Consider the following 287,022-nt stretch of genomic DNA (forward strand, 5'->3'; position numbering starts at 1 on the left):
CAGTTTGGTTCGCGGGGGTTTAACGTCCCAAGCCAACTCAGGGAATGGGGGATGCCGTAGTGAAGGGATCCGGAAATTTCGACCGCCTGGGGTTCTTTAACGTGCGCTGACATCGCACATTACACGGGCCTCAAGAATTTCGCCTCCATCGAAATTCGACCGCCGCGGCTGGCAACGAACCCGCGTCTTTCGTGTCAGCAGCCGAGCGCCATAACCACTTAACCACCGCGGCGGCACGGTGCAGTTCTACTCAGCATGCAGTACGAAAAGAAATTGATATTTTATGGACTTATTCGAAAGGCAGTATATACATTGTTAGATAAATATAGCATTGTTATAAACAATAGAAAATAGGTCTATAGACAAATGGCTGCTAAGCCGGTTATGGACTAGTCTTTAGATGGTTTATAGATTGTCTATAGACAAAAGGAAATTATGGCGGTTATAGGCTTTAGTCTATAGATGGTCTATAGATTGTCTATGGACAAAAGAAAATAAGACAGGTATAGACTTTAGCCTACAGAAAATCTATTGACCGCCTATAGACAAAGGAAAATTGTTTCCTATAGACATTGGTCTATAGATGGTCTATAGACTTTCTATGCACAGAAGGAAATGAGGCAGTTATAGGCTTCAGTCTATAGATAATCTATTGACCGTCTATAGACAAAGAGAACTTTTGTCTGTTACAGACTAGTCTACATATATTCTATGGACCATCTATAGACAAAACAAAATTAAGGCGGTCAGAGACTTTAGTCTATAGATAGTCTATGAACCATCTATAGACAGAAGGAAATTGATGCCGTTATAGAGTTCAGCCTATAGGTAGTCTATGGACCATCTATGGACCTCTTTCACCCCGCGACGTCACGAAGATGCGGTGGCGCTGATGTTAGCAGCGACTTTCGCATGGTAGGCAAACAGGTTCCGCTTGCCCGTGCCTACCGCAGCTGCCACAGCTACCGGCGGCTGCTTCAAGCCTGTGCACTGCAGAAGCAGCATATATTGACCAGCTGCGTCACTGCTGGATCCGCATAGTAGCATAAAAAATATTAAATTAGCCTCGATAGGTTTCTCGCGCATAAATGCCGCATTCGGAAACTGGCTAACAGGCATTGGGCCACGGTAGTAAAGCGCGAAGTCTGGGAGTCGATAGGCACTGCCACTCAATGCACTTAATAGCATGCAAGTTACTGCGTTCATCCACCTTAACTTCAGGATAGTAGGCTGATAATTGCTCAAGGAAAAAAAAGACATATGCAGCTGCACACGTACTTATCACCTTGAGCCGGAGTGCACGGGGCGCCGACAGGTTCACTCGCCCCCAAGGAATGCGTTTTTTTTTGTTAATAGCACACCATGTTTTAATGGCGCGTTTTATGACATTTAATATTTACTTGAAACTGTTTCTTGATATGACGATGTAATTATTTCATTTGAGTAGAAAGAAGTCTGGTAAGTTGTGTCAATCTTGCGCGGTCGCGTTGGTGTGCTTAGAGTAGCGTACCTTAAGTGTGCTAAACGCCATATGCTTTTTCATTGCATCATGCATGTGTCATGTTTCATGAGGAAGTACATGATCGCGAAGCTTGTTTGGAAAGAAGCAGCCGCAGGCGTGCTACTAACAGACACGTGGCGAGATTGAGAGGGGACGCGGCAATGAAAAGTGTTTTCGTTATTCATGAATGCGATATGTAACTAAACTTGGTGCATATATGAAATTCCTACGCTAGTTTCAGTAATTCCTTTTAATTATAGCCATACCTGGTGCAGTTCTGGGTAATTATAATTAACACCGTCGTCAAGTCCCCCCAAGCTCTCAAATAATTGAGTAGATAGTGCGCAGTTTTTTTATGCCAGCATGTACATAAAGCCCTGTTCTGTACGATGACGCCATTAGTTTTTTTTTTTCTATATGATCAGTACTTATGGATGCATAGTTACATGAAAACGTTTCTTACAAGAAATAACTAACACAGTACTTACTGCACATGTAGGGAAAAAAATCGAGAGATTTATTACGCTCCTCAACGTCTCAGGAATAGTTTGCGACAAATGAAATCACTTGATTTTCATGCGAATTACGAAGGTGAGTGATCCAGTCGCAGAAAATGTGAGAGGTCACAAAACGAACATTAAAGTTTATTCCCTCGTTTATGGCATCTTCGCTTTCGCTTTGGTCAAAGAAATGCGGCACTGAAATCAAAGAAATTACCTCACAATTTTTGACGACCACACTTCTAAAAAGCGTAATTTATAAATTTGTACTCAATATTTTGCTATAATTTTTCGTCACGAAACTAGACTTCAGGGCTAGGAAAGAAAATAATTCTAGAAATAAAAAATTTTCACCAAATCGACCAGCTTAACAAGAGGGCAAGTCGGCCTGGCTGGTGCGTGGTCATGCGGCTAAAAACAGCGCTAAGCAAGACAGGAGTTCAGGGACACGACGCTGTCCCCACTTTTGGCTCAGCGCGACACGTACGTATGTCAGCAGACGATGAGCGCATGTCTGCTCCGACGAAACAAGGCCAGCGCTTCCCCTCACTATTGTCCTAGTGCAGAGTGCAAAACTAGTGCAGTGACACTAGTGCAGAGTGTCAAAACTTGTTTTATTCAATGCCTAGCGCATAAATAAACGGCAGGAACGCTTTCTACATGTTTACTACTAACCATATATACAATGCAGTGGCAAACTATTTCTCTTTATAGGCCGCACGTGGCCAACGCGAGCTCGTGTACTTCAACAAATTACAAGTTGGAAGCATCGACCATTGCTATGATTCGCAGAAACTGGAAACGCGCCTACAAGCCTTGAAAACCCGCGCTCCACACCTATCCGCGACGCCACTCCCCGACCTTTTGCCTACCACGAGCTCGCTAGCGACTGCAGCGCCACCTCGTTTGTTTACAAACATGCAGGAGGTCTATAGACAAAAGGAAATTAGGACGGTTATAGACTTTTATCTATAGATTCTCTATAGACTGTCTATTGAAATAAATCAGTCTAAAGGGCGTCTATAGAGTCTATAAAAAGTCTATAGACCATTTTCAGAAGGGCGTAGGGCGGTAATGCGTTCTCTTTTTTTTTTAGTGTAACGAGTAACGTATTTAGTTACTTTTTTTCGGTAACGCCTACAACACTGGTCCCTGCTCAGTGGTCACACGGTACTTCTTCGGCGGTGCGCTGCCGTTGGGAAGGCGAGGTGCGCAGACACTGGTACGCATGGGGAATGCGTAGGCCTCAAGCCAGAAGGTTTATTTCACCAGTGTGCCCTGAGATGACTCATGCCCATCTTTAAGCCTGCACTGCTCTCAACGATTCCTCGGAACGAAGACGGGGTTGCCACTGTCAAGACGTTGTTCCCGGAATAGGAGGGAGAGCATGAACCGCCCTGGCCCGACAGCGGTAGCTGCACGCCCCACCCCCTTTTTTTCCTCTTTGTTCTCTCTTCTCTTTTTTTTTTCATCTCGCACCCCCCCCCCCCCCCTCCGCTCTCCTTGTGCTAACTACTCATGACGATGGTAGTGGGTGTTATCTAATCACGAGCAGCCAACCCGCAAAACCGGCCCCCTTTCCCTCTTGCCCACCCAGTCCCCGCCCACGCGCGCCTCATATGCGGACACCTCGCGTGAACTCCGCAGTTTCCGAACTATAGGCGGCCAGTCGACTGGAACCGGCACTCGGCGTCGGGACAGTTGGCGTGAAAGCAGAGCGGAGGTTAAACCTACAATATGGAGGCATTGAAGCTTTGGGTGAGTAGATCCGGTTGTTTATGTTGTCCTTCCTGTGCCTTCGCTTTACGCCTCGCCTTGCAAGCAATTGTCGGTCGAGAAATTATTGTCACACTTCTCGTATCCACTAAGCGAAGTCTTGCACCGCTGCTGTTTGTTCAAAACATTCATCTGCTGCTGTGTTGCCTTCAGCATTGGAGGCTTGTTCAGTCTTCTAACAGATAGAATTCAGCGCGTAATCTTTGCTTTTTATACCGAAAAGGAGCAGCGGCGCTGCTACACGGCAGCTAGAACGCGGTCTCCGTGAATGCCAAAAGTCACCGCTGTGTGTGAAGCGGCGCTAGTAACATTATGAAATTAAAGCAGACGGTAGCACTTCAGCTAAGAGGATAAGACTAGTGCTTTCGTTTATGTTGGACAAAGTAGCTATCACGATAATAAACGAGCGTCTTGGAGGTAAAAAACAAATATTTTGAAACAAAAGTTTTTTGTTTTTTGTTCATGGTTCCCGGTCCGATCATGGTAGGCGCACTTTTCCGTTCGGCTCCTCGTTCTGTGTGAGAAGTGTGCTTTGTTGCTATGTCCTTGTGCGTATTTCAAAGAAATTAGGTTGTGCCTGGTTAGCGTGCTGCCGTAATCATGAGCGACGAACCGCAAGACGCTAGAACGAAGTGTGTAATTGCCATGAAGAGCAAGCGAAGGAAAAACAGCGAAGCGAGAAGCGCAAGCACGTGTGTGTCGATGCGGCCGCTGAAAAGCGTTCAAGTCCTTTCTTAGCAGTGTATATGTCTTAAGTCATAGCCTCCTCTACGGCTAAGTGCACTGTAACGCAAAATTAACCATTAAATAAGATAAATTAGATGTTTTTTTACGTTTTAAAAATAAAAATTGCGTCATTTTTTTTTTATTCTTTGAGCTCGCTAGCTGGCGCTGCCGCCTGGGTTGCTCTGGGTTGCAACTTTAAGCCCGCTGACGGCCGCCTTTGCGGCTACGGACCTTTATCGCAAAGGTCTCGACGCTTTGCCGTGTAGATGCGCGTCACGCGCCTTTGGGGCAAAGGACCTTAAGGGGATACAGACAGAGCAAATCTATCTTTCAGCATTAACAACTACGCGTGAACGGCGTAATGATATCATTCGTTACACCCTAGTCGAGCCCAATTAGAACGGCCGCAGTCATTACAAACTCTCGCTTACCACGAGCAAAGGCGATGCTACCGTCAAAATATGCATAAGGGAAATGGGACTGTGTCTCAGGAACAACTAACAACCGCGGCGCAGTCGAAAAACTGGCGTTTCCGGTAAACGCGAATATAGAAGAGTGCACATGTCTCCCCCCCCCCCCCCCCCCCCGTGACACCGTAACCGGGAAAGAATGTGCGGTTCCTGGAGCGCAATAAGACACGCCGGTACATTTCTGATTGAAGGGTGCAGTTTCACCGAATACTGCCGTATAGCAAACGCATGCCTTGAAAGGCGACGCCTGCGCTGTAGAAAGACCCGGCAAGCTTTTGTGTCAACGTCCTCCTGCTTGACAGCTTTTCAACGCGTCATGTGTTTTTTTTTCTTTTTTCTGGCTGCGGTGACAACGTTTTTCCCGCCACCAAATGGCAAGGTCAAGTAAGGTCGAGCCATCGGACATGCACGTCATTCGCGCGCTCTAGATGTCCTTTACCGCGCGCACTTCGTCCGGCTCGCGCTGATAGCAAATGACACACCTGATGGCGACGACCCGGCTCGGATATCTTCATTCGCTGCTGTGAAAACGATTAAGGTCATGTTATGGGGCTGTCTGCGGAGTGCATTAGGAATTTCTTTCGTATTACATGGTTTACGGGTCAAGGAACGACTGATATTAGACGCATGTAGGCTTGTAGCAACACGTTGTTGACGCGCAGGTCGCCAGAGATGACTCCGTTGATGTGGATCATGACGCGGGCGGCGCAGTCGTTGTACGCGAGGTACGAGCGCTGCTCGACGCTCTGATTACGAGGAGGCCGACCGCCACCGGTTGCCGTGAATGCTTTAACCGCGATTAGTTATACCTAGGTGCCTTCGTCTCCGGGTATAATTGGTTATTGGTGAAAGGAAATGGCGCAGTATCTGTCTCATATATCGTTGGACACCTGAACGGCGCCGTAAGGGAAGGGATAAAGGTGGGAGTGAAAGAAGAAAGGAAGGAAGAGGTGCCGTAGTGGAGGGCTCCGGAATAATTTCGACCACCTGGGGATCTTTAACGTGCACTGACATCGCACAGCACACGGGCGCCTTAGCGTTTTTCCTCCATAAAAACGCAGCCGCCGGGTAAAACCAGATTTTTCTCGAATGTTGCACCCCGAGCAAATTCGCTACGGATAGTGTTAAACCCAACTTCTACCCGAAAATATGCCCTCAAGTAGACTGTTTCCGTGCATGCGGACAAAACTGAAGTCATCGCAAGAAAACTAAGGGAAATCTTTTACGGACATCTAGAGGGGTGTTTTCAGTCAAGCGGTCCCGCATGGCCCGAGTCGCGTTGGAACTTTAAATCCCTGTAAGCCTAAACATTGTAATTAACAGTTTGCTGCTATTGCCAACGGCGAGTTTGCAGCTACGGAGAAGACAGTGCCGTATCGGTTTTCAAAGCAATTAATAATTGGTTTTTTTTTTTTTGGGGGGGGGGGGGGGGAAGGAAATGGCGCAGTATCTGTCTCATATATCTACAAGAAACTGCAATTTCCTCAAGTCCTGCAGCGTGTGAAAATCTTACTTTCTTCTCCCCACCAAGCCTTAACTCTGCGCGAGAGCCGCGTTGGAAAGACTACGGCACCCACTTCGAAACGTCTGATATAATTTTCCCGCCTTTGGGCTCAGCTTTGATTGGGCGCGGCGTTATCTTTTGCTTCGTTGTCGCTCGGTGCAAGAAAGCCTAGCGATCGTCATCTACACGGCCTTCAATTTTGAGAGCCCTGATTAGGGCATCCTTCAGTTTTTTTTTTTGTCTTCGGCATTTTTGACGTGACTATCTAGATGTGAGTCATCATACGTTTATTGAGTCAACAGCTTCAGCTACTGTTCGCATATAAGCGCCGCTTGTTATGAAGTGCGTCAGACAAATAAGTGTCGTCTGCGAAGCAAGGGGTAGCTTGCGCGGCAGTGGCTGCATGCAGTTGTTCTTGTGGTTTGAAGTGTCAGTATTACGCGATAGCGTATACAGCTCGATCGGTCGAAACTCCGTTGCAGTAGACGGCGTCGCCTGTCGGAAATAATCGGGGCCTGCCCCCCCAAAAAAATCGTCTCATGGTAATCTGTGCTCCTAGCGATTGACTGACTGATGTGTGAGAGGCGATGACGATTTAAGGAAATCATTCTAATTAATCGATTAGCGGCCGCGGTGGCTGAGTGATTACGGCGCTCGGCTGCTGGCCCGAAAGACGCGGGTTCGATCCCGGCCGCGGCGGTCGAATTTCGATGGAGGCGATATTCTGGAGGCCCGTGTACTGTGTGATGTCAGTGCACGTTAAAGAACCTCAGGTGGTCGAAATTTCCGGAGCCCTTCACCACGGCGTCTCTCATAGCCTGAGTCGCTTTGGGACGTTGAACCCCCCTAAACCAAACCTAATTAATCGATTAATTAAAAATGAAAAACATTGGAAAAAAGGTAGATTCAAAGGTTCCAACATGCTCAGAATGAAATGCAATGCTTGATGATGCTAATTAAGAAAATTTGGTGTGTAATAGATGAATTAATAATTTGAAACAATTGAAAGAAATCAAAACCGCTCAAAGGTGTCATACTGCCCAAAATGGAAAGCCTAACCCACAGCGCTATCGCACCATACCTTTAAGGCGGAGCTCCAGTGTCCTCCCATTTTTTTTTCAAAAAAATATATATATATATATATATATATATATATATATATATATATATATATATATATATATATATATATATATATATACGCTCGCGACAGCCGTTCTATATACTCCCACACGACCACGTGGTTATGATTTGGTCTTACGACAACCCCCCTCGGATTCCATCAAGTGCCTTCACATCACCCCATCGGATGTTCCGAAGGTCAAAGGTCAGCTCAAGGTCAGGGGTCAAGGGCTCGACACCGTAACTGTACCACATATGGTCATATACGGCTATCCTTGGTTGGGGCTGAAGGGCGTTCAAGGTCGTTGTGCTGCCTACCCGAAGTCTGCTTTACCTGTGCCTAGTGAAGCTTTTCGCTTCAAAAACTGTTTTCGTCCCAAATGATATTTGTTTCGCGGGAGAGTGCCCTAATCGGGTTGCAGCCAACTGAAACATTTAAATATACAAATTTTGTCCATTCATGTTTGTTTCGCGACTCGGAACTTCCGAATACCTGTGGTTGAAATTTCCTAACCACGGGCCACCCTTTCTTACAACAAAACCGTCTGCTTCTTTTCGACGCAACAGATTTCGTTTCGAGACAAGAGCAAGCAACGTCAAGCGGCAACGCCAAACGCTGGCCGTGATTCAACCCGACTGGCCCTGGTAAGACGAGCGAAAGCTCTGTTAAGCAAGATTTGACATGGTTTAGCTTTGATTAACCTTTATTGCATATCAATGGCTTTGCTTGGACGGCGACGGTACATCGTCGAAACACTCTAGTTTCGGCACGTTGCTCATTCATGTCTTCGTGTTTGGTTTCTTGATACGCATAGTCTGCTTCTCTTGCATCCGTCACCTTGACAGCTAAAATAAACGAGAATGACTGCGTGACTTTTAAAGCGAAAGCTCTACTGCTCCCGTCAGAGCTGAAGGTCATGTGATTACGAAATTTGACCTTCAAACCAGGAGGAGCGGAGGCTTGGCTGTGACGTCATGCCACGTGACTCGCCACAGACGCGCGGGTTGAGGCGACAGCGCTCGCTAGCAACTATCGAATCGCGTGACACGCCACACGCTTGTTATTTCCAACGACGCGTCACGCGATTTCCGCAGTTGCGAAGAGTGGCGTCGGCTCCGCACACGCAGCTGTGGCGAGTCACGTGGCATGACGTCAGAGCCAAGCCTCCGCTCTTCCTGGTTTCAAGGTCAAATTTCATCACCACTTGACCTTCAGCTTTGACTGGAGCAGTAGAGCTTTCGCTTTAAAAGTTTTCAGCCACACAACCATTCTCGTTTAGTTTCGCTGTCAAGCTGAGAGATGTAAGAGAAATTAGCGCTGAAGAGAGATACACAATGCGTATCAAGAAACAAGCAGCGTTAAACAGAAATTACACTGTCACAGGTGCGTGGCTTTATGCCATAACTAATTCCCTGTCGAAAAATAAACAGAGCCGGTTCCAAGATACAACAGAAATTTCCGTCGTTACGACAGATTTTTTTTTTGTAGTACTGTGAAGTTATCTGTTGTTGCGACAGAACTGGCCCTGTCATTTCGACAAGAGACTGCTCAATAGTACAGAAAATCTTGTTGTCACTGCAAGAATTTATCTTGTCAGGTCCCAACATACTAGCAATATCTGTAGCGACAACAAAAAAAAATGTATTGTGTTCTTAGATAGGGATAGCTAGCATGATGCGAAAGAAAAAAATCCTGACTGCGGGATAACTGCACAAGCAGCGCGCAAGGCCAGTCCTTATCAGGGTCCTCAAAATCGACCGCCGCGTAGTTAGCGATGATTAGCGTTCTTCTAGAGCCATGAGAAGAAGCACCAGATAAGTGGTCTAAGGTCAGCGTCGAGACTTGATAGCCAGGGAAAATAGCACACAAATTCCGAACTCTCCGCCGCAGTCATTGTCAACAAAAATTATGGTGGGGCAAGAAAAAAGATTGAAAAATAAAATGCCCCAGCCCGTGTCAAGTCATTGTCGACAGCGGACGTTGCATTTGCACTAGACTTCCGGCGCTCCTCAAACGCTGTTTCGGTTTAGTGCGGAGAAAATCACGATTTTTTCTAGCGCCGTGCAGCTTTATAAAATAAGATTTTCTTCGCTTTAAAACGGACACAGCGTCGTCTGCTCCATGACTACACTCATCAATGGCAATAACCGTACAGTTTCGTTAATTAAAAAGTTAGCACTTTTCGTAATTAGCGGTCATTCTCCCTCCCCACTCACAAAAAAAAAATATTACGGCCTGGGCAGCGCCTCCCCCCCCCCCCCCCCCCCTCGATCCTTCCCACGGTTTGCACTGATGCCGGACTTATGATTGAAGCGCTCCGACTGTGGAATTAGAATAGCGTAAATCAGACTGACTAATTTTATTTGCTCATTTGCATCATGCAAACAGATTTATTTCAACAATCTAACATGACACAATCCCAACGAAAGAAGTCTGCGCCTGCGCGGTCTGAAGAACACCAAAGATTATTTAAAATTTTGCCGGCAATAAAAAAAGCATAAGCGGTATAGCTTACTTGTACTTGCGCAAGCAACATTTGGTTGTTCTTTTTTTTCTACCCCTTTTTTCACTTTTTCAGTTATTCGGAGCACCAGAATTAGTAAGCATCAGAAGTGAAATATGGTTTTCTGCTTTTTTGAACTCCCGTAAATTGCAATAAGTGTGGCAGGTTAGCTAATGAGCAGACAAGGGAAAAAGAGGCGCTCGTTACGGCATACGTGACGGAAGCCAATAGTCACTGACACCAAGGAGGACAGCGGACGTTTTTTTAAAGTTTCTGGTGTTGATTACTTTGAAATTAAGTGGTATTAATTTATGGCTTAAAGATAACTAATAAAAATAAAAAGAACCGCATCCGAACTCACGGCCTCAGAATTTCGCGCCTTATGCTTTCGGGGGTATTTATGTGCAATGTAACCGAAGGGTGGTTCACCAGAACCACCCTCGTCCAGAGTGGCTGACGTAGTACGTCATGTATTACTGCGAGTGCCCCGTGGGAATGTGATCTGATGGAGAGGGCGGAGATGTCTGAAGGGCGGAACGCCAGTTACTGTCCGTCTAGTGGATAATTTAATTCACTGTGTTCACTCTGTGCGCTTCACATTAAATTGCCTCGTTTTTTTTTTGCCAAATGCTTGAATGATTGTTTTGAATCTCGTTACCATTATCTCTTGGTGTGCACCAATGAAATTTTTTGAGGAGATGCAGACGTTGCGCTTTGAAACTGCGGCTTCTGTTTTGCACTTAAACATCACCTCGTTCTCGCACAACTCTGCAGTAGCATGATCTTCAGCTACGTTCGAGCAATAACGAGCTTATAGAAGCACCTCATGGTTCTTAATCTTTTCGAGATTTGACTGCAGACAGGAAAAAAAAAACTGTAGCAGTCGGTTTTCATTGTCGGCATCGATTGTAGCCACCCTACCTAAGTACAATGGTTTATGATTATGACAGAATCTGGGTCTCTAATTTCACGTTAAGGCGCCCGTGTGCTGTGCGATGTCAGTGCACGTTAAAGATCTCCAGGTGGTCGAAATTATTCCGGAGCCCTCCACTACGGACCTATTTGTTCCTCTTCTTTCACTCCCTCCTTTATCCCTTCCCTTACGGCGCGGTTCAGGTGTCCAACGATATATGAGACAGATACTGCGCCATTTCCTTTCCCCCCAAAAAAAACAATTATTATTATTATTAATTTCACGCTTATACGGTAGTTCTACTGTTCTACACCTCATTAAAATGCTTTATCTGAACAAATCTAGCGGTTCGAATATGAGCAGGAATTGCGCGCATTTGAGTGAGCTTCAATAAAAATGATCACGTTAGCTGAATGCGCCTTCCTTCAACAGCAGTGAGGAGATTGTACTGCCGGTCCGGTTACTATAATTTCCAATGGGTTGTCGTTTCTGTTGTTCACTCATCTGGCAGGAATCTGCAGAACGTTTGGACTCCGCAGTGAGGGCTCTACATCCGAATCCAGCAGAGGAATCCGACTTCGGCCGGAGAAACACAACATCCAATCGGAACTCTGGCTCTCGGCTATGGACGTACTGGGCCACCCAGCCGACGCGGAGGGTGCTGGACATTGATTCTGACATTGGTGTCGACGATCCCGGCGAGTTTGATTTCTGCTCTGAATATACGAGGAACTACTATGCCTACATGTTCTCGAAAGAGGTAAGAATCACGCCATGCTTTCAAAGAGGAGCTTCTTAACTCGGCGCTGCGGGCGAAACCAAGCACTTTAGAAACACGGGGAGGAAGATTCTGCTGTGGTGCTGCCCTTCCAGTGATTTGTAATTGTGTTATCGAAATGCTATTCGCACTACTGCGCTGCACTCCAGTGTAATGTCAACCATTTCTTGTCTTAATGCCTTTGTTTCATGTTGATGGTGCACTGCCATCCTCCATTCATGACATCTATGGAAGAAACCTTACTCTTCTGATCAGCTGTCAGTAACCATTTTTTGAAAATTGAATTTGAATTTTTTTTTTAATTTGTGTTCACCTAATGAGTGCTGTTTTAGAACGCGAGCTCTACTCCTCAGGACGATGTGGATGAAACAATGACCTTCAAAGCCCCACGAGGTCAACTGTCAAACCAAACTTAACTGCGTGGTGGCATGGCCCAAGCTTTGGTAGTGTGACCCCGTGGTCATATGATCATTGGGTACCTGACCTTGACATTTGATTTGAGACAGTGGGCACCGCATCAACAATGACCTTGAATGTCTCGCAAGGTCAAACCTTGGCCCTAGCTACGGTAGGATGACCACGGGATCATATGATTCTGACCATTGGGTATCTGACCTTGATTCACCCTTGGCTTTTGATTTGAGACAGTGGAGACCGTGCTTAACAGAGCTTTCATTCGTATAACAAGGTTCAAGCCACGTTGAACCCCTGACATTTTTAAAATTTTTGTCATTGACCTTTGTTATTTCTTTACACTCGTTTTGGATTGTTCCATTTGTTAAACATGGCGCGCACCCCTTTCTAGTGCCCATGGGCCCTGAGGGTAATGTAATAAATAAGTAAATAAATAAATTAAAGCAGGCGACGCCTTGCGTTCTCGTACCTTAACTATGTCTGTACCGAACTCGTCACGCTGGTTTTAAGTTATATATAATGTATATATATATTAAAATAATAACCGCAAGGTAGGAATTGGGCATGTCTAGCTTTTATTCTGTCCGGCTTGTCCTTGAGCCACTGTGTGCTGCATTATAAGCTGGCCCGATCACTTAATCTTCAAAATGAGAAGAACGTCGTGGTGATACCAGGCATCGATAATGGGGCTCAAGCAGCCAATGTTTCTAAGCGAAACTTTGTTACAACTTTCTAGCTTTAAAATTTTGTTAAATCCCCTTTAACCCTAAACCCCTCTAAAACTGGAACCAACTTGAAGATTATTTGTGGTCTCAAGATGTGCCATCGTCAGATCAAAAATCGATGCTTGCAGCTTGTGCTTGAAGCCATTCTTTTTCACGCCACTTCATTACAGAAGAAATGGCCCATCATGCCTTCTTTCATGGCCCTACAAGGTGGCCTAAAACCCGAGACACGGGCCCGATGTGTTGAAGAGCTTATAAAGCTCCACAGCGCCATGAGATTCATACCTGAGACGCTCTTTCGGGCCGTCTCGATCATGGATCACTACATTCAGGTTTGTCGGGCTGCTACTCTTTTTATCTCTCTGACTCTTGTGTGTTAGGTCAGGCTACTACTCTTATATGTGAACCTTGTTATCACAAAGCAGCGCCCAAAGTGAAACTGAACCTGTTATAAAATTTAACGCTGGGTCCGACGTGAACGAGATGGAAATAAGATCATGAGAAAGGCGCCTTGACATGAGTAAAGTCATGTTTCGAGGTACTATAATGAGCAATCCCTCGTTAAATAGGTGAGCAGTTCCTTTCATTGGAGGAGGAAGTGATAATTAGGCCGTATACAACTCGTGGCCGCTTCTTTTCATATTGGCAGTACAGTTGCATCTCGTTGTAACGAAATCGAAGGGGCCCGGCGATTACTTTTGTTACAACCGTACTTTCGTTATAGCCCATGTTGACCGAGCTTCCAAGGGCAATCGTCATTCCTTCTTTATATCGAATATTTTGTTATGAACCGTTTCGTTATAACGATTTTCGACTGTAGTGGCTTTTTACTGTGGGAAAAACCTTGAGTTGCACTCGCATATTTAATAATTCCGAAGCTTTGAAAACATGAAAACATTTCTAAAACGAAGAAAACCTATCGCCATATGCGTGTTTTGTTTATTTGTTGTGCCAATATAACTTTGGTCTTAAATTTTGCTGTTGTGCAGCGCTTACTGGTGGAGATGACCGACCAAATTTTTCATGTATATCAATTATTCAGTTATTAAAAAAAAAGATCCTCCGAGCCTCCACTGCATATTTCAACATTTCTTGCTTTCCAGACGCAAACATCCGAGTTAATTATAATTTACCACTATTACAGTGCTTGTGTACCGGTTTGGCATATGCCGTATTAGTTCTTCAATGCTCTAGGCTGCAAAGAAAGTCAGCTGACTGTCGTCACTATCCATGCTGCAGGTTATGCCGATGGCTCTTGCTGGCAGCGTTGACTGTGTGCTGCCATTGCTGTGACAGGGATAATTCAATCTTTCTCTAGCGATTGATGCGCTGCACTTTCCTATGAATTTCGAGACTGACTTGCGAAGTAGCTTGTTGTCCCGAATGCATACTTACAAGGTTTAAATGAAAACCAAACCTTCTGTTCAAACGTGAACTCTCGCTTACATCTGAAGCCTTACTCTTTCCATATCGTCCACCTTCTGTGCGCGTGTTTAGTTGGCTTTCATGACGCATAGAAACTAAGGCCATTATGCGCTAAACACAAGGTTAACCTCGCACAAATATCAGAGACCAACAGCAGGTTTTTCTGGCTCGAAAGGTTGAGTGACGTCAGTGAACTATTACTTGGGCTACGCTCTAGTTTTTCGTCATTTCCAAACTGGGATGAGAGAAGATGTGCGCGCATGCAGGAAGCTACGAATAGGACTGTCTCGCGAGCTTTCCGGCGGCACGCCTGTCCTGCATTTAGTAGAAGCATATTTTGTCGCAGAAGCATATTTTGTCGCAAAGGAGCAACGAGGCTGCGTTAGTAAACCTAGTGTTGTTTTCTTTAAAAATAGGAGCTCTTGTTTCTTCGGCATTTTCGAGCGGCGCGTTCATGTTTCTTTTGGGTTTCGTGTTTTGCCTTTAATTTATGTGTCATGCCTTTCCTTCATCCTGCATATACCCCAGGTTTTATGAATAAAGCGGTGGTTCTGGTGCTCTGTCTTTTGTGCGCTTTTATTTTTTAATATGCCCAGCATTATTCCTGTGCAGGAGTGCATCATAGCCAAGCACAAGATAGATCTTCTGTGGAAAGCCTCTCTCTTCGTGGCGGCCAAGCTTGAAGAGCGCCAAAACACTAAATGGCGGCTTGACTTCATCAACTATATTAACCGCGTGCAAGGGACCAAGAAGGCGGAACTCTTTGACATGGAGAGGGACATTCTCCTAACGTTGAACTGGAACCTGTCGTGGCCCCTGGCCTTGAACTTCCTGCGCCGAAACTGCAAGGCCGCTCAGGTTTGTCTAGCTTGGTGCTGCGTTCTCTCCATAGCGGGGTCAGTGGGGCATGTTGCACATTAATGTTTGCTTGTGTCGTCTTTCGTGCACACTGCGCGCAGTCCAGAGGTCAAGGAACTCGTTAATAAAAAGCATGCCCCAAGAGCTCATTTCTAGATCCAAGACTGGGCGAGCTCGCATCCTTTCAACTTTTAAACGACCTTAGTGAGCCGCGTCCAAAACGTTCGCGCCTTGCCCTAAAATTAACATCTGAAGCAGCATGTGTACTTCGCATATGCCGCACAGCTCTGAAATATGCCGCGCAGCTCTGAAATATGCCGCGCAGCTCTGTAATATGCCGCGCAGCTCTGTAATATGCCGCGCAGCTCTGTAATATGCCGCGCAGCTCTGTAATATGCCGCGCAGCTCTGTTGTGCGCTGAGCACTGCAGACGCGCCGCCGCAGGGTCTGACCGGCCGGGAAACCGACCTCTTCGATGTCAATGAGTCTGAACCATTATGGAAACAATGAATAACTGCGAAAAAAGGACGGGACAAGAGAGAAAAATCATACGAGACAAGCGCAGACTAACAACTGGTTTATTGCAACAACGCCTCCTTCCTTCGACGACAAATCGCACGCGCACCAACCGCAAAGACAAAAGCCATAAAAGCGGTTAGTGCGCATGCGCTTGTCTCGTGCGATTCTTCTCGTCCTGTCCTTTTTCGCAGTTATTAATTGTTTCCATAATGTCGTACTAACTAGCCCCTCACCGCACTCTTTTAGTCTGAACCACATGCAACTCTTCGCTAGCACCGAAGCGCTGCTGTCACCGATCACTATAACCTTTGCATCTGGAATCGAGAGGAACCAAACCAGCGACCTTCTTCAGCCGTTGCGCCGGTTTCTCGATCAGTTCGAGCAGCGCCATCCAGCGTTGCTGAACAACCTGCGGCGCGTTGTAGTCGGGCACAACTAAGCTGTTACAACTGTACAACTGTTAGCTGTAAGCTACAGACAGGACTACAGCCTCGAGTTTTTTTATAGTCGGATACATCTCAAGAACGAATTGGCTTTTCCCCGCCAAATGACTCCCTTATCCAGCCAATGGCGTCGGCCTATTTCCATGAACCTGCTAGCGTTACAATGCAAGGAGCGGCATGACGATGCAGGGAGAAGACTATCCCCGACCATGGAATGGTTGGACTGTCCCTTTCACCGGCCACTCCCTGCATTGTCACGTCAGCAGGCTCATGAGAATCGGCTGACGCCATTGGCTGGAAGGGCGCTACACTGACGGGGAAAACCCGCTTCGTTCTTGAGTTGTGTCTGACTATAAACTATGACTATAAACTATGACTATAGACTATGACTATAGACTATGACTATAGACTATGACTATAGACTATGACTATAGACTATGACTATAGACTATGACTATAGACTATGACTATAGACTATGACTATAGACTATGACTATAGACTATAAACTGACGAGCGGCGACCACCGGCCGAATAAGGGGAGAATGTGGGGGAGCTTAATCCTCAACTCTTTCCAGTGCTACAAGCACAGCCCTGTGCTCAATATGACGGCGCCCGTCCCTACTAAAAACAAAATGCCGTGCAATGCAATAATCTCATTCAAGTTTTTCACACAAATGTCCTGCAATTATCATTTAGGTGTTATACGCCTTGATACTTTCTTATAAAATCATACATTTGTCATACACCTATCATTCAATATCATACAAATTTTTTGACATTCTAATGACAAAGCCTGTATGAGCATCATGAAGCTTCTGGCACTAGGGATGGACCTCGTTTTGAAAGCACAGCTCATTGAGCTTGGTGACCAACCACAACTAGTTGCGGCAGTGAATGAAGTAGCAGGTCGAACAGAGAAACCCTTTGTGACCAGGCGTTGTTTCTATTGGTTCTCGGACGTTATGCCTAACGTACTCATTGGCTGTTCGGTGTATTATAGCTTCACGTTCAGCAGATGTTTCATATTATTGCGTAGTTGGTCCGGCGTTCAAAACAAGGCGCCTGCAAGCATTCAGTATCGTTATCAGCAGAATGCACGCCGAAAGGAAGGCGGGACCGAATTACACCAGAAGAAAAAAAATGGCCAGGCTTAGCTCGGTTAAGCCAAGAATGCGTTGCATATCTCGATGGAGTTCCGTGCTGCTCCGTTGACTCGATAGGCTATTGACTCGATCGCCATTGAAACTGCCCGTGTAGCAGCGCTCGATCGCCTTTGAGTCGATAGACTATCGGTTCGAGGGCCCTCGAAATGCCCGTTTGACAGGGGTATAAGACTGTCCCGGCGAAGGAGCGCAGCTCTTTTATACATATGCCGTGACGTCAATGATAGCGCAGCGCCCCTAGCGGGAGGAGCGGGAGTCAGGTGGTGGCTGCGGCCGCGCGCGACCGCGCCAGTTGGGGCCCAGCTTTTCCTCCGGGACGTCACGCGCCGGCGCAGCGCCCCTAGCGGGAGGACCGGGAGTCAGGTGGTGGCTGCGGCCGCGCGCGACCGCGCGAGTTGGGGCCCAGCTTTTCCTCCGGCTGTCGTGACGTCACGTCACGTGGTTTGGTGGCTGCCCGGCCGCGCCCAAGGGCTGAACTGAGTGATTGCAATATGCAACGCATAAAAAATGCACTTTTTGGTAGCTATAATAGGGGATGCGATCGATAGTCGAGTAAATACGGTATCCCGCGCTCACCAACAGAACAGAACTTATTCCCCCAGAAATCGAACGTGGTCGACTGCCACGTCTGGGAAGTTTTAGATGGAAAAATCCTGTCTTACTTTTCTGTAAACTGTTGCTTGAGGCCAATCACAAAAATATTCGTCCTTATTGACAAGGGTCCTGGTGGTTTATTTGCCAAATCTCATTTGTGAAATGGAAACACTGTGACACTTTTGTAATTTAACTACGAACTGTTACTTTTTTTCATGGCGCGCATTTAGAATTAGATCTTGGCTCCTTACAGACACGGCTGATGTAATGGTAACCATTTTGATTGCTAAATATCTTTGGATTAATTGTGCCCTGGCTGCCACCTCTTTTCGTGTCGTGTATAGGCAAGCAGGGAGGAGGAGCTCACGGCCAAGTTTATTCTCGAAGTTTGCCTCGTCGATTACCGCATGGCATGGGTTGCCCCCTCGAAGCAGGCTGCCGCCGCTCTCTACTGCACGTTCCAGCTTCTTGGAAGGACGCACCACTGGTATGCAGCTGAGTTCTTTCTTCAAATTGGAATGCTGACTGTACATAGATTCCACAACTAGCAGCTCAACGTGTTAGATTAAGCATTTTATCACTGACAACCTTTTTTTTTCTCTGGTCATTAAAACAGACAATATATACAAAAATTATTGTGGGACAATAAAAATAACGAAAAATAAATTGCAGGGACACTTTATTTTTATTTTCCCACAATAATTATTGTATATATTCTCTATTTTATATACCATAGAAAAAAAAGGCACAAGAAAGGACCACACAGTACTAGCGCTAGTCCTGTGTGGTCCCTTCTTGTGTCCGTCTTGGTTGCGCTGCAATTCTTTTGTTACAACATGCACCATCTAGCCTAGCAAGAAGTTCTTCCAAACCTGCTAGTTGGTGTTAGTGGAAGCTGTCTTGGTGCTCGTCGGAAATAAGTAGTGCTTGATGACTTTTTCAGAAACAATGCAGTGGTCAAACGCTTGCATATTTTCGGGGAAAAAAAGCCGAAGGAAATCTCGCACATGCTTGCCGTTGTTTTTGTATATTTTTTTATCTGACAAAAACCCGTTTCTACCAGATGTTCCACGCTAGAGTATAGAGATCTTCATCACAGTAGGGCATCAGTATTGCGTTACGAAAAAAATACAGTTCATAAAACCTCCTGCCAAGGTTAACAATTCAAATTTTCCGAAACGTAATTGTTTTGCACTATCACTGAAATTGCCTTTTAAAGTTCGTACTTTGCTGTTCAGCAGCGGGCGTCACTACCAAATGCATTTTTATATTTTCAGCTGGGACCGCGTGATGGAATACCACAGTGGTTATTCACTGATGATCTTCCGGCCATTGCTGATATGGATGGCCAAGCTAATCCTTCAAGCAAGCGAGGAATGCTGGGTCTGTATGGTTTTTAAGTTTGCTGAGCGCACAAATGCACACTGCACTGTTCATTGGTTGTAAGAGTACAAGTCCCCTTTCCAGTCCAAGCCGCCGTGGTGGCTGAGTGGTTATGGCGCTCGGCTGCTTACCTGAAAGACGCAGGTTCAATCCTGGCCGCGGCGGTCGAATTTCGGTGGAAGTGAAATTCTAGAGCCCCGTGCACTGTGCGATGTCAGTGCACGTCAAAAAAAAAAATTGGCGGTGGTTTAGCTCTGGTTAAACCTGGAGTGACGCGATAGCTACAGCTGCCCGACTGGAACTTGGTCACGTGAGCAACCACGTGACGAACCACGTGATGAGCCACGGCGCCACGCCACCGGCAGCTGCTCCGCACCACGTCACCAACCACGTGACAGCGTGGCGGTGCAGCCACAGGATGGCCGCGCCGCCACGCTAAAGGCTCGAAATGCTACCGCAATATAGCTATCGCTACAAAGAGAAACCAGGTTGTCGAATTTTCCATTCCCTACATTTTTTTTTATGACACACAAACTACTGATATCATAGTCCTTGGTGCAAAATTCGTGCAGCTATTTTGTGTTCATTTGAGGGAGCTCAGGGTCTGCATGTGATATTTTCTCTTGCAGGTTCCAGGCTGGAAGTACAGGTCGGCTAAGTTCGAGCGTGTTGGGCTGCTTCTAGCAGATCAATAGCATGTGATATTTTCTCTTGCAGGTTCCGTACTGGAAGTACAGGTCGTCTCGGTTCGGGCAAGTAGGCTGCTTCTCGGAGACCAAGACAGCGAGGCTTCGCCAGCTCGCAAAAGGAACCTTCTGATGGGCAAGTTCTGCCTTCCTTTCATTCTCTGAAAACACTTTAGGGCTGTCATAAAGTCGCGGTTAATCCTCTTTCACGAAGGCACTTGCCAGTCACCTGCGATTTCACGTTATACAAGCGGACAACTTTTTTATGGCAGTACAGCAGTTCCCTTTGTCTTGGGGTGTCCCTTTGTCTTGGGGTGTCCCTTTGTCTTGGGGTGTCCCTTTGTCTTGGGGTGTCCCTTTGTCTTGGGGTGTCCCTTTGTCTTGGGGTGTCCCTTTGTCTTGGGGTGTCCCTTTGTCTTGGGGTGTCCCTTTGTCTTGGGGTGTCCCTTTGTCTTGGGGTGTCCCTTTGTCGTAGAGATTGGGGTGTCATGGGTGAACCCGAACAATCCATTCGCTCCCACTGGAATGGGGGAAGGAACGTCTTCCCTATCCTGCTTAGTATCTGCTAAATTTCAGCCCGCGACATCTTGAGAACCGGTCCACGCCATTGGCTGGAGGGACGCCATCGGCTGCCCCTCCTAGCTAGTCCTCTCCCATATCTATTCCGAGCATTACATACTAGCAGAATCCTCGGTACGCTGTGTTCGCTTTCATCCAGTCATTTCGCTCGATATTCTTCCTACACAATAGCTTCTGTGCGGCAGTGTGGTTGCCACGCGCGGCCGGCCGAATGATGGCGCGCAATTTCTGCACGTGTGTGACGCCACAGTGTGGTTGCTCTGGCGAAAGTGCGAACTTATTGAATGACAAGCGGTTCATCTAAAAGCCTTCCGGCGTCAGAAGAGGGAAAAAAATCAGCAGTGGCTTAGCTCAGCTAGGCCAGGATATACGTAGCGAAAGGACTCCAACGTCCTCGTTGTCGAAGCACTGGCCGTCAGCCGTATGGTTTCATCGGTCATCCGGCGTGTCTTCGCGTCTGGTTCTTCCTGCTCCGTCGGACGTTCTTCTCGTAGTTTGGCAACGACTCGGCGTCTTGACGCCTCCGCTTGGCGAGACGTTCTTTTCGCTCTTTCGACGTCTCAGACGCACGCTTAGCGTTTCGTGTTTCATTTGTACGCTGTCGAGCGTCCTCACGCCAGGTAATAATCTCCGGCAGTCAGCCAAGATGCCGCGCACTGTACGCGCGCTCACCGTCCGCTTCTTCATACGTGGCGCATCTGACTAGCAAGATGACGGATGCAATTTGAAGAAAGAAATCCCTTAGGCAATTCTCGGTAGATCGTTTGAATGCGTAAGCAGCCAAACGTTCGTTATGTCCGACGTCGACTCACGAAACTTTGTTATATTCAGAGCTAACGCGCGAAAGATTGGTATGTCCGAGGTTTGCGCCCGAAATTTTGTTATATTCGAGGTTAAGACAAAAGTTCGTTATATATCCGAGGTGACACACTGAGGTTAGGTATATCCCAGGTTAAAACAAGAAAGGTATTTACTTAAGGTTCGCCGCGGTGACTCAGTGGTTATGGCGCTCGGCTGCTGACCCGAAAGACGCGGGTTCGATCCCGGCCGCGGCGGTCGAATTTCGATGTAGGCGAAATTCTAGAGGCCCGTATACTGCGATGACAGTGCACGTTAGAGAACCCCAGGTGGTCGAAATTTCCGGAGCCCTTCACCACGGCGTCCCGCATAGCCTGAGTCGCTTTGGGACCTTAAACACCCATAAACAATGAACCGTTACATAAGGTTCGTGTAATTAGTATACTAACTTCGTTCGTAGCCTTTCCATTGGATACTGACAGACGGCGGTCGTTATTTCCGCTCGTACACATCTACTAAAGCCAACACATTAAAAATTTAAAATTATTGGACTGTTATGATCTACCACACGAGTTTTAGTGACAGCTCCGGTGGCACAGAGTGCTGAATGTTCCTAGCTAAATCACTTCGTTTTGATGTCCATTGACAGATACTTTTGAATTTTGGAATTTTCGACGTCTTGTCGTTGTTGTCATTGGCTGTTTGTTTGTTTGTTTGTTTTTTTCTTTGTTAATAACAATGGAAGTAAAAGATGTTGCTAGCCGCGGCATCTGTCATCGCAACATGAAGCACCTGAGCTGTGACTAGCGCGAATAAAGGCACAGGGAGAGTAAAAGAATGGGGGGAGGAGCGATAGAAAGAATGTTATGGGCAGAGGGTACAAATACAGAATATAAGACTTCTTGTCACCGAGCGTGTTTTCAGATATCGTTCTCAGTGCCGGTTCTTATTGTTTTTCACCCGCAGCCCGGCTGTATACGCGGCCCACCGCCCCCGCGGTCCAATGCGAGCATGGCCGCATCCTTGGCCAAGCAACCTTGGCTCCGCCCTTCATCCTCACTCTCTTCTTCGGAGACACTACGAGCTGGACCTTTGTGGACTCTGCCTTGCATCAGCGATCTTGGACCTGCCGCAAAGCTTGTGTGTCCGCAAGGCCTGGCATTCATTCAATGATCTCCACTCAATGGCAAAGGCCATGATTCTCCCGTTGGCATGCGCCCATTCCTTTTCTCACGCACACATTTTCTCATGCTTTCCCATTCTCAGCGCCTATAGACTACACACCTTCCCTACTGGATGTCGCGAGTGCTGCTATGGCTGCTGAAGATATTTCACTTTGACTTTTAAACCTTTTAAACTTTCAAAAGTATTCATTTTTATTTTTTAAATTTTCATATGCACCTTTCACTTTAACCTTTTCATATTCTCTTTTTAAATGCAGTTTTCATATGCCGTTTTTATATGCGCTTTTCATTTTTACTTTCTCTTTTAATGCGAACCTCAGCGCAAAATTCAGCGCCACGTACTAATGATTACTGGTGCCTACATCGTACCTCTCTAATATTGGCGCCAAGTACCGGGTTTGTCAAATATACCTCCGGCAGGTGGTAGTGCCTGCTTCCCCGTATTGGGGCGCTGCGATCACTAGTGGGGGTCGGCGCCCGCCGGCCTCGAAACTAAGACGCCGAGAAGGCAGTCATCTCTTTCTCTTTCAATGCTCTCTCGAATAAAAACCCGAGAAAAAGTTGGCGCTGTGTCTATCTTGATTTTCTACACGATTCGGGCCACTGACGCAATGAAATATTTCGCAGATGCGAACGGTGGTTCAGGCTAGGCGACATATTCCCTTGCCTGTATACAAACGGGTAGCCTCTAACCACAAAGCAGCCACTAAAACTAAGCCAGAAAGAAAGGGAACGCAAGAGACCAGCGAACGAAACATGCAAAATGGGGCCGTGCTTCAGTCAAGCCAGCCGAGGTAAGGGAGCCACGCTGCTCGTAGAACGTATTTACGCCAAGGTCAAGATGGCAAGAGACAAGGCCCACGGCTTGAGACGTGCCAGACAGGTATCCCTTCGCACCAGTCCCCTCCTATGGGTGCTCTTCCTGTGGCATTTAGTTCCTCATGCAAGTGCCGTGATGGACGAGAGATGCTTTAGAAACGATGTGCCGAATGCTGCTGCTGGTGATGATGACGTTGGTGATTTATTTATGTACATGAGATCTTTGACACTGAATGATACTATGTTCCCTCTCTGCTGAAAACTTGCAGAGGGCGATGATTTTTTTATTGGTTTTTGGGGAAAGGAAATGGCGCAGTATCTGTCTCATACATCGTTGGACACCTGAACCGCGCCTTACGGGAAGGGCTAATGGAGGGAGTGAAAGAAGAAAGCAGATATTCCATGCATAGTGCCTATGTGAGTACGCTTACAACAGAATTTCATCTGAGTGCAAGCTTATTATAATGATGCTGTGGTTGAGGCAGGCGAACACTGATGTACAAATTTAAAATTCAAATATAATATAAATGTGGAAGTGAAGTGGAGGCATGAGGAGCAGCTCCAGTGACGGTGCAGGGACTATATGGGTACATAGCAGCCAATAGTTGTGGTAATCGCCTTGTCTGTGAGTGTGGTCAAGTTTTGGATTTGATGTAAGCTCCACTGTAGAATGCCGCACATCTGCCATATCTTATGCTTCTTCCCTGATCATACCATTTTATTATCCTGCAGAACTCAAACATTTCGACAGAACAAATTTCGAGGATTCACTTATTGATTACTCCAAGCTGTGTGTTACAAGCACAGTTTTTTTTAATTTTCTAACTAGTTTTTCTCTTGGCATTTAATATCCAAAAGTCATTCTCAAATTTAGCTGGGAAACAACAAGAAAATATGAGATTTCATGCAAAAAATTTTCGCACCTCTCCTATTGCTCACGATACATGCTATCTGTCGCGAACGAGGTGACCTTTAAAAAATTGCTTTGACGACCTGTGTTCGACTTTTCCATCGATACGTTTTAGCCACAGCTGTTTAGCGAAATTATTTTGGCGCGTAAGAGCAGTCGAATGCAGTGTGTGCAAGGCATACGGTCACCTTGAGTCTAGCAGTCAAGATAAAAATGAAGATCATGCACCTCTAAAAACTTCAAGAGTGGTTTCACTGTTCAGTGGCACAGTCCATCTCCTAAGGTTAGGCAGCAATGGCTCACGTTTATGAAAAAAATTCATCAGTGCTGTAGTTACTGAACTATATTTCCGTTTGAGATAGCGTTGCACAGAACAAGGAGCTGAAGAAAAAGAAGGGGTCGTCCTCCGCTTCAACAGGGTCAGTGCTACCGCCTCTAATCGAGCAGATTCCTTTATCGCCTCTAATGAGCCTTAGTTCACTCGGTAGCTCCTAACGTCATGTTACGTCTGCCTACGTCTACCAAATACACCCTTTTTTTTTGCGAAACAGTGCTCTGCATTGCCGATACACATACACAACCTCTCTTCGGAGTATCTGTGCTGTACCGACATCGGCTGAAACTTCATCCGATCGTATACAGTTACGTTCATACCTGATATCGTGCAATCCAGCGCATCCATTCCAACCATGGATTGCCCTCTGATTACAGAAATCTCTGCAGCGTTAAGTAAATATGGACCGAATATGGACGAAACTCCATTCACGTATAAAATCTCCCGCGCTCTCTCGAACAGGCCGCAGCTGTAATATAGGAGCCATGGCGTTTGCAGCTGCCAGTGGTTTCGAGGAGAATAATTTGCCTGACGCAGAGGCATGTTTTCACATGGTTCTTGTAAACCATGTCTGACCAACTCGCCCACCAGTCCATGTCTTCACAGCGCTCGCGTAGAAATGTATGGCGGCACAAGTTGTGCTTTCTCTGCAGTTGGGGTTCATGTCGAAGTCCTTGGAGAAAAGCGATGCTGCCACCCTGTGAGTTGGAGCGCGTTAACGAGCTGCGCGGTTGAGAGCCTCTGCACTTGGCTGAAATTTTCAAATTACATAGGTTTATAGACAGACCCTCGAGAACAGTCTCTTGGCAATACAAATCATATAGACATTCTATAGACAATCTATAGATTTATGGCCATACACTTTACTTTTTGTCTATAGACTATAAATGGGCAAAAATAAATATTTATAGCAAGGGAATAGAGTCTCTAAGAAGTCTATAAACTATCTATAGACCATTTTTGTAAGGGAGCGACGGGCGCCGATGAGAGAATGGCCATCTCGGTCTGCCGCTTTAAATTTAAAGATGGCTGCAAGCTCCTAGTCAAGGATCTGTGAACACAGACAACAATCTGGAGCATCGTATGCGCGTGATGGTGACATTTTGAGGGAGCTCTGGTTGCGTCTCGGGTAGCAAAAAAAGTGATAAGAACGTTTGCCGGCGGCGGTAAACAAAACACACGAAAAAATAACATGCGCTTCGTTCCGTTACCCCCTCTTTGAAGAAGCATCGGCCCGAAGCTTAAGAACACAAAACTTAAGGTTGCCTTGACTCCATAAGTCCAGTTGGCTTGGTCTGCAGTGTCTGCCACCTCTGAAAGTCTTGGCGCGTTTTCACAAAGCGTGCAGCGTCGTCGGGTAGCTGTGTCCAGTCACACTTCTCTTAAATCCGACGTAAAGCGCTACTTAATCCGAAGTGCGCATCTGTAGGTTCATCGTGTGAAGCCGCGAGTGATCATGACAATTGCAGAGCGTACTGATTGCGTCTCGCGTAGCAAATAAAGTCATGAGGCCTTCTGCCGGATGCGATGAACAAAACACGTAAAGAAACAATATAACGCTTCGTGCGGATCCTTAATGGTCGACGCCCTCACTTTAAAGATGCTCTGTAGAGCATCCGGAGATTCACGGAGGCCCCACAGCATGCAGTTATAGTGTGCTAGTGCTAGCACTACGACTGCCACTCGTCTATTCTGCCACTTTCTGTCTAGTGTTACCTCAACCTGCCCACCCGATTCAGAGTGAACTGCCCACCGTGGCAGGTGGTAGTTAAACTAATGATTGGTCACTCGAGAAGAGCAACCTGTGCCGCACAAGTCCCAACAGATGGCAGCACATGCCATCGCAGGGCAGTGGCGCATTGCTCGACCACTGCACCACTGCTACAGGAGTAGTATGAAGACTTCCAGTGATCTACGATTGTATAAAGTAGGGAATGAACAATTTCGCATGTATGGGCATTAACCAATTAACGCTATCCCCGCCATTCCTAATAATAAAATCTTTCATGACGCTGTAGCTAATATGGATTATTCTGAAGAAAGTTGATTGTGTGTTATATCTGCTTCCACAGTATTGTATACATTGTTTCTATACTATTTACGTTTTCTGAATGTTGTTATTTGTTTTATTCTGGAGGAAATTTATTTTGTAATACCTATTTTCACTGTATTCTATTTCATTGTTGTTTATCCTAATTAACCCACTCCCCTCTGTAATGCCTTTGGCCCTGAGGGTACAATAAATAAAGTCTTAAGTAGCTTAAGTCTGATTTCGTCGATCTTTGTCTGAAGCCTGTTTGACCTTGAAATCCGAGCCTCAGTCCGAAGCGGAAGTGAACACCGAAGTGCACCCAACTCGCATTTGTCCTAATCACACTAAATCGTCCGCCATTTTTAACAATCTTCCTCCACGAGCTTTCAGGCACCGCGCTCCTCCTCCAATATTCTTGTGATGTTCTTACTCTCCACAAGACACAAACACCGCTGGCTAGCGCCATAGCCTCAAGAATCTATTAGGGAGAAAGAACACAACATGATACCAAACCTATGCCTGAGATCTCAGTAAGATTGGTTGCCCCCGTTCCCCCTTGTAGATGCTTCCGGTGAAGCATGCCAAAAACGTACTAAACCAATGCGACCGATAATTCTCGTCCTTGTACACAAATACAAGATACGAACTAAGATTTTATTGTTCAATCGCTTTATCACCAACGCCATAGAAACACAACCCATGTACAGTGAGGCCCCTCCACGTTCGATAAATGTACTTTAAAGGCAATTACTGCAAACAACGCTTATAAGGTTTCCGCCTTAGATTAGCAGAGAACTCTCGACCACCGATTGCCCCAAGCCAGCAAACTTCGGAAACCATAAAACTGCACGAAATGTTTGCCACAGATTCACGTGCCCTCTACCACCCACCGCTCAATCATGAACGAGTGCCTCGTGCAACATTGCACTGTACTCTTTCTCATAACATAAATAAGCCACAAATAAATAACATAACACAAATAAATGGTCGTGTGTACACGACTTGTGCGAAGAGGACGTGGACACAGAAGCCAGCGCGAAAAGCTCGACAATGCAACCAACGCCAACATCTGTAGTTCTAGGCGCCGATTAGCAGCGTTTTTATAGAAGTGTAATTAAGAACTTTAACCCCTTCGACATCTCGCGGCAAGCTACATCAAGGGCTACACGTTTTGACAACACCTCCATGAGACGTGATACGGATAGCGCCGGGGAAGAGGGTGAAAGAGGTATGATGTCCTGACAATTTCGCTTTTAATCGTTGTTGACCCTTAAATATCACAAGAGGAATATCCTAAAAAAACTTCTTAATAAGCGTCAAAGTCAAACGCGTAACAATATTAGCCGAAACTAAAACATATTTAAAAACCTCTTTCCCCCTCTCTCTCTTCTTCTGCCCTAATTAACACAGACCTCCGAAACCACGCCGTCCATGAATACGCGCTGCTGCGCGGCGCCTCGCGTGAGAACGGGGACAAGGGTGAGTGACACGATTCAAAAACTGTCTTTCGTGCGTCTTTGTATCCTGTCTAGCGCGATGAGCTTAAACCGAACGTATTTCCACTGTGTGATGCTTTTATCTTATTCGAGCATAGTCCTTTTAGCACGCAGTACCCTATTATGGGCTGCTATACAACTTAACCCTTTCCTCAGAGTATTCTACAGACACTTGCAACCAATCTCGAATTAGTCATTTCATGTGACGGCTCTTCGAGGGTTACCATACCTAAACGCTTACTATGCTCAAAGCACAGATGTCCCGCAGGACTTAATTTCCGGAAATTTCCGGACCCCTCTCCATATCTTCTTGTTGGCTGTATAGCACATACGTCATCCAGCTCATCTGTCTACTCATGTGTGACGTCAGGGTCAAGAGGATTCTATTTTCAGTGCGAAACAGCGTGGTGGCGTTGCCTGAAGCATTATGTGTGCGGGATAGCGTTGCAAAACGGTGTGCTTGCGGAGTTGCTCGAACGGTCCTTTGCCAGGAACCAACTGACACCCATACGCAGACGCGGGCGGGCACATCGGTGGTCACACCACCACTGCCCCGGTGCCCCACAAGAGCGCCACGTTCATCGCAACCGCCACTGCACGGCTGCCAGGCGCCGCCGGAGCCAGGGATCTCTCTTCTGTTTTGCATCGTTATGCTGCCGCACTCTGACCACGCCAGTCGATGACCGAAAGGAACTGAAGCCAACTTGAAGCGTCTGTCTCTCTTACTATCCGCGACCGTACGCTGCAATTATTATATAATGCAGTGCGCTACAATATTTATGCCAGGAAATGAGGACAAATAGCCCTGCTCAAGGGAGACCGGCGTCCAAGGCACAATTTCTCGGCCACTTTCTTTGATCGATTGATCGATCGACTGACTGACTGACTGACTGACTGACTGACTGACTGACTGACTGACTGACTGACTGACTGACTGACTGACTGACTGACTGACTGACTGACTGACTGACTGACTGACTGATTGACTGACTGACTGATTGATTGACTGACTGACTGACTTATTGATTGACTGACTGACTGACTTATTGATTGATTGATTGATTGATTGAAATCACTACTGTCAAAGAAGGATGGGGTTGCCCATCCGCTTAGGCAATGGCTCGAAGCATTGTGTACGGGCGGCGCTTTCAGCAAATTGAGTAGTTGGGTCCCAGCTGAGCATCAGTGTCTCTCCCGTTCTTTTTTCCTTACGTGTTTGCGTTATGTTTGGGCATGTCCAGATAATATCAACCATCTCGGCTGTGTTTTTAGTCTCAAGTTTTCGGCCACGCCGCCGGTCAACGCCGATATAGGTTTTTCTGCGACACGGGGCCTTTAACACTAACGCGTCAAAATCTTCCCGCTAGTCTATTCAAACTTGTCACGTCCGTATCGAAGAGGACGGATCGTCACAGTTTTTAAGCGAAAAGAGGTGTAGGATTGCCTATCCTATTCACGCCGAAAAATAGGTGTTGCATGCATTTCACTTGCGAAATCAACCAGTGTTTGCGACGCTTCTATTTTTGACTTTTTGTAGCTTATGAATTTTTTTTTACTTTGACTGATCTCTTTGTGGTTGGGAAGGGGTACTCTAAGATACAGGCGAATTTCTACATGTCCTCAGTATCCCTTTAATCGTGCTAATTGACTCCTGTAAAGCGTGCTCTGCTTCAAATATACTATTATAAAGAAGCCAACCTTACGCATTACGCCTTCATTGTGGCTTTACTAAAAAAAATGCTGAAAACAAAAATAACCTGCGCTCGTTACCACAGAAGATTGCACCTGAAGCAGTACACTCTTTTTAATGGGCTTCTAGGCGACAGAAGCCGAGGCACCCAGAAGAGAGCAGGATGCCTTCTGCGGCACATAATGAGCTGCTCGTCAATATTCAGCCTGCACAGAAGTCTGTACATAACCGCCGATTTGTTGTCAGCTGGCAGCTTGGTTGTTGACGGGCTGGTTATCCCCGACAGAGGTCATACATCTTGTATAAAAAACTGGCAGAGGGAAATAAATACTGTGTTACAATTATTTTTCCCCCAGCTCTTTTGTCATTGCTTGAAGCGACATTGCGCCCCGCATACGCTCTTCTCATTTAAGTCCACCAATAGGCGAGGACCACGTAGGACCAATAGAGGGTGGGAACCGAACTGAAGAACGAAATCATCCCAAAGCAGACGCCATTCCCCCGTGCCAGAGCAGAACTGGGGAATCGGTCACGAGCACGATGTGTGGGACAATGGCTTTGAACGAGATGAGCCATGGTACCAGCGGCGAGAAACAGTAAACACGTGCCTACTCGTCGTTAGAGCTTTCGTCTCGTTGCGCTCGTACAGTCTCATCGCGTTCATCGACATCGACATGTGATCGTGCTGGAGCTGATGGCTACTCGCTGCTGGCGGCGCTGCAGTCTATGGCTGTTATACCGCAGATTGTTAATCCCGCGTGACCAGTAAAACACTCTATCCCAGAATGCTGAGAATAACGCACAGCAATAAACGTTACTTATAATGTTTACTGAATAATTTAAACCTATGTGCAGTTCAGCAGCTCCAAAAAGCGCCAATTCTGTGGTAACTTCTCAAATTGGCGAAGATTGCACAACACGTACGCACCACGTGACACTACTATGCGCTACAATGCCCTAGTTCTCGCACACATGCATCGCGTCGACGCCTGCGATCAGCCTGCAGGAAAATCCCTGCAGGCGGAGTCATTTCAAATGTGCACAGACACGGGTGACTTGTCATTGGCAGTCCCTAGTTATGCAACACTTGAAGCGCTAAATACAGATGCAGTGTCGCAGTAACCACAAGGAGTCAGAGCAAAGCCTATGCGCTGCCATCTTAACTTGCGCCATATCGATTGCGTGCTGTTTGTATGCGCTCCATCGGCTTAACTCACCCCCTTCCACGCGCTACCGTCCGAGAAACATCACGTGATTAAAGGGGCCCAAGATATGAGCCAGAACGCAAGAACGTCGACTAACGATTACACGAAGTGCGCACACTGAGACGGCTGCGCGAAGTACAATCAGAAAGCAGCACGTCAAAATGAGAGTTGCACTCGGTGTCCGCATTTATGCGAATCACACACAAAAGTAAAGGAAGCTCTATGTCGAGCCACAAAGCACAGTGATATGACGCCACAGAAAGGGGGTGTGAGAGAGTGCACTGCAAACATGGCAAATATGAGGCACCGTAGTGACCACCATTGTGTTCTGCGCAGGTTGAAGCCATCACATAGAGCAAGCTCCGTGGAACTAGACACTTGTATAAATATTGCTTAAGGTCTCTCATGGTGTCCACTATAAAACCCTATTCAAGATTTTGAACAGAATCTTGTACAGGGTTTTATATAGGAACAAAGGGTCTTTCTTCGCAGGATCTCATATCAGTTCGGCCTGCATCCCTGCGGTGGTTGCGGCGACAGGCGCCACATTTCCGCCAGGTGTCGCCGATGCAGGTTCAACGGGCGGGGCTTCGGGCGGGTGCACCATCACGGCAAGTGTTGTAGGGTCGGAGGGCGCTGCGAGAGACGGTGGTGCTCCCCCGCTGGCTCCGGTAGCCGCCGGTGTGTCTTTGTCACCTGTTGCAGGCAGCGACGGTGGCTGATCTGGATCCGCGCGGTTGTCCATGCCTCGCAGCCGCAGAAAGCGCAGGTACTCATGGTGCTCGTCGGAGTCCTTGGGGCCCCAGTCGTGCGAAGGCAGGAGGGCCTTGTGCAGCACCTGTGGCAGACGATGGGTGAGAACCGAAGTGGAAAAGTGCGGGAAAATAATTTTAGACGCCGTCAGTTAAGTTGCCAGTCTGCTGGGAGGGGGGAAGGGGGTGGGCAGAATCCGGCAGCGCACAACCAGAAGTCCTACCTTGGTCATCCTCGGTTTTGACTATCGTTTTGCCGGGGCTCCTCGAGTAGCCCTCAAGCCGGCGCCGTTCATGCTGGTAAGCGTTGAGAGAAACGCGGTATACTTGCAGGAACGACTGTTGGCCGAGATTGAGGAGAAAATGCTTTAGAAGGTAGCGTTCACGCCGCAAAGCAGAGCCGGTACGCGGACCCCTGGCGTTCGAAGAAGGAACTGAAATGTAGCGTTCCACCGCACAGCGAGTGACGAGGAATAGCCGTCCCAGAGACAGGCGGCGAGGGTGTGAGAGGGACCAGAGCAGAGCACGCGGTGGCCGACTCCTGTCCGCCTTCCTTGCGTTTTCGCTGTGGTTTACGTGTCTGTGCGCTGTAACTACGATCGCAACTGCGCAAACCTCGTAGGCTTCGACTAGGCGTCGACAGCGTAGAAAGAGCGCGTGCTTGCGGGATTGACCTCGCGGGCGCCGGCGTGCCATTGATTATTTCGATTTTGAAGAAAAGCCCTCCAGTTGAGCGTTGCAAGCTAGTCTCCGATTTGTGAAAACTGATTTACGGAGCGGCATTTCTGGCGCCAATGGCGAGACCGGACAGACTCGAGGAGGCTCGGAGACAATCTGGGGGGAACTCGGAGTAAGAAACTTCGCTTAGGCGCACTTAATGGGAGAGCTGACAAAGAGGTGTAAGTTCCACTCTGGCCTGTTGTAATTGTTTGACCCGTGATAAAGTAATAAAGTCTATATAGTACCCGAAGCTATTCACTCCGTTCTTGCAACGTGTCGCCTGATCGCCAAACCATCCGAAAACTTCAAGATCACCAACGTCGATCCTTAAAACCTATCCTTCTCGATCATCTCAAATTAACTGGCGCGTCTGTTATGTATTGTAATGAATTAGCGAGTATATGTCTTCGGGTGAAAATCACTAATAGGGCGAGAATGTGACCACTCCGCTCTTCACCGTCGCGAGCTCTTTATAAACTGCAGTAAGAAGAGACCGCTCTATATTGAACATGCAAATCACAAACTTTCAGCGATAAATCGAACGTTAAAAAGAAAGCAAAACAAAATGCACTAAGAACAAAACGGTATCGTCCTGAATGTTTTTTTTTTTTTTCGTGTCCTCTCTTATATGAATTCATTATGATGAAAAGCAAAGCTAGCCAAGAAAAAAGTGTCGTTGGCCTCTTGGTTTGGTGCTGCCGCAGTTATGAATAAATGCTCGCAATAGGAGCAATATATTCTCCGAAAAAAACTGCCTATAACCTTATGACAGCAACATGCGACGCTACTTTTCGCCATTCCACCAGGACTGAAGAGCTCGTTCTCTTTCTCTCTCTCAACAGTAGACAGGCCGCTATATTTAGGGCAGAAGTAAGCCTAGCGACAGCGTTGAGTGGAGGGGTACTGAGCAGGGTGCCCTACGCCGTGCTCCCTATCAGCTGCGCTCCTTACAGCATTGATACACTCAGGCAGTGCATCGTGCAAGCTACAGCATCGGTGCAACGAAAGGAGCCCGTCCTTAATAACCACTCACGCGTCCGCAGGTGTGCCAGTGGTACAGGGCGAACACTGCGATGATCTTCATGGCGACGAGGACCGAGCAAGTGCCGGCCACGTTCACCCACACTGGAAACGTGTAGTCTCCCAGCCTGAGTGGCTCGCCGTACATGAACACGTCCGCCACCACGATCCACTGCGGGCGAGGATCGCAGTTTTTGAGGATATTTTTGTCAAGCGTGAGAACAAAGTAAGGAAATAAACAAGGTAGAAAAGAAAGAAGGAAAGAGAAGGAAGGAAAGGAACGAAAAAAAGGAAGATAAGAAGGAAAAGAAACGAAGAAAGAAGGAAGGAAGCGAGGAAGCGAGGAAGGAAGGAAGCAAGGAAGGAAGCGAGGAAGGAAGGAAGCGAGAAAGGGGGGAAGGAAGGAAGGGAAGGAGGGAGGGAGGAAGGAAGGAAAGAAGGAAGGAAGGGACGAAAGAAGGAAGCGGAAGCAAGGAAAGAAGGAAGGAAGAGAGGAAAGAAAGAGGGAAGGAAAGAGGGAAAGAAAAAGTCACAAGCTGGATTTGCTGCCAGTAAATTAGGCTAAATTCGTGGTTCACAGGAGTAGTAGATATCAATAGCCGCTTGATGCCTGTCACCGCCTTCTTTGTTTGCGCGTACCGTAGCATTATCTAGGTTTGCACATCTCGCTGGACCTCGCGACTAATCAGAACACGTAAACTGCGGGTGCGGACACAGAGAGACTCACGAACAGATGCACGAACAAGCAAGAACAGCTCCAATGTTCCCTAAGATACTTGCAGCGTCAGAGTTAGCTACAGTGGAGAGGTTACAAGACGCCAACTCGCCGTGAGGCAGACGGGGCAGCATACGGCCCAGCAGATCTTCAGCGCCAGGCTGGGAGGGTGACCGGACATGAACTCGATGTCGGCGCAGAACCGCTTCAGCCCTGCGGAAAGGCGACATAGAGTGATACACAAATATGGTCGCAACCATCGCACGTCTCTCGACTCGCCATGGCATCTGGGCTTCGGTGAGCACGGTGGTGCGTGGTGGGCAGGCCTGCTAGAAGAACCACACCAGTAGCGCCGCTGAGGCAGTGCTGGCTAGTCAACTGCGTGTGGCGGTGTGTGTGTATTTCTTCTTTTGACTGTTTCAGTGACACTTCTGTTCCTGTTCATCCTTTTGTCTTCCGGTTTGTCTTTCTCCGCACTGCGGACGGGAAGCCGCAATTAAGCTACCCCACAGGGTACATACTTTGTCGACCAACGTGTATTAAAGGCACGTCATTTAAGCTGCCTAATCACGTCCATTGCAGGACAAAGGCCTCTCCTATTTCTCCTCCAATTCACCTCTCCTGTCCCAGCTACGGCAACCTTATCCCAGCAAACGTTCTATAGTGGGATTAAATTACAGAATGTAGCAGCGAACATTCCTCAAAAGAGGGCTTTCAGCCAATAGTGTCGACCTGTTCTTATGGTGTCGCATCTAATTCCCTAATGTGTCATCGCAGGTGACTGGCAGATGTCTCCGTAAAGTGGGATCAACCGCATGGTCGTGACAATTGATAGATGCCACTGGCTGGAGGGACAGCTATAAGGAGTATTTCTCGCTGCGTTCTTGTGTTGTATCCGACTACAATCTCATTCGCCTACCTGACTCGTTGCCACCCTCTGCTGCGCTTGCTTTTTCTTGAAATTCAGTCCCTTACTTTTAAGAACCATTCGTTACCTTGCCTTCGCATTTCGTGCCTGCCCACATCTATTTCTTCTTGATTTCCACTATAGTCAGATACAACTCAAGAACGAAGCGGCTTTTCCCCGTCAAAGGACCCCCTTCCAACCAATGGTGTCGGCCGATACTCATGAACCTGCTAGCTTGACAATTCATACAATGGCAGATGAAAGCGGAAAGTCCCCTCCCTCCATGATCGAGGATAGTTCTCTCTCTGCATTGTGACGCTAGCAGGTTCATAAAAATAGGCCGACGCCATTAACTGGAAGGGGGCCCTTTGACGGAGAAAAGCCGCTTGTCATGGCAGCAACTCTACTGACTCTACTCCGTAACCAGTCATAGGAAGCCGCACCGTAACCGAGGACGACAACCAGGAGCTCGGCGAGGCCTATCCATGGCAGCAGGTAGCCGCCCAGGTAGGTGTCCATCACGGTGAGGATGTAGAGGCCCCCACGGCTGGCCATGGGCATGCCGCACACGCACATGAGCACGCACACCCCGAAAGACAGCAGGGGCCCGTACGAGCGCAGCACAGGATACTGGTCCTTGAACGGGGTCAGCAGGCATTCGACCGAAGAAAACTGGCCGCGGGGACCGGAAAGAGGACTTGTTCTTTTTGCGCACATGTTCAGGAAGAAGGCTACGGCGCAAAGAAGGACTTCAACTCAGATGATGTACTGTACGGTACACTGTTAAAGGGAACGTGCGATCGCGTGGTCTCCGCGGAGCCGTGCTGACTAGCACGGCCTAGCAGGCGCACGCACGGAAAGACCAGCTGTCATGCTTATTGCGCATGCGCCTTGTACCATCAGTTCTCGCAAGTCCTCGGCTGTAGCGCACCGCGAAGCGCGGAGGCCACGTGATCGCATGTTCGCTTTAACAGGGGACTGTACTATACAAGGAAGGAACACAGGACAGGAAGAGGGGGGTGCAGGGTTCATAGGTGCAGTCTTCTGCATTCAAAGTACTACAACCACACTTGAAGTGCCCGACTTTTTCTCCCAGACGCACTGTTTTTGCAACGCCCGTGCTGTGTTCTATATGCTCGCATTCATCCTAAAAGTAACTCTAGCCGCGCGTAGCCCACGTCCGTTACATCCGGACACTAAGTGTATCTGGAGCGTTCGCGATAAACGCTAGGGAAAGACGAGAAAAAGTTATACAGCCCGAATTCTTTAGACAACCGAAAAGAGACCGCGATGCATCGCCAATGACACGATGCTAAGCCAGCCTGATGCAAAGATGCTGAGACTTTAGCCGGTCAGCCATTAAGATGCAGCCGAAAGAAACTACACGCAGCCATTCCTGGTCGAAGTAGTAGCAGCATCACCCACCTCGGTGTCTATGGCGAGGAAAAAGAGCATCGCGTAGAAGGCGGCCGACCAGAGCTGTGGGTAGGCGATCATGCTGAGCGCCTGGGGGTACGCGATGAACGCCAGCCCAATACCTGCACGCAGTGAGAAGGGTTATCCGTGGGGGAGCCATAAAGCGCGTGAAGTAGACTCTATAGTACTACTCGCTTTCTGGAGCTTTCATTTTTAACGACTGTGACGACAGAATCAGCCTCACATAAAGAAAGGCTTGCAATAAAGACCGATGTTTAAACAGTATGTCATGCTAGTAATTCAGATTCACAGTAGCAGTGATCAACGATAATTACGAATTACGAGTGAACAGCGCTAATTATAAGTAACATTGTACAGGCCCATCGTGAAATAAAGTAGTGTATAAAACTGTCATACATGTTTCTAAGGACAGCCCATGATACGGCGTCGTATAGTGACGACGTCTGGCAATAGCCCTCCCAACGTCCTAAGACAACGCAAAACGCGAGCCCTCACTCACCCGACGAGACGACGTCGTCGACGGGAACATCCAGGCTGTACGCCATGTTGCCAAGCACCGAGAACACAACGAGGCCCCCGAGGACGCTAACGACGAAGTCAGCCGCCGCAACCACGAGCACATCCCTGAGTGCAGCAGCGGAGACGAGAATTCAGTGGCTAAATCTGCGGAGTAACGCTGTCTCTTCCTTCGTCGTGTACGTAGTTCACAAGCGCAGTTTACACCTGTGTTGTAAAACCACCGAATAGGCAGCCAGTTCCTCGCTGAAGAGCAGAGAACAGGTTATTTAAACCGAGCGCCTCCATAGCTTGTTGGTGTACGTCGCACTGTTTATCCTGGCTTGTGTCCACTGGTTTATTCACTGCCTTTTCCCTACGTCGTGAGCGCACCAGGCGGCGGATTTGCAAGTTTCACCACGCCTTAAGTACTGCACACCATGCGTTACAGTTTGTATCATGTTGTATGTATAGGTAAACATATATACGCTTCACCATGTAAACTAATAATTTCATTACAATGCACTTTATTTTCATGTATGCTCATGTTTGACTTGTGTTTGTATTCTAATATCACACCCATTTTTTTAAATCTTTATTTTTAACCCCTGCAGCATGTAGCTGCACACTGCTTGCCATGTATTGGGGTACGGGCCTTAGTCGAGCCTTCTGGCTATTTGCCAATACTCCAAACATCCCTGAGATGTTGAATAAACATTGTATTGTATTGTAATATACAGTCGAGTATAATGTCTATAAGTCATGCTATTACTCTGCGTTAAAACTCCCCGTTACAAAGCGTGACACAGGCGGCAAACAAGCCTAAGTCAAGCTGCTTTGTTTGTTTTTTTGCCGCCAATTCAGTCAGGCGTAATAGCTGCAACTGCCTACCCTTGCAGCTGGTTCCTGAATTCGTTGAAACCGCCGAAGCAGATGATCATGCCCTCGGCGAGGCTTAGCGAGTAGAAGATCTGCTCGGCAGCGCTTTTCCACACCTGCGTGATGGCAGAAAAACGACTGATGAGTCCAGAAGCTCATGTTGTTACCAATTGTTTCGAAGCGTGTGTCGTTGCCTACTTGCGATGTCTTAACGGTGCAGGGGGAGGCCACTTTTCGCTAGGCCTGATTACACATTCTGTCTGTCTCTCTAGTCCCCTGTGCAAACTTGCTAATGAGCAACGGCTTTGAAACTTAAATTTAACATCTTCGCACCGCACAACCTGGCATCAAGTAGCCAACTGACCTCAACAGATCCTGGCACAGGATATGCTTAACTGGAGAGGTATCGGAGAGGACTTTGTCCTGCAGTGGGCGTGGTCAAGCTGATGACGATGGTAATGACTGGCCACCCAGGAGTTTGCACTCAAGTGATTTCTTTGAATAAGCGGCCTCTAGAATACAGACGCGTGAGACCATTGTGTCAGTAACAGATGTGCTCCCGATAGAACCAAAGGACATCTTATGGTCACTATTCCATCCCCGCCTGGAGTTGCCTTCGCAAATGGCAGCTATGATGCCTGGTGTTCAATTAGAATAGGTTGAGAAGCTCGCGGCACCCCGCCAAATTTTTCTTGAAGTAGAAACTAACAGCAGCGAGGAGCGCCTGGATGGATATCGTCCCGCGGACAGTACGTGCCTGTCCCACGGTTTTCAAGAAAGCGTTGTGATTGTTCTAGGGGCGAAGTTTTTGGGGCATGGAAGCACATTGAGGCGTTCGCGCTGGTCTAGAAGGCTGTTAATGAGGTGAGGGCTGCAGTGGTCCTTATGAAACAACCCTTCTGCTATGGCAACTGTATTTTGAGCCATGCCTAACAGAAGCGATGCATCAGGTTGTTTCGTATTTTTGTAGTTCGGTCTTGTTCTTGCAATGCTTGAACTTGTTGGAAAAAAGCGGTAGCACCAGTGACCTGAGAAATTTGGCGCGAAATGGATGGGATGCGGAGGCGGCCGAACGAGACGGTCGGAGTTGAGGTTGACGAAAACTACGCTCGGTGCGGACACTGGAGGCAGAGACAAGGGCCGTGTGCGCACTCTTGCCTAATTCCGCTAACCTCCCGCAGTGGTACTCTTAGCCAGCTTTAGTTTTCCTAGGCTGGCCGCACCTTATGGCAGTGTGAAAATACTGCAAAATAAATGCGCATATTCTGAAGCATGTCTCATCACCGCGTCGCAACGTGTCGCAGGGTCACGAGCTCTAACATGGCCATCACCGTGACACCAAAGATCAGCAAGGGCCGACAACAGCGAAGCTATATAAATCTCTGGTGTGAATCAGAATCACTTACAGGTGCGGACAGAAGTAAGCGGAGCTCGCTATTGCCTTCTAGCAGTGGCCTTGTCGTTTGAGCATCCGCTTCGCATGCGGGAGGTGCGAGGTTAGATCCCCAGTGCCGCCGGGTGCCCACCGGTGATACAATGGGTACAAGCTTTCCCCTGCATGATGCTCAGCTTCTTTACGATGAAATGCTTGGGAAATGGGTATTTGACCCCGCCACCTTGAGCAGGAGAAAAAACCTTGTGCCATAGCGCTCCTTGGCCACAGATGCCCTTGCGCCATAAAAATTCATGATGATGATCATCAGCTTTCTCGTGGACAAACAATGTTTCTTCATTCGCGATAGGGAAGGCTTGATTGCCCTTAGAACACAATCGCATGTCCCATTTACTTATGTCCGCACGTGTACCTGAATGTCCCTTGCGTTCCAGGTGGCATTCGTCATGACAGGCGGCAGTTCCCTGTAGTACTATGTTCCTCTAATAGAAGCGAGCAGATTGACCTTTGCGCGGAAGATGCTGGACCAGTCAGGCACCAGGTAGAAGCGTATGCCGTCCGCAGCGCCGGGAAGCGTGATGCCACGCACGAACATCATGATCAGTATGAAGAGTGGAGCCAATGACGTCACATAGATCACCTGCCAGGAATAACCGGTTAGTGGTGGTGCGCATTGCAGAGTAACGGCCACTACGCCACACTAGACCATAGCTACAGCTTCCTTGTTTGCTACATTTTAGTTTTTCCCATTTGTTGTACGCAATACATTTCAAAAAAATGCGACTTCGGTCACTGCTCCCGTACCGGGATCATTCCGTTAAAAAATTTTGCCCCTATAATTAGTCGATGCGTTCATGAACAAAAGTGCTCTCCCCGATGGTGCGAAATTGGTATGGATAGCAGTAACATTCTGTGCGCCTAGACCACTATATCTCCATACAACTTAAAAACGTAGTGGTAAATGCCCCTCCAAAAATTTGCGAAGACCTATCGTTATGACATCGCAGCAAACCGCCTTGTACTTTCTTACGTGCACCTGCTAACGGTCCTGGCCAAAGCAAAGCGGTTGACCGTGACGTCATGCCAATAGGTTGAAGCTAGTGGTTCGAAGGCCTGCTTTGAGGAGAATTTGCTGCTTCGTTCTTTACTTTTACAGGTCTATTACGCACATCACACGGCGCGTATTTCTGCAAAAGAGTCCATCCTCCTTGCACGCCTCTTATCTACGCGTTTTTCAGCGGAAGCCAGCATAAAACACACTAGTGCCTTTCGTGTATATCGCTTCTGTCCTTAATCACCCACCTTTCCCGAAGTCTTGATGCCCTTGAAGACGCAAAGGAAGACGCATGCCCAGGACACCACCAGGGATGTGGCCAGCGGAGGCTGCAGAGAGCCCAGGTCCTCGATTCCGCTACTCAGGCCCAGCACGTGGCGGCTGAGGGGCGCAGGAGCAATGTCGACATGAGCACACAATTTCTGAATTCACAAGAAGAGAATCAAGTGCCTCTTAATTTCACGTTAGCTCTACCAGGAAATAAGTGCAGTGTTTACGGCACAGCTGTCCGTTATCAACGGACTATGCTGCCACCGCAAGCTCTGTGACGTCATCTCTTCCCTGTCATGTGATCCTGGTCGGCGTGGGCCACGTGAGCGATTGCTTTATCCCAACGTGACTTAAGACCCAACAAAATTTTATCATATGTTCTTGGGTTGTTACTTTTTCTATGTTGTGAATGATGTTTCCTACTGAAGGTTCAAATGCATTTCGGAAATGTAACGCTGTGACCAGGCACAGGGAATCAGTATAGATTATGCTGTTCTTGATGTTCTGATAAAGACAAAATTTATACATATAAAAGATGAAATGGGTTTATGCTGTTCTTGATGTTCTGATAAAGACAAAATTTATACATATAAAAGATGAAATGGGTTTATGCTGTTCTTGATGTTCTGATAAAGACAAAATTTATACATATAAAAGATGAAATGGGTTTGAGGATGAAGGGTTAAAAAAGGGTAGAAGAAAGGGGGAAATAATTCTTCATCATAAGCGATCCCCAGCCAAGGCAGCAGGCACGACTTCGGTGGTATTTAAAAAACATTTTCCCGAGGAAACCACATGCCGCGGATCTTGGAGACGATGATGATGATGAGTTCGGTCCCTAGCGTTTAACAAATGGTAGCGAAAAATGATCTAAAGTCGGCTAGCAGGAGCGTACTCTGCAGTGGGAGAGCGTAGCTGCTCCATTTGGCAAGACCGGCGACAAATAGGATTCACTGCACACTACAGAGATACAGGAAAAATGTACAGCGTTGCCTCCCGCAGGAAGCATAAAGTTTATCGCTACGACCTCCAATGAAGGCTCTACACAAAGCGTCATTCAGTGATCCGCAAACCAGGGCACAGATCGGCATTACAGTGCTGTTCTGTGTTCAACAGTACGACCACAGTGAAAGGCATCAATGACGATTCCCATAATTTCGTATATTTTCAACATAACACAATGAAGTCATATGAAACATATGGAGCCTATATGAAAAAGGGGTACGAGGGAGTCGAAATTCATGCGGCCTCCGTGTGATGTCATGCACATCATAAGAAAATCTTGTGGAAACTATTAGGAATCATGTGGTTTGGTTTAAAAAGCATGTTATTGTTGGTGCTGGTTTTCTGTTGGTGATTATGTCGTCGCGCAGCCGTGACTATCGTTCTCGTCTAAGTGGCCATTTTAGTTTGTATTATCATTGTTGCTGTCTTTTTTTGTGTTTTATAAACCTACTCCCTCTTTAATGTCCTTGGGCCATGAAGGTAAATAAATGTAAAGAGAACCGTACAGAACACATGTAGAAAGCATATGGATTTCCACAAGCTTTTTATTGTCAAACGAACTCTGGATTTGGTCCCGCATGTGCTACTCATAAGCTACGTTTTGCTAGGAATGCAGCTTACAAAAGACCATAACACGATAAATGTGCGTTTAGGGTGGACAGAAACATCGCAGAGAAAAGTGTCCACCCACTAGAAGAACTGCTCGGGCGCCGTCTGGGTGGCCGGAGTGCAGGCGTTGGCCAGGCGTTCGTATGCCTCGAGGGGCACGAGCACCACGTCGGAACCACGCGTGATGGTGTGCGCGTCGGGTCCCGAGTAGTTGTAGCCCGCGTAACGGCTCAGCAGGCGCTGCTCAACCGTCCAGCACGGAACCTGCACGCGAACCCGCCGCGGTGGCTCAGTGGTTACGGCGCTCGACTACTGATCCGGAGTTCCCGGGTTCGAACCCGACCGCGGCGGCTGCGTTTTTATGGAGGAAAAACGCTAAGGCGCCCGTGTGCTGTGCGATGTCAGTGCACGTTAAAGATCCCCGGGTGGTCGAAATTATTCCGGACCCTCCATTATGGCACCTCTTTCTTCTTTCACTCCCTCCTTTATTCCTTCCTTTACGACGCGGTTCAGGTGTCCAGCAATATATGAGACAGATACTGCGCCATTTACTTTCCCCCAAAACCAATTATTATTAACACGTGTCGCACTATACGGCCGCCTTTAGGAAACGAGCGCCGTAAAGCAACAGGGTTAAAATAACCGCTTGTGAACGCCCGTCGACTACTGCTCGCACCGGTATCTTCTTTTCACAGCGGGCCTATGGCGACCCCCCGCAGGTTGCCCGCTGGCACAGCCCCAAAGGAAGAGATGTGGCCCAGGATGCAGCCATGGAAAGTGGAGCTCCCCAACATCGTCCCTGATAGGGACAAACCGGTGTCTAAGATACTGTTCCGCGGGAAGCAGGTGCTCAACTGCCATCCCGGATGTGGAATTGATGTTGCCATCGAAATGATGTGTCACCAACCTGATTGCGAAAGCAGTGTTTTGCATGTCATTGCGATGTGGCCCCCAAAATTTCCCACATCCTTTCAGGTTGTAGATCCTGAGTCTTATTGGCGGTTCCACATGCCAGTATATAAAGTCACTGTGTGGGAATATCATCCAGATATGCCTCAAAATAGATCATCCAGATCTATGTTGAGAATGCTTACAATAATTTACCATGAACGAGCGTTGGGGGCGATCTGTGAAAACACGAGCGTTGAAGACGAGTCGACCCTTAATTTACGAAACGACAGCATCAGCGCGCCAATGCGACGAGAGAGGTTGCTCTGAGTATCAAGTGAAATGACGTCACTAGATTTTAAGAGCAGTTTTATTTTCCGATCACAAATATTCGCCGAGTCAATAGGCACAACTGGGGCACTTCACTGTCCATCGCTTCTTGATTTACTCACTCCGCCCAGGCGTGGATCAACGGGAAACCGCGTCCATGTTGCGCGCAGAAGTCGACTTACGACCCCTGGCGTCGGGTTGTAGCAGTTGTGGTCGGCCCATGAGGCGTAGTCGCAGCTCGTCCACGGCAGCGTCTCCCGGAACGAGTAGACGAGGTAGAGCAGCGCGTAGCCCAAGATTACGTTGTAGTACAGGCTGATGAAGGCGCACGCGTACACCATGGCCCAGCCCACGCCTGCGTTCGTTTAGTGCGGTCGGTACACAGTCAGAAACAGAGCGTATCATGTACTCCGGCTTTCAGCGAGGGAGTGAAGCAGTAGTACAAAATATAGCACTAAAGTTTCGCGGAGACATCATGGTAGCGTCGTAGCTGCTCGTATGGGTTTCGCCTGCACAGTTTGTTTAAGAGCGAAAGCACTACTTCACTATCCTGAAAAAGCCGATGAGTCTCTGAAGCCTCACCTTTGACCCTTAACCTTTGAGATGAAATGACTTAGATGCGGTAAGACTAGAAGAAGGTCACGAGGTACGAAAGTTTAGAAGAAATTTTCTTGGAGAAAAATGTAAGGCAATGTCTAGGCGAGAGTCAAGCGAATTCTAAGGACAAGTTAAGGAAATGCTTAGGCAATAAATAGTAAAGCTAATTCGAAACCAAGTGCTTTCGCACGTCATACTCGGTTAACGGCGTTAAAACTGTCATTTTTTAACAAGATATTTGCACAAAAGGAGATAAAAAAACACTAACTGTCGACTTGAACAAGCATTTAAATTTAATAATTAAATATTTTTTTTTTATTTTTCAGCAATAGGATCTGAAAAAACGGTGTACACTTTTAGTTTTTGCAAATAGTGAGCATCAAGACACCAATTCGAATCACCTGATCCGAAGAAACTAACGTTGCCAGATTAGTAAATCGTTAACTTGGATAGCTTAAAAGACCATAGACACCTTATTTTAGTTTCATGTTTTCTTTCAGATGAAGGGTTAGTCTTTGGAATGCTTGGTTCACCGCGTGGTGTTCGCCTACGACCGCTCAATGATATACAATCGAATATGTTCTAATCGAGAAATCTGCAACATAATCGCTGAAACGTAGTCTTAATACACTACAACACATTGCTCAGCCTTATTCAAGAGCTGGAGTGACAACAAACGACGTATCAGCTGGTATATTGCGTTTTTTTTTCGTGCCTCATGTGATTTAAACACTCCCACCACTCCAGTCATCGTTGTGTTGAATACACCGGAACCGAAACAGCATCCAGAAGGATTCAATTATAAATTATTTGGGGATAAGAAGCGCTTGAGGATGAGGACAGTGAAGGAGAAACGACACATACAACCGCGCTGATTGTGTCTGAAGTTATATGTCTGTCGTTTTTCCTTCACCGTCACTATCTGCAAGCTCTGCTAATAATAATAATAATTGGTTTTTGGGGAAAGGAAATGGCGCAGTATCTGTCTCATATATCTTTGGACACCTGAACCGCGCCGTACGGGAAGGGATAAAGGAGGGAGTGAAAGAAGAAAGGAAGAATAGGTGCCGTAGTGGAGGGCTCCGGAATAATTTCGACCACCTGGGGATCTTTAACGTGCACTGACATCGCACAGCACACGGGCGCCTTAGCGTTTTTCCTCCATAAAAACGCAGCCGCCGCGGTCGGGTTCGAACCCGGGAACTCCGGATCAGTAGTCGAGCGCCCTAACCACTGAGCCACCGCGGCGCTCTGCTTATCCCGTGATTTCTGAAAACCAGCTAGGCCAGCAGCTTGCCCTTCTATAATTTTTTTAACGGCCGTAGGCGAATACTACGTTGTGAACCATGTATTCTAATGTCTGTCATCTGCAAGAAGAAAAATTGTAGGGAAAACTTAAGTTCCCCCTTGAGAATATGACGCGATAGCGTAATAGGTCAATTCTCATATGCGCAGAAAGTCATTCTCTACATTCGTACATCCCCGGTAGTCCTCTTACCACTCCTGGCGCCGTGGTGTAGCGGTTAAGCGATGTGCCGCTGCCCTGCGATGGCAGGTGCTCCCAGCGGTGGGCCTTGTGTGGCCCAGCTTGCTCTTCCCGAGCGACCATTCGTTAATTTAACTGCCACCTACCACGGTTGCCAGTTTGCTTATTATCCGGTAGGCAGGTTGTGACGACGCCGAAATGTCACGTGACTTTGGTGGCCCGCCTGCCTCCTAGGTTCCTCTTTGGAGACCACCTGCCAGAGCCATGTGTTTTCGCTCACGACGGCGACGCCGGCAACGCAGACACCGGACTGTCTGGACAACGGGGCCTCTAACGCTATCGCATTAAAACATGCAACTAAAATTATGTTCTGCGGTCTTTTAAGAGCCGTTACCACAACGGCTGTTGCCACGGTCAGCAAAATTGTGAAGACGCTGTGCATGAACGCTATGCCTATATAATCAATCTGTTCAATCTGACGCCTCTTACCCTTGGCGAGCGGGAATCCCCCGAAGGCCTTGACCTGTGCATCGCTGGCGAACTGGCCCAGTATGAGCTCCAGGTAGTACATGGGCCGGCCCACAACCAGCATGAGCACCATGTACGGAACCATGAACGCCCCTGAGGGAATTTAAATGTCTTTTCAGCCTGAGGCACCGTGACCTGAAGTGAGAAAGTGTCAAGCATCGGCACCAGACGGGCCGAGATCGAGTCATGGGCGAAGCAGGGTAGTGTCAGGTAGCGCAACGGTGCTGTTCAGTGAGTCAGTACGGAGGTGGTAAGCACGGCCCCGCCATTCGATGTTTGTACAAGGCTCTAAACGGAAATTTGCTGAAAAGCGGATTTCAGAAAGGCCACGGCACTTGCCTGGGACAGTAGACCTCTCCCTGGTGTAAACAACGAGACTCAAAGGGGCATGGCCTGGCGGGCAAAATAATCAACTTTCGCTTCTGGACCGGACCTGCATGTGTCCAGCATTCTCCCACCGCCTTTCTTCTTCCGACTAGAAACGGCTGGTTACGCCCGGCAACCTTTTTCTCCCTTTCTTTCGTCTCAGGGTAGCAGAAGCAGCAGCGTCATGATTGCCACTGTGGTTTAAAGTGCTCCCCTACCGTTCTCCAATTAACCCTGTACTGTGCCAGCCGCGATCACCTTATCCTCGCAAACTCCCTATCTCATCCACCCCCGGTTACGTCCACGTCTCCGGTGTCGCAGCACTAATACTATGATATGAGTGAAGTATGCACGTATGGCGACCAACCTCCGCCGTTCTCGAAGACCACGTAGGGAAAGCGCCACACGTTGCCCAGGCCGACGGACACGCCGATGGAGGAGAGGATGAACTCGAGCTTGTTGGCCCACTTCTCGCGCTGCGGCATGGCGGCCATCCCTCCGGTACGACGACGCGGTCTCCGCTGCTGCTGCGCTTGGGTCGTCCTGCTGCAGGGGCGCGAGACTTGCAGCGATGATGGCGAGCAATTCGCCGGTCTTGCTTCTGACGCAACCGATGACCGATGTCTTCGGTAACGGCGATTAGCATAGCAAGGAACGGTTCGCCCGAACAGCAGGGTTGTTTCTTCTTCTACGATGTATTGCACGTGCGTCAGGACGGCGCACGGGTAGCCTTTCCCGAGAGCGTGCTACGCCTAGCAGTGATTTCTTTGATGATGATGATGATTTCAGGCTTAATGGCACATACTCACGGCGGGGGAATTGGCCAGGGTGCATTGCGGATAAAAACGCACTCATGGCCAAGGACTGGAGTAATTGGGTAATTCCGTGTCCTATAGGCTGGAATTTAGACAAAAAAAAATGAAAAAAAAAGAAATTGAAAAGAAAAACCAGTGAATTCTCATTCTAGCAGGGGAATCTACCTGGTGTAATTACATAGTCGTGAATATATTCGCACACTGGTTTCAGGGCGTATCCCTTGGCGCTTGATCCGAAGGAGAAGAGAATCGGAATAGATAGAGGAAGCCTAGTCGAGCGAAGGGGATCTCCAAGTAAATTCTACGGAGAGAAGCGAACCGCCAGCAGAAGAGGAAAAAAGTGATTATGGACTCAATTTCAGCCTCAGGACATCATCAATTTCGCCACAACACTCACAAAGGTCGATCATAGATAACCCCGATCGACGTAAATAGAGATTTAGTCGCTGTATTTATTTCTTTTGTTTCAGGCAAATTTAGCTCCCTTGGCGTCGCAAACAGGGTGCCTATTTAGTCACCAACTAGCCCGCCTCTCTCTATTACAAAATATTTTGAACGCAGTGCAGTATTCACACCTCTGAAAGGTTTTGAACGTAACTCAAGATTTTGTACATGCCTGTAAAACATAGGTCCTAGCGAAAGATTTCGCGCAAAATTGCACATGCCTGAAAAAATTGCTCTTTGGCCTTGGAAACTAGTGTGTTGGCTTTCCTCAGGCCAGGTTATATTATTTAGGCGGAAAAATATTTTTCCATCAAAACAACAAGCGGCTCCATCACAGCGACGAAAAGCGCCCCACAATTTTTTTTTTCTTCCACGGCCGCTGCTGCCGTCGTAGCAGTGTGCTTCAGATTCATCAACGCGTACTAAAGCTCTAGTCTTTCAGAAGCACCGAGTTCAAGATATAACTTGCCGTTAAACCTGCTTGCATACAAGCACGCAATCATGTCACTGGTCTCTGTGCTTACTCATGCAGATCATGTTGCTGCAGTTGTGGATGACATCTACTCGCCCATTAACTGCCACTGCGTCCATGCCTAAAGCATGCCTCGCCGAGACCACCGGCCAAAGTGACCAACAGAAAGAGGGGACTTTTTTTTCAAAGAGACACCCTATGCCTGCTCAGAGCGCCGGCAGTCAGCAGGGTCACATATAGCCTGCCCTTTCACTAACTCGCCTGGTGAGACATCGAAGAAACCAGTGTTCTATTAAGGAAAACCTATATATAAGACGGCCATCGGCCTGCCCACACGCAACTCCACTGTTGCTACAATTGCCGTCCACAACACCAATACAATCGCCGAAGACCAGGAGGCGCTCCATCCAAGGCGCGCCTACTCCTCTCTGCAACGGTCAGGGCCCTGCTGGCCAGGCATGGCTATTCGGACAGCATACGAAACATTCAGGAAACGGACATGATCCCAGTGAGCTGCGTGGAACATTCTCGGTCCAGCCGGAACATGCACCCGGAACTGCACAAGGAGCGCAGGGAAGAAAGAGTCAGGGCCCTGGGAAAACGCCTAGTTGGAAGGACACACATGGTCTACTTAGGCGCCTCCAGCTACCGAGACAACAGAGCGGCAGTAACCTCAGTGGTCAACCCCCTTCATCGCAAGATCGCCAACGTCACTGTCAGCTACAACCCAATGAACTCGGAGGAAGTCGTCATTGTCCTTGCGATGGCCGAAGGCTCGAGCAAGGCCACTCGCTACACAGTAGCCACGGACTGCTAAGCTGCCTGCCAGAAATACCTTAGGGGTACGATCAGCAGGCCAGCCCGCCAATTCCTGTGGCAAGGCCCTATAGCTGATACTGGCGAGCATCAACTTATACGGACATCGCCTGGCTGGGAACTGCGCGGTGGATACCGCAGCTCGAGGAGACATTATCCGAGTTGTAGGTGTAGTGGTACATTCGAACAACATCGAGGGTGGAGGATGGCCCTAGCTCCGCCTTACAAAAGAACAGGCAACCGCTTGGAGGTGGCTCCAAACACTTACCTCAATTTGCAAATACTAAGCAACCTGCCCGCTCTGCGGTGAGGAGGGAGTCGGTCCCCTGTGATCACACCACATGATAGCGTATTCACGTGACGTCATCCGCAAGGGGCGCTAGCGGCCGGCGCGGCATTCGCCATGTTGGTGGTCGCGCGCGCGGCCACCGCAACCAGCAGCAGCATTTAACTCGTTGGTGATCTGTATTTCGCGTCTCGTCGCAGATATTTTTTGTCCGACCCGTGAAACCACGTGACTGAGTGAATACGCCGTGAACTGCGCGAGAAAGGAAAGAGCAGGCACGCTGAAAAGGCTCTACTTTGTGAAAACGTCGACCCGTAGGAATGTGGCGAGGTGTGCGACGTAGTACAGGACTGCTGTTGCGCGTTGAATTCACCGATATCGAAACCGTGCTGAGGGTGCCGACGGCCGAAGTGCCGTTTTTGGAGAGGCGAGTAATTCGAAGTGCCAGTTCGCTTAGCTGAAGCTTGTCGACCCTATCTGCTGAAAGTGACTTGTTAATACTGAATCTAGCAGAATCGCTGTCCGGAGCCCTCCACTACGGCACCTCTTTTCCTTTCTTCTTCCACTCCCTCCTTTATCCCTTCCCTTACGGCGCGGTTCAGGTGTCCAACGATATATGAGACAGATACTGCGCCATTCCCTTGCCCTAAAAACCAATTATTATTAAGAATCGCTGCACAGTACTTTGCAGCGAACCGGCCTAGATCCCAGGTCTTGTGCATTCGAAGCAGTGCTACGTTGCTACAATCAAAACTGCATACTCGCTAGGTCTGCCGTTGGTGCTGCAAGCGCATGAAAGAATTTACTCGACCGCCCTATAGCGTAAATAAGGCAGCTGTGACGATTTGCCTTTCCTCTGAAACAGCGTCTGTGGAGCTTCAGCAATTCGCGGACTAGAGCCACTGGAAATACGAGTTTCTGCGGCGTTAGTTTTGAAATTTGGTTAATCATGAGCCGTTTATCCACGACGCGTCTTGCATGAGTAGCAGGCAGTTATCAATTGATACTAAAAACTGGAAGTCAGGTATATTCTTGTGCGCAGTTTTGCTGCCGAGTTGGGGCATAGGGTGGTCGCCTAAGTGAAACACTATACAGGCAGCTCGGTTACTATATCATAATAATAATAATTGTTTTTTTGGGGGAAAGGAAATGGCGCAGTATCTGTCTCATATATCGTTGGACACCTGAACCGCGCCGTATGGGAAGGGATAAGGGAGGGAGTGAAAGAAGAAAGGAATAGGTTCCGTAGTGGAGGGCTCCGGATTAATTTCGACCACCTGGGGATCTTTAACGTGCACTGACATCGCACAGCACACGGGCGCCTTAGCGTTTTTCCTCCATAAAAACGCAGCCGCCGCGGTCGGGTTCGAAGCCGGGAACTCCGGCTCAGTAGTCGAGCGCCCTAACCACTGAGCCACCGCGGCGGGTTACTATATCATGGCACAGAATTCTGCTGCAAACTTGATGCGCACGAAGCGTTCCACAAAGAGAAGTAGACGTTGACGCATTTAACAACGTGCACAGGCACGTGGGTACCTCACGGCGTACCCGACACTGCGCGAGCTGGCGTGAAGTGACCGCCAACGTGGCGCGCTAGCCGCGACGACGCTCGCGCAGTCTGGTAGCGCCGCCTCAGTGAATACCTCCTATATCTATATCCCTCCTCCACGCGCGCATGCGCGAATCAGCGCAGCACACTGACTGTAGACCAAACTCGTTACTCTCTGCTGTAGACGCCCGTGCCGTGGGACGCGCGCACTAAAACATAAGGGACCGACTAGGAGCGAAGCAAAAAACGGGGGGAGGGTACGGCTTCACAAGCACTAGACTTGCGAAGGCTGGCTGCGTGACGTCACGCTCTAGCGAATTTTTTCTCCCATGCATCTAGCACAAGCTACTGCTGTGCGACCCGCGGCAACGACCGTGCATTCCAAACAATTTCTAACCCGCCGCCGAGTTACGGCGCACTGGATAGCATCTGGCAAGAAAATTGGTTTTTGAGGAAAGGAAATGGCACAGTATTTGTCTCGCGTCCCTCGGTGGAAACCCGAACCGCGCCTTACGGGAAGGTGGGAGTGGAGAGGAGCCATAGTGGTCTCCGGAATAGTCTTGACCACCTGGGGATCTTTTAAGCGCACAGACTCCGTACAGCACACAGGCCTTTTTTTGTTTCGCCTCCATCCAAACGCGTAAGCAAAAATTAAAATGGACTAGCTCAGCTAATCCAGGATATACGAAGCGAAAGACGTGGGCGTTCGCTGTGTTCATTGGCATTGGCGTTGACAATGTTCTAGACGGCGACGGCTTTAAAAAAGCAAGGGCGCATAACAGGGTCCCTGGATATGCGGACGCCTCATTCGTGCTTTGATACGTGGCGGTGGTGAGATGTGGCCTGAATGCATTAGCCGACAGCGTTGTGGCTGACATGCGGCACTGCAGCAAACTGCTAGGCCGCAGCGTTCATTTGGCGACGAATCTCTCGCGATCAGCCATTAACTGCATGCCACCACCCAGGGTGGGCGCGTTGCCTATCCAGTGTGCGGAACGCAATCAAAGCAGGCTTTTGCAGTTGGGCACCAACGCCACTACATGAAAGCGAGACTGAGGTCTCCACTGGCCCATGGAGCCAGTTGTGCGCCTTGCTTTTCGTGAAAATGTATGGCCTTTGCAAAGGTGTCGACGCCAATGAACTGTATGAACGCCTCAGCTCACTTGTTTTGTTTTTGAAGAAAGGAAATGGCACAGTAACCTCCTCACATATCTCGGTGGACACCGCCCTAAAGGAAGGGATAAAGGAGGGAGGGAAAGAAGAGAGAGAAAACATTAGATTTTGAAGAAAGGGCGGCGCGCTGGCTGCGGAGGAACGCATGTGGCTCCTTGCTACTAGTGGCGCATGCGCAGTAGTGACTAGGGAGCGCGAGAGAAATTCCGCAAATTAGTCGGCCATTGGCTGAAAACAATCACATGTGGGACATGCAGCCGCGGTCAGGTACAGTGTTTCGAAAGTGTACTTAGCAGCAGCCGCCATCTGTCGCAAGCATGAACAGCACATGCGCAGTAAATTCTGGCAGTTTGTTTTCAACCAGTGGATGCGGAGACGGATTCTATTCCTTCAGCGGCATAGTAGTGCTTTCACATCTCAGCGTCAGTTTTTAAAAGGAGATTTTGGCTCTAAAGCATCTTGAAATGCAACCTGAAAGGCAACAAACCCATGGGAGACTGAATTAGTTGCAAAGTGTTCATCCTGTGTTATTAGCACACTTAATTGTGGTCTTAACCGTCCTCATACATTTATTTGCCTTCAGGTGGCACTGCTTAACCAGAAGCTAAGGTACTAACGTTGGGGAGACGAAATCATGCCATCTGGCAACACATGGAAAGAGCAGTGAACTAATCTCCAGCAGCTAATTTTTTAACAGCGTGCGTGCTGTGTAACTTCATTTCCTTGTCCTCTCATCTTTGCTACGCTATGAATTGAAGAACTGTCGCCTTCAAAGTCATCAAATTCTGTCAAAATTCCTTTTGCTTAGGTCGTGAGCAACGTGATGGCTGCAGGACAGCACACGGAAACAAGACAAACTCCCGCACAATTTGGGCTGGTTCAACGGGCACAGTGAGCACGTCACAAAACTCTTCATCTTCAGGGGAAGTACATCACAAAGCAGGTGCATTTGGAACGTCTCTATTTCTCACACACAGGTACAGGGCACGGGAGGGGTGCATAGTTCCAGGGCGCAGCATGGCGCGGCATCATATCAGGCATCACACCGACACCACGGTCCCCAACAACCAGAGAGCGTACACAGAGAAACACAGCGGCTTTCCTGGCAAGTCCAATGTCAAAACAGCTCCTTCGAGCAGAGTGGTTGGCCGCCTGAGAATCACTTCAGGAACTCCCTTGCATGGGGAAGCAAGGGCGTCCAGATTGTAGGGGCAAGAAAACCACACGCGCACACTTGGTGCCGCTGGTACCGCTGTGCACGATGATGCCAGGGGCGCTCGGCGGTGGTGGTGACTGTCTCTTGGCAGCAAGCCACTCTGAGATTTCCCGAAGGAGGAGTAATGACGGCGACCCTTGAACGTGTCGCCTTCAAAGTCATCAGATTCTGTCAAAATTCCTTTTGCTTGCAAGTTGCTTAGGTCGTGAGCAACATGATGGCTGCAGGACAGCACACGGAAACAAGACAAACTCCCGCACAATTTGGGCTGGTTCAACGGGCACAGTGAGCATCGTTGGCCCGGCAAAGAACAACACTTTCAAAGCAAAACGGTGTGGTGAAATCTCTCTTCTGGGGGGACCCCTCTCTCTTCTGGGCGCTGTTCGATGGAAGCGAGTCTTCCGCTGCCACTTGGAACAGAAGGCCCGGTGCAAACAAGGCTCTCCCTTGTCTGTCCAAGAGAGAGGACGGCCAAGCCTGTTGTCCGAGACTTGCTGGACGCGAGGAAGGGACAAAAACATAAACAAAACAAAAACAATAAACCGCAGGGGAAGAGCAAAGCCAGGAACCGGGCATGGTGCCAGTGCTCGCTCCAAGAGCCAGAGAGGGTGGAGTGCTGACGCCTTACTCGAGCCGCAGCAGTTCCACGTCAAAGGTGAGCACGGCATTTGGTGGGATGGTACAATGTAGTCAAGGAGGCAACGACAAGGCCTTGCATTTGGTGCGTTTGGCAAGAACTTTGCTCTCACAGACCGATAAGACTCAAGAAGGCAGTGGTAAATGCCCCACAATGGAGGCCCTCCAATATGTGGCATTGCCATATTGTCACAATATCAGGGCCAAGCTGATTGACCATGCCATTACAAGAATGGGCTGATGTTAGTATTTAGCTGGAAGGCCGCCTCTGAGGTATATTCACCACTGCCTCTAAACGAAGTTTTCAAGTTACACCCAACTATACACGTGTCATCATCATCGCAGAGTTAATAACAGACGTATGCACGTGAATAACATACCACATATAAAATTATTGGTGTTCTGTTATGACAACCTAAGCTCCAACAAATGCTTTATCGTTTGGTGGATTGTTTTCCTGGCAAATAATCAAGTCCTCTTAGAAATGCTACAAACGTCTCAGATGGTAATTAAGAGAGCGCTCTAAGGTGTTAACTGTCAATGAGCCTGCCTAGCCCATACCTAATGCTCTAATGACAAGAAGGCATTCAATGCAGGGCATAAAATGCAGCCCAGTTCACTGAGAATGCTAATGGCACCAGCTGTGGTAACGTCAAGATACGTGCTGCATTTCAACCCAACACCTGCCACCTGCATGCCTGCTAAAGCAGCAAAAACCTTCATCGCATAGCTACACAGAGCTGAGACATACTCACCAGCAAGGTTTCTCAAAGGTCAGCAGCACGATGTGCACCTCTATGCAACTTCCTCCTTAGAACAACAAACCTTGCCTGCTACTTCCCTTAGAAAGAACAACTTCTAATAAGATAACAGCCTGTACAACCACCTACTTCTCTAAGGATTCCCCACACATTCTCAGCACACTGCAACCCTGCCTCTTCGAATGCTCCTGTTTGGGTAACCAACAAGGCTGCACCAGTTCATTAAGGACTGACCCCCTATTACCCCAGCCACCACAGAGACCATCCAAGGATATATGCCAGGGTGGCCCATTGATCCATAGGCGTAATCTGGCGAGCAGACCAGCTTGGCTCGCTGGCCCACACTCATCTGCGTAAAACAAAAAAAAAAAGAAAGGCAGGGAATTAACTTAATCACTGCATAAAGGCCCTTTCTGCATGCACAAGTGCACAGAGTGAGACTCAATCACTGCATAAAGGCCCTTTCTGCATGCACAAGCGCACAGAGTGAGTGAACAATTGCTTGTTGATAAAAGAAATAGAGCAGTATAATTCACACCTCCAAAAAAATGACACTGGTGCAAAGCAAACCAACTACAAGTGCCCTTTTGAGCTACACCAGGAGTGCTTCCACACAGTAAAACACTGTACTGTGATGAACTTTAATTTGCGCTGACATTGCACAGCGCACAAGCAATTTTGTATTTTTCATCCCATCGAAACAAGGCCGCTGTGGCCTGGACTGAATCTATGACAACACTGAATACAATAATCTAAGCGGCTAAGCGGGGTCCTCTGAGTAAATATGTTCATATTTTCATGAAATCCTGATTGTATGATTCTAACCCTGGTGGCATGTGACACGCAGGTGTATAACGGCAAAGGTCTCTATGGCAGCCAAACATGTTTTAACCATGGAAATGATGCCACCAGTTCATTCAAAAAATGAGCTGCAGTTAACAGGCAGCCATAGATTTCACTACACCTGAAAATGGGTGCCCTAAACTTGTGCCTTTAGGAAATGCACGTTTTGTTTTCTTGCATTCAAACTCTTTTCTTAAAAAAATAGGTTTCCTTCACACACACCAACTTCTGTACTTATTGCATCCCTACCCACAAAACACTACAATTCATTGCAGGCATAAACACACCTGCAGTGGCACTTCAGAACTTCACTTGCAAAGACTTTAGTTCCTTTCACGGCTAAAATTAAGCACCCACAGATGTCAAAGCTACCACCGAACTAAGAACATGGTATACAAGGTGCCGGTATATACAAGCATGAAAATGAACATAATGCTAGTTGATAAACAATAAGACAATTCACAAAACCTGCCTCTCTACAGCATGTGGCGGAATGCTATCAACGAAGTGGTGTTGTTTGCAGTTTCAAGCAGAAAAACATGCAAGAATAAACCCCAAACAGTAGTGAACTAGAATAATTCAATCATAACAAGGTCACAGCCTACTGCAGGAAGAAAACACCTCGATTACTGCCACAGCCACACAATGCTGCCGACACAACAGGAAATGTGAGCACTGCGCGTGAAAAGCCGTCGTTTCCGCTCATGCTTGATGAAGCCAGGGCAGCACCATAAGGCACGCCCTTGATTGGCTGGGTCACGCTTGATGAACACAGCTCTGCCATGCACAACTATATGCACATTAGCAATGCACCAATAGGCACAATATCTACCACTGCACCTGAGACTGTTTTGCGGTGTGTGAATATGTGCACCGCTTGCTTGTGCAGGCTGGCGACCTTCAGGTTGTACACACACGCGGCAAGGCGTTGCCAGGGGCTATTCGTCTTGTACTGAACAGCAAGGCAATCAACTTTTTTTGTGAAGAAAAGAAACAACAGACATTTCTATAGTAAAAATGGCAGCGTAGTATCCACCAAGATTTTAAACGAAAACCCAATGTTTCAGAACCAAACTGGTTTCTTCATCGCAGCGGGCAGTTCACAGTGCAGCTCTGAATGGTCACGTCCGATAAATAGCCTGAGCTGGTTTCAAAATGTCAGGCTCTCAATAAAAATCTAGGTCGGATACAATGACCCCATTTAGCCTATAAGTTAAACCCAAACCAGACGAGCCATTCTGTTATGTTTTTACGCATTATTTACAGTAACGAAGCTCAAGTGAGATTCCTCGCGAACTTTTAAGTCTCAGAAGAATTAAATTTGCCTGCGAAACACAGTACCTTAACTGACACACCTAAAATCGGGCCAAACAAAGTGGAAGAAACTACAGTAGCCATGCAGAGTTATTTAGCAAGTGTTCTTGATCCTAGCAAGCAGGAAAAAAACAAAGATCCAATAACTCATAGACTACTAAAGCTAAGAGAGCCAGAACTTCAGAGCCTGACAATGTTTCAACCTTTTTCAGCTTACAACAGCGAGCACTACATTTCTATACTAGTACCTGCTAGCTCCAGCTAGCCTAACCATGTCCTCTGCAGTGTTACAGTGTCACGCTTTCAGACAACATAAGCTACAGGTATTGCCACACCTTGTGGAGCCTAGAGCACTTACTAACTTAATATAAACCATTAACTTTATGCCCATACCTAAACTGCATTTCTAGCCCATTACTGTTCCTTGCTGCCGTTTCAGTTTCTTTCACTTTCAGCATTCTTTCTTCTGATGCTTACATGTGCACTTGTGTGTAGCTGTATTTTCAGCCTTGCTTGTATTTTGTGCTACATGCACTAATGTTTTTCAGCCCCTCTCCTCTATAATCCTTCCTGTAAGCCATAAGACTACTAATAAATAACTAAATATCAGGGTAACATATTTGATTTCAAGTTGGTCAAATTACATCTTTACGCCCGCTCCCTACAAAGAAATGGGCAACTCTGCAACGCAGTTCAGCGTGCGTCCATTCATCCACAACAACCAAGAGAGCGAATGGCTAACCTGGGCGACACCCTCGTCCCAGCCACGGATCACTTCCCCCTTGCCAATGCGGAACTTGAAGGGCTTGCCCCTGTCCCGCGACGAGTCAAACTTGGAACCGTCAGCCAGGGTGCCTGCACGGAGCACGCAACACGGCATCACTTTCGAGTCTTGAGGGAGCTGAATCGGCAAAGGAAATGGGCCAACTGATGCACTGCACCTTAGTGAAGGTACAGAGTGCACACTCTATAGGTATGCACACTGGGTAAGAAAACATGCGGTGCACTGACAACCATGCTGTGCAGGCAGCATACAAAAAGATACAAAAAGCTATGTGCACAATACTGGACACAAGCAGAATGATCCCGTACCCCCAATCTGCATACCGCTAAGATGCTGCTCCTCCTTCACTAAAAAGTAGACGTAGCAGGCGCACAACATTCACAGCACTCTTCTTGCATGTTCCCAGATTCTCCAACCTACACTTACACAATTCCACTGCAGCCTGCAATAGCTCCAAGTCTGCATGCACAGTTTTTTGTATAACCCGCGGAAACAAGGCTCACAAGCTCTCACAACACAGCAAAAGGTATATTTCTGGGTGCACAGACCCCTAAATAAACGTGCCGTGGAAATTGCTACAACAGCACTTCGAATAACTAACAGAGTAGACGTTCACATAAAGTTCACAGGTAGTGGAACTAGCTCAGGAATGTCCAATCCTAGTTAGCTATTGCTGTTATGAGCATGGCAGTCAATGTGTGCGGTGCCCCTGGAACAAGGGCATACTGAGAAATGATGCCACGAAACAAAAAAAACCTCACTGCCTCCTGTGCCTTCTATAGGCAAGCAGCTGAGGCTTTTTTTTTTTCACGCTGGCGTTTTGTTTATATCTATGTGTCTTACAATAAACCAGTGTGCGATCCTTACGTGGGGCCAAGATACCCTCACAACAAGAAAGAGGACACTAAAGCAAGGCTAGGTGGGCCATCCCAGAAGTGAGGTATTGTGCAGATTTAGGTTCAGTTACACATAACAAGAATGACTTCAATACTTCAAGACGATGATTAAAACAAACCTTTACCTTAAAACAAACAAAAAAAACCTTACCTGTATAATGCACCACCACTGTCTGGCCTGCCTTGGGGAATGTCTGGCCTGCACAAGTAACGAGATACAGTCGAGTCACACACAAGCAAAAGGCTGAACTAGCACTATTTCCCTGCTGAATGACATTTATTTGCAGAAAAGAAAAATAAACACAGCCCCTTCTCAAGCTATCAGCATTAGAATTCAACTACTCGTGATCTGAACGCCTAAAGGTTTCCGATTAGGCTTTACGTCACGCCAAGTTTCTAATTTTAGTGCCCAGTGCGGGATGCTCAAATGGGCGTGCCCCCAGCACTCTTAAAACTTAATAATTCCGTCAAGTCGGCGGCGCAACATTTTCAAGTGCGGCTATTTCGGGCCTGTGAACGCACCGCAGCCTTTTCCAGCACTCCATGACAACCGATCCGACAACACGCACGGTATTTCGCCAACTAAGATGTTGACATACCTACAGGCAGCGAACTAAGGCCGTTTGAGCTTTCAAATTATCACAGTTGTTCTCTCTCTCTTGCAAAAGCCACTCGGCCATTCATGTCGCTGATCGTAACGCTAGCAAAGCAGAACCGAGTATACCACCGGTTCTCAAGCCCTCCGCCATGGTCACGGAAATGCCAACGCTCATCCAACTATCACAGCAGGAGTACGAGTTAATATAGCACCACTCAAACACGCGAAGGGTATTTTCTTTTATAATATTTTTGCCACAGATGTGTTAGATTCATCGGCAACAGCGCCTGCCATCAAAGCGATCCGTTCGTTGTCCCCTTAACAAGGTATGATCGCAACTACAGCTCGTCTGCTCCGAGCGCTTCAAGCATGCCACGACCTGCGTCAGAGTCAGATCGTGAGGAAAAAAAATCCACAAACAGCGCTACGAAGTGTGCTTTTCCGTACGAGAACGCTGCAACTGCCCTGGCAATTCAAGCGGCACAATGGAATCCAACGTGCCTATGCATGGGAAATGCATTGTCCAACCCGCTGTCACGCGATACGCGCTAAGGGACCCAGTACCCTTCCACACGCTAGGCACCTAACGCCGCATTTTCCCGAATGCCTGCCATTTGTCGCGATCGCCGGTACACCAACCGGCAGAACCCTGGTTGGGGCCCCCCTGGCTCCCCAAACCGGTAACAGTGTGCAGCTGCCTCAAAGCCTGATGCTCCGCAGAGCGTGTATTGAAGATGTGTGAAAGCAAGAAATCGTAGGACCGGTCGCAGAGACGATCGGCTCGATACGTGAGCGCCTCGACGGCGGTTCCATTGGGCGGGCCAGGCCTCGTGGCGTCCCCCGCAGCCGCAAGCGCCATGTTGGCGTCGCAGCACAACTCGCCGGCAGCCGCAAGCACTCACCGTCGCCGGGAGAAATGGTCTGCACTTCAACGCCCATGCTGACGCGGAAGGATTCACTCGAGCGCGAGCACTACGAAGACTGCGCGGAACGCCGATAAGGGCCACAAGCGGTCAGCGGCCAGCTGCTGCCCCAAGCCAAGCTGAGAATGCGGTGGCGTAGTGAACCAATCAACAGGCGCGGAACGCAAAGTGCATAGAGTAATGCACACGAGAATGCACTCACTGGCTTCGAGCTGCACTTCATGTTCATCCCTCTACAATTTCTTCGGTTATACGGATGGCGCTACAGTCGCTAGTGATAAATTTTGTAGAAAAATCTCTAGGAACCCGCCCGCGGTAGCCGCGTTTTGATGGGGGCAAAATGCAAAGGCGCCCGTGTGCTGTGCGGTGTCAGTGCGGTTAAAGATCCCCAGGTGGTCGAAAGTATTACGGAGCCTTCCACTACAGCACCTCTTTCTTCTTTGACTCCTTCCTTTATCCCCTCTCTTACGGGGCGGTTCAGGTGTCCGCCGAAATGCGAGACAGATACTGCGCCATTTCCTTTCCCCAAAAACCAATTTTTTTCTTTTTTCAGAAATGTGCCAAAAGGATCAGCAGGCGCCTCGAAAGGTTGACTGCGTATTAAACAAAAACTTCAAAGCGTATTCTTTATAAAATGATTACTGCCCCAAGGCACAAATCGGATTAATACTTCCGTGAAAATAGCCTTTAGTAAAGAATGAGGACCAAAAATTTGAAAGCTCCTTCTCTGTTTGTCAAGGTTGACCAATACAAGACAGTAAAATGGGCAGTAAAATCTAATATAGCCAATAGTTGATGTCCGCAGAACGTTGTCCTGTGTTGCAGTTAGTTCGTGGGTGCTCAGGTGTAGAAAATTTTTTGAAGCATTATCCAGATTCCTATCTGACTCAGTTCATAACAAGTGGATCTCTTCAATGTGCTTACAAATTCAAAATCCAGATTTGTATACACAGCACACACACTCTATTGTGCTGAACTATCTATGTAAGGTGCTGAAAGTATCATGATCATCAGCCTGACCACGCCCACTGCAGGGCAAAAGCCTCTCCCATGTGTCTCCAATTAACCCTGTCCTTAGCCAGCTCGAATATACAAAACCAGATCAATGTAGTGAAATAATAAAATTGAAGCTACTATGCGCTAATTAAATTCAGTAATATGAGCGTGGAAATGGTACTCATATACTTTTCTATCTCTAAACTAACCAGGAAGAGCATATTATGCATGTGTGAATTTCTACCCATATTTGGTACAGAAGAAGAAAAAGCCCATCATACTCTAAATATTTACAGCAGGATACAAATTAAAAAACAGCAGTAGGTAACAATGGGTCATGGTTTGTGGCATCCTATAGTACTCTGCCGACCAATTACAACAGTGAACAAAATCAGATAAACTTAATGACATGAAGACAAAGAGGTCGGCCAGAAAGATTGAGATCTGGCCTGCTACTCTGCGCTGGGGAAGGGGAGGAGAAGAAAGAGGGTTCTGTTGGGTGACGATGTGATGAGAAGAGAGATGAGAGTATGAACACACACATTTGCTGGCACCACAACTGTGACCAAACAAGCCAGAAGCATCAAGATTCTAGAGCTTATAATTTTGTCTCTTGTTTAAGTAATAAGAAAAGCTTTAACAACGGTCTACTTTCTGCCACAGACGAATTCTGTTTGGCAGTCCTGAATGCGGGTGGAGCTACACTGCAGGCTTTAGCTGTATCCAGCTACAGTCAAGCAGCATAATGTGTCATGTCTGCCATATGTACTAGGTACATTGTGATCAAATTCGCTACTCAAGCAGATACTGCAACCCCAGAAAAGTTTTCTCACCCCACCATGTCTTTGTGGACATTCGCCACATTGCTCCCGAAATGAATACTTAAATTGAAAAACACTATAAGTAGGATACTACTTAAAAACAAAGCACTTTGCAACAACCCATGATCTGTGCAGTGGTTGTTACTCTGCTGACCAATCACAACAGTAAACAAAATCAGCTTTTCGTTGATAGACTATATCAAACAAGCCGAAGGCATCAAAATTCTTTAGCTTCTAATTTAGCCCAGTGGTTAGGTTTTTTTAGGTAACAAGAAAAGCTTTAACAGAAAATTCCTTTTGGCACGGGAGAGTTCAGTGTGGCAGTCATTGCAGACTTAAGTTGTGCCCGCGTTTAGCAAAAATGTAGGTCAGATCAAGACAGAATTTTGTAAACTGTGCTTCAAGGTACTTTCAAACAAACAGAACAGGCAATGCATGCCCTATCAACTGTCTTAAAGGGCCCCAGAAAGGGGCTCTTAATAAAGTTGCAATATGTTGGGATGTTAAAAGAGGCCACTTCATAATTATCCTCCAGCAAGAATTATTTTAATCCGTTTTGTGGAAGCTGAGTTATATGCAAACTAAGTTTGAACTTCGGCGTCCATTCCCCTCTCCTCTCACACGTTAAAATGGCTGCGCTCCTCCGCCGGCCCCACCCACTCGGCCCCTCCCATACCTCCGCTGGCTGCGGCATGCGCGGATTGGCCGCGGCCGTGGTAGCGCGTGACATCTGAAAGAATTTGGCACTGTGAACCAATGATAACCCCCGGCTGCTGACATCACTTGCACGACGTGACGTCGTATGCCAGGTTTCACGTGAAAGCCCGGCACCGCACGTCGCCGCGAGGTGCAAAAGCGGGAATTTTTAAAAATGTATTGTAAATTTCCTGCTTGCTTTTGAGGTCACGTACGCGGCATGGACACTCGGTGGCCTGTACTCTACATAGTGCAAGCATTTTAAAGCCAAGCCAAACACCCCTCTCTGTGGCCCTTTAACCACACGATAAACTGGGCACAGTTCTGCTGATGCACAGAACACACGGCAAGAGCAAGAAACGTTCATGTTTATTAAATACTACCAGCATTGGCAAAGTAACATGTTCTCACCATGCTTGGCACAGGGGAACAGAAATTCCATGGTCATTTCTGTGGTCCATAATGAATCCTCGACACACACGTGGCAGGCATGCCACAAAGCTGAAAGCCTCAGAGACCAAATGTGCGGACGAACTTTACAAGATGGGAACGTGAAAATTTTTTCCAAGAGTTTCGGCAGCCGCCGTTTCCTCTATGTTCAGGTGAGTGATGAACCGCAGACGACGTTGCAGGGCTGGTCGCAGGTTGCGGATGCTTCTCTCGATTTCAGTCTTGATGGAATCGCCGGTGAACATGTACTTGATGTGGTACCTGCACCGCGTTCTGGTCAAGGACAAAATCAGAATGTAAAGAGGCAACTTTTCTGAGAGGCTCATGCAGAAATTTTGAAATATGCACCTATAAGAAGACTGTTGGCATGTGTTTTCGTTTTTCATAACTTTCATGGCTATATATACTGGGATCTACACGAGGCATATATACTAAAGAAATCACAATCGGTAGGGTTTAAGACTTATACACTTATTCGTGCCTTTATCACGAGCTTGATAAAACTATGCTTTTGGCGCTGCAGTCTGCGAAAAGCAATGTTTAAAAGTTGTTACCGCTCTATTGAGCAAATCTGAGCCAATCTGGAAGAGATGCCTTGATTTGACACACCGAACCAAACCTAGTCACAAGTTACAGGCATTAAAACATTCATGTGCATAAAAGCGACAGGAAATCAGCATACTGCTAACAGTATGAAAAAAATATTTTCACTATAAATGAGGAGCATACAGGTGCAAAAGCAAATGTGTTAACTTAAAAAATAAAAATGTAGAATAGAAAAAAAAATTTGTGAAACATAACACGGAAAAAAAAATGACGTACACACACGATCACAGACAAAAGTGTCCACGATATGTGAGCAACTACTGAAGCCGATAACTACATGCTGTTTGTTGCCCTCAGCTATCACGAATAAAGTGGCGGCCAAAAACTCCCTCTTTTGGAAAACAGCCAGTGGCAAACAAGGTGAAGGAATAAGTTCTGTACGGTATCCACTGTCGATAAATAACACTGCAATTCTGGTGATGCTATAATGAACTGCTGGTGGTAATTACCTATTATATTAAATTAAGTATGTATTATACACTTAGTACTTCTAGCTGCAGCGCTTCTGTGAAGGCTGCAGGCAAAAATAATGACACTGATGCAAATGTAGTAGTTGCAAATATCTGAGAAAAGGATACAAGAGGTCGGTGATCTGATCAATGTAGTTCAGCTGCTCACAGTGCTTATCGACACTTTCCAGCATTTCATACAATTCCATTGTGATCTGGAAAGAAAAAGCAAAGATTGTACACAAACGATGTGGCTTCACCAGGATGAGCGTGCAAAAAAAAAAAAATTAGCTTGTACCCTTTGGTGCACAGCAACCATTGCTGTCACTGACAGTGAACGGCAAACACTATTGCCACGAGTCCGAAGATTCAGAGAAAAAAAAAAAATGAAATCAACTGAGTTTGAAAGGAATTCAGTTTTGATGTGAGATCCATGTTCACCATAAGCCGCACTATACTCTTCACCTCAGTTATAACCTGAAGTTAAGAAGAAAACCTCCAGTTATCTATCAAAATTCATTTAGACCACAAGCGAAGCTTCGTTAGTAAAGAACAGAATAATCAGCTGGCATGTTTAAAACTACTGACATGTTCAATTACCAAGAGGTGACTGTACCTCACTTTGGGGTGGCAAAGAGTTCGCTTTAACTACCGCAATGCGCACTGATAAACCCGATTAAAAAGACGAGGAGAGATATAGGGCGTGCACACTGACGTCCATGACGTTGCGCGACCTCTCGTTGCCCATGCGCTGGAAGAATGGTGCCACCAGATGGCACAGAAAGAGGAACTGCTCTTCTGTCTTCACCGCAGGCTTGAACCGGTCACGCATGATCCTGAGAAACAGGAACACTGGGTACTTTAGAGGTGGAAGGAATCATATGTACATATCCAAGATATGTGTTACACTCCCCCCATATCACTTTATTACTCTCATCTATAAATAAGCCGAAATGTTCCTTCTCTATCCATATGTTACATGCAGCCTATCACCTTTGATAAGCTAAACATCTCTGTCTGTTTTCTCAGTGCACTGTGCCTAATGCAAAACGGCCAAAATGAAAAAAACTCAACAGCCAATTTTGCACTCCCCCCCCTCCATTAAATGCAATTTTGAGATGTGTAGTGTGCTCTATAACAGTCAAGAGCTGATAAAAAATCAGCCGGTCCAACTAGCTGTCTTTTGAAGGGCAACAGCATTACAGTGCAAGAGGAAACAGCCGCCACTCCTGGCACCCCTGCTCACGTATTCAGCAACGTACCAGCTAGAAGGTCAAAAGGCTGCACTGCCAGGTGCACTTCTGTTTCCAATATGTTACAAAACTTCAACGCCAAACAAAATTACAAAACTGCTCCAAGGGAGGAAGTGACTATTTTCAACTGCAGATTCTATGAATTAGCCTTGCTGCTTGGTACATTCATGGCTCCTTTTCCACTTTCCCAGTGACCTTCTAGTTTGCTGATTCACCCCTCAACACCTCTGAACACCTCCAAAATGTGCTTCCAAGTACAGTGGCAATTCGATAAGTTCTGCTTGCTATGATACTTCGTTCTATAGCTTTTTTTAATCAAAAATCGCCGGGGTCAGACAGTGACCATTTAGAAAATATAATGAGCCGGCCCATGATGTACCCACAACTTCACAACACATCAACGACCCTAAACTATTCAATAGCAAAAGCCAATATCAATAGTTAACAAACAGCGAAGCAAACAAGCAGGAGGCACTGAAAGAAATGGGTACACCAACTACGAAGGGTACCCACTGTGGAATCTGGCTGATTTGGCCGATGCTGGCATGGTACCAGACGGCGTGGACCAACGCCATGAGGTAGCAGCACTGCACCTCGGTGATGCTGCTGTGGTTGGATGAGAAGCTGAGCAGCTGGAAGATGCTCTGGTTGCTGCCAGAGGGCGTTGCCAGGTTGGGGCCTTGCAGGGCCGACAGGATGCGGTCGTTGAGCACGGCCCAGTACGGCTCCTGGACAGAAATGTGACAAGAGTGACACTTGTTCCAAACGTGCATGCGGAATAGAGTGTGGAAGCACGCTATGGAAACAAAGAAAAAGGAATTAAGATGGTACAGCAGGCAATAAATAAGACAAAACTATTGATTTACCCAAACAAATAGGGTACTTTTTATTGCCTTTATAACCGAGAATGTAATTTAATTCATGCTAGCAAAGTTTGCATTGTTGTAATATATATTCTGCATGCTACCAACACATCAGACCTTAAGCAGGGCCAACATGCATAATGCAGCTGGGAACACAGCTCTCAACTCTGGAGGGGAAAAAAAAAAAAACAATGTAAGAGGTGCAGTTCACGTCATCTGATGCTGCTGCATTCTGAAGGCTGCTGCTCCACAAGTGGATGGAGTAATAGCAGGACTTACGGGGAGTGCAGTGAGGATGAGTCCAATGGCATTCATCCAGTTCTCAATGCTGCCACGTGGAAGCACTGTGTGTCTAGAATGAAAAAAAAAAATGTTTTGTGAGAACTTAGCATACACGCTCGCACTTCTTGAATTCAAAGTTACGACCACCCACCCATAGCCAGCTCCTACAAAATATTATTCTGCCCAAATTAGCCAATGGTGGCAAATTTCAGAACTGAAATAGGGCCACAGTGCTCCTGAACACACGTGTCTTCAGAAAGCAGCTGCCTGCAGAGGTGATCAGCTTTGAGGAGGTAACAAATCATGTGGCTTTATGGTCACAACCATGTGAGGCGCAGAAGCCATTCTTACAAGAAATCACATCATGAGTGGCATTTTGAAGTTTCACACCTGTCTAGCTCACCTTTCCAACCACTTCGACAATATCATACATCTAAATCCATTTACTGGAACACAAAATGTTCCACTCAGAGCACCTAGTCTAGCAAAAAGAAGTGTGGTTTTTGAAACTACAATATCAATGGTGATTTAAGGCTACACAGCGCCTTACAATGCTGCCAGGAAAGCAAAGGCTTACAGCTGTATTCTGACAGCATACATCTGAACAACTATCACTCTACGACGCCTAACATACTACCGTTATCTCTGCAGTGAGCCAATAAGGGCTGTGTATACATGTTTAAAGTTGGAGGCACTATTTTTCAATCCTGCACTTCTCAAATATGGGCCTGAGGAATTTTTCAAGCAACTTGATGACATCTTTGGAATTTCTTTGGTTTGTGCTCAATAAAAAGGGCCCCTACTGAAACTCTGTTGCACAGAGAAATGTCTTTTTCAAAACCGCTTGAAGTTCAGTGCCATAGTGCGGCATCACAATTTAAAGAAGTATAGACACCTAACTTTTGGGTGCATGTTTTCTTGTTTGTAATGATGTGTAAGGCATTATTAATTTATTATACGTACACAGATTACCACCGGGTATTCTCCTACAACCGCTAAATAATGTATAATCTCATTTCTTTCTCGTGCTGTTTTGGTTTCGGTTTCAACAGCCGAATGAGGACTGTGACGTCAACGTGCACTTACAGACCATGTGAGGCATGAAAAAACTGCAATATAATTGCTGCTTCCACATTCGTTGTCATTCTGGCTCTTAAGGAAGGTTGACTTCAGCACTGCAGTAAATTAAAACGATTAAGCAACGATTATATGGACGTTTATCCATGCCTCATGTGACACAAAAGCACTCTTTGACGTCACAGTCATCGTTCGGCTGTTGAAAACGAAACCGAAACAGCATGACCGAAAAATTCTATTATAAATTATTTAGCGACCATAGGCAAACATCACATGGTGATTCATGCGTAGTAGTGTCTTCCACACGATTGTAGTAGAAAACATGCCACCAAAGTTAGGTGCCTATACTCCCTTAAGGGTAAGACGGGAAAACAAATGAATGTGATTTTTTTTTTCGTATTGTGCGAAGGTATCACCACACATGACAACATGCAGTACTTAGTGAAAAGCTGTCAGAAACAAGAGGATCAAAGATAAATTTACAAGTTTTGCAGATTAAAATTTCAACATCAGTGGTAGCCACAATGATTCCAGTGAACATTCAGCTCATTGTACAACACTGACATATTTACCCTAGATGTCCCACACCTAGCACATCACCAAGTTTTTCTTAACGCATTATTATACTGGAGGCCCTTATTTTGCTACAAACTGCACCAAACAAAATTAAGCCGTGATAACAACCCAACTGTGTTGCTACCAAATTTACCAGCAATCATCAGCATTGCCTTTGTATATACGTAATTTCACCCTCCACCATGCACGACTACCTTCAGACACTCAGCAAAAAGGATGAACTCACAACACTCACCCTTTCAGCACCACGTCCAACAAGGCATTCCCAACCACGGCAGCAGCCACGGGCAGTGCCATGAGCTCGATGCAAGTCACGTGCAAGGCATGGGCAGACGAGTTGGGAAACTCATTGAAACGCCAATCCGTGTGCGGGAATGGAGACTTGCCAGCCACAGCTGTTCAGGCGGTGCATCGTTAGGGAGAACAACATATTGTCGCAACAGACAGGAGCACAGCTAAAAGCTCCACGTATGTTTTTGCACAACAACCAACCAACGAACGAACCAACCGACTGATTCAATTCTGCCTTGAGCACCGAATGCAGCAGAATCTGTGTTTAGTCACAGTTTAAATTAACAGAGAAAGCCCACACAGACATAGCTCTGCGGAGGCCTGCTACGAAGTAATGATTTGCCATTCAGATACATGGCATCTACTGAGGCGCTCGTGATTCCTGTGCACCGCCCAATGAAAATGCACTGCTTCCCCAAGCAAGCGAAGCAGTTAGCCTTGAAAGTCCTAGAATCGCTTCACGTCGAATCACTTCATATAAAAAAAATGTTCAAAAGCCACCAAGCGCCACTTGTGAATATAGAGCAGGTGACTACTGGTACTCTATCCTCCCCAGAGATGGAGCCGCCAGTAGGGAAACAACGGACGTGGGCAAACATTCATGGAGTGCACACCATCCTGATTGGATCCGGTCGGCATAGTATTTAGTGCTGCAAACTACCTGTGAGATGAAGTACAGATCAACTAGTGTCAAACTTAATGCAAAAAGGCAAGTGCCAATTTTTAGCACAATGAACTAACTAGTTGGTTATGCATCACAAAGTCCCAGTTTACCCTAAATGTTGCCCTGTTTCCCTCAAACTGCCAGGAAGTCAACACTTTAGAGTTAAAATGTGCTCAGCAGGAAAAAAAAGTGTGGCTGCTTGATTTGCGAGTTGGATACGCAGTTCAGGTGCACCAGAAAGCATAACTGGCAACAGTCTGGAGCCAGCAGCAAGAGGATACTGTCGGCCATTCTCCCGACCAGCCCAATGTAGTAGTCCAGGTCAGGAATCCAGGTTGTGTCGTCAGCTGGCCGCTGCAGGTAACTGATGTAGGCTTCGCTCAGAGCCCAGTTGCCTGACCGGATGTCCTTCAGCGATCCTGGGGCCAAATGCAAAATGACAGCCAATATCAACGAAAGCTCTGCCAGGGCAATGACAATCACAGCCAATCATAGTAGCTAATGCAGCAATTTTTCAACCGAGATGGGCTGTCACAAGCGAATATATAGCTGGATAGTGAGCTGTAACTGACAACTAATGCAATACAGTCACTGCACTGGTTGGTTGGTTAAAGCTAGTAAAGACAACAGGCGTGTCAACAATTTGTGAACATATCCTATACGAACATATCGCATCATGACAGCAACGCTCTTTGATGTTCAATGCCTCAAATATGCAGAAAGCACTTCCAGTTCAATACATCCACTGTCCCTTGCTTCACTTGCAAATGCAAGACAGTCAACTTCAAGGTGCAAGCCCAGTTCGTTTCAAATCACTAGGAATGTCGTAAGTTCAGTGCTTGTGCATTCACTACAGAAATTGCTCTCTTTGTTTTTTAGTTACTACAACTACAAAATTTTATAAACTGTAAGGGCTTGACAACAGTAATCATTATGAATTGTAGCCTAAACACAACAGCTGCCTGTACAACCCAGGTAAGCAACATCCTTCTTAAGTGCTAAATAGACTGCTGAAAAAAAAAAAAAAGAGGATTTATACACAAGAAAAACAATTTTAAATAAAGGAATTGAAAGTAGTATGACTAAAACACCAGACCTGTAATTGCAGCCACCAGTTTCTTCTTCAGAAGAGGCCTGTCCTTCAGTTTCTGCTCGTAGTAGTGCAGAGTGTTGTACAGGTACGTCAGTGGCCGATCTGAAAATGCAGTTTGCTATCAGCGGCTGGCCTGAAAACTCACAGTTTGTGTCATTTACAGTTCTGTTGGAGAATCACATAATACCCAGAGCACTGTTCCTTCTACACATATGCTGCACAGTAATACCTCCAAGTACTGATCAGATAATCCAATGGCAATAAACCACACAGGCCACTGCTGCATAAGAATAAAGGTTTCGTTGAGTACCGCATTTTGTCGCGTATAAGTCAACCTTTTCTTTAAAAAATGACCACCTGAATGAAATTGGGGAAGGGGTCGACCTATGCTTGGCACTGACATATTAGAGGGGTCTAAGGTAGTTTCAGATCAACAGCTGGCGGCGGTATGAGCTCCATGCCGGTGCCCGGACCCCAACACAATGAATGAAGCTCGTGTCAAAAAAAAAGGTAAGTAATTCGAATGCTTGATGTTTGCACGGCTAGCTCGTGCTGGAACTCGCTTTTTCGTACGAGCAGCAGAAAGCGTGAGAACAAACTTCCGGTAAGCTCCGGAGCATGCGTCGCGCCAGAATCCGAAATTACAGGACTGTTGGCAGTTTGATTTGCTGGCAATCAGTCGGACCACATGTGAATGTGGATGGCAGGAAGGGGCACCATTTTATCGCCTTTGCATTTGCTTCAAACTGCTGGCCTTGTTATTGTATCACTACATGTTTACTGCTTTGAGCTGCGTGCTTGTCGCTATCCCATCCCAAAGGAAACTACATAACAAAGTGCGGTGACGGCGGGGCAGGACCAGTGCATGCATCGACTTATATTTGAAGTCAACTTTTTTTTTTTTGTCCAGCAAGGGCAGCGAGCTAGGGGATCAACTTATTTTCAAAGTCGACTTATATCTGGCAATATACCTATGCTAACTTGTTGAATGAAAACAGAAAAATGACAAGCACTATACAACTCTATTTCACGACTGCATCCAATATTTCCAAAGGAAATTAATACACAGACATGGCAAATTACAATGTATAGCCACTGAACAAGGGCATGTGCTCAGTAACTAAGGTGACAGTGTAATTAAGGTGACAGCATTATCTTTCAAGAGCGTGCAGATGTAAGTGCTGGATTATGAGCACACATCCTCACAGCCGACATTGCAGAGAAACACCTTGCACTCATCACTCCTTCCCTCAGGTGAATGCAATGCCTTTCAGCCTAGAAGGGTAAACTTAACTGTGTTTGTCCACACAACTACACAAAGGTGGAGACTGCATGGCACTGCTTTTCCTGCCAATCTGGTGCAAGATTGGTGCCACCAGTAAGGCAGCAACAACCTTGTATACTTCATTTGGTGATGCTCCACCTGAACATGCTCAAATATCTGGGCACAAGGGCGATTGTTATACTAACCAATAATGCGCACTTTTAAATGATTATTCCGTGAATGCTAATACAAGACAGCTGTCACTTGACCACACCCTGAATTACCACACAGCATAAATACGTATGGGCACGTTTCCTTCATTCAAATTTAGGTTCAATCTTTGAGCACACACACACAAGGAATACAGCCATGCAAAGACTGCGCAAGAAACGAGCCCAAATAGGCACGAGACTTTCAATTTTAAAGTAGTTTTGACACAACCGAAAGACACTATTTCTTCCATAAATTGTGAGAAAAAAAGTTCCTAAAGAGGACTTGAAGGAAAACTTGTTTCACTGGACAAGGTGCAGTCAACGAATGAAAGGTGTGCCCGAAAATTGCATTTCTGCCCCTTCGCTGCAAGCCTGATGTCTTGTAGATACAGAATAAGCACAGATAACTAAGATAACTGAGATAATTATTTTGATACAGTAAAAGCCTGTTAATTCAAACTTCAAGAGACCAGGAAAAATGTTCTAATTATCAAAAAGTCCTAATTATCAAATGACTCGAAAAAATTTGTGGAGAACCTGTTTCCCCCCTCCGTTTCGATGCGGCCCATCTTCATCGTCGGCCGTCGGGACGGACAGCCCCCGGCTGGGCGAGGAGGGAAGTCTCCCTCATGGGGGAAAGGGAACGGTGACGGGAGCGCCACCTCGTAGGTTACGCGGAATTCTGCGGAACCGGAGAGAGGCTCTTCGGGATCCGGCCAGCGTGGTGAGCGGTTGCAGCCGCACGCTCTCGTCACCTTCCGCGGCAGGCGCACGGGGATCCGTTGTGCCTTGCCGCTGGACTTCTGGTTCCAGGCAGCGAAGCGAGCGCAGCAAACGCGCGCTCTGGTCGCCTTCCCCAGCAAATGCTAGGGAATGGCTTTGCCCCAAGAATGCAGCGCGCACGGGAAAACCCGGCCGCCATTATCGGCGCATACAAACGTTCGCCGCCGATACCTCCGAAGTCGCGCCCCTGCCCCAGCCGGTAAGTCGGAAGTCCTTCTTACGTAGCCTTCTATTTCCGAGGAATGCCTCGTTGATGTTTTGTAGCTAGCTGGCCCGCTCAATGTATTAGTTGCAAGTGTAATAAATAGCATATGAGTGTTAACGCTGTGTCGTCCCTTCCCTTTGTCCCTCGAGCACGAACCCCTCCACGGTTAGCGAGCGGGAACGCTGCATCCGCGGAGTGGGAGTGCGGGCGGGGCGAAAGGCTTTGTTTCCCTCGTATTTCCACAAATTGTAAAGAACAGTAAATTTATTTGGTGAAAGGCTGGGCAACGGTTGCTTCATTTTGAGATGGCAACAGCACGGCGAAGACTATTTTTCACGTTTACATCAACGTTTTATGGTGTGCCTACTGTTGGGACGATCGAAGCAGAACTGCATCAAAATCATAAAGGCCTCCTGCAACGTTCATGGTGCGATGTGGTGGAGCTCCACCGCTACTGTGTCACACCATCATAAGCGGCACCGTCAAAAGTGAGGAGGCTTCACCGCGCAAGCAGCAAACGGCACATGACGAGTGTGCAGTTTCAGCACATTGGAGCGGAACCGCGCACACAGAAGCAAAGGAAACGCCTCAGCGGCATCAAAGTAGCGAGGAAAAAAAAATGAAAGGAGGGGGCTGAAAATATCAGCGACACGCCAATCAGAGTCCGAAATGGTGCTCAACTGGATTAAGTTGCCTGGCTGATGCTGGCCAGCTTCACAAAAAAGCAAAACCAAAACTAAGCACTCGGACTATTCTCAGAGATGCGGGCCTTCCATTCGTCGTCACGCCTTTCGTCGCGTGCATGTCAGAGGTGCGTGAATGACTCTGCAGCATGTAATTCAGGTCGACAGCCCCGTGCTGCCCGGTTATACTTGGACACAGCCTCCCTTCGACAGCCCCTTCAATTAACCAGCGCGAGATCCACAGCATCTGAATCAGCGAGCCGGAAGTTCGAATTATTCATATTTCTGAATTAAAGGGGGTCAAATTAACAAGCTTTTACTGTAAAGAAAAAGTTTTAGTCTGCATCGAATTAAGCGCTCTCCTCCTTCACACGATGTGCAGATGCGAAGCAAGGAACGCAGCAATGAAGAGCGAAGAATTTGGCGCTCACCGTGGAACTTGTACAGGCAGCCGAGGTGGTCGAGCAGAGATTCAACTGAGATGGTGGCCACCGGGTAGAGCTCCAGGAACCGGTGGATAACAATGTCCATCACCTGGACAAGGCGAAGTGAACATAAAAAACAATAACCTTCCAATTTCTGCCCCTAGTTTATTTTATCTCTAATGCTCTTTCTCTCCTATTAGCAAGACCAGAAAATACTGCAAAGTCAACCATGTTGACTAGTGCAGCGCATGACATGTATTTTTCATGCTCAGTTAACCTGCTTTTTCAGCATGTGTTCCAGCCCATGCTCTTCTTTTACCTCATGTGAAAGATGGAAGGACAGTAGAGCTTCATTATCAGTGACACAATAAAAGCCACTTCGAAGTAAAAGAAAACACAAAAAGTGGTGACAGATTGTAAAAGACACCTGAAGGGACTGACAAGAGTGTTTCAAGGCATCTTCGGCGCATAGCAGAATAAACAAGCACCAATAGGCTTCTAAAGCAAGAGCACATATTTAAACAAACTAGCCCACAAGGGCAAGCCACACAGAACGGCGAGAGATTTAAAGAAATACGAGAACAAGCCGATGCTAGCATTTTCAAACTATTGCACAATAAACAGTAACCACTCATGAGTTTGCTCATGAAAACCATGGCTGATTTGAGTGCCCCTGCACCAAAAATGACTACATGCCAAAACAAACTTATGATCGAAATTGAAACTGGTTGTTGGGGAAAGGAAATAGTGCAGCATCTGTCTCACATCTCAGAGGACAGCTGAACCATGCCGTGATGGAAGGGATACAGGAGGGACTGAGAGAAGAAAGGATGAAAGAAGTGCCGTAGTGGAGGGCTCCGGAATAATTTCGACCAGCTGGGGATCTTTAACGTGCACTGCCATCGCACAGCACACGGGCGCCTTAGCGTTTCGCCTGCATAGAAACGCGGCCGCCATGGTCAGGTTCGAACCCGGGTACTCCGGCTCAGTAGCCGAGTCCTGCCGACTGAGCCACCACGACAGGTGACAAACAAACTTATGATCAGTAGCTGGATTTATGACACAGACAGACAGAGTGCAAAAAGAAAATGAGGAAAGAGCAGGCTTGAAGCTGCTACCATAAGAGACATTTTGCTCGCCTGCTCCAGAAAAGAGAGAGTACAAAATGGACACATTACAAAGCGACGAAGTATAGCCAATTAACCACATTCTGCTGGAGCACAAACAATGTGTTGTGCACCTACCGGGATGAAGCGCAGGCAGATGTTGCCGAAGTACACAGGCAGGTAGGTGTGCTGCTGGCTCTGCCCACTCAGATCCTGCAGACCTTCAAAGTAGAACTTCTCCGGGTATTTCTGCAAAAAATGGCAGGTATCTTGAAGCCAACAACTTTTGAGAGGAGACAGACACAAATGCTTCTAGGCTTGTTGCACCTGCAAGACTTATTAAAGAAAAACTCCACGAAAAGCTTAGCGCAAAATTAATGAAGCAAGGTGACCCTTTTTTTCCAGGCGTGTAAAAGAGAAAGTGTGTTTGCAAACACTAACATTTGCCACTTCGTACCATTATTTGGCTGGAGGCTGCAGATAACAAGCAAATTACATTTGAGTAATAACAACTGCATTTCATTCACCATGTAAAAAAAAAGGAAAACTGCGAGGCATTTCATAAAAAAATGATCTCTTTCACTGTTTCCAATTTTCCTACCCTTTTATGTAGTATACCAATTCCTTTTTCAGATACAAGACTGCTTAGCATCGTACAGCATACTGCACTGTTTCCAACTACGCAAAACACTTTACGTGGGCCACTGATGATGGAAGCAGCTGCAATTTTCAAAGTACAAATGAAAAGTTACGGTGGGCACCTAAGGTCCTTATGTGCTGTGAATATGAAAGCATCCTTTGACCAAAAAGGATTTACCATAAAGGCCTTTGAACTAAAGGCCATTACCATTTGCCATAAAGGCCTTTATAATTGCCATTGTCATTAATGATCCTCATAATTATTTAGTAATGACCTTTATCCCTCCAAAACTATCACTATCCTTATAACTATTGCTGTCACTAACTACCATTATCACTAACTACTACTGTCTAATCCGATGTCTGCTTCATTGCCAATGATCACCCATTACTATCTCACGGTCTATTGCTGACGGCATGCGAGACCATAGTGACGTCACTGGGGTCTTTGGACCACTGCTGCTAGACAGCAACGCCAGGTTTCATTTCCGATGAGCCATTATGCAATGAGCTTTCGCCTTAAAATATGAAAAATCGATGCACCCAGACGTACCCTGTGGAATGCCAGATGCTTCTCATGCCAATCTGTCTGCTTCCAGTGCTCTGGAGAATTCTGAAAGCATACGACGACTCTCTTTACCAAACCACAAAAGATTAAGCTCAGGACACAAGAACAACAACAAAAAAGTGAAGCAAGGGACGCCTACATTCTTGACAAAATCCAAGACCCGGTTCTTGAACTCTGACGGTCGGATCAGCAGCATTTGTATGATGAAGAAGCACACCTGGATTTCATTGCCCTCAAAGCTGCGAAGAGCCTGCACATCATTACAGCAGAAGCAACAATGAGCCATCACATCCTGAACATATGGCTTTGCATGTTTAGGAAAACTGGGCTAGACAATATACTGACCAAACAAAGGATCAGCCTGTCCAATGAGATGACGTGGTACTTCCAAATCAGGTCATTCAGGGCATCAATACACTGCAAAAAACAAAACAAAAACAAGAATGGGATATTTCAGATACGCAACAAACGATGAAATACGAGGCAAGGAAGCTTCGCTTACCTTGTTCACGTGTTGCCCTCCCACTGAATTGGAGACTTCAAAGACCAGGAAGTCAGCAAACGTCCGGAGGTGTGAAGAAAGGGCACGGGCTCCAATTCTGTCTAAAATCCTGATGGGGAAATATAAGCATGAGCAAGCTGCAAGAGTCTAACGATGTAGAAAAAATAAAGACAAAATTTGAATGATCATTTCATATTCATTCAACTTCCAGGCTCAAGCTTAATCTCTACACTTCTGAAAAGGAAACAAAGCTTAGATATGCAAAACAACGTCACCCAGATTTATGGAACTCTCAAAACAAGTTATGGCTATAAAAGTATGATCAAGATCAAGTCTCAAAACGTCCGGCTGAAATAGAGATGAAAATATCTGAGAAAAATGCTTAAATGAGCAGCTAAACAAGACAGCCCAGCCGTTTCATGCAATGCTTTTATGCCAAAAGAACTGCAGCTGCATGGGTAAGTGTCTTCTGTATACAAGAAACATTTTATACGATAAAGCTCCACTTATTGTAAAATGCCACAAGGACTCTGAAGATGCTGCGAAACCACACAGAAAGAAATATAAATGGGGAGAACAGAGCCTGTAGAAACAGCAGCAAAGATCTTTGCTTACAATATAGCGAAGTCAAAGAAATTTATTTAATCAGATATGACATACGCACCACATAATTTTCACTAGGCGCTATTGCACTCAATAAGAACCGCAACATCGAATAAGTGATTGGGACCTGTTTCACGAAGCAGTGCAAGCCCCAAAAAGCTGGCAAGTTATGCATTCAGCTCCCAACAGATGGCACCACTGCATGTCTAGTGCTGTGGATCCCGATACACTAGATTGGTACACGGCACAAACCCCAATACATTCCTCAATGAGGGGTCATATGTCATACTGAGAGTCACTGTACATAGTTACGACGAGCATAAAAGCGGCATTGGGACACCCGCGTAGGGACATGCTTACCAACCTCTACAACAGCCATGTCTCAGCTGCAAAGTTGAAGCACACCACACAAATGCACACCTTTTAACTTTCAGGTAGTGCACAAGCACGGTCAAGGATGTCGCAGTACATCACGGTCGTTACATCAAATCCTCGAGTGACTCACTTGTAGGCCAGTGGGCTTATCCGGTCGTTTTCCAAGAGCATTTTCCACAGCAAACTGAAAGTAAACAACGCAGAGCACAGGATCAACACAAGAGGTCCTGCATAAGCTGGATGTGGAAGACTTCATAGGCAAAAACCACATAGCATTTAGCATAGGACTGGGAAGAACACATCACTATGCCAATGCGTGGGCCTCCTGAATATCACATGAGCTGTTTTGTGCTGTGCCCAAAGCACAGCTCAAAGGTGCAGCATATCTGAGTAAGGTTTGGTGCCCAGCTGAAGCCGTATATTGTGTACGAAGCATGCTATAGCATGTTTCTGGTAGAAATATAGATAACAATGAAATAAAAACGAACTGCCACCTTACCATAAAAACAAGTGTGGAGTCCCTTGCTGAGAGAAGTGGGCAATGATGTCATTCTCATTGCTCATGGCTGAAAAGAAGCAAGGAGAATAAGGCTTTGGACGTTAAAATATAGCGAGAATTGCGACACATAGTAACGAGCTTTTCCAAGTAGACAAAATCTAACACACAGAACCAAAACAACTTCTGGCACACAATTTTGTTCCTTGCAGTGAACGCAGACATCACTTGAAGCCTGTCCATTGTACAAATCTACAACACCTAGACTGATCATAAAAAGGTAGCAGTGGCCATCACTAGCGAGCTATTAAAATCTTATTGAGCCCCCAGTTCAGATGAAATCCGCAGAATTTAAAAGAAAACAGTAAACTACAGTCACTGCTTCAAGTACAGTTTTTTAGTAGACTGTTGCTATAGCAGACTTCCACTACACAGCCAGTTGTTGTTAACTGAATTTGCCAATTTTTCTTTTGAGCGGCCATGAATCTGAGTGCTCCTTTTTACATGCATGTTGGATAGGAAGGGATGGAACCATGAATGCACGGGGCTCCTCAGCACCTTCTGAAAGCTGCTGGCATTCCCCAAAACCAAAAAGATTGAGAATGCCTGATACAGACCAACTTAAACTCATCATCATCATCACCATCAGCCTGACTACACCCACTATAGTGGAAATGCCTCTCCATGTCTCTCCAATTAACCCAGTCCTATTCCAGCTGCGCCCACCCTATCCCTGCAAACTTCCTAATCTCATTCACCCATCTAGCCTTCTGCCACCCCCTGCTACACTTGCCTTCTCCTGGAATCCACTCCGTTACCCTTAAGGACCGGCGGTTATCTTGCCTTCCCATTACATGCCCTGCCCAAGCCCATTTCTTCCTCTTGATTTCGACTAGGATGTCATTAACACACGTTTGTTCCCTCACCCACTCTGCCCGCTTCCGGTCTCTTAACGTTACACCTAACATTTTTCTCTCCATGGTTCGCTGCGTTGTCCTTAGCTTAAGCTGAAGCGTTTTCGTTAACCTCCAAGTTTCTGCCCCGTAGGTAAGTACCGATAAGATTCAGCTGTTGTACACTTTTCTCTTGAGGGATATCGGTAAACTGCTAGTATTCATGATCTGAGAGAACCTGCCATATGCGCTCCACCCCATTCTTATCCTTCTAGTTATTTCCCTCTCATGATCCGGATCAGCTGTCACTACCTGCTCCAAGTACACGTATTCCCTTGCAACTTCCAGCACTAGTCTTCACTTTAAATCCAAATGCTATCATGAGTAGCAAGGGCTTAGCTCATGCAAGAATGCAAATCAATTGGGAGGCCGAGTGTCCGTACTCTTCCACTTGCGGTACTCCTCTTCGACGGAGCGCTTGAGTTGGGCCTTGCTCTCACGCTGGGCCTGGTGCTGCTGGAAGAACTCAGCCAGGCTCGAGGGAAAGCTGAGCAGTGTCAGGCTGGACCAGCTGTGTGGGGTGCTCTGCATGGCCGTGGTGAGCAGCTCCTTGCACCACATCATGGAGAGGGACTCCGAGCCTGTGATGTGGACGGCCCTGGCCAGGGTCAGGATCAGGGCCTTGTTGAGCTCCTCCGACTCGGAGGAGAGCAGCGTCTTGGGCTCTGTCTGGAAGCGCGACAGCTGAGGCTGCACCTCTGCGCTGCCCAGACCTGTGATGAGCTTCAGGGCCGTGCTCTCCACGCTGTAATGCAGAAGGAGAAAACAGGAAACGAGGAAAGCAAGAGCTGTGTTGAAGACACTGCAACGAGTTTCAGTCAGAGCCACATCTCATAGGACAAGCTGCAAGAGAAGCCATCGTACCATTTGATCTTGCTCAGGAGCTTCCATATGTTTTCACTGAGGACAAAAACTGCGGAAACCTCTGAAAGATGCCACCAGCACTCGCAGAAAGTGTGTGACACTTGGCATAAAAATATCTTCCAAGTCGTTTTCATTGTGTGCACTCAAGCATGCTTGCTTAAACAACTACCTGTGCTATTAGCTAAGACAACTTGATCAAGTTAGCCAAAGCAGGTAGATTTTGTCAATGGCATGTTGGGGAACTTTCTGCCGCACCAGCAAGGAGGGCAGCAGAAAGTTAGGTGGGCGGAGGAGATTGAGAAGTCTGCGGGGATAGGGTGGCCACTGCTGACACAGGACAGGGTTAATTGGAGAGACATTGGAGAGGCCTTTGGCCTGCAGTGGGCGTAGTCAGGCTGATGACGCATGGCGATAATGATGCTGTCAGGGCTCTGGTGGTGACACCACCGATGATGTTAGCAGCAGCACCAAGAGTAAGAGACACACAAAACACCTGCAGCAATGCTGCTTATCTCACAATGAAATGCATCTAAACAAAACTGAAAGCACCGAATGTGGTTGTGTACGCAAATGGGAAACATACAAAATCACAACTTTAGTGTCCCCCCCCACAAGAGCAAAGTGATGGGCACCGCTCGACTCACCAGAGGTGCAGCTGCGTCTGGTTGGTCTGCGGCACTGCAGCCAGACTGTGCAGATGTGACAGCAGCTGAACGCGGTAATGAGGCTGGATGTGGTGCAGCCGGTAGCTGAACATCTCCAGGAGCGTGTGCAGGATGCCCCACGCCTGCTGCTTGAACACCGTCGGCAGGAGGTGGTCTGTTCGGCGTGTTTTCAGACACAGAAAGCGAGCGTACGACAAGCAGCCTCTTCCATGTTCATTCGTTGATCTGCTTTCCTGTTTCATACGTTCAATTAATTCGTTTGCTGACTGATTGACTGACTGACTGATTTATTCATCCATACATTCGCATATATCTTCATTGTCCAAAGGCATATTCCATGAAAAGGGACACACAATGTTTGTTAGAGGCCAGTGCAACAGCGCAGTTAGTCTAACATCTGACAATACATCTCAATCTGGCATTCAGTGTGGAAAGAACAAGCTTTCAAGTAAATCAACTTCAATATTTCATTGCCTTAATTTTCCGCTGATGACAATGCTGAAAGCGTGTATTAAAACACGGGCGGGAGAAAATAAGTTTCCATGTTTAAACTAACATGCATCATCTATGATAAAGTTTATAAAACCACTTCAAAGAAGGCAAAAAAACAAATGAGGAGCAATGGGAACAAAAAACACATAAAGGCCTTGCAATGCGAAAACAAAGACACAGCACCCTGCATCTGGGTTCCCTGAAAACATTACTGCAAGAACAAATAAAAAATATGAGCAGTGCCCAATACCACCTCGCAGCAGAGAAATGTGGAGGTGCAATCTAAACACAACATTTATAAACAGTGATAAACATAAGTAGTTATGTCATTTATAAAAGTAACACAGTGCAATTCACTTATAACGATACTGAGAAAAACCAGAAAATCTGATCCTTATAACCGATAATCATTACATCTGGACATTATAGGGTCAAAGGGAAAACTGATAAATCTAAAGATTTTGATGGTTATAAGCGATATGTTGTTATATCTGGTATCATTATAAGTGGATTGCACTGCATAACATCACATCACACAAGCGCCCAGAAACATTGTCCCTTGTCTCTTTGTCCTGTTAGAACAAAAAACTTCTAGCTAAACATAACAGCCTGTGATGTTTACTGATTCATGACAAGAGCTGGCCAATTCCGTCTCACTGTGCAGGCCAATTCTTTCCAGACATATTTTTTTTTTCCCGAGCACTAAAACATGAAGTACGTGGCTCAGCAGTTATCACTTTCTTAAATACTACACTGCACCGATGCCAGTAAGGTTCCCCAGGGAAAAGGTAAGAGATGGTGGGTAACTCACTGATGAACCCTTTGATGCCAAGCGATTCGATCTCGCTGTACACCAGCAGCCGACTGTAGGTTTCTATGAGTGCTGGCGTAAGGGAGACTGTCGACTTTGCCTGGGGGATCTTCATGACATGGGTCACCACGTTGTGGATCAGGCTGAAGGAACAAACAAACAAAGGACGAGGTTTAGATAAATTCTTCAATATATGCCCATAACATCTGCAACTCTTCCACGTCTCACTTGCAAATATGGGTGCAAGCAATGTGAAAAGAGAACACTTTGTAAGTTAGTACATTTTTTGTAGGTAGTAACTTTCCCCAGGATGCATGACACCCTCATTGTCTTTTCATGCTCGATGCAGATGTGAAAACATACTTGGCTCTTGAGTGCACACCAAGCGCGCCATTTAATGCTTGTGCGTTCACATTCAAAGCGTACCATCATCACTACACCTTTGTGAGGCCCTCTTTTAAGGTTGAGGTGGCCTGCACGGGTATAAAAAAAAAAAAAGAAAGTGCCTCCAGTTGATGAGTGAAGAAAATTGGGCGAATTCGTATATATTCATGATTCACAACAGTGCAGCAAACACGGTCTAAAGGGAGACTTGACAAAGCAAGCAGTTGGTTTGTCTAGTCTCCCTTTAGACCGTGTTTGCTGCGCTGTTGTGAATTATGCCTCCAATTCTTCTTCGCTTTCAAGTGTCAAGGCATTTTTTAATGACCTTACCGACAAAATAAGGTGCACTTATCGTTGATCTCTCTACTGCATAATGGTGCCAATAAAACAACAGTGTAATCGACATTCCCTAGAATCGCTACAGAATGAAGAATTCATTCATGCTATTCATACAATGTCAGCATATCATATTTAAAAGAAGAGTGGCCTAACAAACCTTCTCTGTCATCGTCAAATTGCCAACATGTGTTTATTTAATAAGTTTCTTTTACAGCCCATATTGTATTTCGCCTAGCCTCCGGCATGCATTTCACTCTGCACTGCTCATCCCCCGCAAGTTGCCAGTCCACATGCTCATACAACATTTGCTGCATCACTCTCCCTTTACTCAGCCACAGACTGGAATGGGCTTCCACATGATACCACTGCAACCACCTCATCCATATTTTTGCACTGTGTAACATACGTACTGAATCATTATTATTTTTGTTGCTTAAGTTTATGTGTATTCCTCCACCCACCCTTGTGGGGACCTGCCCTGCAGTCCCTTGTGTTTGCTTTCCCGCGAGGCACCGTGCAGCAGCAGCCTCACCTCGAGGAGGAATGCATTCCCTTGTCAGTTACATTAACTAGCAAGAGAGGGCGCCAGCGTCGCGGCGCGAGAGACTGCTTGCAGCCCGCGCACGGGAGAGGGCATGAGGCTCTTTGGCTGGGATCGTCGGCGCGAGCAGACGTGTCGCTCGCGGCTCCGCTCTTCCCCGGCGGGGCGAGGAAGCGGCGGCAAGACTGGCTCTCGTATCTCGTCCCGTCCAGGCCTCGGGAGTATCCCTTGCCCTAGCGTTGGCGAACATTCGCTCGTAACCTTGCTGGCGAGTCGGAAGACCCTGATTCATTAGCGTACCTTGTTTCTATCTGCCGTTAGGGTTGCTGTAGCAATAAATGCCTGTTTGTGCCAGCCAATGTGTTGTTCCTTTGTTCCCTGAGAGCAAGGCCCGCCGTGGTTGGTGTGCGCTCAGTAGCGCACGCAATCACGGGGTGGGGTCCGGGCGGCTTTGAACCTTGTCAGCCGCGATTAAGTGGGGAGAACGTATTTATCTCCCCCGATTAAAACCCCACATCCTTTATGGAGTACAGTCGAGCCCACTTATAATGCCCGCAGTTACAATTAACGCTCGTTTATTATGAATGCAGGTGTTGCTACCGTCAAAATGTGCATTAAGGCAATGGGACTGCATCCCACACACAATGAACAACCATGGAACGCATGAGGAGACGCCATTAACATGGCCTTGCAGTCAATATAATCGCGCATGCGCACAACTAAAGAGCGTCTCCGAGCCCTCGTGAGACCCACCTCCTGGAAGAGTGTGGGGACCTAAAAACGCTATACAGAAGCCGAGACATTGGAGACAAAATGCTCCAGTTTTACCAAATGCTCCTCTCAAAAACACGAATGCAAACTTTTGCATTAACGCGCTTCTGTGCTCGAGTATGAACTGCTGAGACCAGCAGCTGTGCTTGGTCATGGGGAAGTCGTGTAAGCAGCGTTACTTTGGGAGACATGTTCTCCTTTGCTACAGGTCAAACACAAAGGCCTGGATAACAAGGGAGTTTTTGTCGTTATTTTACGAACACTCAAAATGTCCAATCATCGACGCTGCATCCAGTGCATGCTGATGGCAATTGACACAGCAGGTTCCGAAGTTCTGATTAGAATATATTTGTTCACCACTGTGGAAATGGTTATGGCCGTTTGAATGGGACTGACTGCAGAGTGCATTGGGAATTGTGTCCGTAAAGAATGGTTTACGGGCGAAAGACCAACTGAAGACGCTGTTGAACATCTGCGTGATTAGACACATGTGGACTTGTAACAACGCGTTGCTGATGCACAGATGGCCAGGCATGATTTCGCCTAGGATGACTTTGTAGGGTGGATCATGACACCGGCACTCCAAAGTTACTCAATGACGCTGCCGCTGTATGCAAAGTACGAGTACTCCGCGATTGCCAAGAATTTGATGACAATTACGAGGAGACCGACATGCCACCAGTTGCCATGAATGCATTAACCGTGATTAGTTAAATTATGGTCTTAAAGCAGTCTGTTGGCCCATGGGGTCTCAGCGAGAAGTCTATATACAACCGCTCTTAAAAGCTTGGAAGGCGCCATGACATGGTCTCCTTCAAAGAAGCTGACACACACAACAAACATTTCTAACAAATAAACGCAAGTTTCGTCGCACTTCATATTTAAATGAGAAGCTCACTTACTATAAAACTCGGATACAATGAACGCAATCGGCGCGACTATCAGGTTCGTCATAAGTGCGCTTAACTGTAACCCCAAAATTGGGGGTTTTATAAGGTAATAAAGTGATGGGATGTTCTGATTCAGTCACTTGTCATACTTCGACGGGTGCCTTTCTCAATCTGCCCACCCATCATTCTAGTGTATGGCAGGAGATTCAGATATGCTACTACTATGACAAGTCAATCTTACTATAAACCTCGGATACAATGAACGCAATCGGCGCGACTATCAAGTTCGTTATAAGTGCGCTTAACTGTAACCCCAAAATTGGGGGTTTTATAAGGTAATAAAGTGATGGGATGTTCTGATTCAGTCACTTGTCATACTGCGACGGATGCCTTTCTCAATCTGCCCACCCATCATTCTAGTGTATGGCAGGAGATTCAGATATGCTACTACTATGACAAGTCAATCTTCGGATGATTCAGACATTTCTCCTGGTCAACTGATGTCCATATTCATTGAGGTTTGTACTACCCATCATTGTATTTTAGCTGCAAGTCATGTGTTAATTGTACGACCACATTACAGGTTGCATGCTGCTATGCTGTCTAATAAAGCAGTATGCATTTCTGTGCATATAATATTTTCTTCCATTTGAATTTTTTATTGTATTGAGTCAGTCTAATTTTGCTTGATTTCAGTTGCAAAGACCATACACTGTTATGAAAAAAAAAAAGAGAGCACATCTGTTTGCGCTGAACAGATCATATCTGATATTTGAAGCCAATTTTTTTCCTGATATTCGCATTCAGTTCGTATTCAAAATTTTTAATATCCACTCACCCCTATTCATAAGACAAGCATAAGAGCATGATCAGACAGCAATAGGATGCAAAAGCAGATTCAGTTCTCAGCTCAGCTCAGCCTCAATTTCAGAGTTAAACACTGTAGTGGGAGCTAGTGCCAGTAAATGTGCAAAGAAATCCACACAGAACTTGCTTACCTCATTTTGGTGTGAACCGTGAGCGAGTCGAGCACGTTCATGCCCAGTGGATGCGTCGCATTTGGCGTACTCGAGTTGGATGAAGACATGGAGCCTTGGCTGCGCTGGCTGCATTGAATGGCCTCGGCAAGGACGCCCATAGGTCGTATGAAGTACTCTTGGTTCGTGCTGTCTGCCGAAAGTACGCATCACAGCACTGTCAAGTGATGCTGCATGCAACAGTGTGTTGGGACAGTTCTACATGCAACAAAATATCCTTATGTCGCATCCCAGCGACCGATTTACAATGGTTAACGTCAGATAAGAACCAAACCTGTAATGTGGTCATGCACAAGTTCAATCCTAAGTACACTCTTAAAGTTCCCCAGTTTCCCATTAGGAAAAGGAGGTGCTCAGCAAATTTTCGTGAATGCAAAGAAACTGTACACCAACCCATTTTGAAACCAGGCATCGACAAAGGACCCCCCCGCCCAAAGTGAATAACTTAGTGAAAGTTTAACCCTTTAAAGGGACAGTGAGAACTCTCAATTTTTTTTTGTTAGCAAAATCTGATAGTTCACCATTTTATGGCTTTGTTGCCGCTTGTCCGGGAGCGAAAGTTGCATTTATTTCAAGGAAATTTGGATTCGAAGTTGAAAAAGTTTTTCCCGTCGCTCCGATTCTAACTCGGGGAACTCTTATGACGTCACGGCATACTCTTTATGACGTCATTGGACGGAGTGACGTGAAATGCGACGTAAACGCAGACTCCGTGATTTCTGAGGCTAGCGGTGCAGTCTAGCAGCAACCGAAATGAAAGCTACCGCCGCCGCACGTTGAAGGCATCTATCGGAGGTCGCTACCGTTGCTGTTCACGTTTGCGCCGGCGTCTTCCCAGCGTTACGATGTATCCCGTTCCCGAACCCGACGACGAAGTTCTCACAAAAACTTCGGCCTGCATTTCAGCGACCTTAGCCCCACAAAGCGTGCGATGCTTTTTAGGGAGCACGGTTAGGTTAGGCACCGGCGGGTCGTTTTCCTTCTCCACCGTGAGCAGCTGTTGCTAAATAAATATCGTAAACCCAGTGCAAGGAGTCGCGAGGGGCCAGGACAAGGCCGGCGCGTTGCGCCCATCGGAGGCTGGCCGGGGCTTTGGGGCCAATGGATTGTGATTCCTTGAAAGGCGCTGTTGTACAGTGCAGCAGGCGGCATCGAGGAGGCTTCCCACGGTCGCAAGGGCCAGGTTATTTTTTTGCAACAAAAAACGGATGGGTGCTCAAGCGCGCTCGCGTTTAAAGTTGGCGGCTTGATAGTAAAGCCAACGCATGACGCTTCAAAGGGTTTCGCACATTTCCGGAGGCACGGGGTTCACTGGATCGGGCTCTCTCGCCCACTTGCATGTACCTTCAGATGTGTACTGTGAATGAATTAAATTAACCGAGAGCTAGAATAGAACAGCTCCGCCCAACTGCCGAAGCTATTGAATGGAGCCGCAAACAAACGGGTTGGAGGAGAGTGGAGTCACGGTCTCTGCAGGTTCCAAACCTCTTTTAAAGTGAAAGTTCTGCTCGCCGCAAACTTGCGATTTCGCTGTGGTGGTGCTCCAAGGAGGCACATGACGCCACAACGCGCGCCTCTCCGCGGAGCCGAACCGGTCTGGCCGGGCCGGCGGCGGCTGGTGCACTCGGCGCAAAAGAGAGACGTGCTCCAAGTCACCACCAGTGCGGTCAGAGTGCGCCAAAGCCGCGCCGAACCCGGCGGTGGTCAAGTGCAGTTGGAGTATAAAGGGTCTTGCTGGCCGACGTGACGTCGCCGTGCAGCGCACGCACGCGCGTTACGCTGGAGTATAAACACGCCTTAACAGAGCCTGCGCTTAACCGCTAACCAATGTATTCGGCGGCGGCATCTATGGGAGCCACTGAAACCCCCCGCACACTCACTGAATAAAAAAAAACCTGTGCCGAGGCTCGGAATCGAACCAGGGACTTTGGGGTTTGAGGTTTGAGGCGGAGACGCTACCACCCCGCCACAACGGCTCAAGCGTTACCCATGAATAAAGGCGGATCTAGTGAATGCTCTCTTCTGATGCAGAAGTCTCCGCGCTTTCGTTACGTATATCCTGGCCTAGCAGAGCTAGACCTTCAGGAATTTTTCTTAACTGCCTTGTATTTTGTCTACCGTTCCTAATAAATGATTTCCGTTAAGTAGTTTGAAGTTGACTGGCACAGCCGGGAACGTTTCGCTGTGAAAGCGTACGAAGACACAAATGCTCTTTATACTGCTAACTGCCTTGTACAATCACCGATCATCGTGCCATCGTAGTTTTTCATCGACCGTGGCGATCATCTGACCAGCCTTAACAGGCTCTTTCAAAGGTTAACTAGCACTTGAAGCAGCAATTGGAGTTCCTCTGCTGTTCGGCGCTTGTAAATCGATGCGCGTCAAAAACAAAACCACGGGGCACGCAAAGCTCATAGACGCGAAGCGTCATAACAAATCGAAACTCTCCTGGCCGCCTGTGGCGCCGCCTAGCATCGGTTTTCTTTGCTTCCAACATTCAGGGTGTCTTCTGTCTGCCTTCCTTGTGTGATAAAAGTGCACTGTCAGCTTCAAAACAAAACTTCCTTCAATATTGAACCGCACAACCTTCCTTTGTCAGACTCAGAGACTCGGGATGTTCATGTAGGAAGGAAAATTCCTGCAAGGTGGCGTCTCTTGTCCTATGACGTCAACACGCTTGTACTTGCGAGATTGGCCTGTGGCGGCGATACCTGTATTTTGGTTCTTGCTATTTTCCACCTTACAAGAGCTTTGTTTTCAGTACGAGTAGCGTTTTTGTGATCAGGAGCTGGTACTCTATCAATACAAGCCGACTTCAATTTCTCCTCAGTGTCCCTTTAACCACCAACCCCGAGCAGTACTCATGAGAGATCGTACCAATATCACAAATGACGAGCGACGCTCATCCAGCCCGATGTTTTGCTGCTCCCATTACCAAAGACGAGTAACAAGGTCGGCAATTGTGATGGTTGAAATTTTCGACACTAGAGAGAGGTCGTTGCCCATAAAAAGTGTTTTGTGCCTTTAGTGCGTGTTTCAAGCCTGACAACAGTCATCCTTGCCAAAAATCGCCAAAACAATTTGGAGATTTTGGTACGTTTTGCGGGAATCAATTTCGCGGTTAAAGGGTTAACTATTTTGAAGCAGCAGGACCAGACAACTGAAATAATATTTCAGGAAAGTTTACAAACCATGCTGTGAATGGCACATACACAGAGGACTGCTGCCCCACCTGTGGTAAAGTAGGATGGCCTTGGACAGAACAACCTACCCTCTTTTAGCTTGCGTCTTTGTAACCCTAAGCTCAAATTACATGAACAATACACTGCAGCATCTCTTTTGGAGAATTTGCATTATATATTAAAAAGCTTTCTTTCAAACCAACATGGCTCAGTATAGAGGCGTGCAAAAGAAACTCCCAGGCAATTCCTCGAGGATCATTTGAATAAATAGCATTTTCTGTCTCTGCTGATTCTGCTGTACCTCCGCCTTATAGTAAGTATGATGCAACAGTATAAATCGGTTAATGATATATGCAGCTGAGCCTAGTTTTAATGAACCTGATGGCCGTCCGGACTTCGTCTGTTGTATCTAAAGTTCGTAGCCAGTGGACTTTCATATTACGACCAAAACCACACTCAGAAAAATCGGCATTTATTCCTTTAAAAAGTTTGTCATGCATGTCTTCCTCCAAAGACAGACATATCATGGCACTTTCCAAGCTCTCCAGCGCAGTCATGCACTCCTCATTAAGGCCCTTACAACCTAGAAGCTGCTCAGGGACGCGATTTAACTAGTCGTGGTTGAAGAGTTGACGGTTACTGATGGTAGGTCAATGTATTCGCAGAGGCGTCGCCATGGCCAGCAGTGCCCTACATGAAGGCTGAACGCGTCACCAATCACAAACCCTTATCCTGGACCTGCAACCGCTCTCAGTACTGCACCTTATAAGGTCACTACCCCTCGCACCTCTACAGCGACGCCTCGTCATCACTGATCCTCGGCAAAATTGTAAATATGCCGCGACAAAGCTAGCATAATGCTCTTACATGCAGTGCATACAGTTTTTCTGCGTGCCGTCTGTACTTGGAAGGAGCGCAATAAGGTGGAGAGCCGTTTGAGCAAGCAAAGCACGCCACATGACCCGGTTGGCCAGCAAGGCATACCACTTGACTGATATTCAAACTTCTAAAACCGGTGCCATTGGGTGATCCCCCGGAGCTTGCATACTTGCAATGTTCGAAAATTTCAAGTTATAATAAAAGAGAAAACATGAAAGACAAACACTGATAACTCACAGGCATTACACAGGAGAGATATCCAGTAGTCGTTCCCAAAGCTCAGTGTTGACTGGTTCACAAAGGGCTGCTGGAGGTATCTGCAAATCAAAAGACCGCTTATTGGCCACCACCACCACCACCACCACCACCACCACCACCACCATCATCATCATCCGCCTGACTACACTCACTGCAGGGCAAAGGTCTCTCCCATGTATCTCCAATTAACTCTGTCCTTTGACAGTTGTGGCCTCCGTATGCCCGCAAACTTCATCTCATCCGCCCACCTAACTTTCTGCCGCCCTCTGCTACACTTGCCTTCTCTTGCAATTCACTCCGTTACCCTTAAGAACCAGCAGTTATCTTGCCTTCGCATTACATGCCCTGCCCAAGCCCATTTCTTCCTCTTGATTTCAACTGGGATGTAATCAATCCACATTTGTTTCCTCACCCTACCTGCCCGCTTCCGGTCTCTTAATGTTACACCTATAAATAGCTCGCAGCACTGTCCTTAATTTAAGCTGAGCCCTTTTCATTACACCTCAAGTTTCTTCCCCACAGGTGAGTACCGGTAAGGAAGACCTGTTGTACCCACAAATAAAGTGAGGCACCACTTGAATAACCTTTTCTGGTTAATGAGCAGCTGCAAAATTTTCTGCCAAAATACAATTCCATTGCATGCAATGCAAATGAGATTCAATAGACCAGATTTCAGCATACAGCAAATTTCAGATTAGTGCACATTTAGCAAAGTGCTGAACCGTATTTACACGATTGTAAGTCTACCTATTTTTAAAAATTTGAAAATCCGATGTGGGAGGGGGGGGGGTCGACTTAAATCCAAACCAAAGCATCCCACCATAAATAAAGGCGAGACAAACGAGATATCAGGCATGGTACAGAGTGGTTGGATTTTTGCTGCGCAGCTCTGTCGCAACGCTCTTCATGCTGGCCTTGAGCAGCTGCTAAGTCACCGCACAGAACCGGCATCCCCCCTCCGCGCGAGGTAGCCGATGGGGGCTGTCGATAAGCAGCAAACCGCACCAGCGCACTCCCCACACATGGCCGCAGATTGCGTCTGCTGATAAGTGGCGGTGGCCCGATAACGCATGCACGTTTTACTCTTAGCAGGCGTCGTCCAAGTTTTTTTTGCTGCTTACTTTCAACAGCGCACGCTCCCGATAGTTGATGGAAGGGCCACTGTTCCAATGGTGGCAGCAACCCCACTCGGAAACAGAGCTGCGGCGGGGAGTGTCGGTAGCCGACGGAAGAGCCGGCGACGCTCACGCGTAGTTTCTCTTTGGCTCTGACGCATTTGACTACCGCCGGCCGCATTTCACAATTTTTTAATGTAGTGCTTCGTCATTCGTTATTTGTGCTCCGGGTCCGGTAAGCGACTGGCGCTCGTTCACGGCTACATTCGAGATGGCTGTCATTCTTTATGCCGAAGAAACAAACAACTGCAAGCCGGGCTACAAGTTCAACATTCACAATGGGTGATCAGGTGTAGCAGCTGCAGCGAGGCAAAATTTTCAGCTGTTGCACGCGATGTCGTGATGTGGCTGTTAGCGAAGTGCCGGATTTCGCTGCACGACGATGTTAGAACGAGCTGTGGGACCACAGCAGCGATCACGACGGCAGCGCTAGTGAGGACAACGGCGCAAGTGTGGACAAGCAGTCCAGTGACTAATACATTTTCGTTTTGGAATGTGCCCACAGGCACTCCCGCGCGCGACAGAAGCCGATATCGGCTGGCGATAAGCGGAGGCCGCAGGATAGTGCTATTGCGTTCTATTATTAAAGGCCAAGCGTAAACGACCTCCAAGTTTTTTTTTTTTTTTTTCAGAAATGTTAAGTGGGGAGGTCGACTTACATTCAAGCCGACTTACAATCGTGTAGATACGGTACTGCTTCAGGTCGAAATGCATCACTTCAGCAGGCATGCATCCATTTTCCCTTATAGAACTGCACACAGCGTGACTGCGAAACTATGTTTCAGCTCTAAGCATTTAGCAGGCACAGTGAATACTGTGAATAGCGCTTCCAGGTAGAAATTGTTCCTCTAAAAAAATGTGCACAATTTTGACTAAAAAACTGAAATGTGTGCAAAACGTGCTACTCAAGAGAGAATACAGTCGAGCCCACATATAACGGCCCCACTTAAGACGAACTTTTGCTTATGATGAACGAGACCTGCGCGACCGTCAAAATATACATTGTTTCAATGGCACAAAATCACACGTATAACGAATGTCATTAAGCCCTGCTGATCGGTTACAGCGAACGGACGGCGTAAACCCGGCGCCACGATGCGAGATAACCTGCCTCCAACCCCTTTGTGCACCCAGCGCGTGGTATGTTTTCGGGCCGAGCCTCATCGCAGGCGAACTGTCCGCCCCATTTCGTGCTGCTCTCAAGCGAGCTACCCTTCCCCCGCCGACGCGCGTTCCAAGGTCGCCCTCCCGCCCCTCCTCGCAACTCCGCTTCCCTCCCCTCACTCTCTTGCAAATCGCGCGTGGCCTCGGCGATCAACCACCACGCTGACGGTGCTGATCGCGGAAGCCACGCTCCATGAAGCAGGCCTTCCATGGGAGCCAAGAGGTGGCTGCATTGACGCTCACGGACACCCCTCATTGGTCTCTCCGCTGCCGCTGTGCGTCTGTATCATTAGCTTGATTGTGTGCCTGTGTGCATTGCAAGTCTACCCCATCGCGCGCTTTTGTCACTCTTGTTGCAGTGCGGATGTTTCGTTCGCTTCATTCGAATCTTGGGCCCTGGTTGTAATTCGGGATGGCGGACGGAAACACCGCGCCCATTTCCATTGCATTCAGCAGTAGAGATGATGAAAGCGGCCTGGGTGGAGGTGACGGCCACTGGCGAGCGGAACTGCTTCCGCAAGGCCGGTTTCGTCGAGTGTCTGATGCCGAGCCTGATGCTTCGGAAGATGACCAGCCCGGCGGCGACTTGTGGCAACGCGTCGTCGACTCCGTCATGGGGAGCCACGACATTGGTTGTAATGATTTTATTTCTGTCGATTACAACGCCGACACCGCGGAACCGTGCACGGACGACGGCATCGTTTCTGAAGTGCGGAACGATAGTGACGCAGAGGAATCGGATGAGGATGAAACTTCAGAGCCAACACCCATAAGCACGCCTGTAGCAATGAGCTACATAGAGAGCCTCAGAAAACTTGTCTGCGCTAAGGGCCTTGGCGAAGAGCACGCTTCTGCTTTAAATAAACTGGAAACCTCCCTCATCCGATCTGCGCTGCAAAAACAGACGTCCATCATGGACTTTCGCAAAGAAAAAATTTTGTGTTTTGACAAGCAACTGTCTTTAAAGCTGTGGTCCACTTACTACGAACTTCGGGATATAACGAATGGACGCCGCGTGACGCTCATGTTCGTTGTAAGCGGGCTCGACTGTATGCTCACAGCCTGGGAAAGAAGAGGAGGAAGATAATGTTTTAAAAGAAAGCAAGAAAATTTCTGCAGTGGGGCCAACAATGAACGTGTTTTGAGAAGCTGAAAACTGCTGCCGTCCAGACAGCCCAATCAGGAAAAGAATGGTGGCATAACCATGCCTTAGAAATGAGCACGCAAAAAACGGGCTTGATGTGCCGCATTGTGCTTTTGAAAACTGCTGGTGGAGGCGACGCCTGCATTTCGTGTTTGGCCTTTCATAACTTATAAAAGCTCTGTTTTCAGTGAAAGTAGCATTTATATCATTTGAACCCTGTAATCTATTTGATACGGACCAACTTCATTCAATCTAAACGCAGTATCTTCTAAAGGCCTGGCGGAATGCGCAACCGCTAGGCGTTAAAAGAGCACAGCAGAGCCGCCCCCTCACTCGAGATGCGTGGACAGTGCGTGCGGCAGGGGTCTCTGCAGTCGCACTTTTTCCAGCTGGGCCTTGCGTGTCAGGTGTACCCAGATGGAGGTGATGGCCAGCGCCCGCGTGCAGTGTGACTTGGACACGTCCGGGAAGGGAAGGGGCTCCTTCTCCGGGTACAGCAGGTCGTACAGCTTCATCACCGGCAGGAAGTCATTCAGCTGCACAGGTGAAACACAATGGACAAGTCCATGAGAATAGTTGACTGAAAAAGCAAAAGGCTCCACACCAGAAGTTTGTACAGTGGGTTCCTTGGAACACCTGAACTCTTTTGGGGTTCCCCAACCAAGCACTTAAATACATGCATGCCTCAACCCCAACCTTTCCTTCACCTACTTTATTTTGGGACTTATTGCACTGTACTTACTCATAGCAGACTCATTTGCTATAGAGCCAATCAACTGGTCATATTCTGAGGGGTTGTGTGTCTGCATGTTCTTTTTTTTTGCATGCATATCAGGCAGGTAGGGATGGAAGCCGAGACATGTGGGGTTCCTAAGCACACTTTCTGAAAGCCATTGAGGTTCCTTGAGTTTAGATTAGAAAGACTGAGAACCAATACACAAACCTGATGAAAGCGGCAAGTTCGTAAGCTCCCCAAGCTAAGATCACTGCAAGTTCCATAAACGAATGTGTGGTCAGTAGCCGCCTTCACCACAAGCATGGCGGTGAAACCCCAAAAATGGAACTATGTGACTTGCCTATTACTTGTCCTAGCAACAGGGGCAATATACTAACTGTCATCACGCCTGCCGTCACATGCATGCCAGAGGTACACAGGCACGTACTACGCAAGTCAGGCTCGACGACTGATATTTGAACGGTGATTCTGTTTAACTGATTTCCATTTATTGGGATTCTACCGTATTTTGGCACCACGCCTGTTAGAAGTGTCGGTCATTGAGGGTTTAAATCATGTCAGGCACTCACCGGGTTCTTGGTGATGCTGCCAGAGATGAACTGCAGCAGCACCCACATCAGGTGGTCCCTGCCCTTCCGTAAATTCCGGCCAAACAGCTGCAGCCATGAAACAGAAATGGACGATCCATTTAGCAAACTATTCAGACAAGGATATGGCCATGCGGCAACACAAAAGACTTGTTTGAAGCCACCATAAGCTGATGCCCACGTGCTCTAGCATCGACTACATTGGCAGCATGCAATAGCCTTGAAGCAGTTCTGAACAGGTGATGTGAAAATTAAGGAAGCCCTTAAATTTAAGACGAACCAGCGTCCCTTTTCATGAGATGCGCAGCCTGTGAGGAGTTCTACACTAAATTATAAAAGAAAATACAGAATGCTATTGATTAAAATACTTTCTCATTAGGATGATAATGCTTGATCTTAGTTACATTACGCACAAATGAATCATGTGCTTGTTTCTTCATTCATTGTACTTTGTACCTCACAGTCATTGCTAACTTCTTGTTTCGCGGCAACAACATTTTTGTAACCAAACAGCTTCTTACCTTGTAGACAATTCAAAGTTCTCGATCACATTCAGCTGTTCATTGAGTTTAGGATCTTGGCACCTTTCTCATTTCCTAGCCTTTAACGATGTCATTGTAGTGTCTGGCACTTAATAAACTCAGTTTTTCCATCACTGACCCCACAACTAGCCTCTGGCTACGGCTCCAACAGGTGTTCTCGTGTTTCATGTAGCGCACAAATGAAGGCGGAAGAAAGGAAGAGAGAGTGGCTTGCCTGGTCGTGCAGCGCCAACACCATGTGTGGGAAGTTGGCATACTGGAAGAGCACAAAGTAGATCAGCTGGCTGGACAGGTTCTGCCAGAAGAGCTCGATGGGCTCATCTGAGCCCTCTTGCTCCGACTTCTCCATGGCCCGGACGACCAGCGCCACCAGCTCCTGCTCCAGCACCGGGCACCGCTGCTTCTGCTGCAAGGCATTCCCGAGAGAACCGGGCGCTTGATGCAAGGTGCTTCGTGACTGTGACATGAGCACTGGTACGGTTAAAGCGAGCATGGCTCAGCCACCCCTGTGTGCCATTACAGCAAATGTACTGCTCAAATTAATGAGTTTATTCAAGAAAAGTGTACCAATCAGCACTCAATCTGCACTAAGCAAAAGGACACGAAAAGAGTTGTTCCTCACTTAACGAACATTTTACTTTTCGTCACGTGCGTTTGCCAGTAATAAGGCGTCGTAGCAAATCTCCATGACTAACCCAGAGTGCTTAAATGGCATTCCTTTTGATTGCCAGGCAGTTCAAAGACTGGTTCCAGCAGGAAGGCCAGTGCCAGGTAGCAAAGTGCCCATGAATACTTCATAGTTACCCAATACAAAATATCCACTGAGTTACGCCCTGCATGCGTGAAACCTAAGTTGTTCTGGCTGTTTGCTTACAGAATGTGACAAAGTATTTGGACAACCTCAGTCTTACAAGTACTCACATATCCACGTGAACAAGAGAGAGAACACAGTCCATGGGATGGTGCTGACCAACACACATTCCTGTGGCGACTGAGGTAGGTCAAATGAGGAGCCAAGACTTACCAGCAAGTAGACGAAGCGTGAGTGAAGGCCTTTATTCAACAGCGGGGGTGCTTCTATCTACAGGGGAGGGGATCACACAACATACCCAGGATGACTAGACTAAACTGTCCACGGTACAAAGACAGCAGAAAAAATGCAAAAAAAAAATTCTTTCAAAAGCTAGGATTATATTTGTACATCCCCCTGCCTAAGCATCGCCCAGTGCACATTGTGACAAGCGAAAAGCTAAACAAAAAAATAAAAAAGGCCTCAAGAAAGGTCAGACCTGGAGGACCTCACCTGCTTGGTGAGTCCCAGCATGCTGCAGACCATCTCCCGCGAGTACGGCTGCTCCAGCACATACCGCAGCAGCTCCGTTTGGGGCTGCTGCACCTCCTGCGGAAGAAACAATTTGGACGGCTCTGAAATGATGGCAAGCCTGACAGCTGTGCACTAGTCAGCGCAAATGTCCCGCGTATTCCACATCTAGCCTCCCTGCTCAGCTCCACTAATGACGAAATTCAAACTTGACAGGACTGGAAAAAAAGATCGAATTAGCGAATGATTCCGAAAAAACTGAAAAGAACCACTTGTATCGCGGTTAATTACTGCGCGACAACTGCCTGCCTTTGAGATGAGAACAGCGCGACAGAGACTATTTTTCATACTTCCGCCCATTCTTTATTGTGCGTGCACTGTCAGCAGCGTCGGAGCAGAACAGTTCCAAAATGGTTCCCTGCATCATCTTTCATGGTGTGATGCAGTAGCGATGCAGCCCCCTCACAAGTGGCTGCGTTGCGTGTGGGAAGACTTTACCACACAAACAGCGAATGGCACGTGACGAGCGCGCAGTTTAGGCACATTGGAATGGAAGATCCACGCGGATGGATGCAAAGGAAACACACAGTGGCGTCAATCAGCGTTCGAAACGACAGGGCTCAGTTAACTGGTTGGAGCGCAGCCGATAGCCACAGTCGCCGCTGGCTGGAGCAAGTTCAGAAAAGTGAAACTGGAACTGAGCAGTTGGGCAATTAAGGCGAAAGCCTTTAATGGCTCATCATTTTCCGTCTGTCCGTACTCAAAATCTATCACACTATAGCTGTCAATCAAATGACGTCAACTCGATAAGAAAAAAAAATCCTTGTGCACGGCAGGATTCGAACCACCATCCTTACGTTCCGCAGCCGAGCATGCTAACGACTATGCTAATTCTTGCCAATGCATGTGTAGCTCTCCTTGTCTAGCAGCATTATTTTTCTTTCTTTTTCTTTGCCCGCACTAATATATGTCTAGCGTAAGGATGCTGGAGAGTGTTTGCGGAAAGGCGTCGAATCAGACGGATGCCTCCCAAACGGCCTCCAGTGTCTCCAGCATTTAAGATTCACAAACAATTGTGTAATCGCACTTAATCAACATCTTGACCACACATCAGTGACACAAGCAGCAACACCAAGCTAAAGGCTTTCGCCTTACCGCACTCTAGGTCAACAAAGTGCCCCTCTAATGTTTCTTCGGCTATTCTCGGTCACACCTACTTACGCTCGCATCGAGGTGCATGGGCGATTCTGCAGCATGCAATTCAAGTATGAGTAGTGCTATTTTGACATTAGCTTGCCATGCCGGTCATATCTGGATGCAGCCTCTTAAAAAGAGGCCGTTCAAATTAACCGGAGCAAGACCCAACATCATAGGCTTGCATGGGCATTGGCCAGGAACACACCAGCAGTTCTAATTACCCGGATTTCCAAATTAACGGGAGTGAAATTAACAAGCTTTAAAAATCTCCGCATTTGAACAAGTAAGCAGTGAAGTGTTGATACGGATGGGCAAGCATCATGCAGGAAGCCTAAATTTCACAGAGACACTAGGAATGAGGTAGGAGTGCAAACATTGTATTTGCGCTGAATATGCTCACTGCTTGTCCCACTGCCACCCCAAGTCCCCCTTTCACACGCATGCTTTGACTTGTAAGCCAAGCACACTGTAGCTGAACAGCACGGGTAGCAGCAAAACAAGCACAACCACTTCCAATTTTACAAGATGACTGATTTTATACGCCGGTGACATAATGTATGAAAGCAAAAAGACAGCGGTTGCACATGCAGTGTTGTCTCACAAAACACACGGCACCTTCAGCATTACAGTGCAGCTGACAACTTTCACCACTGAAGGTTCTAACTGGCTAGCCAAAAATGCCATCCAAATGAGCATGACATCTACCTTAATATTTACACTGTCGCAAAAGAGCAGGTTTCCCCATGAAGGACTTTCGCCCAGCTATTAAGCAGAACACCTGCAGCAGCAAGGCAGGAAACGTCGACCTATGAAAGTTTCATTTTCAACCGTGCGAAGACTAAACCAGTAAAGCAAGACTTTTTCTACTACAACTGTGAAATTCCGCGGGAGCACTGAGAGCTCACCGCACTGTAGGGCAGCTGTCCTTTGACGGCAAACTTGGCTGTGTTGGGGTCCAGTTTCCAGACGGTGCAGCATGTTCCTGAATGACCCACAACGGGCCGAAGCTTGGAACGACCTGGACAGAGAGTACCACAGGATGAAGGTGTATAAGCGTTATGATGTTGGTGCACGATTCACCTGTTGTACAGCAAATGAGAGGCAAGGGCGACACTTATTAAACGAGATTTGGCTCAACAGATAACGCAATATTTTAACGAAACAAGAAAAGACAGAAATGCTGATTCTACATGGGTGCAGAATACCTGGTACCGTGTTCTATGCCTGCGAAAAGCCATTTACAGTTGGTTCAAGACCTCAGGACCTTAAGCTATGTATTTGCTGCTCTCCCTTGCATGTATTTGTTGGAACTTCTACTAACAATAGGGCCTTGCTTTCAAGCAGCAACCCAGAATCGTCAGCATAAAACTGCTTCAAAAGAAAACCCAAGCTTCTAAGATACGCGGTTCAAGCAGCATGTTCATCATGTCAGTCAAAAGCACAAGTGAACATGCCAAATGACAAACTAACTTCGAGCTTTGAGTCATGTGCAAGTTAAGATAGATAAGTTAGTGCAGGAAAGTAAAATACTGTATCAGTATGGTGACAGGGCCATGATAAGAGTAGCTGGACTACACAACAAGCACAATAGAGAGGTTGCAAGGAGACATACTGGCTGAGATAGCATGCCAAGTTATTAAGATGTGGCATGCTGTCTAAGCAATTTATATTCTTGATGCTGTTCTGCACTAAGAAAGTGAGTTCAAGGTAGCTTTTAATGCACATGGCATAAATCTGAAGCTTTGCCAAAACAATTTAAAAAATTAAAACAAGCAAGCTGATGTTGCCTGTGTAAGCATTCTATCATGAGCACTGCACATTTTACAGCCATGGCAAGCAGGCTTTTACTTACCAACAATAGTCACCATTTGGGCACATGGCTGAAAGCTGTCCACAAAGTCGGACACAAGCTTGGCGAATTTCTGGTGCGCCAGACCGAAGACAACAAGGAAACAGAACAAAAAACAAAGTTAAAATAGGAACTCCCACAGGTACTTCGTGAGGAATTGGCGTGAAAAGTGCACTGCAAATGTCAGCCCCTAGATTATGTTATCATTCTGAATTGTACAACCACAGCCAGTGCCTGGAATATATGATGCCACAATATTGGTGCATCAAGTGCCTTAGTACTGGCCACTACTGTGCAACACACTTGAGCACTTTCACATACTTTATGTACTCCTCCCGTCTTACCGATGCTCAGTTTACAGAGATCCAAACACACATACTTTGTACTATTAATTAAAGCTAACAAGATCAGCTTAACATCGTGCATAAAATGTCAAAATTCCACATAGAATATCTAACAATGCTGCTGAGCAGATATAATTGGCTGCACAGCACATGCTAAAAGACTCATTTAAAAACCATCTTACAAAACAAGCAGACGTGAAGAAGTATGGACGGCATTTTTAGCATGAGGCTGTCTCCTCACAATGGAACAATGGCACTAGCCTCGATGGCACAGCAACTCAACAAATGCAGCAGGTTGACATAAAAGAAAGGCCCAGTTCTTGAAAATGGCAGCCGCATCTCAACAACAGTGAAAATGGCACTCGCATTCCGATACAAGTCGCATGGTGCAAAACGTACCCAATGTGGCCAGCCTGCCTTCGATGCCATTCGCTTCTGAACGTCGTCAAAGATGAGGTAGCTTGGTAGGAGAGCGGCATTGCGGTCGAAAATGTGTTCCAGCACCTGACCAGCGCAGACAGTATCAGTCAGTCAAACAACTGCAGTCACTAAGCTCATTTGTAAAGGAACCAACACAGCAAGGAGCAGTAAAAAACATCAGCACAAAGGAATAGGCAGGCACGCCTTCACTCACGAATGAAGTCTCGGGTGCCAAGGAAAAAAAGCTAGACTTTGCCTCTTTCACAAATTCCATCATTCACCCTAAAATTATAGTCATCAAATCGTACCTTGATGGAGGCGAAATAATGCAAGGGAACCCCAGGCAACTAAAGTTATTCCGAAGCCCTCCACTACAGTCTGTCTCATAGTCATTAACTTGGCTATGGAACATAAGAGCCCACTAATTATAGTGCTTGACTGAGGTTCTGTCACAGTTCATTCAGACAGCAGAAAATGGAAACAATTTCTCACTGATGCAGTGATGCACTTCACTCCTGGGTCCTTTAATTTCATTATCAAGCAGACCTTCAGGTGATTTACTGGCCCACTCTTAATGCTCCGATATGAAGCTGTTAGATCTTGAAGCAGGAGTTCCCAGACTGGGTTTTGCAAAATGCTCAGGTTCTTTGGAATGGTTTTACATTGTTTGCTCTATAGTCTCTAGCACGCCACATGTGGTACATTCCGGGGAGTCCGCTTGTCCTATTAAGTGCAAGTATTTGCACGTGAATGCCACGTTTAAACGTAGTCTACGGATAACGCATGCAATAGGGCGAGGTATTCCGCGATGAACTGAAAAGGTCATCGTCGGATCTAGCCGTTTAAGACGGATGTGGCGGGTGTCTGGCAGGGCCCAGTACCTAGCCGTCGCCGTAGCGTATTCACGTGAAAGACTCATACTCGCATCTGCTCTGAAGCCTATGGACACATCGCTCCTCTCTGAGGATTTGATCCTCGGTGCTTGGCCAGATAGTTTTAGAACTGTAAAGGCAACGTGAGCGCTCTCACGCTTTTGCGACACGGACCTTGTCTCGCGTTTGTGATGTCAGAAAGTGTGCCTTGTTTTTTTTTTTTTTTAAGTAGTTTTTCATCTGCCTCCTCCCATCATCATCGTCCCCCATCGTGACCTTCTTTTATCTCCTCTTCCGGTCCCCCAGAGCAGAGTAGCAGGCCAGATATTTATTTTTCAGGCCAACCTCTCTGCCTTTCCTATCAATAAACCCTCTCTCTCTCTTTACATTGTTTGCTGTTCTTTGCTCGTTCCTTTAAAAATGCAGTGTCAGCAGCGCCACTTACACAGCTCCCTCCGCCCCACCGCCAGATACCCACTGGTAGAAATGCACCTCTGGGTGCTCGCCGAAAAAAAATTGACTTCTTACCTACAAGCCCAGCACCTCACTTCGAAGCAGATGCTCTAACGACTAGGCCATTGTGGCGACCTAATGGCTACTACGTTAGCTTTTCTTAGGTGTTTCATAAGTTTTGCACCATTGGTGTCGGCATTCGCAACCCCGTTGCCGGGCACCCATGGGTAAAATTGTACTTTCGGGCACTGGTAAAAATGTACCTATGACATACAAGCCCAGCAACTCCCAAGTACAAGGCGGACGCTTAACCACTAGGCCACCACTGCGTTGGCCTAAAGGACAGGAATGGACTGAAGCCGCAGGAAGAGGCGTCTCTAAACGAATTTTTAAAGCCATGACGGTCCGCTCAGGCTAAAAAGATTGAGAACCCATGCCTTCAAAGCACACTCAGGGCATGCTTTAAATCTGAAGTACTAGATGTTTAACTTCCAAAGCAGAAGGTTACAAATGTAAGTTCTTTAATGTTTGTGAGCCAAAAAAAAAAGTTTCTAACTACCTGCACGTGCAACTGTCATGGAGTTCAGACCCTTAAGCAACAGCTGTAGCAGAGTGCAGAAAATAATGTGAAAAAATAATTCATAGACTTACACTGCTAAGGGTGTTCATCTGCCTCATCAGGGATATGTTGACTGATGGGGGAATTGAAAGAGCCTTGTCAAAAATTGTCTTCAGGAGGTCTCGGACACCCTGAAAGACATCACAGGGAAGTGATTTGGCAATGCTTTCAGGCAGAGTAGATTAGAAAAAAAGGAAAAGTGGAAGATGGTGCAAACCTTGTAGTCAATCCCGGCCACGATCTTCTGGATCAGGCACAGTGACTGGCACCAGTACTCTTCAGCTGTGTAGTGGAACTTGTCTGTAGCCAGTAGGGCATCACACACAGGTCTGTAATGAGACACATATATTATGCAAGTTTAGTGCAATTTCATTCTCGTGACTGAAACTGAAATGACATCTTTGCTATAATGCTTCGCTCTAGTCACCCACCACTGACTTATGCAAGACAAATGTCTGCTGCTCAGTTTTCACAGTCAGAAGTTTTCACAGATGACATGTTCAATAAAATCTTTGAAAGGTGACCAGTGTCAAGGAGGCATCAACGCTTTCACATTCTTCCAATGCGGGTAGCCGCAGTGTTGCTTCACCCCAGAGAAGATTTCAGACCAAAGCACTGTTCAATAGCACTGGAAAAAGGCATGTCTCATAGCAGATAAAACAAGTACAAAAAAAAAATTAAGCCTCACCTAACTTGTGAACTGAAAGACAGCAACCACATGGAGTAGTTACTCCTGATTAAATATTCTATTGTAATACATGAAACCGTAGCAAGGGACAGCAAATCAGTGACTAGTCAAACGACTATGGCCCATAAGAAGAAATGCTACCACATTAAATTTTTCTTCATTAATATACTTTTCCATGCAAAATCAAACTGGCCACTTCTAAATACTGCCTTTCATACCAACGTTACCAGACCACATAACAATAGAGCAAAATATGCCTAAAGTCACATCTTACACAAGAAATGACATGCTGTTTCTTTCTTTGATAACTGTTCTATGTGCTGTGTTCGGTGTGCATTGCAGCAGTGGGGGCATCCACAACACCCTTACCAGCCTCACTTGAGCACCACATTGTTGTGCACAGGGAACAAAGTTGGTACTGCTGCCATAGCAACTGCTGGGGAGCTTGTCTGGCCACAAGAGCATGCGCCCATAGCAAGCACCTGACAGCACCCCAAAGCATAATCTTGCATACATTCAAGCACTCTTTAGCAGAAATTTGAAGAAGCAAAGGTCTGACATGTTTTTCTTAACTTCTTGTTCGCTTGTCTGAGAAATGTCGGTGCAGCCCACAAAAACACAGCCCTCAGAGTTCCCATGTAAGCATGTGGCCTTCAGAGTGACAACCAAGCATGTTGCAGTGTTTGCTCGAAAAACTGACAGGTGCTGCAGATCAGGCTAATACTCCTTATAGTCTAAATATATGCATTATTTCTTTGAGGCAGGCCATACTTTAGCTGACAAGACTAAGCTTTCCCTCATTTATTCATTTAATCCTCCCTCTTTTTCTCGCATTATACACAGTATGAAAAAAACATGACACACAGGCTTACACGTAAAATGCACTGGTTTCTCTAGTCATGACTTCTTCACTGGTAAGAAATGTTGCCCAAACACAATGCTAACAACCGGTCTGTGCACACTCACTTCGGCTGAACGACACCTGCAGTGACTGCATGATGCAAGAGGGATAATAAGGTTTGCATCTGACGGTGGTTGCTCAGGCTGGAGACCGCCGACACATATTGCTTCAACGCACCATCCAGGGATTCCTAAAATGGAGAAACGTGTGAGCGATCTGCAGAGCTTGCCTAGACAGAACAAGCATGCACTGAGATGCAAATGGTTTCAAGAAAATACACCACAGTAAAAAACACAGCATGAACTGTCTAGTTGTTGGTGCTTTAGTAATGTAGTTTGAGTTGCACATAAAATTAGTAACATGTAAGTAGCAAGCACATCAAGTGTGCAGATTCCTGCTCAGTAATGAAGCTTCAAAAGATGCATCAAGATGGGGCAACAAAAAATATCTTTCCTATACTTTATAGTTTTTTTCAGTGTTTGAAATATTAAACTATAGCTTTTGTGTCATTCGAAAAGTTTATTAATGCCGACCTGTGGAATACCAGAAAACAAGGTCTTTATGTCTTCTTGATATGTCCGCTCCTTGAATTCCTGCATTTCTTGCGAGTGGATGATGAAGGAGTTGAACACTTCTTCCAGGGTGTCATTTTGCTGAAAGTAAGAAAAAAAAGTGGCGTAGACCACAGCATTTGTACTTTAAGAACGACAAGCTAGTGATTTTATTTATTTAGGTTCCCACGAATTCGTCAAACACGAAAATTATGCGTCGTTCATGAAACGTCGTTGTGCACTTAACGTAGAAACGATTGTCCTTTTCGCACCTGTGAATAAGAGCCGACACATCGACAATAAACCAAGGACTATGAAGTTGTTTGATTTCCCATTTTGAACGTTCCCCATGCGGACGACGCCAAAATTCCTGCTCCTATAGACCGAAGCAGCGCACGCTACAACCACTTGATTGAAGCTTTCTCGCCAAATGATCGGAACTGCACACTTCGCAGCAAACTGTGCGGTTAAAGTGGAGACAAATCTACGCGAGATAAGCTTTCCGGTTTTTGTGCGCGAGTGACAAATGACAACTCCAAATAGACCCTGATCAGCCCTGCAGGTGCTGATTCGGCACTTTTACTGACCACTTACCCAATATTCCGTGCACGATGTATGCACAATGTTATTGCACATGAGAAAACAGCAGCAGCTTAATGAAACTCACCAAAACGTTGTCAATGTAGCGCGATACCTGGACCTCTACTGCAGCCATAGGTGCTGGTTGTCAGCTGCGTAGCTTCAGAGTCCAGCTGTCACAAGTCGCACCAACAGTAGATGCGTTCATTTGCACTTTCCACGCGCCATTCAGTCGATGTGCCGTTTATTGCTTGGAAATTTTCACTTGCACATTGAACAAATGCCGGCACCACAATGCATTGAAAACACAGCCAGACGACCTCGTGATGTCGATGGCGATATGCCTTGATGTTTTGCCCCATGCACGCATGCACCACGAGCTGAATCTTTCCCTCAGAAAAAAAAACAATGACTCTTAGGTGATCCTCAATGGATCGTTTGGATGCGTTAGCAGCCAAATGTTCTTTATATTCGAACGAGGTTGACTCACTAAACTTCGGTACAGACACGAAAGTTCGTTACAGTTGAATCCCGCTACAACGAAATCGACGGGTAGCGCGAGAAATTTCGTTGTCGCGAAATTTCGCTGTCGAGAAATTAACCGAAAATGCAAGGCAATAACTCCAGCAAAACAGTTTTATTGCCAGAAATCAGTGAACTTAGCCTGCTTGCGTTTCACTGCCAGCAGCGGCATCGTGTGACTCTCGGCCTTCGCACGGCGCCAAGGAGTCCCCTCGCTGCTTCCCTATGACGAATAAACGACTCCCAACCAAATTTTTAAATAGAGAATACATGACAGTGTAATAAACATACATTCTGCGCATTATTTAGCTGCTCCAAGCCACTGCTTTAGCAGGGAATAATCTCGTACAGCACCCAACTTTTGAAGAAAGGCGGGCCACTGACCGGTGAAGGCTCGCGAAAAATTCATAGAAGCGAATGCGTGCTCACAAAGTAATTCGTTTTCGAGAGAATTTTAATACATTCACTCCTATGGGGATTTCGCGGGGAATGAAAAATACTTCGTTGTGGCGAAGATTTCGTTGAAGTGGAATTCGTTGTACCGGGATTCAACTGTAGATCCGATGTGGCATACTAAAAGTTCGTTCAATCCGAGGCAGTAACTAAGAGCGAGTTGACGGGCTAGTTGGTATTGCACATGGTGAAGGAACAGCGCTAAGTACGGGACAGGAGACAAACATGGAAGCCCAAAGTCTTCTGATCTCAGTCACTGCTCTTTCAGTTTGCCAGTACAGCGCCCTTGTTCGTGCTTCCATGTTTGTCTCCTGTCCCGTACTTAGCGCTGTTGCTTCACCATGTAGCAACTAAGTTCTTAGACTGGTGGGCAGGTTGCAACTGTGACAGGGTGGGCAACCTGCCACGGAAAACGGCGGACGCCATTTCCGCTTGCAACAGCCCTTCTAATGCTAATGCATTGATAAAATAAATATTACATGACAAACAGGCTATGAGAGACACTGTAGCAGAGCTGTCCAGAATAATCCTGCGCGCTTACATCGCACAACAAACAAGCTTTTTTTTTTATACGAAAGCATATATGGCTCATCGGAAACAAAACCCAATGTTGTTGACTGTAAAAGTGGTCACAAAATCCCAGATGACGTCACTGTGGTGTCAAAGAAAAATTTCCAGATTGTGAGGTGAACACGCAGCCCATAGGGCAAAAAACCGTGTTGCTTCTTGTGAACAAATGCTAACGAGTAGATGTGGCATTAGGAAGAGAAAAAGATAATCGAAAGGAAATAAAAATTAACAATGCTTTCACATTAAAAGTGCATATTTTTTTTTTTCCGCTGCCTTTAGCCTGCATTGAAATGCCGCCGCCGTGGTATAGTGTCTAGAATATGCCAGTGCAATCCAGGCACTATAGCCGCAGTCAGCATTTGATCCCGCGACTACCGCGACGTTGAGATCAGCAGCCGAATGCCAAAGCCAACTGAGCCACCATGGCGGGTCCATGTATCCTATGCATAGCCGGAGTTGAGGCACCAGAAATTCCAGGTAATATGAAGGTGTGAACAACACAGGCACGCACATTTCTTCCCCATGCCAACATTTATTCAGTAAGGTTCGTCTTCAGCAACAGCAAAGTTGCGCCAAAATTTCATCGTGAATAAATACACCCCATTGACTCTTTGCAAAGCACATCAGCACACTTCCCACTTTCTGAAGAAACAAAATGCTCCCCATCATTATGGAAAGCCAGCTTTTTTTCTTTTTCACAAGAAAATAGGGGTGAAGGTGTCTTAATTGGATGAGTGTGTAAGGCACTAGTGCACATCACAGAGCACATAACTAAATGCATGTGCTTAATTGTAAAGTACAACCAAAGTAAATTATGTAACAAATGTTCTGAGGCAGGACAACAAAGTAGTCAAACAGTTGCAGGTCAAAACAAAACAAAAAAACTTGTATTACAAATGCTAAACTTATAAACTGAGTACGTGTTTCCACATATATGTTACACAACCAATCCCGTTTAACAAAGAAAACAGCACAAAGGACTTAAAAGGGTGACGAATGCACTACTGCACATCCCAAGCTTCTCCTAGTGCCATTTATCTTGCTTTATACAGGGTGTTTCACCGAAGACTTTCTGCAATTTTTAAGAACAGGCTTTTTGAGTTAGAAGAGTGCTTTTTTCGGCATAACAAGTGTCAACGGTATAATGCCTCACAGTACAGCTAAGACGTGCTAATTAGCAGTCTTAGTAATTAGTTAACTTCTTAACTAGTACTGTTTGGCTTCTTAATTATTGAGAGATGTGTAGCCCACAATAAGCAATATCCATATCAGATTTTAGAATTTCTAAAATGCGGTTCCGCTCGGTGCTGTGGCTCAACAAATTTTGGCTACATCGCGCCAAAATACATGTGCTTTCGAGAAGTTTGCAGGCAAAGCAACCTCTCTAGTGCAAGTATATATTGTCGAAAAAGACAAAAATTGTTGGGCCACAGCGCCGAGGCTAACCGCATTTTCGAAATTCTAAAAACTGATATGGATATACTACTTAAGATGAGATATCAAAAATTAAGAAGCCTAACAGTAATAGTAAACTATTACCTACTATTTGTTAACTATTCAATATCAGTTAACCAGCCTTCTAGTAGCACGTCTTAGCTGTATTCTGATGTACTACACTGCTGAAAATGCTATGCCGGGAAAAGCGCTATTCTAGCTAAAAAATCCCATTTTTAAAAATTGCAGAAAGTCTTACGTGAAGCACCCCGTATGTAGGACATGTGCCAGCCGACCAACTAATTATGTACTCAGTTTGCAGGATCAGCTTTCTAAAAATTGAACAAGTTTATCAGAATGCTAATCACATCAGGACTTCACATTACACAACCATGTCAGCCTGCACTGATTTGCACATGTAAGTACACAGACCAACAATGACTATGACGTCTGGATCACAATTTTAAGCAGAACCATTGCTTTACATGGCAGGCACTGTACGTGTTAGTAAAGCACTAGTACAACAGTTCACTCCCTTTAAGATGTGTTAGCCTCAATTCTATGATAAGGTGAACAGTTTGGGCACCGCTATTTAGTTTCCACCAGACAGCTAGAGTGCAAAAAATTAACGAATTTGGTCCACACCATTCAATTAACATGCACACTGTTTAACGCAAACCCTCATAACAGCATAATTTGATGAGTTTGCAAACACAATCATGTTCAGCACTCAGTATGACTTGCAACACACAAAATGTAGTCCGAGTTTCCTTCATGAAGCAGCAGGAGCCCTGTGGCGGTGGAAATTTATGCACCTAGCACTTAGCCGAAGGGGCAAGGCCTTCTGCAGAGTATATGGCACATGCAATTGATGTAATGTGCCAAGCCCACTGATGTTACCACAAGTGCATTGGAAGTCACGCTGAACACGACTGTCTACACGAGTGTTCTTCCAGCTTGTGAATCGTATTGTATTGCAAACTGCGTATCACTTAGCAAATGCACGTCGCAAAGCATATCCTGCTTTTGGTGCACCAACAATTAGTTTCAGTGGCCCGTCACATGTGAGCGGTTTTCAGCAAACGCTGGAAACGTGTCCTCCCAAACAACAAAACAGCAAGTGTGGCAGAAAAGGCCAGAAGACACAACAAATGTAAGGTTACCACAATCTGACATTTTGAGCGCTAACACCAAAGTGAAGTTCTTTTAATCTGAACATAATTATTATGTCCTGTCATGCTTGTCTTAAAGAGAGTCCACTACATCGCATGCCTTCTGTGGCACATGTGTTTGTAGCAGGGTCTGTTGCATCCTGCTAAGACACCACTGATGTTTGTGCCTTACTTGAGACAATTAAGCACGAATACAACGTGCACTTGAATTTTCATTAGTACTAACTATTTATCTGCATCTTAAGTTGTGACTGCTGACAGCTACTGAAAAAACAGCAAGACTGACACAGCAGTGACACACAGAAAATGGACTAACCAGCAATTGACATGGTTCAAAGTACCATGTAACCAGTACTTTAGCATACGATCAAATGGTTTGGTGGCATTCAGTGGCCATACCCAGATGTAAACAGTCTTCTGCGGGAAAGTGTGTAGGGATGTCTTTAATTAAAAGGGCAGATTAGCGTAACAACATGTATAAAAACCACGGAGAAAAATGCAAGTGAACTTAAAAAAATCATGTTACAATAATGCTACATGGACACGTCCCTGACTATACAAATGCAAAAAGGTGCTGCCTATTCAAGTGCTGCCTATTCAAGGCTTCACTTTCATGAAGCACCGTGGCTGTTTCACAGCAGTTTGCTTACATCATTAGAGGTGCGCAAGAAACAAAAACAAGGCTTAGCAATAACCAGCAGTCTTCATGACAAAAACATGTGCATTCATGCTGAGAAAGCAACAATAAAATAAGTGCAAAATATTCCAAAATAAAACAACGAATAACATCCCAACTTGTGTAAATGGCACCCATCAAAGGCAATCTGACGAACACTACAAACTTAGAAAAAGCATCTAATAAACCTACAAGCCTGTGGGTATGCAGGACAATATAGAACAAAAATATTATTAACACCATGGTATTTGTAGAATGTTCTATTAACATGTAAAAATTGGACAGCCATTGGAACCTTCACAAATATCTGTCTAACAACACTTTAAAAGCTACACCTTTCCAAACGCCTCTCTGTTGCAGGCTTCTGATATCCTATTGAGCTCAGCAACATTTAGTGATCACATTGGCCACAGCACAAGTTAACCTTTTACAAAGCAAGCTACAAAAATAGTACAGACACAGCTAAAAAATACCTCCTGTCCTTTTCATCAGACACATAAACATTAGTAAATCCAACCATACAGACCTTGACTCCTTTCCATGAATTGTCAGACAGCAAAAAAGAAGCTAACATATATAAAACTTTCGCAGGTTTCCAAATGTTGTCATTGTGCATGAGCTCATTGTGTTCTCAAACAATGGCTAGACGCAGGTTAAAATTGTGCGCACCCCTGCAGTGAATAACATTCAGATTAAAGATCAGTGCAGTAGGGTTAAGCACGAACACCATAGCAGAGGCCCCTAAATTGATTTCGACCACCCTGGTTTCTCTAGCATTGAAATACTATCAGCCGCTTTAACATTTTTCCTCGATTTAAATGTAGGCATCATGGCCCAGTATAAAGCTGATGACATTATACCTGGCAACTAAACATCTCCGCCACTCGGCAACTGTGACGGTCACCATTGTGGTGAAGAAGACATAACGTCACTGTGACGATAACAAAGATAGATAGAAGGGCTTACACTTTAAAGGACTACAGACACCAAATTTTTGCTGACATGTTTTCTTCTCTCAAATGATGTGTCACACATTCGTATACATGGAGCACCCTGTGGTATTCATGTACGACTGCTAAATAATTTATAATTGAATTTCTTCTTGGCGCTGTTTTGATTTCGGTTTCATCGACAAATGACGACTGTGATGTCAAGTTGATGTTTTGGTCATGCGATCCATTAGAAAAACTATAATATAATCACTGACAGGCGATTTTTTGTCATTCCAGGTGTTGGGAGAGCCTGGATTAAATGTCGTAGTGTAATAAAAATGCATATCAACTATTATATTAGTTTTTCTAATGGATCACGTGACCAAAACATCAGCTTGACTTCACAGTCATCGGTCGGTCGATGAAACCGAAACAACATGACAGAAGAAATTCAATTATAAATTAGGTATTTAGCAGTTGCAGGCAAATACTACCCGGTAATCCATGTTTTCTGATGTCTAATGCATCGTTTGACAGAAGAAAACGAGCAATAAAATTAGGTGTCTATAGTCCTTTAAGCAAATTTAAGCTGCCCAGCACAAAACGTTGCATGTTTAGTTGAACAAATAGGTTCAAGCGCATAGAAAAGGGTAAAAGCAGCACAACGACGGAAGAGCTTTGAAAGAAGGACGTCACACGGGCGCGGTACAATGCATGTGCTTATGACACTTTCACAACTACAGCAGTGATTCCGAGGCACCCTATGCCAAGATAGAATGCACGTGGCAATACTATAGACTTTGTGCCACTCACAATGTGGACAACAGATGAGATCATGAAGGTGCTTCTGAGCTGCGGTAAAGTTTCCGCATCCTCCTCAGCAGCGGCTCCGGCCGCTCAGAGCCTTCATCCACTCTGGACACTTGAAACCTTGACACGCGACGCAATGGGAAGAAACTCAGCCTCTTCCTGCCAGGCTGCTTGCCGTGGGTGGGTGAAGAACCTGCTTCCTGCAAAAAGACAGAAAAGCGAAGCACTCTTTCACCAATTGACTGTCACAAAATGGCCCAAGAAAGCTCCACTGAAGTATGTCTGCAGCGATTAATTTGTGCCTAGGCACTGAGATTTCAGTAGCTTCATAGCACCACGGCAGTATATGTGTATGCTCAGGTACACCGCACATACTTGTGAAAGGGCCGCTCTTTTTTCCCGCGGTTTTGACGGGGTGTGGCCTTTACATGGACCAGCACTTTTCCGTAAAATCTTTCCGACTACACCGGAGTCCCTATTATGAGCCCCCTCTAAATGCTGCAACATGCACTTTTATGACGAATCAGCGTGCGACCGGCGGCCACCGGTGCGAGATAGTGCTTGCCGTCGAAGATCTTGAAGACCGTCGAAGACATTGAAGAAATAACTAAACATTCATTTTAAAGGACCAGAGACACTAACTTTACTTGCATGTTTTTTTCTTTCAAATCATGTGTTACCTATTAAAATACATGGTTCACAAAGTGGTATTCACCTACGACCATTAAATAATTTGATTGAATTTTTTCTTGATGCTTTTTTCAGTTTCAGTTTCATCAACTTAACGATGGCTGTGACGTGTAGTTGAACATAAGGTCATGTAAGCTACAAAAAACTAAAATATAATCACTGATATGTATTTTCAATTCACTACAACATTTAAGCCAGCCTGCTTCAGGAGCTGGAATGACAGTAAACGAGATATCAACAGTTATATTACCATCTTTTTCATGTCTCACGCGACCTAAACACCAACTACATGTCACAGTCATCTTTAGGCTGATGAAAATGAAACCGAAACAACATCAAGAAGAAAATCAATTATAAATCATTTTTGTGGTCGCAAGCAAATACCATGGGGTGATCCGTGATCCATGTATACCAACGTTTAACGCATCACTTGAAAGAAGAAAGCATGAAAGCAAAATTTGATGTCTATATACTCCTTTAATGTGATGTTATTGTGTGATGGTGAACTGGTAGCAAAGTTAGACCTGCTATTGTAAACCATGACTTGATTCTAAGCACTTTCAGTGCAGCTTTGATATGAAGCACACCAGGCCTAATGACATCAGGCGAACGGCGCACTGCTAAGCCGCCCGAGCCTTAAGCCGCCCGAGCCTGGCGGGCGACGTGTGGCTACGCAGAAACACACCGCTAGCATGGGTGCAGCACATTCCAATTCTAGTTTTTTCACGCAGCATAACATTTCGTCCTTTCTGGTGTGAACGCCAAGTGCACAAGACGAGTTAGCAGCGTTGTAACATGGTGTGCTCACGATTCCAGATGGAGTCCGACGTGTGGGACAATGCGTACGTGATCATACCAATTATTGTCTATCAGCTCCAAGCATAACATACCACATGGGCAAAATTACGCACACATGAAGCAATTCTTTTTTCGAATTACCGGCTGCCAAACTGGGGTGCGCCCCCTTACATGAGAACATATGGTAAGTGCTCAGCACTTGAGGTCTATCTGGATTAACCAAGCTCTATTGGTGACCACCTAAATCCAGTTACACATTTTTGATTACGCAAATAAAACTAACAAAATTATCTCACCCCATTTGAAAAAAAAAAAAGTATAAGGAACAGATCAATTGTTCTAACTCCGTCACACCCCCAGAACACAATTTCTACCAATTCAACTATTACACTGCATGCATATCCTTCTCTTTTCAATTACTTTCAGATTATTTTAAAGCCACACTACAAATGCACATTTGTGGCAATTGGATGATGAAGCAACCTTAGCTCCTCTCTCTCTCTGCTGGAAGAGATCTTGACCTCTTTCAGCACAAATGGAGAGATCTTTCCAAACAAAGAAATGAGTTGGTAGCGCAGCAGTCAAGACAGCCGCTGCATACCATGGTCTCTGATTTGCTCCGTTTGAGCCGGAAGGTGACCCTAGGCTTGCTCTGCGAGGATGATGGCTCTCCACCAAGCAGGCTCTCCAGCTCCCAGACGTTCATGCGGCCCTCCTTGGGGTGCTCCTTGTGCTCGGGCATAGACAGTGCCCTCGACAGGTAGCGCACCATGTTCTGCACGAAGGAGGGAAAGTTGGCCAAAACCCAATTCAACGTGCAACCAAGCAAAAATCCTCGAACAATTTCATTTACACTTATTTTACAAGATCTACCATAGTGATGTTTCATGCCTTGAAAGAAAATTCCTTTAATTAGACTAAAAAAATCTCTATTTTAAGTCCTTTTTCTGTGCAGTAGCTTGAAAACTCATGAAATTTGGAAGAAAGACTATTTTGGTTCTCAGAATTCCCTAAAACTCTGTAATATTCCCCTTTTTGACACAATTTACTCCTTGAATTCCGTACAGAGGGGAAAAAAATTCCCCAAATGGAACATCACTGATCTAGCTTTGCAGCCCCTGATTCTACTGATTGAAGACTGCATGCTGGTAAGATATTTTCAGCACACTATGTTCCTTACAGAAAGGAGGCCAGCAGAAACCGGTTTAAAGGTGCTCACAAAGTTTAAGCATGCAGCCAAAAAATTGGAGGACGCTTAAGCTTCGCCTTTAAGAGTGGAACGTGACAGCGTGTTGCAGCACTGCCAGAGAGTCCACGGAACGCCATTGACCGTTTGGCGCGACGCCTTGCCCGTTAGACAATTCGCTCTGCTACGTACGGTGAAACAGACGCACAGAGCAGCAAACCACGTAGAAGCGCTGCCAGGCGCCTTGCTGAAATGCGTGGGACTCAAGTTGCAGCTGTAGTTCGTCGGCACATCGTTCTCAATAAACCCGATGCCACGAACGCCAGCATAGCTTCCGTGCTGAACGATCGGGCAGCAAGCCGCGAACTTCGTGGTGAACGCGTTTTGGATGTGCGCTGCGTTGTCCGCCGCTCACTGCGTGATTCCTGTGTGCCCGCACAGCCCCACTGCGCCCGAACGAGACGAGCGGCAGGCGCTGCCGTCGCGCGCTATCTGTTGAGGCAGTGGCGTACATTGCAAGGAGAAGGCAGGGGGGGAGGAGGAATTTCTCACTCACGGCCAACACCAATGACGGTAACGACACCAGCTTTTCTGCAACACGGGGCCCTTAACACTGTCGCATTAAAACTAAAGGACGTTTTGTGCAATTTCCTGTGTGACCTGCACATCACAACCCTCTATGTGAGGCCATGCCTCCAGGCAACAAGAAAATTACATTCTTTTAATGGTTTCCATGTTCTGAGAACTGCTACACATACAGGCCAAAGATGCTCTGATTATTTTGTCTACCTTATTCTACAAGAACATATCATCATAATCCATGTGCAAGTCAAGCAAGAACTGCAATCACTGGCTCACCCCCTTTTCACCTTGTCAATCGTTCTGCTTTTTGCTTCACATTTTTGGCCATGATGCATAAACTGGCCTTTTTTGCAGCCTTTTCGCTATTGACAGTTTTAACACCAGCACTCATCTCAGTGACAGTCTGAAGTGAAATTGAAAGTGTCATTCCTGGCATTATTGTTTTTTACTGCTTCTTTCCAGTTGCTTTCCCCGTGTGAAAAGCTTCTCATATTTGGATCCACTTCTTAAGTACAAAGGAACTAAGTTGACATTGGACGTCAAACCAATCAGCGCACAATCTGGCTTCCACCTCATTACTGCTGCCGAAAATCTCCTCTACATTTCAACGCCCAAAACAGGCACTCCTGGAGCAGATTAAAATAATAAATGCTACCACTCTGGTGATCTCCTCAGGCGTTCAGGCATCACAATTTCCCAAACTCTGCTTATAAATAATAAAAACCACACGCTTGATTTGAGTCGCAGGGCCCCCTTAACAAGACAGCTGGGCGAGAAGTGTTGCCTTACCAATGGTGGAGGATGATTGGCCATCTGTTGTACGACTGTCTGGTATACGTCATCATCTTCGGCTTCCTGTAGCATGATACGAGAGAAGTGTTACCATTGATGTCGAGCAGACAAGGGTAGAGAAATGAGAGGGTTGTTATGACATATACACAAAGGAAGCCAGCATTCATTCAAACAAAGGAATGCATAACAGAATGTTTCTTTTCTTTAATTTGTTGTACTGACCAATGGGAAATCAGCAGTGTGATCATTTTTACAAGAAAGATAACTGATTATCAAAACAGAAGAAAAAACAACTACTACCTGACACCAGAGGGATCCGAACTTATAACATCCGCATGATGCGTGCGGTACTCTACCAACTAAGGTAATACCCCTGTCACACAGGCACTCTAAAGGCACTTTGAACTAATGCTCGTTTATGCTCCCAAAGGAGCACTACTTCAAGGGAGTTCGTCCGTGCTATACACGGTCGCGGAATGACCTTCGTAAGAAGTTTTTAGCGCCCTCATCGGCGAAAAGCGTTATTAAAATTGCAAACCTCACTGCACATGTAAATACAGAAATGTCACATTTTTTTTAGTAAATTAGTTTTATAACCGTATTATGTTAAAGCAACAAACAACATGGCTGACATGGCGGCATATTTACCGTGGCTACCGTGACGCTCGTATATCTCGAACGAGAGTATGGCGTGGTGAGACTGCCACAAAACAAATGACCATCTTATATTTTAAAACACCACTTATCTTATGAAGTGAATTTATAAAATGAAAATTGAACGTTTCTTTTCCCAATTTATTTATGGTGTTAATTCGCTGGGAGAGAGAGTACTCCCTTGAAGCCTCAAAGGACGAACTCGAGCTGCCTTGTTTCGAAGCTCCTTTGAGCTAGGTGTCCTTTGGCGCGTCCGTGTGGCAGCGCGCGTGCGTCCTTACAGTAATGGAGCATTAGTTCAAAGTACCTTTACAGTGTCCGTGTGACAGGGGTATAAGTCAATGGCTGTCCAATCTTCTACTTTCGGGGATATTTATGCTGCGCGTAACCTAAATTTAAGACAGTTCACCAGTGCAGCCCTCGCCCATAGCAGTGGATACAGAACATCCTGTATTACCAGGAATCTCACTTGGAATGTGATAAAACTGTGAGGGCAGGAGCTGTGCAAGAACCCTCTTATGCTGCCCATGGCATCAAGAGTGCTTGAACCAATGCTCTTGTTAATCGAGACCATGGTTAACCTTCGTTTCAATTAATTTTGGCTTCCTACATATGCATACTGATGATGGCAACAAAAATAAATGCTACTGTGTTCACTTCTCAACAGGCCAAATGTCGGTGACCCTTTTTGAAGGAGTAGCATTGTTGTGCTTACGCGATCAGTTCGAACACTGAACAGATTTGTTGTAAGTTTGAAGATGTGTTCATTTTGTCCCAGATAGACTTACAAGAAGAGGAAAGTTGATGCTTCTAAACATAGTGCAAGTGGAAAATCTAAAAGCGTCCGACATAGTGCGCAGTTACTCATCGAATACACGAGACAGCTTTTATACAAAATCCTGAATACTTTACAGCTGTCCGTGTCAAGTATGCAGCCAACTTCCATTATTGTGACCTAATTGGGGCATGCAAAATTCTTCACCCACACTTTGAAACAAGCAGTGGACAAAGTGATGTCGCGAAATACCGCTAAGCCATAAGATGTGTATTAAGAATTTTTTTTTTGTCAATAAGAATCATACGAAACATATATTCACTGCTGTGCTGCTGTCTCGCTGGAGCAGTGCAGCACTGTGGAGGTTGAGCTTATATCAGCAAATCAGGGACTGATTTTTTGCAAACCTACTGCCATGTTGGAATCGTACATATGCAGCAACCTGGAGCTCATGCACTGACAGATCGCGACAGCTAGAAATGTCACTGACAAAGCACCCACCAGTCATGGCTCTGTTCTCATATGCAGGTTAGTTCAGACACTGATTAGCTCCCTAAATCAATTTTTGAAGCGACCCAGGATTTAATGCCTAATTAGCCACTGATTAGCTAATACCACAGTGAACCTTTTGAAACTCTCCACTGTTTTGATTAGAAAATAGCATACGTGTTATTTTTCCCTCTTCTGCAATGCCTTCCCACAGTCTCAGGTCCAACAACTTGAACAGAAAGGTTACCTTTCAAGAATTCACCACACCTTGCGTAACACTTATATAAACCACCTCCTTGTGCTTTCCTTTCCATTTGAAATGTCAACTGCTGACTCAAATTATTTGATGCCGGTCATTTTGAATTCAAAACGACGAGATTTTCTATGGAAGCACACGCACTAGTCACTACTTTGGAACATGATCAAGGGAAGAGATAAACTAATGTCAAATGAATATATACAAGTCAAGTGTAGTGTGTTCTCACGTGGTACATTTAAAAAAAAGAAAAATTAGAGGAAACAAGCAACACGAATGGCGCACACAAACCTCAATGATGTTCTGCAGGTCCTGGAGAGTGTTGTCAGCCAAGGCAGGATCTGCCTTTTTTGCCTCATCCAGTTTCTGTGAAGCACACATGGGAAGCGCTCAGCCATTGGGCTAGCATTCTCTGCGCACACTCCGTTTACAAAAGAAGGCCATAACAGAAAGGAAATGTATGGTGCTGAGCTTGATTTCTGCATAGACAAAGATTAAGTTGACTAAGCGTTTTAATTTTAAGCCTTGCCAGATCACATGCCCTAGCACTCAGCTAGGAACACGAGGTGATAGGAGGCCATCAAGCTTGCAGTGAAAAATGTCGAACATGAACACCAAAACAAATAGATAAAAAGCAATTGCTGTAGCTTAGCCAGACTAGTATAGTCCTAGCTGCTATGTTTGTCTTATACCACGGTTCCTTTGTATGCCATACATTATAGCGCCAAATATATTCAAGCGCAAGTAAGGTGGCCTGACGTTTATGAAAGCATAAAATACAAGTTAGGCTAGCCTCTAGTCATGCTGTGCAGGGAGACCCACGAAAACAGAGACGTGACACAGTAACGCAACTCACTGTCCACTCCTCAAGAAGCTTTTTGCCCATGCTGCTTGCCTGTGCACCACCCACAGTCTTGTTGTAGTCTCTTGCAACCTGTTAAGAAATATGATGATTCAGTGAATAAAAGAATTTGCACCCCACATTGCAGTACTGGTGAAAGTAACATGCATCTAAATGTCACAAACAACATAAAACTGCTGAAGAATGGAGACTTTCGCAAATTGCAATATGTTTATATGCATGGTTTTTTCATTATAAACTGTGGGCACTACAGATTGGTGAAAGCCATTGCAATCTGCATGAGGCACGGATATCAAACATTACCTAAGCCGTTACGAAGATTAGAAGAGTACAAATTTAAAATTTTTTTAATTGTAATGCATTTTGCTTCAGTGCCACAAAAACAATTTTTCTAAGTCTTTGGTTGCCATGTTGAATCGAATGCCATGTTGAATCGGCTGCCATGTTGAACCTGGACAGTTAGCCACTGTTCTGATCAGCAAGAACCAGTTTTCTTACCTTGATGTCATATTTCCAAAATCTCTTAGTACCCTGTAGACTCTTGGCAGGGGCAATCTCCTTGATCTACAAGAGATGGCAAGTGTGACATTACATGACACTACAAACGTTCACACAAACAATCCTGCTTTACAAGAACAACTCAATCCAGATGGATTCATCACAGCTTGGAAAACCTTAACGAGAAATGCAACACAAAATCGATACTGCAAAAGTCAATAAACTAGGGACATGTGATTCAAGTAACAGTCAAGACGTTCCATATCAATTAAATGAAGAGGATTAAATAAGAAAGAAAGCCAATTATGGCATTGCCTACACAAGAATCAACATGAGAAACAAATAATGCAAATAAAATACTCATATATATATGTGATAGAGTTCACGTGACAGAAGCATAATGACTCACAAAACTTTTTTAACCATAGAGGTTCATTCTGAAATCGCAACTCAAGAAGTACACATAAGGCAGCCTTCTTTATTCATAAAACTGTGATGTTTGTTCAACTGTGTGTGTTTGATCATCCATATTGCCTGTGACCTTTTGTGACTTTTCTCCTGTTTCCTTGCTTTCTGTATACCAACTTATGGCATGTTCAGTAAACTGTGCAGTTGGCAATCAATGCTCATGGCGGCTGCTCCTTCTTTTGAGGTTAGTAGTTGGTCAGCACAAAATTTTTCAATTTACACAACCTGGAATTTACACGTGTCCAGAACAAATTTGCACAGCATGGGCACTGACACTGCTTTCATTTAAAAAGATGAAATGACTGCCATATCCTTGGTTTAACTTGGGCACGCTCCAAGATGCAGAAATTTAAATTATGCAAACCAGCTCTCTTGTTTTATCGAATGTATGCAACCTTGTATATATATAATCAACCTCAAGCTACTGTTAATACACTTTTGCTTTCATGCTTCACATCGCAGAAGAAAGTGTCCAACATACTCCCACTGCATTTGGAAAGTCCTTTATAATATCGAATGACACAAGACGTCGTAGTGCCGCATACCATATGCTTGTTTAATTCTATCTTACCTACAGAGGCAATCGCGCAAATCAGCTAGACTGTATGACAACAGGTGTAAGCAGGGACTAGATGTAAACCATACAAGCAGGCTCAAGCACCTCTGACTGTGTCCATCTGCTGTGTATACCACCTAGTTGCTTTATTTGTCGACTTATGTTTACTTGACAGCGAGCTCACCTCTTGAATTTTTCGCACCTCAAATGTCTGCATGCCACCATCACTATACAACTGCATTTTCAGAAGGCTGACCCCACAAGCATTCTTGCAGTTGACAAGAGAGCAACAACGGCGTAATAATTTACTAATTAACACTGTGGCTGATACTACTTGGGCACAGTTGCCCTTGTGTCGAAAAAGTCAAGCAAGAAAGTAATAACACCTGCATGATGCCGCAGGGCAACAAAGGAAACCTGCACAGCTGACTTGAGTCTGTGCAGTTGAAGGAAATCTTGTTCCTGCTCAAGAACTGTACCTCGGATCCACATGAACACCAGCACTCCCACTTGAGGTTGTTGACCTATTTCACCTTGCTTAGCCATTCCTCTAGCCATTTTGACTATCTCAGTTGGCGGAACGACTGCCTTCTAGGTTGGCTATGGTAATGGGTTGATACCTTCAACTACATACTAGGCTCAACTGCTAGGACCAACTACTGAAACTCGTGGCGGGAGCAGCGCAGCACGAGACAAAGAAGAGAGTGGCCGGACAGCGTCGTGTCCCGCCTCTCTCTTCTTTGTCTCGCGCTGTGCTGCTCCCGCTACAAGATCATGCATGAACCAGCCCAACTTTTCACCTTGTTTAAGTACTGAAACTACGAGTTCAATTCTTGAACTACTAGGTTTAGTGACTGAACTAGGTTTGCTACTGGAACTGAAGAAAGCTGTGTCACTTTCTTCGGCAGCCCTATGACTCTTCAGTCATATTCAACATCTACCCAAGTACGGTTTCAATCCTTTAGAAAGCTATAGCTATGCGTGTTTATTTTAGTGCAATCGCATTTAGACTGTGGTCTAACAAAAAAAAATCCTATTTATTTGTAACGAAATTCCCTCAGTGGTCAATTCACTTATGATGTCATCAGGATCAACATGACCCCAAATGACAAATCTGAGAGCACCCCAAATTTGAAATTCCCTGAATGGTCGATAGATGCCACATGATGTTGTGACATCATAACAACCTGCCCACCATGGAATGTGGCGATTCTGAGCAAACGGCTCACTGTTGCTGATTTCAATGCAACTGCCACCTGCCCACCATGATGCTCTGCATGAGCCTTATGGGACGAGAGATGGCTGGGTCTCACAAGCCCCACTGGTGGCTGCGTTTGAAACAGCCACCTGCCGGGGCAGTAGTACATCACTTAACCGCTGCACTATATATATATACTACGCCAGTACAGTGGTATAAGGACTCTCCGCGATCAATGAATGCGTTGAGGGGGCTGTGATGTCATCAACACCGCAGTAACCACTAGTGGATCAATCACAGGACATCAAATTTGAAAATCTGACGACCCCCAAAATTTGGAGGTTGGCCCACCCCAAAAAATTCCTAAGGACCCCCAAAATTTTGGAGGTAGGCCTAAATGAGATTGCATTTTTTCTTAAAAAGAATGTGGTTAAGAAGGCCCCCAAGTTTTTGCTAATCATGTAGGACTACCATTGTCACATTGTCATGAGACTGCAAGCAGCGCACCTTGAGAACAAGGATGCCCGAAAGAATGATGCAGAGGATGTTGATAACGGTCAGGCAGAACGAGATGACTCCCAGCACAGCACACTCCTTGTGCATGTTGTACTCGTCGAAGTAGTAAGGGACGTAGTTGCGTGGCGCGATGAAAGCTGGAGGCACCATCACGGTACCTCCTGTGGTATTGACCTGAGAAGGAAAAACAAGGCCTTCACGCAGGGTGACACACTTGTTAAAGCCACATTTCAGCAGAGGCAAAACATGAAAGGTGCCTGTGTACTGTACGCTGTCAGTGCACATTGAAGAATCCCAAGCGGTCAAAGTTATACCAGAACCCTCCATTACAGCACCTCTTTCTCTCTCCCTTCTTTCACTTCCTCCTTCGTCCCTTGCCCCTCGAACAGTTGAGATGTCCACTGAGAAGTGAGACAGCCACTGTGCTTTTCGTTCTCAAAAAACAATTTTCATACAGTACGCAATGGCTGGAAAAATATTTCAGCTAAACAGTGCAAGCTCCCTGTACAACAGTTAAAAGTCATTTGCAACAGCTCTCGTCTGCACAAGCGCAGTTATTACTTCTCTCTTCTTTGGCTGTATAGGTACCTCAAAATGGTGCTTGCTGTCATGCTAGAGTATCTAAGTTTTGCGCGGATCACAGAAAAAAAAAAGTACCTACAGGGAAGTGTACCAGTCAAACACAGCACATAAAATAAAAAAAATTGTACGTCGTTGTCTGCTGCACATTTTTAAATTTCCTGTGAGCACTGCATGCTTCTCAGGAATTTGCAAGGCTTAGTGTTTCTCGCGATCATTTTGCATACACGGAACGTCTGAAACGACCTACGATGGCCCTCCGTCTGCCTGAGCACCTCCTTTCAGTGGAATGAAGGCAGAGGAAATAGGTGGGGGTAGGGGGCTACGCGTGCTGAGCGGATAATACCGCGGTACGCATGCACTTCTGCACTGCTTTCAAGGTGGTAGCTTTATTCATACTCAGCCCTCGTCTATTAATCATAGTCATCCCTCATCTATAAATTGCGTCTTTTAAGCCGTAAGCGACAAAAAAGAAGGTGAGTGACAAAAACGAAAGCCCTTAAGTCAGCCCACGCAGCCACATCTCGTACAGAGCTACTCGCGCGTCTGCAGCGGCACAGTTTCGTTTTTGCGCCTTTCTGTCATTCACACTATAGCGATGACGGGACTGTAACAGCCGCAACAATCCACAGGGTGTTGGCATGGGTGCAGAAAACCGGAATGCCCATGCGGCAAGCCGCAGCCCATGGTGGCGGTAAAGCACAGATGGGATGTGTATGCCCACTTTGGCTGGTGTGCCTCAGCCGTGTCAGGTGTGCTGAAAATAGCCTGCCAGAAATGCAGGCATGGGGAAAACTACTACCGCGCGAGGCGACATTCGCGTACCATGTGGAAACGCTGCACAACTGCAATGTAACAGTCATGTCTGTATTGCATGGGTCACTGTGGGAGCTAGATTGAGACTAGCTCACAAAAATGCAGCAGCTGGGAAAAAGAAAACGCAGCAGTCTTAAATGCTAACAGCATGATTTTACTGTATGAAGAGTAGACTGCATATATCCATGGAGAATATACATTCTCGGCTTACTACAAGGAGATGCCTTGCTACAGAACAGTCCTGAAGTTCACACTAGCAACGCTTTGAGTGCTTACCATCAACTACCTCACCCAAACACATGCGGCCATTTTCTGCATTCCAGATTAAAACACACCAGCGACGTTTTGAGTGCGTACCAACAAATACCTCAACCAAACACATGCAGCCATTCTCTACATTCCAGATTAAAACACAGTTCCTGAAATGTAGTCCCACGCAGCAAACAAAAGCAACCATAAATTATTGAGACTGAAATGAAACATTTTACCTGAATTGGATCTTGAGACAGTGACTTGAATACTTTCACCAGGGACAGTGACCAAAGAATGCCCTGTGAGGAAGCAGGCCAGTGCCTTTGAGTTTGATTTACACATTAACACAGGAAAACATGCAAATGTGCAAGAAAAACAGGCGGTCCCTGAAACACGGACTATTTCCATATTACATAAAATTCCTGAAGTCTACAAGTGATTCCCGAGACCAGCTTGCCCAGTAATGCTACTGACAAGGCAGGAACTTTGCTAGAAGCATACTGTCAAAAATGGTACTTGGGAAGCAAACCCGGCCCTCTGGTCTAGAACGCAACATACATAATGCTGCAGTTTTTACGCGCTAATTCTTGCCAGTTAATGTGTCTAAATGTATCTTAAAAGTATGTTTAGCAGCCTGATCTGCTAATGTGCTCTCACAGCATGGCGTTCAGAATGAAAGCATGTTTTGCACTGCTTGCCACTAGAAGAAACCATGCATGCACTTTGTTTAACAATTTTTGTAGCGTTATCTAGTTCTCCGCCCGTGCTACAAGTTTACTCTCCCGTAAAGTCTAAGGAAGAGGATTCTGGTACCAAGGGGAACACTGGATCACGCACTCAGAATAGAAAACAGGACGAGAACCACCTGACTGTCACCTGAGAAGGCAGCTCTTCCTGAGCACGTACCAACCAACTCATTGAGCCCTCCCCTTTACCATGATGATGACAATGACAATTTGATATTTACAGGTGTATGGGGAGCTTGACCAAAAAGTACTATGTCTAGCAGGTCTTTGGTGTGCTCGAAGTATGGCCCAAGAACCATTTTTCCAGGCATTCAACCACAAAGAAGTCAAAGCCAACACCTGGCCAACACTAGACAGCTTCTAAGCCAAGGCTGAGTAGTATGCTAGAAGAAATGATAGCACCACAATAAGAAGCCAATACTGACACTGTTGATGATGGGTGGCAGCAGGGAGGCCGAAATGGCCACGCCCACAAGGCAGGCAGAGTTTCCACCCAGAATGGCCATGGCCACCCCACCACCAGAGGGCAGGGCCACCAGAGAACCCACCCACAGGCTTCTCCAGTGACCCCTGGAGGAGAGAGAAGAAAACAGTAAGGAAAGTGTCAAGATAAATACTCTCACACGAAAGAAGCCAACAGTCATTGAAACCAGGGAAGGCATAGGGGAAGGTTTTTCTTTTCGGTTAATGGTGGTGTCAGTCAGAGTGGGAAATTAGTTTCTTAATCATTTTAGATGAGAATTTCACTCTCGGGACTCAACACCCATCTTGTTTCAATTATCAGATGTTCTCATCGATGCTGTCCGGCCAGCACTTTCCCAGGGTAAACCATCGGCCAGTGCCACAGTACACATCCCCTGGCAAGCCACTCGGCACAAGAATTCCAAGCTTGCGCGCAAAGCATGCGCTTTCACACCAACTGTCATGAAATGCACAGGCATCCACCCTACCTGGAGCTCATTTCAGGGTTGGGCCAGCGTGACGGACTCCAGCTGGTGCCTTCGTAAGGTGGTATGTCACCCCAGAAGGCATTCAGAAGGCCAAAGAAAAAGCCTACACGCAAGGCAAACAGTTTGTCAGCAACTACACATCGTAAATGTGTAACAATTATGCACCACACAAAATCGTGCACCCTTTGTCCCTTCTGAGTCCAAGGACTGCATATGCACTGTGATGAAGTGTGTGTGTGTGTGTGTGTGTGTGTGTGTGTGTGTGTGTGTGTGTGTGTGTGTGTGTGTATATATATATATATATAGCAGACAAGATAAAGGAAATGAGGGACTCGTTTTGACAAACTTGTGAAGGGAGCCAACAGTCACCGAAACCAAGGTGCATAGGGGAATAATAATAATAATTGGTTTTTGGGGAAAGGAAATGGCGCAGTATCTGTCTCATATAAGGTTGGACACCTGAAACGCTCTGTAAGGGAAGGGATAAGGAGGGAGTGAAAGAAGAAAGGAAGACTGAGGTGCCGTAGTGGAGGGCTCCGGAATAATTTCGACCACCTGGGGATCTTTAACGTGCACTGACATCGCACAGTACACGGGCGCCTTAGCGTTTTTCCTCCATAAAAACGCAGCCGCCGCGGTCGGGTTCGAACCCAGGAACTCCGGATCAGTAGTCGAGCGCCCTAACCACTGAGCCACCGCGGCGGGGCTGCATAGGGAAAAAAAAAAAAAAATGCATAGGGGAATGTTTTTTTCTTTTTATTTTTTTTAATGTGTAGTGCTAATCAGTGGGATAATAATACTTAGATTAATCTATCGCCTAAAGAAGATTACTTATAAAGCAGCAGAAAAAACAACCATGCCGCCGGTGGGAACCGAACCCACAACCTCCGAATATCGCGTCCGGTGCTCTTACCAACTGAGCTACGGCGACGGCCGTCCAATCTGCTGCTCTCGTGGGTATTTATGTTTATTGGGAGTAAGCGAACCTTGAGAGTGTTCACCAGCGCCTAATCTAAGTATTATTATCCCACTGATTAGCGCTACACATTAAAAAAATTAAAAAGAAAAAAACATTCCCCTATGCACCTTGGTTTCGGTGACTGTTTGCTCCCTTCATAAGTATATATATATATATATATATATATATATATATATATATATATATATATATATATATATATATATATATATATATATATATATATATATATATATATATATATATATATATATATATATATATATATAATCATTTACTGTATTAATATAAGAACCTGTGCCTCTGGGTTTTACATTCTTCGAAACCTAAGGGGCAAAGATCACACACCGTCTCAAGGTCAGTATTCAAGGACTATAGTAAAGTTTTTCATGAAAAAAACTACAGGAGATGACATTTTTTTCTTTAGTTATTTTCTGCAATAAAAAAGAATTCAGAATATGGCACACTGGCCCATTCCGAGACACAAAACACTTCATTCCTGTGAAATTAAAGAGGCCGGTGTTATTTCAACTAATTTGCCTCTGAACCTATATTCTGATGCCCAAGGGGTAAAATAGATGTGTATACATAAAGAAAATTTGTGTAAACTTTTTTTAAATGTGTTCTAGGAGTTCAGGGTGGCCATTATTTTAAAACGCCTTCAACAGTTTGCAGATGCTCAATTTGCACAGGCTGTAAACCTGTATAAAGAACCTAGTTTTGCTTCAAAAAGGAAACAGTTCTAGCATTACTATCATTATGCTTTAAGAGAAGTCACTTTCCATATGTGAGACCACGCACATATTTGAGAGCATCAATGCTTTCCCCCAACAAACTCACCAAAGAGTAGGCAGATGAAGAGACCAATCAGTTCCGTTTTCAAGCCCAGCTTGGCAAGGGCTGTGTCACGAACTATCATGCCAAATGTTATCGCCATTATGGGCCCCTTTGGAGACAAGGTCCCACAGTGCATGAGAAAGGCAGATAGTGAAATCAAAATTCTAAGGAATTTACATGTAAAACTCACAATAGATGGAAAGAAAAAGGAGAACTTCATTGGTGATTCTGCCTTGACACTACCACAGTTTATAAGTGGGCTATGATAAATGTATGGCAAAGCATTCAATCCACTAAGTTGAAAAGTTTCTGACGTTACCTTCATTGTTTCAACTATATAATGATAGTGTCTTGAAACCCAAAGCTTGAAAATAACGAAGATAAACAAAGACACTTGCTTTTGGCTAAGATGACTGCCTAAGGCTAAGGAAGTAAGGAAAAAGAAAACAGAGAAAACAAATGCTCAATTTATAGGATGTGGCACAGTTTGCCTCAATGGAGCTATTTGTAATGGTGTAGGCTTACCATCAGGGGCGACACCAGCATTGCAGCAATTATTGATACCACATTATTGTCCATCAGCCCAAGGGCAGCAATCATGCTGCAAGAGACATCAGAAGAAAGTCTTTCTTCAGGAACTGTTCAACTGGGGACATACCACATGTAAGCCTCTAGTGCTTTACGTCTCAAGCCAGCATTTTGCACATGTGCACCTATTATCAACAGCTAGCTTTCAAACTGTTGTCAGCATCTCATCCTCCCCCACCCCCACGGCTCTGCTCTAAAAAACAAGCAACACATAGATTAGCTCCTCACAACACCTAGACATTATGGTACTCTTCTTATTAAGCTAAACAAATTTTTAAAACTATAAACCCCAGATGCCAAATTTTTTCCTTATGCTATGGAAATTAAGAATTAAGAATAAAGAAGGTATATGATGTTTAACATCACTACTTATTTAACTTCATTTTTTATATGTTTTGGTCCACCTGCAGCACAGTACTATTGTTGGTGAAATGCTTAGGGGAAGCACAATGAAGTAGGTTTGTAATAAGGGAGTAATTATCTCATAGACATCAGCTTTCCTTTGTAGCCAATGGCTGTGCTTGGGTGGATGTCTATGAGACTACTCCCGTATTACAGTACCATTGTGTGAAATAACTGACATGGCTCAAGCAATCAAGCAACGAGAACAGCATCACAAATAAGATGGTACGATGAATGAAGTGCCCGAGTTATGCACTCACCCTGCAAGAATTATAAATGTAACGAAATCAAATGTAAGCTCTCCTTGAGCTTTCACACCAGCAACAACCTGGAAAAGATTGATGACAGCAATGATATTACGTCACGAGACTGGCAGGGGGCCACAAAATTTGAAAAACGTACACTGTCCCTCTCTAAGTTGTACGTAAATTTTGGAAAAGACCTCACATGTGATCCGCTCTCTTGAAGACAACTTTGTTTACTTGGGAGTTACCAAACGTAGCTGCCCTCTGTCCTCCTTTTCTATGAATTGTCTGGACACTCACTGCTGTGACCATTTCTTACTCTTCAAACCTTCCAAACTAAATATCAACCAACAACCGGTTATTCCCAGCAATACAGGCCAAGAAACTGTCTTTGCTAAAAGTATATAAAGCTTGTTCTCTCTCTTTCCTAATAATAGTAGCTGCACGTTAAATACAAGCAGAGACCGGATCACTGACTTACACACCTGAGCAACTGTAAGGCGTGCCTTCACAGACTTCAAAAACTTCTTTTGCATAGATCGAAATCCACTCTCTTTTTCTTTCTGCTTCTTTGCTTCATCGCTTAAAAAGAAAAGAAAACAAGCATCAAAGCTGTGGAACAGTATGCTGTCAAATCCAGACATTTCAAACTCGAAAGGAACTGCAAAATAGTTCAATATGTAAAAAATGGTAACAGGTAAGCTTTTCTGTAACCTGGAAGCAAGAATAGAATGCTTCCGCACTAGTGACACGCCTCTTGCAGCGAAGTGCTACCAACCGGCTTGCTGGCAAGTTGGCATCGAAGCCACAGTGGACATTTGTTTAGAACTAACCACAGCCCATCATAAGATGTCTAATCCTCTTACCAGCACACTAAAAATAAAATAATCGCTCATTAAGATTAAGGTACAGTCAGTTTCCGCAACGCTTTTGGCAGCGAAATGAGTGAATCAACTAGGCGTGAGCCACCATTAGGCTGTAGTTACTTACTTTGGCTTGACCCCATGACAGCGATGTGGCATGAAAAATGAGTGAAATCAAAGGCTATCCTCAACCACTAACCATTCTCACCTCGTCATATGGCTTCACAGTGATAGCGCTGCCAATAGGTGCCCAAGGGCGCGTAACCAATCTGTCTTAGCGCACAAAATCTAATCGAAGAATTCCATTATAAGAACCGCCACTTGTAGGAGAGCAGTGCAGTTCGATATGTCGAATGACCGGCAAGATTGAAGTTCGATACAGTGCACAACATTACTGTACTTTTACACAGGATTTTCAAGAGAATAATATATGTGTTCGATATAGCCAATAATTTGAAATATCCAGGTTCGATATACTCGGGCCCGCCTATATATAAAGCACTGCTATCACTGCAAATCTGATGCTCGAACCCCATTTGCAGTACCATTTCTGTTGCCAATAACAATCAGAAGGAGTGATGAAAAGGATTCTTGTTCACAGAATCCTTTCCATGAGGTGAGTGGTTAACACTGACCACTCAACACATGCACACACGTTAAAAAACAAATTCATGTCACAGCAACAAGGTTTTTGTAATTCTTTTGTACTGTGTAGGATAGGGACTGTGCTATAAGGCTTCTTTATATTGTTACTGTCTCTGCTACATTCTGTTTTCGTACACAGTTTAAGGAGAAGAATGGGTTCTATTACATGTCGCATACAAGAATGTTCATAGTTTGTCATTGCCTGTTGCCACATCAGAATTTGCATATGAAAAACCCATTGAATCGTGCTGTTGGGCTTCTTTATATTGTTATTGTTTCTGCTGCATTCTGTTTTTCGTACACAGTACGAAAAACAGAATGCAGCAGAAACAATAACAATATAAAGAAGCCCAACAGCACGATTCAATGGGTTTTTCATATGCAAATTCTGATGTGGCAACAGGCAATGACAAACTATGAACATTCTTGTATGCGACATGTAATAGAACCCATTCTTCTCCTTAAACTTAAACAGCTCCAAATTTTTAAGGATCATGAGTCTAGTTACACCATCAGCAAACAATGGACAGATGCTTTTTGTGAGACAATACAGCCATTAAAACCCACAACAACTGAATAACTGATCACGGGTGGCATATAGAATATTTGAGCAATATTTTCCACGGCGCATTATAATTAATGTCTCCTTGCAAACTTCTGCTCAACAAAGCTTGTCCCATTATCTACTTACTAACAGACAGCTGATAATAGGACAAATAAATAAATGGGATGAATAAATATCTTCACCTAGACTGCAAGGGACAGCTTCCATATCGAAGCCGTTATCCATCTGGCTGCTGAGTGCTTCAAGACTAACGAAATGATGTATTAGCCCACCCCTCACGAAACACCCCCAGAAGGCCTTTGAGGTGCTAGTAAATAAAAAAAAATAAACAGTGCCCACAGGCTTTGAGTGCACAACATGATATTGCAGGAACTTCTGTCAAGATGAATTTCTGAGAAGCTGAGAAATTCATGTTTCATCATTATAAATTCTGTAGTACTGATTTGTGCAATCCACATACCCACAACCCCTATTACCTGCACTTCCACACTTGAAAAAGAAACATGAGGCACAACAAAATGGACTCTGTTCACATGTTCATGAACATGAACTGTGGCGAAGCAGTGCAGGAGGCAAGTGACCAAGAAAAAAAATATGTGCACCCTTTATCGACTGCTGTCGATAATCAGAACTACATGCCTCAGCAAGGATGTTCGAGAAGACACAGTTAGTGCCAACATAAAAGGGAACACTCAGTTTGCCCATAAGAATGAATTCTGTTGTCCTTTCTGCTCTAAAGTTAAAAATGTCTCATGGTTATTATACGCTCAGAGGAAAACTACTTAGGAAAAAGTGTGCCTTTCAGTTATTGTACTTATAGAGTAATTATTACTTGAATACTGAACAATGAACTTTTTCTGTGCCATATTGTAGTTGCCTCTAGAAAAGCACCCTGGACCATCACGTGGGCTTTAAAGCAGTGTGCAAGGAGCAAGCACCAACTTTTCCCTCGCACTCCTACAGTGCACGGGAAAAATCCAGACACCAATCTCACCTGAAAAAAGTTTTCACATTGCAAGAGGCTAGAGCGTCTGCTTTACATTTCTCTTGTGAGGCATTTCTGAATAGATACATGCATAGAACACAAAAACTCTGCACAGTTTCTGCACAGGCAGCCTCTTAGATTACTCTTGAATTACTGGGTAAGGTCCCTCTCTAGCACTGTAGTGACTCAGGAGAGATTAAAAGCCCACAGCTGTTTCTGCTTTGCGTGTCCCACTGATTTCAACAAAACCAAAGCTGACGTTTTGTTTAGCATGAATAAAGCACAAGCTTTCCCTGTTCCAAGCAATGCATACGCGGTATCAATGCCATAGAGACTTACCCAGATTCAGGATAAAAATCTGCCACTGACTTCTGTTCCTCATTGTCACTCTCCGCTTCCACAGCTCTGTAGAATATTGGACACGGAAACACCCTGCGGGGAAAATGGGCGAAGATGTGTGAGTTATTACATTTATGTCGTTCTACAGCAAATTCAAGAAAGGTAACAAGGTTAATTATCATGCTATCAGGTCGTTAAGATTTACAAATGGTAATTATCATTAATATTTGTTGCTAAGCGCCTTGGTTACGATTGCAGAGATGTTATGGACATTTGCATTGCTTACAGAGAGTAGTCAGAACACACACTTTGCAAATTATTAGGTTTGTATGGGGCACTTGCATTACAGTTACCTTTATAAATGCCATCAAGTTCACACAACGAACAGTCCAATCAGCAATATGGCAGCACACAGAGAGTGTTTCTTGCAGAGGTTTACAGTTTAAATAAACTATGCGCAGCATAAGCCACCACGAAGTGGTCTTACCCGATAGTGGAGTCATATTTCGATCCAATTCCACGAGAAGTCAGATCATTAAGGACGCAATCCGTTGGCTTTCCACTTTCATATGGAAACGATACCTAGATGGTAAATGAACTTAGGAGGGCCTCCAGTAATCACCACAGGCATTAGCCAGAGCAAAAAAAAAAAAATCTTCCCAGATATGCACAATACCTGATAAAACTTGTCTTCTCCAGTTGCATTCCAAATGGCATTTCGAATTCCGTATGACTCTAAACAGTCTTCCAATGCCTAAGGTACAAGAAGTGCATGCTGCTTGCCAAAGAATGCTTACAACTGAGAAAAATTGCTTTTGTATACCTGCTTCAATGTAAGGTGCTCCTTGCTATCACAGAAGTTTTCCCGGTCATCATCTGTTGGTCAGAGAATATAAAGCTCGGCCATGCTTCACCTCTGCGCACACGCGCCGTACAGGAAAGTCTTTTTTCTTTTTGTTCAATTGCATAAGTTCCCTCAGTTTTCTAGTTTCTTGCATACATGCAGTTACAGGGAAAGAATTGATACGTGCCTGTCTGCTTTTACAACAACGCAAGCAATCACCATATATATGTACTTCACAATGCGTGAGCGTTTGAAGATCGCTGCACAGTACTTGCAAAAAATTTATAAAGCTTCAAAGGTGCGCTTAGCACGGAGTGCGTACCTTCCGACAACGTCGCTCGGCTATCCGCGCATGAGCGCTCCGCTTTCTCAGTATCTTCCTTCGGGATGCTGACTAGAAACCACATGCCCGACCTCATGCTGCTCTGACCGTCGGCAGGCATCTTCGCAACTGATCGGCACGACTTGCTCAAATAAGTTCACAACTGGAAAAAGAAAACACAACAAAATGCATGACCACGTTACATGCTTGAAGAGGGTGCAGCGCACTGCACTGCTTCCTCACTAACTAAACCAGCGCAATACGTACGCTAGCTTTCAACAGTACGCGCTACTTGAGATCCCAATTTGCACAAGCGTAAATGATGAACCTGTTAATCGACGCGGTCTAGCCCATTTACCGCATCATTAAACTCCTTAGCTCTCATCCAAGGCAGACTCCGCGTCAGGAGTGACGTTCAGATATCAAAAGAAAGCCCCACACTATGCCGCGCCCATATAGAAGGCCCTTATCGATGCATTCTCGCGGATAATATTATTGTGAAGCATAATCAATAGACGACAAGTGAAGAATTTCTCACCTTGTACTAAAGCGAGGGCAAAGATCAGCGCCCGTTTCTAGGCCATCGGGAAGGTGTAAGCTTCGCGTAAAGTCCGCTACATTTCCTCTGTTTAAATCCTGTATACCTCTAAGGCACTGTTCAAATACTCTCAAAATTATATTGTTATGTTTAGAAGTCTCTCCGGGCAAAGAAGCAATCCATCCGTTCCGCCCAACAACTCTACGACTTTACGACCCACCATTCAGCGTGCAGCGGCGTCTCTCTACGACTTCACGATCCACCAGTCAGCGTGCAGCGGCGTCTCTCAACACAGCTCCCTCTCTCTTCCTAGGGAATTGCCTAGGGAACAACGCGTTGCGGAGAAAAAAAGCTCTACCAGGCTTGGAAAGCTCTAGCGAGATCTACGTAACCATTCTTTTTTTATTCCAATTCTCATTGCTCATACAGTTCACTGGCTAGGGAGTTGGTGCAAGCTGTGCACCTGAGCGTAGAAAGTGGGGTTTGTTCATCGCTTCGACGCTGCACTGAACGTGAGTTTTTGTACGGCGTTTCTCACCTTCATAGCGCATCCGATATTCTTGCCACCGACACACGCGCCAGTTGTCACGGTGTTTTGAGAGGGCGTCACGCGGTAACATGCTTTTAGAATGCGTTGACCAGCGCGTCTTTGAGACTAATTCAGCACATGTGCATTTCGGGAAGCTTGATAACGTCCGTGTAATTAGTATATGATTATATAGTCATGACGGCGTATCAATCTCCGCCGTCTTGTTTCGGCGTAGTTTAGTTTTTGAGTCAAGTTGACTCGTGTCGACAAGTATGTACGTACTGTACAACAGCGACAACGACAAGTACCTACAAGCGAGGCGCTTTAGCGCGCCGGCGTCCGTAAGAACTGCATTACAACTTGAAGCGAGCCACACCGCCGGCTCCAAACGTGTTTTACTTCCGTGTCCGTCGACAAAAGGTTTCCCCTCTGTAGTTCTTCTGACGCCGCTCATCAGACAGGTAAGTGTCTCGCGTTCGCGTCTTGCATGCGCCCATTCATTGATAATGGGCTGCCTAACGAGACGTCTTTAGACTTGCACCCCGTTATTGTGTTTCTGAAAAAAAGATGAGATGCACGTATTTCAATGCCTGTGACTTTATTGAAGCTTTTGAGTACAGGCGATGTTTTTACTTAACTATATCACCAGACACGCAGGTTCTATTTGCTAGTTTTCGACTCTTCCTGGCCGCTGGGTAGGGCGACCTCTTGCGCGGGTTCACCCGAGCGGAATTTCGGAAACGTTTCCCAAGGGGTAGACAGGTCGAACTTTCGGAACTCCTGCGTCAACTCCAGGGGTTCAACGACCACCCTCTGGACCTCGTCGTCGTAGCGGACCTCCACGTAGCCCGAGAGTGGGAAGTCCTTGCGGAAGGGATGCCCCTCGAAGCCGTAGTCCGTCAGTATCCTCCGCAAGTCCGGGTGGTTGCCGAAGAAGACGCCGTACATGTCCCACACCTCGCGTTCGTACCAGTTGGCCCCCTTGAACACGGCCGTAGCCGAGTCCAGAGGCGTCAGTTCGTCCGTGTACGTCTTGACGCGGATCCTTGAGTTGAAGTGTACCGACAGGAGGTTGTACACGACTTCGAAGCGGTACTGCCTTGTCGGCACGTCGACGCCGCAGATGTCGACTATGTTGGTGTACTGAGCGTTGTGGTGGTCTTTCAGAAAGCTGAGCACAGGCACGATGCCCTCAGGGGCGATCATCACCTCGAGCTCATCGCCGGGGGTTATCTGGACTTTTTGGACGTACTTGGGCAGGCACTCGGCGACGTACCTTCCAAAGTCTTCGAGCTTGGAGCGCTGGGCGTACAGCGGCTTACGCACCGATGGTCTAGTTTCTTGAGTCGGCGGTGTCGCGGCATCTGTGTTCTCGCAACGCCGTGCTGTCGTCGACGCAACCGGCGTTGGCTGCCTCATGATTTTCCCAAGCCTCGTGAGGCAGCGGGCTCTTCCGAAGAAAATGGACATTTCCGGGTTAAATGCGGCGTACGAATCTGCACAAATTCGTTTCCGATCCTGCGTGCGTTTCTTTCCCGGCGACCTCTAAAATGCACACGAACGCCGCCACTGATGATAGATGGATGATAATGGCTTCACCCTCTGTATCGGGCGGCAGCTTGCGCCGCGTAGCGTATACTTCCTCCAATGTTAATTTTTCCCCCTTTTCCTTCTATTTCGCTCTTAAAATGTCTACTTTGACTATCTTTTTCCTCTACAAATTCACCCCTCCCTTGATATCCTCCACCAATCTTCTAACCTCTCCTTTGTCAATTTCATGCTTTTCTCATCCACTCGCCCGTCCTCCCCAACAAATCCCAGCGCTCTTTCTGTTGCGGTTCCCTCGGGGAGGGCTGGGCGGAGTTCTGCGCACCTCGAAACGAAGTGCTCTATGGTCTAATAATAATTGTTTTTTTTTTGGAGAAAGGAAATGGCGCAGTATCTGTCTCATCGGCAGACACCTGAGCCGCGCCGTAAGGGAAGGGATAAAGCAGAGAGTGAAAGAAGAAAGGAAGAAAGAGGTGCCATAGTGGAGGGCTCCGGAATAATTTCGACTACCTGGGGATCTTTAACGTGCACTGACATCGCACAGCACACGGGCGCCTTAGCGTTTCGCCTCCATCGAAACGCAGCCGCCGCGGTCGGGTTCGAACCCGGGAACTACGGATCAGTAGCCGAGCGCCCTCACCACTGAGCCACCGCGGCGGGTCCGGAAAAAAGAAGGAGAAAACTGAAAATTGAAAGTTGCATTTTGAGGAAAGGCAGAGCACAACATATTCACTTCCTGAAATTTGGACCTGTACGTTTTTGTTCTCAGAGCCCCTGTTCTAGCCTCAAAAAGCAATGATCTCTGCCCCGCGAGTTATCAAATATCCGCTCTTTATTGATGTGCTGTTTTCGTGTCCTGTATATACCTAGCGCCGATTTTTGCTGCATTCTTTCTTTGTACATCTTTTTTTCTGTCGCCTTTACCTCCGCTTTCAAACTATATTTGCTGAGCCCTATCCTTCACCTGTAAGTACTTCGTTCTTAGCTTTCGGCTTATTTGCCCATTTTGTGTTATGATATATGTAGATGATGATGATGAGCGTTCAGACGTGTGGCGCCGCCTAGAAAGCAAAGGAGAGCGCGCAAGCGCGCGTTTTAGCGTTAGCTGCACCTCTCGTGCATTCTCACTGATGTTTTGGCTGTATTCGTAGTTTAGCAAGGCCCATAGCTTTTTTTTATGCGCACAGGGTGGCTGGAAATCTAAGCGGAAAAACCTCATCGGATCGTAGTGTTCCCGCTAATACCTCTGCGCGCTGCAACGAGATTACAGGCTGGTACGTTGGCTATCGGCCGGCTATCGGTCACGAAAGGATAGAGGAGGGAAAGAGGCCTTGTCAAGCCGGCGAATGCATGCGAGCCTTTGTCGCAATTCGAACCCGCGTTCGGCGTTGAATGACAGCTCGTCGGTTGACGAAAGCCCGGAGTAACGTTCCCTGGACTGCGCTGGGCATGACTCTCAGGTAAATAAGAGCGGAGCGACGAACAAATTGAGACGATGGACCGTGCGTTGATTGGCGGCAACCTGTCGGTGGTAGGGGACTGTTACAAAGCTATTTTGACGCACGTGGCGTCCGAGTTCCACTGGCTAAAGCTATACTTGCAGAGGAACTACGAATTAAGTGAGCACATTATGCGCTACCTCGAAGGCCTCGCGCCGAAGCTTGCGTCGAAGCCTGGCTTTATGCACCAAAGCCAGCTACCACTGGGAACGCCGTGTTTCGCGCGTTACGCGGAAAATTTGTGGTACCGTGCTGTGGTGTCCGCCTGGCCGCGCAACGATGACACTTTGGTCGAGGTGACGTTCATCGACTACGGCTACCTGCATGTTGTGAGCGTCGCCGAAGTTCGCCAGGGCAACGACGCTATCTTCAGGACGCCGCCCGCGGCTTACGAGTGCTTTTTGGACGAACTCGACTTGGGCATCTTGTCGCCCGCGGCCGCCGAAGACCTGGTCTCGATGGCAAGAAGCATCGTTCAATTTCAATACGTGGAGGTCACCGTGACGATCCGCAGAGAGGAGCAGACGCAACCGCACTTCATGGGGCCTTTCGTAAGCATACACTTGCCTGACGGCAGGAGCCTTGCTGACATGCTCCGCTCCGCTCCTGTTTATCGCACTGCGGCCGACCTGAGAGAGCCGCTCACGTTCCGCTGCCCGACCGTGAAGCTGGGCGTGCCCTACTCGGTCTACGTAGCACACGCCGAGAACATGAACCGCGTCTTTGTGCACCTAGCGACCAGGGACCCCATGCCGTACTCTGACATGATTCAGGAGCAATGCGCCAACGCCGCCCCGCTCGACCCCTCGCTCGTTAATGTGGGGACCGTCTGCCTGGCCCGCTTTTCAGAGGACTCCCTGCTGTACCGGTCTGTGGTTCTCGAGTGCACGGGAGGGGCCTGTAACGTCCTCTTTGTGGACTACGGCAACTGCGAAATCAAGTCCACAAAGGAGCTGTTGGTGATTCCTCCCGAGCTGCTCGAGGAGCCCGCGTTTGCACTTCTTTGCTGCGCGCCGGGCACGGGGCTAGAGTGCTCGAAATTCCTGGAGGTCACCAAAGACCGAGAGCTGTCGTGCACGTTTTCAGAGGCACAGCCCTCTGGCACATATGTAGCGCACTTTGAAGGTCTGAACGGCAACAAGCCGCAACCAGTGGCAGCAGCGGCTGGAATTTGCGGCATGGCTTCACCAAAGGCTTCAAACCACATACAGATTCAACGACTGAAGCTTGATCCAGGCTCCCGGCACAGCATGTTTGTCACATACATCGAGTCTGCCGAAGTCATGTACGGACAGCTCAAAGAGATGGAGTGGGCAGTTGTTCAGATGTCAAATGACCTGGAGGTGGAGTCTCCTTCACTTGCGATGATTGCACCCACGGACATTGCTCCGGGCTCTGCTGTTGCATGCAGATACGAGCAGAAATGGTACAGAGCTGAAGTGATCAAGCCAGGCCCTCAGACGGAGGTCTGGCTTGCAGATTATGGAGACACCACAACAGTGGACATCTCTGAACTCCGACTGTTGGACCTCAAATACACGTTGATGCCCGCCTATGCAACCAAGTTGACCTTGGATGGATTTACTTGCCCACCCCAAAATTCAGACCAGGTGATGGCCGTGCTGGAAAGTCTGTTCCTGGCCTATTCCTTGAAAGCAGACTCAGTAGCAAGCGTCTCAATTGTCAGCGTCCTTCCCAACGGCACACACTCTGTTCAGATCTTTGTCGGGGACCCTCCGAAGTCTGTAGTCAAGACGCTACAGTCCGCCATTGCAAGCAGCCAGCCCGTCAGCACTGCCAAGGTGCAATCCCCGACTGTATGTCCAGTGGAAAAAGTTTTGGTCACAAACGTCACGCCTCCCAACAGGTTTTTTGGCCAGTTTGTGAGGATTCCTGTTGAGGAGCTGGACGCATTCCAGCAGGAACTCATGGACCATTACTCCTCGACAGCACCAGACCCAGCTTTCCGCCCGCAACCCGGGGATCATGTCTGTTGCCGCTTCTCCGAAGATGGAGGGTTCTACCGGGCTAGAGTTGAGAGGGCTTCATCTGATGGCTCTCAGTATGATGTCTTTTACCTGGACTACGGCAACAATGAAACTGTATCGTCTGAGGATGTGCGGCCATTGGAACCGCAGTTTGCTGTTCCCTCCCTGTTTGGTATACCTTGCCAGCTGCATTCAGGAGAAGTTTCGGACACCTTGGTTGACTCTGAAGTGGACGTGCGCCTTCTGGCATGCCACGGCGATGTGCACAGCGTGGCGTTCGGTGGCTCTGTGCAGAACCCTTCAAAAGGTTTGTTCTTGACAAAGCATCCGATCTTTGCGAAAAGATATTTATTCTGCAAGTTTTAACTGAGCTAGCAATTAGGGTTTCTTTTTGTAACATAGCTGGTGAATGCAGCACAGATAAAAGGTGAACGTGAGCACTGACCATGCACTAAGTTTTCACCCTTCTCCATCTCTTCCATCCTGCTTTTGTGTTGCATTAACCAGCTGTGCAAGTGTGAGGTGTAAGTACGGAGTGCATCGGGAAGCAAAGTATAAGCTAAAAGTTTTAGAAGCAAAAGTTTGACTTCTTTTTGTTGTGTTGTTTTGGTTTTCTGTGGTAGAAAGTGGCTTTAAAATGACTCTTCGGCCTCGTTTGTTTGTCACAATTTCCGACTGTCCTTCTCTGCACTATTTTATCTAACTTAGTGTACCTTCAGAGCCTATAGGACATTGCCGTTGACCTGTTTGTCTTCCAACCCAAGAGGTTCCAGTCTTGCACGTTAAGTTCAGTGCAGCAGAAAAACGGTGCTTATGCACGCTTTTGCGTGTACTGCGCTGGGTCATGCACAAGAACCGACTCCCTTGGGTACCTTGGCATTGCTAACTGCATTTTATTCAGAACATGGACTGCAAGCTTAGTCCATAAATAGGTGCTGAGTGCAAAACTGCCAGTTGTGCTTGTGTGGTATGAAAGTCAACTTGAAACTTTTGCGCTACATTACTTTCTCAAGTCATGGGCAGTCCTAAACTGTGCCTTTGCTGGTCATGGGACGAGTTGCAAACCATGTGCAGCGCCTGCGGGAGAGGTGAAGCTCCACAGATAGGGAAGCCCTATTATCTGAAGAATTACGGTCCCTCTGAGGGCCCTGATGAGAGGGAAGGCCTTATATTTTATTGCGAGTGGTGAAGGTTCTTTTGAATAGCTTGGAATCCTTAAATTTTATTACTCCAGTAGGGAAACGCTCATTTCTTGGGATCTGTACAAAGGCTGTGGTGGCAATATTCCCAGCTGCTGAGGGGTTGTGATTAAACATGGTGTAGTATTACTTGTAATGTTGAGCAGTTGAGCACGAACCCTGGTTGGCATGAAACCCCCAAGTTTTACTGTTGTTTTGTTCTGCTGCTAGTTTGCTCAGTGTGTAATTTTAGAGTTGCACGAATGCCAGCGACGCTATGCATTCCGGGTAGTGCCATCTTGCCATCCTAGACAGCAGTCGACGCCGCGCAACGATGCAGGCTTCAGTGAACTGACGGAGTGCCGCATCGTCTTCGACAGTCAACCAAGCAAGCACGGGGTTGCTCATGCGCCACCCTTACGTGTGTGGAAGATGTTAGCAGTTTCTTCGGGAATGTATGCATCGACGCTTTGCCCGAAATATTGGGCGCGCTGTGAGGAAAAGGCAAAGCAGTGCAGCATGGACCCATCACGCTACGCTTGGACGACTGCACTATGGATTTGGAGATATGGCCTGCCGTCGACGTTGTTGGCATTAATTTCTAGCTCGGAGAACTAGTTTTGTCACTTGACAGCAGCTTAAGGCCAGGGAAGCTTTAGAAGGTCATAGCATTCTCAAAAGTGCATGCGTACGCAAGCTATACATGAAAACAGTCATAGCCAACACTGTGATCCTCAAAACACAGACAAGGGTACTTTTGCCGTTGTGATTTATGCCCCGGTGAACCACTTGCAAAGCCTGAACGAAGCAAACCGTGAACGTGTGGGTCCTCGCGAAAAGCGACGGTGACATTTCCTCAGCACGCTGCATTTGCAAGGCCGGCAACGGCAAAACCTGGTTGCATTTTGCTGCCCTGCTGTTTTATGTAGAGTATGACATGCGTGCATGTAAAACACTCTCATTGACAGCCCTAACACCTGGCTGCCGGCTACCGATGCAATCGTACCTTGCAACGATGACTGCGCGACTGATTTTGGGATTTGAAGGCATAACACATGTGCAGTGATGGGACCCAGTCGGGGTTGCAGTGGTCGAAAAGTTAGATGGTTGACTTGGGGGTGTCGGCAGCAATTCTGAACTTTTGTACATTCGAGGTGCAAGCGGTCAAAAAACTACGTAGATGCGTCGCCAGGTACCTGTAATGCGACGCGTAGAATGGAGAGGCTGCAGTAAATAAATCAACTGTCAAACTCTCCGCACGTTGCAGATCGTTTACACACCTGACACGAAGTGGCGTGAACAGACTTCGCGTTGGCATCGCCCTGAGAGCTCACCTGCGAGACGCAGGCGTACCTTTTGTATCCTTGAAGGTATTGGTGAGCGCTACCAAAATACGGAAAGGGACGAACACACAAGACAAGCGCTTTCTAACAACTGTTTATTATCTGAAGGGGCATGCCTATATACACATATAAACGTCAAGTCATACACAGAAGAGGGAATAGCACACGACGCTGACAAGAGCGATATGAAGGAAAAATATATAATAATAAAATATCAACACGTGCCTTTACAACAGCCGAAGATTGCTATTCCTGAGGTAGTTTAATTCGGTTCTCCCTAGCATCACCGAAGGGGAGCTGATGCATTGGTTATCTGGAGCAACGTGCATAGCGAAAGCTTCGATAATTTCACGTTCCCTTCTGTTTCTGGCCCGACCTATTACCTTGGTGTTGTTTAGCATCGGGGTGCATTTGCAGTGTGCGCAATGTGGTGCCAGGTTTCCTGATTTCGCTACTTGCTCGCATAATCTTTCGTGCTCTCTGAGCCTCTTGTTCAGGCATCTACCCGTTTGCCCTACGTAGGTTCGTTGACAGCTAAGTGGAATGCTGTAAATGACGTTTTCTTCACACTCTCGATAGGTGATGTCGTGTTTGACGTTGCACCCAGGTTTCTTTTTGTGGTCTTCATTCTCGTTGACCTTTTTGCACATTCCAATTCGTCATTTACGTCCACATTCGTCATTTACAGCATTCCACTTAGCTGTCAACGAACCTACGTAGGGCAAACGGGTAGATGCCTGAACAAGAGGCTCAGAGAGCACGAAAGATTATGCGAGCAAGTAGCGAAATCAGGAAACCTGGCACCACATTGCGCACACTGCAAATGCACCCCGATGCTAAACAACACCAAGGTAATAGGTCGGGCCAGAAACAGACGGGAACGCGAAATTATCGAAGCTTTCGCTATGCACGTTGCTCCAGATAACCAATGCATCAGCTCCCCTTCGGTGATGCTAGGAAGAACCGAATTAAACTACCTCAGGAATTGCAATCTTCGGCTGTTGTAAAGGCACGTGTTGATATTTTATTATTATATATTTTTCCTTCATATCGCTCTTGTCAGCGTCGTGTGCTATTCCCTCTTCTGTGTATGACTTGACGTTAATATGTGTATATAGGCATGCCCCTTCAGATAATAAACAGTTGTTAGAAAGCGCTTGTCTTGTGTGTTCGTCCCTTTCCGTATTTTGGTAGCGCTCACCAATACCTTCAAGGATGCATTGCCAACTAGCCCCAGTTGTAGCTCTTTTGACCTTTTGTATCCTGAAAAACCTGAAGTGGACCCGTCATATCTTTTAGCTTCTGCACTTTGCTTTGTGTTCGGCTGTTACAGCTCACCACACAGCAGTATACAATACGTCACCACCGTTTTCGCGCTCTACGCGACCGTGTAAACTTGGCTGTGTTGCGCGTGCGGTGGCTGCGTCGTCTGCTGCCTAGGATGGCAAGATGGCGGACTACCCAGAATGCATGGCGTCGCCAGCGTTTGTGCAAGCTTCCTATATGCAGTGACTGTGACAGTTTTTTTTTTTTTTGGGGGGGGGGGGGGGGGCAGCTTGCAGTTTTGTTTCTAGAGCCTGTGATACCAATGTATAGCTGCTTTTAAATTTTCCTGCCCATCCTACCCTGCCAACGGCTTGGCAGCCTTTGACGTTCTGCTGAGAAGCCGTGCCTTTTGTTCTAAGTCTCATTTCTCTGTGTGCAAAACATGAAAACACCTCTGTGCACCAGCATCTCAGTACACATTGAAAAAATCCTAGGCAGCCAAAATCATTCTAAAGATTTCTGTGCTTTTACTGTTTAGTTGGTCTGTGAACCTAATCACCATGAAACTTGAGGCAGCGACATTCATGCCAGAACTGTTTCAGTGCTGAACCATGAAACTTAAAACCACTCATTCGTGTCTCGGACAAGTTTGTCAGTTCAAGTTTGACAACTCAGTTGTCTAGTCTTGTGGTTATTCTAACGCACACGTCGTGTGTGTCGTGGCCATAGAGTTTCTAAATGATACCTAGAGGGAAAGCTGGCGTCACCGTCTGTCTATGCGTTTCTTAAGTGTACCTCATCCACCGTGGGAATGCCAGGAAAACAGTGTAGCGTTCTTGGCTTGGCCCTAAAACATGACTGCGACTGCAAAAATACAAATTCTGGCAAAACATACATTTCAAGAAAGCATTGTTTTGCAATCAGTATGTCCTGTAATAAAATATCCGTACTGAACATTCCAATAAATGAGCAGAAAAGCCAACGATAACCGAATTTGCTCATGGCTAGAGGGGGCTTTCTCTTCATGCCGCCGTGTATAGCTAACTATGGAAAATAATTTCTTGCGTTTAAGAGACACACTTTTCACAGCGAATATTCTTTAAAAAAAGACTGTTTGCACTGACAATACTACGCTTTAGAAGCTTCTGTTTTCGCACTGTGAAAAACATGCGTTTCATTGGTGTACCATATGTCCCTGCATAGGCTGTTTGTGCCATGAGACTATTGCGCGAGCCCCGCTTTTTTATGAGAAACTAGTTTGCGGACACTAAGTGCCGGCCGTCGGCATGTCCTGGCGCTGCACTTACAGATTTTGCCAAGAAAAACATGAATTAAGAAGCACAAACCTCTCCTGCCACAGGTAACTGACGGCCACGTTCATGCTGACAAGTACAACATTCGGGTGTTTGCGTGGAAGTCGTTCCTGCATGCAATGCGCAGCCACCGCCAGTTTTTGAAATGAACCAAACGCAATCCTTGGCGAGTACGGTTAACATGAGTTGTGCTTGTTGAAGTACTTTGCGCTTTTAAAGTGTCTCCAAGACTTGCGAAAAATGTGCAGAGTAGTCACGGCAGCAGACTACCGGCAGCAGAGTTCTCAGTTCACAAGAAACCTTGTTTCCTTCTTTCACATTTCAGTGCACAGGTAGCACAGGTTCCCGCAGAGCTAAACCCAGCTTGCTGTGTAAATGGCTCGCAGTGTAGGGGCCAAACTGTCTTTGCGCCTAGCAGGCACCAGACGCTCTGCTCAGCTCACTTCGAGTCGACCACCTTCGGATGCTTCAGATCTCAAATGAACTTTGTGTGGAACTGCACTACACAACCACAAAGTACAAAAAACGTCAGTAAAACTACAATGGTGAAGCCGAAACTGAGCAGCCGAAAAAAAATTCAATCCATAGCATAGTCGACAAGCTACGGGATGTCGATCCGGTGTGCTGTCTTCCAGGCATACCTTGGGCATCCGTGGTGGGTGAAGTGAAAAGCCGCCAGCTTTCCCTCTATTCTAGTGTACAGTAAGAAACTGCAGTCACAACGAATAAGTAGTTTGCTTTCATCTACCAGCATCCAAGGTTTCTAAAAAAAAAAAATTATGGTCGATTTGTGTAGTAGGCCAAATTTAAATTAGATGCGCTTGCACTTGGTTTTCACTTCTGTTTCGATGTTCAGATCCAGTTTTCACGGATAGCAGATAATGGGTTCGGATAGCTCATATATCCGTAAGTGCTCATTTTTATTCATAGATCCCTGTAAGTCCTCATACTACTGCCCTTCCAGGGCTTGGGTAGCTTGGGTTGGATTGTGACCCAGATTGCTCTACACAAGCAACCTCTTGTGATTAAGTTGCCACCTGCCCCCCCCCCCCACAACGCATGCACATGCACGTGCGCGCACACACACACAGCAGGTGTTTCAGCGAAGGTGAAGCAGAATCCCGCTATAAGAATTCTAGAGCTTATAATTTTTTCTTCTTGTGATTAGCTTTGCTTTAGGTAACAAGAAAAGGTTTAAGAACAGACTACTTTTTTGTCGTGAAAGAACTCTGTGCTACGTCTCGAATGTCGGCGGAGCTTCACTGCAGACTAAAGTTGTATCCGACTATATACGGTGTATTGGTTGCATAAGATTCATCGCGCCAGCTCACCTATGTGTGCACACCATGATGTGGGTAGTAAATTCAAGATGGTTCCTTGCGTTCCTTCGGAGGGGCGCAGGACCTCTCCAAACGTGAATTTGATGCAGGAGCAGACGATGATTGATGCCAGATGATGGAGACAAAAAGAAAATATATTTACAGGATGTACAAGGGCGAACTGCGTTACAAGTTGAGCCACACAGACACTCAAACTGTAACTTGAAAGAAAAGATCTCACACAGAGAAACTCTACAAGGCCTTACCCATCGACCCGAGGTTAAAGTCTAGGTCGATAGAATTACGTGTCACCGCACGGAGCCTCTAGCTCAACTAGACACGAGTGCTGTCCAATTATTTTACATGCAATTTTAAAGCTTTCGCAAACAAAGAAATTAGGGCAGTCATATTTCGAGGCCCGCCCTAAGCTTTGATAACCAATGTAGTTAGTAGCCCCGGCCCGGAAGGTTGGGCCCAACTTCGAGCTCAGGGCTTGGCTAAAAAGAAAAAGAAACAAAGAAAACATTCTGAAAACCCTCTCCCCGCGGGAGTTCCCGCCCTTATCACTTGATGCTTTCCCTTTCTCTGTCGCACCCGCGCATCGCCTCTTGCAGGATGACAAGATTTTTTTTTTCATTTAATTGGTGGGACCACTAATTCACTGGCTCGTCGCAGGAATGTCAGATGGCGGAGGCCCGCGAGCCTTCGGTGCCATCGAGAATGCCGGCAAAAAAAGGGGGGGGGGTCCATCGCGGAATGCGAGGCGGTTCGCATATTTGCGCAGGTGCGCAGCATGGGGATCTGCTGCCGTGGGAATGCTGCCTAAGACTAAGCGGCGCCACGTGCTCGTTGTGTGCACCTGGCATGCTTTCTTGGTGTGCTTAACAAAGCCAGGAGCCTTCGGCCGTCGCAGCGGTGCTGTCAAGGGGACAGTGACTCCTGCACCTTTGTTACTGTTTGCGGGGGGACACGTGGGTGGGGGAGCTCGGAACTTCACTGGGAGATCTCCGCGTAGACCGGAGGCCCGCAGTGACCGCAAGCTAAGGGAATTAAAAAAAAAATGTACGCATTGGTGGAGCGCGGCCTTACGTGGGTGATTTGAACCATTTTGTCTTAGCGTGCCCGCGTTTTTGTGCCAAGCATGAGGCACTCCTGGAAAGCCAGAGGAGGCTGAACGTTCCCATGGGCGACGTCTCGTGCATCGTGTACTGTGAGGGCTCCAGAACTGAGTGACAGTTATGTCATGAGCACTGCGGAAGTTTTTAGAGTACACTGGTCTTATGGATGTGGCAGGGACACAATCTCATGAATTAGTGACTCAGGCAGAGCATTGGCCCACAGGCCTCTAATCTCGCCCGTATATTTACACCACCACCACCAGCCTGTCACAAAGCAGGCTTCAGACAAGCAGAAACAGACAAGCACACAACGGCTAAATGCATGGAATGCCTACTATAAGTGCTAACACCCCAAAAGTCATCTTCTTTTCCTTTGCTCTTTCTGCTGAGGCTGCTGCTTGTTGCTGTGCGCTGTTGTCAGCTGGAAGGGCATCTACCTGCAATTTTCCCACTCCACCCTATGTGGTTCTGTTGCCCCAGCCAATGAGGCGTGGGCTTGCTGAAAAGAAACGCCCCCGGGAAATGGTCATGAGGAAGGACTGTCTGACAAAGAGGAAATGGGGTGTTGAAAGGAAGGACAGGTTAGGGGTTGCCACGCTGGAAAGCCGTGGATTAGTTTCAACAAACCTGGGGTTCTCTACCGAGCACTGACTTCGCTTGGCACACTGGCAATTTTGCATTTTGCCTCCCATCAAGATGCAGCCGCTGCATCCGGCACTCGGAGTCGCGACCTCGCTTTCAGCAGCAGTGCACCGCAGTTCGTGGTCAGTAGGCCTGTCTGGGTGCTCTGGTCTTGTGCTGTGGTGGCAGTTTGGTTTGTTTCGTGGTAAAACGTGCACGGCTTGAGAGGAATAAGACACACAAGAGGGACGTGGAGCAACCGCTGACAGACAGACACCTGAACATTTGTATAACCACAAACTTGGATTAAATTCTGCATCATACTTAGCATTATTGAGAACCTGACAAACGCAATGTTCTCACCCCCTTCTCATGCCCCGTACTTTGCCAAGACCAATTCATTTCAGTACTCTTTCTTTCTAGAGTCAGTCGCTGATTGGAGCAGTTTGCCAGCTTACTGTGTAGATCTTAATCTCATAAGTGACTGTGTTTCGTATTGTATGTTGCGTTACCTACAATTTCCTTCTGCTCATGTTTCATTTCGCTGCATGTCGATGTTGCAGTTTATCTGTGATGTTTTCTCTTTAACGAACACGGCACAAAAGGCTACAAACAGAACAGTGAGGTTGAGGGCAGGTGAGAAAATGCAAAGGGATGTAAATGCCCATTGTGACTGGTGTGATGCATGTGCTTTCTTCTTCACCGCAGGTCCCCCTGCAGTGGTTGCGCCCGCCCAGACATCGCCCAGAGGCGACATGAACGCGTTCGGCAGCGCCCCCCCCTGCTCTGCCGCTGCCCCTACCCTCGTCCAACTCCAGCTGGGGCCTGGCAGTCAGGAGCCAGCCACTCCAGTCTTCGTCAAATCCCTGTCGGAGTTATACTGCCAGCTGCTGCGAAATGATGACCAGCTCAAGGGTGTGTCCGAAGTCTTGGAGAGCGTCGCGAACTCTCTGCCTGTCCTTCCGTCAGCCATGCGCAAGGCAAGTTCTCATTCAACCCTCCTAGTAGGTAACAAGAGCCAAGAGAGCTCTGGGCAAAATTCTCTGGCAGACTTCAGCAGCGTCGTAGCCAGAAAATTTTTCTGGAAGGGGCTCAAGGCAAAACATTAAAAGTCTTCCCACAGCTGTAATGTGTCCTTTCAGCAACTTCCTTCTAATGCTGATTAAGGGGCATCTCCCCCTTTGTTTTCAAAAGAATGCGAGAATGCTATCTGTGAACAAAGTTTTTGGTTGAAAACATCCTTGCGGAGAAGCTGTTGATTAGGTGCCATGCTAGTACCTTCTGGGCCCATGCAAATGCACTCAATGCCCATGCAAGTGCAGTGCTAACCATGTACAGAGCGGCAAGTGTGTTCACAGATGACTTGTGCCTAGATGAAGCCAGTACTGCTTTTAATTTTTGCCTGAGTGAATTTTCGCTGAGCAGATGGGTAGGAGCGTAGCCGGTCTGTCCCAGCAAGCTTAATTCACCATGATCACTGTCCAAGGGTGCGATCGCCACGATCCTGGTCGGATTTGTCCACCAGAATAGTAGAGCAAACAAGAACTGGTTACCAGTTTGCTGAGATGTGTCGATGCATCTTGACACTTCAAGGCATGAAAAGAGTGCTGTACCTAGCTGTTGTTAATAAGGACCACGTTGCAGAACCCGTCAGCACTTCTCGGATGCCACTTTAGTCTTCATATGGCGTGCGAACACATTTTTCTCATGTTTCCATCGGTCAAGAAACAAGAAAAACTGAGGTCGCTGCTTTTCTGCACGCGAACTGCGCATTCCACAGCGGAACAAGTCAACAGCACCGAGAAAACTACAGCTTTTGCTAGATTTTATCATGAGACTGTGCCAGTCGCGAACTGTGTGTCACCCTTCACGTGGGCTGGGAGAGATACTCGAGGTTTTCAGACCGGTGCAGTGCCTTCCACAACAGAAAATTAAAAGTACAGCAGTCTGTTATTGCGCCCAGCCCAATGGCATATGCAGAGGGCGTACATGTCGGGCCCAGCTACCTTCGCAGTTTTGTGTTTCTCCTGTCTTTCCGAGAAGGTTTTTGTCTCGTCGATTTAGGAACACTCAGTGCACCAGAATGGTGCACTGAGTGTACTTAGCATATCACTCCTTAGCATATTCTTTTGGAGACCAATTCTTGGTACCAGGGAGGGAGTGTCTGAACGTTGTAGACGAAAAAAAAAAAAATTTGATACAAGAATTATATGATGGTTTTCGTGCAGTCCCTCGTCGTCATGGTCCTACTGTAGAGACCTGGTGTTGCTTGCAGGTGTAAAAATGATGAGCAGAGCGAGCTTCTGCTTTTCCGTGCAGTTTTCTTGGCTCAGTCATTTTGTGTGCCCGGTTTGTCCTCTGTAGGTTTTGATTGTCCGTAGTGGGACAGAGCTGTGTAATGCAGTCAATGTAATGCAATTACAGTCGAAACCCGCAATAACGAAATCGCCGGGGACAGCAAAAAAATTCGCTTTCGCGAGAATTTCGTTGCCGCGAAAATGAGACAGAAAAGATAGAAAACAGCCCGCAAAAAGAAAATTTATTGCCAAAAGTCAGTCAGCTTAGTTTGCCGAGCCTTGCCTTGCAGCAACTTCATGCTTCTATTCTCACACTGCAAGAAGTGATCCATTGCCACGTCGTCGTCGTGTGCGCCTAAGAACGACCGGATCGTGTCAAAGGCGTCCAACACATTCCTCGGGTTCGGGTTTACCGTCTCTCCATGTTGTGGACCTTGGTCCTCGGTGTCGTCAGTTTCGCACACGCTGCTGATGATAGCCTCATCGGTCATTTCTTCATGGACAACTACGTCGTCATCAGCGCGAACGAAATTATCGACACTGAGACCATCTGGAACATAGTTGTCGACAGCACAAAGTGCACCCCATGCGTTGGCCAGCGATTGTGGCACTGCACTGGCAGCACAGTCATCGTGAAGTGTCTCTTCAAGCACGCTTTCATTTGGCGACTCGTCCACGCATGAGGTCTGCTGGGTGGGGGCGAAGCCCGCATGCTTGAAACAGTGCTCAATCACGGTCGGAGGCGTCGCAAGCCATGCAGCGGCCAGCATCTCAAGCGCCATGAACAAGTCCACGTCGGTGGGGCGCTTGTGATGGAGGTTAAGAATGAGACGCTGAATTAGCCTCTCTTTGTAGGCGCACTTCACACTTCGTATGACGCCTTGGTCGAGTGGCTGCACAACAGAAGTGCACCCGGGCGGAAAAAAAAACAAGCGCACGTTTGTGAGCTCCATATCAACATGATGGGCGGTGCAGTTGTCTAAAAAAAGGCTCACCAACCTGCCTGCCTTTCTCATGTCCGCATCGAAGGCCTCAAGCCAGCTGGAAAATATTGAACGGGTCATCCATGACTTCCCGTTCGAGGTGTACTGGACAGGCAGCGTGCGGTTCCCCTTGAAGCAGCGGGGCTTCTTGCTCCGGCCAATGACAAGAAGCGGCCGTTTGTCACTGCCGTCCATATTGGAGCACAACAATACTGTTACGCGCTGCTTGCTGTGCTTCCCTCCATGGCATTTTTGACCTTTCAGGTCTAAGGTCTTCGAAGGCAGCATCTGATAGAATAGACCCGTTTCGTCCGCATTATACACGTCTGAGGGTTCGTACTGCCCCAGGATTTCTTCGGCAGTCAGCTGCCACGACGATGTTGCCACCGGGTCCACTCCTGCTGCTTCGCCCGAAATCACCTTGGCCACAATATCGTGACGGGCTTTAAAGCGGCCCAGCCAGCCAGCGCTTGCTCTGAATTGGTCATGCCCGAGCATGCAGGCAAAGTCCAGAGCCTTCTGTTGCAGCAGTTTGCCAGACAGAGGCACTTTGTTTGCGCGCTGTTCACAGAACCAGGCAAACACCGCCTTGTCAACGTCCGGGAACACCGCAGCCGTCACTGTTTTATGCTGTGCTCGAGCACCATTCTCAAGCGCACCGAGAATGGCTGCCTTGCTTTTCAAAATTGTCGACAGTGAGCTGCACGCAATCCCGTACTCGTCGGCGATATCCATTTTTTTCCTGCCTTTTTCTGCTTGAGCAATGATGGCAGCCTTCTCTTGCAGAGACAAAAATCTTCGTTTTTTGGCTGGCGGAGACATCTCAAACGCAAACGTGCGGACTGCTGCTCATACACACCGCCACCACACACAACGAACACATGTGCACCGCTCGCAGGCCTAAAAGTGCAGCGCTGATGATCTAGTGTCGCCCCCTGATGGTGTCGCTGCGAGGCTGCCTTCCCTGAACATAGCCTCCGAGATAAACAACCACGCGGAACCGATCACAGAGGACACGCGCTGCGCCGGTATGGTGGCTAAAGTTTTTAAAGTTGTTCCGGCTGCAAGGTTGCCAGGCGCCAATGCTCTCGCTGTAGCCACGCAAGCGCGCTATTGCAGTTTGCTCAATTTGAGTGCTTTTTTGACGCTGTTATTCATAATGTGGGAGACAGTATGCGGACCGACGCTGCAGCAAATTTCGTTATCGTGGGATTGCGGTACAAAAATGTTTCGTTACCGAGAGATACGAAATACATTGGCCCCTATGGGCATTTGCCGGGATCTCGGAAATATTTCGTTGCGGCGAGAATTTCGTATTCTCGAGATTTCGCTATCGCGGGTTTCGACTGTATTTCGCTTCTGTTCTGTGCCATTCATGCTATCCTCCTTTCCTAGTGGCTGATAACAGCGATGTGGAGGCATATCACTGTTATCTGCGATAATGGGGCAGTGACAACAGGCAAAAAGGATCGGTCTGAAACAACCGAGCTCTTCAAAAAACAGTTGTTTCATTGCTGCCCATGGATAGCTGTCATGAACTGTAATGCCGTGTCCAAGGGTCAGGGAGAAATGAGGACTGAGATAATTGCACTCACAGCTGCTGTGTTATCTTCCTACAAACTAATACTCTGCCCAATCCTTACCTAATGAGTAAATGGTACCCAGACACCTACAATTCGTCCTGCCCCTTCTGTGGAGCAGTTGGCACACTCTTTCACGCGGTTTGGGAATGTCAAGAAAATCCAGACTTCGAGAGCAATCCCGATCCGACTTATGAGCGCTGGGAAGCAACCCTTCATAGCCACAGCCCCCTCGACCAGAAATCGCTGGTTGAGAGGGGCCAGATTATGATGGCGACCAATGGGTTCTCGTACTGAACCCACCCAGATTTTATGCTCTGAATAAATGTTTTTCCTCCTCCTGGGTTGCAAAACTTGGTTTGTGTTTGAATTGCTAGTACGAACCCTTAGTCATATGGGAGCTGCTGCGGTGGCTGAGTGGTTATGGCGCTTGGCTGCTGGCCCGAAAGATGTGGGTTCGATCCCTCCGTGGCAATCGAATTTCAATGGAGGCGAAATTTTAGAGGCCCGTGTACTGTGCGATGTCAGTGCACGTTAAAGAACCCCAGGTGGTCGAAATTTCCGGAGCCCTTCATTACTGCGTCTCTCAGGCTATAGCCTGAGTCGCTGTGGGACATTAAACCCCCATAGACTAAACTAAACCTTAGTCATATGGGCTGAGCCATTCATTAGAGTAGAGCGCTGCATGTTTAGGCACTTCCATGTCCAGATAAACCAACTTTCTGAGGATAGATTTGGTTGCCATCAGAAATTGTGCCACTGCAAAACAGAAGGATTTTTTTTTTTACACTCCAACACAACTATTTCGCTTTGAGGATTTTGAACTATAAGGCGCCTAGGTCATCTCAATGTCCCGAGGTCTTTAACGCACAACAAAATGCCAGTGCACAAGCATTTTTATATTTCACTCATGGTGTGTTGCAGCAGCTGCAGCCGAAATAAGCATACAACATTGTGTTACCAGTAGTCACTGAGCTGCCAAGGTGCCTTTGACTGCATAAAACAACATGCTCTAGATGCCTATTTGACAGTGTATTGACAAGAAACATGGAAAGCAAAGTATTGCCTCACTTAACAAGACAAGTCGGTTGCCAGCACAACTCATTCGCCAGGTGGTTATGTAGTCACCTACAGTAGTCTGCAGGTAGGGTCTCTAATTTGGAGCAAGTCTTGAGCAACTATGATTGTTTGCATCTTTCTTTTGTTGCGATGTTGAATTTTTCACGGAGCCTTTGAACTGTGGCTTTCCTTATTGCCAGTGAGGGCTTATATGTAAACTGCAATGGCATTGCTGAAAGTGAAGGCACTGATAAGTGTGGCATGCTGGTAATGGAAGCATTTTAGGCAGTAATTAGTGTTTGGGCAACAGTTGAAGTAATCCTGAGGCATAATGTCTCATTTTGAATGTCCTGTAAGCATGCCTGTACAGCAGCCATCTGGATTTTCTGTTTATAAAGCTCTTGTCTCTGTGTTGCAGGCATTCGAAAATTCGTGAAATGACACTTAGCAGCTTCAGATCCTCATTACTGTGGAGACGTCCATGTGGTTATGCTCCATGGTTTGTTTTCATGACGAAATTCCCATAGCATCCAGTATCTATGCATCAAGTAACAATGCACTTCCGCTCGCACCTATCCTTCTTCCATTAGTTTAGTACTGGCTTAGCGGGGCATTGATTTCTAGCGAGTCGCGAATAAATAAGGCCTTTTCTTAAGCAAAATAGTGAGTAGCATTGTTTTCTCGCCCTTGCCAGCATCATCACTACTTGAAGCGCCCAGGTGCAAACTGCCAACTGTCCTGAAAGATAACATTGAAATTGGTCGCATTGGCCTCGCCTTCTCAGTGTGAAAGATTTGCTGATTGCATTTGTGTTTCAGGTGGGCACTGCCTGTTGCGCCCTCTATTCCGAAGACGGTTGCTGGTACCGGGGCATCATCCAGGCACTGCAGGCGGGAAGTGTGACCGTGTTCTTTGTCGACTATGGCAACAGTGAGACAGTGTCGGACGCTTCGATCAAGCAGCTTCCAGACAGTCTGGCCCTAGTGCCATGCCAGGCCGTGGCATGCCGTCTGAAGGGGGCTACCCCCACGGATGCTGCGTCGGCCACTGCCAGGCTCGACGACATGATTGTGGAACAGGTGCTGTTTTAACGGTTGTTGCGATTTTACGGTTGACAAAAATGCATAGACTTGCTTTGTTAATTAACACTGGATAATCAGCACTCAGCCATGATCATTGGTGCTTGCGTGTGAGCAAGGAATCAACAGCATGTGCAATCTTTAAGGGGGGAAGAGAGTCTTAGAGAAAAATTCTTTAATATTGGAGTTAGCAAAATGAAAACTTTAGCTATTATGTATTTTAGTGTGCTGATTTCAAATATGGTGTCCATTTTTTTTGTATATTTTGTCATTTGTTATTAATTCAAGAATTTTGGTAAAATTATTCTGACAGCTTTTTGAAAAAATTGGTTTCTCAGATTCAAATAATTTTTATTCCAGTGGATTCTACTATTATTAATGCTTGCAATAAGGGCGGGGAAAAAGGTGATTTTTCTTTATGCTGTTTAATATTTCATAAGATCATTTTATTAAGAGCTCTGTTAATGGTTTTATTGCAAGCTCCAATCATTCAGCTTTCAAATAAAACAAGAATGGTGAAAATCGCGCGAACCAAAGCCGGGAAAAGCTTGTCAGCAGTGTGTAGGGTGGTGGAGAAAATGAAACTGAGAAAAACGCAAAAAAACGAAATCAAACATTTTGAAGCTGTGTAAGCACATTAAAGTGCTTAATTTTCCAAAACAAACGGCTTAGAAGGTGCATAGTGAATAGTCTGAATCACATTTTTGCCGTTGCCGCTGCTTAGCAAGCTGCAAAATTGAATTCGAGGGTGCACACTGTATCGAGAAGCAGTCTGTCGATCGCCACCAAATCTACAACCACATCGGTAGCTCCGCAGGCAATGGCGGGCCAAGGCTTTCGCCTCACCGCACTTTAGGTCAACAAAGTGCCCCCCCCCCTGAATTTTTGTAGCGAGAGCTACACTGGGCTACCAGTTGAGCATTTTGCGGTGGCTGGGAGAGGCCAGTTGTGCGTTACCATGGCAACCAGAGAGGAGCAGCAGGTGCTGCATGCGCTTCGCTGTCGCTGCGGCCGCACACCCGCTCCACTGTCAGAGTTGAGCGTGACGTCACGCGGATGAGCAGTTGTGCGCATGCGCCGATACCATGGTAACCAGAGAGACCCCTAAGGTGCGCCGCGCACTTCGTCGCCGCCTCGCCCCACGCTGCTCTATCACCCGAACGGCGCGCCGCATGCGCAGCATTCCATATAAAAGGCGGAGATGTAATGGGCGCCTGTATCACAACGTTTGATATGGATGCAGAGAAGGAGAGTCCAGCCACTGCTAAACGGTGGTATAGATAAGAGAACATTAACTCTTCCGATCCTGAGGTTGTTGCCAGGCGCTTGGCTACTCAACAAAGAGAGAATGAGCATAAGAAGGTGAAGAGAGCAGCAGAGGTGCCCGAACAAGGAAAGGAACGTCTTGCCAAATCGAGATGCCAAACTGCCGAGTGTAATATACGGCGCATAGCCGGCGAGATGGAGCCCAGTGTCTCTCATTGCTGAACATAGAGTGACCACAACAAGCACAGCCATCGAAACGTACCTCTCGCTACGTATATCCTGGTATATCCGAGCTAAGCCACTGCCAATTTTTTTATTTCAAATTGATTCCCTGGCTCATGGCAGCTATGTTAATTTTTGTACGGCAGCAGAGGGCGTACCCATTGCTAAGAACATTGGATTGAAATCTGAAGCATTTTGTTTCCTGCCTCTCAATTCAAGCTCGTGGCGTCAGTAACAAGAGGAACTCCATAATCACTGTTTGCAGATGAAAGGCAGTGTATCTAGTGTCCGAGATATATATTGAAATTGTTTTGAGATTATTACAGCTTGCTTGCAATGATGGCCGATGGCAGCAGTACCCAAGTTTTTTGCACTTTATGGCCTTTTCTGTCTTGTAAACGCTCAGTTTCAGTTGAAAGTTGGCTCTGTGTCACCAGAACGCGCTAATCTGTCAATGCAGATCAGCCTAATTGTCCTGCAAAACAAGCCCTTGAGCATTTATGTAATATCATGTGCAAGTTTTTTATCGAGAACATTTAGGAAATTTTGCTGCAGAGAACTTGATAAAATGCATGCCATTGGTTTCTCTTGACATCAAGGAATGCAGTAATTTCCTAATAGAAAATCGCACATCTTCCTGTTGGATTCACTGAACGAATTGAGTTGTGAATGTTCAGAATTATTCGAAACGAATTGAATTTTTGCTGGGAAGTTTACTAATAGCTATCAGATAATTGGCGTCAAGTTACAATAAGGCGCTCTGTAGTTTTCTTCGACGCAGCATAACATGCTGCCATAATATCGACCTGCGCGTAATCGACGGTTCTGTGCTGTGAGGTGGCCCGTTCATGTGGCGTTATTCGTAATGCTCATATATAGCCTCTAATCTTGCTACTGGTAGATGGTTGCTGTTGTCACCGTTATAAAAGGCAATTTTCTTTTACGCGTAATATGAAGGGCAGTATCAGTGTTGACTATCAGTGTTGACTATCAGTGTTGACTATCAGTGTTGACTATCAGTGTTGAGTATCAGTGTTGACTGTTGAGTCTTTTAGCAGCTATAGCTGTATCTCCATATGTTGAAGCATTGTACCACAGCGCCACAAGTAGTGCTTAGCTCTTTCGCATAGTTATTCGTTTTATATGAATATTCATACTAGTAGCAGGTGTTCATAAAAATGTTTGGTTCGGTTCTATCTCTATTTGAATCGTGTTCGATTGAGTATCAAAGCTGCACTACAATTAAACCTGGATGTAACGAACCTCCAAGTAGCGAATTTCTCAATATTGTGAAGTTTGAGCAAACTGCAGGTGCAGCAGCTGCTCTTTTCTGCGTAAAATTTGCGAAACAAGCGTGACGGCATGAGCACGTCGGGAAGCTAGCACGAGGCACGTGATGGGTGCCCCTTCCCAACGCCTGACACGGGGGACTGGCTGGAAAACTTTATGCTAACACATGTGGTGGTGCTGGGTGCACAGTGCATAAGCCTAGTATGTGTTAATGGATTTGTCGTTTATAAAACAATAGCTGCAGAACAGTGCAATCGCAATTAAGACCAGCACTCAAGGGGTCTCATAGATGGGTCTCACACCCCACGAATATGTTGGCGCCACGTGTAGGCCAACTCCCCAATTTCCGATGGCCACTTTTGCAGGACATCAACACAGCTTCGATGAGTCTGATAAAGTTCAATGATTTGGCTGTCTTTTTTTTCTTTTCATCGAAAAATACAACCTTTAATATGCCTATTTTGCCGTTCAACCTTTTTTGTGTACTAGAAGTATTTGAAATATTGGCATTGAAATTATTCGAAGAAAATTACTATTCGATTCGAATTTGAATCAAACCAAAAAACACTATTCGCACATGCATAGTATCTATCAGTGCATTAATAAGTTTTTGTTATGTGGGTATTTTCCTGTTGTTTCTTGCAAAATTTAGAGGCTTGTTTGTAGTAATCCTAAGAACCAATCGGTCCGCACAAAAATAAACAGCATTTTTAAAATCTACACAAAAAACTGTATAAGCATCCGAAGTTTTTAAATTTTGGTTGGAATGTAAGGAATATTGATTTAAGAACAGTGGTCCCCCTTAAAAGCTCTCGCAAAAACTTGCATGCCGTATAAACTGATGTAAGGGCTGCTTTTTTTCTTTAACTTGGATGTGAATTTTGAAGGTGCGGCCCTTGCACAAGATTATATGGTAACATTGTGTAAGTAAGCGCACAGTGGCTCGCATTACATGAGATCAGCATGTAATGTTTCTTGAAGATTTAATAATTGTCCCTTCAGTAAAAGAACTTTTTCTTAAGATCATCTCCCCCATTAAAACTTTCAACCAGTGGAAACCTTATTTTTTCTGTGCTTGGTACAGGAAGTGACCCTGAAAGTCCACAGCTGTGGCCTTGACAAGGTTCATGATGTGGACATTATCCTCTCCAACGGGTTGAACGTCCTGGACCAGCTCGTCAAGGAAGGGCTTGTAATCTCAGCAGGCAATCCTGTAGCTGCCTCACAGGTGAGAGCTGCATTTCTCTACTTCTCATCTATACCACCAGTAAATTAATGAGACGAACTGTCATTTGTAACAGTTGCCACTCCAACGGAAAAAAAATTTCGGTCTTGTGGAATATATGACGTTAATACCTTTATGGCTTGACCTCATCTTGCGACAGTCATTCCTCGGCTCTCTGCTACCGTAGTTTTCTGAAGGCCTCACTAGCCATAAATGTTACAGAACACCTTCGTTTTGGCACCTTTATCGTTTTTGCCGTTGTCGGGCAAGCCCATGGATTTGTCAGTCATCATCATGGCTCTGAAAGTGAGGCTTGGCTGCTGATCACTTGCACGTCACAGTCTTAGTTTACGAGTTGCATCTGGAGATCCTCACAATTACAGTAATCCCTCATTATAACGAAGTCAGCGGGACGGCGAAAAAATTCGTTATAATCGGTAATTTGATATAAACAACCACCCGAGAAAATCTAAACCAGTCGAGCTTTAATTGCGCCCCAACGGCGAGGAACTCAAAAATACTATGTATTCAGTGAAGCAAAACTTTATTCAGGTGCAAAAAAGACAGTGAGCTTTGGCTGCTTCAAGTTCTTACCGGGCGCGTGCAGCCCCTGCTCTGCTCTGACCAAGCATTGCACGAGGCCGCGGTCGATGCGGCCATGCATTCAACCTTCGGGGTATTTTAATCGCGAAAGCATTGGCCACTTTTATGGGGGTATTTCGGGGTATTTCGAAGGCAGTGGCTGCTTTCATGCGGGGGTGGGGTCACGGAAATGCCGTGGCTCGAGTCTGAGGTTGTTTGTTGGGCCCAAAAAACGATTAGCCACTCATTGTAGGTACGCAACGTGATCGTGAAAACTGAATGCTTTTGCAATAGGGGCTTCCCATGATTACTGGGCAGTTTTTTTCCTGATGTGTACAGCTGTGAACTTTGCAATTGAGTTTTTCGGCGCACCGTTGTCGACGACACTGTGTTAATTCTGCGGTTCGAGTGTCAGTGTTCGCGCAGCGTCGCGTCCGCGCCGTTGACAGATGTCTAGGAACAAAATTCAATGACCCTACCACGCATTTAAACCGTTTGTCTAGTCGGATGGCGCGAATCAAGCATGACCGGCTCGAGAAAATCGCCGGGGAAACACCGTGGTTGCGTTGACGTGCCATGTTGACAGCCTGACTCGCCACTGGCGACGCTCGGATTTTTCGTGTTTTCGGAAAGTTGTCGATCTATTTGCGCCGTCAAAATTGCAACGAAGCTGGGGTGGTGTTTTATTGCGATGCAGGCCGATTATGACGAGCGGCAAGCAGATTTCTTGACTGGCTTCTCCAAAGTCATCTTTTTAATTTGTTAAGGCGCGAATATAGTCCGACGTAACGTAAGCGAGCATGCATGCTGCGTTGCGTTGGTGAAACAGCTCCGTCTATAGTTTGATGCACTGCAGCGGCCAACGTAACTGGCGGCTGGCGGCGTGCCCCAACGGGCCCAGCGCAGATTTGGCTCCTGCTCCAATTGCGTGCCGGTGCCGCCGACAGCGTCGACCCACAATGCATCGTGCGGAGAAAAATGGCGGATGCCAATGCGAGCAGCGTGAGTGGCGCGAGCTGCCCAAATATTGAAATTGTGCCAGATATCGTTGTGGAACGGTTTATCAAAGCCATCAAACAACACCCTTGTGTATATGACACCAAACGGCTGGATTTCAGAGACCACCAGGGCAAAGAGAACTCTTGGCAACAGAAGGCGAAGCACCGGTCTCTCCACGGGTAAGTTGTTCCCATGGAGAGAGCGATCTTTCGCGCATACATCGAGCGCCTGCACTTTCGCCGCAAGCGGTGGACTAATAACACGAGAGCAAGTTTCTGTCGCGCGGATAACACCCTAGCCATGTTTCATATAGCAGCCGCAATGCCGTGGATGGAACGAAACGGATGAGGCGATGCAGAAAAAGGCACGAATGGAATTCAAACTGCCCGCGTGTCGACGATCGGTGCGCGCAGCGTCTGGTCACAGCGTAGTATAGAGGGGGTGGCGCTTCGGCCGGCGCAGCGAAACCGGCGTAGCGCGAATGACTGCGAGCGACACGCGCCTGCGCGCTGAACTCGGCAAAGGGCGTGCGACCAGCTGTCACTTACGACCAGGCAGCAGCTCAACAACACCTTCTTCACACTTGCAGGCGCAACCTGCGGGTCGCCTTCTCGTTTGAAGCGAAAACTCTCGGGAATGACGTTTTCGCGCGCTTTCGAGAGTTTTATCTGCTTTGGCCAATGTGAAACGCTTAGGCTTAGTGACGACTACGTCAGCCAGTGAGCAGCTAAGTTCGTTGCCGAAAGCTCACCTCGCTCGCTACTCGCAAGCGTGAATGGGCTCATAATCGGAAGGACACTTCTTTTGTGCTTTTTGGCACGTTTCAGCGCCATAAATGTTCTTTAGAGAGGTAATATTTTGCTCACTGAGTGCACCCCATGGAATGCTACGTCGCAAGTCTGCCCGCGGTATTTTGGCCACTTTCGACATCCATGAGACTGCGGTTTTCTGGCATCGCAAAGCGTCACAAAAGTTTTATTTTCGTTTGGATTCTATCACGGGGGGCACCAGCAACGCGATTGCGACCTGTTTGGGTGCGCTTCTGTTCGCATCCGCTGTAAACAGCTGGGGGCACTCGGCACTCGCTTACTCGTTACTAGGCAGGTTTGATTCTTTAGTGGCCTGTTCTGTGCCTGCCTGAGACTAATTCGTTGGCAGAATTAATTTGACACCGCATGCGTAAAAGGGTCGCCGCCGCGGCGGCGATGCCTCCGCTCGCCTCTTCGCTCTATGCGGGTCAAGCTCCTCATGCGCTTCGAGTAATGCGACCTAAAATGCATGCGTTGGGTTGGGACCTTAAGAAATTTCGAATAAAGCGATATTTCGAGTAAAGCAGTTTCGTTATAACGAGGGATTACTGTATGATGAAAGTTGACCTTGAGCCAGCACTGTGACTCCATTCTGCGCGTTTTTTTTTTTCTCTCTTCTGACCATTTCTTTTTCAGAACTCTTTCCCATGGGGCATTGCTTACAGGCACAGATATAAAAAAAAAAATCACAGATGGTCAAGGTGATTCATGCAGAAGAGTTTGTGTTATTTTTATTCCCCTCAGATGGAGCAGCTGCTGCTGCCTTGTTCAGACCATGCGAGCGGTTGGCATGATCCAGTCCATCAATCACCTTGTGACACGCGGCACCTACACAGTTGAACCTCAATTTAACAAAGTCTGTAAAATGGGGAGTTTATTTCGTAATGCTGAAATTTTGCTACATCGAAATTCGTCTCCTAGCATGCTAAGAATCCACTAAGAACACTTCGCGGATAAATAAGGGGAAAAACCTTTATTTGCAGTTGAACTGGTAATTTGCTTTACTCCGCTCCCTTTTCTCTTTTCTTTCTCCATGTTGGAGAGAGCAAGATGTGTCCAATTACCAACCAATGAAATGAAATCAAGCCCACCCTGCTACTCATGTTTTCTGCCGTAAGCACGAGTGTGTGTCTTTTGCACATGTGCACATCGTCCGAGTGAGAAGCGAGGTTGTCCCGTGTGAGGTAAGCGACGGGGTTCACAGCTGATGGGTATGCCTGCAGCACTGACCCTTCCAGTCGTTTTACGAAGCTTTGGGCATCTGTAAACACAGTTAGCACATCGCGCTGCTCTGCTATTGAGGACAGGCTGCTCTATTGTGCCAAGGCTGTGCAGGCGCTTGTGCCAGCTTCGCCCGTACTGCCCCAGATGGCACGGCCAGCAGCGTGTTCGCCACTATGATTGTCGTCGTATTTCTATCTGCCTATGCGCTGTGTATGTGAAAGCTGGGCGGCACCCATATTGCGTTGCCCGCTTCAGCACACTCTCCGCTCAATCACTCATGCCTTTGATGCAATTTTTCCTTAGGTTCATTTCCATCTAGCAGTGAAATTTCGTTACAATAAATGCGCGGCAAAATCTACTTCGTTATATTGAAGCTAAAAAAAAAAACATGGTGTAAATACATTTGAAAAAAAAAAAAACATTTGAATACCTCTTTACACTGAGGATTTTGTTGTGTCAATGTCTAACTGCATGTTTTGCAATCGAGGCGGCTTACAAAAAATGTGTGCAATTGCGTTGAAAACGGAACAGCTGCAAGGGCTGTAGCGCTAGTCTAGCACGGCTTCTAGACGCCAGTCTAGACGGCGCTAGTCTAGACAGCCACACCCACAGTGCAAAACAGATTCGGAGGTGCTCGCTTCTTCTTGTGGGTTCAGTGGCTCGGTCTTCACGACCGTTGATGCCCATGGGAACAGACTTTTCCCATTTTTTAGTGGCATGCCCTGCGGCCACATCGCACTGGCTGTTATCGTAACCGGAGGTGGTGCAGACGTGACGAAAGCATGACTCTTGCTCAGTAAAAGCTCGTTAATTTGAACTTCACGGGACAGGGAAGAAAGTTCGAATTATCCGATGTTCGAATTATCGAATGGCCTTGAAAAAACTGACAAGAACCATTTGCATTACGGTATGTACCGTATTTACTCGCGTAACGAACCCACTCGCATAATGAACCCACCCACCCCCGATTTTTGCCTAAGAATTTGCAAAAACAATGCGTTAACGCTTCCCTTTGTTTCGCACCGTCATGGTCCACAGCGCATTTCTTGGCAGTGCGCCAACATGCTGCGCAGCGATAACATCACGGTGTGTTTACCTTTTGACGTTTACCTTTTGACGTTAGCTCTAGCAAGGGGGGGAAGCGAACGCTAAAGAGTGCCAGCGCTTGTTCAGTTGTGCAAGCCTTTTTGAGCGGCGCGGCGGAACGCCGACGCACCGCAGCCGTGCAGCGCCACAAGCAGCGGAAAATAGGCGGCTGCCGCCAGACCGCTGCTGCCAGGATTTAGAAACGGCATGATTCCATATGCTTAGTAAACTTTTATTTCTTCAGTGACGACAAAGAGGACGAATTATTCTTTGTGGCCCCTTTCTGAACCAAGACACAGTGGAACCCCGTTCATACGTTTTTCACCGGACCGCGAGAAAAAACGTAACAGCCGGGAAAACGCAACAGTGAGGAAAGGTCCGAAAATTAATGAAAACAGTGCAGCTTTGCCTTGAAACAATTTATTTCGACATCAAGTGAGCTTAGTTCTTAAAAAAATCGAGAATGGTCGATTGCCGTTTTTTCCGCTCGCTGGAAAACACCAGGCGTTTCTCGATGGCCTGGAAAGCCGCATTGCTCTCAGCGTCGCTTTGAGCTGCGACGTACCTGCAGAGGAGGTCCAGAGCCGCGACGGCTTCTCCAAAGCTCGGGTCCGCCAACTCCCCGGAATCATGCGGCTCGTGCTCCTTGTCGTCATCACAGTCTGAGGCTTCACTCGCGACCGAGTCTGCAACGATCTCAGCGATACTCTGACACTCGGACGTCACGACAGCAGCATCCACGGCGACGTAGTCGTCATACGTGACTCCCGTGGCACCCAGCGCATTCAAAGCTTCACTCAGCTCTTGATCATGAGAGGCTGTTTCCGTCTCTTCAACTTCCATGGCAGTTTCCTCTCTGCCGTCCATGCGAAAGCCACACCGCGCGAAGCAGTGCTGTGCAGTTGACGCACTCACTGCAGTCCACGCTGGCTACCTGTCGACTGCGTTGAGAACATCCAGCTTTTCCTCGAGGGAAAGCGCCTTGCGCTTGCGCGACGCCATCAAAGGACGACAAATCGCTCGCGGTGTTAGCGAGGCCCGATGAGGCGTAGGCAGCATAGGTGTTGACGGGAGGACACGGACGACTCGGATGGGTTGAACCGCACAAACAAGAAAGACTGGATTAGCGAGGCCTGACGAGGCGTAGGCAGCGTAGCTGTTGACGGAAGGACACGGACGACTCGGATGGGTTGAACCGCACAAACAAGAAAGACTGGATTGCTGCGGGCACGCGGGTTTTACTCGCTTCGGCTGACGAGGCAGTGGCCATCTAGTGGCAATCTCTCCAACTCGCGTGCGGCTTTTTATGGCCTCCGGGATTACCCACGCGCGTGCAAGGGGGTGATCTCGGAGGCTATGGTCTTGTAGCCAATTCCGTAGCCAAGTCTGGCCAAGACTCGTCAAAATGGCGGTTGGCGCGCGTTGCCCGGCCGGGTTCGGGGTGCCAGGTTGCGACGTATCATGCGGGAACGTTTTCACAGCTACAACGTAACAGCGGGGTACCCAATACATTGGATCCTATGGGAGCTATGCCGGGACCGGACGAAAACGACGTAACAGCCGGGAACACGCAGCAGTGAGGAACGTAACACCGGGTTTCTACTGTAGTTAACCTGTTTGAACCTCCCGCACTTCTTGATGTCAACCGACGCGTAGTGGCTAGGCCCTGCAGCCTTGAAATTCTAAAACCATTCTGAAAATCTGGCGCGTTTCATCGCTAAAACCTTGTGCTGCAGCCATCTTCAGACAATGCGAAAGTTTCGTGCGAGTTTGGTTTGCCGTGAACATGAGGCACAGTGTAGCGGCAACGATGAGTTCGTGGTGGAGCGAGAGGCCGCTTCGGCAGGCACGGCCATGTTTTAGAAGCGGGCGGAAGTCAGACGCGGTCGCGCCCTGATTGGTCTGTGCTGATAGCCCATGTTGGCCGCTTCCACGGTTTTATCTCGTTCCATCTTCTGTCCCCGTTTAGGGCGTGCGCAACCTCTAACTATGCGGAAAGTTTTTTTTTTTTTTTTTTTGGCCACGGGTTGTGTGCCAGGCCGCCCAGACGCGGCGGCGCGTAGTTCAAATTATTCTTAGCGGAATCGACTCGCTTTCAAATTAACGGGCTTTTCTATACACAGATCTCTATGGAGCTTGGCCGGACCAAGTAGTGTAGTTCGAATTATCCGAAAATTCAAATTATCGAGGTTCAAATTAACGAGCTTTCACTGTACAGTCTAATGCTGTCACCTTCAAATGGGGTGGAGGGAGTGGCCAAGTTCTCTTTTTCAGATTTTTCGGACTGATTATTCTGACCATTTTCTGGGCTCCACGGAGTGTGAAAAATCGATCAGTGACTGTATATGTTCATCACTTCATCGTTTCATTGCCTCATATGCGGAAGGCGTGAGGTTCAACCGCTCGGTGCCGCCGTGTACCCACCTGTTTCCCATCTGGCATAAGCTTTCCACCGGTGTGGTGCTTGGGTGTAAAAAATGGGTCCACCTGGTGGAGACCAAACCTGTTGTCTATGACATTGTTTTCGTCCAGCTGCCTTTGTAAGGTTGAAGTTTAAATCACCACCGCCATTTTGTTGACTGCAGGCACCGCACGTGGGTGGCTACCAGTACCCGACCCTGACGGAAGGTGTTGCAGTCCTCGTGGAGATTCCCTGGGTGCTGAGCCCTGGCGAGGTCTATGTGAAGCTCGTTGAGACAAGCGATGCCCTAGAGAGCCTCATGGATCAATTGCAGGTGTGTGAACTTACAAGGGTACAGTAGAATATCAATGATATGACCCCCCACAGGTTGAGAAAAATATTTTCAGTAACACCTCGTTAATTCGAGGTCACTGGTCTGCGAAAGATATTCGAATTAATCGAAAACGGAATAAAAAGAATGGGAGCCAGATAAAAAACTGAATCGCGAGAACGTGCTACCTTTATTGGACAAATATGCAATTCTTATATTGACGCCTCAAGGGGGGACGCGACATTTGAAAACCGAAAAATACCAAAGACGATTTTTGGAAAAATACATACCCTATAAACGCATGTAAAGGCCGCACCCGTGTGTAGGCTGCACCCTGTTTTCCAGAAAGAAATATTAGAAAAAAATAATATCCCTGTAAGGGCCGCACCCAAACTTTCCACAGGACCCAAGCGGGAATAGCCTTTCGAAATGCAGGCTCCGTGGCCTCTGCGATCAGCTCCGGCTGCGAGCAACGGCGCGCTTATCGCGGAGGCGACGCATGCGCACAGGAGCTTCCAGGTGCTGCTCATGGATGGCGCCAGGGGTAACGGCTCATTATCATCGTCAACTTTCTCCTCTGCCGCAAGCTCTGCTAGCTCCCGCTATCCATATCGGCATCAGTATCACCAGCTTTAGCGTTTTGTTGCTGTCAAAAGCACGGGTGTTAGTTGTGGCTTTCGCGTGCTGCCGCGGAGCGTTGTAGTTTTAGCAGTTTTAGCACGATAAGGCAAGCACCTTAATAGCTACACGGCTGGAAGTTTGCTATTGAACACGGCAAGTGTGCGGCGGGCAGGAAATTCGATGTGGCCGAGAAGTGCGTCCGACAATGGTGCAACCAAAAGGATGCATTGAGGAACGCAAGCTGCAAAAAGCGTGCTTTCCGAGCTAAGTCATGCAAGTTTCCTGAACAGAAAGAACAGCTGCTCTGCTAAGTGATGGAAGCGCGGAACAACGGCTACGCGTTGACAGCGGATGTGCTGCGCGACTTCTTGTGAGATGAGCGTGCACCGGAGCACAGCACCAGCTCGGAGTGGGAATACACCGCGAGTAGCAATTGAACGTAGAATAAATGCCACTTACTTCCTGATTGGCGTGTTTCCACTGAAAAATTTTTTTTTCTCAAATCGTGTGTATGGGCCGCACCCCGAAAATTGGCCCTCAAATCTGGGGAAAAAAATTCAAAAAACAAAATTCAAGGGACCGGAAGAAATGTCCGGTTTATCCGATGGCCTAGGTTTATAAAATCCCCCCCCCCCCCCCCCCCCCCGAAAAAAAAAACTGCCGAAAATGCAAAGGTGCAGTAAGGCCGGCAGCTCCGTCGCGCTAACACCTGTAAGCCAGTGACGAGCAGCCCTTTTTGGAGTGCTGGAAGAACAACACAAATGGAAGCAAGGGGCCGGGGAACACACACTGGCGTTGGAACGGCGAGACTGTTTCTAAAAAAGAAAAATAAATCACCTGCAACGTGCCAGTCAGCGCCCGAAAGCGGCGCAGGGCTGGGATTGAGGACTACCGGCAAATGCGCGGGCCGACAGTTGCTGTTGCCGCGGGGCAGCGGTGAAGCACGGAAACAAACTACACAGCCAGGCTATTTTTTGACCTAGCGACAGAGGCCTCCCGATCGTTGTCATGCCTGACGCTGCGCCCACTAAAGAGGTGCGCGGGTTACAATGCACCATGCAATAGGCTGAATTTTAACAGGATCGCTTGCCCTGCTGTGACAACTTGACGCACCCCTTCAGGAGGCTGCCGCGAAATTCCGCAAGTAGGGTTTCCCGCATAGCGTAGTTTACAAAACGGGATGGCGGAGGTCACTCTTGGAGAGTTATGAAGGCAACGGGATGCATTCTTCAGATTTGGGCATTAAATATGTAACGTAGTACGGAAGGATGAAAAAAAAGCGTGCTTTCACGTTGCGGTTGTTTGAAGCGGTCCGTCGGCCATCTTGTTTACAGCATGAGTGATATGTGGGGAAGCCCACTTGTGGAATTTCACACGAGGTCATGCCTAGTGGCTTCGGACCACTGTCTAGTCTGGAGGGGCTAGGGCCTTTTATTTTTCAATCTTTTTTCCTGCCCCACCATAATTTTTGTCTAGTCTGGAGAGGCATTGATTTTGCATATTGTCACCGAAAGCCGGCAGAAGGGCGCACCAGGACTAGCCAGGCAGACACACTCAGCGAACAAACGCACGAGCTGGGGAAGACAAAGAAGACTAGCGGGTGCTGTTTCACCGCATGGCGGCGCCAGTAAATGGCTAACACTGTGGCAATATGGACTAGAAGGAAAGTGTGGCACTCTGTGGGCTGGGATGGTTTTTTGTGCAGCACTGTTGAGAATGATTTGAAGGTGACCACTTGAACTGAATTAGTGCGTCACTGCAGCTTATTTTTGTGAGGAGGGGGAACACTATATCGTCGTGGCTCACCCTTTGTTTTCTGTAATCTCTACAATCACTTCTGTGAGAAGCAAATGGTGGCTCCAGCTGGAAAGTCTGGTTGAGCTGAAACATAGCTTATCACCTTCACATTGCCAGAGTCAGCAGCCATCCACCACAGTGTCATTCCTTTCTCTCTATGCAAAGCGTTAACTCCAAAGTTTGCTACTCCTGTACAACCCCATTTTGTGCCCATTTTTACTGGTGGGTGTCCGGCGGTAGGTTTCGAACCAACCATCTCCCGCAGCCAAAGCGGACGACCAGACCACTAGCCGGACACCCACCAGTAAAAATGGGTACAAGCTACCCCTGCCGGCGCCCGGCTTCTTCAGGGGTGTGTGCTTGGAGGAGGCTCCGCAAACCCCACCGCGCCCCTTCGGGGGCAAACCCAGTTTTGAACAACTCGGCCTGCAAAGGTGGTTCGTGTTTCACTCCCAAGTGAATACTCAAGGCTCGTACACTCTAACCAGCGTCAAGTTCAACACTAAGGCCCTTCATCAGAAGTGATTCAGAGTACCACTGCGGTCCTGGGCAAATCCGGTTTTTCCGGCTAGGTGGCAATATACGGGTGTTTAGGTCAAGCTGCAAGTAGTACACACCTCGTGCAGGTGCCCATTCTTGGTAGGACGCATGCAGCCCCATGTACAGTAAAAACTTTGCATTTCAATGGAGGTGGAATGCTAGAGACCCATGTGTTGTGCAATTTCAGTGCACATTGAAGACACCCGGGTGGTCGAAATTATCCAGAGCCCTCCACTATGGGGTCCTTCATAGTATGAGTCGCTTTGGGACTGTGAACCCTGTAAACTAATTTAGTAATTAAGCATTCGCTGAACTTTCCAATAGGCGTGCCAAATTTCATTGCTCCACGCAATCAAATTTTACCTGCGAAACCCATGTCCCCCTTTAAACACGGAAAGAACTTTGCAACACATACAGTCCGTCGACAGTAGTGGTGAGAGTAACCAAAATCTCTTCTGGGTTGGTGTTCAGATGCTACACCGCCTTGCACCTATGCACTGTGGGAAAGCCGCTCTTGTGGCAGGCTGCAGCATTTTTGTTTTTCATGCTGCATTCCCAAGACACGACGTGCTTGTACATAATAAGCATACCATTGTAATATTCAGATACTTTGCCCTTAAGTGCAATGAAACAGCTGCTGCGTTTATCCCCCTCCTCTTCACAACGCATCCCCGCAGGAATGACCCGCTCATGTTATTACAGTTTGTGTGTGTGTGTGTGTGTGTGTGTGTGTGTGTGTGTGTGTGTGTGTGTGTGTGTGCGCGCGCGCGTGCGTGCGTGTGTGTGTGTGCACGTGCATGCATACATGTGCTTCGCTTCTGCGCACCTAGGCTCTGCAGTAAACCCATCGTCTCAGATGATAAACGCTGCGTTCCAGCTCATCGTGTTGCATGCCTGCTAGGTTCAGCCAACTTGTATGTTTGCACACTTGAATTGGTCACTAAACATATTATAATAATACGACCAGAATTTGCCAAACAGTGATAGTGAGAAAAATTGTCATTCTATAGCACATTTTAATGCCTGCGATTTTGAGAGTATGAGCTGGGAAATTGTATGAACTGCAAATGTATCAATGACGTTTTACTGTATGACGTCCTTCATACCCCGTGTGTTGCTTCGAGACAGTGTGTTTGTGTACCATCAACTTCAGAAACAAATCAACTAACCCTGACTGAAATTGCAAAACTAGTTTTTTGGTTTGCATATATTATCTTGCATAATGTAAACGTTTTTTTTTTTCATTTATTTATTTATAACCTGGTCAGTAAGGGATCAGTACTAATTCTTGCATTGTTTCTGTTGTGCAGAGCCACTATGGTAGTCCTGGCAGTACCGTGGCCAACGATGTGCGACCAGGACAGGCCTGTGTGGCCCTGTACGCTGAAGACGGGAGCTGGTACCGTGCCCGTGTGACACACGCCAAAGGTGGCATGTTGGGCGTGCAGTACGTAGACTATGGCAACTGCGAGGAAGTTTCAGCCAGTTCCGTGCGGCCGGTGAGTGCGTTGCTGTGACATTCTAAAGCCCTAACTGCATTAGCCTAGTCCCGTAGTTTAGTGTCGTGGTCGGTCCGAACGCCGCATTCCACAGTAAAAAGATTGACGACTGCATAGATACGTACAAATTGACAGCTCAGAGGCACGCACCACCCTACATCCGCTCCACCCTGATCTCCAACCTCTGGTGAAGGCCAACTCGAGCAGAATTTGAACTGAAAGCCCTAACCTGGACCAGGGCACAGAGCGCAGTTCCCTGTAGCCAAAGAATTTACCCATTCATTGCTGTGGCTATTTGTGTTTGTTCCAATGTCGGTTGAATGGCAGTCATGCGTTTGCCAGCATTGGGGTCAGCTTTCGCCAACTGGGCCTGCGTTTCTTTTGCCGAGGCAGCAAACTCCTCTGGTTCAGGAATAGTGCCTGCAGTCTTCCTTCTTAGGCTTTCGAAAGCTCATCAGTTTGCCCCGCCATATGAAGCCTACACTTACTGAAAGCTGGTACTGTTGCCTTGTCACCATTACATGTACTGACGAGCCTCTTATCGCCCCTACCGTATAGACAAGCGTCGGGCCGTGACGTCAAAGAGATGCGGCGGCGCTGGCGTCAGCAGTGACTTTCGTTTGTAGGCAAAAAGCGGGACCTTCCGCATTGGGTGCGCCACGCTTGCGTGTTTTTGGGCACAATTCACGGCGTGCCGACAAATTGTGGTGCGGTTGGTTGAGCCGCAATGCAAAAGAAAGGAAGCGGCATAAGTTTCCACGAGTTCATTGCAGTCAGATAGGCGCGAAAGCGACGGGCAGGGGCCGAGGAGCAAGACAAGTCCGGCGACAGATCGGCTTCGCGGATAATTTGCTCGTGGGTTATTACGCCGGGCTCGTTTCATCCATTGCATTGCATTGCATTTCTGCATTCAAATCTAATAAGTTGGTTTGTGTCTCTGACTTCGCATCGTTGTTGTTCGGTCGCGTGGTGAACTGTGCAAAAATCAAGTAACGCATGCAACTCGCTCTCATTCTGTCATGCTCTCAGCGCAAGTTAAGGCGCAATATTCCGTGTGCTTGGGATCGTAAGTTGAACTCAGGGGGCCATTTTCAGATACCGTAAAAACCGGACTTTAGGTCGGACCGGAATATAGGTCGACCCCCTAACTAACCAATTCTAATAATGAAAAAGATCTTTTTCAATGGGAAAAGTACCGAAAGACATCCTTACTTTGAAACAAATGCGACTCGAGAGGTTGCACAATGGTGACAGTATTTAATTTCATTTAAATGCTGCTTGTATGTACACCCGGCAAATTTAACAATATCGCGCACCAATCGGCCCGCGTGTTCGTTCCTGGCACAGGCAAGTATGGCGCCGTAGAGCAAAGCCCTCCTCTTCATGAATCGCCGCAACCAGGATGGCGAGCCTTTGAATTGCGCCCTCGTGAGTCTAGAGGCACGCGCGATCTCTGCTGCTTTCACGCGGATGCATTCGGCAGTCACAGGCAGCGATCTTGCTCGCAGCGCAACGTTTCCTTCCTATTCTCGATACACTACGGTCTGCCTACGAAATGATGTTTTCTTCTGGTTGCTGCAAGTTGTAATACGCAGATTCTGCCTCCGCCAGTACTGAATGCTCTTTTCGGGTACTCCAAATTCGCGCTGTGCCGCCAGGTTCCCGTGAGCTTCCTCGTACTCAATCGTGTTTTTCTTGAAGGCGACGGTAAATTGCCGTTAGCTTCCGCTTTGCATCTACTGAAACGCAAAATGGCGGCACTATGGGCGGCACAGCCACCCATTGTTGCAAGACTTCCGTATTTTTTCCGCCAATGACCGGTATATAAGACGGGGGTTGACTTTTCATGATGGTTTTTTGAAAAAAAGTTCGACCTATATTCCGGTTTTTACGGTACTTATCACCCGGACAACGTCCCTAGCATCACTTCGCGCAAAAGTAAAGACAAAAATTAAGCTGCCGCCAGTCGTCTTCAGCGTCCACACCGTGCCGCGCTGGAAGAAGCACCGGACTCGGCCAGTAGCACGCTCGACAGTTTTTTCTCTGTTTTCATTTTCACGAATTTCAACAAGTGTGTCGTTTCAATGCCGGTCCAACGACGCTATAGGATCTTGACAAAGTCGCACATTGTTATTTCCCAAATTAATTGAATTTTCACATTGTAGGTCGATCAGAACCTGGCAAACACAGCAAATTCTACGCCAAAAGCCACTCCAATCAAGCAGAATGCGCACACATGGATAAATTCTAAAATAAGAAGCAAAATTTTATAGCATAGCAGAGTGAGCGTAAATTTCGTTTGGAGCTCGAGGAAAGCGTCTATGCATGCGCTCATGGAGCTCTCGGATCACATCTGCCTTATTCAAAGCAGCTATATTGTTCATTAATTTCCAAGGTCTCCGGAGTGAAGCGGCACGGTGAAAATAGGAAGCACATTCCAAGGTTCGTCGTGTAAGAAAGCTGATCGCGTCGTGCATGACGTCGTCCTATCTTGCACTAGCAATGGGATATGCTTTATCGGCCCATAAGTTGAGAACTTGTAGCAACATAGCATAGTAACATAGCTTAAGTTGAGTACTGTGGACGATTAGTTCCTCCCATACCTCGCGCCTTCACCTGCCGTAGCACTGCGCTGTTACTTGCAGCCAACTAGGAGCAGAGAAGCACCTGATGCAGCGCTCCGCCTACTAATTCCGTCTGGCGAACAGGCTGGAAAAGTGCAGAACTGCTCTCCGAGTATCAACAAAAGTTTCCAACGACAAGCGACGCGCACTCTTTGAAATATTTGCATACACCGGTTTCGAAGGCAGCGTAGCTTGGCGCAGTGTAGGCGCGCTGCGTTTTGCCTACACCCCCCGTCGCTGCTGACCACAGCGCCACCTTTGTTTACAAACATGACGCTTGTCTATAGGAGGTATTCACTGAGGGTGCGCCACCAAACACTGTGAGCGTTGTCGTGGCTATCATGCCATGTTGGCGGTCATTTCTCGCCAGCAGTGTCAAGTACCTTTGCACATTGTTAAATGCATCAGCGTCCATTTTTATTTATGAAAAACTTTGTGTACTAGAAGCTTGCAACAGAAATCTTCGGTGCCGTAATAAAACCGAGCTGCCTGTCCAGTGTTTCAGTTAGGTGGCCATCCTATGCCACAACTTGACAGCAAGACTGGCCAGCGGCACTGCACGCAAGAGTGTACATGACATGCAGGTTTTCATACCAGTTCATAACTGTCTGCTACTCACACAGGGCACATCGTGGATAAACAGCACATAATTACCCAAATTTCAAAACTGGCGCCACAGAAACTGTAGTCCCCGAACTGCTGAAGCAAGCTCCGCAGACTGGGTTTCAGCAGAAAGGCAAAGCATCATAGGTGCGTTATTTACGCGATAGAATGGTCGAGCAAATACTGTCATGCGCTGGCAGCACAAACAGCAGACCCAGTGAGAATGTTTCTGTAGTTCTGATTGCAGCAACGTAGCGCTGCTTCGAATACACAAGACCTGGAATCTGGGCCGACTTGCAGCAATGCGATGTGCAGTGATTCTGCTTTACACGTCACTTTCAGCAGATAGAGATGACAAGTTAAGCTTAGCTTAGTGAACAAGCACGTTGAATTACTCACCTCTCCAAAAACGGCACTCCGGCCGTCGGCACCCTCAGCACGGCTCTTGTGCTTGCCCGCTGATCAATCAGTTGCACCCTGTCACAGATTTGCATGCTTTAATTTCTTGGCCTTTCAGCAAACTTGACCTGTGCACAAGGCGGACCTCGATATCAGTGAATCCAACGCGCTGCAGCAGTCCTGCATGTTGCACATGCACCACGCTGTGTCCTCTGCATTCCTTACGAGTCGGTTTTCACAAAGTGAAACCTTTCAGCGTGCGTGTTCTTTTCTGTTTTGCGCACCTCACAGCGTTTCCACTCAGTCGCACAGTTTTAGTGGTCGGACAGAAATTATCTGCAACGAGACTCGAAATAATGAGGGAGTAATTACTCATTGACATCCACCTGAGCGCGGCCATACAGCTACAAAGGGAAGCTGGTCCCAGGTTCGAACGCCGACCAGGACGAATCTTTCTTTAACTACGAAGTTTCTGAAAAAGCTGTATAGTTTTCCGTTCTAGCCGTATGGCTGCGCTCGGGTGGATGTCAATGAGAATTACTCCCTTATTACAAATCTACTCCACCTTGGGGTATTCCCCTAAAACATTTGGCCGAGACTCGCAATGCTCGCATTTCACAGATCACCTGCGAGATAAGATGCTGCAACTGGCTGCGCCGGCCGCTAGTTCCCTTTATGAATGATGTCACATGAATACCTCCTATATTGCGGTGTATACCGTAAAAACCCGCATATAGTACGAGGTTTTTTTCCTATTATTAGCACCTCAAATTTCCGCCTCGTATTATTTGCGGATCCGAACAAAAATTTCAGTTTTGCTCGAAGTTTTGGTTTCGTTATTGCCGCGTGGTTACGGCTTGGCTTTGTTATTGATTTGTGGCTACGGCTTGGCTTCGTTACCCGTGACGGCGTGGCTAGGGCTAGCGTGGCCTTCCTGACAGCGTACGCGCCGACGCATAAACCACGCTTCGCGAAGGGAAGGTTCTTTTTTTCTGCCGTGGAGGAGCACGATGTCAGGGCCACGAAAACAGTATTCGGCTGCTTTCAAGAGAAAGGCTATTTTAGTTGCCGAGAACATCGGCAACAGTGCGGCCGGGAGGCAGTTCGGCGTCACCGAGGGAAGCATCCGCGGATGGCGGCGACAAAAGGAAGCACTTTTCGCCTGCAGCGGAACGCGAAGAAGCTTTCGCGGCCCGAAGAATGGGTCATACCCAGAAATTGAACTGGCCCTGACGGAGTTCGTAAGAGAACAGCGAGCCGCACATCTACCTGTGAGCGTGGAGCTCATGCAGGTAAAAGCTAGGGAGCTTGCTAGAGAAACAGGTATTCCAAGCACCGCCTTCAAAGCGAGCAAGCACTGGATATACCGGTACATGTGCCGTGCTGGGTTTTCGTTACGGCGGCGAACGTCGATTTCCCAAAAACTGCCCGAATCGTTTGAAGAGCTGCTGGTGGCTTTTCAGCGCCACATTATTTCTTTACGGAAGTCCAAGAACTTTCAGCTAGGGCAAATAGGCAACGCTGACCAAACGCCAGTTTATCTGGACATGCCATCACCCCTCACAGTGCACGAGAAGGGTTCCAAACAAGTTTGCGTCCGGTCTACCAGCAACGAGAAGACTCGGGTTACGGTCATGCTATCGTGCACAGCAGACGGCCACAAGCTCCCACCCTATGTCGTGTTCAAACACAAAACAATGCCAAAAGGTGAGGAGCTGCCAAGGAATGTTATCGTGAGATGCCACGAGAAAGGTTGGATGAACGAGGGTCTTGTCCTTGACTGGGTGAAGTCCGTGTGGTGTAGGCGGCCCGGTGCACTATTGTCCTTCCCGTCGATCTTCGTGCTGGACGCGTTTCACTGCCATTTGGCCGACTCGGTCAAGAGAGTGTTACGCGATTGCGGCACTGAACTTTTCGTCATCCCAGGCGGAATGACTTCCCAGCTGCAGCCACTTGACGTTTGCGTAAACAAGCCTTTCAAGGACGCGGTCAAGCGGTGCTACGCTGAGTGGATGCGCTCAGGTGAGCCTGCAGTGACGCCGACTGGGCGGCTGAAGCGGGCATCGCCAGCCACGCTGTGCAAGTGGATTGTGGATGCGTGGGCGAGCATTCCTGCGGACCTTGTGCGTCGGTCTTCCAAAAAGTGTGGCATATCAAACGCCCTCGATGGCACAGAAGATGAGTGCCTGTGGGAAGATTTGTCCGACAAAGAAATCTCCGAAGAAAGCGCTGTTGAGGATGAGAGCGATTGAAGTGCGGTGTCCAATTGCAATAAATGCCTTTCTTCGTGCTTACCTGGTTTACCTCACTCGTATTATACGCGGATAAATTTTTTTTTTTTTCTATTTCGCATCTCTAAAATTTCACCTCGTATTATATTCGGGTTCGTATTATACGCGGGTTTTTTACGGTAAGTAGACCCCCCCAAATCGCAGCCCTGGCTGTCTGAAAGAAAAGTTGAGTCCAAATATATACACTAATAATAAGATAATTTAGTCATCTCGGCATGCATTGCTGTGTTATTCAGCTAGTTGTTTTGTAGCAATAGCTACACTGTAGTAGCATTTCGAGCCTTCAGCGTGGCGGCACCGCTACCCTGTGGCTGCGCCGCCACGCTGTCACGTGGTTGGTCACGTGGTGCGGAGCAGCTGCCAGCGGCGCGGTGCCGTGGCTGATCACATGGTTCGTCACGTGGTTGGTCACGTGACCACGTTCCACTCTGCCAGCTGTAGCTATCTTGTCACTCCAGGTTTAACCAAGGCAAAATTTTTCTCTGCGTGCAGATTCTGCCCAAGTTTGCCCAGCTGCCAGCACAGGCCATTCGGTGCAGGCTCCGCTCGGTGGCGCCTCCGGGAGGTGGGTCAACGTGGCCCAAGCTGGCACCAGGGGGCCCCCTGCAGCATGCCTTCGAGGGCCAGTTCCTGTGCCGCGCGGCAGCCCACAGCGATGGCGTTCACCTGGTGGACCTCGAGCGGCCTGCCGGCACCCCTGGGCCTTCCCTGGTGGAGACCCTCGTCGCGGGAGGATTCGCGATGGATGCGACCGCAATGCCTCGCGACCTTGGCTCGATGTCCGAGGCCAGCCAGGGACAGAGGCAGCTGAGGGCCGTTATCGCACCTGCAGAGTTTTCCTTCCAGAGCATGCAGTACGTCGACGTCAAAGTGAGTGGCTGGCGTGGATTGAGATTTTCCCTGTGCTATGGTGAACCGATGCTTGTGGATGGCGGTCGCACTCTGAGAGGCAAGAGAGTGGGTGACAGTCGTTTGTTGCTGAAGCTGTGATGATGTCAGTCTCAGTACGTATTTTTGTTTTGCCAACCAAAAGAAAAAGCAAGTTTACCTTTCTTTTTTTTTCATTAAGAAATGAGGACTTCTTTTCCTAAAGCATTGTTTCGTGAACACAGTCTGCATAGAGTCTCTGCATAGTCCATCACAGAACCAAGGTAATACTGTCATTCTCTCTATATATATATTTTAAGAACTTAGGCTATATAAAACTAAGCTTTTTCAGGCTTTATTGCTATAGTCAGGCAATCAGCTTATAAAAGAACAAACAACTTCGAAGTGAGTTGTATTGAAGCTGAGAAAAGCTGTTCATAATGTCACGGCGACAAAGAAAACACCAAAAATACTGTGTGCTTTGCATTGCCTGCCTCTAAAAAAAGAAACCTTGCAAAGGCCTCCGAATATAAAGGCTTTATTGCCTGAATTACAGTAGAACCTCAGTGGTGTAAATAGTTTCGTACCGTCCAAACGAACAAAATTCATACACTCTAAACACAGATACACTTATGTGGGAGTAAAAAAAGGGAGTAAGCTGCCCTCTAGCATGTGCTAGACGACAGCTTACTCCCTTTTTTACTTCTTTGTGCTCAGAGTGTATGCAGAAGCATGGAAAATGCATTGACACACATCTGTCACATGCTGCCTCTGATTGCTCGCGGTGCCGACAGCGGAATCCGCGATGTGCGGGCCACCTGCTGTCACTGAGTGTTTGCGGTGCGTACCACACGATTAATGATTGCGGCGTCTCCGACATGTGGGTGCCACTTAGTGTTTGAGGGCGAGGTCATTGCTCGCGCGTCCGTATCATCTGTAGTGGTGTGGGAGTGTGTTCGAAAGGTCGGAAATTCCACACATTGTACACAGCGCACTCCGCCAGAGGAACTTTGCAAATTCGTATCGTCGAGATATTGTGACTCCTTAACGGGCAGTGACAAGCCAGGTTCATCATGAGGCAATAGTCATTTTTGGCTTATAATGAGTTCAGCTTGTCATGTGTTTCGTTGCACTCTGTGTGTGGTTTACGGCCAGTAGGGCTCTTCCAACACAGTTTTTTGTTCAGTCGAATTGCACTCCCCAAAGTGCAAGTGCAGCTGAAGTGCAGCAAAATGGCAGTGCACATGTGTAGGTCAAAGAAGGTAGGAGTGCCGTGATAATGGAATGGTGGCTGTTCTTTCATGAAAGGACGAGTAGCTGCTCGTGGCATACGAATGTGAACCGGATTGGTACGGTTGAGCCCTGCAGGCTGCATTTCAGTGCGTATTTGTAAATTGTTATGTGCAGTGTATGTAGTGACTTCATTCATGAGGATGATTTCCTGGTGCTGGTTGATGGCAACACTTTGCCATGATTTATCGTGGGAAATTTCTCTACGCGGCTCTGGCTGCTGGCAGTCGTTGATGTTGGAGGCATGCAGTTTACTGCAATTTGGCGGTGATGCCATGGTCGACCTTGTGCGCCTTTTGGTTTTGGAAGCAGCCGGCACCAAGCTGCATTTGGAACACCTGATCCGGTGCCACACACCAGTCTTGCCATCGCTGCGGAACATTGTGGCACCGGGGCAGCGAATACAGCCACATCAGGGAAGCTTCATTAGTGGTGGAATGCGTTTCACGGCCACATTTTCACCACTCTTTGACCACAAATTTTTGTCCCTCCGTCCTCACCGCGAGAAAATTACAATATCCAACTGTGCCACCATCACTGCTGTGTGCAGAAGGGAGTTGTTAGAAATAGAGGCCAGAAAAAAAAACTGAAAGAATACCGTATTTACTCTCGCTATAACCTGTGCCAAAATTTGAAGAAAAAAAAAACCTTTAAAAAGGGAGGGTGCGAGTTACGTGCGAATTTTTTCCTGGGGGGGTTGTCGGCTTCACGGCACTGCGTGGCAGCCTCCCCCGTGTAGTCCGCCATCCCCGTCATCATAGATGCTTGTCAAGCCGATGAGGTGGCCAACAAAAGGCATAGCTAAATCGACGTTCATAGTCTATTTATTCTTCCCCACACCATTGGCCACATTTTCTTCAGCCAGCGTTGTTGAGCCTACTGTCAGGCGCTGTTTCATCTACTACACCCCAGTTTGTACTGTTCGCCTGCTTTGTTTAGGCGTCATAAGTTACGACCTCACACCGATGGGACGCATGCAAAGGCCCAATATTCCATTGCTGTGCCAGTGGATCGTGGATGTGTAGAAAGCGATACCGGCCGACTTGGTGCATAAAAGCTGTAAAAAATGTGCCATCAGTAACAGCCTGGATGGTTCCGACGATGACTACCTTTTTGATAGTGACTAGTGATGAAGCTTCGGATGGGCAGCAGTGAGAACAGTGACAATTGAGAATCGGATAACCAGTGGCTTGGTGGTGGTCGTTTGAATAAATGTCCTGAAAATGAAATGATCACTGAGTGTGTAGTTGTATCTTTCTAGCGCTCTTTTTTTTTTTTTTTTTCAGGTAAACTTGCGGGTTATATGCGAGGCTTTTTTTTTTTTTTTCATTCGTGGAGTTCAAAGTTAGGTGTGCGGGTTGTACGCGAGTAAATACGGTAGCTGTATTGGCAGCAACCACGTCTACCCAAGCTGCAATAGGTACCCCCCAGTATCCTGTCATCTGGCATGCAGGTCATAGAAGCTTATGCAAAGGGTACTTGCTCATGTGCTAGGCTTGCAATAAGTGCGACATTAAATACAACAGTATTGCTAAAAACTGGTTGTAGGTTCGTATCCACCAAAGCACAAGGAAGTAAGCCAAGTATATGAAATGCACAGCACTAGAGATAAATTTTATCCACTTATGAATGCACGATATTGTCACGGAAGACAGAGTGACAGTTCGTGACATAATTCGGCAGCTAGCCAGCGCGATACACTTCAACGTCGTCAGCTTCTAGCGCCGCCTGAGAACCCACAAGATGTTGCAGGTTTTTATGCTTTTGCGCTGTGCAATGTCTTTCTTTGTGTCATGTGTTTCTCTGTTGCACACAGGCATGAGTTCGTAGCCTTCCTTGCACATGCTCTTGTCCGCACTCGCATGTGCTTGTGCCCACGTTCCCTTCCAGTGTGGTAGTTTGTGTGTGCAGTTCACTTGTCTCATGCGTGTACCAATGCTATTGTCCTTGTTCCTTGCAATCTGCCTGTCGTACCTCCCATGGAAGCGTGTTTCCATTTGCTAGCCGCCGCAGACAAGCCCAATGTTGCCCACGCCCGTTCCCGACTAGTGCAGTGTTGCCAAAACAGACGCTGCAGCCAAGTTCAGTGTTAACCCACACCCGTTCCCGACAAATGCACTGTTTCTTATGAATAAATTAATAAATAAAGTAACAACAGTTATTAAATTGTAATTTATGGATAAATTAATAAATTATTAACAAACAAATGAATACATAAATAAATAATGTAATAAACAAGGTACCTGCGTTATCGATAAGCACCACTAGCTGTCATCGAAAACAGTGGAAGCGAACAAAATATTCACCTTGAATTAAGCTTGTCCAAGCGGCACTCTGATGGTCACCGCAAGCGGCAGACATCATTGCTGTCACGGGTGCTTCGCACGCGCATTGGCGTGGCCAACATTGAGCTTGTCTGTAGCGGCTAGCAAACGGAAACACGCCCTCTGGAACACGTGTCACTGTTGGAAAGCAAATCAAATTGAAGGCAAATGTTTGCGCCAAGACGCCGATAACAGGAACTGATTGTAAGCAGACATGTTGTGCATATGCGAAATCATCACTAGATGCTTACTAGTGACATAACAAAGCCAGTGCATGGCTTTAGTTAGTAACATTGTGCATGCATGAGGTGAAAACACTGAACAACATGCATGTATTTTTGCAGTTGGCCAATCTAGGTGTAGCGTGGCTTATACATTTTTCTTTTTCCTTTTTACTGCTGCGCGTTTCGAGCTGCCTTTTGTATGCACTTCAAACAGGCAGCATTTCATCGTTCTGCTGGAAGCATCACTGATTCGCAACATTTAACGCAGTAATGTGCTGTGAAGGCTAAAGCAAAATATGGTGTGTTTCCGTGCACTTCTAGAAATGGATGCAGCGCCACCTCAAGTCTACCCCACAGCCCTGCGAAGAACGTTATTAATAAAGATCAGTCAAAATCAATGACCACCATGTCGGTTGCCACCGGTGTCGACGGGCCCGCAGCGTTGTGCATGGTTGGAAGTGCCTGCCTTTTCTGTCTGCACTGCTTGCTTGCTCACAAATGCTGCCAATAAACTGGCCTTTTTTTTTTTTTTCGCTCTACCTGTGCTTTCCTCTCTCTCTCTCTCTCTACTACTCTCTGTCTGCCTGCTTTTGTGGGCAGTCTCCCTGATTTGCTTTTTTCGGTGTTCAGTGCATGTCATGTGATCGCCGGCACTGCCCGAAGGCAAAGCAAAGCCCTGTCTGATCAGAGTAACCTGTCCATTTGTGATTCAGTGCAATGCCGTTCTGTGAGGTTTCATTGCTGCTAGGGTTAGCAGCAAACCATTTTTTGTTTGTTTGTTTGTTTGTTTGGGTTTGTGCCAGAGGGTATATGCGGGGGAGGGTAGAGGAGATCGCACATTGCGATTTTGCTGATAGATTCACAACCCACTGGCTACCTTGTCCTTGCATGCTGCTGCCAAATCGTGGCTGCATTTTCTTGTGAGCTTGTGGATGTTGGGGAATATCTGCTTCAACTTTGCTGTGTATCATTGGCACTGATAAAAGTTTTCAAAATGGCAGCATAGTCATATTGGTTGCTGTCATGGTGTGTAAAAGGAAATGTTAGGCTCTGTTTTGTTTTTATTCTTGGCTTCTTTTTTTTCACGCCTTTGAAGCGCCACTAAAGTTTGGCTTGGGTGGAAGGAAGGCTGGGGAGTTGCAATGTCATATGTCACCTAACCAGCGTTCACCTAAACATTTGGCTCTCTTTTTAACAGAAGGCAAAAAATGCTGGCTGTTTGAAAATGTAACGCTGCAGTGGAAGCACTCAAATTTGATTTGCTTTCTATTTCGCGCATTGGTTACCTGTCACGTCTTACAGTAGAATCTTGCTGATACAAATCTCACGGGACCACGAAAAATATTATATTAAGAACCAACACAATCCACTTGTTGAAGCACAGGAAATGTTTTCACAGAAGCCTGTTTCCGGCTGACGAGGTTTGTTTAGGGCCACTTGCCACCGTTCGTTAGGTGCGGTGTGTACGGTGCATTTGGTGATTGTGGAATTAGTAGTATGGGCCGCACGTAATCGCTTGGCGGTCTCTGTGCATGCTGAGCGACTGACTATTGCGGCGCCAGCAATGTGCGGGTTACTTGCTTGTGATATTGCAGCTCCCTCGTTCATGTCATCTGTTGGGGCAAGTTGAAGTGTTCGGAACACTCGAAATTTTGTCCACTGTTCACGGTTCATTTTGGACAGGTGCATTCTACTTCAACTGGATTTATGACAACCAGTGCTCAGGAAAGGGAAGCCATAATTGGAAGCTGCAGAGGGTGAGATGGAGGGGCCAGGATAGTGAATATGCCAGATAACGTAGCTGCGACTGGCAGAATGTAGGCACTGCTTATGATGTCGATATGAATTTATGCAATCTATTTCAGCTGAAGTCTTCTTGCATGCAAATGCAGCTGTCCCTAGGCAGTTCGGCTGCTGCAGATTTGTGCAACGCAAACTAATTTTCGCTTTGAGATGTGCCTAACAAGCAAAGTGTTCAGTGCTAGATTTTAATTTCGTGTGAACCTTTTTAATCTGTGATCATTAATTTTGCATGAATACCGCATTGGAAATAGTTGTTCTAATAGGTGGCTCTAAAATTGTTCTGTAAAAAAAATCTTATATTGTCATTTGCTTATATTTTGCTTAACTGAAAATGTTAAGTACAGTAAAAGCTCGTAAATTCGAACTCGAAGGGGACTGGAAAATTGTTCGAATTAAGCAAAGTTCGAATTATCGAATGGGCGCTAGAATGAGCGGTTATAGCACCCCACCGCGCGGGCAGAACCCGAAGCAGTCACATCTAGACTCATTATCACGAGCTAGGCGCTACTACACGTTTGTGGCGGGCATATTCTGAGAAGACTCGGTCTGTGCGCACGACGTCGTGATCTTGAACCGGAAAAGGTATGCGCACGATGCGACCTTGGTGCCCTCAGCGGCGGCGGCGGCACGTGCTCGACGAAGACTGTTCGGGTTCGACTGCCGGCTGTCGAGCCCATGCCCCCCACTCCAGCGCCAAACATGGCTCACAGACTGAGGTGGAGACTGCTTTCTCGTCGTAGTCACGTTACTCAAATCGGCGGCCGGACGGCGCGGCGTTGTATGCCGCTACCGCTGCCCACGCTGGCGGTATATACTGATCGATCGCAGGTGCGGTCAGCGCCGTGATGCTCGCCCGCTTCCTTGTGCTATGTTACCTTGTGCACATCCATTTTTCCTTTGCAAATATATTCGGCCGCAGTAGCAGCGGACTTACGAAAGCCGGATAAATGCATATTGAGTTTGGACCCACCGGTCACGGGAGTTTTGGTAATCAATTACGCCACACACTGCACTTTTACTTAATGAAAAGAAATAATTATTATTGTTCCTCCTGATAAATTGCCTGAAATTGTAGTTCTAATTTACCACTGTTTCCTCGCATACCTGGCTATGCTTTTTCATTGTGAACTACTAGAACTTATGTGACAGTCTTCAAAACTTAAAGTTGCACTTCACACGGCTCCACGATTCCAGGCAGGCAGCCACTTCGCCCAGCAGAGAATGTAGCACTGCTCGAAAAGCAGTTATAAGCTGCTGTCGTACAGTCTATGACTGCTGTTAATTGTGATAAGGAGCACCAGTCTAAGTTCGTGTGCCGCGCACGAGTCAGCCCGACGTCGATTAGGGTCGGGGTATTACTGCTGTAAGGGATGTCAGTTCTGATTCTGAGCAATACGGCACGAGCACGGCGTTGCGGCGGCCGAGCCGAACATTCTTCAGCTGTAAAAGGATGTCAGTTAATTCTGATTCATAGCAATACGGCACGAGCACGGAGTTGTGCTTTTCAGCGCAACTGCCATGAATCTCTCTGCCAGCAATTCGGGTACCCCCGTAAAAGCGGGAAAGAATTGTCACCGCACATCGCTTTATTTACAGACTGCAACGCCAGCAGCAGCTAACAACGCCAAGCCGAGCAGTACTCTAAACTTGTAACTGTTTTATAAAAAAAAGTCTTATATTTCATTTGACTTTTATTTCATTTAGTTATATTTTGCATAACTACAAATCTTAGTACCGCTTTTCTGCTAACCACTTTTTCATTGTTGACTCAAAGCTATAGGCTGCTATTTCTGGAACCGATTCGCCAACTGCTGAAGTACAGTCGACCACCAATTTTTCGGACCCTCTAGGGACTGTGAAAAGAACCGAAAAATCAGGCAGTCCGGAAAATCAATTTTTCCTGAAAAAATCACGAACTTATTGCCATTATGCTGGAAGAAGAAGTCAGTTCTGTTGCACACATTCTAAAGCTCCTAATGACTAAATTTCGCCACGCGACGTGTGCACAGATGGCAGGCGGCGACCGCTTTGACGAGCTCGGCCTGGCTGTGCTGCCCTCGGCATGTCGCCGATGAACGCACGGGTTGGGACAAAGTCTAAACGGGAAAGCAAACACGTTGCTGCGGGAACTGCATTGCGCCGGCAGTACGATGGGCCCAGAACGAGAACACGAAGATGGTGAAACAGTAAGAACCGAGGAACGGCCGAAGCAAGCGCTCCGTCGGCATTGGCCTCTTTTATTAGGCCTAGTGACTACAGCCAAAATTGGCATCGTATTCGGCGATATGCACTCTGCGGTGCCTTGCGTATAATGAGGGGCGTCTTGCCTGTCATTGAAACGTCAGTTATGTACGGTTTTACAATAGAAAAGTCAGGATTGCGGTGCGTTATGCTGCGAGTACACTGACCTCTCTTTAAAATGCACCACCATTTCCTCCCGTGTTCGCCATCTCCGTGAAGCCGTATGCCTCCCATGCGCTTCGCTGCTACCTCTTTCCGTATTCGAAATGAAAGACTCGGCATAGTTGAGTTCCGCGAACTCTGACTGCTTATAAAAAAGTTCGTGCTGCGGAAGATGTTCAAGAACCGTACGAATTCAAAACCACGCGAGCACAATGTGCCAACTCGCGCAAAATTTCAGTATCGCAAGAGGCCCCCTTTAATCTTGAATTTCATTTTATTTGATCAAGTTTTCGATCTCTCCTGCAGTTTGAAGTAATGAGGTTCCACTGTACACATTACATGGTGGCTTGGGCATTAATGGCGAGTGCGAACAAGGTCCGAAGAATCGAGCTGTCAGTTGTGGTGCGTCCGAAATTTCAGGCGCTGTTATACATTGGTCCTATGGGCCATGTCGCGGTGCCGCGAAAAATTCCGAATAATCAAGCATGTCCAAAAAATCAGGCGTCTGAATTTTCGGTCGTCGATTGCACACTTGCAACTGCAGCAAAAAGCTGTACCACCTTTGTCGTCAAATTCTGTTTCATGAAGAAACGGTGGATATGGTTTGAAGATTTTAGCACACCTTTAAAATCTGGAAGCATGTGGTAGACACATTTCTCGATCCGGGAGGGACGCAAGAAACGATTGCAGAGAATGAAATGCCTGTACGGCTTCATGGGTTGTTACCATGAAACTCTTCAGTCAGTTCATCATAACTGTCCACTTTATCACCATGGGCCTTCTGCGCACCCATAGTGGCCTCCACAATGTTCCCCACTGTTGACTGCGAGGAAATGAATACATCATCGACTGTGGCTTATTCCTAAACAGTCACTCCTGATGCTCCGTCGGTATGTGTATGGCACGTGTCAAGCAATTCTTGGATTGTCATGGCAGCATTCACAGCATCTCAGTCGTCGGCACTGTCGTTTGTGTTCATCAGTGCCGTGAGGTAAGGTAAACCTTGCCTTTTGCCAGCACGTGCTTGCGGGGGACAGCGGAAATCGTTTTCAATCTCTTAGGGAGTGTGTAATTGGGTGAGAGAAGTACTAGAAGTGAACACGGCCTACGGAGATTTAGCCTGGCAGACACTGGAATTCAGAAGTACTGGCAACGCGCATTCTCGCAAAGCCTCCTTTGCTGCTCATTGATCAATTGCACGCATTTATGCACGCAAGTGTGTTCCTTTGCTTGATCTCCACGGCGGCAGAGGATGTCACTGATGTTACAGTCCTGATTGAAGATGTGGCTTTCACCTGGTCGAAGAGAAAAAAAACCATGTTTCTGTGCATGCTGTCAATATGGGCTACTTATATTTTGTTGCGCTATGGGGTGGTGGTCTGCTTGAATTCGCCCATTGCTAGCATGAAATTATTGCCGAAGAAACCATCTTCATGTTTGTTATTAAATGATGGTTACATGGTCTGGAACGCCTAAACTTTTCTTTAAAGTTATAAATAGATTATTAGAATAGGAAACCAGTCAAGCCATGTTACCTCCTTCATTCAGGCAGGTAGGTCATTTCATAGTGAAGGCGTTTGTTGTAGAGGCATTTGACTGTTTCGAAGGTAGTTTGTTATGTGGCATGAATAACTGTCGAACTAATCGCTTTTTTTGAAAAACATTGCTGCGAATCAACGAAGATTTGTTGCATATGCTGCACTGTTAGCAACCATAGATTCTCAGCGGCTGCTTATGAAAGAAGATGAAGTTTGCACTGGGACATTCACCAGTTCAGAAGAGGAAGAAGAAGCCATGGCCTTTCCTCTGGCTTTTCTTTTCTACTCTGGCAGATACTTTTAAGTGGGGAAGCTGGTCTTAGAAAAATTTTATTAAATCACAATAACGAAATTTTCAAGAAACGTATTTTTGCCTGCAGGTTCCAAATGTGTGATTCAATTTTATGTAAAACAAGTACTTGTGCACTTATGTAGTAATGTTTCGTAACTTTTCGCCGAGAGCTTTCAATAAATTTTGCTGCAGGAAACTTGCTAGAACGCATGCCATTGGCTTGTCTTGACATAAGGCTATGCAATAAGGGCCAAATTATTATCTTGCCTATCATAGAAGCTGAGGTACAGGGTTTTGAAGTTGTCACTTCACAAACTGGAGGAAAAACTTATTTGTGATGATTTCAAAATTCTATAACTTGCATTCTACAACAGGCAGGATGGTAATTTTACCCTTATTGCATAGCTTGCTGTCAAGAGAAACCAGTGGCATGCAATCTCTAGCAAGTCCCCTGCAGCAGAATTTCTTTCAAACTCTCGGCAAAAAGTTACATAACATATTGCATAAGTGCACAAGGACTTGTTAAACATAAAATTAAATTACATATTTGGAATCAGCATGTAAAAATACATGCTATCTGAAGATTTTGTAATTGTGACTTCATTAATAATAATTCGTTTCTAAGACCCGCTTCCCCCCCCCTTAAATCCTCTTTGTACTTGCACTTAATAACATGCTGTGTACATGTTGCTATGTAACAACACGTAGGTGTCAGGTCAGCACTTAGAAGAGGTACCTGAAGCACATTCTCATCCTAAAGGAACGTGTGACTGCCCAATATTCCTGCCTGGCACGCAACATTAGCACGCACCTTGCCAAGTGCACCTGCCAGTATGGAGCCATTCATACATTGCCCCGTCTGACCACGTGTTGTCAGAAACGTTGTGGGGTAGGGTGTCTTGGCACACCTTAGTGGGAACATGTTGGGGGAGTGTAATAGCGGAACGCTCTGCTGCAGAACTTCCGGCCGTATCAGAAAGTGTTTGAATGATTGTTAAAGGGACATCGATGCTAACTTTGTCAGGTTTTCGTTCTTGGTAAATTGCAATATCCGGGCTTTCAATGATTCTTTTGATGTTTGTACAGCAGCAGAAGAGGCTCTCGCTGCTTAGAAACTTGAAATTTTAACAGTGCAGTGTTTTCTCCCGCCGCGCCTATTCGAACTTGCATAGTTGATGATTTCAAGAGTGGTGGGTTTGCTTGGTTTAATTTTTAACGTTTATCTTTTTTTTTCAGTTTTTTTTATTTTCAGTTACATCTGTGCTGCTGCTGACCCGAAAGACGCGGGCCGTGATGGTCGCTTTTTGATAGAAGTGAATTTCTAGATGCCGGCGTACTGTGCGGTGTCAGTGCTTGGTAAAGAACCTCAGGTGGTCGAAATTATCCAGAGCCCTCCACTGCGGCATCCCTCATATCCTGAGTTGCTCTGGGGTATTAAAGCCTATAAAAACGTAAACCATAAAATCGTTCAGCAAGAAATCTTTTGTGACGTCTTAGCAGTGTACTTGTGGGAATGGCCGATGGTAGCCATACCAGTCTTTTTATTTTTTGCCTTTTTCTACCTTGTAAGATCTTGTTTTTCTGTAAAAGTAGCTTTCTTTTTTCTTTTATTTTTTTTTGTAAATGGTAATTCATCAATCGGGCAACAGAGTCTGTCCTTGGTGTCTCTTTAACCTAGGCGGTCATGTGCACATGTGTTTTGAAGCCGCAGAATTATTGCGGCAGCCATATCTGAAACTGCACACAGTTTACCTTGGCTCTTGAGTGGCCATTTAGGCTCAGCAAGCCAACGCATGCTAGAAAGGCATGCTGAATCTTTTAATGCTCCAATCTGTGTCAAAACACGTTGCCTGTGCTTACAGCATTCCGAAGCATAGGTAAAGCGTTGTCGATCTTTTCGAGTGACAGCGTTACATCTGAAAGCAGCATGCATTGGCTTAGGTGCTAGAGACTGCTTGCTGCAAATCACATGCAGGGCTTAGCGAGCCGACAGCTGCCTGTCTGTTTTGTGGGAGAAATGCAGCAGAATTTATTGTGGCTACAGCACTTGAGTTTGCGGGTTGTGAGTGACTCAGGTGGCATTTACAGGATCCAGTTCCCGGTGCCACCCAGTACCCACCGGTTTCCCGATCGCAAGCTTTCTCCTGATCTGGTGCTTGACTCCTGTTTGACGAAATGCTTAGGGAATGGGGGTTCTTTGACCCTACATCGTTTCAGACTGAAAAAGACATATCAGCCGCGGTGCTCTTTGGGCAAACATTGCACTCCCAAAATCAAAATCATCTTCACAAGTTCATGGGTTCACTTCTAGGTCGGTGGCAGAAGAGGAAGGCACTGCGATATCAATACACAGTTGATGGACGCTGGTTGTGGTCAGTCAATCCAGAGCCAATCCACCATGGTGTGCCTGCCTCATAGCGTGGTGTGGCTTTGACACTTGAAACCTTATCGCTTCTTTCTGAGCCATCTGAAGAAGGGGGGAATTAGAACCAAATGCAAACTCTGCATTACACAGTGGTCTCTCCCTTTTTCTCTTTTACTGTGACAGCTGTTAAGGGCACGTTTCCTAGTTCCACTGTGTTGACGTAACTCGAGTGCAAGGGGAAATGGGACGGAGAGTCAAGCGGGTGGACTGCACCGCACAGATCGGTCAGCAGAGTGACATCACTGCGTTCTACCTGAGGAGTCGAACGGCCTTGGAACAAACAATGTTATGCTAACCATGCCAAATGGCTGTCACTGAATCTCTCGTTACTATGTGGTAACTGTCTTGTGAGTGTCTCTTTTTTGTGTGCACTATGCTTCAGCCAATAATCCCATGTCCCTGTTTCCGTGGCAACAGGTGACTGCCGTCATGTCTCCGTCTGAAGTGTGGTGCTGTCTGGTGGAATATGTGGAGCCCCTGACCAAGGCGCTCCAGGAGGCAGGTGAGGCGGCGCCCAAGTTCCGGAATCCGGTCCCCGGCGAGGCCTGTGTGGCGCGCCTGCCCTCGCCCAACAAGGACGAGGAGGGCGCTGGCGACGAGGTGCTGACGCCCTGGGCACGTGCTGTCGTCAGGTCGCGCCCGTCCCCGGCCAAGTTGGAGCTGTTTTTTGTTGACATGGGAGGCACCAGGGTGGTGCACCACACCGAGGTAGGTTCATGCGAGTGTATCGCCTTTATCCATACAACCATCCAGAGGTGTTTTGTCTTGCCTGTTTTTTTCCTTGTCATTTTTCACTGGATTTAGATCAGACTTGCACTGCTTATGTATTTCGGCATTCTGATTCCTAAAATTGTAATATTTTCCTTCCGGAAAAAATGACTTTTGTTATGTAATGAAAAAACACCTCTTAGTGCGTTTTCGCATTACTGCCATCACTTGCTCAAAATCTGTGTGTCTGGTGTCGTGTGATGCTGCCACCCACGAGAAGCCCATGCAGCACTGTAACGTAACAGTGATGGCAAAATACAATTTAGAGCCATAACAGAAAGGCAGTCATTTTAGCAGCAAAAATGTACAACCAGTAATGCTAGTGCAGATTTGTTGCATCACATCGTATGATATTGCCTGTGTATTTTTATCCGAAGGAACCCTTGCTATTTAGCTACAGACCTATCATTTAGTAGTACTTATGCAGAAGTGATGGCATCCAAGGTGTTCAATAAGCCTTAAGGGGGGACACTGGTCTTTACTAATTTTACTGAAATTTGTGGCAGGAAGGCCAGCCAGAACTGCGTGTGTTTCTTCTCAATGCAACTATGCATTCTAGAGACAGGAAAGTTGATGAGCTATACCTCACTGCGATTTTGTAGCAGCTGACATGAATGACCGTCAGCTTTGTGGCAATGCTGTGGCGTAAAGCCCCTGGTGATTTTTTACTCGAGTTTTATTAGAAACGATACTGTTGAGTGTTAGGTGCACTCATTGGTCAGTAAATTTCTTGCTCAAAAGCCTTCACTTCTGCCACAGATGAAGGGGTGCCCACATTTGGTTTTGATCAACTCTGGGGCTCTTGCGGTGATCCATCTATGAAAGTACGGTGAAGCAGAAATTGTAAACTAACTGCTGGATGGTTATCTGGCTGCCTGCCATCAACTTTTTTTTTTTCCCCTCCTTTCAAGGTCAAGCAAATCCCAGCTGAGTTGACTACGCAGCCAGGCTGTGCATTCCAGTGTGTCCTGAGTTGCAACTTTCCTGTCGACCCTGTCCAACTGTCAGCCAAGATATTGTACAAAGATCTAGTCTTGCAGGTGAGCAGTGTGTTGTGTCCCTGACTACGTGTGTGTGTGCCACAAGTTTTCAGTTATTAGTTAAGGGAGACACTGGTACTTATTTATTTGTTTTTTTTTTTATCTCAATACCCTAAAGGCCCAATACGGGCGTTACATAGGGGGGGATTCATCAAAGAAAACTTGACAAATATAACACACAGCATATAAACGGCTGAAGACAGAAATAAACAAGTTAAGAAGCCAGGTTAAAGTTAATAGGAGGGGGGAGGTGGGGAAATGGATAGGAATAGGTACTGAAAAAATGCACTTGTAGCAAATCTCACAAAACAAAACAAAAATCGCACCTTCAGAAGTTACAAAACATGGCATCTAACATTTCATGGAACGTTACGGCCGACACGCACACACTGAAGCAAACGAGAGAGAAAAACGCACATCATTCTACATTGGAATTTTCTAAGTATGACCAAAGAGCTGTTCGAAATGATGATATTGCAGCGATAGCCGCAATGCTAGAAGGAAGCGAATTCCACTCTTCAATAGCTAGTACCAAAGGTGAGTATTTGTGTCGTTCTGTCCGAGCGAAAATGGGTTTAGTCATCTTCATATGCTCTACACGAGCCGATGTGTGCGGTGCCGGGAGAAGATGTGAACTTGCAATTGGTGTGTTGCTGTGGTAGAGAGTATGGAAAAAAGATAAATGGCTGAATTTTCTGCGCATGACCAGAGGCGGGAGATGGAGCGATATTTTCAGTGCTGTTACACTTTGATACCGAGAGTAGTGGGAAAGGATGATTGAGACCGAAAAAGGGCCCAAAAATCGATTTCCTTATTTTGGAATCTGCAGCTATTCCTCACCAACTCTACCAATTTTTTTCCTTGGGAAATTAGTATTTTGATTAAATTATTAGATTTCACTGGCGCATAAGATTTAACACTTTCGTGACCGCGGGAAAATCGGTAGTTTTCGTGTAGTCTGGTAATTATTTTTTTCCTGCCACAGAAAGTAATTCATGTTGAAGTGTATGGTATCAAATTGTAGAAGAAGAAATTATCTTTCCAATGGTATTGGTTTCAAACAACATATTTAATAGTGACAGTAAGAAAAAATTATGAAAGCAAAAGAATCGCAACAAGAACGAAAAAATCGATAAAAACATCAATGCTGCTTTGCACAAAAAAAATATTTCAAAAAAATCAAAATATACATTTTCAACAAAAGAGCCATATGAAATCAGCCTGCAAATATTAGCTCTGTATCTGCAAAAGCTGTTCAGGTACACAGGGAAACATTAGACCTAGTGTCTATCGTGCCACCGTGCAAAGCAGTTCCTCGATGAAGTGAAACAAAGGTTGGCTGCACATGTTTCACAGAAAACATTTGTTTTCTGCTCAACTTTCCTTTCATCGTAACACAATTTACAGTTTCTATATCTTTCCATTTTTTGTGGATGATGCTGTTGCACTTGAGGTGCACTCCGAGAGGGAACAACAGGCGCGACTGGGGGGTCCGCAAGATGTGGCTCATCACATCCCAGAAGTTGGTCGATAAGTTCTAGCCTGAAGGCAAACTGGTCGAAGTGCAAACTTCTCGATAGTTCTGGGATTTTTGGATGCTCCCGACGATGCTCGTCAAACATTATAAAGCTATTTACTACAGCTATATCGACACAGTGGAAGAAGAGTGTCTTCCACCAACGCACTGACTTCATAAGAACATTGTAGGACCCGATGAGCTGGTCGGATTTGTCCACTCCAAGCATGCCCACATTGTAGTTCTTGATCAGCACCGGCTTCTTCACGGACACTTCTGTCCACGTATTCCCGACTTTCTTTCTTCGCTTTGCAAGGACGAATTTGTTCGCTGTGTCCGCGGTAGACATCATATTCACAACTCGCCGGTCTTTCCATTGCAGGTACAAAACATCCTGCTCCCTCAGCCATCGAACGTCCCCTCTTTTCGCCTTCTTTTCCCACTGTGTGTCTTTGAGTTCACTTGGAAAGCCACGCCGATCTTTCCGCGTTGTCCCACACGCAAGTGTCTTGCGCTCCAGTAAATGAACAAACAAAGATGTAGAAGTGTAGAAATTGTCCAAAAAAATTATGTAACCCTGATCTAGATAATTTTCGCACAGCCGTGTCACAACATCGAATGCCAAACCTCGCACGCTAGGTTCTTCGCGCTTTCCCGTATAGACGCTGAACTGAACAGTGTACCCCGTTTCCGAATCTGCCAAAACCCATAATTTGTAACCCCATTTGATCACTTTATCTCTCATGTACTGGCGAATTCCGGACCGACCTTTCGATTTCACCATCCTCTCATCGACGGAGAGGTTCCGACGCGGTTGAAAAAATAGCGCGGAAGAATCGTTGACGTGCTGAAGCAGAGAGGATATGCGGTGAAGCTTGCCATGGGATGCGACGGTCGTCTTCTCTGGATCAGACACACTCAGGAATGCAAGTAACGCCTTGAACCGTTTCCTTGACATCACTGTAGGCGGAAGAAGACCTGAGAATAATCTTCGTGTGCTCCAATAACAATGCAAACGTGGGACTTGCACAATTCCCATGTATATGAGAAGTCCGATGAACTTCAGCATCTCCTCTTGAGTAACTTCCTTCCAGGATCCATCTCTCTCGCTGTACGTGGGCTTGTCGAAAATATGCATCCACGCATACTTGTTTGTGTTCTCGCATATCTCCCTGATGATTTCGGCGGTGAAAAAGAGCAGGAAGAAATCGACAGCTCTTACGAACCGCCGCGCAGCACTCCGGAGCGCGATTCCAAGGTCCACTCCCGGCGGTCTTCGTGGACAAAACTCAACTCTCTGCGCGGCCGACGGCATATGGTCCCTTCCGAACGATGTTGACACCCTGCAGATAAGAACTCTGACCCTTTAGAACACACCGGAAATCCTTACGACGCGATAACACAGTCCGATAAGAAAGCAAAACTCACCGGCGGATGCCTGTCGATGTTCTGGGGCAGTTTGCGGCACTTTCGCCGTCCGTACTAAAGTCCGACGAATCGAAGTCATCTTCAGAGTCTGTGGTGCTACGATCATCCGCAAATTCGAGCCCAGATGCGTCGGAATCCGTTGAAACTCGCCGTTTCCGTGGAGCGGACGCGCGCGACGTAGATGCCATCTCGGAAACAACGAGCGCTCGTCATCCCGTTTATGCAGGCGCTTAAAAATCCCCGCGCGGCGGAAAAGAGAAACACAACTCCGAAACTTATAAAATAGTCTCTCTTTAACCCGCTCGATGGCGTTAGCTGTCCATAACGCTCAGATAGGCGCCAAAATTCAAACTTCTACCATCGATAACATACTGTCGACGGGAATAGGCGCGGTCACGAAAGTGTTAACGGCATAAAAATTTTGGATACCTGCCTGTGTTATTATGTTGATGGCTCGGCATATAAGACTTGTAGAGGCGTCATTTTGTTTGCTAGCTGAAGCTGATGTCTGCAATAAACGAAGCACAGTTCTTCGATTGTGCTTCAAGAATTTATTATTTTGCAAAGTTTATCAGTGCATGATATTCACGTTTTGGAATGTTGCTATTCTAAATGCAGTAAAATTGCTAGTAAGGGTGAAATGGAAAAAAATGCTGTGATTATTGCACTCTGTACTCATTAGACGATAGCCATCCATTAAAAATTTTCATTGAGCCATTTTTTTCTACTGAGGTACTAATCAGTTACTAATTAATGTTAATTATCTTGGGGCTTAATCATTATTGGAAAATCAGTTACAGAATTGAAATCATCGTAAAAATAAGGAGCAAAGTAATATAGTTTAATTGGGATTGGACTACAGATAAGGAAAGTAGGTCTAAGACTAGTTTCCCCCCTTATGAGTGGGGATTTGGTGATGGTGATTCACCTTTACAAGTGCAGCTCTTCAGAGGTGCAGCTGTTCACTGGTGCAACTTTTCAGGCTTGCTCTTCAAATCCTTGCAGCTTGAACAGCAGCTTGAGCCTGCCAAGGTGATTGGGTCGCTGTTTGACACCTCTGGAGAAGACGAAGTGAACGTGCTGGACAGTTTCGCCCCACCTCCACCTCCACCACCATGTGCGGAGCCTCCCGTTTTTGAGGTCGAACCGGTGCAGGACACCGAACCCGCAGTCGAAGCTGAGGCGGCTGAAGCTGACACTGCTCCGCCCGCTGTCGAGCCTGAAGTTGCAGTGCCTGAGGTAACTGCAGGGAACCCACAGGTAGCTGCAGTGGAGCCTGAGGCAGCTGTGGTGAAGCCTGAAGAAACTGCGGCAAAACCTTTGCCACCACCAGCGAGAACATCGCCCCCTTGGAGGTCAACTCAGCCCCACTTCATTCGGGGTGAGCACAGCGATGATCACGATGGCAGTGCTAATGAAGATGTAAATGGAGGCCGTGATGAGATCACTTCTTGTGATCAAGTTCAGAGTAGTGACGACAGCTATCATAATAAACGCGGTGGCATTGATGACCATGTCAGTGGGGACGTTAAAGTCGATGATGACCCCACTTGCAGTGACAGTAGTGGTAATGGTGACCATATTGGTGACGATGGCACTGGAAGTGATGATCACGTTGTCAGTGATGACTGTGATAACGGTACCGCTGAGAGTCCTAAAAGTACCTTTGAGGACGGAAGCACTAGTGGCAATGATGCAACTGGTGATGATGGTGCCAGACCGCGCGAGGAGTGATGGTGTAGCTGGCTACACCTGCTACGTTAGCTATGCAAAGTAGAAAGGCATATAACCGTTCAGCATGCCCAGGTTACTGACAGTGAAATGGAATGGTGAAGGTGGTGCTGGAATGTAGCTGGGACTAAGCTTGCCGCAGTAATTGAAGCATTTGTCAGATGTGCATATGTTGCTTTGGCTGCGCTGTGGCTGCCAGGAGCACTGTAATTTTAACGGGAAAATTCATGATCTGTGTGAAGTGAGACAGGCATACTTTTTCTATGCATCGTAGCACAAGCACATTCCATCACTTGCTTTTCCGAGTGAGCTGTATTCTAATTTGCTGGCCATTTGTGTGTTGACTGCTTGCTTAGAACTTGGGCTTTCACACTGCCACTGTTGCACTGGTTGCTGGTTTGTTTCCAGGGCTTCATCATTGCCTTCAGCGGTGCATGTCGCTCTTTCATGCTGCATGTTCAAGCATTGGATTGTGGGTTCATTTTGCCTTGGTGTAGTGGCCATTGCTGCTTGCTGCACGCTTGCTGTGGTGGTTCAGCTGTCTGAATGTGCTTTTCTCTCCCCCCCCCCTTTCTTCCTGTGTGGGGTGACCCTGCCCCCCCCCCCCCCAAACTTCTCACGACACAGGCCCGATTGTCCCATGCTACCCACCGCTTTCAAAAATCTCTGGCAAGATGCTGGCAATGGTGATGCATGTGGAAGACCTTTCCTGCTTCTACCTCATGCCCAAGGACCAGGAGTCTGTAATGGATGGCCTCTCTGAGCGGCTCCAAACACACTATGATGAAACTCCTGAGCCGGTCGTGGAGCCGCTGCCAAGGCTGCCCTGTGTAGCTCTCTACCCAAACGACAACACCTGGTACCGGGCCAAAGTGGTCCCAGATGGCTCGTGCGTGCAGTTCATTGACTATGGCAATGTTGACTTCGTGCCTGAAATTCGAGCCATTGCCGCGGAGTTTCTGGAAGTGCCACCGTTTTGCTACAAGTGCAAGCTGGACGGCGCAAAGGACCTGGCTGACTCCTCTGGCGTGGTTGAAGCGTTCGCACGTATGGTATGTGATAAACCAGTGGAGGTTGAAGTTGTGACCTGGGGCCCCGAAGTCGCCGTGAAGCTCAGCGTAGATGGAGAAGATGTCGGCATGGCACTCCAGAAGTTCGTCTCGGCCGAAACTCATACTTTTGAAAGCAAGGAAACTGCAGAAATGAAAGCACCTTCAGCGATGGCAGTGAGTCGTGAAGCTGGTGTTGTGAGCCATGTCGATGCCCTGAACTCGTTCTATGTCCAGTTCTCAAACAGGCTGGGTGACCTTGATGTGTTGGGAGACAAGTTGCAAGAGGAAATGGCTTCCGGAAGTGCCGCAGCTGTTGAGGCACCCGACAGCAACACCCTTTATGCTGCTCTTTACACAGAGGACGGCCTGTGGTACAGAGCTAGGGTGGAAGGCCCCGGTGAAGGTGGCAGTGGCCTTAGGGTGCGTTTTGTGGACTATGGAAATATGCAGACAGTGGAGTCTGTGGTGCCTCTGGGCTCTGAAGACCTGCAGGTTGAACCATTCTGTGTTGAGTGTCAGCTTGCTGGTATTAATGCCATCGACAACACAAGCGCACTTGTGAAATTCAAAGAGCTCGCCCTTGAATCTGATGTGTTTGTTGAAACAGTGGTGCCAGGGAAGCCATTGGCGGTTCGGCTCTTCACTGCAGATGGGACTGACCTGTTGTCCCAGTTGCCGCTGCCAAAGAGATACAGCACCACCCAGGTCCCACTTCATCAGAAAGTGGTTGTCCAGATCAGTCACGTTGAATCAGCGACCGATTTCTATGTGAACCTCGGCGACAGTTTTGATTCTATGGAGATTCTGGCACAGCAGCTCTTAGAAGTGCCTCAGAGTGATGACATGCCGGTGGATACTTCTTTGCCGTGCATGGTCTATTGGACTGATGAGCTTCCATACAGGATCACAGTCTTGAAAGACAAAGTTGAAGACGCAGTTGAAGGTCCAGCCCGGGCTCTAGTCAAGTTCGTGGACTATGGAAACACTGACACCGTGGTCCGATCCAATATTCGCCCATTGCCAGATGAACTCGTAGATGTTCCAATGTTTGCCATAAATTGCACGCTTGACGACCCTGAAGGCAAGTTGGGCGATGAAGCCATGGAGAAGCTTCAGCTGCTGGCTTTGAGTGAACCAACTACTTCTCTCTTGGCTGAGTTTTTGGGACAGAGGGATGGCCGCTACGTTGTCCGCCTCCTGGACATGGGCATCGACGTCCTGGAAAGGCTGCTGCAGGGAGCTGCACAGGATGCTTCCAGGGAATATGCGACCACTATTGTCAGCAGTGAAGTTCAGAATGGGTCTGTTCTCGTAGCATCTTCCGAGACTTCCAAGGCCCCTTCTGAGGTTACTGACATTGATGGGGCCAGCAGCCTAAACACCGAATGCATTGACGAAGGCGGTGACTTCAACAGCATAGCACTTGCTGCAGATGTCACTAACTGCAATGTCATGGAGGACTCTGCTGTTGAGGATGATGCAGAAGCCGAAAGGGAGATTCAAGCGATAAAGGAGGACGGACTAGACCAAGATGAGGACTCTGCCGTTGAGGATGATGCAGAAGCCGAAAGGGAGATTCAAGCGATAAGGGAGGACGGACTAGACCAAGATGAAGAACCTGCCGTTGAGGATGATGCAGAAGCCGAAAGGGAGATTCAAGCGATAAGGGAGGACGGACTAGACCAAGATGAAGAACCTGCTCATCTGGCTGAGGCTTTAAGGGATGAAGTAGAGGCCATTAAACCTGACGTGAAAGTGGAACAGTCGGAACTGGAAGAGAGGACAACAGAAGTGCCAAGCAGTGCCGTAGATTTGGAGGATGTGGTGAGAAACAAAGCTGAGCATGAGAAAAGTGATGGCAGTGACAAGGATCAGGTAGCATTTGCCGAAGAGGAGGTTGTGCCGAAAGATTCTGAAGGGCTCAGTGATAACCTGCCAGCAGTGACAGAAGCCGACGCACTCCCTGAAGAACAAGAAGACTATGCAACAAATCTGGTGGTGGTGTCTGAGGACAGTGTGCTTTTGAAAGAAACTGAGGACAAGGCAGCGTACCTCTCAGCAGAGTCCAAAAATGATGTGCTTCCTGAAGAACCTGGATTTGATGAGGTTAATTTTTCAGAGCCAACAGAAGAACACACCCTGTCAGAAGAGGTTTATGAGGCAGCTGTATATGAAGACTCTGTGTGGGATGACGATGTAAACAATGGTGATGCTGATGCACCTTTGGAGGACACAGCTAACGTTGCAACGGCTGAAGGTGCCATTTCCAGCACTGAGACTCAGCATGTGGCTGCCTCTACAGAAGTCACTGCAGAAAGTGCAGGAGTTGAAAAAGATGCCCAAAAGCCCGTGGATGAGACATCTGGCCATGGACCATCGGAAGCCAAGTCTCTTGCTGGTCAAACGGACTCCAGCTTGGCCAGCAGTCATGTCCCAGCAACTTCATCAGGTGGCCCGTGTGCCACGCCAGCTGTCAGCGAGGACACAACTACACAAGAGCAGCAAGCTGCCGGCACCACTGGAGATGATGGGGCGCCGCCAAAGTCCAGCTCTTCAACTCCCGAAGCTGGCGACGCACCTTCCTTGACGGAGCGAGAGGGAGCCGACGACAACTCTGCGATGGGTGCAGTCGCCACCTCCGACTTCGGAGCAGGCGGGGACGCGGAGCCTGCCACGGCATCCCATAGCACTGTAAAAGAATCAAGCCCCGCCGCTTCGCTTCGCCGCTCAGTCGGAAGGATGAGCCTAGACGACCGCCCTATCCCCGGCGTCTGCCTCAACGCAGAGCTACTGGGAGCCCCAAGCGACACGTGAGACCGAGGACGAAGGTGTAAGCGCCACCTGTGCAGCTGCTTCTCCTGGCAGTTTGGGAAAGTGCCTGCCGAGAGTGCAACCATAGTTCCTTTTTTTTTTGTTGTGGCACTTCCTCTCTTCTGCTGTATAATATGGCTGCATTGCTTTGCATTCTCAAAGGCAGTATCCTAGGTCATTTGACTGGTGAGCTGTCAGACAAGCACATTTAAACAGATTATTCGTTCAGATCTTTTTTTGTTACTTCCGTTCATGTCTTTTATTTGTAAACTTCTCTCAACTGCATTTTATTGTTGACCAAGGTGTGCATCCTTGGTCTCTGTTCTTGTTATTTTAATGCGTAAGATATATAATATGTGATGTTTGGTTCGCAAGAGTTTGAAAAATAAAGGATATTTTCACAAAGCCATTTGGTGGTTTCCTTTATCTTGTGTGAGAAGCCTTTCACGGGGGACAACAAGCGAGGGACGCCCTTGTGAGGCATTTGTCAGTGGTTTATTTTGAGGACTACAAGATGACATGGTACTCAAGTCTGCGGTAAACTCATTAATCATTAGGGGCACTTGCATGTTGAGGGAGGAGCTTATGCGTCTGTAGTGCAAATTTTGTGACTTTCAAACGTTTGCCTTTGTGGTGGAGCATTAGTTTAGGCAAGGAGGAGGAGACAGAAAAAATACTCATATTCTGGGAGTGTCATCTAACAGGACGTGTTGAAGTTTTGTCTGCGCTAGTTCACCTCTTTCACATAGCTACCCTGCGGTTGCACGCCTATTCACTGCACTCTCCCAAGCTTCATAGATTTCATACATCTGCCAGTTTCTACTGCGCATGAATTTGTGCTTGTGACAGGCGCCAGCAACGGATGGCGTCAGCTCGCAAGCTCTGCACCTGCGGCTGCGCATGCACAGTCGGCACTTTGTGGAAGCAGATGGTGCCTGCTTCACCCAGTGAGTTTTTCAACCAGTTGTCTGATCACCTGAGGAAATTTCGTGCTCTGTCTAGTGTGTGCTGCATTTGTGGAAAAGGTGAATTTGCTGGAACCCCAAATGTGGATGTAACAGCATGACAACAGTAGAGCGATCTTGCATCACTTTAGCTGAAACTGTTCTTGCCATTGCATTGGTAACTTTGGTGCAAGTCTTTTTATTACGAACATAACATATAAGTGCATGGTATAACTTGTTCTTGAAATTTTGGCGATCTATGTTGAAGCATTTGAAAGCCGTAACATGTGCCAGTTACATTTCAAGTGCTAAACAGGTTCTACTCGGCTGACATCAAAAGAGATGAGTGGCAGTGTTTGGCATTTTTTGCAGCAAGAGAACGTGCCCAGACCTTCTAGCAGACTCCCGGAAACTGGCATCTCTTGAGTTGTCTGGGAACTTCAAACGGCACTGTGCAAAACAAGTTAGCAGGCTGCTTACAGTAGTTTGCTTCAAGTTCTTAAGCGGCAGCAATGATACAATGGTAAAAGCTTTCCCCTGACCTAAACTTCGTCTCACAAGATGTTTGCAGCACTACGGAAGGTAGAGCTCTCTCGTCCAATCAGGGCTGCAGAAACCCAGAAAATAGTCCCTCGAATATTTGAGGAGTGTATGACTATTAATCAAAACAATAAGCATTGCAACTAAAAACATGATTTGGACAGGTATATTTAAATGGTAGGGAGTGTTTCAATCACTGGTGAAATTACCAGACAAAGCCCGTACGGACACAGCTCTGCGGAGGCCTGCTGCGAGGTAGTGATGCGTCGCCACTTTCCAACATGGTGTCGGATGAGTCTGTTGTGTCTCCTGTGTGCTCTACACCGACAGTGCGCTGTTTCCCCAAGCAGGCGAAGCAGGTGGCTTTAAATGTTCTTGAAGCGCTTCGCGTCGAGTGCGGGGGCAGTTGGAGTACAAATGCGCTCATCAAGAGGACGGCAAAACTATGGCCTCCGAGATCACCCGATGAAGAGCGAGCGCCTGCTTATAATCTCGGAGGCTTTAAGTGTGGAGGCGCAGGTCGCTCTGAGGGCGCCAGATGGCGCCAGGTGCCCAGCAGCAAAGCGCAAGCCTGCCGTATCGGGACCAATCAGCGCGTGCCACAGGCGCGTAGAAACACACTAATGTAGTGCGCGCCATCCTGATTGGACGAGAGAGCTGTACCTTTCGTAGTGCTGCAAACATCTTGTGAGACGGAGTATAGTGCTTGTCTTAACTGGGGTAAAATGTTGAATGGGTGTTTGGCCCCTCCTTGAGCTGTGGAAACACATTGTGCCATGGTGTTCTTTGGCCAAGCTGCCTTTGTGCCATAAAAATTCGTCATAGGCCATCGCAGCGGTGCCTAGTCGTTTGAGCATCAGCCTCGCATGCGGGAGGTGCGGGGTTCGATCCGCAGTGCCGCCGGGTACCCACCGGTGATACAGTGGGTACAAGCTTTCCCCTGCTTGGTGCTCGGCTTCTTTAGGGTGAAATGCTTGGGAAATGTGTCTGACTCCACCTTGTGCAATGAAAACTACCTTGTCCCATGGCGCTCTTTGGCCAAAGCTGCCCTTACGCCATAAAAATTCGTCGTCACTTTTAATGACTAGTGTTAACAAGACTCAACAGTGACAAAAGCCATAGACTGCCCATTGTCTCTTTAACTACAAGTAAACGAGAATCCAGTGTAAAGGTGGGTTTCAACACATGAAAAAAGCAATCACGTGCTAGTTTCTGCAATATGGAGCTATATTGCAGGGCCAAATTCCCCCATGTACGTTTACATTTAACAAACCACGACCTCGGTGGTCATGGTGTTCAGCTGCTTGGCATGGGTGCGGCCCCGGTCTCATTTTCAATAAAAAGGCAGTGACATGATGGTTAACCCCCGCGATCGACCATAGCGAACCATAGTCCACAGTGTAGCCTGGAGTGCAAATTTGTTACAGTGGTCAAAAAGGACTCTGATAAGTCCATCGAATATTTGTCCTTTGTAATATTCTGTTTTATTCTGGCACCCTATCCCCGCAAACTTCTTAATCTCGTGTGCCCACCCAACTTTCTGCCGCCCCCTGCTACGCTTGCCTTCTCTTGGAATCCAGTCCGTTACTTGTTAAAGGGGCTCTGAAACTCCCTCCGAGGAGAGCACATTCAACTCGCTCGATCACTGCATTGTGTTGTCATGAAAGCTCAGCCAAATATACTTCTACACGCAGCAGAGATCCTACAATTACGCGAGAAAGTTGGAGAGCCCTTCCCTTCATGCTCGCACCTCCAGGTACAAGTTGAGAGGTGGCGTATGGTTAGATTCTTTGAGACGCCAGGCAGCTACCGTGGCCGCTGCCAATATGCCGTGTAGCTCCGGCAGGTCAGGAAGCTCCGCCCCCGGAGGCAGGGCCGGCGCAGGAGTGTCAGTCATCCACCGTGCGAAAAGTGACGAGAAAGGCGCAAAGACGCTGAAATTCAAATTTTGACTAAGGTAAATTAGCTTCTAAGGAAATTACTGCTGGGCAATATTCGTGAAGCGGCTTTATAGAGCCCCTTTTATAGACACCAACTTTTGGGCGCATTTTGTTTGTAATAATGCGTAAGGCATTATTATATATAGATTACCACGTGGTATTCTACGGCCGCTACATAATTTATAATCGAATTTTTTTTCTCATGCTGTTTCAACAACCGAACGATGACTTTCAAAGTATAGTTACAGGTCGCAGGACGCATGAAAAAACTAATATAATCGCTTCCTTTCCATAGTTTGCCGCGTTGTCCTTAATTTAAAGGTGCTCCAAATATGCCTAGGATGTTAAAGGACGCCGCTTCTCAAATATCCTACAGCAAGGATTTTTCTAATGCGTTTTGTGGAAGCCGAGCTATCTAGTCTAAATCTGAATTTACGGTCCTGGGGCCTTTCTCCTCTCGTCACTTTTTGCACGCTGAAATGTCGGCGGCTCACGCGCAAGCCCGAGGTTTCGTCGACCGGGCAGTGACTGCGCCCTCCGACCCGAATTTCACGAGGGACGGGTTGATCTCATTTCATGACTTCACCCATCTAAAACTTTAGTTTGGAGAGGCGCGCATATCCCCCTCCCCACAAATTGTTAACAAAAGCGCAGGAAGTTACCTGGCGCCGAGTGCAAACACGCTCCTGAATCCTGAATAAATGTGGTGAAAGGGCCACATACGACCACATTCTCTGGAACTGCTCAAATTATCCGCCTCCGGCGGAGTTGATACAGCTCCCTTCTCCCGAGCGGTGTGAGGAGGCCTTGCTGGTCAGCTCGGAACCTAACTCAAGTACAGTGCTCTAGAATATGGGTAGTGGGTTCAGGGAGCGGCCAGCGGTGAGGCGACTTATGTCGACGATACCAGATGGCGCCACCAGAGCATGGGCTGTATGAAATGCGGCGCGCCGCGCCTTGGATGCGCGCTGTGCATAGAATCGTCTTGAAATAAGCAAGGCTCTGTCTTTTAAAACAGGTCCTACAAATAGGTGAAGCTGTACACAGATATTGTCGGCGAATAAAGAAAATTAGATGTAGTAGTAGCCAACAGCCGATAGCGCGGTGGTGCGGACGAGCGGCCCCGTTAATGCTTCGCAACGCTGATCGTGCTTTTTTGCAGGTACGGCTCCCATATTTCAACGTTAGTGCATACTAGTATTATCGCCACCCATAGGAAAGGCTGAGTACAGGGAGAGGAGCAAACATTCTATCGATCATCGGGGTTATCCAGCGGCCAACTCGAAGCTGTCGGCAAACGTGGCCGAGTGTACTCCAGCTTGAGCCATCGGAAGTGTTTTAGTAGAGGGGCGGGGCAACAAGAAATTGGAATAAAAAAAACGCTTCACTTAGAGACCGTTGTGTGTACAGCGTACTACATGTGAATGCGATAATTTTAAGTGTGGTATGCATGCCTCTGTTTTGTAAAAAGGAAAGGAACGCCGACCAAAGGTTGTTGTTAAAAAAGACGTTCTGGCTTCCCTATGGAGGCCTTGATAACTCTGATCAAGGCTTCCGTAGGGAAGCCGAAAAGTCTTTTTTTCTAACAACCTTTGGTCGGCGTTCCTTTCCTTTTTACATGAATCTTCTACCTGACCGGACGAGTTTTCGTCGAACTTTAGATTTCATGCCCCTGTTTTAATTGTTGTTTTGATGCATGCATCTTTTTCATCAAAACGAAGGGTCAATTGCCGCCGATGTATAAACGCTGATGAATGCAAGACAAGATAAAAGAACTTTTATAAAACAAAGCACTCCTTTATTGCAGCGCTCCAACTATGCACAGTGTGAGACATATTCTTGATTTTCTCAAAGGATTGCCGTGTTTTCTTGTTTGCACAGTACATTTAGCCGCGCGACTATGAGCACTTATTTGCCCATCTTAGCATGAAGCTTCATTTTCCTGCGAGCTTCTCGCGACTCATTGATTGATTTAACATAAAAATGCAGCCTTGTCAAAACATAAAACTTGAGAATGCTGACTGTGAGCGCTTCTGAGTGCTGGCTGCACCCTACACCACATGAAATCTGAGATTTTCCCAGCACCATAACATCTATGCTGTTACTGCACAGCTTTTCCTGACTAAAAAAGTTATGAAAAGGTTTTCCAGCCTTCTCACCATCAAAAAAAGCACACGAGACGGGTAGAGCAACCCTCCTTTGTCACAAATTGCAGTAAACTCACTGCAAACTCTCTGGCTCCACGCATTGATTTTCGCCCATTCTTAGCTTGCAGTACACAGTACCACTGTAATCAGGTATGCGATGGCAGCTCCAGTATTCTGAAGGAACATCCAGTTTAGAAAAATCGTCCGGCACCGATGCTTCGTCAACTTCACAAGGGTCTTGGTCGTTCGCCAACACGCTACTCTCCAGTGTCAATGCCCGGACACCTCGATTCCTTGTTAACGTCGGAAGCATTACTTTGTGGTCTTTTCGCTTCATTAGGATATGTACTTGTGCTTTTCCTCTTTCTAGGTGGTCTCTGTAGCGGTGTTTTCTTTGACAGATAGCTCGGCAGCAAAGTTGGCACCGCATCAGGTAAAAGTTCCGGCTTTCCACGCGGGATGCGGACTTCTTTGCCGTCAATGATGTGTATAAAGTCCCTCACAATGCATGATGGCTCGAAATGTAGCTCACACACACAGCAGTTTTCGTCCAAAACCTTATCTTTTCGATGAAGGTTGCGTTCCCACTGCTTCCGTCGGTTCTCATCCTTTGGCACAGCGAAGAGCGACGGCTGATCGCCTTTCGTCCACTGGTATCCCGTTTTGCACCCGGGAGCAAAACAATGCCGTTGACGCCGACGATTCGGCATGACCGTAGTCTTAACGCCGCGAACTCACAAAGAGGAAAAATGCACCGCACAAAAAGCAACAAACAGCTGCAGGCAGCTTGGCGGGACTGCTAGCCGCGCGCGCGGGCGCGCCGAGCCTACAGCCCACGCTACAACAGCGCCACCGCTTACATCCGGGACCTGTCGACACTCGCCGCCTCACTGCATCGCATGGAGCGCGCCGGCTCCTGAACCCACTACCCATATTCTAGAGCACTGTAATTCAAGTACGGGCAATCTAGCGGGCCAATGAGGTCGCCGACAGCCATGGGCTAGCGGCCATCTAGTATGTGTCTCCTGCTACCTGCTCTCGACGCAATAAATGTTTTACAATCAATCCGCCGGCTGCTGACGCGCGCGGGAGGAGGGGGCGGAGCTTTCAGCCGAGGCCATGATACCACCTTTATTTTCCACCAGATAAGGAGGCCCCCTGCACGCAGGCCTGGGTGACGGGGGCCGGGACCTCCGCGGTTAGAAGCAGACAAAGAGGTCTTGACTCCTCGCGGCTTCTTCTGGTAGCTGCGTGATGTCAGAAATCCGTCACAATGAACGACAGCCCTCCGCTGCTGACGTAACAAGCGATGAATGACGCGTTGATCATGGATATAGTGAACTAGACTATTGGTATACAGTATTCCAGTTCACCATAATCATGGAGCATGGCGCGGATTCGCGTGAAAGCTCGGCACCGCTGGTTGTCGCGACGTATGGAAGCGCGGATTTTTAAAAATATTGTAAGACATACAATTGGGGTTTGCTGCCCCAGCGGCCAGTGCCGCCGAGGGAGAGAAAGCTGAAGAAGGGTCGACTGATCGTGAGCAGGACCGCCGACAGCCAAGCTCGAAAGGGAGTCGTCCGGGCAAATGGTATGGCGGGTGACAAGACGCTGTTTCCGGAGCTCGTCATAGCACTGACACAAAGAAACGACGTCGGAGATGGTTTGAAGATTTTTGGACACTAACATCTGAAATGCATCGTTCTCAATCCCTTAAAGAATGTGTTTGATTTTGTCCGCGTCGCTGATGGATGGATTCAGACGCTTGCATAAATCAACGACATCCTCGATATAGCTTGTGAAATTCTCGCCGCTCTGCTGGGCCCGACTGCGCAACCGTTGTTCGGCACGAAGTTTTCGAACAGCGGGGCGGCCGAAGACATCGGTAAGTCTGGTTTTGAGGGCCGCCCAGGTAGAAAAATCGGCTTCGTGGTTGCGAAACCACAAGTTGGCGACGTCGGTCAGATAACAGATGACGTTCGTCAGCTTGACGCTGTCGTCCCACTTATTATAGGCGCTTACGCGTTCATAAGAGGCGAGCCAGTCTTCGACGTCGGTGTCGTCCGTGCCACTGAAGATCGCAGGGTCGCGCTGACGCACGGGACCGGAACAGACGACAGCGGCGAGAACAGTGGAGCCAGGCTGGGGCTGGGTGTCAGTCATCTTGGTAGAGGCTGGTAAGGGGTGTAGATCTTCAGGTCCGTAGATCCGTAAGGTCTGTAGCTCCAGGGTGGGAACAGGCAGCACCTCAACCAAATGTAAAGACGCACAAGAAGTGTGGACAGGCAAAATCTTTGTCGACACAGCGTAGCTCCAAGCCAAGAGTTCGAGAGCGTCAGCTTCGTCTTCTTCAGCGTTCTCTCCCTCGGCGGCACTGGCCGCTGGGGCAGCAAACCCCAATTGTATGTCTTACAATATATTGTAAATGATCGGTTCGCTTTTGAGGTCCTGTACGCGGTATGAACACTCGGTGGCCTGTACTCTACGTAATGAAAGTGTATTATAGGCAACCACAAACACCCTTTTCATTATCCTTGTAGAAATATTGGGGGACAAAGGGAAGGGACGGCAAAGCGTTAACACTCATATGCTATTTATTACGCTGCAATTAATACACAGAGCGGGCCAGCTAGCTACAAAACATCGAGGCATTCCTCGGAAATAGAAGGCTACGTAAGAAGGACTTACCGGCTGGGGCAGGGGCGCGACTTCGGATATATCGGCTGCGAACATTTGTATTCGCCGACAATGGCGGCCGGGTTTTCCCGTGCGCGCCGCATTCTTGGGACAAAGCCATCCCTGGACATTTGCTCGGGAAGGTGCAGAGAGCGCGCGTTTGCTGCGCTCGCTTCTCTGCCTGGAACCAGAAGTCCAGCGGCAATGCACGACGGATCTCCGTGTGCCTGCCGCGGAAGGTGACGAGAGCGTGCGTCTGCAACTGCTCGTGACGCTGGCCGGATCCCGAAGAGACCCTCAACGACTCCGCGGAAATCCGCGTAACCGACGAGGTGGCGCTCCCGTCGCTGGTTCCACTTCCCTCATTAGGGAGACTTTCCTCCTCGCCCAGCCGGTACTGTCCTGACGCACGATGGTGAAGATGGGCCGCGTAGAAATGGAGGGGGAAAACAGGTTCTCCATATCCACGTTTCTGCCCCATATGTGAGTACTGCTAAGATACAGCTGTTATTCCTCTTCAGGGATATTGGTAAACTTGGTTAGGTAAGCTAGGTTTGTCACCCATCAGGACAGCGTACTGTGTTCCTTATTCAGCGTTGTATACGTTACCGAAAAAAAGTAACTAAATACGTTACTCATTACGCAAAAAAAAAAGGGAACACGTTGCCATTGCCGAAAAAAAAGTACCGCACGTTATACCCCTGTCACACGGGCACTTTCGATCCTCATTGAGCTCGATTTGCATCGAGATTTTCGAGCACGCTCGAAACATCCGTTGCTACACGGGCATTTTCAATGCTCATTGAGAAGTTTCCCTCATGTGTGTTAGGTGGCGCCAAATGTTCCGCCGACAGCAATAACATGGCGATGTCCGGCAACACTGTGCAGTCGGGGGCAGCGGCAGCCAAATCCGTAGCCAAATCTGTACATTGCGTATCTGCGCCAGGTTTTTGTGGCGCACCTCTGCTGCTGTGCGATGCAACCCAAGGGCCCGCAACGCCTCCGCGATTTCTGCATAGACTGCGGCGTTTCTCTTCTGGCGCCGCAAATCATTTAGGCGGTACTGTCAGCAGTCGATGAGAGCGGCTGTCTCGCGATCGCTGTCTCGCGCTCGCTCCACAGTTTCCGCTCCGACGAGCAGGAGGACGCCATCTTTGTTTACACTGACGGCGAAGCTTGGAGCGTGGTGTCGAGATTACTTTCAAATGTTTGCATATAAGCAGGCGTAGTACCTGAAAAATGTTCTGTATTACATTTTAATCAATTACAACGACAACAATTGTGGTTTGGTTTTGTTAACTTGTGTTTATTTTTATAGCTTCATGAGAGCGAGAGTTCTCGATTGTGCTTGGAACCTCAAGCACTCTTGAGGAATCGGCATCGAGTCAAGCAGGATCGAGCTCGATTGCGCTTGAAAGTGGCCGTGTGACAACCGCCGATCTGCATTGAGTTCGATGAGCATTGACTCAATGAGGATCGAAAGTGCCCGTGTGACAGGGGTATTACTTTGCCGTTACTCCATGGCCATAATTTTTAATCAGTGCGTCTTGGCTGCAAGAACTCACGATAACAATTTAATAAAGCTCATATTTCACATAACACTTATAGCCCAAACAGTGATTTTACCCGAAATCGTCATTTAACGAAAATACTTCGCAGAAATGTGCAGGAGCTTAGCAATGTTATAGTGACCTAAAGTTGCCTACAGTTACATGTGATGGTTTCTAACTCCGCGGCACATGGTGAAGCCGTTTTCTGAATGTGGCATAAAACACAGTGACACTTCATTACCAATTTATTTATTTATTACAGAGACCTGCAGCGCCCGAAGGCATTAATTATTGCGGGGGGGGGGGGGGGGGGCAATAACTTCTAGTTTGGCCGAAAGTACACAAGATAACAATACAGTGACAACTAATTACAGATGACGAAAAGCATGCACTAAAAGAGGATAACCGCGCTCCATAAATACAACGACACTAATGAAATGAAAAGACACGCGCAAGAGAACTGCACGCCACGTCACACATCAGGTAAGAATGTGCGGAATTGACCTTCCGTGCAGCACTCAGTGACGCTGGCTGGCAGCCTGTTCCACTCATTGATCGTCCCTGGAAACAACGAGGTTTTGTAAATATCTGTCCTACATTTAACCTCTAGGATCTTCCACTGATGATCAAGTCGTCTAGAAAAAAAGCGAGGTTGAAGCAGGTACCGGTCTTTGTCAATGCTCAGGTTTCCAAAATAGATGCAAAGCATGATTTGCAACCTCAAATGTTTTCTACGGCGAGCTAAAGATCCCCAACCAAGGTGGTTTTTAAGAGACGTGACATTAGTTGAGAAGCTGTAATTATTGGACACAAATCTCGCAGCATTATTCTGGACGCACTTGAGCATGTCACATAAGTAAGCAAACTGGGAGTCCCATACAGGGCAGGCATATTCAAGGATTGGTCGTATGTAAGTGAAATACTGGAGTTGCTTGACATAAGACTGTGCTTTATTGAAATTTCGTTTTAAGAAACGGTATTCTGCAGGCTTTGGATGTAGTATACTCAACTTGTCTCGTCCACGTTAGGCTAGATGTAAAATAAACGGCGAGATACTTTTATTCAAGTAATTATTGCAAGGGAACATTATGTAATCAGTAACTTGTTTGTAATGGGGAATGCTTTCGAGTGAAAGATAAATTGGCATTTTGTAGCGTTCAAAGACATTTGCCATTTTGAGCACCAGCACTGAATGGAATCCAAGTTTTGCTGAAGTTTTAATGCATCAGAGGAACTTTCCACAACAAGGTATATGACACAGTCGTCAGCATATAGCCGAACTTTGCAGGTAAAATCCAAAACAATATCATTGATATAAATCTAGAAATACGCAATCTATTTGAGAGCCATGGTCAAAGGAAGAAAACAGATCATTACTAAACTCAAGCAACTGAGTAGTACAGAAAAAACCTGACCTAAAATCATGCTGAACTTCTGTAAAATATTCATGAGAGTCAAGGTGTTTTATGACTGCGCTATATATTATGTGCTTCAACGTTTTACAGCACACATTGGTTAAAGAAATTGGTCGATAATTAGCGGAGCTTTTTGAACCACTTTTATGCACTGGTACCACATTAGCATTTTTCCCGTCATTTGGCAGAGACGCCGAGTTGAGAGATGATCGGAACAAGATGACTAAGCAATGAGAGATTTCATTCGCGCATGACTAAAACAGGAGCACCATCAGGACCACTGGCAGAAGATGAATTGATATCACTAAGCAATTTTAACACACCTTGGTGAGTAAAAACCAATTCAGACAGATTCACGAGTTAACGGAAGTTCTCCGATGTACCTTGGCGCAATAGCAGGCTGAAAAAAAGCATTAAAGCAGCATGGCTTATGACCATCACTAGTAATAACTTCACCATTGTGGGTTTCTCAGTGGGCACAGGCCACCAACCACCGCAGGTTCGGGGTTCGCGCGAGCCAAGGACCCCGATCAGCCGTCACCACACGCACCCTGGGGCACCGCTGCGGCGGCACTCAACGTCTGCAGAGAGGAGAGCGACTCGCCGCAAAGACAGAGGCCTCCAAGGTCTCGAAAGAGTCGTTTATTCACGCCGTCCTCCAGCGATACACAGACTCAACAGTCACCCCGACCCGGAGGCGCGCTCGGAGCGACAAGATCAATGCGCGCCCCTAGCACAGCACGCCACCGCAGGAGATTGTCCCAGCGGCAGTGCTGGGGTCTCTCTCGTGTCGGCCGTTGGGCCGTCTGCGGCAGAGAGTGGGCAGTCAAAGCAAGGTGCTCCTGTCGGAGGTCGCTGGACCCCTGGACAGGCTCGAGCATGCACTGGTCCGAACGGCAAAGGCAGGCCCGGACCTACAGTAGCGTACGCACCTTACGCTGTCTCGGAGGAGTCTCTCCCTGGGGCCCCGCTCGGACGGTCGCGCGGCCGCCCAAACGGGTCCCGAATTCCCGCCAAAAGGCGCCAATGGCAAAGGCCCTTGGGAAGCCGGGGCGGAGCTGCGCCCGAATGACAGTGATTAGTCACCCAGCCGCCCCTCTGCAGCCTGAGGCAGGAGAACAAAGCGGGATGCCGGCGACAGCCGCGCAAAGGCAACGGCGGGAAGCCCGGATTCCCACACCATCAAGGTCTAAATTCGGGATTCCGACTGGTTCACTTCCGTTGCGTTTCAAAAGCGTCCACAATTCCTTGGAATCATGATTACGCAGTTTTGATCCCAAATCATTTAAAAAGCTATCCTTAAGAGCTTTAATTTCAGTTTTTAGTGTTCTGCCAAGAGCATGAATCGATTGCAATTGCAGGGCACCGATTTTTTTTTTTTTTGTATGATTCTAGAACTCCATGTTTTTTCCTCATAAGCCGTCTGGTCTGCCGCGTGATCCACGGTTTGTCGCGGCGGCGCTTTCCAGAAAGACTTTTAGATAGGATATATTGATAAATTAGGCATTCGAGCTTATTCTTGAATACTTCCTAAAGAGAACTACAATCTAAATTCTGGCTAAGATTGATAAATTCAGGAAGGAAATACGCAAGTTCGTTCTTCATTGATGTATAGTCGCCCTTATTAAAAAAGAAAACCTTTCGAGGTCGACCTCTTGGAATTAAATAAGGAAAATGTCGAACATTAGCGACAACACAGCTGTGGTCGCTTATTCCTGGTATGATCACAGTGTCACGCACTATTGAAGGCCGGTTGCACTAAATCTAACACTGAAGATGAGTGCTCAGTTTCCCGTGTAGGCTCAGTGACGTACTGATGTAGGTCATTAGTAGTAATTTATTCATAAAAGGATGAAGACAATGAATAATGGTTCATACGGAGAGGTTTGTATAGTCTAACTATTTGAAATCAGGCATGTTGAAGTCCCCACCAAAATGGAAGTCATTTTTTGCGCTGAGTAGAAATTCCGGCAGCGACCTGAAAGCGTCAGGGTTGGTAGCGAAAGGAGGATGGTAGACTGAGCCTATAGCCAAATTCTTTACATTGTTTAGGCGAAGGTTGCACTAAACTCGCAATCAACTAGGGGCGCTGTTATTAATGAAGACCTAAAACACTGGCCAACAAGTAAAAAGACCCCTCCACCATGCAAGCGTCGATCGCTACGGTACGCGTCTTAGCCGGTGGGAAAAACTTCAGAGCTGAGAACGGAATTGTCCAGCCACGATTCACTGTCAATTATAACGTGAGGTTTTACAGAGGAATAAAGAGTAGCAAATTCATCAGTTTTATTTTTGATACTCCTGCCATTCACAACGAGAGTTATCAATTAAAAATTTGATGATGACAAGGGCATGGAATGAAAGGTGGGCACGAGCAGCGGAGCGGGCAGTTGCTTCCCTTTTTGTCATTCTTGAAGCTCGACGACTCAGTCATGTTCAAAATCAAAGACAAAACACTTTTCGTTGCCGAGGAGCTTATCAAATCGCAACTTGGAAAGAAAAGCCAGGTCGCGTGTGTATTGTGAAAGCCTGAAGCGTGCCTTAAAATTTCTGACTGGGGGCGTGAAGTCTTCGCGTATGGCAAACTTAGTTCCCCTTAGCTTAGGGCTGCACGATAAGATATTGTCTTTGACTTTAAAACTACAAAATTTAACGACAATCGGTCGGTGCTTGCCTTCAACAAAGCGACCTATTCGATGAGCCCTTTCGATGCCTTCAGGTAGAACATTTTGGTTAAGATGAGACGAGAAGAATTCACGCACATTTTTTTCCCGGATTCAGACCAACTCTCTGTTGCGGAGTCATTTAGACCAATAATAAGCAAATTATTCCTGCGGGACCTATTGGAAACATCTTCAAAACATGCCTTAAGATGGGCAACGTCCCTGGTCAAGGTGTCAGCACACGATGAGGAGTTTGAATCACCAGCCTTTGCGGTAGAGTTCACAAAGAGAACATTGTTGAACTCTGAAAGAATTTACAGTGTAATTACGAAAAATCTGATGTTCAAAAATTCTCGACATGCTTCCACCCTTTAGAGAGTTTTGTGTGTGAGTGGTTTGGGAAGGGGAGGTAGGTGAAGGCCAGTGTGAATGCGTGCTCGTACACGTTGTTTCGTGCTTTATGAGTATTGTGTTTGTTTTTTTATAGTTGGGTGCGTCGTCAAGGGCAGGTGTTTTCTATCATGCATGCGAGCCGCAACAAGCGTCATCGAGAGCACCTGTACATTCTGTTTATTTGCAACATCACTTTAGGCGCTCCCCGCTTTTTTTTTTCTAAAAAAGGGGCGGAGGAGGGGACAATTTGAATAAAAAGTAGCTAGTTGATGTGACACCTCAAGCTACCGAAAAATGTTAACGTAAGTATGTTACCCGTTACGTTACGTTAGCCTCTCTAGTTGTGATATCTTTACTGCCTCTCCTAGTTCTGCATCCCGAGGGCTGAGAGTTTCTCCGAAGATGCGCATAGGGGCAGCCCTAATGCTTTCTTGGTGCATTTCCTTATGAGAGTGTCAATCTTGGTTCTCTCTGCTGCTTTTAAATTCAAGTACGGCGTGGTGTAGCTGATTCTGCTGATTATGAAGGCCTGTATTAGCCTGAATAAATTTTTTCTCTTTTAGGCCCCTCTCATACTTGCTACTCTTTCGATTAGAGTGAGGGTCTGCATCGTATGTTCCTCCAGCTTCCTGATGGTGGTTGTGTTCTGCCCATTCGACTGCATGTGTAGGCTTAGCTAGGATTCTGATTGTCTCCACTTCGGGTACCTGTCTGTCCCCTACTAGGATTTGGAATTTCGAAGGTGCTTGTTCTTCAGTTTCTTGACGTTGTACGCGAAAATCTCCGCTTTTTCCGGCGAGCATTCGAGTCCTCTTTCTGCCGCGTAGTTGGCTGTAATGTCCGCTGCTGCCTGAAGAGTTTGTTCTATCTCCGCATCGCTGCCCCGATTTATCCTGAGATTAATGTCATTTGCATACATACTGAATTTAAAATTCGGGTTTCCTATGTTTATTTAGTTTATCGGGAAGTTCTCTCATGGCCACGTTGAAGAGAAGGGGTGACAGCACTGCCCCTTGTGGGGTACCCTTGCTTCCCAGTCGTATTTCATCCGATTGGGCTTCCTGAAAATTTGAACTTGCTGTCCTATTTGTGAGAGAGTTTTTGATGTAGCGGTAGATCTGTCCTACCCCTACACGGCTGAGCCCTTCTATTACCGCTGCGTGCTTAACATTATCGAAGGCCTTTTTAGGTCAAGCCTTAGGATGACCTACTATTCGATTTTCGTAAAAAAATGTGTAAACGTTAGAATCGGGAAAATAGGGTATACAGTATACGGGGCGTGCACAGTCATTGTGTCTATCTATACACTCAGCGACAGATTATACTATCATGCGTGTTTCCTCCTTGGGTCTTATATGCGTGGTAATCTACTGCGGTAGATATAGACAAACCACTTGCGTATACTAATGCCTTACATATCTCTTGCACTGACTTCTCAGAGTCCGCCGAGTCGGAGACTACGCAGGAAATAAGCCAAATATCTCCGCGCATTCTTCTGTTCCGATCTGCACTAAGGAAGCTATGGCCACAATGATCGTGCCGCCTGTGACTCAGCGTGCAGATCATCTGGAACCAATGCGCAGTGGCTTGCCGTCGGCGACAGCGAACACCACAGCAAGTATCACGTTATCGCAAACTCTTCAGCTTGTTTTCCGGGGGTCGAAAGGGGAAGACCTTGACGCTACCAAAGAAAAGACTCATTAGACAGCTCGCGGGAAAGTGACGGGCCAGGAGAGGAGGAGAGAGCGGTCTAATCTTGCAGATCTCCAATGGTGCAAAGATTCTTCTTCCACACAGCCTGGATTGGCGGGATGCAGGAAGAGTGGGAGTTAAGGTAGTAGGTTGCCGCCTCCGAAATAAGATATGCTCGAAGCTCGAAGGGTCACGCCGCAACACGCAAGCTGTTGTCTTTCCCGACTTTCAGTAGGCGCGCTCACAGCTGCAGGGTGTCTTGTTGAACAGTGCTCGTTTTCTCTTAAGCGTGCGCGCGTCGAACGCGGCGAGAAGCGAGCGGAGAACAGTCCGGCACAGACGTCTTTGCGGGAGCGTGCCCTTTCGGAGTTAAGTGTTTTGGGCAGGCGTCTCGACGAGCCTTTTTTGACGGTCGCAATGGAAAGTCTGCCGCGATATCCGTACGAGCCTCTCAACAAGGAAGTCACTAGGCTCCTGGGTACGCCACAGCCAAGCATCAAAGGTAAGTGTTCTGCAGCTTTTGTTGATGTTTTGGTGGTTGTGAAAAAGTGACTTACATCCACCCGCTGCCATAGTAAATGCGTGGAAATGGGGTCGTCGCTGGCACGTATTTCTCACGTCAGCGACGAAGACGGCATAACGTCGTGAGGTAACGCTGGAGGGGGAGACAAGAAAGACTCTGTTTAATATTTGATGTTCTGAAAGCTAGTCCCATTGTCCATGGTGTCTGTGGTGCGGGCTGGGCACTAATGTTTTCACATTCTTTTTTAAGCCCACTCTAAGTTCTGTCCATGGTGTCTGTCCCGTTAATTTTAGTCATGCTGTATTTGTAACGCCCGCTGTCACCACAGTCCGCCGCACAGGTCCGAAAGGTAGGAGAGACGTCTTCCCGATTTTGGCAATCAACTTTTTCGATTTGGGGTACTCCGTAAAATGTGCGTAGAGAGAGGTAGCTTGTGGACAAATTTACACTTTGGAAGATTTGTTGAGAAATGTATGCAAAACGATCTCTTTTATGCTTGTACCGAGCCTTGCTGCCGGAAAGTAAGTTGTTTAACAATGGCGGGCCAGTAGGCCTAAAATGGTGGTGAAACAGCCGAAAGGGTTAAGGACAAAGGCGTAACGCAGCGCTGACTTACAACTGACGGTTTTACTCATAATGCCAACCATTTAACCCATATGTGGCGAAACTTCTGAAATTTGAAAAATAAAATAGTTTAAATAAAATCGTTATTTCACTTAAAAATTAAGATTGATCCTTTTCTGGCGGAAATATTTTTCTCGACGCCGACTTATGAGCTCTCCTACAGTGTGGACTCTGGGTAAATTCGGTATACCTGTTGCGTGTGGTAAGGCTTCAGAGCAGCGATATGCAGTCACTGTTACGCACAATTAATGACACCCGTCGCCGGGGTGGCTCAATGGTTACGACGCTCGGTTGCTGACCCGAAAGACGTTGGTTCGATTCCGGGAAAATTCTGGAGGCCCGTCCGTGTATTGTGCGACGTCAGTGCACGTTAAAGAACACTGCAGGCGGTCGAAATTTCCGGAGCCCTTCACTACTGCGTCCCTCATAGCCTGAGAGTCGCTTTGGGACTTTATACTCCCATAAGCCAGTTAATGACACCCTGGAAGAATTTGAGTGAATTGAACTTGCTGCTCATTAATCGCGTAGAAACAAAAGCCGCCTGTTTCATCCACGACAGCGTGTGATGCCAAAATGACAAACTATGTTTACGACATTCGATTCAATGCGGAAGCATGATCTCTTTTCTTTTGACAAAGACTGTTTTTACTGATTTTACATGCATGAATAACTGAACTAAGGCATACACGTGATTCAGTAAAACGTGTTGTCGAATTAGTTGGTGCACTGCGTTGAAAAATTAAATCACAAAAAAAAAACGCAGACAGGAAAACTGAACTCAAGGCGGGGAAGATATATGAAAGAGGCCAGACTTCCGGCGGCTTGCACGGCAGAGAATTCAGTTTTTGCAAAATCCTCTCGCTCAATTAGGGCTACCGTTTACTCTTCCCGTCCTCCTCTCCTTCGGTGCAACCGTCAAAGGGCACGCCATTAGGCAGGTGTGTCAGCTTCTTCACAAGTATATTATTGAAACCGGGAGATTTTTGTGTTAACTACTCGATGCCTTTACTTTCCTCTCAAAATTATTCTATTTCTGATTAATCCTTTATATAATAGTTATTCAGCCCACACCGCTTTGTTTCCTCGATTTTCATTCCGATTTCCTCGAGATCTCTCATAATTCGTGATTTTTTTGTCTCTCAGATTCCTCTATATTTATGAGCCGCTTGAGATAAACCTGGATGAGTTTTTTCCTGTTTGGATCTGCACCAAGCCCTAGCCAATCCCCCACCGTGGGTATGTGCCACCGTTTTTGAGGCAACAACAACGACTGCCAAATGTTTATTCGAAAGTTCTGGCTCAAATGTATACAGGGCATTCAGTCACATGACCCTCTCACAATCGCAATTAAATCAACCTTCCGTCGTCGGAACAAAATTTACGTGGCCGCACCACCTTATATCTTACAATTGATCTTACAGTTACCATTGTCTATTCTAGTACAAAAAGATCTGCGCAAAAGCAGCGTCAGATAATTATTGCGAAAAACACAGTCATACACCATAAAACAACAAAATATCAAAAATAGGAACGCTTTCAGCGCATAAGTATCAAACAATAAAAACACATCACGCAGAGCGGAGTTTTTAATTCTTAGAACACGCATGTTCACTATCAAAGCCTGGTGATTATGAAAATTATCTACGAAGGCGATTTCCATACTTCCAAGGGCAACAGAACATGCAACCCTACAGACGACAGGCTCAAGGACTACTGCAACAACGTTACTAATGCTGCGCACAACCTTGGACTACATTGCGGTGATTGCCACTGCGGCGCGTTGTTTAACAGATGCAAAGTTATATCGAACAGAGATAAACTTGCAAGGGAGATTGTCGAGGAGACAGATTGTGACGCTGCGTACGGGGTACGCCAGCACGCTGTCTTTTATTGTTAAAACACATACTTCACTATCAAGGCCTGGTGATTATGAAAATTATCTACGAAGGCGATTTCCATACTTCCAAGGGCAACAGAACATGTAACCCTACAGACGACAGGCTCAAGGACTACTGCAACAACGTTACTAATGCTGCGCGCAACCTTGGAGCACACTGCGGTGATTGCCACTGCGGCGCGTTGTTTAACAGATGCAAAGTTATATCGAACAGAGATAAACTTGCAAGGGAGATTGTCGAGGAGACAGATTGTGACGCTGCGTACGGGGTACGCCAGCACGCTGTCTTTTATTGTTAAAACACATACGTTCACTATCAAGGCCTGGTGATTATGAAAATTATCTACGAAGGCGATTTCCTTACTTCCAAGGGCGACAGAACAATCGCTACAACCCTACACTTTAAATTTTTTCACGCTTAGCAAGCGTGAGTGTCGACGATTTTTGCACGCTTGTTCTAAGCGTGATGCGTTTTCACGCTTAGTAAGCGTGAGTGTCGATTGAGAAATCACGCTTCCTAAGCATGACTCACAGGGGGAGTAACGCTAGCCAAGCGTGAGTTGAGGCAAATTTTTGCACGCTTAATTGTTTTAGGCGTGGTGCGCTTTCAGCGCTCATGCTTGCTATGCGTGACTGGCGATTTCCCGAACACTAAACGCGAAATAAAGGTTGTTCACTTACTCGATGCGGCATTCTCCTGCTCTGTAGGCCGTCAAAAAACATTTAAAAGGCAGCTGAAAGGATGAAATTCTTGTTGTGCCGCATTTATAGGCTTGGCGGCTGCTTGTAAAATACTGATCATTGCCATTAATTAGCTAATTGCAAAAATTTACTTACAATTTTCATCTCGCAGCTATATGCAAACAAGAATACTGCACTGGGAAAACGTAACAAAAGAAAGCTAGCTTTTTAGAAAATCAAAGTCATTTATAGTACAAGTAAAAAGCAAAAAATTAGACATTCTTTCATTCTTAATTCGTTGGCAACTCTCACCATGTTGTACTTAACTGCACATATCGCGTGCTTACGCGCTGCTCAAGACCGGCAATTCGTCATTGTGTGTTATGTGGCCTGAAACGACTATGCCTTTACAGCAACGCCTTTTCTCGCGTATGTACAGCGCGTCATTACAAGCGGGTTTCAATACACTTAAAAAGTGGCCTATCTACGCTTATCCACTGTCGTCGCCTTTACAATCTTAGCATGTGCCTGGATGTTCTAAGAAAAAATAATGTTGTAAGAAAGAAGAATGTTCTAAGAAACATTTTGTTTTTGCTGAAACTCTAGTTTCATGACATCTTCCTACATATGGGCTGCGTATCTAATGAAAGAAGTGCAAAAGAAAGTCACCTAATTTCAACATCGTTTAGGAGCTGCATTATGAAAATATCCGTTTCATGAAGTTGGTAGCTAGGTTTTACATCATGCCAGAAAATAAGCTTAAAGAGCGCGAATATTAGTTTTCTGACGAACCCAAGCTCCGTTGTAGGCAGTGCAAGGGAAATTTTCATAAAGTATCTTGCGCAAGTGCGCGTATAATGGTGTCTTCGACTGGTCGATTTAGATCGCTCTGAGAGGCGACCGCACATTCGGCTGGTCGAAACCGGGCGCTCTGACTACATTCGGCTGGTTCTTTCCGAGCGCTCGCCTCCAGCTCAGAGCGCTCCGACGCGCTCCGAGAAAAAAGTCGGAGCGGCTCCGAGATGAGTCCACGTGACAGAGCCACTTCCGCCATTTCGCGAAAGCGGTGCGAGGCCTCGGCGTCCCCTACGCGTAGGCAGGAGCTAGTGTAGGCTTTTGACGCAGTCACGCTTGCTGCGTTGTGTTTTGCGGGTGCCGCGCTGTGTGAGGCAAAATGTTCAAGAAACGCCGGATAAGCATATACGCTAGGAACGCGGTCTGTGTTGCTGTCGCATGACAACAGCGATTCCAGCAGCAGCTCAGACGAGGACGACAGTGCTATCCACAAGGCGATGTTCGAAAAATGAGCGTCCCGTGGGATGGAAAGCCGGGGTATACAGCGATCGATACAGGCTAAGCGGCGACCGCGATGCAAACTGTGTGCGACCACCTGCGGCTAAAGGTAATCAAGGGACCTTACGTCCGGCTGCTGTTGACGTATCAGCAGCGATGCCGCGTCATTGTTCCGGAAGTTACGTCCTCTTTCTGCCTCCTGCGCTTCCGCTCTGAAAACTCGCTGACCATTCGGCTTGACTGGTCTCGCTCAGAGCAAGAGCGGCTCCCACTCTGGCCGATCCTAACCGGATCGCGGGCCGCCGTTATTTCGACCAGGTGAAAATAACGAAAGCGTTATTTTCACCCATGGATTATAGATTGGCTTGGCGTCATTTGTGATTTGTGGATCGCGGTCGTTTTGCATCACTTGCTTATTTGGTCGGCCTCTGGATGCTCTGGACGTGTGGTGTGGCACATTCGTTGTGGAAGGACGCTTGTGTGGTTTGTGTGCTCGCACTTGTGTAAAGCCTGTGCCTTCGAAGGCGCTCCAGAAAAATGAGTCTTTTCGAAGCTTTCTCAGGAAAATCTTGTATGAAATACGCTTTCATTTCGCGTAATTTATGGGTTGGTCGGGTGGGCACATGTGCGCTCATCCGTTCCGAGCTGTCATCCTGCGCAGAGTATAGGCAAGTTAGTAATGTGAATTCTTTACAACGTGTGGCAATGGTCAGAAATAGGATCAGGCACGGTGGTCCGGCAGTCCCCGAGGCATCCGTCGGTCGAAGCGAGCAGCGGTCCCATACGTACAGGGTCGTCCACCCTGAACACGCGAGTGGGTGGCTGCACTCACTGGAGGGCCACTGCGTCCGACACGGCCACTCATCGCAGTCGAGTGGCGCAGAAGTTGGACCTGGGCGTGGCGCTTCGCGTCATCTGCCACTTCGCTTCGATGCGCGGCGGTGTCGGACGCAGTGGCCGCAACCATGCGCTCGCTTTACGACAAGAGAAGAAGGCTGTTATAGTGACACGTCGGCAGGACCAGATGGTATTCCGATTATGTTAATAAAGAAGCTAGGACCGAAATCCAAGCAAACATTAATAGAGGTAGTGATCAAAATGGTAGTGGATGAATGGCGGTCAAGTAGAATGAACATGATGCATATGGGAAAGGGGGACAAAGCTGACATAAGCAAATAGCGTCCCATAACAGTGAGGTGTGTGGTTTATAGGGTGGTGATGCAGATTATAAAGGACAGACTGCAGGCTTGGGTGGAGAACGAGGGGGTGCTAGGGGAGCTACACAATGGGTTCCGGAAACAGAGGAGGTTGGAGGACAATCTGTTTTCATTGACGCAGTGTGTAGAGATTGCTGAAAAGGAACACAGGCCCCTATGGCTAGCATCTCTGGATATTAAGGGAGCCTACGACAACGTTAATCAAGAGTATCTGTGGGACATACTGGGCACATTGGATGTGGAAGGGGGAGTAATTAATATTTTAAAAGATATATATAAAGGTAACAGAGCGCTTATAAAATGGGAAAAAACCGCACAGCACACGGACGCTAAGAGAGAGAGGGTTTATTGGTAGGAAAGGCAGAGAGGTTGGCCTGAAAAATAAATATCTGGCCTGCTACTCTGCTCTGGGGGACGGGAAGAGGAGATAAAAGGTCACGATGGGGGACGATGATGATGGGAGGAGGCAGATGAAAAGCTACTTAAAAAAAAACAAGGCGCACTTTCTGACATCACAAACGCGAGACAAGGTCCGTGTCGCTCAAAAAGCGTGAGAGCGCTCGCGTTGCCTTTACAGTTCTAAAACTATCTGGCCAAGCGCTGAGGATCAAATCCTCAGAGAGGAGCGATGTGTCCATAGGCTTCAGAGCAGATGCGAGTATGAGTCTTTCAAGGCGCTCGTGTGCTGTGCGATGTCGGTGCACGTTAAAGATCCCCAGGTGGTCGAAATTATTCCGGAGCCCTCCACTACGGCACCTCTTCTTCCTTTCTTCTTTCACTCCCTCCTTTATCCCTTCCCTTACGGCGCTGTTCAGGTGTCCAACCATGTACGAGACAGATACTGCGCCATTTCCTTTCCCCCAAACCCAATTATTATTATTATTATTGTCGGGGCCTATAGACATACAGCGGGGGCTTAAGCAAGGATGTCCTCTTTCTCCTTTAATTGTTGTTTATGTTGTACCTGCAAGGGTTAGAGACCAAACTAGAGAGGAGCGGACAAGGCTTCAACCGTTCTTTTTCAAGCAAGGAGAGTGGATTAAACAGTCATTACCGGGACTAATGCACGCGGATGATATAGTGTTAATGGCTGACAATAAGGAAGATTTGCAGAAGTTGATTACCATCTGTGGTACAGAGGGAAATTACGTTTTAAGTTTAGTAATGAAAAAAATCTGCTGTCATGATATTTAATGATGAGGGCGGCCAGCATAGAATACAAGACTTCACACTAGAAGTCGTGGATGAGTACAAGTATCTTGGGATGTGAATAAATAACGGTGAATAAAGGGGTGCAGCTAGGTGACAAGAATAAAGCGGATGGCAGAAACAAAATTGTCGGAGCCAACCCATGCAACCGCATTTCGTACAGCGCTGCTTGTGTGCCGTCTAGTTGCCGCGGCATAGTTTCGTTTTTGCGCTTTGGGTCGTTCGCGCTAGCGCCGCAGTGGCGATGTAACTGTGCCAACAGACGCACAAAAATCACATAGTCTGTAAGTGTGTTGGCGTTGGCCTGGGTGCTTCCTTCCAGAAGTCGCCGAACGCAGCGGCTAACAAGCGCCGATATAGAGTATACGTACGTGTATAGTCTCGGTTTTTCAGGCCGGCGTCGCCATTACGCGCGCATTGAACGAATTCCGGGACGGTGTAAACTACCATCGTGAGATGACTTTCTCGACGTACGACAAGGGAATTATGCAACAATTGCATTATGTAACAGATATAGGCGATCGAATTTCAGTTGCAGGGGTTTCTGTGGCTGCTGGACTACCTGGCTCATATGGAAAAAAAAAACGTAGCACCGGGAAAAACGCAGCAACCGCGGATGTAATAGCTAGCTGGGGTCTACTTGATGTTTGTTTTGCACAGGGAAAAATCAATCCTGCCTCGTATTATAGCGACAAGTTTATATATGGCTCCTCAAAGGGAGCACGGCTACAAAACCACCGCCGCATACACGCTGCCACTATCTTGGCGCTCTTAATTCAGTTCCAATAGATTGACCGAAAGTTTGAGCTATAAATGTGAGCACGAAACAACGAGAGTTCATTGTGTGAGCGTGTGCTTGAGGAAGGATTGCGCATAAAAGGTTTTACCACAAAACGCACTGATCATGGTGCTTGCATGAGGCCAGCGAAATGACGATATCGATACGAGATAAAATTCCGCAGCTGGCGCTTCTAGCGCTTCTAGCCGATGTTCGGTGCAGGTGGCACAGCACTCATTTTAAAATTATCACAGAAGGTGGAGGGCTAACCTTGTGGCGCCTTAAAGCCCTTGCTGCCTCAGCATTTTAAAGTCCCATTTGTTCAGCCTCTGCGCCAGCAAGTGAACGCCGGATTCGAAGCAGGAATCGGGAAGGCCCGTGCATGCCAGAAAACTGCCTGCCAGTTTTTCAAGTGCTGTTTTCTGAAATAAATATGTATTTAAAAGAAGAACATGTTTCGCTCTGCAGACACCAAAGCGTAACCGCTTGTCTCGCCGCAATTTTTGCACCTGTTTTAGAAAGCGAATTGTAACAGGTGCACACGATTGTAAAGTGTAATTAAGTCAACACTCAACACACTTGCCCAGCTGCTGGGCCACAAAAAATCGGACAGCGTACAAAAATCATCGCACAAACGGTTAGTTCAACCCACGACAGGTTCAACTGGACTGTTGTCAAAAGTTTCCCGCCTTTTTCGGGAGCACGCAAAAGCTGGTAATCATGCGTGTTTTACATGACCATGAGTTACGTTGGGCTGCGTTGAGAAAAGATATAAAAACACGCTCAGCGCTTGCTCTTTTCCGTAGACCTGCACAGAACTTTTGAGCAGAACTTACGATAAAACAGGTGAGTCTTTCCCTCCGGGCCTTTGGGTCCACTGGCGGGCAAGCGGGCTCCGTGCTAGTCCTGGGTTATCTGCTCTCACAAAATATTCGGGCGCAAAGAAGTTTACAACGGAATGCCGAGCGTCAGATAACAGGCAATCGCTCAGTATGTGCATACCAAAAGACAGAAAGAACAAATTACTCACGCGCTACACGATCGCACGCCCCTCCCGCCGGCCGGCCGTAGTGCTACTGAAAGCAATGCCCGGCTCGGCTCTAACATAACTCAAACCGCAAAAAAAAAAAATGCTGACGTGACGTTTTTTCTTCTAATCGGATGCGACGTCATGCATGGGTTGAAATAACGCTTGCAGCAGTCACTGCCGCTCCGCTGCTGCACGGAACCGACTTGGCCATTGGACGCGCTTCCAACCTTGGCTTCGAATCCCCTTTACTGGATGGAATTTTTACACACAAGCCATTTGGGCCGGCTTAATTTTTATACGCGCAGGCGCTGTATCGGGCGTGCACTATCTGCCTTATCGTTACAGCGCAGTGACTGCCTTATCATGTCGTGCCGGTGCCCCGCCCCATCATCTATATAAAGGCGTAGCAATAAACCCTACGGGTGCTTCTTGTTCCTGCCGCCATGTAGTTGTCTCCGTTCCTTAGTTCGACGCACATCACGTTACATGGTGGCAGCGGTGGGATCGACCGACAACGATGGAACTTCTGAAGGCGCCGCCACCCTTGCGAATGTCCGGCAACCTCTCTGAAAATTGGAGACGCTTCAAGCAGAAGTTCGACCTGTTGCTGCAGGCAACCACAACGAAGGAGCAACCTCGAAGCGAAGCTGCAAAAGCCGCGCTCCTGCTAAGCATAGCCGGCGATGAAGCGCTCGACGTGTTCAACACGTTCAAGTTCGAAGCCGCAGAAAGCAAGGACGACTACGCAACGCTCGTGGGGAAGTTCGAGTCCTACTGTGCCGAGGTGAGCAACGAAGTTCCCGAACGTTGTGTGTTTCGCTCAAGGAAGCAGGCAGAGGGAGAACCTTATTCGCTCGTGACCTTAAAAATCAAGCCGCGCAATGCAATTTCGGAGAACAGCGAGATTCATTGATCAGTGATTAGATCGTCTTTGGCACGAATGACTCAAAGCTACGCGAGAAAATGCTTCGAGAAATGTCTTTAACATTGCAGAAAGCTGAAGAACTGTGCAAGGTAGCAGAATGTCTGGCTCAACGAAACGTGGCCTGGAAAGCTGCGGACAACCGCGTCGATGCTGTTACAAGGCACGCGCCACCATCGCGAAGCAAAAGTAGTGATGAGTGCAGTAAGCAGTACCGCTGCAAAAAGTGCAATCGACGGCACAGGCCCAGACAGTGCCCAGCCTATGAGAAAAGGTGTAATGAATGTCGCAAGCTGCACCACTTCGCGTTGTGCTGTCAAGGAACGTCTAAAGTTGGCCAAGTGAGCAAAGACAGCGCTGTGGCAGCAGTCGTGATGTCTGGAGCAGTTGGGCCGGGGTCGACAGGTTCATGCTCGAGCGAATCACTAACGTCGTCACTGTCTCTTGTGCAACAGACATTAGCGCGCCACATGTCAACACCTTCTCCTGAGCCAACACCGGCCCCAAGAAGGTCGGCTCGTACAGTCAAGCCACCGCAACGACTTCATTACGATGCTCAATTTAATCAGGTATCCTGAGCTTTGTTTTCATTACTCCTAAGGGGATGTATCGGGCGTGCATTATCCGCCTTATCGTTACAGGGCACTGACTGCCTTATCTTGTCGTGCCGGTACCCCGCCCATCATCTATATAAAGGCGTACCAATAAACCCTACGGGTGCTTCTTGTTCCTGCTACCATGTAGTTGCCTCCGTTCCTTAGTTCGACACACATCACGTTACAGGCGCAAGTGATCAGCAAATACGATGTCACCGTATCATTTGGGTGCCGCTACGTAACGATTTTAGATTTTGAAAGGTGGAAAAACGCCTTTCTCGATTTTACTATTTTCCCGATTTAACAAAATAATTCTTGGCTGCTCCTTACTTGGTTAAATCAGGTTTTTCAGTGTAAGCGTTCTGAAATGCATCTATATCGCGCGTTTGATGATGCAGGGTTTTCTGGACAGCAGCAAGAAGGCAGTCCTGCTGAGGGCGCTGCCGTTCCCGAGCAGTCGCAGCTGACGCTGAGTGCCCGCGTCATTCGGCGCCGCCGTGATCCTGGACAGCGAGAGGCTGCCTGTCTGCAGACGGAAGAGAAGCCGGGTGAATATATGCACGCGCTATACATGTTCCTTCCATTTCCCCTACCAACGTGCCGACATCTGACGAGAAATTCGTTCGCGTTTACTGTGTAAACCGCGGCGCGAGTTTTTTAAAGAGTGTTCTCTACCCCCCTCGCCGATTCCTTGTGAAGTGCCGCTCTTTGGCCACAGATGCCCTCGCGCCATTAAAGGTCATCATAACTGTTCTCAGTTTTAAAAAAAAAAACACTCTGGCTCTTTCTGGGCATGTCAACGCCTTGCATGTTTTCAAAAAAAAAAAAATGTCGCGTGACGCGAGGGCTCTTCTTGGTTTTGTTCTAACGCCGAACCCTGGCTTCTTTCAGAGCCGCCGAGCACAGCGCCCCCCACTGGACACGGCGCATGCCCACATATGTCGCAGCTGGGTTTCGCCAGCGCACCGCCGGCAGCAGCAGCTGCTCCGGAGCACGTGACCAGTCGACTCGAGGCCACGGCGCCGTCACGGAGCTCAAGGCGGCCACGCGGAAGGCTTGAAGAGCTCGTGCAGTGTAGCTCTCGCTACTAAACGTCCGCTACAACGCAGTCGTCGCACGCGCTATACATGTTATTTCAATTTCCAATACCAACGTACCGACATCCGAAGAGAAATTCGTTCGCGATTACTGTGTGAATCGCGGCGCGAGTTTTTTTTAAGTGATCTCTACCCCCCTCGCCGACTCTTTGTTAAGTGCCGCTCTTTGGCCACAGATTCCCTTGCGCCATTAAAGGTCATCATAATTGTTCTCAGTTAAAAAAAAAAATCTCTGGCTCTTTCTGGCCATGTCAACGCCTTGCATTTAAAAAAAAAAGTCGCTTGACGCGAGAGCTCCTCTTGGTTTTGTTTTAACGCCGAGCCCTGGCTTCTTTCAGAGCCGCCGAGCACAGCGCCCCCCACTGGACCCGGTGCATGCCCACATATGTTGCAGCTCGGTTTCGCCGGCGCACCGCAGGCAGCAGCAGCTGCTCCGGAGCACGTGACCAGTCGACTCGAGGCCACGGCGCCGTCACGGAGCTGAAGGGGTGCCACGCCAAAGGCTCGAAGAGCTCGTGTAGTGTAGCTCTCGCTACTAAACGTCCGCTACAACGCAGTCGTCGTTCTAAACGGTGCGTAGCTCGGCCGGCTGGTTGATAAGCGCAGCCGATAGACGCCGCTGCCGCTCTGGCCTGACAAAGAAGCTCCGAAAAGGAAACTACGCGGCCAGACCGCCAGGCTCTCGATCGGCCTATCGCCGGGTGCCTGCCGATCGTACAAACACCTGCAGTTTCGCGCGTGTCCGAGGGGCCCCGGAAGCCTAACATGCAGTTCAGGCCTGGAGATGAATATTTGGGCGACCGGTTTGTCCAGCAAGTCATACCGCTGCAAGGTACCACTTCGGGAACTCGTCCAAACTGACCGATGCCAGACCCTGAGCATCCTAATAAATTAGCTCCCAAAACAATATAGTCATGGGCGTCTGGCTATACTCTGGCGGTAGTCCAAGATATCCGATTTAACGAGGGTTGAGGAGTAGCAATAAGAGCTTATATAGTTGGTTCGAATTAACGATGTTTTACTATACAATGTTTCCGCTGCAGCTGCTAATTTCACAGGTAGAACACAATTCTCTCTCGTGGCGGTGCAAGGTACCACCGGCAACAGTATGGTTTTTTTTAGAGTCTCAAATGTTTTTTGCAAATAAAATTCGATTTCCACAAAATTTGACATGAGATTCTTAAAATCGTAATATATTGGTCCAAATTCGTAGATTTTATGGAAAATTCGGAAGAGCTGCCAGGTATGCAGTTTTTTGAAAGGTCTTGGGAAGAGGCCAGTGAACATGTCATAAAAAAGATAAACATGATTTGACGATAAACACACTGCAGGATTACTACTCAAGAGTTGAAAATATGCTCTTGCAGAGAATGCATTGATGACAAAAATGGCAAATCAAGCACACCTTGGATAGTACCAACATTTATAGTGGGAGTATAGATTACGCAGCAATACGTATTTGAAGACAACCAAGCTACCAGAGAAAAGGAATCGGCCTTGAAAACATGCACGTTTCAATATACAAAGCTGACCTATAACTGCAGCACAAGGGAAGAAGTGACGTGACAATAAAACCTGTAGACAAGGCGATTACAAAGCACACAAGCAAGTATGTGTGAATGCGTTGGCAGTCGAGCATTCAGCAGCATGGGCTTATAGTGGATTCCTCCAGTAATGTGCTGTCCAGGGAAAAAAAAGAGGTCATGAGCACATTGGTTTTACACGCAAAATCTGTAACCTTTCGGCTATGGAATGATTGGCTCGCATGCCCACTTCTGCATTGAATGAACAAGTTTCTGTCTGTCCTTGTTTTGTCACTATACAGCAAATAAAAAGTTAGCAGACTCCAAAAGACAGGTGGGGACTCCCACAGGCCATAACAATTGTAAATGAACCTTATAGATTAGCACTGAACATTTTCTGCCCTTCAGCTTAAAAGGGTCCCATACAATGGCAGCATATTCTAATACTGGTCTAATGTATGCTTTTTATGGTAATTTCCTTTCTTCAGGCAGGGAGTTTCTCAGGGTTCTTCATAGGTACCCTTAATCAGTGCTTTATTTCTTATATAATATATATATGCAGATTCCAACTAAGATGACCACCGGTACCTAATTCTTGTTACTGTTGCTGGATATCTGAACTTAGGGGCGCTTCCGAGTTAGTCATCGCAACATTTTTTTTTGGTATTGATGGCCATTTACCACGTAGAACGCCAAGTTTGTATTTTAGTGAGTGACGAGTCCAGTGTTGCTTGACGATCTAAAGTGGATATTTTATGGTAGTCTATGCAATTATCTGCAAAAAACCATATTTTTACAGGTGCGTCAGTAGCGATGTCATTAATGAAAACCAGAAACAGAAGTGGGCCCAGGGCTTAACGTTGTGGAATGCCCGATTCTATTGGAGTGAAACTGGATTTCATATTGTCGATGTTTACGGTCTGGCACCTATAAATGTTATGCTTTAATCCATGCAAATATGGAGTCATTTTTAAAGGAGTGCAGACACCGCAAATTTTTGCTTACATGTTTTCTTCTTTCAAATGATGCATTAGACATTGGTATACATGGAGCACCCAGTTCTATTTGCCTACGACCACTGAATAATGCATAACTAAGTATCTTCTTGCTGCTATTTCGATTTCCTCAACTGAATGTGATGGCTGTGATGTGTAGTTGATGTTTATGTCGCATGAGGCATGCAAAAAACTGCAGTATAACTAAAGATACATTGTATGCTGTCATTCCAGCTCTTGAAGCAGGCTGGGTTAGAGAGTTGTATTCAACTAAAGACACGGATAAACGATTATATTGCAGTTTTTTTGTGCCTCACATGACTTAAACATCAGCTACATGTCAGACATTGTTCACCTGGTAAAACCAAAAGAGCACCAAGAAGAAATTCAATTATTAATTATTTAGCAGTCGTTGGTTAACAATATGTGGTGATTTTTGTAAATTTCTAAAATATCAGTTGAAACAAGAAAAAATGCAACTTGTAAGAGATCTTCCGGATGCTCGCGACTTTGTGGGAATCCGCGTGCTCCAACACATGCGTGATGCACTGCGACGCCATCGCCCTGACTTATGGGCATCTGGACAATAGAGCCTTTTCCACGATAACGCAAGGCCGCACATTGCTCTCAGCGTGAGAAAATTTCTCGCCAAGCACAGCATTACTGTACTTCCCCATCCGTCATACTTGCCTGACCTCTCCCCATGCGATTTCTTCCTGTTCCCTCCTGTGAAGAGAGCCATAAAAGGTCGCTGGATAGGGAGCATGGAGGCCATTAGAGACGCCACGACAAAGGAGCTGACAGCTCTGCCAATAGAAGCGTTTTCCAACTGTTTCCAAGACCTCAAGAAGCGTTGGAAGCTGCGTATAGACTGCAAGGGAGACTATTTCGAAGGGGTGCCGCACAAATGATTTCAATGTTAAACGCATTTTTTTTAATGGACTCAGTTTCGGAATTTTATGGAATAAGGTTGTAGTTGAGATGCAATTGACAGACCTCGGCGGAAACCATGTTGATCGCTGTTGATAATATGATGCTGTTTAATAATGACCGAAATATGTTGATACATGTTCAAGCATCTTGGCACATGTATAAAGCAGACATGCCCACTGCTGTTTTTTATATTTACGTTTTAACACTACAGTACTTTAAACACAGCACCAGCATTTTGTTTGCTTACCATGCAGCATAGAACTGTATTTATTTTTTGACATGAGCCTCATACGTAACAATTTATAATATTATTCTATGCTCGCTGCTATCTGGGATGTGCTTCGCGTTCAATGCGCCAAAGCCGGTCAAGGCTCAACCTGCAGCATGTTTGCGGGCTCTCACCTATAGGCAATGTGCAACATTCGAGAGCCGATTCAAAGTGCTTTGGCGGTGCCTTACAACTGTGCGTCCCACCCAGTGACAATGGTTCACGAAGCACGAGGCTCGGGTGGCTCGGGGTGCGTGCAGGGGTTGCTCACACGATCACCTGCGAGTGCACACCCCACCCCAAGATGAAGGTGGTAACATTGGTAGCACCTGACTATGTGCAGGTGTGGTCACCTGATTTCCGACATCGTGGTTATGTTCAGTCGAGTAAAGTCTCAGATACAGCTCTGGCAGTACACCTCACCTCTGATGCTGTTGGATTAAATATAACCTCCTTCAAGTGTGTAATCTAACAATGCCCACCTTAATCAGCTTCACATCAATGACTGAAGAATGAACTTTTTAAATGAGTGTGCTGACAGCACACTAAACAAACATGGTAAAGCCTTGATTACATGCATGCCACCCCGAAAGATCAATTTGTTATATTCATGAACGATATATAAAGATGCCATTTTTCTACCTGAATCACTAATACCTTGCAGGTGAGCAGCACCTGAATAAGACCGGAGCAAAGGGCGCTTCCATAGAACAAGCAACGTCTTCACTGAAACCTGTTGGCAGTGGCAGCTAGGCCAAAAGCCATGTTGCCAAGACAACAACAGTGCAAGAAGCATGGTGACCAGATGCCCGGTGAGCAGAAACATGATGACCAAAAGCAACAACAGCAGGGCCAATCAGTGTCGCAAAAACTAGAGTGCAGCATCTGCCGGCGCCTGGGCGAGAGAGACTCATACACCCGCACTCACATACTACGTGACCCAGTGACCAATGCTGTGGTGTGCCCCATTCTGCGTAAGCACCACTGCGAGATCTGTGGTGCTACTGGAGACAACAGCCACACAAGTTCCTACTAGCCCAATAAGCCCAAGGACACCTACAACATGGCCCTTCTCAAGAACACACCACGCAACAGCACTGGCAAGAGAACCAAGTAGGGCGCTCTTGGCAGTGTATGCCTGTGCACAAGCTGCTTAATTTTACTCCTACAGTAACAGGACACTGTGATAGGCCGATCGGCAGGAGGCAAAAAGATTAGCTGTGAATACTAAGTTGTGCAAATTTCTAAAGGTCTCATTCAGGTGCCAGGTTATTCAAGTAAGCTCAACTGTTGAACCATCACATTGCTTCGATAACACAGCACTTATTGGTTGATTTCAGTAAAACTGCTTCCCCATGTTAAGACCTTCTGTTAAATTCTAGGTAAAACCAGTAGGGTACCGAACTGCCTGCAATCACAAGTGTAAATAAAGCTGAATCATAAGGCAATGGAATAAGGTTTACACAAAACAGGCTAACAGATTGCTATTCAAGTTGCTGCAAGAACAGTACTTTTGGATAGTCGTTGCTTTTGCATTATTTGGTTACATGGGAACTGAAGGGAAGTTTAGAGGCATAAGTGGACACTGTGAATGAAGGCATGTATGGCTTGCATCATGTAAAGCCATTTAGTTATCTCAACAGCTTGTCACCCTCGTAAGTGCATGACCTTTCTGCGCTAGTGTGTCAGCTGACACTGCACCATCTCCGAGGGACAACACTAATTATCTAAAGCTACTTCTATAACTAGTGGCAGGAAAAGTCAACTGCTTCAGCTGATATTAGAGCACAGCTATGGATATATCTAAGGTATATTCTCAAAAGAAAAAAAACTACATGCCACACACATGGTGCTTAGCTTGTGTTTTTGTAGGTCTTGGCTGGCACAGAACGAGTTTTCTGCATTTACATTACGTCAGGACATTGCTATACTAAAACCCTGGCTGATTAAATGCTCACATATTAACAAGACCGTCCTTTGATGTTTTTGAGCTTTGTGAATTACTATGCAAGCAAGTCACATCAGCTCCAGTATAACAGAACTCTGTGAGCAAAAGCTGCAGCGGTGTATTTATTAAGAGTCCATTGCCACATTTTTACTTTACCCAGTAGTAAGAACTTTGATATCATATGGCAAAAAAACCTTCACTGCTGTGATTGTGCTCACTTGAATTTGTTTGCTCCATTTTTTTGTGTATGCGTTAGACATCTGAATGACCCAAATTTTTTCGTGCTCAGACTATCTCCCTTTTCAATCACACCGTTTATGGACCACTGTGAGCAAAAGTAAGGGGCCCAACCACCATCTTCCTCCAACAATAACCAGTGTTTTCACCCCACATTAAAACTGTACCAAAACAAGTCAATGCAATGCAAACATGAATAGTGCCAACAGCTGAAATGCAGTTTAAAATGAGTGGGAGTTGATTCAAGTTTGCCTCCGCATGACGTGAATTCTCAGACTGCCTTTCCAATGTCCCTGGATGTGTTCAATAAAAGCTGCAGAAGAGGAAAACTAAAAAAGCTGAAGTCAGTCTTTAAAGTGTTTTTATTATACTCTCACCAAGTTCACCGACAGGCAGCAGGGTGACTAGTACGCTTGGCGCCACCGCTGGCCCTTGTCAAATAATTTACCCATTGGCACTTGCGAAAATGGACAGGCAGTGTTCACATGCTAAAATACATGTCACGGTAGAACACGCACACACGTCTCTTGACACTGGAAGCACACGCATCACACCTTGGGAAAAACCCCCGACAACAACACACACACAGGGCAACCACAGAGGATAAAAAAAATCTAGTACAATGACTATCCAGGATACGCAGCTTTCACTGGCGCATACTAGAGGGAGATCAGACAGCGGAGGTTCCCGAGACTTTTACCTGAGCGTGGCAATGGAAATGAACATTTACGTATATGAGTAAAGCTAACAAAATCGGCGCTTAAGGGAAAGCTTGTGTCAGCTGCCAATTACAAATTTGTGCCGTGTAAATGCAGTGTGCAAAAATCGCTGTGCGTCACGTTGCAGTGTTCACGATGCACCGAGGAGGTGGCGGAATGTCTTTTGCAAGTCAGCCTGATCAGGTATTGGCACGTTTCTACAGCTAACACCGTATTGCACATTTTGCACAGTGCAAGCTCCAGCTTAAAGCGCTGATATGCATTCTTTGATAGGCAACAGTTTATAAAACTCGTATACTTTCTCATTAAATCCATGCAGTGCTCTGGAAATAAATGGTGTTTATGAATTATAGGCTCAATACACAAAGCTCTTCACAGATTGGAAGAGTCCATGAGGACAACAGTTTGCAAAAGGCTCGTTCACTGCCTGTGGTTGGCTAGCAGCAACTAGCTGAACAATCATGGCAGTAAACTATACACAGGCATACTACAGCTAGGGAGTTGGGTAGCTGTCAGGTGCTCTTTAGTAGGAACAACTTGGTGTACTGGGCCCGGTAAAAGGAAACTAGCTCTAGTTTCTGCAGTGCTGCATGGTTTAAGCGATGCCAAGCTTTAATGCTGTAGCTCTCAACTAAGAAAATCCTTTGACTGCCAGTCGTTGTTGCTTTAATTGGATTACGAGATGGTTTCAGACATATCCATATTGGGAGCTCTTGACTTCTGAGAGCTTGGACAAGGCTCGGGAACTGTTTGTGGAATGAACATGCTTACGAGACAAATATTTCAAGTTTTCTTGCTAAGATAAGCCTACTTTGCAGCATCTGCTACACACAGCATAAGCGGTACTTCAAGAATGACTGTTCTTGGCCACGGACAACAATCCAAGCCACCAACGTCCAGACCTGTGCAACTGGCTTGTGAGAACAACAGATGTGTGAAAGCCACTGCCTGCTGCTGCCTCGAGTGAACCGCAATACAATATGAACCCAAGACAGAGCAGACAGCACCTTCTGCAGTCCTTTCTCCTTTCGTGCTGACTATGCAACACCATAGCCGCTGTACGAGGGAAATGCGCACACTTGCCCAAAGACATGAACTAATGAACCACCACTGCACTTCGAGTGGCGGCGCTTTGGTCTTCAAAAGATGCCTGAGAAGGCAACTGGGGAGCAGGCATCTTGCTGATCCCTTTAAATTACAAACACAAGAAAGATGCGGGTAGGCATGCAGAGCTCTAGCAGTAGAATCAGGAACGAGGGCTGCAAGGCAAGGCCAGGAAATACTGGCAATCGTTAATTGGTTCACGTATGAACAGTGCGTGCCATATATCATTAGCTCAGCATAGATTGAAAGTGAAACTACCACTACAGTATTGCTGAAATGCAGTCTCAATCAAGGCTGCAGATCCAGCGTCACTTTGAGAAAGCAAAAATGTATAATTACTAACCTGCCACATCAGAAGCTTCACAGAATGAGATACAGCTTTTGACTGAAATACACGGTCCAAAAGTTGTGCTAATAAGCCTAGCAGTAGGGCTTCAGGGTGCAGCACTGGTAGAAGTCCTATACGGTTTGGATGGGGCAGGACTTGAGTTGCTTCTACCTTGTAGATTTTTAACGATGGAGATACAAAATGAGCTATGCTGCCTGGCCCAGAGCCAAACCCAGTTGCCCATATAGTTTTCACAAACGCTGTCCTTCACAAGACAGTGTCTCCTGGCGCAAAGATACAATTCCCACTGCTGCTGTCGGAAAACCGTGCCATTGTACTACAAAATGGCAATTTACACCAAGCAGCTTTGCACACAATTGGTCGAAACAGGTTTGTGTTCAACCGCAGTCTCGTACTTGCAGACAGCTTTTGGAAAAACTCTCCTGTCCACCGCGAAATTCGTGTGATGGTAAACATGTGACACACGGTTTATGGACGAAACAAAAAGCAGCGGAGCTGCAGTCCCTCCTTCAATTTGAAAGAGAGAAAGGTTAAACCAGTCATGAATGAACTAGTAATGTTATAAAATAATGCTTCTAAAATAGTAATGCTGCAAAATTTTACTTCAGTGCTTCACCCTTTTTCCACAAGTACACTGCTGTGACATGTGGTAAGGTTTATTGCCGAGCAGAAAAGAAAAACGATTACATGCCTGAATAGTGCATTAAATCTTGTACCACTACCATCAGCACACATTTATTGCACAAGGAAGACCAAAACAAAACCTAGATGAAGCAATCTCATTGACGTCACCGTTAATGTCAGGAGCGTGAATAGGAGTGAAGGCAAAAATATTCCAACTTTCAACTCCAAATTTCTTTGCAGTCAACGCATCCTCTGATTCCAAGCAAGTCAAACGAGCCATGAGAAGTCCTTCTAGTGGACTGCACTAAGAACAAACACTTAATTGAGTTGCCGCCAATGTCTATCCAAGGTAAGGAAGTGCGACGGAGTTTTGACGGGAAATGTGGGTCTTGCAATGGCCTTCAAAAAATGCAAAAGTTTAGATTTTTTTTAAGATGGCACATTTTGGTTCAAAAAATACCTACGTACAAAGTTTCAAGGTCCAATTCGATCTTGAACTACTAAAACTACGCCTCAAAAGCGCTGAAATGGTGATTTTGGAGTAAAATGCGGCAGACCTTCGCGCCCGTTGCTTCCCGCAACCGCATCCCCATTGGCTGCCGTCTTGGTCTTGTTCAAAAAGCTGGCGCTCTTCTCTACATCTCGGTATTATGCACTATTGTGAAATCCTCTTGCAACATCCACATTCTGCTATTTTCTGAGGCCTCTACAACGACCTTAGGATGGCTGGTTTGCACACTTAAAACGCAATTTTCTCAACTTGATGTATTTTGCCAACATGACCAGACATGCAAAAGTTTCCAGTATGTTTGTATTCAGTATAATTTCAATTAATCTGACACAGATGAACTCAGAAAGAACTAAACCATGGAGCTATGCTATATTTTCATGGGTGAGTCAAACATAAAATTTTGTGAACAATAATTTCACCCAATTACATTTCATAGTTACGATGATTTGACAATTTAACATTTTTATATGTACCTCGATAACAATATATATATAGCATAGTTCCACATGGCAGGTTTTAGGCTACCGCTCTTGGCAGGTTTTAGGCTACCGCTCTGTTTTATTCAGAACCAACGCATATTCAGGAAGGTGTCTTAACGGCCCATAAGGAATTGCCAAATTAGGTTTCTGTTATTTTTCAATAATATGGGAACTAATTGACATATCCTGAAAGTAATTTCTCAAAACAAAAGAATGAAATACATAAACGTGCCTAATTTCACTACCATGTCTCTCTAATAATGAAAGTTTTTGTTCTTAAAACCCACGTCTCTCCTCAAGACTTGAAAATTGACGACGCCAAGGGCATGGAATGAAAGGTGGGCACGGGCAGCGGAGCGGGCAGTTGATTCCCTTTTTGTCATTCTTGAAGCTCCACGACTCATTCATGTTCATCAAATCATAGACAAAACACTTTTTGTTCCCGAGGAGCTTATCAAATCGCAACTTGGAAAGAAAAGCCAGGTCACGTGTGTATTGTGAAAGCCTGAAGTGTGCCTTAAAATTTGTGACTGCGGGCGTGAAGTCTTCGCGTATGGCAAACCTAAGTGTCCCTTAGCTTAGGGCTGTACTATAAGATATTGTCTTTGACTTTAAAACTACAAAATTTAATGACAATCAGGCGGTGCTTGCCTTCAACAAAGCGACCTATTCGATGAGCCCTTTCGATGCCTTCAGGTGGAACATTTTGGTTAAGATGAGACGAGAAGAACTCGCGCACACTTTTTTCCCGGATTCAGACCAACTCTCTTTTGCGGAGTCATTTAGACCAATAATAAGCAAATTATTCCTGTGGGACCTATTGGAAACATCTTAAAACAGGCCTTAAGATGGGCAACTTCCCTGGTCAAGGTGTCAGCACATGATAATGTGTTTGTATCACCAGCCTTTGCGGCAGAGTTCACAAAGAGAACATTGTTGAACTCTGAAAGAATTTACAGTGAATTACGAAAAATCTTATGTTCCAAAATTCTTGGCAAGCTTCCACTCTTTGGAGAGTTTTGTGTGTGAGTTGTTTGGGAAGGGGAGGTAGGTGAAGGCCAGTGTGAATGCGTGCTCGTACACGTTGTTTCGTGCTTTATGAGTATTGTGTTTGTTTTTTTCTAGTTGGGTGCGTCGTCAAGGGCAGGTGTTTTCTATTATGCATGCGAGCCGCAACAAGGGTCGTCGAGAGCACCTGTACATTTTGTTTATTTGCAATATCACTTTAGGTGCTCCCTGCTTTCTTTTTTCGAAAAAAGGGGGCGGAGGGGGGGGGGGGGGGGGGGGGACAATTGGAATAAAAAGTAACTTGTTGACGTGACACCTCAAGCTACCGAAAAATGTTAACGTAAGTATGTTACCCGTTACGTTTCCGAAATGCTAACGAGTTAATAAGTTCCCGAAAACAGTAACGCGTTACCATCAACACTGGTTCCTATACTTTGCTCACTGCCGATTCCACGTTTTCATAGATGCTTTTGACGACCTGGTCATCAGACTGCATGGATATAGGAGCGTAGGCCTGTACCATCTTTGTGCCTCTTATTAAGCTTTATTATGATAGCTGCCACCCTCACGTTAATAGTACAGAATTCTTCATGTTGCCAGCTATATCTTGATTGATGAGGAATCCCTCACCTAGTTATCGTCTGTCCACTAATCCACGATAGCATAGTACGTACCCGCTTCTTAGTACTGTATAGGCCTCATCTGTCTAGCCGCCGCGGTGGCTCAGTGCTTATGGCGCTCAGTGCTGACCCGAAAGACGCGGGTTCGATTCCCGCCGCGGCGGTCAATTTCGATGGAGTCGAAATTTTAGAAGCGCATGTTCTGCGGGATGTCAGCGGACGTTAAACAACCCCAGGTGGTCGAAATTTCCGGAGTCCTTCACTACAGCGTCTCTCATAGCCTGAGTGGCTTTGGGACATTAACCCCCCCCCCCCCCCCAAAAAAAAAGACCATAAACCAAACCTTCGTCTCTCCTCCTAACCTATCCAAGCCCTCATCGCATTTGACATCTGCTAGTTCATCGAACAGCTGCTAGACTAACCTCCATGGATAAGGTGTCGCCAGGTTGAGCTTACAATGGCAGCCTGTCCGGAGCCATCCTCCGCTGCTTCATAGGTCTGACCGCCGACTTGGTCAGTTGCTCCGCAGCCTCTGGGGACTGAGGGCCGAAGGTAAATTGTAGAAACTAATACAAAGGAATAGTAGCACTATATAAAAAATAGACAAAGAAAATTTCACATAATATGCATACAAGGACAGAGTAACGGTTAAAGCAGCACGAACAAAAATTAACTGCGGTTGAACTATTGCTGAACTTGGTTTTACTATAGAGCGAAAGCTGTGGTGTATCTGGCAAGTAGACGCGGCTTGGCGTCTATAACATTGGGTGCGTTCCGCACACTGGCTTATATTCTCCGCAGACTGACGTCACAAAGGCAGTTTCCATCGCATGAAATCACGCGATTGTCATGTGACTATTCTACCGTCCTCCACCGGCGAATCGAAAGCTCATGACCACGTGGTGCGACACCAAGATGGCCGACAATTAAGGTTAGGCTGAAGGGCTTAGCTGTGGTGCGACTTGCAGCCATACATGACCTAGCTCTAACTCGGAGAAGGTCAAATTTAGTGCCACGCAAAGCACGGGTCTACATAGCGTATCAAACGAAATAATAATTTAGAACAATAAAGCACGAAAACTCAGTTACAAAAACCAGCATCCCCGATCAGAGCACTAGGTACAGAAACTGCAACTAATGTAGGCAGTCATGTTAGAAGCGCGTTCTGAACTTCAGTTCGGAAGGAATACAGTGAGCACTACCAGAAAGAATTATTAGTACTGAAAATTTATTACTAAAGAACGGGCTGTGACTTCGCGCATGCCTGGGCCATAGGAAGGCTTATAAGTTTTCTGGCAAGATGACAGCATGACATGAGATAGAGAGCATTGCAAACACTTTGAAAAGCACAGGACCATTTGCAGTCAAAAGACTTAGGACTGGAGCAATTTGAAAAGAGACAGGTTTTCTTCTTGAGGGTTGTTGATAGTAAACATACCGTAATCACTCGATTCCAATGCGCACCCGATTTTCATGTTCGCGAGAATGAAAAAAAAAATACAGACGATTAAGATGGTCGGTAATGCGCCGTTTCAGTGCGGCTCTTCGCATATTTTAGTTTTGCCGCCGTTCGGGATCTTCACGTCGCAACCACCTTCCACACTCCGAACAGAGAGGAGTGAAAAGGGAGTAAGGTATCCTCTATAGTGCAGTCCCTTTTATAAAAGGGAGTGCACTATAGAGGATAGCTTACTCCGTTTTCACTCCCATACAGCCGCGTATTCGTGTTTATAGTGCAGCTGTCCATTCATCCGCTTTAACCATGGTAGGTGGCGTTCCGCTGAGCTACTTCCTGCCACCCGTCAGGTGGCGTGTTAAGCCGACGGGTGACTAGTCGCAGGTGTCGTGTTGCGCTTGTAGAGCCATCTTCCGGAATGTTCCCGTGGCAGCCAGCTTCCAGGTGGAACAACCGGTTACGCCGACGACTAACTACGACGCGGAAACCAAGAACGTGGGCCTAAAGGCTGGTTCACATGCAAGCGACTGAGCGAATTGAGCGATTGAGCGGCGCGGCGCAGCGAAAATTTTCCAACTTGGAATCTCGTCGCTCTGTCCGCGTTTCCGCTTTCATGTAAAACAGGCTTGGCATCTGCGCTCTAAAAGCACAATTTGAGCAGAAGCCTGAAGCGATGTTCGTATCTGCTTCCACGTAACCCCTAATCTTTCTCTGGACGGTGATTCGCTCTCATCGCGGCGAGCGCACCTCAAAGCAACGGACGCAGTTGCCAGGCTAGCAGCGCAGCTTTCACGCCTTCCACGTTCGCGCGTGGCCCGCCTGTATAGTTTCGGATTCCGGCGCGGCCACACCGTGGGCGCGACGCAAGTTCCGGAAGTTACCGCAAGAACGGTCGCTAACCGGAAGCATTCTCTAGTGCTACCTACCGCTCGACTGGGAAATCGACAGCCACTGTGAGCAAGCCGGATAAATATCGCGCAGTTCGAAATTTCGTTAGCGAAACCGATTTGCATACGTATCTTCTGTTCTTTTTTTTTTATAAATTGAACACCATGCATCGCGGCAGGAGCGGGACACCGGGTGGCGGATCCGCGACTCGGTCCCGCAATTTCGGATGGTCGTCATTGTATACGAACTCAGAGGTTGGTTAGCACAGTGTAACGCGTGATTCAGCGACGGCTGCATGCTGAGGTATTTTCATTTCGGGATATATTGAGGTATATAAGGTAGAAAGCGACTTGTGTACGTACAATTACAAACCAATATTTTTATTTTCAGACATACTCGCTTTTCAAGTAGCACTTCTCTCCCAGCCCTTGATAGTCATGGAGAGAACGTTTTGATCTGAGAAGTGGCGAGAGACGAGTTCGAGGTGTTGGACCAATGTCCGATTCTCTAAGGCGACGTCAATGCATATGTTTCTGGAGGTCGTCACAGCAGTGGGAGGAGTTGCGAGGGAGATAAACTACGCTGCCACGCGTGACATCCCGGGTGGGGAACACTCAGCATATGGTGAGTTGCTATGGGACGTTTCAGTTACACCATGAGAGACGTCAACCACCCTCCGGTTACGCTGACTACTATTACGACGACGCTCGACCCAGGGGTCGGATATTTAACAACACTCGCTGTGGAAAGGTAGATAGAAAGTAATTTAATGAAAGGAAAGGTGGAGAGGTCGGCCTGCGGTAAGGTGGCCCAAGCCTGCTACTCCACACTGGGGAAGGGGGAAAGGAAAGTAAAAGAAGAGAGGCTGAGAATGGAGGGTGAACACACACACACACACACACACACACACACACACACACACACACACACACACACACACACACACACACACACACACACACACACACACACACACACACACACACACACACACACACACACACACACACACACACACACACACACACACACACACACACACACACACACACACACACACACACACACACACACACACACACACACACACACACACACACACACACACACACACACACACACACACACACACACACACACACACACACACACACACACACACACACACACACACACACACACACACACACACACACACACACACACACACACACACACACACACACACACACACACACACACACACACACACACACACACACACACACACACACACACACACACACACACACACACACACACACACACACACACACACACACACACACACACACACACACACACACACACACACACACACACACACACACACACACACACACACACACACACACACACACACACACACACACACACACACACACACACACACACACACACACACACACACACACACACACACACACACACACACACACACACACACACACACACACACACACACACACACACACACACACACACACACACACACACACACACACACACACACACACACACACACACACACACACACACACACACACACACACACACACACACACACACACACACACACACACACACACACACACACACACACACACACACACACACACACACACACACACACACACACACACACACACACACACACACACACACACACACACACACACACACACACACACACACACACACACACACACACACACACACACACACACACACACACACACACACACACACACACACACACACACACACACACACACACACACACACACACACACACACACACACACACACACACACACACACACACACACACACACACACACACACACACACACACACACACACACACACACACACACACACACACACACACATCGCGCACGGTTGCAGAGAAAGGCTGTGCGCGCATTCACATCCCGTCACAAACGGGTGTGCACTCACATCGCGCACTGTAGACCTTGTAGACGCACACAGCACAGCACACGCAAGTGTCAGAGACGGAAATCGAGGCCCGTTTCAGAGAAAAACCTAACAGCATTCGTTGCACACCAGCCGTCAGTGAGGTTCGCCCTGGCGCCTAGGGCAGTTTCCTCAGAGGGAGGGCGTCAGTCCAACTGTCTGAGACTATTTTCCAAGGCCCTCGTCGCATCAATGTAGTGAGGGCACTCGCAAATAATGTGACGATCGTCTCTGGATGGCTGCAGTTAAACCAGTTCGGGCTAGCTTCAACTCCAATCTTTTGTAGGTATCTTTTAGTGTACGCTACACCAAGCCGCAACCAATGGAGCAGAGTTCCTTGACGTCGCAAAACATTTGATGGTAGTCGCGAGCCATCAAGTCGGGAGATGCGGTCTTGCTAGTGATTCACATCGTTTCAGTGCTGTTACATGGCAGCCTGCACTGAATGAGCCAGTAAGGCGTCTGCGTCACCTCTTGAGAACTAGATTTGAATGGAAGCCCGATCAGTGTGAGTCATCTTAGCTTCCGCATCAGCACTTTCATTTCCCGCTACACCGCAATGACTGGGTATCCACTGAAGCCTGGTGGTGCGGCCGCGCTGGAACGCCTCAGCTAGCAAAAGTACAATTTGTCCAATTAGCTGCTCGCATGTACGTAGTTTCATGTATGTTTTTATGATCTGCAATGCGGGTCTTGAGTCGCAGAATATAGTCCAGTGGTCTGCGGTCTGCTGACCAATGTAGCGGATGGCCTCTCCTATGCCTGCCAGTTCGGTGGACGTGGATGATGTTCTATACATGTGCCTGAAGCGGTGGCTGAAGGCGCTGCCAGGCACAATAACCGCTGCTGCCGAAGAGGTGTTCGTCACTGATCCATCGACAAAAACATGTTCTGAGTCACCATACGTGGAGTAGGTATACGATAACGCTAACTGTTTCAGTCGCACCTGTCGCGACGTGCGACTTTTTTGGTATTCCTGGGATAGTGACACGCACGTTGGGATCTGCAATTATCCATAATGGCACCTCCGCAATCTGGTGGGGCGTGTAGTTTGAAGGCATCAAATTAATCTGCTTGTGGACGCGCACTACTAATATTTGCCAGGGGGTGGCGATGATTCCTAGTCAGGTGTCGCAAATGCACCCGTAGTGGCTCCTGTTCGAAATAAATACGGGCTGGGCAGGCGCGGGCCTCATAAAATGTGGCCCGTGCCGAAGCCTTGCGTGGTAATCCCAAGCGCACCCTTAAAGCACGAACCTGAGCGCTTTCCAGTGTTCGCAGGATGGTCAATCCTTATCCCCGAAAGAACAGGCGCACTGTACCTCGGATAACCGACCACCAGCGCCTGGTACAGCCAAAGATCGCTGAGACGGACCCCAGGATTTGCCAGCTATAAACCCTATAATGCCTGTAAAACTATCCACTTTATTGCTGAGCTAATAGGTGTGCTTCGTCCAGGACAGGTGGCGGTCTATAGTGACACGTAAGAATTTATAGTGTGTCACATAGTTGGAATGGCTTGACCGTCAATTCTGACAGGGTATACGAAGCCATCAAGTTTCGTGTAAAAGATAACACGACGTTTGGCGATGGCTCAAGCCCCTGACGACGAAAGTACGTAGACACAATGAACACTGAACGCTGCAATTTCGCTTGCACTTGGGGACGCGTGCACACTTGATGCCCATATGCAGATTGTCGGGGACAAAAAGAAGTCAAAAGACGGCGCCTTTAGGCACGCGATATCCTCGGCCAGCGAACTCAACACAGAAGGAACGTTGTGTATGCGTGTGCGTGTGCGTGCGCGCGCGCGCGCGCGAGCAGACCAAGCAGCGGGCGCCCGAATGGGGATCCCACGGCCTTCCCTGAACGGCCCTGAACCGGGCGGCGGGCTGCGAGGTCAGGCGGCTCGGTTGCCTGTCGCCGCTTGTACGACGTGTGGCGAAGGCGGGAACGGCGGCGGAAAGGGGAGAACGGAGGCACTCGGCCAGACATCGAAGGACAGTGGTTAATTGTGCGGGACGCTCAACGGAAAGGCCGTTCATCCAATCTCTCTGCAAAGTTTTATTCTTTGAGCATTCGGCCAATTAAGCCAGTTGTTAAGTTTTACCTGAGTTTCTTTTTTGCGACCGGAAGTAACGAACACGTACGTTGAGCACGTTATTTCTCACGTACACAGATGTCGTGTGCGTTCGCGGATACCGAAATTGTGTTTCGCACTCCACTACCGGTTTCCAATGCTTGTAATATGTGAGCGTAATATCGCCTGTCCTTTTCGCCTGTCCGGATACGAGCAATTTCTATCCGAAGCGGCTGGACATCCCAGCAAGGTTCTACGCCGCGACCTGTCTTGCATTCAATGTCCAGTTCCTGGAGGCAGCAGCAACGAGTATGTTGCTGTAACTGTCAATCTGAATGGGCACACAGCCTCCATTGTCGGTGGCTATGTGTCCCGCCTAGGAGTAGATTTGACGCCACACGACTGCAATCACATCTGGACAGCACTTTACTGCCCCAAATGGCAGTCGGAGATTTCAATGCGCATCACCATTGCTGGGGAAGCGCGGTAACGAACGCTCGCGGTCGGGATATTGCCATATTATTGGACAAAGCAGGCCTTTTGTTCTCAATTACGGAACGCCGACCTTATTTTCGCGGAACTGCATATACGGCAGCTGTCTGGACCTGGCACTAGTATCGAGGCGTCTCTCATCATCCGCAACTTGGTGTCCTGATGTCGAAACTTACGGCAATGACCGCACAAAACATATGTAAACAGATACGGTTCAGACTGACGCTTCCAAGATGCCGACCACTCAAACTGGCATTGCAGAAAGGCTTAAATGGCCTGTTTTGACGGCAGTGACGCCGAGGCTGTTTGTGGCGTGGTTTCAGTTTTGCATCCGATTTTAACGAGCATGCCGTTTCGAGGCTCGATTTTCGTAGTGAGTGTGAGGTGGAAGACTATTGTCCAACAGAAAAGACGACCTCCTCCTACCCTCCGGCTTTCACTCTCAGTCTAGAGATGAGGGCCAGGGGAGATCGGGGTGGACAGGGTCGCCGCGTCAGATGCTGGCCTGGATGTCTTGAATCCCGGCGGCCTCTTCAGCCAGCTGGTGCTCAGGGTCCGGACTGTATACGCAGCAAGGTCTCCCAGGCGTCTCTACAATGTATTTTATTCGCCCTACCTGGGGACTGTGTGCACTCCCATACAATATGATCGAGGGTCCCTTTCGCTCCACATTTATTACATTTGTCATCCTCAGTTTCCGGGATAATATGTTTAATTAATATTGGGTGCACGTAGACGCCTGTTTGAAGACGTCTCCACGCCACCGCTTGCTGATTATTAAGCTTCACACTGGGAGGGGGAAGTTGAATGCGGTGTTGTCTGTAGTGCTGAGTTACTTCTTGATATGATATTAGTCGCGCTTCTCTTCCGTGGTTCTCAAGGTGAGGCCCTTCTTGAGCTGCTCGGTGGTACAGATCTCGCGCCAGCTTATGGGCAGCCTCGTTGCCACGGACAGATTCATGAGCGGGGGTCCAAATTATGTTAATTGGCCTGCCCAATTTTCTTTGTCCTAAAATTTTGGCTATGAGAAGAGATACCCTCCCTCTACCGAAACTTTGGATTGCAGTTTTACTGTCGCTTACAATATATTCGGCATTTGATCCGACGCAAGCCAGCGCGATCGTAGCTTCCTCTGCTGTTTCTATTTTTGTCCCGCTTATGGTGGAGGCTGCGATTGGTTGGCCCCGGCCATCGACCACCACAGCTGTCGTGTATTTTGCATTTCTGCCTCCTGCCGCGTCTACGTAGGCGACCTTTTGGTTTTTCGCCTTATATGTGTTCTAGCGCTTCGGCTCACTTTTGTTGCCTTTATTTTTCTTGTTGTGGGTGCATGTTTTTTGGGAAAGGGAGGATCCTAATGCGGATCCTGTTCTCCTTGTTAATTTCCTCCCTTTTTTATATGTCCCTGTCTGCTTAGAGTTCGGTTTTGGCGAGAGTGGCTCTGCCTGCATGTGCTATGCTTAGCCGCTCTTGTTGTGATATCTTTACTGCCTCTCCTAGTTCTGTATCCCGAGGGCTGAGAGTTTCTCCGAAGATGCGCATAGGGGTAGCCCTAATGCTTTCTTGATGCATTTCCTTATGAGAGTGTCAATCTTGGTTCTCTCTGCTGCTTTTAAATTCAAGTACGGCGTATAGTGTAGCTGATTCTGCTGATTATGAAGGCCTGTATTAGCCTGAATTAATTTTTTCTCTTTTAGGCCCCCTCTCTGACTTGCTACTCTTTCGATTAGAGTGAGAGATTTCTGCCGCGTAGTTGGCTATAATATCCGCTGCTGCCTGAAGAGTTTGTTCAATCTCCGCGTCGATGCCCCGATTTATCCAGAGATTAATGTCTTCTGCATACATACTAAATTTCAAATTCGGGTTTCCGATGTTTTTTAGTTTATCGAGAAGTTCTCTCATGGCCACGTTGAAGAGAAGAGGTGACAGCACTGCCCCTTGTGGGGTACCCTTGCTTCCCAGTCGTATTTCATCCGATTGGGTTTCCTGAAAATTTGAACTTGCTGTCCTATTTGTGAGGGAGTTTTTTTATGTAGCGGTAGGTCTTCTGTCCTACCCCAACACGGCTGAGCCCTTTAGTACCGCTGCATGCTTAAAATTATCGAAGGCCTTTTCAGGTCAAGCCTTAGGATGACCTACTATTCTATTTTCGTAAAAAATTTTGCATACGTTAGAATCGGGAGAATAGGGTATACAGTATAGGGGGCGTGCACAGTCATTGTGTCTATCTATACACTCGGCGACAGATTATGCTATCATGCGTGTTTCCTCCTCGGGTCTTATATGCGTGGCAATCTACTGCGGTAGATATACCACTACCTAACGCCTTAAATATCTCTTGCACTGACTTCTCAGAGTCCGCCGAGTCGGAGACTACGCAGGAAATAAGCCAAATATCTCCGCGCATTCTTCTGTTCCGATCTGCACTAAGGAAGCTATGGCCACAATGATCGTGCCGCCTGTGACTCAGCGCGCAGATCATCTGGAACCAATGCGCAGTGGCTTGCCGTCGGCGACAGCGAACACCACAGCAAGTATCACGTTATCACGAACTCTTCAGCTTGTTTCCCGGGGGTCGAAAGGGGAAGACCTTGACGCTACCAAAGACTCATTAGACAGCTCGCGGGAAAGTGACGGGCCAGGAGAGGAGGAGAGAGCGGTCTAATCTTCCAGATCTCCAATGGTGCAAAGCTTCTTCTCCACACAGCCGGGATGGGGAGGACGCAGGAAGAGGGGGAATGAAGGTAGTAGGTTGCCGCCTCCGAAAGAAGACGATATGCTCGAAGCTCAAAGGGTCACGCCGCAACACGCAAGCTGTTATCTTTCCCGACTTTCAGTAGGCGCGCTCACAGCTGCAGGGTGTCTTGTTGAACAGTGCTCGTTTTCTCTTAAGCGTGCGCGCGTCGAACGCGGCGAGAAGCGAGCGGAGAACAGTCCGGTGCAGACGTCTTTGCGGGAGTTGTGCCCTTTCGGAGTTGAGTGTTTTGGGCCGGCGTCTCGACGAGCCTTTTTTGACGGTCGCAATGGAAAGCCTGCCGCGATATCCGTACGAGCCTCTCAACAAGGAAGTCACTAGGCTCCTGGGTATGCCACAGCCAAGCATCAAAGGTAAGTGTTCTGCAGCTTTTGTTGATGCTTTGGTGGTTGTGAAAAAGTGACTTACATCCACCCGCTGCCATAGTAAATGCGTGGAAACGGGGTCGTCGCTGGCACGTATTTCTCACGTCAGCGACGAAGACGGCATAACGTCGTGAGGTAACGCTGGAGGGGGAGACAAGAAAGACTCTGTTTAATATTTGATGTTCTGAAAGCTAGTATTGTTGTCCATGGTGTCTGTCCCGTTAATTTTTGTCATGCTGTAGTTGTAGCGCCCGCTTAATGTGTTTAACTGAAGTCTGCTATTCTGCCAGAGCAGCTGTCACCACAGTCCGCCGCACAGGTTCGAAAAGCAGGAGATGTCTTCCCGATTTTGGCAATCAACTTTTTCGATTTGGGGTACTCCGTAAAATGTGTGTAGAGAGAGGTAGCTTGTGGAGAAATTTTACACTTTGGAAGATTTGTTGAGAAATGTATGCAAAACGATGTCTTTTATGCTTGTACCGAGCCTTGCTGCCGGAAAGCAAGTTGTTTAACACTGGCGGGCCGGTCGGCCTAAAACGGCGGTGAAAGAGCCGGACGGATTAAGGACAAAGGCGTAACGCAGCGCTGACCTACAACTGACGGTTTTATTCATAATGCCAGCCATTTAACCCATATATGCCAAAACTTCAAAAATTTGAAAAATAAAATAGTTTAATGAAATCGTTATTTCACTTAAAAATTCAGAATGATCCTTTTCTGGCGGAAATATTTTTCTCATCGCCGACTTATGAGCTCTCCTACAGTGTGTACTCTAGGTAAATTCGGAATATCTGTTGCGTATGGGAAAGCTTCAGAGCAGCGATATGCAGTCACTGTTACGCACAATTAATGACACCCGTCGCCGGGGTGGCTCAATGGTTACGACGCTCGGTTGCTGACCCGAAAGACGTTGGTTCGAATCCGGGAAAATTCTGGAGGCCCGTCCGTGTGCTGAGCGACGTCTGTGCACGTTAAAGAACCCCAGGTGGTCGAAATTTCCGGAGTCCTTCACTACTGCGTCCCTCATAGCCTGAGTCGTTGTGGGACGTTAAACGCCCAATAAACCAGTTAATGACACCCTCGAAGAATTTGAGTGAATTTAACTCGCTACTCATTAATCCCGCAGAAACAAAAGCCGTCTGTTTCATCCGCGACAGCGTGTGATAATAATAATAATAATAATAATAATAATAATAATAATAATAATTGGTTTTTGGGGAAAGGAAATGGCGCAGTATCTGTCTCATATATCGTTGGACACCTGAACCGCGCCGTAAGGGAACGGATAAGGGAGGGAGTGAAAGAAGAAAGGAAGAAGAGGTGCCGTAGTGGAGGGCTCCAGAATAATTTCGACCACCTGGGGATCTTTAACGTGCACTGACATCGCACAGCACACGGGCGCCTTAGCGTTTTTCCTCCATAAAAACGCAGCCGCCGCGGTCGGGTTCGAACCCGGGAACTCCGGATCAGTAGTCGAGCGCCCTAACCACTGAGCCACCGCGGCGGGTTAATGCCAAAATGACAAACTATGTTTACGACATTCGATTCAATGTTCAATGTGGAAGCACGTTCTCTTTTCTTTTGACAAAGGCTGTTTTTACTGATTTTACATGCATGAATAACTGAACTAAGGCACACACGTAATTCAGTAAAACATGTTGTTGAATTAGTTGGTGCACTGCATTGAAAAATTAAACCACAAAAAAACGCACACAGGAAAACTGAACAGAAGGCGGGGAAGATATATATGAAAGACGCCAGACTGCCGGCGGCTTGCACGGCAGAGAATTCAGTTTTTGCAAAATCCTCTCGCTCAATTAGGGCTGTCGTTTACTCTTCCCGTATTTCACTCCTTCGGTGCAACCGTCAAGGGGCATGCCATTAGGCAGGTGTGTCAGCTTCTTCACAAGTATATCATTGAAAGCGGGAGATTTTTGTGTTAAGTTCTCGATGCCTTTACTTTCCTCTCAAAATTACTTTTTTTTTCTGATTAATTCTTAAAATTTAGTTCAACCCACACCGCTTTGTTTCCTCGATTTTCATTCCGATTTCCTCAAGATTTCTCAAAATTCGTGATTTTTGTCTCGATGCCCTTAATTTTCTCTCAAAATTATTTCCTTTCTGATTGATTCTTTAAATAATAGTTATTCAACCGAAACCGCTTTCTTTCCTCGATTTTCATTCCGATTTCCTCAAGACCTCTTATAATTCGTGATTTTTTTGTCTCTCAGATTCCTCTATATTTATGAGCCGCTTGAGATAAACCTGGATAATTTTTTTCCTGTTTCGATCTGTACCAAACTCTGGCCAATCCCCCACCGTGGGTATGTGCCGTCGTATTTGAGGCAACAACAACGACTGCCAACTGTTTATTCGAAAGTTCTGGGCTCAGATGTATACAGGGCATTCAGTCACATGACCCTCTGACAATCGCAATTACATCAGCCTTCCGTCATGGGAGCAAAATTTAAATGACCGTAACACCCTATATCTAAGAATTGATCTTAGAGTTACCATTGTCTATTCTAGTACAAAAAGATCTTTGCAAAGCAGCGCCAGATAATTATTGCGAAAAACAGTCATACACATAAAACAACAAAAGAGCAAAAATTGGAACGCTTTTTGATACTTAAAAATAGCAAAATTAGAACGCTGTTTGATACTTCAGCGCATAAGTATCAAACAATAAAAACGCATCACGCAGAGCGGGTTTTTTTTTATTCTTAGAACACGCGCGTTCACTATCAGGGCCTGGTGATTATGAAAATTATCTACGAAGGCGATTTCCTTACTTCCAAGGGCGACAGAACAATCACTACGACCCTACTCTAAAATTTTTCACGCTTAGCGAACGTGAATAATAATAATAATTGGTTTTTGGGGAAAGGAAATGGCGCAGTATCTGTCTCATATATCGTTGGACACCTGAACCGCGCCGTAAGGGAAGGGATAAAGGAGGGAGTGAAAGAAGAAAGAGAGAAATAGGTGCCGTAGTGGAGGGCTCCGGAATAATTTCGACCACCTGGGGATCTTTAACGTGCACTGACATCGCACAGCACACGGGCGCCTTAGCGTTTTTGCTCCATAAAAACGCAGCCGCCGCGGTTCGGGAACCCGACCGCAATTTTAACGAGAAAATGCATGCCCCTACGTTCAACGGCGGTCTTCGCTTGCATTCTCAAGTATTATCAACGCAGATATGGAGTATTCAAGCGTTAGCTGCCGCTACTGTGCCTAGGCACAGTAACGACCAATTTTGGTAAAAAGCCTACCAGAAAAAATACAGTCAGCAATGTGCGCAACATGAAAGCTAGACCTGCACCACGAGCAGCATGAACAGCATCGCTCAAACAGCGAGAACCCGTCTTCAGTATCGAGTTCGTGAGGGAAGGAGTCAAACTGCAACAAAAATAAGTCCAGCAATGCACGATGTGCGCAGAATGAAAGCTAGAGCAGAGCAAACGGCGGAGCTGAAACAACATGAAGCGCAAGTTTTGAGTGGAGCCCGCGAACGAGTCCGACTAGAACCAAACCAATACGCCACGTAACGCCCGCGACAACAAACCTACACCTGCAGAGCTTAGCAGAGCCAGCAGCATAAACTGCGGGGCTGAGACAATGAGAAGCACGGATTCTGAAGCCCGCCAGCGAACGAATGCATCTACAACCATGCCAAACGGCATTAATACTGCAGTCGCTCGCGCTTCACAAAAATCCGCCGAAAAAAAAAAAAAACGCGACCAATGAAGAACAGACACTCACATCGTAAAGGACGCGTATCCAGAACATTATCAATGTTTTCGTGGCCGATCTTACGAAGCCAAGCTTTTCCGCGAGCCGCATTGTTTTTTCCGGACGGCATGACGAAAACCTTTTTCCCACTGCCTCCTCGGTTGTTGCAGCCGTAATCGCAACAGAAGCTCGGCGTCGCGGCAGAGCGTAAACGCCGTCAAAGCTCGAGAATATATATATATATATATATATATATATATATATATATATATATATATATATATATATATATAATATATATATATATATATATATATATATATATATATATATATATATATATATATGAAAGGAGCAAGCAGTCATCGAAACCAAGGTGCATAGGGGAATGTTTAATTTTTTTTTTAATGTGTAGTGCTGATCGTTGGATAATACGATTAATCTCAGTTGGCAGAGCACCGGACGCGATATTCGGAGGTCGTGGGTTCGGATCCCACCAGCGGCATGGTTGTTTTTCTGCTGCTTTATAAGTAATTTTCTTTAAGCGATAGATTAATTTAAGTATTATTATCCACCGATCAGCACTACACATTAAAAAAAAAATTAAACATTCCCCTATGCACCTTGGTTTCGGTGACTGCTGGCTCCCTTCATAAATTTGTCAAACGAGCCCCTCATTTCCTTAACTTTGTCTGCTAATTTATATATAAACATACAATGAGGGCAATTAGGACAACGGATACAATCAGTAACATCAAATGAGAGCACAATTAAAACAGTTACAAAAAAAATCGAGTAGAGAAGGGGATTTACAAACGAGTTGCTCAAGCACATCAAATTAAGGGCGAGAAAAGAAATATAGACAAATTTAATGTTCAAGGACAGACAGTAACCGGTCTTTGAATTTGACAGGGTCACTTTCCATGACAGTAGAATCTGGCAATTCATTCCATTCCTGTATTGCAATTGGTAGAAATGGCTTATTAAAAGCAGATGCTGATCCATGCAGGCGCTGTATACTTAAGCTATTGAATAAGCGTCGAGATGAACGTGCTGGTGGGTGAAGAAAAGATTGGCGCAGATGCGTGAAAGGATAGAATATCTTGTGAAAGAGGCATAGTCGTGATAGCTTGCGGCGAAAGACCAATATTTAATGTTTGTAATATTTTTAAATTTTTATTATATTTTCAGTACTTCATCATTTTTAAACATATCAATACATAATAAATTTTATACTTTCAGAGTTGCGGAGGAGTTTCAGAAATTATGCTTTAATGAGATGGCATAGAGAAGCCTCATTCGAAAGAAACTGTGTCGCCGGAAGCTAAATTCGCTTATTGGCAGGGGCGGAGTGACGTCACAGGACAGGGGCACTGCTACTGACTAGAGGAAAGTGATGTCACTTCCGGTAGATACATCTACAGATGATGCTATCATATTGCCAACACAATGAAATTATGTGGCCTCGTGATTTTTTTTTTGTATAGGAACTCGCACCTCCTTTGCCAAAAGTTTTAGAGCCCAGCTAGGGGCCTTGCTTCCGAGCCACAGCGTGTGGCTTGTAATGCATCCTTAGCGATCAAACTTTCCTGAAGTGAAGTCCTTCGGTCCTGCTTCTCCGAAGGGTAGGACTTGCACGAATGCTACAGGAGCCCCCACTACAGGACTTAGAAGTGGACCCCCTGTACTCAATTTGGGTGAACAGCGCAACAAAGGCGGGACAAAGGCAAGACAAGCGCTGACTAGCAACTGAGTTTATTGAAGAACGAAAAGTGGTAATATATAGTGAAGGGAAACAGTAAAATCTAAAAAAAAACAAAAAGAACGACAGAAGGACTACCTGGTTATCAACCGTGCAAGCAGCTTCCCACAAAGGCTGGTTGATGTTTTTTTAAGTTTTCAACGAATATGGATGCGGGCTCAAGTTCACCACTGAGATCCCCAATGATGATCAGCTTCAGTTTTTAGATGTGGCTTTGCTTATCGAACGTGAACATGTTTGCTGGAGTTATCGACCGAGGTCTGCAAAACCGTTGCTGAACTTTTCATCGGGTCACTCCAAGCTCATCAAAGAAGGCAGGTTACGCGCTAATGGTTACCCAGATCGTGTCATCTCTAGGGCTTCTGAAAAGCTGCTTAAAAGTTTTCAGAGCGGTAACTCCAGTGAAAGGAAGGAGAAAAGAAGGCTGGCTGTAGTCCCTTACAAGCATGGCATGTCGCACGGCCTCAATGAGGTTGCAGGCAGGTACGACGTCGATTTCGTATTTTCTGCCCCTAGAAAACTGAATGCCATGTGCAAACAAGTCTCGCAGGGACAACAAACAAAAAAGGTCGGATGCCAGGTTCGACATGTGTCACCCTGCGTTGACTGCAAGGAAAACGTGGTATACCAGATACCCTTCAAGTGCGGTGCCGCCTATGTTGGGCAAACAGACAGATGCATGAATAAGAGGTTAATGGAGCACGAATGCGCAAGAAAAAATGACCCTCTTTGCCACGTTACCGTTCATTGCGCTAGTTGTAAGTGCAAAGACGGAAAAGGACATAAGAGAAAACCAGAAAAAGATGGCCCGGCTCCTGGGACAAAGTTTCGCTGCAAAAAATGCAAATGCAAACCGCTGTACAAGAAGACAGCAGTGCTGCTCTACCGTAAGAACAAAGTGACCCGAGAAATCATGGAAGCATATCACATTCATAATCCGGCAGAAAAGTGCATCAGCAATCCTTCTGTGACATTAAGTGACAAGGAAATTCAATATCTGGATTTATGACATAGGTTGTTGCCCCCCCCCCCCCCCCCCCCTTTTGTCGTTTCTTGTTTTTTTTTATATATTTTATTGTATACTTGCTTTAAAACATAGTGACTGGCTAGTTGGTTCTGCATACTGGAAAAATTGCAGCGCAGCAGTAACAAATACGTGACGAGAAGGACGCATTTGTTACTGCTGCGCTGCAATTTTTCCAGTTTATTGTATACCTTCGCTATATATTACCGCTTTTCGTTCTTCAATAAACTCAGTTGCTAGTCAGAGCTTGTCTTGCCTTTGTCCCGCCTTTGTTGCGCTGTTCACCCACCATGAATGCTTACCAACTCGCCCAAATTTCAGCTTTACCGCCTGGACTCTAAACTTTTGTCAAACGCTGTACAGCACCTCCTCCCGGGTGGTGATTTTTGTTCCCCCTACATTTGCAGAAAGTCAGCGCAATAAGAAAAAAAAAACACGTGACTGCGCTCTCATGTTACCACATACTGCAGCGCTCCCAACCGTGGTTTGGAAGGACTAAGTGTACGCGCCGACAGCGCAGTTGAGCGGCCGCCGCTTACTTCCGACAGGCTGCTCAGTGATACACAAGATGATGATGAAAACGTTTATTTAAAGCCTCAATGGCTTAGATTAAGGGAATGCTGATCGGGTTCCTAGTCCGGGACACCGTTGGTAAAAGCCGCTGATCGTGCTCTGGCGACGAGGGCTCGTTGTTCCTCGAGGCCCGAGCTGGACAGGGCCGCCTCCCAGCCCTCCCATGTTGGCTGATTTATTAGGTCAATACTGCTATTTTCCTGACAAGACCATACCATATGTTTTAACTTCGCCTTCTGGCCACAAAATTTGCACTGTACCGTAAAGGACTCGGTCTCAATGGCGTGAAGCGTAGCTGGATTATTAAACGACATAGTTTGTAGCCTTGGAAGGTGACATTCTTCTGATTCGCTTACACAAGAAAAAAAAAAAAGAAATGCGGGGGCTCCCCTGAACTAACCGCCTTCAGACTTGCCAGTGTGGCCCGGAAGAACGTGCTGACGCACTGTCACAGACTGGCGCTGACAGCGGCGTCGGCCGCTCACTTCGAGATGGTCAGCAAAGCAGGTTTCGTTAGTTCATAACGCGGTTGGCAATGCAATCACGTGGTTATTTATATTTCGCGGCCTTTCTTTAAATGCGGGAAAACGGACAACGTTGGTACAAAAAAATTGAATGGGCTGTTTCTGATCCATCACCATCATCAGCCTGACTACGCCCATTGCAGGGCAAAGACCTCCCCAATGTCTCTCAAACTCACCCTGAACCTTGCCAGCCGCGGCCACCGTGTCCCCGCAAACTTCTTAACCTTCTCCGCCCACCTAACCTTCTGCCGCCCCCTGCTACGCTTGCCTTCTCTTGGAATCCACTCCGTTACCATTAAGGACCAGCGGTTATCTTGCCTTCGCACTACATGCCCTGCCCAAGCCCATTTCTTGCTCTTCATTTCGACCAGGATGTCATTAACTTGCATTTGTTCCCTCGCCCACTTTGCCCGCTTCCATGCGTACAGAATATTCTGAATAATCCATATTAGCTGATTAACTATAATGAAGTGGAATATAACAGACTGGTTAACCATACAACACCGAAAATAACTAGTATGCGCCACACGACGGCAAACGATATGTCGCGGGCTCCATCCATTTTTAATAACCTCGGCGATTAAATTTGTGTCTCGGCGCTCCGAAAGCGTAAACACAGCGACCGTTAAAGTCGCAGTTTGCTAAACAAACTTGACCGTGATACGAGCAAGCTGTCGCCACGTATTCGCATGCGCACTCGCGGCTGTACATGAAATCGAGCGGCTGTACTTAGCACGGCAATAAGCACTTGCAAACGGAGTCCGCTGCTCGCGTCACGGCCTCCGAGATTCCTTTCAGCGAGTTTGACGAGCCGCTCACTTTACGGTCTCGTCGTGCGCCATATGAAAAGGAAAATCAGCGCAGAGATTTTGGCAGCATTCAGCACGAAGCGATGAGCAGCTAGATGTAGCTAAAACTCGATGTAACGAAACCCCATTTTACGAAGTTCCCGATCTAACGAACAAATTTTGAATCCACAGCAAGTTCCCATAGAGTTCAATTATGTTCGCATGAACCCCAAATAATAGAACAAACGACCCCTAAACCCGATTTAACGAAGCTTCTCTGGGAAGAAATGAGCAAAAAGAAAAAAAAGTGATTTCTCACTTATTTTGCCCATGTTGCATTTGGGTTGCAAGCCCCAAGGGTAGCGTTGGCCTGGCGGCCTGGGGCAAAGCAGGAAACATCCGAAGGTCCCGGCAAAGGAAGAGTCGACTGGCAACAGAACAACTAGTTTATTCTGGCATCGCAAAAGAGCAGCCGGTCAGGGCGACCACGTTACTCGAAGGAAGGAATCGAAGGCTCTCCTTGGCGTCCGGGGCAGCCCCCTTTATACCCACGGAGTCGAGGGCAAGAGGGAACGGCTTGCAAAGAGTCATCCGATACGGCGACGCTTGAACATGTTCAGGCGTGACGGGCGCGTCCGCCAGGCCGGCGCCGGTCAGACCTCCTCGCCTCCCAGTTGAGGAGCTCCTCTCCCCGGCTGCCGCGCTTTGACAAGCGTGGGCAAAACAAGCACACACACACACACGCACGCACGACGACACGTGGCACTGAAACATGCCTGGACGCGCTTGGCGGGAGGCGTTGCGGCAGCGATGAACGAAGCCGCGGCGTCCGGTGCATCCGCGCCGGCTATACCGCGCGCTGTAGGCGAGACGTAACAGACCGCCCCGCCGGGAGAAGGAGATCCCGATGGTCAGGGGACTGCATCCGCTGTCCAGAGGGATGTCGCTCGATGATGCTCGTAAACGAATCCGGTCGTCCCTCGACGTTGCTTGAGCGCAGCGCACAGAGAAGGCCTCGTTCTCAGGTTCAGGATCACACAGGGCACTGCAAAGTCACTTCAGGAGAGTTGCCATTTTTGTGCTCGTTCCCAGCAAGCGTTAGAACTACGCCGAAACGCAACCGCTCAGTCAGCAAGCACGAGACAACCCTCACTAAGCTCTGCCAGGCTCTTTCCCCTTTTATACTACTGCCTAGTTCCATACAGTAGTCAAGCAGCACTCAGAACGCGTCCACAAATTGGAAAATTGCACTAGAAAGCACATAATCACTTTGAAACACTAAACAAAAGCAATATGTTAAAAATCCTGCCTCAGGAAGAAAACATCAGTAACCAACAACTTTGAGGCGGATTCCTACGTTAGGGGCTTCGACTTAAGCCATCGGCGTTACCGTTGAGACTCCCCTTTTTGTAACGCACCTCAAAGGAATATTGTTGCAAAGCGAGGCTCCAGCGCAGGAGGCGGCCATTTTTGGGAGAGATGTTCTGCAGCCATTGGAGAGGGCAGTGATCCGTCTCAATGATAAACCTCGAGCCGGCTAGGTAGCATGACAATTTCTGAACGGCCCACACGAGACACGCACACTCTTTCTCGGTGGCGCTGTACGCCTGCTCACGACAGGTCAGCTTACGACTAGCATACAGGACGGGGTGTTCCACTTCTCCATTGTCCCTTTGGCACAGTACAACGCCCATGCCTCGCTCACTAGCATCGCACTGAACAACGAACCCTTTGGTATAGTCTGGCGATCGTAGCACAGGCTGGCTTGTTAGGGCGCTCTTTAGGGCGCTAAAAGCTCTCTCCTTTGTCTCGCTCCAGACGACTGTTTGGGGCTCTGTTTTTCTTAGAGCATCCGTCAGGGGAGCCGCGATATCGGAGTACCTGGGGATGTACCTCTGATAGTAGCCGGCGACACCCAAGAACGACCGAATATCGGTCTTCGTACGCGGGTGCGGGAAGTCTCGCACAGCGGCCACCTTTATTTCAGAGGGGCGGCGACGACCCTGTCCAATCACGTGACCGAGGTAGACAACCTCGGCCTGTGCTAATTGGCACTTGGGAGCCTTGACTGTCAAGCCCGCTTCGCGCAGGCGGGTTAGCACTGCCCGCAAGTGTGCCATATGCTCAGACCAGGATGCGGAGAATATCGCTACGTCGTCTAAATACGGTAAAGCAAATTCTTCCTGTCCACGCAACACTTTGTCCATGAGGCTTGAAAAGCAGTATGGCGCGTTCTTCAAACCAAAACTCAAAACTTTAGGACGGAATGTTCCCATTGGTGAAATGAACGCCGCATACCTACTAGCCTCCTCTGTAAGTGGAACCTGCCAATAACCCCTGACAAGATCTAGGGTGGAAATAAACTGAGCGCTACTAACTTTCTCAAGGCGCTCCTCGATGTTAGGGATCGGATAAATTTGATCCTTAGTGATAGAATTAAGCCTGCGGTAGTCGACGCAAGGACGAGGTTCCTTGCCCGGTACCTCAACTAAAATCAAAGGGGAGGTATAATCACTCTCACCCGCCTCAATAACACCGAGCTGTAGCATTTTCTTTACCTCAGCCTCCATAATATCGCGCTGGCGGGGTGACACCCGGTACGCCTTGGATCGTACTGGCTCTGGCGAGGTAAGTTCTATATCATGAGTAAGGACAGAAGTCCTACCAGGCCTCTCAGAGAACTGACCTTGAAACTCTTGTAAGAGTTGGTGTAGTTCGGTTCTCTGCTCAGCTGACAGCGGTGCTTTAATGATTAAGTCACTAATGACCTGATCAGTGTCTTCCCTGTTCGTCACTGAGCCTAGTCCCGGAAGCTCGACCGGAAGCTCTTCGGGAACGTTTACCATCATACACACCACTGCTTCCCGTTGTCTATAGGGTTTGAGCAGATTACAGTGGTAAACTTGCTGTGCTTTCCGTTTTCCTGGCAGACTCACCACGTAGTTAACATCCGACAGTTTTTGAACAATCCGTGCTGGGCCCTCCCACTGCACGTCGAGTTTGTTTTTTAGCGATGTGCGCAATATCATCACCTCATCGCCCACCTCAAAACGACGGGCCCTGGCTGTCCGATCATAATAAACCTTGGCCCTCTGCTGGGCCTTTGCCATTGCTTCACCTGACAACTCCTGTGCCCTTCTTAAGCGTTCGAGGAGACTAAGCACGTACTCGACCACGACTGGGTCGTCGCCCCTGCCTTCCCACGAGTCTCGAAGCATGCGAAGCGGAGACCGCAGCGAGCGACCGTACACCAGCTCAGCTGGCGAAAACCCCGTAGCCGCATGCGGCGCGGTCCTTAATGCAAACATCACCCCAGGCAGACACAGCTCCCAATCACTTTGTTGCTCAAAACACAATGCTCTCAACACGCGCTTCATGACGGAGTGGAGCTTCTCAACGGAATTCGACTGTGGGTGGTACACTGAGCTGTGTAACAGCTTTACCCCACACCTTTCGAGAAAGGCTGTCGTCAAAGCGCTGGTAAACACTGTGCCCTGATCTGACTGGATTTCCGCAGGAAAACCAACTCGCGCAAATATGGACAGTAGTGCATTGACTATCTCAACTGAGCTGAGATCTTTAAGCGGCACTGCTTCAGGGAACTTTGTCGCTGGGCAGATCACAGTCAAAATGTGTCTGTACCCCGTGGCTGTTACCGACAGAGGTCCCACTGTATCAATAACGAGCCGTCTAAAAGGCTCCGTAATGATAGGTACCAACTTCAACGGCGCCCTCGATTTGTCCCCTGGTTTGCCAACCCGCTGACAGGTGTCACATGTCCTCACAAAGGTTTCTACGTCACGAAAACACCCTGGCCAATAGTACTCTTGCAAGAGACGGTCCTTAGTCTTCTTAACTCCTAGGTGTCCGGACCACGAACCGCCATGCGACAAGCGCAACAGATCTTGACGGTAGCACTGAGGCACGATCAGCTGATCGAACTCGACTCCTCTGCGGTCTAGATACTTCCGGTACAGGACCCCACCTCTTTCCACAAAACGAACATTTTTCTTGGCGATACCTTCTTTGACATTGCAGCGCATGTTTTCTAGGCTGCCATCCTTTTTTTGCTCTGCTATCAAAGCCGACCGGCTGACTTTTAGCAACCTATTAAGTCCATCGGACGTAGGCGCGATGAGCAAATCTGTAGATAGCTCTTCTAATTTTCCCGTGTCGGGCATTTCCTCTCCAGTACCTGGTGCCTTCAGCGCTACAGGCTCAATTTTATTCAGTTCGGACGTGCTCTGAATATCAGCTTGCTGCGCCTCCGACCCTTTTTCATTGCTCGACAACGTCGGCCCCGCAACTACCGCCTTTGCAGCGAGCTCCCGAACTCTCGATCTGGTTAAGGCCTGAACGCTAGCCTCACCAAACAAAAGACCCTTCTCGCGCAGGAGGTGATCGGACCGGTTCGAAAATAGGTACGGGTACTGGGGGGGCAGCATAGATGACACTGCTGCCTCCGTCTCAATTGCTCCGAAAGGTCCTTCAATGAGCACTTTTGCTACGGGCAGACACACGCTGTGAGCTTCCACGGCTTGCTTGATCCATGCGCACTCGCCCGTGAACATATCGGGTTCTACGTAAGAGGGGTGAACTACATCCATTGTAGCTGCGGAATCACGAAGCACTCGGCACTCTTTCCCGTTCACGAGGAAGTCTCGCATGTAAGGCTCGAGAAGCTTCATGTTCTCGTCAGTGCTGCATAATGACAAAAAAACGACTTTTGTTTTTGTTTCTGGACACTGCGCCGAAAAGTGACCCGGCTTCTGGCACGTATAACACACGCGCGCTTGCCTCGCCTCGAACCGCTTTCTGCGTTCGGCTTCGGCTGCCGCCGTCTCCTTACGTTCGGTCGGACTGCTTTCACTCGCATCCGCACTACGCATGTCCCCCCTTGCTCTCATGGGTGTGAACTTCGGCCTCTCAGACTTGGAGCCAAATTCACCCTTTTGACCGTCCTTAGCTCCGCGAGCCCGACGCGTCACAAACTCCTCGGCTAGCTCGGCGGCTTTAGCCACTGTACTAACGTCTGGCCTATCCAAGACCCAGTACCGCACGTTCTCAGGTAACCGACTATAAAACTGTTCCAGCCCGAAACACTGCAGAATTTTCTCGTGGTCACCAAACGCTTTCTCTTCTTTGAGCCACTCCTGCATGTTTGACATAAGCCTGTAGGCAAACTCTGTATATGACTCATTTCTGCCTTTTTCATTTTCCCGAAACTTCCGACGGAACGCCTCCGCTGACAGCCTGTACTTTTTTAGCAGACTCGATTTCACTTGGTCGAAATCCTCTGCCTCCTCTCTCTTCAAGCGAGCGACTACGTCGGCCGCCTCGGCGGGTAACAAAGTGAGCAAGCGCTGTGGCCACGTTTCCCGAGAGAACCCCTGCTTCTCGCACGTTCGCTCAAAGTTAACCAGGAACAAACCAATGTCCTCTCCAAGCTTAAACGGCCGCATCAGGTCAGTCATTTTGAACGATACCCGTTCTCCTGCACCGTGTGCCTGACTTCCATTACGAGCGCGTTCCATCTCTACCTCGAGACGCTTCATTTCCAAAGCGTGTTGACGGTCGCGCTCTTCTTTCTCTTTTTGTTCTTTACGTTCTCGCTCCTCTTTCTCTTTTTGTTCTTTACGTTCGCGCTCGTCTTTCTCTTTTTGTTCTTTACGTTCGCGCTCGTCTTTCTCTTTTTGTTCTTTACGTTCGCGCTCCTCTTTCTCTTTTTGTTCCCTCTCCTCAATGGTCTCAAGGCATTCCGACAGCTCGTCATCCTCAGCCTCCAACTCAAGAATAGCCCTTAGCAGTTCTGGTTTTCTGAGTTTGTCTGAGACATCCAGACCCAACTCTCTTGCAAGCTCCAGCAATTTCGGTTTGCGCAACGACTTCAAATCCATGGCTGCTCCGAATGCTGCTTTCTCTACTGCCTACTATTGTCTTGCCGCAAACTAACCCGGCAGCAACGACAACCACAATTACCAGCTCTGTTTCTGACACTAACAAAAGCCTGGCAAAACTCAGAAGAAGAAAGTCCCGCACTCACCAAACCTCGCAGCCACGAATTCAGCGCAGTCGTTCCGCTGCAGGCAACCAGTCATCACACAGGGCTCGTTGCACTGCTCCCGGATGGTCGTTGTGCTGCTCAGCATACAGTTGAACGCATATCTTCGCTGCTGGCCTCCGTTGTCGGGATCCCACCGCTGGCAACCAGTTGTTGCATTTGGGTTGCAAGCCCCAAGGGTAGCGTTGGCCTGGCGGCCTGGGGCAAAGCAGGAAACATCCGAAGGTCCCGGCAAAGGAAGAGTCGACTGGCAACAGAACAACTAGTTTATTCTGGCATCGCAAAAGAGCAGCCGGTCAGGGCGACCACGTTACTCGAAGGAAGGAATCGAAGGCTCTCCTTGGCGTCCGGGGCAGCCCCCTTTATACCCACGGAGTCGAGGGCAAGAGGGAACGGCTTGCAAAGAGTCATCCGATACGGCGACGCTTGAACATGTTCAGGCGTGACGGGCGCGTCCGCCAGGCCGGCGCCGGTCAGACCTCCTCGCCTCCCAGTTGAGGAGCTCCTCTCCCCGGCTGCCGCGCTTTGACAAGCGTGGGCAAAACAAGCACACACACACACACGCACGCACGACGACACGTGGCACTGAAACATGCCTGGACGCGCTTGGCGGGAGGCGTTGCGGCAGCGATGAACGAAGCCGCGGCGTCCGGTGCATCCGCGCCGGCTATACCGCGCGCTGTAGGCGAGACGTAACACCCACGATGACTCGCAGCCTGTTGGCAGCGTGCCGGCAGTAACGTCTATAGGCGCCCAAGCCACAGCCCTGGTTTCGATTTGACGTGGCTGCAAGTTCCGCTGCTGCACGGAACCGACTTGGCCGTTGGTGGCGCTTCCAACCTTGGCTTCGAATCCCCGTTACCGGATGGAATTTTTACACACAAACAATTCGGGCCGGCTTCGCAGATTTTTCATACGCACAGGCGCAAGTGAGCAGGAAATACGATGTCACCGTATCATTTGGGTGCCGCTACGTTACGGTTTTAGATTTCGAAAGGTGGAAAAATGCCTTTCTCGATTTTACGATTTTCCCGATTTAACGAAATAATTCTTGGCTGCTCCTTACTTGGTTAAATCACGATTTTAACTGTAAACGTTCTGATATGCAGCTATATCTCCCGTTTGATGATGCAGGGTTTTCTGGACAGCAGCAAGATGGCAGTTTTGCCGAGGGCGTTGCCGTTCCATCCATCCAGTCGCAGCTGACGCTGAGTGCCCGCGCCATTCGGGGCCGCCTTGATCCTGGAAAGCGAGAGGCTGCCTGCCTGCAGACGGAAGAGAAGCCGGGTAAATATATGCACGCGCTATACATGTTATTTCCCTTTCCAGTTCCAACGTGCCGACATCCGAAGAGAAATTCGTTCGCGTTTACTGTGTAAATCGCGGCGCGTTTTTTTTTTCGTTCTCTACCCCGCTTGACGATTCCTTGAGCCGTGGCGCTCTTTGGCCACAGATGCCCTTGCGCCATTAAAGATTATCATTATTATTGTTTTCAGTAAAAAAAAATCTCTGGCTCTTTCTGGGCATGTCAACGCCTTGCATTAAAAAAAAAATGTCCCGTTACTAAGGCTTCTTCACACGTAGCGCCGCACGTGAGAAAACGCACAAACGGCGAACAGCACGTGACGAGCGCGGAATTTCGGCGCGTTCGAAGAACGGAAGTATCACGTGGACGGAATCGATGGAAGCGCGCAGTGGTTTCAGTCTTGCCGGAGCGGCAACAAAACGCCTTCGATAAATCAACAACAAAAAAATTGGCTGTGGTTTAGCTCTGGTTAAACCTGGAGTAACGCGAGAGCTCCTCTTGGTTGCGTTCCAACGCCGAGCCCTGGCTTCTTTCAGAGCCGCCGAGCACAGCGCCCCCCACTCGACGCGGCGCATTCGCACATTTGCCGCTCGGTTTCGCCGGCGCACCGCCGGCAGCAGCAGCTGCTCCGCACCACGTGACCAATCGGCTCGAGGCCACGGCGCCACCACGGAGCTGAAGGGGTGCCACGCCAAAGGCTCGAAGAGCTCGTGTAGTGTAGCTCTCGCTACAAAATGTCCGCTACAACGCAGTCGTCGTTCCAAACGGCGCGTAGCTCGACTGGTTGATAAGCGCAGCCGGGTGCCTGCCGATCGTAAAAACACCTGCAGTTTCGCGCGTGTACGAGGGGCCCCGAAAGCATTATAACAAGCAGTTCAGGCCTGGAGACGAATATTTGGGCGACCGGTTTGTCCAGCAAGTCATACCGCTACAAGTTACCACTTCGGGAACTCGTCCAAACTGACCGATGCCAGACCCTGGCCATCCTAATAAACGAGTTCCCAAAACCATATAGTCACGGGCGTCTGGCTGGACTCTGGCGGTAGTCCAAGATATCCGATTTAACGAGGGTTGAGGAGTAGGAATAAGAGTTCATACAGTTAGTTCGAATTAACGATGTTTTACTATACAATTTTTTCGCTGCAGCTGCTAATTTCACAGGTAGAACACAATTCTCTCTCGTGGCGGTACAAGGTACCACCGGCAAGTGTGATTTTTTTTTACAGAATCTCAAATGTTTTTCGCAAATAAAATTTAATTTCCACAAAATTTGAGGCAAGATTCTTAAAATCGCAATATATGGGTCCGAATTCGTAGACTTTACGGAAAATTCGGAACAGTCGGCAGGTACGCAGTTTTATGAACGGTCTTAGGAAGAAGCGAGTGAACATGTCATGCAAAAGATAAACTTGATTTTAAGATAAACATACTGCAGGATCACTACTCAAGAGTTGAAAATATACTCGTGCAAAGAAAGCATTGATGACAAAAATAGCAAATCAAGCACACCTTGGATAGTACCAACATTTATAGTGGGAGTATACATTATGCAGCAATAAATATCTGAAGACAAACAAGCTACCAGAGAAAAGGAATCGGCCTTGAAAAAACATGCACGTTTCAATATACAAAGCTGAACTATAACTGCAGCACAAGAGAAGAAGTGGTGATGTGACAATAAAATCTGTAGACAAGGCGATTACAAAGCACACACGCATGTGTGAATGCGGTGACAGTCGAGCATTCAGCAGCATGGGCTTATAGTGGATTCCACAGTAATGTGCTGTCCAGGGAAAAAAAAAGAGGTCATCAGCACATTGGTTTTACACGCAAAATCTGTAACCTTTCGGCTGTGGAATGATTGGCTCGCATGCCCACTTCTGCATTGAATGAACAAGTTTCTGTCTGTCCTTGTTTTGTCACTATACAGCAAATAAAAAGTTAGCAGACTGCAAAAGACAGGTGGGGACTCCCACAGACCATAACAATTGTAAATGAACCTTATAGATTAGCATTGAACATTTTCTGCCCTTCAGCTTAAACGGGTCCCATACAATGGCAGCATATTCTAATACTGGTATAATGTATGCTTTTTATGGTAATTTCCTTTCTTCAGGCAGGGACTTTCTCAGGGTTCTTCATAGATACCCTTAATCAGTGCTTTATTTTTAAGATAATATATATCTGCTGATTCCAACTAAGATGACCACCGGTACTTATTTCTTGGTGCTGTTGTTGGATATCTGAAGCTTAGGGGCTCTTCCGAGTTAGTCATCGCAACATTTTTTTTTTTTCGTATTGATGGCCATTTGCCACGTAGAACGCCAAGTTTGTATTTTAGCGAGTGACGAGTCCAGTGTTGCTTGATGATCTAAAGTGGATATTTTATGGTAGACTATGCAATTATCTACAAAAAACCATATTTTTACAGGTGCATCAGTAGCAATGTCATTAATGAAGACCAGAAGCAGAAGTGGGCCCATGACTTAACGTTGTCGAATGCCCGATTCTATTGGAGTGAAACTAGATTTCACATTGTCGATGTTTACGGTCTGGCACCTATAAAAGTTATGCTTTAATCCATGCAAATATGAAGTCATTTTTAAAGGAGTGCATACACTGCAAATTTTTGCTTGCATGTTTTCTTCTTTCAAATGATGCATTAGACATTGGTATACATGGAGCACCCAGTTCTATTTGCCTACGACCACTAAATAATGCATAACTGAGTATCTTCTTGCTGCTATTTCGATTTCCTCAACCGAATGTGATGGCGATGTGTAGTTGATGTTAATGTCGCATGAGGCATGCAAAAAACTGCAGTATAACTAAAGATACATTGTTTGCTGTCATTGCAGCTCTTAGCAGGCTGGGTTAGAGAGTTGTACTCAACTAAAACCATGGATAAACGATTATATTGCAGCTTTTTTGTGCCTCACATGACTTAAACATCAGCTACATGTCACAGATATTGTTTAGCTGGTGAAACCAAAAGAGCACCAAGAAGAAATTCAATTATTAATTATTTAGTAGTCGTTGATGAACAATATGTGGTGAATTTTGTAAATTTCTAAAATATCAGTTGAAACAAGAAAAAATGCAACTTGTAAGAGATCTAGTGGATGCTCGCGACTTTGTGGGAACCATTCGTCCTTTTGTTGCTGGCTATGCGCCATGAAGCAGAGGTTTCCCTTGCTAATCCCACGCTCACGCTTGACTGGAAGCAATTAAGCATAGCGTACGGTCAGGTGCGGACGCGACTAGCAGGCGCCACAGTGACGCCGATGCACAAGGATAGTGTATGCCAATAGATTTTGGGGGAATGGTACGGCTTAACAAAACGTACCCGGACAAAAGGAGTGCTGCAGCACGTTCAAAGGCAGCAACAACATGCTTGGCGCCACTTTCCAGATTTTGGGGGATGCCTGTCAACATTCGTCACGAAGACGAGTAATTTGTTACCTGCGGTGGTGGTGGCTTGGGTGAGATCGATAATTGCCCTAATGCTGGGAACCACCAGGGTAACGGGTTCTCAGGAAGTCTGCGACATGTGAAAGTGGTTTTGATGTATTTCCATGTGTTTCTCTTTTTATTTTGTAAGGGAGAGTTTGAGTAATAGTGTGGAAGTATGGGGCGTGGCACGTAAACCTAGTGGGCCAATCATTTTGAGGGCCCATTCCTGGAATGCCATTTTCTTAAAGCAACTTTGATGTTCTTCTCTTGTTGTGTATTTTAGAGAGAGGGTTTTGAGCGTTGCGAAACTGGAAGCCCTGCTATGCAGTTTGTTAATGCTACCGAATGTGGGCCGGGCCTTTAGGTCGTTAAAACCAGGGCCCAGAGCCCTGGAAAATTGTTTTGGGCTACGGTCAGATGTAATGCATCTTCGGCTATGCCAAGTAGGGGCCTTCCCTAGTTTTAGCCTGTTCCACCCTTTTTTTTGTTTAAACCTTCTTGCCATTTAAATTCTCTCTTGTGCATAAACTTGTATGTAACGTAAATTTTTGTGTATAAAACTTGAGGTCCTACTCCTTTAATACGTGCATCCTAATTCGTCGCAAGACTGTCTCCGACGGGGCACCCCTGGTGTGAAGAAAGCCTTCCTTCAGTCAGTCCAATCAACCAACCGTCTCTGGTGGTGGGCACCCCTGGTGCGAAGATAACAATGCAAACGGACCAACAACTTTACTCAACTAACAACTGCCGTCTATAGTCCTTTAACGATTGACTTTAAGGAATAGCTTTTTTTGGGATATGAGATCAAAGGCTCTTTCAAAGTCAAGGAAGCAAGGTCGTGGACTCTTTCTGATACAACCTTTGTGTGTAAAGTTTCGAGACTAGTTGTCTGCGCATTCTACTACTGCGAGTGACTGTGGAGAGATGCATGTCCACTTCGACCAGCCTGTAAACATGAAATTCTGTGTGAAGCTTTGCAAGACAGCCACACAGACGTATGAGCTCTTTCGCGACGCTTACGGCAACGAGACAATATCGCGGGCACGAATTTTCGGGTTGCACAAGAGGTTCGTTTCAGGGAGAACATCGGTGGAAGACGACACAAGGCAGGGGCACCCTTCAATCTCACGGAACGAAAACGTGGATCGAATCATGGAAACCGTACAGCAAGACAACACCATTACGGTCCGTATGCTATTAGATGCTCTCGACATTAGTAAGACAACATGCTACAAAATTTTGCGTGAGGACTTGGGGAAACTAAAGCTGAATGCCAGACTTGTGCCGCACTCCCTCACACAGGACCAGGACACGCGGGCATCAGTGAGCACTTATTTGCTCTCCGAGGCAGAGAAGGACGCTGCATTCGTTGAAAGCCTCATTGCTGGAGACGAAACATGGTGTTTTTAATACGATCCTCAAACAAAGAGGCAGAGCGCCGAATGGTGGTCCACAAGCTCTCTGGCGTCGAGAAAGGTGCGGCGACAGAAGACCAAAACAAGGACGATGCTGATAGTTTTTTTCGATGCCAGAGGTGTCATACACCACGAGTTCGTCCCACTAGAGCAGACGGTGAATCAGGAGTTTTATATCAGCGTGCTCCAACACATGCGTGATGCACTGCGATGCCATCGCCCTGACTTATGGGCATCTGGACAGTGGAGCTTTCTCCACGATAACGCAAGGCCACACACTGCTCTCAGCGTGAGAAAATTTCTCGCCAAGCATAGCATTACATTACTTCCCCATCCGTCATACTTGTCTAACCTCTCCCCATGCGATTTTTTCCTGTTTCCTCCTGTGAAGAGAGCCATAAAAGGTCGCTGGATGGGGAGCGTGGAGGCCATTAGAGACGCCACGACAAAGGAGCTGACAGCTCTGCCAATAGAAGCGTTTTCCAACTGTTTCCAAGACCTCAAGAAGCGTTGGAAGCTGCGTATAGACTGCAAGGGAGACTATTTCGAAGGGGTGCCGCACAAATGATTTCAACGTTAAACGCATTTTTTTTAATGGACTCAGTTTTGGAATTTTATGGAAAAAGGTTGTAGTTGAGATGCAATTGACAGACCTCGGCAGAAACCATGTTGATCGCTGTTGATAATATGATGCTGCTTAATAATGACCGAAATATGTTGATACATGTTCAAGCATCTTGGCACATGTATAAAGCAGACATGTCAACTGCTGTTTTTTATATTTACGTTTTAACACTAAAGTACTTTAAACACAGCATCAGCATTTTGTTTGTTTACCATGCAGCATAGAACTGTATTTGTTATTTTTTGACATGAGCCTCATACGCAACAATTTACAATATTATTCTATGCTCGCTGCTATCTGGGATGTGCTTCGAGTTCAATGTGCCAAAGCCAGACAAGGCTCAACCTGCAGCATGTTTGCAGGTTCTCACCTACAGGCAATGTGCAACATCTGAGAGCCGATTCAAAGTGCTTTGGTGGCGTCTTACAACTCTGCGTCCCACCCAGTGACAATGGTTCACGAAGCACGAGGCTCGGGGTGCGTGCAGGGGTTGGTCCGGGGTGCGTGCAGGGGTTGGTCACACGATCACCCGCGAGTGTGTATCCCACCCCAAGATAAAGGTGGTAACATTGGCAGCGCCTGGCTATGTGCATGGGCGGTCACCTGATTTCCGACATCGTGGTTATGTTCAGTCGAGTAAAGTCTCAGATACAGCTCTGGCAGTACACCTCACCTCTGATGCTGTTGGATTAAATATAACCTCCTTCAAGTGTGTAATCTAACAATGCCCACCTGAACCAGCGTCCCATCAACGACTCAAGAAAGAATTTTTTAAATGAGAGTGCTGACACCACACTAAAAAAACATGGTAAAGCCATGAATACTATGCATGCCACCCCGAAAGATCAATTTGTTATATTCACGACTGATATATAAAGATGCCATTTTTTTACCTGAATCACTGATACCTTGCAGGTGAGCAGCACCTCAACAAGATCGGCGCAAACGGCACTTCCATAGAACAAGCAACGTCTTATCCGAAACCTATCGGCAGTGGCAGGCCGAAAGCCACGTTGCCAATACAACAGCAGCGCAAGAAGCATGGTGACCAGATGCCCGGCGAGCGGAAACATGATGACCAAAAGCAACAACAGCAGGGCCAATCAGTGTCACAAAAACTAGAGTGCAGCTTCTGCCGGCGCCTCGGTGAGAGAGACTCATACACCCGCACTCACGTACTACGTGACCCAGTGACCAATGTTGTGGTGTGCCCCATTCTGCGTAAGCACCACTGCGAGATCTGCGGTGCTACTGGAGACAACAGCCACACACGTTCCTACTGCCCCAATAAGCCCAAAGGCACCTACAACATGGCCCTTCTCAAGAACACACCACGCAACAGCACCGGCAAGAGAACCAAGTAGGACGCTCTTGGCAGTGTATACCTGTGCACAAGCTGCTTAATTTTACTCCTACAGTAACAGGACACTGTGATAGGCCGATCAGTAGGAGGCAAAAAGGTTAGTTGTGAATGCTAAGTTTTGCAACTTTCTAAAGATCTCATTCAGGTGCCAGCTTATTCTAGTAAGCTCAACTGTTGAACTATCACATTGCTTGGATAATTCAGCACTTATTGGCTGATTTCAGCAAACCTGCTTCCCCATGCTAAAACTTTCTGTTAAATTCTAGGTAAAACCAGTAGGGTACCGAACTGCCTGCAATCACAAGTGTACATCAAGCTGAATCATAAGGCAATAGAATAAGGTTTACACTAAACAGGCTAACACACTGCCATTCAGGTTGCTGCAAGAACAGTACTTTTGGCTAGTCGCTGATTTTGCATTATTTGGTTACTTGGGAACTGCAGGGAAGTTTAGAGGCATAAGTGGACACTGTGAATGAATGCATGTATGGCTTGCATCATGTAAAGCCATTTAGGTCTCCCACACAGCTTGTCACCCTCGTAAGTGCATGACCTTTCTGCGATAGTGTCAGCTGACACTGTACCATCTCCGAGGGACAACACTAATAATCTAAAGCTACTTCCATAACTAGTGGCAGGAAAAGTCAACTGCCTGAGGTGATATTAGAGCACAGCTTTGGGTATATCTAAGGTGAAGAAAAAAAAGCTACATGCCACATACATGGTGCTTAGCTTGTGTTTTTGTAGGTCTTGGCTGGCTAAGAACGTGTTTTCTGCAGTTACATTACGTGAAGACATTGCTACACTAAAACCCCATCTGATTAGATGCTCACATGTTAACAAGACCGTCGTTTTTTGTTTTTGAGCTTTGTGAGTTACTATGCAAGCAAGTCACATCAGCTCCAGTATAACAGAACTCTGTGAGCAAACGCTGCAGCGGTGTATTTATTAAGAGAGTCCATTGCCACAGTTTTACTTTACCCAGTAGTAAGAACTTTGATATCATATGGCAAAAACACCTTCACTGATGGAATTATGGTCACTTGAATTTGTTTGCTCCATTTTTTTGTGTGTGCGTTAGACATCTGAATGACCCAAACTTTTTCGTGCTCAGACTATCTCCTTTTTTCAATCACACTGTTTATGGGCCACTGTGAGCAAAAGTAAGGGGCCCAACCACCATCTTCCTCCCACAATAACCAGTGTTTTCACCCCACATTAAAACTGTACCAAAACAAGTCAATGCAATGCAAACATGAATAGTGCCAACAGCTGAAATGCAGTTTAAAATGAGTGGGAGTTGATTCAAGTTTGCCTCCACATGACGTGAATTCTCAGACTGCCTTTCCAATGTCCCTGGATGTGTTCAATAAAAGCTGCAGAAGAGGAAAACTAAAAAAGGTGAATTCATTCTTTAAAGTGTTTTTATTATACTCTCACCAAGTTCACCGACAGGCAGCAGGGTGACTAGTACGCTTGGTACCACCGCTGGCCTTTGTCAAATAATTTAACCATTGGCACTTGCGAAAATGGACAGGCAGTGTTCACATGCTAAAACACATGTGACGACAGAACACGCACACACGTCTCTTGACACTGGAAGCACACGCATCACACCTTGGGAAAAACCCCCGACAACAACACACACATAGGGCAACCACAGAGGATAAAAAAAAATCTAGTACAATGACTATCCAGGATACGCAGAGTTCACTGGCGCATACTAGAGGGAGATCAGACAGCGGAGGTTCCCGAGGATCGAGATGGGATGTTGGCAAGATGAAAACTTTTACCTGAGCGTGGAAATGGAAATGGACAGTTACGTATATGAGTAAAGCTAACAAAATCGGCGCTTAAGGGAAAGCTTGTGTCAGCTGCCGATTAAAAATTTGTGCCGTGTAAATGCAGAGTGCAAAAATTGCTGTGCGTCACGTTGCAGTGTTCACGATGCAACCAGGAGGTGGCAGAATGTGTTTTAGCAGTCAGCCTGGCCAGGTATTGGCACGTTTCTGCAGCTAACACGGTATTACACATTTTGCACAGTGCAAGCTCCAGCTTAAAGCACTGATATGCATTCTTTGATAGGCAACAGTTTATAACACTCATATACTTTCTCATTAAATCCATGCAGTGCTCTGGAAATAAGAAATGGTGTTTATGAATTATAGGCTCAATACACAAAGCTCTTCACAGATTGGAAGAGTCCATGAGCACAACAGTTTGCGAATGGCTGGTTCACTGCCTGTGGTTGGCTAGCAGCAACCAGCTGAACAATCATGGCAGCAAACTATACACAGGCACACTACAGCTAGGGAGTTGGGTAACTGTCAAGTGCTCTCTAGTAGGAACAACTTGGTGTACTGGGCCCGGTAAATGGCAACTAGCTCTAGTTTCTGGAGTGCTGCATGGCTCAAGCGATGCCGAGCTTTAATGCTGTAGCTCTCAACTAAGAAAATCCCCTGACTGCCAGTTCTTGTTGCTTTAGTTTGATTACGAGATGGCCTCGGACATATCCATATTGGGAGCTCTTGACTTCTGAGAGCTTGGACAAGGCTTGGGAACAGTTTGTGGAATGAACATGCTTACGAGACAAACATTTCAAGTTTTCTTGCTAAGATAAGCCCACTTTGCAGCATCTGCTACGTACAGCATCAGCGGTACTTCGAGAATGACTGTCCTTGGCCACGGACAACAATCCATGAATGCAAACTGCCAACGTCCAGACCAGTGCAACTGGCTTGTGAGAACAACAGATGTGTGAAAGCCACTGCCTGCTGCTGCCTCGAGTGAACCGCAATACAATATGAACCCAAGACAGAGCAGACAGCACCTTCTGCAGTCATTTCTCCTTTCGTGCTTACTATGCAACACCATAGCCGCTGTACGAGGGAAATGCACACACTTGCCCAAAGACATGAACTAATGAACCACCACTGCACTTCCGAGTGACGGCGCTTTGGTCTTCAAAAGATGCCTGACAAGGCAACTGGGGAGCAGGTATCTTGCTGATCCCTTTAAATTACAAACACAAGAAAGATGCGGGTAGGCATGTAGAGCTGTAGCAGTAGAATCGGGAACGAGGGCTGCAAGGCAAGGCCAGGAAATACTGGCAAGCGTTAATTGGTTCACGTATGAACAGTGCGTGCCATATATCATTAGCTCAGCATAGATTGAAAGTGAAACAACCACTACAGTATTGCTGAAATGCAGTCTCAATCAAGGCTGCAGATCCAGCGTCACTTTGAGAAAGCAAAAATGTATAATTACTAACCTGCCACATCAGAAACTTCACAGAATGAGATACAGGTTTTGACTAAAATACACGGTCCAAAAGTTTTGCTAATAAGCCTAGCAGTAGGGCTTCTGGGTGCAGCACTGGTAGAAGTCCTATAGGGTTTGGACAAGGCAGGACTTGAGTTGCTTCTACCTTAGTAGTTTTTGAACGATGGAGATACAAAATGAGCTATGCTGCCTGGCCCAGAACCAAACCCAGTTGCCCATATAGTTCTCACAAACGCTGTCCTTCACGAGACAGTGTCTCCTGGCACAAAGATACAATTTCCAGTGCTGCTGTCGGAAAACCGTGCCCTTGTACTACAAAACGGCAAGTTACACCAAGCAGCTTTCCACACAACTGGTCGAAACAGGTTTGTGTTCAACCGCAGTCCCGTACTTGGAGACAGCTTTTGAAAAAACTCTCCTGTCCACCGCGAAATTCTTGTGATGGCAAACATTTGACACATGGTTTATGAACGAACACAAAGCAGCGAAGCTGCAGTCCCTCCTTCAATTTGAAAGAGTGAAAGATTAAACCAGTCATGAGAGTACAGCTGAACAGACCACAGCGTTTCAATAGTGCCACCAAGCATGCTTAGTAGTTGTGACAAGTGTTGCTACTGCATTCAAAGCACTGCAGTCAATTTGCAACATCTGGAAAACTCGTGGCACACGGCACAGAACAAGCTGCAAAAGGCAAGCCTGCATTATCTCCAAGCCTGTACCAGAAGAGAGGATGGCAGACACAGTGGAGATGCACTGCAGTACGCTTAAATCTAGTCTAGTGATTATAATTTGGATGGTGCCACTGATACTCTCGCACAGAAACCAGCGAACTGCTAATGGATTGTCCTATAACATTCATGAAAATCACCATTGTGAACCTTAATACCATTCCAGCAAATAGAAAGGAAGTATGTTCCCATCTCCAAAATGCTAGCAGAGGCTGACGTGAATTATGTTTGCACATCTCTGAACAGCAAAGCAGCCTTCATTGCGTGTAACAATGAAGCAGAGCATTTCAAAGACATGTAATCGGCATCTTCAAGAGGTTTTACATAGAACTAAAAGAACGCCATAAATGAATTGAGGTTACTCAGTTCCGAGGATGTGGCACTCATCTCGGAGGAAGAGTTCAGCGGTTCGTTAAGTGTCACTGACAACACCTCCTCTGGAGTGTCCACGCCTAGGTCACCAAGATGTGCGTCGAGCAGCGGACTTTGTTGGTCCACAAACATCATGCCAGATGAATCGTCCAAGCTAGACTGTGACTGAAGTGCCTGAATCTGTGACAATGAGAGCCCAGATGCTTGCATCTGCACCAAGAGATAGCGATTGTCAGGGTCAGTTGAATCCAGCTGAGAGTCCGTCGAAGCATAGGGATCGTCCAAGCTGAGCTGTGCCGAGTCAACCAGCATTTGACCTGAGTTACTGGATGCTTTGCGCGGCCTGTAGGGAGCCTTGGCGGTGGCATTCTCACCATGGTGTTTCTCGTGGTGCTCCTTGAGCTTGTCCCGTCGTGAACTGCTGTAGTCGCATGCGTGACACTTGAACGGTTTGTCGTCGAGGTGTATTCGCTCGTGACGTACAAGGTGGCTGCGTTCGATGAAAGCGCGGCCGCACACTGCACACACGTGGGACCGTACCGCTGTGTGGGTCCGCGTGTGGGCCTCCAGCTGGCTGCGCTTGGGCGACACGTACGTACAGCCAGCAAACTGGCACCGGAAGACGTTCCCTGTGTGGAGCCGCCGGTGAGAGATGAGGTGCGACTGGTACTTCGCTGTGAAGCCACACACGTCACACAGGTAGGGACGGTCGTTGCGGTGGCTCTGCAGGTGCTGCTCGAGGGTGCACTTGAGCGCAAATGCGCGCCCGCACAGGTCGCACACGAACGGGCGTTCGCCCGTGTGGCTGCGCATGTGGGCGACCAGGTTGGTCTTCTGCCGGCACCTGTAGTCGCACGCACCGCAATGGAATGGCCGCTCGTCCGTGTGCTTCATGCGGTGCAGCAGCAACAACTGTATCCTCTCGCACTTGTAGGAGCAGGTGTCGCACTGGTAAGGTGGCTGGCCGTCGGTGCTGAAGTGCTTCTTCATGTGGGTGTAGTACTCGCGATTCCACTTGCACGTGAAGGCACAGAGGGAGCACTGAAACGTCACATCCTTGGCGTGGGCCTTGGCGATGTGCTGCTCCAGTCGTGCCGCCCCATAGCCGATGTAGCTACAGTGCTCGCACTTGACGCCTTCTTTCCAGATGGAGGATGACATCTTCCCCGTCGTTCCATTGCTCGAATCGTCGGTCGTGGCGTCTGGCTCGGAGGTCTTGAGGACTTCTGCATTCCCCACGAGCAAGTTCCGCAGAATGTGATGTTTCTCGTCACTCTCACCTTCCGTGCTGTTGTCGTCTTCCACTGGTTCCTGCAGCTGATGCAAGTGTCCCAAGTTTTGTCCTGCACACGAGGCAAAAGAGACAAAGAGTGACAATTAACGAAGCTAAAATGCAAGGAAAGAGCTCGCACAAACATAAACCAGGCAGCTTTAAATATCTAGAATGATAACATCAATAGAGTGCACACACTGAAGCATTTCTAAAATAGTAATGCTGCAAAATTTTGCTTCAGTTGACAGTTCTCACTTCACCGAACTGAGGCTTCAAACAATGGACAATGCCGTGTGGGTGGCATGGCTTCCTGGCGATTTGTCGTCAAATGTGTCCATATTTCTGACATAACCAGTAGAGGAACACAGCATCATCAAGGCAGGCTTTGCAACTGTGTACCATCAACATCAGTCTTTACACCATCAACATCAGTCTTTCAGCTACCTATAGAATGAAGACAACCAAGCAACGCTCTGTGAGTTGTGATGGGCCACTGGCTAACTTTCTGCTGTGCATCATGCAAGTGTTTAAGGCAACTTTTATCAATGCCCTGCTACCTTTGGCATGTTGCTCTTCTCTCATACAGAAACCAATTACAATAAAAAAATATTAGAAAGGTCTTTTCCAAGAAGACGCACCAATCAAACTGTCTCTAACACAAAGATACTAGCATACTTTGCACAACAAACACAATTCATCAGCACGTACAACTGTAACCCTTTCCAGCATGGGAGTTGAGAGGGGCATGCGTGAAAATTAAGCTCAAGTGTTTGATGATTTGCCACATCCTAACGGCAAAAACTCTACTCCCACAGAAAACAACTCTTATAAAGTAGGGGGTAAGGGGGTCGGGTCTTGACGCCACAAGCTGAATCAAGTAGAGGAAAAAAGAATGTTCCGATTTCTTACACATTCACTGTGGCAGCGATATTCAAAAGCCCTAATCTCTGCACATTGTGGTCCACCAGTGGGCCACCCTTAAATTTTCTTGGGTGCGGAATGACCCACCAGTGAGCTCGACGCCACCTTCTTTGAACCGCCAACATGTGGTAATAGTGACCTATCATGTGAGGTTTTCGTGGATTGTGAAAAGTCTCAGCTGTCCATTGGCTTCATCATGTGACCCAATATGCCTGCATAGCATAAATAAATGATTTGACCCATGACACAGTGAACGTGACAAGAAAAATTTTATCGAAAAAAAATGTACACTTTGCTGCCAAACAGGTACCAATTTATGTAGCCACAAAGCGCCATAAGATGACTTTTACCAGAGACGAAAACTGAATACTGTGTGCGCTAACACTGCTGACTACTTTGCGCCAGCAATGCTTTTACACAACCAAACTAAGCAATCTACGCTAGTACCATTACAGCCTTCCCACAGTAATTTAAAAGGGAATGAAGACATTACAAACATTCTGAAATTATTCACACTATAATTTGCCAGTACAAAGCAGCAAATACGCAAAGAACATCCCGCAAGAGGGAATTTTTTCCTAGCACAGCATCACACAAGTGAATTAATGCCAGATGTTTTTGAACATCTTAGCATTACATGGTAGCAGTCCAGTGACAGTGAATTTTTTGCACAGTCTACTGAACGACGAGGAACTGTCTTCGAGCAACTTGCTAGCTTCATGAGCTCCAGAGAGCCTCAGCGATAGAGACATAGTGTGCCAATTACTTACCCACTCCCAGCACTCCTTCACCGAGGTCATCTTCGTCCAGGAGTTCGCCACAGTCATCCGATGACAGCGTCTCTTCGTCGTCCTCCTCTGCCGCTGACCTCACGGCACCAGGCGAGTCTCGTGCCTCCCCCGACATCTCCGCGCACAGAGCTTCGATGGCTGCGGAGACAGCAAGGTTCATGAAACTCTCCATGTCTCTCTCGGGCGTCTGCGAGAACTCCAGTCGGAGCTGATCTCGCTGCTTCTCTGCGCTACTGCACTTCGGTGCCTCCACCGCATTACTCTCTAGCGTCTCGAGCAAAAAGTGGAGGCATCTGCGGCTGAGCTTAAACACAGGGTCACGGCTTAGACAGTGAGACAGTGTGTTCTGGTCGACGGCCGCCCAGTCGATGTACGTGAGCAGCAGTCGGAGCCAGCCTTCCCGTTCTTCCAGGTCGTGCGAAACCCAGCGTGTCACTAGGTTCAGCAACTGGGCCCCTTGGGGCAGACCCAGCCTGCGGTCGGAGATGAAGGCCACAAACCGGTCCTTGTCGAGCCGTAGCAGCCTGGGGTCGCCGAGAACGTCTTCCACGTTTTCACTGACAAAACTGGCCACTGCTTTGAGCAACGTGGGAACGTTGTTGGCTTCCGCCAGCTCCCTGATGGCCAGGCAGTTGGCCAGGTTCAGATTGCGCTCTAGGTACTCGGCGCAGTAGTTCTTGAGCTTGAAAACGAGGAAATGGTTGGAGAGCTGCAGGAGCTCGGCGACGTTTCCACGGTGGATGCTGACGCAGCCCGAGTACAGGTAGCGAAGGAACGACTGGAAGGCGGAGTGGTTGCGGCACGAGATGCTGATGTGCTCCACGGCCACCTTGTGCATACGCAGGATCGAGTCGAAGTACGGGCTGCAGGAGGCCAGTACGCTGCGATGCGCCCGATACTGGCGGCCCTCCACGTGCAGTACAATGTCGCAGAAGCGTCCCTTCTCTTGCTGCTGTCTCAGCCGGGTCATCACGTAGCCGCAGTGAGCGTTTTCGGCGAAGTTCATGACACTGCCACTTGCAAAGCCAGCCCGAGGCGCCATAGTACTTTTCTATATCGAAAAACAAAAAGCTGGGTCGTCCTAAGCGGTGGAGGTCGGGATCGCTCGCACTTAACTGTTACAAGCCGAAACCGAAGTAATACGCGTAGAGCCTGCACTAGTTAAAATACTGCGCAAAAACAAACGCGGGAGAGAACAGAACAAAATTCTGAAAACTCGTTAGGCTGTCGCGTTTGTAAACAAAGGCAGACAGGGTGTCGGCGCGGTTTGCTGACACCGCGGGGCGTGATAGCGCGCCCGCCTACCGAGCGGATTCCGTACCCCGGGCGACGAGCGACCCGGCTTCAAATGAAACTGAAAGCAATGTATCAGTTTGCCCAGTCGATGCTGGCAGTCTTACCGACAAACCAAAACAGAAATAAAACAGGAGGGAGGGCTGGTGACGGGAATACATCGGGAACATCCAGAAGTCTTTCGTGCACTGGCGTTAGGCTTAGAGACGAGTAGGGAGTCCTGATAACTCGCTGTGCGACATCTGACGGGGACAGAGCGACCACGTTTCTAATGAATTATGCCGCGACGGAGACAAAAACAAGCCCAAATTGTGAGACTGACTTCGAATGCACTGAAGAGGCAAAGCAATCGACGAAACGACCGGACTAAACGCTCGGACGAACATTTCCACTACAACACTGCGACCACAGGGAGGCCAAGCAGCGGGGAAAGTGATGGTGTTGCCATGGTTACAAAAGAGAAAGCGTGGGACGCAGAGTTCATGTTAGATGAGTTTGTTTCGGCGGTTAATCGGTTTTAAAAAGAGCCACATAACTCAACATGGATGCTAGGAGACAAAGATAACAAGCAATGGCGTCAAGAAACGCAAATTCGACGCTCTGAAGCTCTGCTTCACCAGGGACGACTTTGCCATCCACGGGTTGTTGTTCAAAGTGACGTTCCGCCCCCCACCTCCCCGCGTTCTTTTTATTGCTTTGCTTTATTTTAATTCCGAATTTCCACACAGCAAGTGTCGCCGTATGATCCTCCTTTAATTCCGCATCATTTTCAAGTACACTTGGCACGGGCGCTTCCGAGCGTAATAAAGAGGCGTATACGTCCGTCAGTCTTTGCGTACTCATAAAGCAAGCCGTACGGATGTCTACTGCTACGCCGACAGTACACTTAAGACAAATAATAATGGAACATGCAGGAACAACCTAAGTGAAGAGTGCTGTAGTACGTCAGATGTAGCTCAGCACAGCACGTAAGTAGCAGCAAATTACACACACAGCAGGGTCTTTCCCTACTCTGCGGCTATTAATGGCGGATCACAACTTGCCGGCGCTTTTAAACACGCGTACGTTATAGCTACTCTGCTTCGACTACACTCAAATGAGTCGCTAATAAATTGAGGGAACAAAGAGGCAAGCTTCAGGCGCGGTGCATGCACGGTACTTACCGCTGACACCTCCGGGAGCAACACATTCGAGCCGTTGCAGATGGTGAAGCGACGCTCAAGCCCGAACAAAGGGCATTATCGACGCTCACCCAAGTTTGAAAACGCCTTTTGGCGCGCTCGACAGCAGTCAGCACTTCTCTCACGTTTCCGCCCGTTAACGGTGCACGTGTCAAGAGCGCCGCTTGTCACTTCTCGTAGGTTCTTTCGCTGCTCTCCGGGAGCGTGCTAATTTTCAAAGCTGCCCAGAAAACAACGCACACACATGCGGCGGCTTCTCTGCGGGTGGCGAGAGAAAGTAGCGGAGCGGGTGAGGAGCCCGAGAGAGAGAAAGAGGCGAGAGGCGTGGCGTACGAGGTAGAGAGAAGCGAGTAAGTGAGAGAGAGAACCAACCTTTCTTTTTTATTCTCCCTTTCGTCGCGTCGGAGGCGAGCGCATTTGCCGGAGCACCGGTCGTTGTCGGAGTGCGATGGTGGACGTCCCGAGCTTTGACCAAGCCAGTGAGGACCCCAGAAGCGGTCATTAACCCTGCAGCTCGAAACTCTGCGCTTTCTCCTCGTGTGACCCGGGCTCCGTGCGCGCCTAGAGCTACCGTTATTCGGCCGGCTGACCGGACTGTCTGGAGGAGCAGCGAACCGACGCAACATGGCCGACGTGGAGCCAAGCACTCGCTTCGAAGTGGAGCTCCAAGATTCGCCCGGCCTGGTTTCAAAGCAGGCCGGTTCGCCTTACGTCAGGGACCGTAAGGCTCTCGACGGTTCGAGCAAACCCAGGGTAAGCAATCGGCGCTGACCGACGGAGCGCTGTCGGCCGCCGCGAGCGCCCATGGGAAACTCCAACGTGCGCCGTGAAAAAAAAAAAAAAAAACCTCCCATTGCACGCCGCTCGCTGGTTATCGGGCAAGTGTGTGTGTCTGTGCGCGTGTGCTGTGCGTTTATTTATTTCTTGCCCTTCACTGTGATCGCTAAGCTATCCACAGTGTTTGACTACTGGGAATCGACCCCAAGCGCAGTCGCCGATTTGCGTTTCTTTTGCCGGCAATGTGTGGTTCCGGCGCGGTTTCCCCCTTTTTCGATGCGTGCGTGTCAAACGCTGGGCCAGTATGAATGACAAGCGCCGTTAAGAGCGCTCTCTCGGGTGTCACGATGTGTGCTCGGGCAGTGTACTCTGTTCTGATGACGTCGTTGGTCCGTCCGTACGCCATGCGTGTATTGCCTTGCGTGATGCTGTCTGATTGCGGCCACTTTGAAACCGGGCTCGGCAGATAAGGAGACCGCGCTGCCGTGAAAAGGAGTGTCGTCAAAGGAGGCAGTAAAAAGAAAGAAGTCAAGCAGTGAAACAAGTCGCGCCGAGACGCGGGCAATTCCCTCCGTATGCGAGCAGCCTGTGCGCAAGTGTGTGTATTGGCTATTTGGCTGGTGCCGGGCGCCGACAGCGACTGGCGTTGCGACACTCGGTGACAGACACAATAAAGGCGATGCCGAAACTGCCCGCCTTCTATTTCTACTCTGCGTTGCGACAACAGTATTTCATCTTTTCGTATTTTTTTTCACCTTCTTTTTGCAAGTTTGTTTTTAATTTTGTCGCCGCACTGGCCCACGTGTGCGGCGTTACGACAGTGGACGGTTCGAGTGCTCGCCCCGATGTACTTAGCCCTGTACACACTTTGTGCTTCGTGTAGTATGTGCCTCTGCTTATTTTTCTTTTTTTTTCACGTGTAGAGAGTGGAATGGTTGGCGTGCAGAGAATGTAGGTGCGCCGAGCGCTTTGCTGGTTTTTGTCTGAGTTTTTGCTTCTGCTGTGCAGAGATGGTTGTGTGTGCTGCTCGCAGACGACCTTCGTGGTGGTTTTGTGCGGTTGTACGCGAGCAGAGAAATTCCTTGCACCTAAAACAAGAAATGTTCCACTCCGATGCGTAGCGAGCGTGAAAGCGTGCCGTATTAGACGGCGGAGGGAAACTTGGCACGAGCTTCGCACATGGGCTACTTTCCATGATTACTCCACCAGCAGAAACACACCTGGCTGTGTGCGAACGGAAGACAGCGGGAATTGAAGATTCTGCGGTGGGCTCATATAAAGAGGTGTTTATTTGCTTCTTCGCATAAAAGATGATACAACACTGAGGTGTCGAATCTGTTTTCCTCAATAATGGCGATGCATTAAAAAGAAAACGAACAAAAATATAAAGTGTGCTTCGTTCAACAGTTTGAGATCACTGAAATGCATTATTTCTAAAGCTATCATTTGAATGCCGGTAATGCACCTAGAGATCTCACTCCATTGCCGCTGGTCAGGAAACAAAGTTGTTTCTGTTTGTAGTGGGCAAACGACTTTCCCGAAGCGAAGCATGCGGAAGTTATAAAATAAGACGTCAACAGCCACTAGCCTGAACGCTTAGACCAGAAACAAATCACTAGTTGAATTTGGTAAAAGCAGGATCTGTCACGTGAGGTTAGGCTAACCGCTGTCCCAAGTAGCGCTGTGTCATTGTATGCGCAGTCCTTTGAAAACACCTCTTTTCACGTGAGGTTAGGCTAACCACTGTCCCAAGTGGCGCTACGTCATTGGGCAATCATTAAAAAAATACTTCTTTTCGCTTCGAATCTGCTCCTTGCTATCGTTTCCATGACAGAGTATCAGTCTGACGTCACTTCCTCTGACAAGAGCTTGCTAGCGTCCCCGCACAGGCATTGATCGCAAGTCTATACTTGGCATCAACTCCGCGTTGTTCTTTGTATAAGTCAGCTGCACGTGGTCAACCACTCGTCGCAGCGTTAGGCGTATGCTTAACATATCGCGAAGAAGACTTCTGTGCTATAGATGACTGCCAACGGGCTATAGTTTTGGAGAAAGAAAAACACGTGGAAAGCGTTTTTCGTATGCTTCGTATCGAATTTAACATTTTAATGCTTGCGGTTGACGGCAAAAGACGAATCAGCAGAAGCAGTGCATTCCCCAGAAAGAATTTCTAGAGTCCCTAGCGGCTTCTTCTAGGGAGTTTTCCAGAAGAGAAAGGTAAAAAGACGCACGTAGTTTTTGGCATTGCACAGCGCAAGCGGAAATCCCGCGCACTGAAAGTCAAAACAGGTTTCGTTAACGGCGCCGCCAGTCGCAGCTACACGTGTGCAGGAAAAAGCGAGAAAAAAAGTAGAAAAAGCCTCGAAGGAGGTTTTGTTAGCCGTGCTCCGATGAAGATTTGATATTAAGTTCCGTGGCCACTTGTTACATCGCCATCATGTCAAGAGTACAGCCCCGTGGTTGGTCGCACAGTGCAGTGGCTAGGAGACATTTCTAGCGCCTCCGGAGGGTTTTTGTAGGGTCTATTTTTAGGAAGTTCCAGCTAGAACGACGCATTTTTTTAAAATGGAGATTTCAATGCACACGTGGCAGTCCTGCGCGTTAGAAATCATAACAAACAGCGTCGCCAGCCGCAGCTGGGAGTGGCTTTAGATTGTGAAACCCGATATTTTATGCCGGCCGAATTTTGTTGATTTACTTCGAAGTAACTATGTCTAAGATGAGTCACGCATCTTTAAGTAGAAAGGAAAAACGATAGTTCTTCCAGAAGCTTTTAATATCAATGGAATAAATAAAGACTTTCTGGCTCTTAAGCCAAAATAAACACTCAGCTCCTTACATAGCTCAGATGTGAAAAGGGCGGGAAACTCCAGAAACAAAAACACAGCACGGTAGTACGCGTATGTTAAGTCAGGGTTATTCGCACAAAATCAGGTTAGAGGGTCGCACCAAAGCATTGAGGCATAGGGCCTCTAAATGTCATGTGGAGTGCAAACACTGTTCTAACATTTTATTCTATTTTCATGGATAATCAAGGAAAACGCAAGTCGAGCGTGTCCAGCTGCTGGAAGAAGCAGCCGTTTTGAGTTTTTTTTTTGGGGGGGTGGGGGGGGGGGCGTTCTTTTAAACATTATCGGATCTCGCGGTTGCCATCTTGCGAATGTTTACGACCGAGTAATATGGGTTTACCCAGAAGATAGCTAGAAATGTCAGGACATAGGCTAACTCTCGTTCCTTCTGGTACCCTTCGTTTATTCGCAGTAGGTGCTGTCTGGAGCGCTACACGTCTATCGATTTATAGTCTTGATGAGGTTATTATTTATTCCTTTCTTTTTTCCTCGCTATGTCACTATAGTCGAATACAACTTAAGTCTGTGGTGAAGCTCCGCCCGCATTCAGGACCGCCGCACAGAATTCCCCACGACTAAAAAAGTAGTCCGTTGTTAAAGCTTTTCTTGTTGCCCAAGTAGGATGCTGACCCCCAGGAGAATTTTTATTCCGCCGTCTTGTCTAAAAGGGTCAAACATTATTAGAAAGCTGATTCCGTTTACTGTTGTGGTTGGTCAGCGCAGTAACACAGGACGCGGAGGACCATGACACATCGTTACCAAATTTTTTTTTTAGTTGTGTCCTGCTCTAACAGGCAAATATGTTACAGTCCAGTTGACCAGGTTTTTGTACAGGGCGCATGGAACTGGTTGACCTACAGTATAAGCTTTGCAAGCGGCGGGGGATTCACCGAAATATTGTGAAGACATTCGTTGGTATGCGTCGGGTCTAAAGAGAGTTCCGAAAGTGTAATGAGCTGTTCCGCGGAAAAATAACTTCCGCCTCGGGATGATCTATCCGCCCACTTGGAGAACGAACGGAGTGCGGCGCTGTCCCACTATACGCGGTTTGGAAGTGAACGCTTTGGTCTCCTTACTTTCGACAAAGGCTGTACGCTTAAGAACCATAACACGAAAGAAGAGAGGCTGGAAGGAAGGGGACAAACTGCGCGGGAAGCAATGACGGCACGCACACGTCATAGCGACCACTGCTCCACGCGTGCGTGTTTTGGGTGGGTGTGTCTTGGGGCTGTCGAAATAACGGTGTGCATCGTTCAAAGGCGTTCCCCACCCTTCGCAAACAGTCGCCGAAAAAGAAAACCTGAGGAAGATTTGGAAAAACTGCCACTGACTCCAGTCACAATGCGTTGTAACCTACTTCCGGGGCGTCACTAACCCATCGGTGTAGCCTTCAAGGTAGACCCAAGATGTAAACCTACACGGCCGGCTTCAATGAAGCCGGCCGTGTTGGTTTTCATCTTGGGTCCACCTTGAAGGCTATATACACCGATGGGTTAGTTACTTCTCATTTCCTTTCCTTCTAGCCGCCGCGGTGGCTCAGTGGTTACGGCGTTCGGCTGCTGACCCGAAAGACGCTGGTTCGATTCCGGCCGCGGAGGTCGAATTTCGATGGAGGCGAAATTCTAGAGGCCCGTATACTGTGCGATGACAGTGCACGTTAAAGAACCCCAGGTGGTCAACATTTCCGGAGCTCTTCACTACGGCGTTCCTCATAGCCTGAGTCGCTTTGAGACGTTAAAGCCCCATAAACCAAATCCGTAATTTCCCTCTACCCCACTTTTTTTTTTTAATTTATCCTTACGGCCTAGTCCTCAGGAACGTCCACAGGTCATAAAGGCGTAGAAAGGCCCAAGCAACACAAAAGCTAGATCACCACCAAACCCATACCAATGTCCCAATTCCTCATGCAACGGCTTCGGGCCTTCATTTTCTAATGGCTAATTCTAATCGGCAATCCTTAGCAAGTTATTCTGTTCCGTTAAACCGAAGAGCGTATTTCAGTGGGCGATTAGGATTCAGATTCTGAGTTCTGATTGGACAGCGACGGTACGGTCCCTAAACTCCCTAGAGATCCCGCTCCTTCGCAGAT

General features: G+C 47.1%; 10 protein-coding genes across 17 annotated transcripts; 4 read left to right on the forward strand and 6 right to left on the reverse strand.

Annotated features, from left to right (window-relative positions):
* The first annotated feature begins 13,247 nt into the window (after nt 1–13,247).
* On the forward strand, nt 13,248–20,003 carry LOC144107442 (G2/mitotic-specific cyclin-B-like). Its single transcript, XM_077640438.1, has 4 exons — nt 13,248–13,265; nt 14,971–15,216; nt 18,281–18,423; nt 19,949–20,003. Exons 1-4 carry the CDS (start codon nt 13,248–13,250, stop codon nt 20,001–20,003), a joined length of 462 nt encoding a protein of 153 aa, XP_077496564.1.
* Nucleotides 20,004–31,215: 11,212 nt separating this feature from the next.
* On the reverse strand, nt 31,216–47,216 carry LOC144107162 (sodium- and chloride-dependent glycine transporter 1-like). Its single transcript, XM_077640156.1, has 13 exons — nt 46,871–47,216; nt 46,099–46,230; nt 43,709–43,881; nt 42,391–42,572; nt 40,673–40,805; nt 39,876–40,010; nt 37,990–38,093; nt 37,103–37,227; nt 36,592–36,704; nt 35,610–35,838; nt 34,372–34,472; nt 33,558–33,716; nt 31,216–31,890 (listed from the first exon to the last, which is right to left on the reverse strand). Exons 1-13 carry the CDS (start codon nt 46,995–46,997, stop codon nt 31,549–31,551), a joined length of 2,055 nt encoding a protein of 684 aa, XP_077496282.1. The 5' UTR covers nt 46,998–47,216; the 3' UTR covers nt 31,216–31,548.
* Nucleotides 47,217–53,002: 5,786 nt separating this feature from the next.
* On the reverse strand, nt 53,003–60,182 carry Fkbp12 (peptidyl-prolyl cis-trans isomerase Fkbp12). Of its 2 annotated transcripts, XM_077640159.1 has the most exons (5): nt 60,009–60,182; nt 58,660–58,707; nt 57,571–57,683; nt 54,947–55,020; nt 53,003–53,953 (listed from the first exon to the last, which is right to left on the reverse strand). In XM_077640159.1, the coding sequence occupies exons 1-5, from the start codon at nt 60,043–60,045 to the stop codon at nt 53,899–53,901; spliced, it is 327 nt and encodes a 108-aa protein (XP_077496285.1). In that variant the 5' UTR covers nt 60,046–60,182; the 3' UTR covers nt 53,003–53,898. The 2 variants fall into 2 exon arrangements, with proteins under 2 accessions (XP_077496285.1, XP_077496284.1); XM_077640158.1 differs by lacking the exon at nt 53,003–53,953 and having other exon boundaries at nt 54,811–55,020.
* Nucleotides 60,183–62,892: 2,710 nt separating this feature from the next.
* MED23 (mediator complex subunit 23) lies at nt 62,893–105,552 on the reverse strand. The gene is made up of 33 exons (XM_077640157.1): nt 105,304–105,552; nt 104,619–104,738; nt 104,151–104,275; nt 102,714–102,825; nt 102,529–102,627; nt 100,532–100,636; nt 99,792–99,861; nt 98,845–98,957; nt 96,725–96,820; nt 95,636–95,827; nt 94,862–94,948; nt 93,890–94,092; nt 90,053–90,132; nt 85,716–85,887; nt 81,793–81,935; nt 80,469–80,643; nt 79,344–79,705; nt 78,011–78,077; nt 77,642–77,695; nt 76,534–76,642; nt 76,377–76,448; nt 76,171–76,281; nt 76,017–76,076; nt 74,963–75,073; nt 73,725–73,827; nt 70,150–70,248; nt 69,335–69,472; nt 68,334–68,493; nt 66,443–66,515; nt 65,814–66,028; nt 64,763–64,883; nt 64,177–64,262; nt 62,893–63,253 (listed from the first exon to the last, which is right to left on the reverse strand). The coding sequence occupies exons 1-33, from the start codon at nt 105,349–105,351 to the stop codon at nt 63,079–63,081; spliced, it is 4,056 nt and encodes a 1,351-aa protein (XP_077496283.1). The 5' UTR covers nt 105,352–105,552; the 3' UTR covers nt 62,893–63,078.
* Nucleotides 105,553–107,272: 1,720 nt separating this feature from the next.
* On the reverse strand, nt 107,273–133,853 carry LOC144107979 (uncharacterized). Of its 5 annotated transcripts, none has more exons than XR_013309450.1 (21): nt 133,600–133,853; nt 133,062–133,224; nt 132,719–132,771; nt 132,572–132,649; nt 132,383–132,477; nt 131,896–131,988; nt 128,984–129,080; nt 128,514–128,581; nt 127,789–127,864; nt 127,267–127,372; nt 125,448–125,550; nt 124,923–125,067; nt 123,988–124,050; nt 122,096–122,278; nt 119,367–119,432; nt 118,863–118,940; nt 118,298–118,372; nt 115,830–115,895; nt 113,874–114,047; nt 108,207–111,984; nt 107,273–108,067 (listed from the first exon to the last, which is right to left on the reverse strand). XR_013309450.1 is itself a non-coding variant. In XM_077641236.1 (20 exons), exons 2-20 carry the CDS (start codon nt 133,180–133,182, stop codon nt 111,808–111,810), a joined length of 1,917 nt encoding a protein of 638 aa, XP_077497362.1. In that variant the 5' UTR covers nt 133,183–133,224; nt 133,600–133,853; the 3' UTR covers nt 107,273–111,807. The 5 variants fall into 5 exon arrangements, 2 of the variants coding, with proteins under 2 accessions (XP_077497362.1, XP_077497363.1); XR_013309451.1 differs by having other exon boundaries at nt 107,273–108,073; XR_013309449.1 differs by having other exon boundaries at nt 108,192–111,984.
* Nucleotides 133,854–134,709: 856 nt separating this feature from the next.
* ND-30 (NADH:ubiquinone oxidoreductase core subunit S3) lies at nt 134,710–135,735 on the reverse strand. The gene has a single exon (XM_077638928.1). The coding sequence runs from the start codon at nt 135,596–135,598 to the stop codon at nt 134,789–134,791; it is 810 nt and encodes a 269-aa protein (XP_077495054.1). The 5' UTR covers nt 135,599–135,735; the 3' UTR covers nt 134,710–134,788.
* Nucleotides 135,736–136,746: 1,011 nt separating this feature from the next.
* LOC144107978 (uncharacterized) lies at nt 136,747–200,049 on the forward strand. Its single transcript, XM_077641235.1, has 11 exons — nt 136,747–139,470; nt 148,030–148,301; nt 154,059–154,319; nt 158,182–158,325; nt 165,608–165,757; nt 170,023–170,211; nt 176,621–176,998; nt 189,712–190,002; nt 190,974–191,102; nt 195,052–195,427; nt 196,405–200,049. Exons 1-11 carry the CDS (start codon nt 137,172–137,174, stop codon nt 199,641–199,643), a joined length of 7,728 nt encoding a protein of 2,575 aa, XP_077497361.1. The 5' UTR covers nt 136,747–137,171; the 3' UTR covers nt 199,644–200,049.
* A 25,159-nt stretch (nt 200,050–225,208) lies between these two features.
* On the forward strand, nt 225,209–233,695 carry LOC144106673 (uncharacterized). Of its 3 annotated transcripts, none has more exons than XM_077639515.1 (5): nt 225,209–225,639; nt 226,772–226,921; nt 227,265–227,502; nt 227,809–228,042; nt 231,854–231,956. In XM_077639515.1, the coding sequence occupies exons 1-2, from the start codon at nt 225,373–225,375 to the stop codon at nt 226,838–226,840; spliced, it is 336 nt and encodes a 111-aa protein (XP_077495641.1). In that variant the 5' UTR covers nt 225,209–225,372; the 3' UTR covers nt 226,841–226,921; nt 227,265–227,502; nt 227,809–228,042; nt 231,854–231,956. The 3 variants fall into 3 exon arrangements, with proteins under 3 accessions (XP_077495641.1, XP_077495640.1, XP_077495639.1); XM_077639514.1 differs by having other exon boundaries at nt 227,265–227,447; XM_077639513.1 differs by having other exon boundaries at nt 227,265–228,042; nt 231,854–233,695.
* A 30,444-nt stretch (nt 233,696–264,139) lies between these two features.
* Nucleotides 264,140–274,256, forward strand: LOC144107684 (uncharacterized). Its single transcript, XM_077640805.1, has 3 exons — nt 264,140–264,591; nt 271,019–271,463; nt 274,100–274,256. Exons 1-3 carry the CDS (start codon nt 264,408–264,410, stop codon nt 274,254–274,256), a joined length of 786 nt encoding a protein of 261 aa, XP_077496931.1. The 5' UTR covers nt 264,140–264,407.
* Nucleotides 272,872–281,280, reverse strand: LOC144107681 (uncharacterized). The gene is made up of 2 exons (XM_077640800.1): nt 278,813–281,280; nt 272,872–277,191 (listed from the first exon to the last, which is right to left on the reverse strand). The coding sequence occupies exons 1-2, from the start codon at nt 279,873–279,875 to the stop codon at nt 275,807–275,809; spliced, it is 2,448 nt and encodes an 815-aa protein (XP_077496926.1). The 5' UTR covers nt 279,876–281,280; the 3' UTR covers nt 272,872–275,806.
* Nucleotides 281,281–287,022: the final 5,742 nt, after the last annotated feature.

This window comes from Amblyomma americanum, chromosome 10 (genome assembly GCF_052857255.1).
Source record: "Amblyomma americanum isolate KBUSLIRL-KWMA chromosome 10, ASM5285725v1, whole genome shotgun sequence".
In the NCBI taxonomy this organism is placed as follows: domain Eukaryota; kingdom Metazoa; phylum Arthropoda; class Arachnida; order Ixodida; family Ixodidae; genus Amblyomma; species Amblyomma americanum.

What these genes read in the sequence shown, in the direction of transcription:
- LOC144107442 (XM_077640438.1), top strand. An exon ending in GAAACTGCAAGGCCGCTCAG is followed by an intron (nt 15,217 to 18,280) that starts GTTTGTCTAGCT and finishes TGTCGTGTATAG; the next exon opens with GCAAGCAGGGAGGAGGAGCT. An exon ending in CTTGGAAGGACGCACCACTG is followed by an intron (nt 18,424 to 19,948) that starts GTATGCAGCTGA and finishes TTTCTCTTGCAG; the next exon opens with GTTCCAGGCTGGAAGTACAG.
- LOC144107162 (XM_077640156.1), bottom strand. Translation starts at nt 46,997, where the DNA reads ATGGCCGCCATGCCGCAGCGCGAGAAGTGGGCCAACAAGCTCGAGTTC. An exon ending in ACAACCCGACGCCAGGGGTC is followed by an intron (nt 42,573 to 43,708) that starts GTAAGTCGACTT and finishes GTTCGCGTGCAG; the next exon opens with GTTCCGTGCTGGACGGTTGA. An exon ending in GGTTGTCGTCCTCGGTTACG is followed by an intron (nt 34,473 to 35,609) that starts GTGCGGCTTCCT and finishes GCCTTTCCGCAG; the next exon opens with GGCTGAAGCGGTTCTGCGCC.
- Fkbp12 (XM_077640158.1), bottom strand. Translation starts at nt 60,045, where the DNA reads ATGGGCGTTGAAGTGCAGACCATTTCTCCCGGCGACG. An exon ending in GACCATTTCTCCCGGCGACG is followed by an intron (nt 58,708 to 60,008) that starts GTGAGTGCTTGC and finishes TTACTTGTGCAG; the next exon opens with GCCAGACATTCCCCAAGGCA. An exon ending in GGGACGAGGGTGTCGCCCAG is followed by an intron (nt 55,021 to 57,570) that starts GTTAGCCATTCG and finishes TGTTTTACGCAG; the next exon opens with ATGAGTGTGGGCCAGCGAGC.
- MED23 (XM_077640157.1), bottom strand. Translation starts at nt 105,351, where the DNA reads ATGGCTGCAGTAGAGGTCCAGGTATCGCGCTACATTGACAACGTTTTG. An exon ending in CCAAATGGTGACTATTGTTG is followed by an intron (nt 98,958 to 99,791) that starts GTAAGTAAAAGC and finishes CTCTCTGTCCAG; the next exon opens with GTCGTTCCAAGCTTCGGCCC. An exon ending in ATCTCTCCTGTGTAATGCCT is followed by an intron (nt 85,888 to 90,052) that starts GTGAGTTATCAG and finishes TACTTTCGGCAG; the next exon opens with ACAGCACGAACCAAGAGTAC.
- LOC144107979 (XM_077641236.1), bottom strand. Translation starts at nt 133,182, where the DNA reads ATGCCTGCCGACGGTCAGAGCAGCATGAGGTCGGGCATGTGGTTTCTA. An exon ending in TGCTGGTGTCGCCCCTGATG is followed by an intron (nt 127,373 to 127,788) that starts GTAAGCCTACAC and finishes TTGTCTCCAAAG; the next exon opens with GGGCCCATAATGGCGATAAC. An exon ending in CTTCATCTGCCTACTCTTTG is followed by an intron (nt 125,551 to 127,266) that starts GTGAGTTTGTTG and finishes CCTTGCGTGTAG; the next exon opens with GCTTTTTCTTTGGCCTTCTG.
- ND-30 (XM_077638928.1), bottom strand. Translation starts at nt 135,598, where the DNA reads ATGTCCATTTTCTTCGGAAGAGCCCGCTGCCTCACGAGGCTTGGGAAA.
- LOC144107978 (XM_077641235.1), top strand. Translation starts at nt 137,172, where the DNA reads ATGGACCGTGCGTTGATTGGCGGCAACCTGTCGGTGGTAGGGGACTGT. An exon ending in ACGACATGATTGTGGAACAG is followed by an intron (nt 154,320 to 158,181) that starts GTGCTGTTTTAA and finishes TGCTTGGTACAG; the next exon opens with GAAGTGACCCTGAAAGTCCA. An exon ending in CAGCCAGTTCCGTGCGGCCG is followed by an intron (nt 170,212 to 176,620) that starts GTGAGTGCGTTG and finishes CTCTGCGTGCAG; the next exon opens with ATTCTGCCCAAGTTTGCCCA.
- LOC144106673 (XM_077639513.1), top strand. Translation starts at nt 225,373, where the DNA reads ATGGAACTTCTGAAGGCGCCGCCACCCTTGCGAATGTCCGGCAACCTC. An exon ending in TCGAGTCCTACTGTGCCGAG is followed by an intron (nt 225,640 to 226,771) that starts GTGAGCAACGAA and finishes TTGATGATGCAG; the next exon opens with GGTTTTCTGGACAGCAGCAA.
- LOC144107684 (XM_077640805.1), top strand. Translation starts at nt 264,408, where the DNA reads ATGCAGCTATATCTCCCGTTTGATGATGCAGGGTTTTCTGGACAGCAG. An exon ending in GCAGACGGAAGAGAAGCCGG is followed by an intron (nt 264,592 to 271,018) that starts GTAAATATATGC and finishes GATACCTTGCAG; the next exon opens with GTGAGCAGCACCTCAACAAG. An exon ending in AGCACCGGCAAGAGAACCAA is followed by an intron (nt 271,464 to 274,099) that starts GTAGGACGCTCT and finishes CCCACTTTGCAG; the next exon opens with CATCTGCTACGTACAGCATC.
- LOC144107681 (XM_077640800.1), bottom strand. Translation starts at nt 279,875, where the DNA reads ATGGCGCCTCGGGCTGGCTTTGCAAGTGGCAGTGTCATGAACTTCGCC. An exon ending in TGAAGGAGTGCTGGGAGTGG is followed by an intron (nt 277,192 to 278,812) that starts GTAAGTAATTGG and finishes CCTCGTGTGCAG; the next exon opens with GACAAAACTTGGGACACTTG.